Below are 287,768 nucleotides of genomic sequence, written 5' to 3'. Positions count from 1 at the left end.
GGGCAGGGATTTTCTACATCCATTCTGAAAAATTTAGCATTGAACGTGTAGCATGTCATAACTGCTACATACTAACCTGGGTTTGAATTTTAATTCTACCAGTGACTGGTCCTGTTCTTGAGTCTTGTCATGTGTGTGTCCTGGGCAACCCAGTTGTCCCCAGTGGAAAGCATGTGTGCATTAGCAAGTGGTACCTCCTTGGGGGCATCTCTCACCTGGGCTCATCTGGGCTCACCTGGGCTCACTTGTGCTGTCTCTCCCCTCAGGGACAATGAGTCTTGCCTTACCTTCTTGCATGTACCTCATGCTATGACCTCACAGAACTCTCACAGTGTTCTCAAGAGCTTCTTGAAAGACACTTCATTTCTATATCCCCAACATTCAGCATAAGGCCTGGCTCAATAGAGACTAATAAATAGGGACTTCCCTGGTGGCACAGTAGATAAGACTCTGCACTCCCAATGCAGGGGGCCCAGGTTCGATCCCTGGTCAGGGAACTGGATCCCACATGTATGCCGCAACTAAGAGTTCACGTGCCACAACTGGGGAAGCTGCATGCTACAACTAAGGAGCCCACCTGCCGTAAGTAAGACCCAGTGCAACCAAATAAATAAATAAATATTTTTTAAATACATACAATAAAAAAGACTAATAAATAAGTTAATCAATAAGCTACATTGACTCCATCTGGGGAAGAAGGAGAGATAAGTTCTCCCAAAGCATTGGCTCCTCCTTTCCCATAAACCAGGGTACTTGCCTTCCTGGTCCTGAGCCAAGACAGATCCTCTTAAGAGCCATGATCGAGACCTGGCCTCACCTTAAATATTGGGTTGGCCAAAAAGTTCATTTTGGGTTTTCCAGAGGGGGAAAATATCACCTACTGAAGTTGTCCAATGTCATTTAACGGTAGGCTGTCCCAGACTCGCCCTCAACTGTCCCATCACCTGGGTGCCCACCTTTCAGGTAATCACAATTGCATTCTCCCTGAGGCCCCTCTCACCACCTTTTCTTTTGTCTCTGTCAGAGGCTGACTTTGTGTACCCAGCTCAGTGGACTGTACTGACCACAAAATAAAGGAAAAGTCAGTTCCTTAAAGAAAATCTTCCATGTTGTTTCTAGAATCATAATCGCATCAGCAAAAGGCACCCTTTCATCAACTGCAAGTTTCACTAAGCCCTCATCTTCCCCAATATCTTTAACAGTTTTCCCATAGGCTCCCTGATTTCACGCTTTGGGTTCTCTTCATTGCTCAGTAAGAGGAAAAGGAGTCTCCTTTCCCTGTCTCACCATCCCTGCCTCCATCCTGAAGTCTGCCCCTTCATCACAAGAGCCCTGAGCTGTTCCATTAAGCATGTGACTTTTAGCCACAAGCAGAACTCTAGCTTTGTTACTCTGCTCTGCACTCAGGAAACAAAATGAAGAATAACTGCTTGTATAGCAAATGGCTGCCCTGGAGCCACGCACTTTACGAGGCAGGAATACACACTCCCCCGATCTGCCCCAAACTGCTGTCCCGACAGCATCCGAAACCTTCTCCGGAGGGTCATCCGTCATCACGTGGCACAGCGTGGCAGCTGATCCCAAAACGGAACTAATAGGAAGTATTCACGGGTCGTAAGTGATGGAATCGGAGCCGGAAGGAATATTACAAATTGTCTGGCCCAGCTCTTTCCATGTTTCAAAAGAAGAAACTGAGGGGAAGTGATTTGCCCAGGTCACCCAGCAAGCAAGCAGCAAGGTATGTTTTTAGCTGATTTCCCTCCAGCTATGAAGCCATCATTTTAAGGAATATGCTGGGATGATACCAGATATGCTGGTCACCTTTCTAGTAACCTGAAGAAATGAATGGAGCCTTCTAGAAACTTAGACACAGAAAAGCATTTCTAGCATGTACAGGTGCTATGTGGGCAATGAGGCAGAGTTAGGCAGAAGTTTCTGGAAGAACAATAATGGAAGTAGGGGCAACTCCTGAAAAGCGCAGCCTGCATTCTCATTGTTCTGGGAAGACCTGGGCCATGCCCAGTAGGACACGGTTCAGCTCAGGCCAGAAAAGTCAGCCCTTGCAGGGTGGGAGGGTAGGTGTGAGGGGTTTTTTAATTTCTGGAGCCAGCACTGTAGATGCCAGGGCCTGGAGAGACTAAAGTGGCTAGAAAGTGCATGTGAGTGTGTATTAGAATGTGTGTGTATGTGTGTGTGTGTGCACACAAGTGTGCTCCTGTGGGCATGGTTGGGGAGATCAGAATGTGCAGAGGAAAGAACAAGTCAAATGGGAAGAGCCCAGACAGCAGGCACCCGGGGCATTTGGATTCTCTTCCCTTGGAAAACGAATGTAAAAAACAGCATGCCTGCACTGAAGAAAAAGCAAAGAGAAAACAAAATCCCCCATAGTCCTAGCACTTTGATGTAACAACCGCTCTCCTGTTCCCTTCCAGTCACTGTCCGAACGCAGACGTTTTCACACATTGTTGTCACGGTGTGCAAATCATTTCATAATATATGTTTACTCAATATGGGATACAGTCAGTCCTCCGTATCCACGGGTTTCGCATCTGCAGATTCAACCAGCCAAGGATCGAAAATATTTGAAAAGAAAAAAATTCCAGAAAGGTCCAAAGAGCAAAACTTGATTTTGCCCTGTGCTGGCAACTATTTACATAGCATTTACATTGTATTTACAACCATTTACCTAGCGTTTATATTGTATTTACAACCATTTACCTAGCGTTTACATTGTATTTACAATCATTTACCTAGGGTTTATATTGTATTTACAACCATTTACCTAGCGTTTATATTGTATTTACAACCATTTACCTAACGTTTATATTGTATTTACAACCATTTACCTAGCGTTTACATTGTATTTACAACCATTTACCTAGGGTTTATATTGTATTCACAACCATTTACCTAGCGTTTACATTGTATTCACAACCATTTACCTAGCGTTTACATTGTATTCACAACCATTTACCTAGCGTTTACATTGTATTCACAACCATTTACCTAGCGTTTACATTGCATTCACAACCATTTACCTAGGGTTTACATTGCATTCACAACCATTTACCTAGCGTTTACATTGCATTCACAACCATTTACCTAGCGTTTACATTGTATTCACAACCATTTACCTAGCGTTTATATTGTACTTACAACCATTTACCTAGCGTTTACATTGTATTTACAACCATTTACCTAGCGTTTATATTGTATTTACAATCATTTACCTAGCGTTTATATTGTGTTAGGTATTAAAGTATATGGGAGGATGTACCATTGTATTAGGTATTAAAGTATATGGGAGGATGTACCTAGGTGATATGCAACTACTATGACTTTTTTTTTTTTTTTTTGGCTGCGTTGGGTCTTCGTTGCTGTGCGCGGGCTTTCTCCAGTTGTGGCGAGCAGGGGCTACTGTTCTTTGCGGTGTGCAGGCTTTTCATTACAGTGGCTTCTCTTGTTGTGGAGCACAGACTCTAGGCACAGGGGTTTCAGTAGTTGTGGCATGCGGGCTCAGTAGTTGTGGCTTGCGGGCTCTATAGCACAGGCTCAGTAGTTGTGACAAGTGGGCTTAGTTACTCCGCGCCATGTGGGATCTCCCCCGGCCAGGGATCAAACCCGTGTTCCCTGCATTGGCAGGCAGATTCTTAACCACTGCACCACCAGGGAAGTCCCTATGACATTTTATATAAGGGATTTAATTATCTGTGGATTTTGGTATCCACAGGGATCCTGGAACCAATCCCCTGAGGATATATATGGGACAACTGTATAAGCATTTTTTCCAAGTTGATTGCCCAACTTGGAAGAGAAGATGAAGATGCAGGCACCATCATTTTCTAAATAATTCCATGAAGGTTGGATATTTAAGATGCCTCACGGATTTTACATAGTAAAACAATGATGAAGGTGGAGCTTCTTCTCCTTACAAATTATTTGTTTAGGATAATTTCCAGGAGTGTAGGTCAAAGATTAGGCAGTGTTTTGCGTCAAAGCTGAAAGAGTTCCAACCAACGATACTCCTACCTGTAGCAAGGAGGAGACTCCATTTCACTATAAGACTCTTCAGACATGGAAAACGACTATTTTAACAAGACTGTAAAACGCTTGTATGCAAGGACCAAGTCTGGCACCTCCAGCAGTGTCTTGCAACACCAAACACATAGTCGATAACCAAGGTTGATCCAGGCTCGTGACACCTGAAGCTAAAATTAAGGAACCATCATTAAGAGAAAGAATATGGGGCTTCCCTGGTGGCGCAGTGGTTGAGAGTCCACCTGCCGATGCAGGGGACGCGGGTTCGTGCCCCGGTCCGGGAAGATCCCACATGCCGAGGAGCGGCTGGGCCCGTGAGCCATGGCCGCTGAGCCTGTGCGTCCGGAGCCTGTGCTCCGCAACGGGAGGGGCCACAACAGTGAGAGGCCCGCGTACCGCAAAAAAAAAAAAAAAAAAAAAGAGAGAAAGAATATGAAATCACCAAAACAAAACTAGATATGAAAGTGACCTTTTCAAATGGGGGGAAGAGTGGGAATCAAAACAAATCATCATTGTTTAAAGGGCAAAAATGCAACAAATTCACAACGCTGAAAAAAATAACAGTTTTCACTCATTAACTGCCTGACACCCCTCTTTAATACTTTTTTCCCTACGTCTTTGGCTGCATGCTCTTTGGTATCTTCTTCATATGATGACCATTTTCAGTATCCTTTTCTGTAGCAAGAATAGAAAACAAATTCAGTCTTTCCTCTGGCATGGCTGATCAAAATTGTTTATTACTGTTAATGGGTTATAAAAGTTTTTTTCAGCTTCACAGCCCATTATTAGCAATATCAGGGCTTCCCTGGTGGCGCAGTGGTTGAGAGTCCGCCTGCCAATGCAGGGGACACAGGTTCGAGCCCTGGTCTGGGAGGATCCCACATGCTGCGCAGCAACTAAGCCCCGTGCGCCACAACTACTGAGACCACATGCCACAGCTACTGAAGCCCTTGCGCCTAGAGCCCGTGCTCCACAACAAGAGAAGCCACCGCAATGATAAGCCCACACACCAAAAAGAAGAGTTGCCCCCGCTCGCCACAACTAGAGAAAAGCCCGCGCGCAGCAAGGAAGACCCAACACAGCCATAAATAAATAAATAAATAAATAAAGCAAGCAATATCACATAGAGTTTTAGAATTGTAAAATTTGGGAAAACCTCTTGGTCCAGTTTCTTTTGTATATGAGAAAAATTCATCTTCATTAATTGATGCTGCTTTTATCATAAGTTTAAACCGGAATTTATTTTCCTGATTTGGGCAGATCCCTTGGAATTGACTGTATTTTACAGTTGCATATGGAAAACAATCTGGGCCGAGTCTGAGTGTATTTCAAACTTTGTTTCTCTACTGATACCCAGATACGTCCTGTGCTGGTGGCTGTAGGGCATATTCACATGGGGTGCAACCCCTGGCCCTACACTTGGTGACAACATGGTGCTGATGAATCAGACAATGAGTGTTCCTAAAAGCCATTCTTCTACACAGGATGGGGAGCAACCGATTTAACTCTACTTGGAAGGGCTGTGAACCACAAAAATGTATCCCACCAAACCCAAACTAGATGTATCTCTAAGTCAATTACACATCCCAAGTAGACCTGTCCCTCCAACACCAGGTGACACAAGGGGAAATGAATAGAGAGGAAGATAAAGTGGAAAGAGACAGTCGTTCTACCCAAATTTGGTTAAAAATGTCACATTTGCTTAAATTGTGTCAACACATACGACCAGGCGAACACATTTCCAGGGCTCCTCCTAGGGCCTTGGAAGGGGTCCATGGGAGGAAGAGCACCTGAGGCTGAGGCTTCATTTGCTTCGTCGGTGCATTACTCTGAACTAATTCATACATTTGTTTGATATAGTGAGAATGTTTAATGACCTTAATTGTAGTAGGATGTTCCGTGGAACTTTATTTTTATTGCAACTGAGAAATTCTGCTGAGGAAAAACATAGTTTGCAATTCAAATAATTATCATCCCCCCTGCAGAGATGACTAAGAGGAAGCTGGGTCCCATCACCCACCCTCCCCCCACTCTATCTATCAAGCAGACAACGACCAGGAGACAGGGAAGGAAACTGGAAAATTGGTTGGAATCAGAAGCCACCGAACTCTTTGGGAAGTTCTGGGGGTTTTCCACTCCCAGTGCCAGATGTTGGGCGGCCCCAGAGCACCACACGTAGTGCCTGGGGGGCTTGAAAAGGCGGAAATTAACATCTTCTTCCCATTGAATGGTTGCTTAGTCAGAGTAGCGGTGACATGCTTCCATGACTATTGGAGTGGGAGGGAAAGAGAACTGGAGAGGAATGGCAGATGGAAAGTGGGTGGGGACCGGCTGTTCGAATTCCCACAATCTGGAGGGTCAAGGATACATGGATTTCCCATAGAGGGGTAGACACAACAAAAGCAGTCAAGACTGTCTTCTTGCTTGTACGTCATTCAGAAGGGATGGCCAGCAGATAGGAGAACCTCATCAGTGGGAACCTCTGGATAGATCATCAAGGTCGGAGCTTAGGGGAGTAAACAGAGGTCGGGCCGGGCCAGAATGGATCTCCTACATCAGGGGATTGTGAAGGTCAGAGGCCCCTTCCAAAAGGACCTTCCACAACACTCACACATGGGCCCCACAAAGGAGCCATCACTGAGCACCTGCTACCCAGACAGCCATGATGGAGGAACAGCCATCAACAGAGAGACGGCCCTAGTAGCATCAATCCTCAATGCACTGGAGGAGAAGGTGACCCCGAAGAGGGAGCAGAGTGTGTAAAAGAGAAGCCCAATCCCATCCACTCCAGGTCCCTCAGGCTGGAGCCAGGCTGGGCAAGGAGGGGAGTGGGCATTCAATTTAATGTGATCATGAAGTTTTATACCAAAGCATCAGATCTGCCTGATAGGCCACAAGGAAAAAGAATGAGAAATTTGTCATAGAGCCATTGAAGGCAAAGAGTGGAGGTTTTGAAAAAATTGTCTCTACAGCAAGTTCAAACTGTTCGGTGAATTATTCATAAGCTTGAAGAATTAGGAGAAACAGATTAGGAAATTTGCTGTGGGACAAGAATCATCCTTCTAACAGGTTTCTCTGTTCTCTTCCACATCCCACAGATGTGCTGGCACAGAGCTGTCGCTATTATCTTTGGTCTAATGAGTTCCCCAGTTAGTGGAAAAGGGTTTCTCTAACAAGTCTCTGGTTTATTCATCAGAGTGATAGTCATAAAAAATGGTGCTTAAGAAAACTGGTGCTTTTAACTTTTATCATACATAAGCCTTCCATACATAGTGGGAAGTTCAGACATGCAATGATCTCTTCCCCCTTTTGGAGCTCTCTTGAACGTCCAAGCAGTGAGAGGCCACATGGTCCAGTGAAAGGGGCGGTGAACCAGTCCTTGGTACACCTGCGTTCCGGGTCCTACCCTGTCGGCTGTCAAGCATAAACTTTCGCCTCTCTGGCAAAGACTTTCCCCAGTCTCAAAGAAGGTGCATGACTTCTCCAGGGTTTCCAGATTAGCAAGAAGCAGACCTACGTCTCAGAACTGGGTCTTCTAACTCCAAATGAATTTGCGCATACCTCTGTTTTAGCGGCCATTCCTATATGGCGTGTGTCTCTTCTTGGCCTTGGTCTGTAGGCCCTGAAGGATGGTGACGACGTCTTTTCGCATTTGTACTTAAAAGCTGGCTGCAATGTCAGCCATTTTTGTTTCTGTGTTTTATAAGGAGAAGGTGATTCTTGTTGTTTATAAAAACACTTTGATGGGTCTTCTTCAGCTACGAAAGGTGAGCCTAGAGAGAAACTGAGCTGCATAACCTACTGACAGGAATTTGGGGTTGTTCCCTCAGGCAAGAGACAGGGCCTATGGGGGCCCCAAGCTGTAGAGAAGAGGAAAGATAGAGAACCATCCCTGCGGAGAATGGATCCCGGCTAGGAGCTAGCGGTCCAGAATCTAGAGGGTTAAATGGTTGTGGGGAGGTCTGGGGCGCGGGGGCATGGTGGGGCAGTTACTGCTTCTTCTGTGCTGTCCTCTGGTCCCATCTATTATCCCCACATCTTTTGTGAATGGCTCTTGTAGACACAGGTGTCATCCGTGGCTTGAAGGATGCAGGGGAAGGAGCTGTCCCATAAGTCTGATAAAGCGAATCAAAGACAACAGCAGCTACAACACCCATGGCAGGAGACTCGGCAAACAGAGTCATGAAAGTACATCAGGTGTGAGAAGTGACTGACAGGATACAAATCCCCCCTCCCAGCCAGGACCCTCGAGACTCCCCAGGGTCTCGAGACTTTCCCACAGGACTCCCCACAGCCTGTGGGAAAGGAAGGTGCAACTATTTTCTTTGGCTATCCTAGCAGAAGTTGGTGGGACCTTCACCCTAACCACTTCCGTGGACACCACCTGTTGACTTCCAAGTACCAGCCCTGAATTTTTCGCCTAGGGACTTTCTCTCATCACTGCGGCCTTTGTGACCAACGTGGCAGCAGCATGGAAGAACAAGGGGAATTCATGTACACCCTCCTGCCCCTCAGATAACCCTCAACTAATGAGTGAGGAGAGGCAGGGCATAAATACCCCAGCTCCCTCGCCCCTGGTAGAGGGGATAACTCTGAGGTGTGTTTCTACATTGGCTTCCAGAGTCTCCTGCTGGATTCAGTCTTGGTCATTCTTGGTGGCAATGGGTTTGAGAAAGCACCTTTCACTGGCTTTCTTCCCTTCACGGTTTCACTTCCCCACGGCCCTCTCTTCACCTCCCAAGTAAAATGCCCGCACCAAAATCCTTGTCTCGGGATCGACTTCTGCTGGAACCCAAACTAAGACAGATATCACATTACAGAGTAGCCCTGGGCTTCCCTGGTGGCGCAGCGGTTGAGAGTCCGCCTGCCGATGCAGGGGACATGGGTTCGTGCCCCGGTCCGCGAAGATCCCACGTGCCGCGGAGCGGCTGGGCCCGTGAGCCATGGCCGCTGAGCCTGCGCGTCCGGAGCCTGTGCTCCGCAACGGAAGAGGCCACAACAGTGAGAGGCCCCGCGTACCGCCAAAAAAAAAAAAGAGTAGCCCTGCAAAGCTGAAGGGCAACACTCGCAGGACACCTGGGAAACCTGACGATGCAGGAAACCCTCCTCAGACGCCACGTCAGCATCAAACAAAAATGTGGTGGAACATACGTGTGTGAATGTTTCTGTAAGAGTGCCCTGAAATGCCCCAATGCAAATCTCTTTCCACCTGCAAACAACCTTAAGCATTCTTTCTTGCTGTGTGAAGCATGTGATCCTCTCCTAAAAAAAAAAAAAAAAATCCATTAAAGGAGGCCCGTTGGAGTCCATGATCTTTTTATTCCTGAGAGTTTGATGACTGGCCAAAAGGTCTGGAGAACAAGAATCACCCAGCTTGGCCATATCTGTTCCTTGGGTACTCGATCTTAAGAGTCTCTGGAGGGACTTCCCTGGCAGTCGAGTGGTTAAGACCCCACGTTTCCACTGCAGTGGGTGTGGGTCCAATCCCTGGTCGGGGAACTGACATCCCACGTGCCGCTTGGCAAGTCCAAAAAAAAAAAAAAAAAAAAAGTCTCTGGAGCCTCCTCCATGCTCATCTCTGTCAATACAAAGAACAGGCCCTAGAGGAAGGCCAGACATGGTAGGGGTGGCTGCACCACGCACGAAAAGCCCCTGCAAACGGACCCTGTTGCCATCTTGTCCCAGCGTCCCTGACCTTCTAACCACGTTTATTCTCTGCACCCCGCTCAGGCTACCTCAGGGTATGGGAAAAGCTGCTGAAATCCACAGTGCTGTCTGGATACACTGTGGATCTGAACACTGGCCAGTGCCTGGCTGGGTGGTCCCACGGTGCTGCCTGGCTGTCCTGCCATCTGAATGCATCCACCACGGGGTTCCATCTGGCAGCGTTCCAACCGTCTCCCCTCTTCCACTTCAGAATTCCTCGCTCTCTGGGCCAGTCTCCTCATCCCTCCCTCCTGCCTCTTCTCCAGTGCCCACCCTCCAGCATCCCGCCCTTCAATTGCTCCCTTTCGCCGACTTTGTCTCTTTTCTCTCCGGTTGAATCCAGGCCACTCTCTCCCTCCTCTTGAGCTCTCCCCGCTCTCCCACCAGCTCTCCCACCAAGACCGTGAGGCCCCGAGAGCTCGCACTAGGCGTCACCTCTTTCCTTAGTCTGCTGGAGCCCTGTCCTCAGCCACACAGCCGGCTCGCTCATCAGGAACTGCTGAGCCCCAAATCGGTACCAGTCCAAGCGTCTGCCTCCTCTGCTCCCTCACCCAGCAAGAACCCAGCCAGAGGCTAATGGGACACCTGCACAAGTCAACATCCTTACATCCTTAGAATTTCTGGGCCATATCTCTGAGCAACTTCCTAATCACAGCTAACTTTCACTCCTCTCATTTCTTATCCACTGCCCCAGTGAATGTACTTTTTGAGAAGCACTTTGGTCCCTTTCTCCTGGTAGGACACGGCCCTGAGATCTGGTGGAATCACTTACCAGGCATGAAAATAACACCTATTACTCACTAACAGTCACTGAGACTGAGAGACTATTAGGAGGCGAATGAACCACAGCAGGGGCTGGTGTGGATCTATATTTCATGCCAAGACTCCCCTTGAAATAGATCATTGGGCAGTCCATGGCCACTTGACTTTATTGATACCTTACTCCCTTCTAAAACATACAGTTTTCTTGGAGAACAGAGCCTTCACAATAGTTCAGTCACTTTGGAACCCACCGCATGGTTCCATTTCCTTTTACTCTTCAATTAAGTGACACTATGGCCCCAAAAGAAATGGTTAGACCTCCTACACTGTCGGCGGGAATTCAAACTGGCGCAGCCACTATGGAGAACAATATGGTGACTCCTCAAAAAACTAAAAATAGAGTTGCCATTCCATTCCTGGACATATATCCCGACAAAACTATAATTCAGAAAGATACATGCACCCCTATGTTCATTGCAGCACTATTTACAAGAGCCACACATGGAAACAACCTAAATGTCCATCAACAGATAAATGGATAAAGAAGATGTGGTACATATATACAATAGAATACTACTCAGCCATAGAAAAGAATGAAATAACGCCATTTGCAGCAACATGGATGGACCTAGAGATGATCATACTGAGTGAAACAGGTCAGAAAGAGAAAGACAAATACCATATGATATCATTATAAGTGGACTCTAAACTACAACACAAATGAACGTATACAAAACAGACACACAGACATGGAGAACAGACTTGTGGTGGTTGAGGGGGAAGGGGGTGGGGGAGTGATGGATTGAGAGTTTGGGATTAGCAGATGCAAACTATTATATAGAGAATGGATAAACAACAAGGTCCTACTGTGTAGCACAGGGAACTATATTCCATACCCTGTAATAAACCATAATGGAAAAGAAAAAAAAGTAGTTAGAGCCTAGGAAGGGACAGACAAAATGTGACCACCTGTGCAACAAATAATCAGGACAAAACTCAGAGAAGGGTGATTTGGGTCAGACCCTAATGCTCCTACTCAAATTTCATAATAATTTTAGGCAGATCATTTCATTTCTCTGAGCTTAGCTTTCATATCTGTAAAATGAATGTAAGCCAAAGGTTTCCAATTCCAGTCTTTTCCAACTTTTCTGCGTCCCTCATTCCTCTGATATTCAAGTTGAATGGCTTGAGCTCCCAGACCCTAAATTATGAGAAGTCAATCAGGGCCTTCCCCAAGAGTTCTTCACAACCCCCTCTTCTTTCCGTTGAGTCAGCAAACATTTTATTGAGCATCTACTATGTGCCAAGTACATTCAAGCAGAGAACAAGACAAAGGAATCCTGCAGGTATACATAAGCCCCCCTGCTCTTCTCTCCTTCTGGGGATAACTTAGGAAACCCAAATTTCTCCCACATGATCAGGCAGAGCAATTCGCTGCTTCCTTCAACTCATCCCTGCCACCCAGGCTGTGCTCAGGGGGCTGTGCCTTTCTCCACCTCATCTCATCAAGGTGTTTCCTCCAAAGAAATCATCACTTCTTTTTTTTTTTTATGGCTGCGTCGGGTCTTAGTTGTGGCATGCAGGATCTTCGTTGAGGCGTGCGGGCCCTTCTTTGCAGTGCGTGGGCTTCTCTCTAGCTGTGGCGTGCGGGTTTTCTCTCTCTATTTGAGGCGCGCCAGCTCAGTAGTTGTGGCGCGCGGGCTTAGTTGCCCTGCGGCATGTGGGATCTTAGTATGCCAACCAGGGATTGAACCCGCGTCCCCTGCGTTGGGAGGCAGATTCTTTACCACTGGACCACCAGGGAAGTCCCAATCATGACTTCTTATGAAACATGCCACTCACTCTCCAAGAAGGCAGACAGTTTTTGTCTTAAACGGACACCAATATATTTCCTAATGTGAGGGCAGGAGAGCACTGGTGAGCTTTACAAAAATATAAAGTAACGTATATGTATATGTATACGGAGGGTTCCAGTCACTTTCCCGAAGTCTAATGTTATAATTTCCCCATGCATGCCCTGAAGCTCTGTTCTCCCCCTTTCTTAACCTGCCGGGGAACTATGCAGTTTGACCAAACAGAATAAATTGAACCTTATGGGAACACTTCTTTGCAAAGAAATCTTGTAGGAGGGGTGGTCTGGAGAAACGTGACTCTTGGCCCCAGACTTAGGATGAGTTAGGCTAGTTATAGCTTCCAAACAGAGACAAACTCTTCCAAATACTTCAGGGGCTGAACTTAACACCTGACAGGACACAGGGGAGCTCTTGACTCCCACATGACAGACGCTGATGAACATCCCAAAAGAAACACAGCAATTCCCTTCTTCAAAGGGATCCTGTGTTCTGTTTCTCTTTACACACAATAATAGTTTCAATTGTAATTTGAAAAGGCAGAGACCAAAGGGAACTCCAGGGACTGCCTTGGCTTTGGACCTCATTAAATAGCTCTGATTTCTTTCTCCTTTGCTTAAGTAGATAATAATATTGCCAATAAATACAGCCCAGAGAGTCCTCTGCCAAAAACTGGATTAGACAGTATTTTAATAAAGTCAAAAATTATGTTCAGGAATAGAAAATTTTACGTTTCACAGAAAATGAGAGTCCACGGAGGACGGGAAACTGGCCTCCAGCCATGAGGGATGTGAAGATGAGGACAACAGAGTTAGTGAACACAGGTAGTTCGCAGCAAAGGAAAACAGCCACGCCATGAACAAGTGCAGCCAGAAGGATGAAGGAATGGTAGAGTCTGTAAACCCCCCAAATGGAAAGGCAGGCATTGCTGTGGGAGGGACGAGCCTTGAAACCGACATGTAGAATCCTTGGAAGGGTCTGAAGAAAAGAAAAGCCCAGTACGTTGACCTCCTTCTTCAAAATAAGTAATTCAATTCATTTCAATCTTATTTAACCATCCCAGTCAAGACCAAGATTTGACTGCGGTTGCCAAGGGGGGGGCGGATGGGGGAGGATGGACTGGGAGTTTGGGATTAGCAGATGCAAACTATTACATATAGGATGGATAAACAACAAGGTCCTACTGTATGGTGCAGGGAAATGTATTCAATATCCTGTAATAAACCATAATGGAGAAGAATATGAAAAAGAACATATATATGTACAACTGAATCACTCTGCTGTACACAGAAACTAACCTTGTAAATTGACTATACTTCAATAAAAAGAAAGACCAAGGAATGAATAAAGATGTGGTACATATACACAATGGAATATTACTCAGCCATAAAAAGGAAGGAAATTTTGTCATTGGCAGAGATGTGGATGGACCTAGAGACTGTCATACAGAGTGAAGTAAGCCAGAAAGAGAAAAACAAATACTGTATATTAACGCATATATGTGGAATCTAGAAAAATGGTATAGAGGATCTTATTTGCAAAGCAGAAATAGAGACACAGCCATAGAGAACAAACGTATGGATACCAAGAGAGGAAGTGGGGCGTGGGATGAACTGGGAGATTGGGATTGACATATGTGTACTACTATGTATAAAACAGACAACTAATGAGAAAAAAAAAAAACAAGATTTGAGTTTGTGTTTAATTTTCCTACTCCTCCAAATTTCAATGAAATGACAAAAAACATTGCTTTAATCTGGGAAATACCACATGAGCAGTAGTACCTTGGGAAAGGTGAGCTCTTAGCAGCATTCCCTCAGTGAATCAAGCCTCTACGCGCTGGAGAGCTGTGGGGCTCAGTCCCGACCCCTTTACCACCGATACTGACTCTCTAGTCGATACTGACTATCCAGCCCTGGGGCTCTATATGTGATGCATTCGTCATCCCAGATGGGTCTCCTGTCTTCCTGGACTGCCATCCCTGCCTCCAGTCTGGTCCCCCTATGTTCCACTCCTTCTAAAACCCATGTCAGATCGTCTCACTTGCGTCCTCAAACTCAGCGATGGCTCACATCCTGATCAGGGTGAAAAACAAAACTTCTTATGAGAATCTGTGGGGCCCCACCTGATCTGACCCTGGCTACCTGTGTGACCTAATCTCCTGCTATGCCTCCCTCCATCCCTCCCTCCCTCCACTCCAGCCATACTGATGTTTCTGTCGCTCCTCGAACGTGCCAAGCTTTCAGGACCTTTGCCTATGCTGCGTCCTCTGCCTAGAACACTCTTATCCCAGAGACTCAAACTTATTACACCTTCATTTCCTTCTGGTCTCTGCTTAAATGTCACTTTATCAGAAAAGGTCCCTATTTAAAATAATATTCCCTTCCTTACTTCCCCCGTTCTCTCTTTAACCTGATTTGACTTTTTTCCCACTTAATGGATCCTTATCTATCACTATATTGTATATTTGTGTGTTCATTTGCTGTCTGCCTTTCCCTCTAGAATGTAAGTTTTGAGTACTGTATCTGCAACTCTTGGAACCATGCCTGGGCACACTGTAGGTGCTCAATAAATATTTATGAAGGAACAAATGAATGAGTCAATTAATTTACATGCCAATAATGCCCCCCCCTTTTTTTTTTCTTGCAATCTACAGTTCAGATAGGGCCAAATTGTGTTGAACCTGTGAGAAAGCACTCCCAGGATGGAAGAGGATCAAATCTGCAGCGGACATACAAACACCCCAAGCCTGGATGAGCAGGGGCTGGAGGAGAGAGCCATCCGTGGCACAGCTCCCCTTGAAAATTGCAGAAAGTGCTTGATCCTCTAGGCAGTAAAATAAAAAGACAACTAACAAGAAAAGTAAAAATAACAAGATAAGCAGTGGACGCTGAGACAGGCAGCCCAGATGCCCCTTAAAGACAGATGGACTGAGTCCCCCAGCTGCTGGACATGCTGCCAGTGGTCAGCCCTCTTCTGAAAGAGGCTCTGCTGATGACAGCTGCCTTGTCCAGGGCCATACTCCCTTCCTCAGGCTCCTCATATCCGATGACTGTTAGATGCAGAGGTATGTCACTGACCCCAACTCACAACTCTGAAGGGTCCCCCTAGCTTCAGAGGCCTCTGTGGGGTTGGCTGGGGCTTCTTGAGAATGACTCACAGCCCAGTTTTTCCCTCTCTGCCCATCCTGCCAAGACATGGAAGCAACCTAAGTGTCCATCAGTGGATGAGTAAATAAAGAAAATGTGCTATGTATATACTATGGAATATCATTCAGCCCTGAGAAAGGAGGAAACCTTGCCATTTGCAACAAAACGGATGGACCTCGAGGGCATTATGCTGAGTTAGATAAGTCGGGAAGAGAAAGACAAATACTGTATGATCTCATTTATATGTGGAATCTAAAAAAGCCGAACTCAGAGAAGCAGAGACTAGAAGAGTGGTTACCAGGAGCTGCGAGGTGGGGAGAGGGGCGTCGAGGGCGGAGGGGGAGATGGTGTTTAAGGTCACAAACTTTCAACTAATAGATAAGTCCCAGAGAGCTAATGCACAGCAAAGTTGCTAAGAGACTAGATCTGAATCATTCTCACCACAAAAAAAGAAACGATAGGGCTTCCCTGGTGGCGCAGTGGTTGGGAGTCCGCCTGCCGATGCAGGGGACGCGGGTTCGTGCCCCGGTCCAGGAAGATCCCACATGCCGCGGAGCGGCTGGGCCCGTGAGCCATGGCCGCTGAGCCTGCGCGTCCGGAGCCTGTGCTCCGCAACGGGAGAGGCCACAGCGGTGAGAGGCCCGTGTACCGCAAAAAAAAAAAAAAAAAGAAACGATAATGATATAAAGTGATGGAGGGGATAGCTAAAGCTAAGCATGTTGCATATAAATAAACGAATCAAGTCAACATGTTGTGTACCTTAAACTTACATCATGTTCTATGTCAATTATATTTCAACTAAAAGAAAGAAAAAAAGACAGGCCTCTCTGAGCTGATCTGTGTTCACAGCTGGAAGAAAGGCAATGACTCCATGGCCTGGAGGCCCTCAAACAGAGGCTTGCTTCCTTCCCCAGAGCTCCCCAGCTGGCCACCAACAACCGATTGGTGGCCCCTTTTTCTGGGGCCTGTGTTCTCTCCTCCTTGGCTTCCTAAATCCCTGTTTCTCCCCTGCTGTCCGGTCACCACGCGCTGTACGTCTTCCTTAACTGGAGCAGACCTCTAGTCTTTTGCACCTCAAACCTTCCTGATAATCCCTTCAGTTTACCCACTTCCCTGAACTCTTTTATTTCTCTTTTTTTGGCTGTACGCGGGCCTCTCACTGTTGTGGCCTCTCCCGTTGCGGAGCACAGGCTCTGGACGCGCAGGCTCAGCGGCCATGGCTCACGGGCCCAGCCCCTCCGCGGCATGTGGGATCTTCCCGGACCGGGGCACGAACCCGTGTCCCCTGCATTGGAAGGCGGACTCTCAGCCACTGCGCCACCAGGGAAGCCCGCCTTCCTTGGACTCTTGATCATGAGTTCTGGAATGTTATCCCACATTTCAAACTCTGCTCTTTTTATTTATTTCTAGGTCAGAAAAAGAAAACAACAACTCTGCCTACCTACATCACATACCTCGCATCACAGAGATCAAAGTAACCCACTCTTTAACTCCGTGAATTCCTCAAGAGAAGAACACAGAAAACAGTCTGGAGACAAAGAGGCAGGCTGACCAACTTGTCCCAGTTTGCCCGGGCTTTCTGGTTTTAGCACCAAAGTCCCACCTCTCCGTAACCCCTTCTGTTTCAGAAAAACCAGGACAGTTGGTCACGCTGGGGAGGATCCAAAATCCTCTGGCAGTAAGATAGGCCATCGTCATGATGCTCAGAAGGGCTTGGTGATTAATTGGACAAAGGCCTGAATATCATGGGAATCTTGAAAAAATAGCGGCTAGAAAAAGCTAGATAAAGATTTAATGTAAATATTTCAGTACTGTCAACAACAAGTAGAGCATTTCCCTCAAACAAGCAATAGGAGTCACACTGAAATTCTAGCTCAGAGAATGTGTGAAGTTCCCTGTATTTATTGGATGTCTATTGTCCACTTTCTCATACTGTAGCCTTTGATGAGGATTGCATTGGTCATTTGTCTTAGATCTTAGTATTAGGAATATCTGGGGTCCACCTGTGTAGCCTTCTGGGTTTCTTCAGGATATTTAATGCTGTTTTCCTTTTTGCATTGGTTGATTATGAGACCAAAAGTCAAATTTGCATTCAACCTTCGAGCAAAATATACAAGATATAAGGAACATATTCTGGACAATATCTTCACCCACAGCTTTATTTTCCTTTTCTTAGTCTTATTTCCTCTTCTAATTTCTTGCATTAGAAAATGTTGCATTCTATTTTTTTTCATTAGTTCTACAAATATTCATTGAACAGGCACACTTTCAGGGGTTGGGGATGGGCCAATGGGCAAAACCAAGTCCTTGCTTTCATGGAACTGACATTCTAGTGAGGAAAGTCAGAGCAAAAAATAATAATAAATGCATTAGGTAGTGTCAGGTGTCATGAGGAAGGGGGAGGGGATGCAGAGTGAAGGAGGTGGTAAGAGGCACCTATCCTAGGTGGGTGGTCTAGGAAGGCCTCTTGGATAAGGGACATTTGAGCAAAGTCACGAGAGGACTGAATCAGTGAGCATCAAGGCTATCTGGAGGAAGACTGATCTGAGCAGAGGAAAGAATAAGTGCAAAGGCGCTATCACAGAAAACAGTTGGTGTACTTCAGCACCAGCTAAGAATCCAATTTAGCTGCAGGGAAATAAGTAAGGAGGAGAACTGGTAGGACTTGAGGTCAGAGAGTAGCCAAGCTGGATCAGAAAGGATGTTGTAGCCTCTGGAAAAGACTTTGGGTTTTACTCTGAAGAGAAGGGAGCCTTCGGAGGGTTTTGAGCAAGGAATGGCATGATCTGACATATATTACAAGAACCATTCTGGCTGTTGTGTTGACAATGGCCCGGAGGAAGGCAAAGACAAAAGCAGGAAGATCAGAGAGGAGGCAATTGAATGGTCCGGCCAGAAGATGCATATGGGAGGGTAGCAGTGGAAACTGCGGGCAGGATGCAATTCTAGGCACACGTTTGAAGGTAAGGCCAACAGGACATGCTCAGGGGTTGGATGTGGGGTATGAGGAAAAGAGAAAAGATGAGGATGACTCTGAGAAACTGGAAGTGGCAGTGAGGGAGGATAGCATGACATAGCACAATGGCTCTCCACCCAGCTAGCCCACTGGAATCATCTGGAGAGCTTGAAAAACCTAACAGTGCCTGCTCCCACCTCCCAGAGAATCTGTTGTATTGGTCTGGGGTGGGGCCCCAACACTGGGGTTATCTGAAAGCTCCCCAAAGGAGAGAATCATTGGATGAATACAAAGAACACTGATTAGGAATCAGACCACTTGAGTTCAAATCCCTGCTCTGTCACTTCCTACAATGAGACTTTGGGTAAGCTTTCACACTTTTCAGCCTCAGTTTCTTCAACTGCAAAACAACTCTTCAAGACCATAATGAGGAGTAGTAATATACATATAAAGGGCCTAGCATATAGTGGATGTTCAAACATGGTGTCTGTTACTATTTTTATTGCGTATTTTTAGAATGAGATAAGGTAGAAATAAATATAAATAATAGGGACTTCCCTGATGGCGCAGTGGTTAAGAATCTGCCTGCCAATGCATGAGACATGAGTTCGAGCCCTGGTCCGGGAAGATCCCACATGCCGCGGAACAGCTAGGCCCCGAGTGCCACAACTACTGAAGCCCGCGTGCCTAGAGCCCGTGCTCTGCAACAAGAGAAGCCACCGCAACGAGAGGCCCGCGCACCGCAACGAAGAGTAGTCCCTGCTCGCCGCAACTAGGAAAAAGCCCGCGCACAACAAAGACCCAATGCGGCCAAAAATAAATACATAAAATAAGTAAATAAATAAATAACAACTTTTTAAAAATGCAAATAATAAAGAAGAGGGACTGCATGACTCTACCTTCCCCAAATTGGTTAGACTATCCTACCGGTTAATGACTACATCCCTACCAATAGCTAAAGGGTCATATGCCACTCCTGGGTCAGGAGAATCGGGCAGTGGAAGAAATCTCTTCCCAGATCCCCTCTAGTAAAAGGGTATTTGTGGGACTTCCCTGGCGGTGCAGTGGTTAAGACTCCACGCTTCCAATACAGGGGACGCGGGTTCGATCCCTGGTCAGGGCACTAAGTTCCCACATGCCGCGTGGCGCGCTCAAAAAAAAAAAACAAAAAACGGTATTTGCCAGGTGGTACCACATCCACACTTCCCTGCCCAGTCACGTGACTCGGTGCTGTTGGTGACAAGCTCAATAAATGAGCTTCTACCGTCCCCATGGCTTAAGACCTAGGGGAATAGCAAGTAAAGATACACATGGCAAGGAAACAAAGGCAAGGTGATCAAGCCCGAGCGACCTTGAGGGATTCCTCAACCAAGCGTGAGGACCAGGACTGGCTTGGGTCCCCATGGATGGTTTGCAAAGGCTTTGAGGAGAAGCAGACTAGCTCCTCAGCACTCTTGCTAGTCACAGCATCGTCACACCGCCAACCCCTCATACATGTTGGGATCCTCCTCTGCAAGGGAACTCTGAATGAATCCTTCCTTCATCTGCTCCCTTGTTCTCTCAAGCATCCACCTGAATTACCAGTTTTTAAATTCAGATACCAAAAATAAAAACCATGCTCACTAAAGCCATAGGAGTCACGTTGAAATTCTAACTCAGAGAATCTGTTCTAACATCTTCCACGACAAAGCAATGACTTAAATCCTTTAGGACTCAGAGGTGTGGAGTCAATGTAAAAATCTGGGATTACATGCAACCCCTCACATCTGTCCCCGAGGAGCAGTCCATTAGTCAGGACTCTGCAGATTCTCCAAACCCAATTCAAATGAGCTTAGTAAAGTTGGAATCTATCAAGTCAATAGTCAAATCATGGGAAAGGCAGGGTGGAGCTAGCTTCAGAAATCAGTGGAACCCTGAACTCTTTTTCTCCTCTCGTGGCTTCTCATGTTGGTTTCATTCCCTTCTGATTCACTTTTCACATTGACCACAGCACTCTGAAAATCAGGCTTCTCTCTTCCAGATCCCATTTGAAAAATCCCATAAGAGGACTGTGTTTTCCCTGGCTTGGATCATGTGTCCAACTTTTTGGGCAGGAGGTCAAGTTCTGTTAGCATACGACGAAGAAAAGGGCTGAGCAGACAAAAGCAGTGGATGTCCACTACAATTCCCTGCAGTCACAGCCCATGTTTATACAGTCACCGGTCCCTGAACTGTACTTTCTGGCTATAGTGGTCACAGAAGCATAAGATCTGGGTCCAATCTCGTAAATATCCAAGATTCCTTCATCTCTGTTCCATCCTCCGAGACTCATGAGTCCTTTCTCAAGCAGGCATGAATCTATACAATTGAGTCATTTTTTTACAAAACACTTTGTCTGGACAATTTGTTTTATCTAAACAAATTGTTTCAGGTGGTTACAGGATGACTAAAAGTCATCGCTATAGATTACAAGTCAACGTTCCTTCACTGATTCCAGACCAATGCAGGGAGCAACTCTGCCATGAAGAGCATTTATGATCATTTGTTGCCTTTATACTAACTTCCACAAACTCAGTTTCCTTAACTTTGGAAACCTCAAACTTCCAAAAATGATGACAAAGGGAAAAAAATGGAAGATGCTGGAGCAATTAGGCATAAATCCCAACTTCTCTCCTCTGCCTTCCAAGCTGGTGGGAAAGAGAGAAAGCTGGGTGGGTTGCAGAGAAGCTTGAGAATTCTCACTAATATCCTCCAACTTGGAGTGAAGTTCACCTAAGCCAGTGATTGCATAGCCTGGGGAAAATGTGCAAAACCCTTGCCAGTAGGAGCCCTGACTTACCACCTGGGCAGCCAGTGGAGCTGGAAAGAGGTCTAAGGCTGCCAAAACAGTCTCCAGGCACAGAGCTGAGTTGGGAAAATGACATGAAGGTCAAAGATGGGTCTCCCACTGCCAGGAAAGAGATGCACACCCTCCTGCTTGCTGAGTGAGCACTGGAAAGGTCCAGTGAACATTTCAGATCAAAGTCAAGTCCAGGCCTTGGGGCAAGGCTGCCCACAAGTTGACATCTCCCTCCCCACGTTGCGCCCTCAGGCCACAGAGAGCCAGAGGACACACAGTGAGCTATTCTCTGACTGGAGCTATGATGGGTAGGCCAAGAGGCTCAGACAATTTGGGAAGGGGAAAAAGTTCTGGAAAGAATAAAAGAGGTACTAATAATAAGCACCAACGCCCCATATTTGCACAGGTGAATTCTGTCACCCTTCCAAAGAACACATCATTCCGTTCCAGAGCCATGAATACCTGAAAAGGACAGAAAAAAAAGAAAACGGAGGAGTCACAAATTCAAATGACTTCACAGACGAGACAGGTGACTAAAATGTGTGACACTGACTGCCTGAAAATACGGAGCGCACACTTGTGAGTGCTGGGTCCTGCAGGGATTGGAGAGGATGTCCACTGTTAAGGTGGCCACCACTCCAATCCCCAGACAGTCTTTTCCATACAGAGACTCAGGTTCACAGAATCGACCTGGTTTTTCAAGAAGAGCTGGATTTTTATGCATAACCCCCCGATTTTGAAATATTAACAGGACAAACAAAATTTTTCAGCCACCTGGATGTGAATCATGATCCATCAGTTTTCCAGTCCCTCCCCATTGACAAACTGTACTTACAGATATTGACTTAAAGTATTTTTTTTTTTTTTTTTTTTTTGCGGTACGCGGGCCTCTCACTGCTGTGGCCTCTCCCGTTGAGGAGCACAGGCTCTGGACACGCAGGCTCAGCAGCCATGGCTCACGGACGCAGCCGCTCCGCGGCATGTGGGATCTTCCTGGACCGGGGCACGAACCCGTGTCCCCTGCATCAGCAGGCAGACTCTCAACCACTGCGCCACCAGGGAAGCCCAAAGTATTTTTTTTAAATCAGCAAATATGTTTTAGCAGTACATTAGAAGAATAATTTTAAATGACCAAGTGGACCCATGCTTGGAATAAATATCTAGTCAGTATTAGGAGATCTATTAATATAATACATTATATTAACAGATCAAAGGAGAGAAAGCATAAGACTACCCCAACAGGCAGTTGACACACTCCAATATACGTTCTTGATTTTTTAAAACAAAAATAACCCTTAGTAGAACAGAAATGCTTAAATTTCCTAGACTGCTTGGGACTTTTGATTGCAAGAGATAAAACCCAACTCAGTATCATAAGAAAAAAACATAAAAGGAATTTGTTTTTTAATTGACTCACATATGTGAAAAGTCCAGGTGTATCTTTGCTTTAGGCCTGGCTGGAAACCAGAGCTTAAACAGGTCAGAACTGACTAGTTTGCCATGACTTACCTCTACTCTCTTCATGTCGGCCTCATTCTCTCCAACTACATGTGGGTTTCTCCTTGTAGCTAGAAAAGATGACTGCAAGAAGCTCTCACTTAATTCATATTTAAAGTTTGTAAGAGGGAATTCTCTGGAGGTCCCATGGTTAGGACTCCACGCTTTCACTGCCAAGGGCCCGGGTTCAATCCCTGGTGAGGGAACTAAGATCCTGAAAGGCATGGCATGGCCAAAATAAATTAATTAAGTTGGTGAGTAGCAAAAAAAAGAAAGAATGTCTCGCCCCACAGTTTTAGTAGGAAAGTTCCAAGATGGATTCTAGTTGACTTAGCTTGGGACACATGTATGTATTGTAAATGCTATATCTAGTAAGGGACTTGTATCTATTATATATAAAGAACTCTTTTTTTTTTTTTGCAGTACGCGGGCCTCTCACTGTTGTGGCCTCTCCCGTGGCGGAGCACAGGCTCCGGACGCGCAGGCTCAGCGGCCATGGCTCACGGGCCCAGCCGCTCCGTGGCATGCGGGATCTTCCCGGACCGGGGCACGAACCCACGTCTCCTGCATCGGCAGGTGGACTCTCAACCACTGCGCCACCAGGGAAGCCCTGAACTCTTAAACTCAATAACAAAATGACAAATAACCCAATTAAAAACTGGGCAAAGGATCTGAATAGACACTTCTATAAATAGCAGTTAAGTACATGAAAAGATATTCAACATTATTAGTCATTACAGAAATGAGAATCAAAACCACAATGAGATGCCATGTCACACCCACTCTAGTCAAAAAGACAGGCAATAAAAACTGATGGCAAAAATGTGGAAAACTGGAACCTTCATACACTGCTGGTGGGACTGGAAAATGGTGCAGCCACTTTGGAAACCAGTTTGGCAGTTCCTCAAAAAGTGAAACTCAGAGTTACTAGAAGATCCAGCAATTCCACTCCTAGGTATGTACTGAAGAGAAATGAAAACACATGTCCACACAAAAACCTGAACACAGATCTTCATAGCAGCGCCATTCATAAGAGCTAAAAAGTGAGAACGATCCAAATTTCCTTCAGCAGACGAATGGATAAACAAAGGGGTCAATCCACACAACAGACTATTATTCGGTCTGTTTACGACTATTTATTCAGTCATCAAAAAGGAATGAAATACTGATTTATGCCACAACATGGATGAACCTCGAAAATATTACGCTAAGTGAAAGAAGCCAGACACAAAAGGTCACATGTTGTCACTAATCACTAGAGAAATGCAAATCAAAACTACAGTGAGGTATCACCTCACACCAGTCAGAATGGCCATCATCACAAAATCTACAAACAATCAATGCTGGAGAGGGTGTGGAGAAAAGGGAACCCTCTTGCACTGCTGGTGGGAATGTAAATTGATACAGCCACTATGGAGAACAGTATGGAGGTTCCTTAAAAAACTAAAAATTGAACTACCATACGACCCAGCAATCCCACTACTGGGTATATACCCCGAGAAAACCATAATTCAAAAAGAGTCATATACCACAATGTTCATTGCAGCTCTATTTACAATAGCCAGGACACGGAAGCAACCTAAGTGTCCATCAACAGATGAATGGATAAAGAAGATGTGGCACATATATACAATGGAATACTATTCAGCCATAAAAAGAAATGAAATTGAGTTACTTTTAGTGAGGTGGATGGACCTAGAGTCTGTCATACAGAGTGAAGTAAGTCAGAAAGAGAAAAACAAATACCGTATGCTAACACATATATATGGAAACCAAAAACAAAAAAGATTCTGAAGAACCTAGGGGCAGGACAAGAATAAAGATGCAGACGTAGAGAATGGACTTGAGGACATGGGGAGGGGGAAGGGGAAGCTGGGACGAAGTGAGAGAGTGGCATGGACATATATACACTACCAAATGTAAAACAGATAGCTAGTGGAAGCAGCCGCATAGCACAGGGAGATCAGCTCAGTGCTTCGTGACCACCTAGAGGGGTGGGATAGGGAGGGTGGGAGGGAGACGCAAGAGGAAGGGGATATGGGGATATACATATATGTATAGATGATTCACTTTGTTATAAAGCAGAAACTAACACACCATTGTAAAGCAATTATACTCCAATAAAGATGTTAAAAAAATTTTTTTAAAAGGGTCACATGTTGTATGATTCTATTATGTCCAGCACAGACATAGAGACAGAAAGTAGATTAGTGGTTGCCGGGGGTTGGGGAGGATGGAAGGGTGGGTGTGGAGTGACAGCTAATGCATACTGAGTTTCATTCTGGAGTGACGAAAATGTTCTGGAATTAGATCGTGGTGATAGTTGCACAACTTTATGCATATTAAAGTGTACTGAATTAATTATACACTTTAAAAGGGTGAATTTTGTAGTATGTGAACCATATCTTAATAAGGAAATTAATTTTAAAAAATAGAATTTGATGGGACTTCCCTGGTGGTCCAGTGGTTAAGAATCCACCTTCCAATGCAGGGGATGCAGGCTCGATCCCTGGTTGAGGAACTAAGATCCCACATGCCGCAGGGCAACTAAGCCTGCGCACTGCAACTACTGAGCCTGCGTACTCTGGAGCCCGTGCACCACAACTAGAGAGAAGCCCACGCTGCAACAAAGAGCCCGCGTGCCACAACAAAAGATCCCACATGCCACAACTAAGACCCGATGCAGCCAAATAAATAAGTAAATATTTCTTTAAAAAATAGAATTTGATGACTAGTTACACAATTGAGACATAAAAATTAGTAGTTTTCTGTGGAAATAATAACCAATAATAAACTATAATGGGAGAAAATCTCCCATGTACAATACCAGCTAAAAAGATAAAGTACCTGGTAATAAACTAGCCAGGAACTGTGCAGAACCTATATAATGAAATAAAATACAAGTAAATGGAAAGACACATCTTGCTCTTTGATTGAAAATTTCTATTCTTTTCTTAGAGCTACATCTGTGGTCATGAGTTTCCAAATGCAATATCAAAAAGATTATTTCGAAACTTAAGAAGTAAAATGTATCTGGAAAAATATTCATGCAGAATAACCCAGGTAATCTCTGAAAAAGAAGAGTAACAGACTGGTAGAGGGAAGGGAAAGAACTATCCCTAAGATATATTATCAAGCTATGATAATATATATATATATATTTGTTTTTTACTAAAAACTAGAACAAATGGCTCATAAATAGACTTTACACATAGAATTTAATTTACAATAAAATTGGTATTTCAAATTAATGGGGAAATTAGAAATTATTCAAAAAATATTGTAGAGATAACTAAGTCTTTGGGGAGAATTAAGCTGAATCCCTACTTTACTCTTTATATCAAAATAAATAATTCACAGATCAAAGCTCTAAGCAAAAAATAAACCATAAGATTTAAAATAAAGTATTGGGAATTGTCTTATAGTCTCGAAGTGATGAACACCTACTAAGTCCAGAGCCATAAAGAAAGAAAAAAATAAACTGGTTCATATCATTTTGTAAAAATGTGTGACTTTTCATATAACAAAAAGAAAAATTACCAATAAAACAAAATATATAACAAACTGGGTGAAATATTTGGAGCACATATGAAATAGAGACTAATTTTTTTTCATTTATGAAGTATGAATGCAAATCAATTTTTTTTTTTTGCGTTATGCGGGCCTCTCACCGCTGTGGCCTCTCCCGCTGCAGAGCACAGGCTCCGGACGCGCAGGCTCAGCGGCCATGGCCCACGGGCCCAGCCGCTCCGCGGCATGCGGGATCCTCCCGGACCGGGGCACGAACCCGCGTACCCTGCATCGGCAGGCGGACTCCCAACCACTGCGCCACTGGGGAAGCCCGCAAATCAATTTTTAAAAAGCTCATCAATCTGACTGAAAAGGCAAAGGGTGTGAAGAGATACTTCACAGGAAAATAGATACAAATGACCAAATTAGCATACAAAAGTGTTCAACCTCATTTGTCATTTTTTTTAAAAAAGGAAAGTGTTTTAAAAGAGATGCCACTTTTCATCCTTCAGATTGGGGAAAATACAAATGCTAGCAAGGGTGTGAGAACACTGGTACTCCTATCGCAAGTGCGTAAATTGATGCAACATTTTGGAATGGCGCTTTTGCAATAGCTACCACATTTCACTTATTTGTGAAACACATGCATGTCCTGCAGCTAGGAATCTGTCCTACTATTACACAGACCAAAGATTACCAAGATATGTGTGTAAGAATGCTCATGTCGGTTTTGCAGTCGGTTATAACAGAGAACAAGGCAAAAGCAAGACAAAATAAATGGAAACAACCAAAGAATCCAGCTGCAAGGAACAGATTAAGTAATTCACACCATGTCTTCCTGAGCCAGACCAGCATGACCTCTGGCTGGAATATTTCAGGAGCCTCTAAATGGTTCTTTTTGGGGGCATGGCATGCAGGATCTTAGTGTCCTAACCAAGGATTGAACCCATGTCCCCTGCAGTGGACGTGCGGAGTCCTAACCACTTGACCGCCAGGGAAGTCCCTCTAAATGGTACTTCCTGTATCCTCTCTTGTTCCTGCCCACCCCTCCAATCCCAAGTCCATTCCCCATTCTGCAGCCAGAGACATCTTTTCAAAATGCAAATTTTGAAAATTCTGATTGTTTTACACCGATATGCAGCCTGCTTGGTACCTCTTCAGAGGCTTCCCATTGGTCCAAGATAAAACTCAAACGTCTTACCATGGTCTATAAGATGCTGCCATAGTGTGGTCTACCAGCCCCACCAGGCTTATCTTGAGCGAGACTCCAGCCTCAATCTCACTCCCTCAAACTCACAATGTTACCTGCACCCCTGGACCTTTGCGCATACTCCACACTCTTCCATCTGTTCCGAGATTTTTATTTGTTATTCGTTGTGAGTTTGTTTGTGTGTGGGGGTGTATGTCTAAAGCCATACTTTTTATTTTCTACTTTCTTGTCATTAAAAAAAAAAAACTAAGAGAGGTTATAAACAATCTTAAAGCAACACCATTATTCCTATTATCTGCTTGGCCTTTCCTCAAAACTATTACATTCTGACATGATCTTATACTGTTTATTGTCCAGACAGCTAACCCCCCTTTAACCCCTACTTACTGGCATCAGTAATAAGCGTGTCTGCTTGACAAGAGCACTTGTTTCCCTTTTCATTTTCACAGAAAAGAAACTCAGCTGGCAGATGCCTCCTTTGCAGGCCTTCTGGCCAACACCACATATGTTAGGAGCTCGGGGGCAGGGACAAACCCTGCATTGTAATCACAGAGCCTCTGATGGAGCCCATCCAGAGAATCTCCCATCAAACTCCAAGAGATGCATACTTCTTATTGGCTAGTTTGTCTTCAAAGCAAATTTTTGTAAATTGTATCATGGTTTCTCCTTGACAGTCTACCACCAGAAAACAATATGGGGACAGTACCAGATGTAATGTTTTAAATCCTGTTTAATAATTTAGCCAATCTTTTAAAAATCATCTATTTAAAGAAAAAGCAGAACCAGGCATCAAATTCAAGTACCTGTTGAAATGGAAAATAGGGCATCTGCTAATCCATGCTCCACGGACTAGATTCATAGGGAACGACAGGAAGATGGGTTTCTCGGGTCTTTAAGAGGTACCTTAAATTTCTCACCTCCTGAAAGTCAATAAATGTATTTGAAAGTCAAACTTTAATTAAGCTATTTATTCTAAAAATAAGCTATTTATTCTAAAAGCTATCTTGTTCTCCACTGGCTGTCCTCGTGGATTCTCTGCCAGTACCCTTCAGAAAGGGTTGTGGGGATGGGCTGCCCCTGTAAACTGCCCACAACCTGTGACAGTGACCGTTCTCATCTCAGAATAGAGATGCACATACCCCCAAAAGAGGCATTGCTACAGGAGCGTTTGTCAGATTGGTGTCCTTTTTAAATTCTTTATGGAGAAATGTCCAAGAAAAACAGGTTCTGTTTAGTTATTAGTTAAACACTTCATTTGCCCAACTTGTTTTCATGAAGGATCTTCCTTAGATGGCTTGTTAGGAGGTGCTTACATATAAGGATTCACCTGACCAAAGACAGCTGAAGACCCTGGCGATGGTAAAGGCTGCTAACGGAGCCAGAACATAAGCCTCAGGGTAGAGAGAACTGAGTTCAGCTTCCCACACAATGCAGCTGTGTCTAGACCAAATTGTCTGTCTCCAGACTCTGAGATCAGAAGAGTTTCAACATCCCAAGGAATTAACTGACACAAAACACCAAGGCAGGTATGGGCCAGGAAGGTCATTTCCAAATAGGATCAATTTCATAAATGCAAAAATAAAAGGACTTTCAAAAATAACTTTTGAAAAACAACAGGCTCTTACTTCTCTGGTTTTCCTTTTTGCCAAAAACAAAATAAGGACGTCGGACCAAGAGAGTCTGAGGGGCCTGTCAGCTCTGTTATTCTGCTGCACTATAAACAAATCCGAGGGACACTCCTGAATCTTAGTCCAGAGCTTACCCCAACCCTGTCCTCTGGCTGAGCTGCCCGAGGGTCCTCAGAGACTGTCTCACATGCCCATGGGTGGTCTGCAAAGCTGCCTGGAGGACATGCCTCTCTATTCTGAGATGAAAATGGTCACTATCCCAGGTTGTGGGCAGTTGACATGGGCAGCCCATGCACACAGCTCTTCCCTGAAGGGCACTGGCAGGGAACATAGCATCCCAGCACCAGGGGCCACCTTGGAAGCCAGGCTTGGCCACTGTCCCTGGATATACCGAGAACTGAGCCCGAAAGAAGTGGGTGTGTACCTGGAAATAGCAGGTGATGGTGGGAGAAAGGGCAATTGAGGGTAGATGTTTGAAAGCTCTTGAATATCTGACCAAGGAGTTTGAAGACTTACTCAGCAGATCTGGGTCAGCAAGGGGAGATGAAATTTAGAGCCAGCAGAACACACTTGTCTCTGAAAAGGAAAAAGAAACTGAGGACTTGGAAGCCAAGGTAGATGAGGCATAGAAAGGATAAGGCTAGACGTCAATTGTACATCAACTATACCTCAGTTGTTTTCAAAAAGGCTGGACATCAGACAGATGGGGGCTTAGTCCTGGTCTACTTCCTGGACATGTGATTCTGGGTAAATCGTGGCAGGCTCTGAGCATCACCTTGTTGAAATAAATTTCTATCACCAAGCTGGAGCCGCTCCTGCCTGGGGTGCCACTTCAGCAAACCGAAAGTTAGGTGACTTCCGTGTCCCTGTAAATGTTCCGCTTGACCAGAAACGCAGGCTATCCAGTCAGCCAGTCGCCAAACGCCAAGCCAGCTCTGGACTGTTTGCTTATTTCCTTCTTCCTTCTCATCCCGAACAAGGTGGACTGTGTGGCCCCAGCCAATGAGATATTTTCTATTTTTCTCTTCCTTGTTCTTTATTCTTTATCCTGTAAAAGCTTGTACCCTCCGCCCCATTTTGCAGTTTTCCGTATGGTGACTGCTTCACGAAATTTAGATAAAGTTTGTTTGCATCACCGAAATTGTCTTCTAACATCATTTTTTAACAGTCTCCAGTTAAATTTTTCAGTGGTACTACAGTAAGTGTATAAACTGTAACTCACACCTCTACATGCACTAGGAGGCATGACCATCAGCTGGGCGGGCAGAGTGTTGATTTGAGAACCCAGAGAAGTCAAAGGTCTCAAGTAGCCCACATGAGGCCTGTGTACGGAATTAGAAGAGCAGAACAACGACTTTAACCGATTCCCCTGGCTTCTTTGCACCCTGCTTTGGTTGTCACACCATCCTATCCAATACTCACAACGGTACTTTTTAGGTAAGTGCGATTATGCCCAAGCCAAAGGTAGAGAGGCAGAGAAATTAGCTCACTTGTTCAAGGTCACATGATTACTGAGGAGTAGAGCGTCCCGTGGGAGCCACATCTCCTAATTCCAAACCTTAAAGTCCCTCCGATACATCCTGCAGAGAATGTCTACTGCCAGCCATTGAGTTTGTAGCTGGCCTGCTCTTAGCACTCGCTTTACTGAGGGTGACTGTATCACGTAGCACACCCCCATGCAGGCTCAAACCGATTACATGAGAGGCAGGGAACACAAACTTTGGCATCTAGATTCAAATACAAGGCAGGACACCTGACTAGGTATCTTACCTCATTCTTTGCATTTCTAACACCTAACACACTGCCTGGCACATGCCCTCAAGATAGAGATGTTGAACCGTGCCTTATAAATATATGATGAGAAAAGCCCATGGCTGGAGGAGGGGAGGCCCTGTTCAGAGTTTCAGGCCAAGCAGTGCTATGTGCCTAAAATCAAGAAGAAGCTTCAACTGCAGCCTCAGTCAGACATCCCCAGCTCACCACCCCTGCCACTCTCCTTCCCAGCTCCTGGCCTTTATTGATGCAATTGCCCCAATCTGAAAAGCCTTTCTTTGTCCTCTATTTGTCAACTACAACCGAGATCAATCTCCTTCCCTTCGGGAAGCCCAGGGTCCAAGTTCTGGGGTTTGACATGCCAGGGTGTGAATCCTAGCTCTGCTGTGCTGGGTGATTTTGCGAAGGCTACTTAACCTCTCTGACTCAGTTACCTCAACTCTAAAATGAGGACAATAATAATGCATACCTTTTAGGATTGTTTAAGTTTGCATAAAATAATACATACAAAGTACGCAGATCAGCAACTTAGTAAATCCTCAGTGCGTACGTATTTTTCACCGACTGTCATGTATTGCAGTTCTTTTTTTCTTCTTTTGGCTGTGCCGGGTCTTAGTTGTGGCACGTGGGATCTTCTTTGCGACACGCCAGATCTTTAGTTACAGCATGTGGACTGCTTAGTTGCGGCATGCAGGCGGGATCTAGTTCCCCAACCAGGGATCAAACCCAGGCTCTCTGCATTGGGAGCATGGAGTCTTACCCACTGGACTACCAGGGAAGTCCCTATACCAGTTCTTATACTCATGATTTCAACATCTAGGTAGCTCCTCTTCAGACCTCTCTTCTGCGCTTTGGAACCATATATCCAATTTTGCTAGAAAGCCCGCCTCCCACCAGACATCCCAGTGGTACCATAAACTCCACATACCCAAAACTGAACTCATCTTCCCACCAGCTGGCCCCCTCTCAGTGTTCCCTAGCATCGTGGAATGGCCTCACTCCCATCCCAGTTACCCAGGACCGAAACCCGCAGGTCACCCTCAATTCCTTCACCTCTGCACATTAAATCACATGCCACGTTTTGTCAATTGTACCTTCTAAATATTTCCTTATTCCTTCCCTTCTTCTCCATGCCTCCTACCGCCTCCCTCATTTAGGACATTGCCATCTTTTTCCTGGGTTATTGCCACAAATTCCTCCCCCACTGGGTTTAAACCATTGAAATCCATCTTCCATGTACTCTGATCACTGTGTTTTAGGAATTCCAGATTCTCTTTGTGGCAGAATTGGTGGCTCCTCCTCCTTGTTCCATTTGCTCCTCTGTGATTTCTCAGCAGTTGAGGGGGCAGCGTTATGTGACTAGTTTTAATTCTTAAAATGGGAGTCAAAGGAATGCGGGTCAGCTCCAGCTCCAGGCATTGAAAAGCCTAGTTGTTCTTCCCCTGTCAATGTGACCACCGTGTTCCAAATGGTGCTGCTACGAGACAGCGGTGCCTCTTTTTACCTAGATCCCTGAGTGACTGTATGGCACAGAGTCCCCAGGTGATCTTTTCTGGACAGGTGGCAAGAAGAGAAAGTAAACCTTTGTCGTGTTACCTCACTGGGACTTGGTCAGGGTTAATTTGTTACTATAGGATAACCTAAGTCTGCCTTGACTAATATATTGACCATTACGTTTATTTTATTTATTTATTTATTTTGCAGAAAATCCTTAAATATCTCCCTCATTACCTACTGGTTAGAATGCAGATTCTTTACCATGACCTATAACATCCACTGTGATCCGGCCCCTGCCTACCTCTCTAACTCATTTTTGCTATTTTCGAGTTAGCACACTATGTTCCAACATCAATAGGTTTGCTTCTTGCTTCCAGGCCTGTGCTCCTGCTGACCCCTTTATCAGGGCTGCCCCTTCCACCACTTCCCTCTTGCAGCTGATTCTCACTTACTTTTTTAAGAGAAAACTCAGAGAATCACCTCTACCAGTAAGCCTTCCTTGATTTCCTCCCCAACCTAGATAAGGTGCCCAACATCTGGTTTTTCATATTATCTTATTCACTATCACTAAGATAGTGATAGACCACTCAGGGCAACTATCAAGGCACCTGTCACACTGGATTAGAGTCACCCGTACTTGTCTGGTTCCCTCCTCAGACAAAGCCCAGAGCAGGGACTAGGCTTTATTTAACTCCATAGTCCCCTTGTCTAGAAGAGTGTTTGAACCATAGCAAACATTCAAGCTTGTGGATTGAGTAGGTAAGCAAATGGATTGTACCTGATGATGGAAGATTCATAAGAATTCCTATCATTGGGGCCTTCTTCAGTTCCAAAGAATAAAGACCCACGGAGGTCAGCTAGAGGAAGAAGGCGCTAGTGGATGACTACATGAGGAAGTGGGGACCACAGCCGTCCTGACCTCACCAAGACTGGACCACCTTCGGAAAGTGACTACAGGGGGACTTCCCTGGTGGCACAGTGGTTAAGACTCCACGCTCTCAATGCAGGGGGCCTGGGTTCGATCCCTGGTCAGGGAACTAAGATCCCACATACCGCAACTAAGCCCGCGCGCCGCAACTAGAGAGCCCACGCGCTGCAACGAAGACCCAGCGCAGCCAAAATCAATCAATCAATCAATTAATTAATTTAAAAAGAAAGAAAGTGACTATAGTTCTAGCAGCCTAGATATTGGTCGGGTGCCTAAAATGAAACAAAACAATATGCAGGAGAGCATGCATAACATGATCCTGCCAATGTTTAAAAATGTTTAAATCATATATAAAGTTACAGAAGGAAACATAAGAACCTAGGACAGTTTTAAGCTCTAAGAAATGAGGATGGTGAGTGGGCCTTGGGCACGGGAGGATGGAGAGGCAAAAGTTTTCTTTCTGTTTTAGACCATTCTGTATTTTTAATTTCGAAAATTTTACCACAAGCATGTATTACTTTTATAATTTATAAAACTAGCTCAACCTTTTTTTTTTTTTTTAACTTTCTGTAATGACCTGGTCTTTCTCTTGGGCTTTCCACGCTGGAGAAGTTGACTCTGGTGCACCTGGAGTGTGACGGGCCTGGGGCTGTCTCCCACCTGGGAGGGGTCCCACCCCAGGAAAGAACAGCAGTGGGCGGCTTAGGCCAGCTGCTCCAAACTTTAGGAAGAAATGAAACACTCTCTTCCCCTTAATGAGACGTTCCTCCTTGTTCTGCCTTGCCTCTTCTCACCCTTGGATATCAAGGGCCAAGATTAGGGTGTGGGCCTTGGGGAAAGGGGCCAAAGAGGCTACTCAGCCTTTATTTACTTCTGGCTTAGAGCAGAGGAGCCAGGAGAGTTCTGTGGCTCACATGTGGGCCTGGGTAGCTTGCCAGGGCCCCAGGGTCCACAGAGGGATTTGGGTCCAAGGTCCTCACTGAAAATAAGGGAAACATGTCTGGCCTCATCCTTCTTGCACAAATCTCGCTAAAAGGCTTGTAGGCATGGCAGATGTCACAGCTAATAGCCAGTGTCAGCTAGAGACTGTCCAGTCCAAGTGATTATGCCAGAGGCCTCTTGTTAGCTTTTTCTTTAATTTTTATTTTTTTAAATTTATTGCTTTAGTTGCACTGGGTCTTAGTTGTGGCAGGAGGTCTCCCTAGTTGTGGCACATGGGCTCCTTAGTTGTGGTAGGTTGGCTCCTTAATTGTGGCATGCGAACTCAATTGTGGCATGCATGTGGGATCTAGTTCCCTGACCGGGGATCGAACCCAGGCCCCCTGCACTGGGAGCATGGAGTCTTACCCACTGTGCCACCAGGGAAGTCCCTGTTGGCCCTTCTGATCTGACCTCCACCATTACCCACCCTCATCTGTGCCCAGGAAGCTGAGTTGTATGCACTGCATCAATATGCCCCCTGGTCCTCTACCTTCCTGCTGGGTTTGGCCAGTGGGAGACCCCAGGAAGAGAGTGAGGTCAGTGTATTTGTACTCCAGGTTTCTCCCTTTGAACTTGCCTGCAATTGACTGTGTCTCTTGACCAAAAGTCATTGCTCCTCTCAAAGCATCTTCTGTGTAAGACCCTCTCCCTCCAATTCCTGTGACTGATCCCTTTCCTTGCCCCTTTGAGCTGTACAAGCCCCAGATCACTGCACCACTCCCCTAACCTCCACCCCTATATAATCTCTCCCTTTATCAAATCCTCCTCAAATTATCCAAATTTGAGTGTTCCATTCGTTCCCTCTTGGGAACCTGCTTGATAAAGTATTTATCAATAATAATACCTGGATGGGCGTTTATCTCTGGACTTTATGTAAAGGCAAAAGCACATGTTGAAAATGGTGAAGCCCACTGCAGGGGGCACAGGTTCAATCCCTGGTTGGGGAACTAAGATCCCACATGCCTCGCAGCGCGGCCAAAAAATAAAAAGAAAGACAATGGTGAGGCCCGCTGTATGAATTGAAAACGAGAGAAAATGTATGTACATACCTATATCCAACCATGGCACAAGCTTCTTCCCCTAGGGGACCGGTGAGACCCTGTAACCAGTCTGGGAAGAATGGTTCTGATCTAGTGCATATGATGGCCTGTGCGTTCTACACCATCACTGTCCCACCAGGTGTGGGACATCCCCCCCCTTTTTTTTTTGGCGGTATGCGGGCCTCTCACTGCTGTGGCCTCTCCCGCTGCGGAGCACAGGCTCCGGACGCGCAGGCTCAGCGGCCATGGCTCACGGGCCCAGCCGCTCCGCTGCATGTGGGGTCTTCCCGGACCGGGGCACGAACCCGTGTCCCCTGCATCAGCAGGCGGACTCCCAACCACTGCGCCACCAGGGAAGCCCGAGACATCCCCTTTTTGCTTCAGGGAACTTATCATGGACTTTTAGCCTTGGCTTTTGCACTGCCCAATGTGCTTCTTTAAGTCAACTGATTTCTACGGGTTCTGCATCCTTGCCATCTGTGCTAAATGTTTCCAATGCTGATTTTAGCACAAATAAATGGGCTGCTAGACACTCCTACTCTGTCTTTCCAACTTGAGCCCCCATCAGTGTGGTGAACCACTGCTATCAGGAAAGGAGGGATGCTTTAACTGCCTTCTGACAGGGTCACCCTCTACCAGGTGAGCTCACTGATAACTACCCTTGTCATTAGCACTTCCTAGGAAACATTAAATATCTCCAGTGAGGGATGCTCAGAAGAAGCCCAGAGCTATACCACTGCTCCTTTGCTTCCTGCCTAAGATGATGTGGGAAGAAAGAAGTTGGTCTAAATTCTCTCTAGAACCTGGGAGCTCCTGCTGGCTTTTCCTTTTAGAAACACGCAGAGTTCTATTACCTTGTACGTGAGCCCTGGTGTCCACATAAGACAGTTTGTAAGACAGTATTAGAAGAAAGGGATTCAAAGTATTCATCTTTGGGGATGCCATGGTCCTGAAAATGAAGAAACCTGAATTCTAACCTGGTTTGGCCACTGATTTGCTCTGCAGCTTTGGGGAGGTTATCTTCCTTTTCAGGCCTCAGTGTTCCCTTTTGTAAAATGGGGGCAACTGAACAAGAATGTCTCAACTCTTCCAGCCTTAATATTAGAAGATCTAATGTGATCACGAAGGAGGACTAGAGTCTTCTCTTTTAGCGGTTTTAGACTATACAGTGTCATCTGTGCCAGGTGCTCTAACCCCTGCCCCGAGACAGTGGGATGAACAAAGCTCATTTCTACCCCACAGTCTAATGGCCACTTTCCCCTACAGACCAAATCAGTAATAAGGGAGCTACTGAGAATCAGTTCCACAGACGTTTTGTGGCCTCCAACATCTGTGAATTCCTGGTTGCCAAACTGGATCTTGACTTTCAGAGAAAGCAATGACTTTCTTTCCTTTTTTCTTTTTTTATTATTTATTTATTTAATTTATTTATTTTTGGCTGGGTTGGGTCTTTGTTGCTGTGCGCGGGCTTTCTCTAGTTGCCGTGAGCGGGGGCTACTCTTCATTGCGGTGTGCAGGCTTCTCATTGCAGTGGCTTCTCTTGTTGAGGAGCATGGGCTCTAGGCCCATGGGCTTCAGTAGTTGTGGCACACAGGCTCCACAGTTGTGGCTCTCGGGCTCTAGAGCGCCTGCTCGGTAGCTGTGGCACATGGGCTTAGTTGCTCCGCGGCATGTGGTATCTTCCCAGACCAGGGCTCGAACCCGTGCCCCCTCCATTGGCAGGCTGATTCTTAACCACTGTGCCACCAGGGAAGTCCCAGCGATGACTTTCTTTACACCAGGAGGTTTTACTCCCAAAGCTGCCTAGGAAGCATACTCAGGCAACAGGACAAATTAGTCACAGTGATTCTGTTTTGCATGAATGTTGAACAACCGTCCCAAATGAGTCTGCTAGACAGGATGCTGGATGTGGTGTGGCAAAGGGAAAAAAGCGGCCCATCTTCCCAGTGCAGAAGGCATTGCATCACTGCAGGACTGGAAAGTAAGGGCTCTGCAGGACAGGGATAGGCAAATTTGCCTCCTTCCACAGGAAATGGGTGAAGCCTGGCTCAAAATTATTACTCAGACGTTTTGTGCTGTGAAGGAAATGTCTTCTGATAGCACAAAGCTATTGGTTTCCTGTTGTGAACTGAGAATTTCTGGCTTGCCCAAGAATGGACAGGAAGGGAAAGGGTGGTTGTCCCTTGGAAGTCCTTGTTTAATGAAAACGCCAGCTCCAGGGCTCCCAGGACACTCCAAATGGCCAGAAGGGAGGGTGGAGGTTGGGGAGAGGTCACGACAGTAAGAGAGGCAGTGTGAAGAGGTTAGCTGTGTGACAATGCAGTTCCACAAACTTTTGTTGGACAATTCTGTGTGCTGTGCACTGTGCTGTGTGTATCGGGTATACCAGATGGCTTAGCCAGCCCTCTATCTCCACATAATGGTCTTAGTGGTGGAAACTGATACAAAAATAATTTTTGAATAATATGTTAAGGGCTAATACAGAGCTATCCTAGAGCACTGTGGCAGTATTTTGCTGTACCTTTACACCTTTTTCATTCAGTTTCCCCTTGCTTATAATGAAGGTAAGAACAGGAGTAGAACTTTCTAACATATCTCCAAGACAGTAGTTGTAACTATTGAGCACAAAATATATTCTAAGTGTCTCTCATGTATTTTCTCATCTACTCCTCACACTAACCCTAGGATATAGGCCCTGTGGGGTTTAGAAAGGATGATAACTTGCTGAAGGTCACGATTCAGAGCTGAATTCTAGCATCCCTCTTTCCACCCCTACTCCCCATGCCAGAGACTCCCTTCTTGAGTATATTTTGGGATGATAGGGTTTGCCATAAGTCCCAGGTCTGGTCCTTAGTCATCCTTTGGGCAGAGGGTGCACCGTCCTGCTTCTGTCAGTGCTGTTGGCCACCACTCTCTTCAGTTGGTCCAGCCTCAGCAAGTTCAGGCTTATCCATGTCCATGCAGTGTTACTACTACCATGCTGGCCTTCTGGAGGTTGAGGTGGGAACCCCAACCTTCCCTTAGAGACTCACCCCAGCGGCCCCCATAGCACCACCTCATAGGGCTGTATAGGCAAGGTTCATTTTACTGAAGAGCTTGGGTAACGAAAGGGAATTAAAATGTAGAGAAAGAAATTTCCAGTGTTTCATGCCAATTCCTAGGTTTGCTCCCCCTCTCTGAGTTTACTCTCCTCCTTTCTCCTCCATGCTTCTAACCCTCACTGGATACTCCAAAACATTGTTGGCTTTGCCCTATAATCTGCCCTCCTTTTTCCTCCCACTAGTAAGACACAGTAACCTACAGAGAAAGGCAGAGAATGGACCTGAGACTTTATGCCCTGACTGCTGCTGGAACTCTTCCTTATAGCACAGATCCTTACCTCTTCGTGCCTGTATACCCGTGCATTGCATTGCATTAGATTGCTGGATGGGAAACAACCTTCTTTGCCTGATTAAAAATAATAATAATAATAACAAATCTTAAATGTTTTCCTTAAACCTTGGTATGTTTCATGCATGTGTTCATTCAAATACTTGTGAGAGTTCGAATAAGTGTATTCCAAGGGCAAATACTGTTCTAGGCACGAGGGATTCAGGACAAAAATTAATAGAATATTCCTGTCTTCTGGGAGATGGTCCTTAGTCTACTGGGGGTACTGTTTTGTAGGCTGACTCACTATACACCTAATTCCAACTCTTTTCTCCCTTTGCCTTCCTCTGCTATAGAGATTGGGGAGCTAAATACTCACTCATCTACCCTTCCTTCTAGCTAGAAATGGCTATGTAATACAGTTAAGGTCAATGAAATATAAACAAAAGTCTGTTGAACAGCGTTCTGGAAAAGCGTTTGACATTGTATGAAAAGATATAGACGGAACTTTTTGCTTCCTGTCTGGAATGTAGGCAAGACGCAGCAGCCACCTTGTGAGGAAGAGGGGACCAGCCAGACTCTGGGGATGGTGGAGTCATTTAGAAAGTCTCCGCATTCCTGACGACATTGTTGCATGTACTTCCCATCCGTGAACTGCCTGCTTTTGCATACCTTATTATGAAAAAATAACCCCCACTAGTTTAAGCCACTTTTTATAGTCAGGAGTCTATGGCTTGAATATATTCTTGACATATGCCTACATGAGTATAACAGCTATGCAAGAAGTGCTGAATTAAGAGGCAACAAAAGCAAGTTATGGGAGCAAAGAAGAGGAAGGTTTGCAGGAAGAGGTACCATTTGAGCAAATCTCGATGGAGCAGTTGGAATTTTTCAGATGCACAGAGGCAAGAAGGGCACTCCAGGATGGAGGAACAGCCTGTGCAAAGGCACAGACCTGGTGAGAATGCAGCAAAGAGTGAGACTGGAGTGCAGATTATGAGTGAGAGAGAGATGGAGCCAGGGACAGACATCCAAGGGCAAAATCAGAAATCAGTTTAGATTTTATCTTTGGAAGAACAAGGGAGTTCTTGAAAGCTTTAAAGCAGGGAGATAAATGGGGTTTATAGTTTGGAAAGATAATTCTGCCAGGAGAGTATATGATAGATGAGAGAGAGTACAGGGAAGTGTAGAGGATGCTGGGATAATTGGAATCCTCCATGCGAGAAACACTGAGATCTGAACTCAAGCAACAATTACAGGGCTCAAAGGAAGGAAAGGGTTTGTAAAACATTGGAGTCTAATCTAAAATTGCAAAGAACTGCACACACACACAAATGCATATAAAAACTGGTGACTGAATAAGGTGTGCAGTCTAGTTAACAGCATTGTAGCAATGTTGATGTCCTGTTCTGATACTGTACTGTAGTTATAAAAGATGTCACCATTGGGGGAAGCTGCGTGAAGGATACACGGTAGTTTATACACTATTTTAGCAACTCCCTGTGAACTTATAATTATTTCAAAATTAAAAGTTTAATAGGTTTTCAACTTTTTCTTAATTTTTCTATAAGAATCTAGGCTTTATTTATTTATCTATTCTTTTTTTTTTTTTAGAATCTAGGCTTTTAAAAGAAAACAAATTATGTAGCGAGGAACAGAGTGGTGTTTACAAAATTCTGAGGATGAATCAAAGTTCAGATCTATGGGAAAGACATAGTTTGAAAGTACTAAAGGTGAGCAATGAAATCACTTAAACGCTGAGCTGTCTTTTGAGATTGGCTTTACTTTTAAAACATTTGGCAAAGGTAAAGAGATAGTTCTTTAAAGATGATGCTTGTTGTAAAAATAATTATTATGTACATATATAAATGTTGGATTATTTTTCCTTTTGCTTTTCTAACTCCTGGGCCAATGAGTAACTCCCTTGGGCTGGTGGTCTTTGTATTCCTTTTTCAGGAATGACGTTGTCTTTGCTCTAGAAGCAGGTCTGAGGTCATCCTTGCTGAGAAGCCTGTGCCCTAAACCACCAATAATGGTCTGCATGGCCCTATCTCAGGTCTCTAAAGGATCTTACATGAGCTCTAGAGCTGCCCCCCAGGACCCAGGTAACCCCTTCTTTCTTTTTGTCTGATAACTTTGCCGGCATTAGCCAGTAGCCACAATGGCCCTCGGGAACCATGTGTTCTCCTGCTAGCCTGACCCCGCCATCCCCTTAGTTGCTCTGACTCTCTTTTCTGATATTCCATCACCCCTGACCCTCCAAACGGAATGAGCTATCCCTCAACAAGCTAGGAGAGGCAATGTATCCCGTCCTGTGATTTCAGATTAGAAGGAATAATTTCAGGACATTCAGCCTTTCCCAAACTGCACGTTATACAATGCTAGTATCCCATGAGATATTAATAGGTAATCTAAAAAAAGTTCTGCTACTAAAGTGGAAAAGGCAGAGTTAAGTCAAGTTATTATCATTGTAAATCATCTCAGAGTTTTTAATAGGCTAATATTTATTATGAATATGCCCCACACTAATTTGAGGATCTTTATTTGTGGAAATCCTAGTTTCATTACTCAAAATTCTAGACATTTATAGAACGAGAGTCTGGGGGAAATGCTGTTCCAGGGTGAGGTGTCCCTAAGGAGTAACAGATCCCTTTCTCTCTATCCCTTCCTTTCCCTCCGTGTTCCCAAGCCTTGCTAGCAAAGGAAAAATGGCTGCATTCCAGGACTAAGAGTCAAGTTCCTTCTGTGCAGAAAAGGAGAAGGAAGCCACCCAGTCCTTTGAAGGACTGGCAGTGAGACTGTGAACTTGCAGGGGAGGCGGACAGGAGGGAGGGAGGAAAGGGTGCAGACTCCCTTTTGTTTTACTCTAATAGAAAGCCCTCTGCTTAGAGATGCCTCTGGTCACCCAGGTCATTGATGTTTCAAAGCAAAGAACAAAGTAGGTGGGAAGTAGAGAAAACTGGAAATGGGGCAGGAGAGGAGCACAGGGATAAATATAGTGATCTCATTCTAGATGCTCTTCTATTTCAGTCTCTGCCGCCTTCCTCTCTCCCTCCCTTGCTCTTTCTGTCCCTGTCTCTGTCTCTCTCTCCCTGCCAATTATCCTTACGCTATTTGATTCTATTTCCCCAGTGGAAGCTGTCTTCTTAAGCCCAACGAAACTACACTTATCTCACATTTAGGATTAGCTTTGAACACTTTAGCAAAAAACTGAAAAAGGAAAAGTGATCATAGAGATAGTTGGGTGACAGGGGTTCGTTGTATTTTTTTTTTAACATCTTTATTGGGGTATAATTGCTTTACAATGGTGTGTTAGCTTCTGCTTTATAACAAAGTGAATCAGTCACACATAAACATATGTTCCCATATGTCTTCCCTGTTGCGTCTCCCTCCCCCCCACCCTCCCCATCCCACCCCTCCAGGCTGTCACAAAGCACCGAGCCAATATCCCTGTGCCATGCGGCTGCTTCCCACCAGCTATCTACCTTACTACGTTTGTTAGTGTGTATATGCCCATGACTCTCCCTCGCCCTGTCACAGCTCACCCTTCCCCCTCCCCATAACCTCAAGTCCGTTCTCTAGGAGGTCTGCGTCTTTATTCCTGCTTTACCCCTAGGTTCTTCTTGACATTTTTTTTCTTAAATTCCATATATATGTGTTAGCATACGGTATTTGTCTTTTTCTTTCTGACTTACTTCACTCTGTATGACAGACTCTAGGTCTATCCACCTCATTACAAATAGCTCAATTTTGTTTCTTTTTATGGCTGAGTAATATTCCATTGTATATATGCGCCACATCTTCTTTATCCATTCATCCGATGACGGGCACTTAGGTTGTTTCCATCTCCGGGCTATTGTAAATAGAGCTGCAATGAACATTTTGGTACATGACTCTTTTTGAATTTTGGTTTTCTCAGGGTATATGCCCAGTAGTGGGATTGCTGGGTCATATGGTAGTTCTATTTGTAGTTTTTTAAGGAACCTCCATACTGTTCTCCATAGTGGCTGAACCAATTCACATTCCCACCAGCAGTGCAAGAGTGTTCCCTTTTCTCCACACCCTCTCCAGCATTTATTGTTTGTAGACTTTTTGATGATGGCCATTCTGACTGGTGTGAGATGATATCTCATTGTAGTTTTGATTTGCATTTCTCTAATGATTAATGATGTTGAGCATTCTTTCATGTGTTTGTTGGCAGTCTGTATATCTTCTTTGGAGAAATGTCTATTTAGGTCTTCTGATTTTTTAAAGCTTCCTCGGTTAAGAAACAAACCCAAAAGGTCCTTTGCCTCACTACGGGAATAGGTTTACCTAGCACTCAGAGTTCTTATAAGAAGTTACAAAACAACCCAAAATTTATAAAACAAAAAAGCCAGAGAAACAAAAAGCCCAAATACGTATGAGGCTTTGGCGGTAATTATAGAATTTTAAAGTTCGGAGTCCTGGTGGACCACTGATAAGCAACACACAGCAACCAGCCCTGTAGCTCCCTCCAGACACAGACTGCAACATAACTTCAGGATGAAAGATGAGAAACTGCCTTCTGACACAGTGTTCCCAAAGTCTTAGTGCAGTGTTAAGCTTTTATCGTATCAGAAGTGTAAATAAATGCTGCAAAGTTACCCCTCTCCCCCCAAAAAATAATCTGAATTTTTAACTAAGTTTCCTTTAAACCTTTTTAGTTTTGTGAATTTGGAACAATGCATTTAAAATTTTTTGTTTCAGTCGATGCTTACCAGCTGCAGGAAGGACCAATCTCTCTCTCTCTCTTTTTTTCTAATTTCTAACTTTAAAATGTATTGTTCCAAATTCACAAATTCCTTAAGTGTAAATGAAATTTAAATCATTGCATCTGTAAATTATTACATCTCTTTGATACGTTTGTTAAATGTATACTTCTGAAGTTTTTAAAGCTTAGAACTGCACTGAGGCTTCTGGAACACTTGCTAGACATCTTATATGTGACCAGATGTTAATATGTCATTGGCTTTGGGGAACTAGGGGTGGGTCTTAAAGGGCTTGAGATTGTCCAGGTCATGGCCTGGGTAGCTGCAAATAGCTTTGGGATTCTCTCAAACCCGTGTCTGTGTCTACCCGCCCCCCTCCACCATGCTGTTCAAGGATTAGACCCTCGTCGTATTTTTGGATGGGGAGGGAAGGGGAGCCACTGGCAGGACACTTGCATTTCACCTTTTTGCCCATCTTTCTCTCCTCTGAGCACCAAAGGGCTTTTATGCTCCATTTCTGCTTGACAGTAATTACCCACACTTCCTTCCCTCCCCCATGAACTGCTATGTATCTGTCCTCTCCTCCCTCTGGGCAAATAAGCCCTATGCTTTTCCCTTAATGGAAAAAGGCTACAGGGAAGAAAACAGACGGACAATAATCAACAAGAGGGAAACTGGCTACTTGAAGCTAACATAGTTTCCTTTTTTCCCCTTTCACACAAATGGATCTGAGAGGACGGCCTTTCCCATCCTCTTCCAGCAGTTCTGAACATCCTGGTCAAGAGGGAGACTGGATACAGACGCCGATTCCTGGGCCTCTCTGATTCAGTAGGTCTAGGGCAGCATCTACAGTGGTCCCCGTGGCCACAGGTGGAGAAACTTTAACTTACTTTCACCCTCTACCCAGTCTTCTCCCCTCCCCCAAAGGCTCCTCTGCCAGATGGGGAACCCGAGGAAATGAGGTGAGTTTGGACAAATGAAGGGTGGTGGCAACATGGTAAAGAGTGCTATCTTCGGGCTTCGCTGGTGGCGCAGTGGTTGAGAGTCCGCCTGCCGATGCAGGGGACACGGGTTCGTGCCCCGGTCCGGGAAGATCCCACATGCCGCGGAGTGGCTGGGCCCGTGAGCCATGGCCGCTGAGCCTGCGCGTCCGTAGCCTGTGCTCCGCGGCGGGAGGGGCCACAGCAGTGAGAGGCCCGCGTACCGCAAAAAAAAAAAAAAAAGAGTGCTATCTTTGGAGTTAGAGCAGTTGTGGACCCTCGTCTTCTTTATGACCAATGTCCTCAACTGTAAAAATGGGTGACCAAGGGTGACCCCACACATGGTTTATGATGAACACTGACTCAATCCACACAGTACACTGGTTGACACAAAGTAAGCCCTCAATAAAAGTAAACTATTCTAATTTCTAAACACAGGTAGCCTCTCAGTAATATCTATTTTATTTCCCAGTTATTCATAAGCCATCAATTTTATAGACCCTTTTAGAAAGGCACCAGAAGTTAACAGTAATTGACTGTTAAGAGAGTTTCCAGATTCCCCCTTTTCTTCTCTCTTTATTAAAAGAACTCAGAGCTACGTTGACCATTTCTAATTTCTAATGTGACCCCTCCCTTTCCCACTGCCTTTGATTTCTGTAAGATTCCTAACACTGCTTCTGCTTTCACAGCTGCACTTCCCCTCAAGCCATTGGAATTTAATGCATCTGAGCCCAAAGACTTGAATCCAATTACAGTAGTTAGACACTCTTTGCCTACACCATCAGATACCTTCATTCATTCATTCAGCAAATATTCTTGAGTCCGACCACTACGCCAGTACAGTGTTAGCTAGATGATGGCAAGACAAAGCTCATGGTCTAACGTCATAAACATCATTCCCGTTGCGTGCCGCTTGTTTCATCCTTTTTAGATTAAAGATGATTCCCCCCCTGCTGTGGAAAATGGAATCAAAGTAGGAGTTGAGTGGTTTTGCTTCCTCTTTGTCCCCTGACCATTTTACATCATTTCCTCTATGCAATGAGCTTTTCCTTGTCTTATTCTTTCTCACAATCTAGGCAGAACCTTAAAAAGCCCCTTCTGATGAGTTCAGCATTTCCCCAATGCTCTGCTCCTCCCCAGTTCTATTTCTGCAGGGCGTCCCACTTCCACATTTTATCTTTGATCTAAATCTATGCCTAGGGAGAGCTTCTGTGCCCCCCACTAGTTTCCCTTGCCTCTCTTACTGTGACGGGTATTAGTCAGGCTAAGCCCATTTTTGCTGCAGTAACAAACGCCACCCATGTCTAACAGCAACAACAAACAATGGTTTAACTCTTGTTCACTGGGTCAGTGATGACTCAGCAAAATAGGTTGACAAAGGTTTATCGTCCTGTTCTGCACCACTGGGACAAGGTGGCCTTCTCGTCAATGAAGCGGGGGAGGAGAACATTTGAGGGTCTCACGCCAGGAGGTAAATGCAGCAGCAGGGTGTGACGCGTGCACATCACTTCCACTCACACACCGATGGCCAGAACTTGCCACCTGGCTCCATGTCACTGTGTGGGGTTGGGGGGAGTGAGTACCAAGGAGAAGAGAGCAGTTATGGGTGAGTGCAAGAAGTTCGTACCACAAGCTGACTCACAATCACACGATCAGAATTTCATTTTTCAGACCCTCCCAGTCCTTAAGCAGTTGGACCACTTGAGATCCCCTGACCCTAGGACCACACCTATTTCTTGCTGACTCTCCTTTCCTAAGAGCTGTGTTCTATGTCCAGTTACTCCCAGACTTTCCCTTCTTCACTCCTTATTCTCAATGGTGAGGAACTCTAGTTGTTCTGACTTTATTCCTGAATACACTTTTGGTCAAATTTGAGTGAAATTTGATTCAAGCAAGATGGCCCTGTTGGGGATAACTAGAAGACAAGAATGTGGGGGCTAGGGAGAGAATTGAAGCAGATGGCAAAGAAGTAGAGGCTTCTGCTGAAGGATGGGGAGAGAGAAAGCAGACTAAGGAAAGGAAAGTGTCATGCTGGAGCCCTGCCTAGGTGCTCGAAGAGTGGTCCCTGCACCAGCTGCCCCTGTGTTACCTGGATCTCAGCCCCACCCCACACCTGCTGAGTCAGAATCTACTTTTTTTTTTTTTAAGTAGATGTCGGGGGTAGGAGTTTATTAATTAATTAATTTATTTTTGCTGTGTTGGGTCTTCATTTCTGTGTGAGGGCTTTCTCTAGTTGTGGCAAGCGGGGGCCACTCTTCATCGCGGTGCGCAGGCCTCTCACTATCGCGGCCTCTCTTGTCGCGGAGCACAGGCTCCAGACGCGCAGGCTCAGTAGTTGTGGCTCACGGGCCTAGTTGCTCCACGGCATGTGGGATCCTCCCAGACCAGGGCTCGAACCCGTGTCCCCTGCATTAGCAGGCAGATTCTCAACCACTGCACCACCAGGGAAGCCCAAGAATTAATTTTTTAAATTTATTTATTTTGGGTTGCGTTGGGTCTTTGTTGCTGAGCTCAGGCTTTCTCTAGTTGCATCAAGCGGGGGCTACTCTTCATTGCAGTGCACGGGCTTCTCATTGCAGTGGCTTCCCTTGTTGCGGAGCACGTGCTCTAGGCACGCAGGCTTCAGCAGTTGTGGCACATGGGCTCAGTAGTTGTGGCTCGCAGGCCCTAGAGTGGAGGTTCAGTAGTTGTGGCGCATGGACTTAGTTGCTCCGCAGCATGGGGGATCTTCCCGGACCAGGGATCAAACCCGTGTCCCCTGCATTGGCAGGCATATTATTAACCACTGTGCCACCAGGGAAGTCCCAGAATCTGCATTTTAACTATATTCCCCAGGAACTTCACCTCTGGTAGAAAAGACCTGGAAAGACCTTTTGTTTTTTTTTTTTTTTTGGCTGTGCTGTGCGGATTGCAGGAACTTAGTTCCCCAACCAGGAATTGAACCTGTGCCCTCCGAAATGAAAGCAGAGTCCTAACCACTGGACCACCAGGGAGTTCCCTGGAAAAGATCTTTGAGTCTCAGTGAGAACTAGCAGACAGAATTCAACCATACCTCAAAAACAAGGAGGTATTAAACGGTCAAGGGTATGAAGACTGCCATTGGTGCTGGCATAATATACATATTTTCAGCAGCAAAACACAATGAATTTACAAGCGCCTTGTTAAAACCAGGGAGGAAAGAAATCCTGAAAAGTTTTTACCAAGTAAGGAAAAATCAATGGGAATTACTTATGTAACACTTATCATTGCTGATTATGACGTATGCCAAATGTTACTGACATTCTCCTAATTTAGTGTTGCATTTTAGTAAAAGTGCAAATATTGGAATGGCTTCCCAAGGTCCACTTGCCTCTTCAGCCCTTACGTGCTCTTTTTTCTTAAGTATAAATTCCCAGGACTTCCCTGGTGGTCCAGTGGTAAAGAATCTGCCTTGCAATGTGGGGGACGCTGGTTCGATCCCTGGTCGGGGACCTAAGATCCCACATGCCACGGGGCAACTAAGCTCACATGCAGCAGCTAGAGAGAAGCCGGTGCACCGCAATGAAAAGCCCACGCGCTGCAATGAAAAATCCCGCAGGCCATAACAAAGATCCCATGTGCCGCAACTAAGACCCGACGCAGCCAAAAATGAAAAAAAAAAAAGTAAATAAATAAAATATTTTTAAAAGTAAAAATAAGTTACCATTGGAGGTGTCAGGATCAAACTATCCGTCCTGCTCTCGCTGATTGAAGTTGAAGAGATTATAGCTTTTGGTTTTGTCACTTTCAAATTCCAAACTTTCTTTTTGCCAACTCCCCAGGTCTCCTTTCTCTAGACTGCACAGGGGGCCCTGGTCTCAGTACCATCACCCTTCTTCATTTTAAGAGATCACAACCCCAAATTTACAAACTATTCTTCACCCTTTCATTGGGTTGGTTACTTTCTAATGGTATTGAGACACATCTGAGCCACGGGCAACTTGGGGACAAATCCCAAATGAACAGATGAAAGGTAAACCGATTTCTCTCAAAGGAAGGGCTGCCCTCTGCACTTCTAATTGCCAGTCTTGTTTCATTTTTTGGTTTGAAGAACAACTTTATACTGTCATAGGTAGCGATATAAATATAGACATAGATATAGATATTTATTCATACATGGATATAGAACATGTTTCCCACTATGTGGACTGTAAATGGTGGTCAGGTTTCTCACCATGTGGTAGAATCCAGGGCTCAGTGAAAATGACACCGGGACTTCCCTGGTGGTCCAGTGGTTAGGACTCAGCGCTTTTACTGCCATGGTCCCCGGTTCAATACCTGATTGGGGAACTAAGATCCCACAAGCCGAGTGGTGCAGCCAAAATTAAAAAAGAAAATGAGGGCTTCCCTGGTGGCGCAGTGGTTGAGAGTCCGCCTGCCGATGCAGGGCACACGGGTTCGCGCCCCGGTCCAGGAAGATCCCACATGCCGCGGAGCGGCTGGGCCCGTGAGCCATGGCCGCTGAGCCTGCGTGTCCGGAGCCTGTGCTCCGCAACGGGAGAGGCCACAACAGTGAGAGGCCCGCGTACTGCAAAAAAAAAAAAAAAAAAAGGAAATGACACCAACATACCAAAAGATGCAGAGCGTACAATGGAGAGAAAGTTCCTTAACATTCGAGGCTCTAAGATTGGATCATTCCTGAGGCCTAGTTACCCATCTGCTTTTCTTAGAGACCATGAGCCAGCCCCCTGTTGTACAAACTCGTTCAAGCTTGGTTTCTGTTGCCTGGAACCAAGAGACCAAAGTCATTCTCTAAGGCCTCACCTCTCCTGCCTTAGGCACTCCTCTCTGGATAGGCCCCTAGCCTCCCTATAACATGGGATATTATTGGAACATTTTAAACACGGCGGAAATTAGAAGCATGACAACTTGCGTTCATATGCTGATGCTAGTACTGGGATTAACCCATCCACAGATTAAGGGAAGAAAAGCTCTGTCCCTTCTCCAATCTTAGATACCAAGACAAGCTAGCTGGGGAAGCAGGAGTGTGTGAGCAGCTTTGCACGTCTGTCACCATCTCCAGAACAATTTAAACGCATGCCTTGCTGAAGTCAGGCAAGAGGGCATCTCTGGGTCATATTCCAGAACATTTCCACTAGAAGCCTTGTGATGTGGGAGAATGAAGGCATTCCATGGCTTCTGGGGCCGGGTGATTCTGGGAAGCGGGGAGAATGTTTCTGGAGAATCTCCATGTGCCAGGCTTTGTGCACGACTGGCAATCCAGTGAATTACATATGCTGTGGCATTGGGGGTGGAACCATCATGCTCCTCCCTTTCCTTCAGGAGGAGGCTGAAACTCAGTGACAGGCCCAAGGTCAAGGTCACCTAACAGTAAATGGCAGAGGTAGGATTTGAACCCAGATCTGTTCGACTCCAGAGCCCCTTCTCTTCCCCTATAGCCAGGCTTCTCAAACTGTACCATGCACACAAATTACCTGGGGACCTTGTGGAAAAGCAGGTTCTGAATCAGTAGGTCTAAACCTTAGGGTTGGAACTGAGGCCACATTCATAACAAGCTCTCAGGTGACGTCGATGCTGCCTGTCTCCAGATCCAGATCGGATAACAAAACTTTAGAGGACAACGTGGCCCCGAGCGCTTCGGTTCCTCAAGACTTAGGAGCAATGTTAGGGAGGGATTTTGACTTTCGTGGATCATGGAATTGGTGGAGGTTTGAGCTAATTTTACAGAGCTCTTGTGGGGTAGGGAGGCCTCCAGCTAACATCTGGGCTACATAAGTATTTAGTTGTACAGAACACAACTCCTTGTTTTTTTTTTTCCCTAAGATGCAAAGGAGTTTGAAAATTCCTTTTCTGGTCTGAAAGCAAAAGCTTCCCTGGAGACAGAAGACATCTCCTGCTGGACCCTGTTTCTTCCAGAGATTGTTCTGCACTCCCCAGCTCTCCGTGTCATTGCACTGATCTGTGGGCACCCTGATCAGTCAGTCATCAGCTAAGCTGTAGCAGAAACTGTCTGATCTCTTCACATCCCTCCCCCACGGCATGATTTCCAAAATGTTAAAATTACAGCAATTATGCAAATTGAGAGATGGAACTGTGAGGAATGGATTAGTACAATGGAGCACATGTCATAAACCCAGGGAAAAGTCCAACTTTTCAGGAAAAACAAAAAGTTAAAAAAAATTTTTTTTGGCACATATTCCAGAGGTGACGGGTGGTGGGGTGGGCAAAGAAACTTGGCCTAGGGATACTCGTAGCTTAGAGTCTAGGAAACCTAAAAGGACTGTTGGCAGTTCTTTGCTGGGATGGGTGTGGTCCCCTCGCCTGACAGCTCCAATATGCTGCTCAAGGACAAAAGTGGCTTTGAGCTGCATCTCCAAAGTAAGATGTTGCTATGGCTTTCTTTCATGACACTACATTTGAACTCATCTCTAATCTGCAGCTTTAATGCCACCTTCCAACTTGTTTTAGAGCTGCCACTTAAAATTCAACCTGCCAAAACCCAAGCACATGTTTGGCAGCATCTATGTAAACTGCACACGTATACGCCCTATGACCCAGCAAGTCATGTGTTTGTGTGCACACAAACAAGGCTGCTCCTGAAAGCCCTGGGCCTGATAGCTCTGAACAGGGAACAACTCAGATGTCGACAGAGCAACAGTAGGTGAGTTAACTGCATTGTGCTAAATTTATTTTTTTTTTATTTTTATTTTTTTTTTTTGGCCGTGTTGGGTCTTCGTTGCTGTGCGCGAGCTTTCTCTAGTTGTGGCGAGCGGGGGCTACTCTTCATTGCGGTGCGCAGGCTTCTCATTGCGGTGGCTTCTCTTGTTGCAGAGCACGGGCTTTAGGCGCACGGGTTTCAGTAGTTGCAGCACATGCGCTTCAGTAGTTGCGGCTCTCGGGCTCCAGAAAGCAGGCTCAGTAGTTGTGGCGCACGGGCTTAGTTGCTCCGAGGCATGTGGGATCTTCCCGGACCAGGGATGGAACCCATGTCCCCTGCATTGGCAGGTGGATTCTTAACCACAGCGCCACCAGGGAAGTCCCTGTGCTAAATTTATAGAGTAGAATATTGGGACTGTAATATTGAACTATAACTATATGCAACCATATAAATGGATTTCACAACTATGGAGTGATAGACAAACGTAATTGAAGATATGGGAAGTCAGAATGGTGGTCTCCTCGGCAGAAGGGGAGAGGAAAGGCAGGGGGCACAGAGGGAAAGGTGCTGGGGTGCTGGCTATGCTCAGAGTCCTGACCTGGATGCTGGTTGCACAAGCGTGTTCACTGTGCAGATTGATCAAGGTGTCGACTCACGGGATGCGTACTTTTCACGGATAGATGTTATATTTGAATTTAAAAGTTTACTTTAAAGAAGAAAAAGCTGCACATTCCCCTCTAAATCAAAACCTCCTTTCTTTGAATGATTTCAAAGCAGCCGCTGGAAGGCATCCGAGTCCTGTTTCCCCTGCCTTCACCACAGTCCGGCTCTGTGGACTCTTCCATGTGACTGGCGTTCGTCTCCTCGCTTCCTACTTCACAGCCACTTCCCCCGCCGGGGCCTCAGCCCCTCGGACCTGTTATGAATGAAATCGCTGCCTTGCTAGCCTCCCAGCTTCCTGTCTCTCCCTCCAGCAACTTCCAAAGTGATTGTTCTACATCCCTGCTTTCACCATGACCCTTCCTTTTCAAAACTGCAGTGCCCGCACCACCATCGAGTCCGGGATAAAACCCAGTCCCTCTGCAGGGCACCCAAGTCCGTCCTCTTTATGAAATCAAGCCACAAGGTCCCTTCCAACTTAGTCCACCCTGTGCTCCCTAATGAACCAATTCTCCAGCCAAATGGTTTCCTCATTGTCTCCCCACCTCCTGTGTTTGCTGCCTACATTCCAAGTAGGCGAGAAAGCCCAGAATTTTGTTCATTCTTCCCAGAAGCACCAACTCAGATTTCTTTAACCTTCCTGGTGAGAACTTGACCTTAGCCTCATCTAATCCCTCCCTCCCCTGAGCGTCGGACATCCCTACTTACTTGCCCAAAACATTCAGGGGGGCTACTCCTTGAAAGGGGCTGGAGAGAAAACAGTTTCTGAACTGTTTTTGTACCCAGACACCCAATCTGGTCCTGAAACCTCAAACTACACAAAGAAGTAAACTCAGCAGGGAGAAAACTGCCCACTGACGACTCAAGATGACACAGCATGAGTATTTCCTCCAGCTACACAATGGAGAAGCTGAGTAATGTGTGGAATTCACTAAATGACAGGGACTAAAATCACAGGGTTTAAGGGCAGCCGAAGCTCAATTGCCATATTTTTCCTTCCTCTTGGGTAAAGCCTCTCTGAGAAAAGCCCGCTTTTTCAGGGAACCGAAGCTGGAGTCACTGGCCAGGCAGTTCCTGGCCTGCGGAACTGGGCTGGGCACTTCTCAGCCCTCCCTCCCGGGTCAGGCGGCAGTAGGACTCGAATGAGGCAATGCTGGCAGGGCAGCTGCCAGGGAAGCCAGCGAAAAACTCTGTCCTGGTTGCAGTCACAGCGCTGAGCTTGAAAGGAAGCGAATCTACAGCAGCAAGCCGTAATTTGCATGCAAACAATAGGAGTCAAGACAGAATTTCTGATCCTGCACAGATGCTCCTGGCAGAATGTAATTAACATCCACAAGCCAGAAAACGGACCGGGAAAGGGTCCTTAAGTATGCAAACACCGGCGTCAGGACAATTCTGGCTCTGCTATTCACTTGCTGTGTGATCTTGGACAAGCTGCCTAAAGTCTCTGAGACTCTGCTCATCTGAAAGATGGTGATAACAATGTGCATATTTCACAGACGTGTTGTGCAGAATGAGAAGAAAGAGCCTAGCACGAGGCAAGAGCTCAATAAATAGCTATTATGTTCTATGGGCTTGTGGGAAGCCCTGATATCTTTAATTTATTAACGCTCTATGTGCAAAACCTCCCTCATACTTTTTGCTTCCTTTGCTCTGCATCCTTGCAAACGATGAAGCCCCTATGAAAACTGGGAGGTAAAAGTGAAGATGTTTCAGCGGTTCAGATGGTCAGTGGAAAGTGAAGACGGCACAGTGGTTAAGACTCCGCACTCCCAATGCAGGGGGCCTGGGTTCGATCCCGGGTCAGGGAACTAGATCCCACATGCATGCCGCAAGTAAGAGTTCACGTGCCACAACTAAGGAGCCCGCCTGCCACAACTAAGGAGCCCACGTGCTGCAACTAACAAGCCCACATGCTGCAACTAAGACCCAGGGCAACCAAATAAAAATAAATCTTTAAAAAAAATTTTTTTAATTAAACGTTGTTAATAAATAAATAAATAGAAGCTCTTCTGTGAAGTTGAAGTCTCTGTATTCATCACTCACATACCAGTGGCAGATTAAACCTGCTACAAGAAGGGACTCAGGGTTTTGATTGGGAGCTGGAGGCTGTGGTTAATTCAGGAACACAGACCATTCAGAGGGGTAGGACTGGGCCGGATGGGGCTTGCCCTGAATGACTTTGGGTAGCAGCATTTTTAAGACTGTGGATTCTGCCAGCACACTGCTCAGGTTCAAATCCCAACTTCATCACTGGCCAACTGAGACCTTGGGAAAGCTACTTGAACTCTCTGGAGCTCAGTTTCCTCATCCATAAAATGGGAATGATGATCATAGGGTTATCATGAAGATTAAATGAGTTATTATATATAAATGCTTAGAACTGAGCCTAGAATATAGTAAGTATCATAGACAGATTGGTTATTATTACGAAATTAGGGAATATGGGGCAAAAGATACTGAGGGACAAGCAAGGTGGTGCCAAAGACAAATTTCTGCCATTTCCAAACTTGGGGCCTGGCCAGAATCACTGCTCCTCCCTGCAACCTGGCCATTTCCATTTCCATAGTCCTTCGCTGTCAACACAGGGAAGGGCTCCTCTACGACAGCTCAGTCACATTTGGGGGAACAAGAGTGTAGGGTTGCCCCAGGATCCCTAGCAGTTGTTTTTGTACATTTTCCATAGGCAAAATGTACTTGAGATTCCAAACTTTTACCAGTGATTTTTGTGGGTCAAGGCCTCATTTGTCTCATCCTAAAGCACGCCCATGAAAACAAAAAACTGCAGTAGGGAAAAGATACAAGTTTGTGACAGAAGAAAAAAAACGTACTGGTGTTAAGAGGAGGTGGTAGGGGAGCGGGGGAGGTTTTTACTTTATAAACACAACACCAAGGTTAAAGCTCTTATTAACACAATTATCCTTCCAAAGAAATCTCATAAAATACCCTTATTAGACCTTGACCTAAGCCTTCAGACTCAAAACACCAAAATTAGCTTATTTTGCTTTTCTTTGCATTTGGCCATGACCTCACCTTCCCTGGGGCAACACCCTGAAGCAGTTCAAATCTCCTCTTTGAGCTTCAAGTTCCTTATGTGGAAAAAAACCACTTACCTCCCAGAGCTTTAGAAGATTTAAATGAAATAATGTATGTAATGAGTTTGGATATACCTCACACACAGCTGGTAAGAGCTATATTGTTACCATTAATAGCCATTTCCAAAGCCAACTAAATTGCTCCTCCATTAAAAAGCTCCTCCTTTTAAAAGCTCTTCATTTCTCAGCTCCTCTTTGCAAGAAGCCTGGACCCTGCTCCTTCATCAGTAATTTGGTTTGTACAAAGGTGTCATGCTAGACAGCCCAAGTCAGAAATGGACCCTGGGCAACTTCAATGCCTTCCAGCAAGTCCCACGGAAACTGTCCCAGATTGTTAGACATAATTAGACACCTAAAAAAGGAAAGTATACACTCATGCTTACCCACACCATTTAACTATTTAAGGGGCATAAAACAGCATCTCTAGAAGTAACCTAATCCAATGACCTCATTTAAAGATGAGAAAACCAAAGCCTAGAAAAGAAAACTCACCCAAGGTCACATAGCCTTGTGAAGGCAAGCCCTGATTAGAACCATTGTCTTTGACTCCCAGGGAGCCCTGAATTCTTCTTCTAGGTGTTCACGTGCCCTAAGAAGGAAGGTTTTTTGGAAACCACTTGTAGAGATAACTATAGTTCTCCTTCTCTTTAAGATCAGAGCCGGTTGTGTCTCTACCTAGACTCTGAGCTGCTTGAAGGCAGGAAGCAAGTTCAATAATTTCTCCACCAATGCCTTGCACTGACTAAATACATGTTGCTAAGTGTAGAGACGGTTTCTGTACAATAACAGATCATTAAAATAAAGCTGTTCGTTTAGTTCTAGAAATCTATCCAAGTGACCAGAAGGATGAAGGAAAAGAAGTCATTCATAAAGATGTCCATGCAAGTACTACCTGCAAGTACTACACTACTGACAAAATATAACCAAAATATCTAACTATGAGGGAATGACCAATTATATGGTAGCATAGCCATGCAATAGCATTGATAGTGTATTTAAATCATATTTAACTTAATTTTTTAAAAATGGGAGGGCTTCCCTGGTGGCGCAGTGGTTGAGAGTCCGCCTGCCGATGCAGGGGACACCGATTCATGCCCCAGTCCGGGAAGATCCCACATGCCACGGAGCGGCTGGGCCCGTGAGCCATGGCCGCTGAGCCTGCGTGCCCATAACCTGTGCTCCGCAATGGGAGAGGCCACAACAGTGAGAGGCCCGCGTACCACAAAAAAAAAAAAAAAAGGGAAAATGCTAAGTTAAAAGAACAGTTACAAAATAATTTTTTTAAAACAATTAACCGTGTTAAAGAATGTGTATAGAAAAAAATTCTTGGAAAGATACACACCAGAAACAAAGAGTGGTTATCCCTAGGTAGTGGGCTGTAGGGATTTCTTTTCCTTAGATTTTCTGGTGTCTTCTAAATTGTCTACAGTAAGAAAGCATTTTATGACAGAAAAAAAGTCACTGTAAAAGTAACAACTGAGAAGCCAGCTTTTAGAAGAGTATGTGTATCAGGTCTCACTCTACCAGGGAACTACCAACGCACCAGAGAAACTTACTCCTTCCCCAATGCCATGTGCTCCTCTATATTCCCAGATCTCTTACAATTAGGGCACATGATGACTTCTGCTCAGCCACTTTGTGTCACTCTTGGGCTGAATCACCGAGGAACTAGCAGCCTACTTCTTTCTCTGCTGCAGGGACAGAGGTCATTAGTTCCCAGTGGTGTAGACCACACTAGCCCGGGTACTTGAGGGACTGTGTGAATCAGAACACTTCCCTCTTCTCTACATCCTCTTTGGACGCATAGGATGAGAAATAAACTTTTGTGGTTAAGTCACAAAGATTTTCAGAGTTACATGTTACCTAGTCTGGTGGTTCTCAAACTCGGCCAATCATTTGGACCCTTTTAAGAATCCCAGTACCTGAGGTATCTCAAACAACTAAATCAGAATCTCTGTGGGTAGGACCCAGGCATCATTATTATTTTTTTTTTAACTCCCCGAGTGAATCCAACGTGCAGCTAAGGTTGAGAATCAGGGGCCTGCTCCAGTGGTTCTCAAAATGTGGACCCGAGCACAGCGTCAGCATCACCCTGGAACTCGTTAGGGGTGCAGATTTTCAGGCGCCATCTCGAACCTACTGATTCAGAAGCTCTGGGGGTGGGGTCCAACAACTCATGTGTAACAAGCCCCCCAGGTGACTCTGTTGCATGCCCAAGTTTGAGAACCAGTGGCCTGGTTCCCCTGGTCTTGAGTAATATAGTCATTTCCTCAAGTTGGTTAATTGACCATAAATGTATTAATAAAATGAAGTAGTTGTTTTGTTATAACAAGGTATGTCGTGGCTCTTCAGAAGTGCTTCTTTGCTTGGGTTTACCTTTGAAAGTGTTTTTGCATATACTTTTTCAAAAATGATTGCACTCACTCAAACATGTTACTAAAGAAAAACCCTAGAACTCAAAATATTGCATGGGTGGTCAAGGTCAATGGTTCTCAGACTTTGAGATTTTTGAGCACACAATATATATTTGTTTAATGTTGGGAGGACCAAAATAAGGTTAACGGCCAATTTTGCAATGCAAGAATATTTTTTAAAATTGTGACTACCACCACCTACCACCATTATTTCCATAAGATGACATTTTGACAATAAAGACAAAAGAAGGATATAATCTCAGAATAAAGAAAAGTCAACGAAAGTCCTATTAGGAACCTTACACTTCACTGTCCTCTTTTTCCGTTTTGCTCAGACTGGTGAAATCTTTGTCACAGGCAGGCTCTGTTCCTCAACCAGCATCTTGCAACCACTGATCTAGGTGACAATTAAGGTCAACTCTCTATTCCTCAGGGCATTATGCAACATCCAAAGCCTTCCAAATGGTACCAGAAGTTGAAATGTCTAAGCATTGCTGTAACCTTCAGCATTAAATTATTACAATTCTCAAATTCTTGTTTCTTCCCATGCCCCTGTTCTATGTAGGCCTCAAAGCTTAGCTATTTCACCCATGGCATAATTCCCATATTTCCCCAATCTTCAATATTGAAAACAATGACCAGGTCAGAGCACGTTGATAAGAACGTCCATAAGTAAGGCCCATTTATAAAGACAGAAGTTATGCTCAGTCCGACTCCCCACCGCCACCCCAGGAAGACGCCACCACTAAAGGGACAAAGGACATCTCTCCTAGGGCACAAGTCACCAAGTACAACCTCAATCATTTTTTTTATCACTTTCAATTATGAGTTGGTGGACTGTCTGGGAACCAATTATGACATCCTCCTTTTTGGCAGGGGGTGGGGGTCAGGCCCTGAAATCGATGCTCAGAGATGAGTTTGTAAGTATAAAGGGAGGGCAGAGCGATGTCAGTTGAGCAATTCAAGGGTTGCTGAGTCCAGATTTCCTTTCCAATATGTTTTGCCCCCAAAAACACCACCTCAGATTTATTCCTCTGAGCCTTGCAGGATTTGAGAGAATCAGGGATCGCTACCAAAATGCAAGTTATGTTCTAGAAGCATTCATTCTTCTTTGAGCACAGGGAGTGAGTCTTACTTTTGTATCGTTGATGCCTGACCCCAGAGTAGGTTTCTGGGAGCTGCTGGCTGACATGACTCAAGCTCATCCAGGCTGGCAGTGGAGAGGCACCTGGCATATCAGAAGGACCCGCTTGATAGAAAGAGAGGCAGTCATGTGTTAGGTAGTCAGGCAGTGAGCTGAGAAGAGCTTCCCTCCAAGAAATTAAAGGCGGGGTTGTTCTGAGAAGGTCCGTGGGCCTGGCTCTGCTGCTAGGAGCTAATCTCTAAGGATCAGGATGCAGGCATCCTAGGATAGGAAATATTTGGAGTGTCTGGGGAGTGGGCAGGGCAGTGCAAAGACAGAAAGCACAGACTTCCCCGATCACAATCACGCTTTCATACTGTGAATCGTGATTCCTCCTTTGGCTGGGGGAACAGGACCCTAGATTGTGCTTAAAGTGGGACCATTAAAATCGTTCTTCTTTTCACTTAGTCTTCTCAGCATTTTTTTCAAAGTTGACCCCACCGTCTGAGAGAAGCAGGGTCACTTGGTGACCCTCACACCATGGCTCCACACCACTGCCGCTCAGCTTGTGACAAAAGCAAGGCTTCCGGGCACACCCCAGTGTCCAGCCATGCCCGATGCTCTTATGATCCGGGTCATGTCACCAGAAAGGGGACACGAGCAACTCAGTTCAGTTTTTGTGGAAACTGTCATGGCAATCCACTGTGGTCGTGCTAACCCTACCTGCGTATTACTCCACTGAAACTGGAATGTCAATGCTGGAAAAGTTAGGTAGGTAGATGTAATGTCTTTGTTTTAAGCAATTCCCTTAATTTTGATATGACAACCATCATTTTATATTTTTTAGGGAGTGTCAACAATCAAATGCAAAAAAACATCAAATTTAATGTAGCTACTCAAAGGGCAGGTATAAAATAGCAATTCAACCCCAAGGCCCAAGTGCCAGTTTGCTGCTGACATTGAGGCCCTTGAGGCTTTCAGTGGCCCCCATTCCCAGGGGGCTTTGGGGCAGGGCAGCACCTCCTTCTTCCTCCCTAAGGCTTCAGCTTTTTTTTCTCCATTCACAAGAGCCTGGGCAGGAAGGACGCAGGCAGAGGGTGCCGCTGAACGTCTGCTCACCCCAGAGCTGTACTTAAGTACACTATTATAGCCCAAACCTGATTATGGAAAGCCGTGAGTAATTTCTGTATTATAACAATTATGGGATTGAAAGCCAGAACGCGCTCCCTCGGTCAATTCTCACGCTGGCTTCAAGGGCTCCCCAGGGAATATGGTTCTAAGTCCATTTGTGGGGAAAAAACAAAACAAACAAACAAACTCACTTCTCCAGGCGGTGCCTCATTTCCACATCCCCACTGGACCCAGCACCACCCTGAGGAGGCTTCCAAGAATCCTCACCAGGTCAGCACCCACGGCTGCCACTCACAAACTCAGCTAAGGCTCTGAGGTGAGAGAGAGAGAAGAGTTTGGTCCAGCCAGAGCCTCTCAAGCACCCCTTTGGAATCCACCCAAATCCCTGGGGGGGTCTCCAAAAGGCCAGATATGTCTGGGCCAACCCATCCAGCACTCAAGAGTACCAATCTTAGGACCCTGGAAGCAGTCTGCACTCAAGGGGTCAGTAACTGTTCAGAAGGATGGGAAAGACATTTCACGGAGAGGCCAACAAAAGCAAAAGCGCAGAGCTAGGAATAAGCGTGCGTGGGATGGCCTGAGATTCCTTACGCTAGAACAGTGGCTTGAGTTGGGGGTGGTAGATGAGGGTCACAGCCTGAGTAAGGCCTGGTCCTGTCCACTGTGGGAACCGTCCAGTGGCACACCGTTGATACTCAAGAAATGTGTTGAGCTACTGGCTACTTGAAGGTGCAGTTTCGGGTGTAAATTTGCTGCACCAAAGGCATGAATGATGGGCAGGGAGATGAGGAAAAGCAGGCGCAGTTTGGCTGCGCGGTCCAAGCTGTAGCCAATCTCCAGTGAGATTCGTTCTGCAGCATCGTCCAGATGGAGGCCAATGAGGACCCGGACTGGGGGAAAGGAACAGAAACTGAGGGTACTAGAAGGGAGAATGTGGATGAACTCGGTGACTAACTTAAGGGGACCTAGACCAAGGGCAAGGCTAATGATATCTTTTCCTTCTGGGCTCTTCCCCTCTAAAAGCTTGATATCAGTCATGAACACTACATGTGTTCATGCAGAAATGTTTATTAGGGCCTACTATGTGTTAGGCAACTCCATTAGTCACTGGAGACAAAAAGATGACTCTCCCCCCGGCCCCATGAGGATACAGACTGGGAATGTGGGTAAGTAAACAGAGGGTTACAAGAACTTGGTAAGTACTCATATAAAGGAAGTAAGGGGTACTACAGGGACCCATGGGAGGGATTGCCACCCAGGATAGAGTCGGGGGAGGTGGGGAGAAAAGCTGGGTGCAGGATGAGCTGTCCAAGAAGACACAGCCGTGCAAAAAGCTCAGGTGAAAAAGAAAGCATGGCAATGGGAGGGACAGTGCAGGTGTATTGCAGGTGGAATGCAGTATGCGGGGAGCTGTGAGGGACCAGACTAGCTAGAAATCCCTCAGTTAGGAGTTTGGCTTTGATCCTAAAGTCACTGGGGAAACCACGGAGTGTTGCAAGTGGGCAAATAACAAAGATATTTGCATTTTAGAAATCCAAGTGGAGGTTACTTGACAAACCAGAGGTCGATCTTCAAGCATTCTCTAGGACACCAGGATCAGGCAGCAGGTAGAAAGTCTGTGGCTTTATGAGGGAGCTGTGGGCATCTAGGGCCCACTGCAAAAGGCCCAGGAAGGGCTCAGACCAAAGGCTCGGGAGAAAACCCGCAGAAATTGTCATGCGTACAGTTTAAAAAAAAAATGGAGGGGAGCCTTTCAACCTCAAAAGGCAGAGGGACTCCATCCTAGAAATTCATTCATTCACTGTAGCCAAGTGGCGAAGGACGCTAGGCTCCATCAGACAGACCTTGATTTTTACCTTTATGCCACTTCTTCCTCGCTTTGGGACTCTGGGCAAGTGGTTTCAGTCCAGCATCCTCATGTGTAAAATGAGAACAACTCTTCATACCTCAAAGGGTTGCTTTAAAGAGATACAACGTAAAGTTCCTAGCGTACACAGGGGCTCAAAAAATTTCGGCTATTGCTTTTCTTTCATTGAACAAACATTTATTGAGTACGCTGGCCACCTGCTAGGGATGACAGAGATGAAAAAGTCCCGGTTCTTGCCTTGGAAGACTCCCAAGTCTATCAGCCAGCCCCCACTCCCTGCCACACACAGCTTCAGGTACCCCATCTGAGCTCTAGGTGATCCCCAAAGGTGATGCGCAGCCAGGCCCAGGACTCCCCTGCAGGTAAGCTGGTCCCAGCGGCCCCACCCAGGGCTCCTGATCCAAGGCCAGGCCAGCAGCTTGAATGAAGAGAGAAAAAGCTGTTCTGCTTCCGGTACAGCAGAGCTAGTCCAGGAACAGCCCTACACCCTGCATCAGCACGACTCAAAATCAATGAGCAGAAAAAGAAAATGATGCTTAAGCCTTGGGATAAAGCCCACTCTTGAAGGCACCTGCAATCTCTAGCTGAGTACTACCCTCCAGTTTTGGTAGTTTTTGGTGAAAACTACCAAAAATAAATTCAGTGAAATTCCCACTTAAATTATATTCAGTCACCTGGCACCTGAGAGTAGGAAAGACCAGTTCTGATGCCAACAGCATTCCCCCGTCACCACGACAATATATCTAATTTGATCAGCTCTAGGAACTACAAAGGTCCCAAAGACCTAGACTAGAGGATCCTCATTAACATTAATTATGATGCTTATCCCAGTCTCATGTAATTTGTTCTCCCTTTCTATCACTTGTACTACGTTTTAAGCTCATCTCCATATTCCCAGCTCCCAGTACGGAATCAGTCATAAGAAATGTCCACTGGACATGGCTGAAAAAATCCAAGGAAAGGCTCTCAGTATCTTGATATCCCCCTGAGGCACCAATTAATGTCCTGTCCTCTGTGAGGAGTTTGTAAGCCATTCTCTTTTCAGCCGGAAAAAAAATGGGTCAAAACAGTGTAGGAGGAACAATCTAGGTTAGGCAATTAGGAAGTGCTTCAAAAAATCTAAATGAATTCCCAGTGGACACTGCAGAATTCACTTCTCAAAGTATTAGGAGGTTAGAAGCATCTGAAGTCTCTCAGCCCTGAGATTGTGTGTGCATGTGTGTGCATGTATGGTGTCCACAGACATGCACACCATATGGAATTTCATGAACATGCTTACATGGGAAATGATCAAAAGGCCTCTCATTTTTAATATGTATTTAAAACCTTTTCTTGGAGCATTTAACTTGAATAACCCTCAGATGCCCAAGAAGGGATCAACCCCCGTGATACCAAAACCATTTACTGTCTCTGAAAGGGAAGATGCTCTGGTGAATCACGGCAGCACCTACTAATCCTCAGTCAACCAAACAATGCGTCCTCTGAAAGCCATGCTTTCTCAGGCCTGTCTTTTGCAGTTATATAGATGTAACACGAAAGGAAGGTGTCCTTGGAAAACATCTCTATTGGAAGACAAAGCACAACACAAATGGCTTTTACTGAGGATGACAAAGGATGGGGCTTCTGGGTCTGTTTCTAACATTGTGTGGCTTTGAGTCATTCCTCTTAAATAAGGTAATATAAAGAATGTGCCTAAATACTGTCCCAGATGCTGAGTCAATGTCTACTAAATCAGGAATGTTTTACCATCAGACTTGCTAAACCTGACACTATTTAGACCCAACTACTGAGTGTGTCATCATCAACAACTTGACCCTATGGGACAATGGTCTCACACCCTCATCTATTATTAGTGCGGCTCTATCAGGTGTTCTGTGGTTGTCCAGGATGAAGCAAGAAGTCCAGGCGAAGCCAAGAATTGCCTGTTTCTAAAATCCATGGTGGGCAAGAAGGTGTGAGTTGAGCTCCAGAAAGAGAAGGACGAAGGAACTGGAACATTTGAGCCACCTACAAGGATGCATGTTTCAAATTATCTCATATTTCATATCCATTCAGTTCCACTTCAGGTATGTGAGTAATCTAGGTGGAAAAACTTCTATTTTTTCTGGAATTATCAGAGCATTGTGGCTGGGCCACATTGGATTTAAAGCCATCTCCATGGGACTATGTTTGGTCTCTGGTCTCATCTACGCAATGTCCGTTGCACAGACTCCACTTAAATTTAGAGAAGGTATCACGGAAATTGGTATGGAGTATATGACTCCATCAAGACAGGTGAAATAATATCACATGATCTATTTTTGTCGGTTCTATGGACAACTTTCCATAGCATTAACTGACACAAAATGCCCACACACCTTAAAAATTAAGTTCCAAGTGATAATAAAACTAGAATCATATTCATGTTTTTAGAACTATCTTTATCATGGAACTTACCAAAGAAGGAATATTTAAGTAAAACCCAGCCTCCAAGGAAACTTTTAGGAAAAAAAAAATTTTTTTTTTTTTTTTTTCGGTACGCAGGCCTCTCACTGCTGTGGCCTCTCCCGTCGCGGAGCACAGCCTCCGGACGCGCAGGCTCAGCGGCCATGGCTAGCGGGCCCAGCCGCTCCGCGGCATGTGGGATCTTCCCGGACCGGGGCACGAACCCGTGTCCCCTGCATCGGCAGGCAGACTCTCAACCACTGCGCCACCAGGGAAGCCCAGGAAAATTTTTATACCAAAATTCTATCTGAAGGACTGGAATGACTTACCTATTCATTTTAGAACAGGAAGCTGATGGTCATCAAAAAAAGTCAAAATGGAAAGGGCATCAGTAAGCACTAAACTGACCTAGGTTTCCTACAATATCTCTCTACTGATTTCTAGAGGTCTGACATCAATCCAGGTCTCCTAGACCCGAGGCCACCAATTTGTGATTTTTCACTTGATCAGTATCTTGAGTGTCATCTAAAACTTAGGCAAATTAGAAAAAAGTCAGAAACTATTAAATATTAACACTGAGGCGATGCATTGCATTGCAATATTGTGGCAGAAGTTTTTCAGGGGAATATGCTCGTTAACCTTGCATGCATAGCATATATATTTCCCTTCCCGAAACAGAGGATTTTTCTTTTTAAAGCTCCCTCTCTGTGTCCCACTTCAGCATAAATCAGGAGACATGTATGTTATTAGTGAATACTTAGAAAAGTTTGAAATTAGTACATGGATTCATTTTTAAACTATGCTAACAAATCTAAACTAGCATTTAAACGCTTCCCGGAAGTCTGACATTGTGAAGAACTTAAGACATCCAATGTTTCCAAGAACCTGGATAGGTTTGCCACATAGAATAACAGAAGACTTAGAAGACAGGGCTATGCTCTTTATTCGGGCCATCCTTGAGGATATCACAATACAGTTGCTGTGTCAAGTTACCGGAAAGGTAAAAGCAAGATCATTAGGGGAAACTGACTTTAACATAAAGTGTTTCAGATAATACTTTTGATGATCTTACAAGTGGATAGGTCTAGTCTATGGAGCTCATCACAAGGTCTTGGACTTCATGGGAATTCATCATAAATATTTTTTACAATGGGAAAACAGAAGCACGAATGTTTAGATGACATGCAGTGAGTAAGACCTGCCTACTTCACAAGACTGCTCTGAGGACCCAATTATATAACATACATGAACACGCTTTATAAACGGAAAAGATCTAAATAAACATAATAAACGCCTAAGTTCCCACAGTAAAGAGTAAAGCGATGATTTGGTCACAACTACTTCACAGCACCTCCTCAAACAGTGCTTCTCAAAGTGAAGTGTGCCCAGAAATCACAGGGAGATCTTGCCAAAGCAAATGCTATCGGGTAGGTCTGGCATGGGGCCAAGATTCTGCTATCTACCAAGTTCCTAGGCGATGCCAATGCCAGCTCCCGGAACCACCCTCGTGGTTCCTCGTGAGTATGGAGGTTCTAAAAGACCATCCTAATTCTTGGTACACGGTTGGCCTTACAGGACATCTTTCCTGAGTATACTGCAAACTCTGGTTATCCCTAAAATGAGCTTTGCTATAAGCAAATAAGTCTGTATGCGTCATTTGGATCTGAGTACAGTACTTTACAAACTCAACAGCAAAGTGCTCTTTCTTGGGTAGCCAAAGAGCTAAAGCGTTGGTTTTTAATGAGGTTGTCTGCTAGTTTCAGTTTTCTAGGACAAGAGTCAACAGCATTGCAAAAACATCAGAAGCTAAGTTGCCAGTTTACTATTCTATGACTTCAGTTCATCTCAAAAAGGAGGTAAGAGAAGGACACTGTACTTATAAACACACACACACACACACACACACACACACACACACGAAAAACCTGCCAATTCCAAATTGGCAGGAGAGACTAAATTATCTTTTCTAACTGAAGAAAAGGGCTCAAAATATCCAGGAGAAAAAAAAACACCTGAGCAAACAAGCAACTTGCAGAAATGCTGCTGCCTCTTGACACAGAAGCACTCTGGTCTTACAGAGGCAGCAGGGAGTACAAAGAAACCAGCAGGCCCTGCAGGCCAGTGGTTCTGCAGACTGGGTCCGCAGCAGAATCACCTGGGAGGGCTGGATGACACTCAGATTGCTCCACACCCTGTGTTTCTGATAGAAATAGGCCTGAGGTAGGGTCCAGGGTTACGCTGTGGGTGCTACTGCCAGCCCACTGACCAAGTCTGGGGCAGCACCGGGTCTTTGCAAGGGGAGGAACCATGACCCCCTCACATCTGGACCCCAGGGCCTGGTACAGTGGCTGGCACCCCATCAACAGTTGCTGAATGAATGCCCATTATAACTTGCATTTCCAGAAACAATTTTACTGCTTACTTAGTACACGCTGCAGGCATCCTGTACACACATTCATTTAAAATAACTACACATGTGAAAGGCATGATAGCCCATGACCTGAAGGGGCTTTACAGTTCAATTAAATCAATTCCAATCACAGATACAAGTAACACAATTTTCCCCTATACTATCGGAACGGTTCCATCTTTGAGCCTCTGCCACTGCGGTGGAACCAGACAACTCACCTATCCAAACGACCCTAAAGAAAAACCCTACTTCAGTAAAATAAGCCGATGCATTTCACGCATACTCATGCAAAAAAAGGTATTTTTTTTCATCAAGACAAGAATTTGCCTGGAGGGAACACAAATATCTGTGTCCACACTGGAAACCCAGAGATGGCCTCCGTCATGGCTCTTCCAGGAGTTCGAAACCTAGGCACCAAAGGAGCCAGTGCACTGCCGCACAGGTTAAAGTACTACTAAGGCTTCAGAGACTTCTTCTCTCACTGCTGTTTACCAAGCGAAGCCCAGGAGGGGCTCTGGCAGGCGTTTTTCAAATCCTCTGCCTGACTGGCATGTTACCATAGTCACATTCATTGGGAAAAAACAGGTGTTTCTGTTAAAATTAGCTGTTTCAAACTGTCAAATATTTTAGATCCCTATGCCAGCTTTAAAAACAAAGTATTTGTAAAATAACCAATCAGGTGTACGTGATGCTTCCAGAATGATAAACTCTTTAGATATTTTTTGAGAAACATGACCCGAAATTAAAAAAAAAAAAAAAAAAATGGGGTGGAGATGAGGATGGGGGAGAAACATACACACATAGACACACATACAGACACACACACAGAGACATACATAATTTTTGCATTTCCTAAAATCAACCCAGAATGAATAAGAAAAAGGCCAAGCTTAAACGGCCAAGACAGAGCTGTGCTTTTTCTAGCTAAGTCTTGTGTTTGAAAGCCTTTTGTCCCATTGACTTGGTGGACTGTCATAAATAATGGCTTTTGTTCCAAGAGCACACAGCCATGATTTCCTTCTCTTATGACCATTCAGAGGAAGCTTTTCAACATCCCTAGTCAGGATGGTGCCCACTAAGCCCGTATAAGAAAACTTGCCTTCGGAAGTCAGAAGAGCCCAAGGACAGATGTCTTAAATTAACCCGTGTGGTTTAATTTAACAACAACCACCCCAAAAAATCAGGCCACTCTGATTTTATTCCTGGAAACAGTATCTCTGCTGCCCTTATTAAACCCAATGAAACAGGTCTGAGATGTTCCTTTTACAAAATCAGGGCTATTTCAAAAACAAGTTTAGCCACCTGGTACACTGGGAGAAAAGTTAAAATGTCAAAGAACTGTGTGTGCCCAGCTAAGTGAGTGATACACACAGAAACACTGTGCATTCCTCACTCTGCTTTCCTGAAGCCTGCTGAAAACACACAAGCAGAATTCACTTCAAGCCACCTGCTGGATGAAAACTCCTAAGCTTCATCTTAGAGACAGAAGGAGGAAAAAAGAGGTCAACACATCACTGAACCTTTTAACTTCAGAGGACAGAGATTTTGACTACAAGTAAAAAAAAACCTTTAATATACAGAAATGTTAAAAGCAACTACCACTTAGCTAAGAGGAAGAGAAGTTTCAAAATTAATTTGGTGACTAGCTAGTTAACTGCATCCAAATAGATAGGAAAAGTGATTTTTTTGGCTTGCACTGTCCTGAAAATTGCTTCTGCAAGGAATGAGTCCAAGAAACAATTGGCAATTCTTTTTTTCCTAATCAGATACCAAATTTGCAGATTTCTGGCTCTGACTGTATTTTACTTTGTTCCTTTCAGTTGACTCTTTGTGATCTGCATAGGCTAAAGGAACCACACAGTTATAAACTTCAGCATTACTTAGGTAAATTCAATGGATAAAAATAAGTAAAAATTCTTATATGCAAGCAGGATTGTCATTGGCACACGGGTTAGGTAGGTTTCCTTCCCTCAAATACTTCCTGAACCTGACTGATCCAGACTTAAAGAAGGGCAGGGGGAGAGGAATAAACATGCAAGATCATTTTCATCTTTTAAAGACTTCAGAAATTTAAATCTACCAGGACCTAAGAGAGCAAAACAACTGCTCCCTTGACCGTTCTTAAGAATGTATACACTCGACCACTTGGAAGCCTTTTTCAAACTTCAGAGCTCAACAGTTGTAGTAAACCCAACACAGGTTCAAGAGGTTCTATAGGCTGAACATGATGTTCATGTAATAAATACAGCCATTCAAGTAAAAACAGTCACCACAACTTTCCTCTCTAACATACCACTGTTGAAAAACCTTTCTTTTCAGATCTGTGCGAACTGCAAAGGCTTAGGCACGACAAATCCCAAGAAAAATGTAAATGGAGCAAATTTAAAGCGTGTATGAGTTCTATCCATGTGGCTCTCTCAGGATAAGCACGGCAAATACATTTGTTATTTTTTTCAGTGGGAAAATGTTCAAAACTCAGCTAGGGTCAGCAAAACCATACAGCCCCTCCCCCAAAAGATTTTTTTCTTAAAATTGTCTGCAGAAGGGACCAACTACCTTAAAATAACTCCAAATTTCATTGAACAAAGCATCCTTCCAACATACAATCAACCGGGGCATATCAGATCAAGGTCACAAAAATAAGCCTTTGCCTGCAAACATGCTGTGGGTCTAGAAAGCTCTTCTCACACTTTCCAGAATACCTCTCCCTCTATTAAAACAGTCTAGAACACTCTACGTTTTTGTGTTGTTTTCTCCTAAAACCATGAGCAACTGGATCTTGTCTGAACAGACCTGTCTTACTCTCGCTTGATGTACAGTACTTTTGCAGGTCCATACACAGATTCTCTGACCTGGGAAGGCTGGCATTCCACACAGGATTAGGAAGAGGCTTACCCTGAAAAAGACAGGCGGAATAGAAATCAGACTGCAGTCAGTCTGAACCCTGTTCATTAGGACAGAAAAATCAGAGGGGACAAAGGAAGCAAAACTACTTTCCAGGAGAAACAGGAAAGAAAACCCACTCTAGCACTATACGTAATCCAAACATAAATGTGTCCCCTGCCTCTACAAGGAGAGTGTTACACACAGTTCTCTCTTCTTAAATTCTAGGCTGCTCAAAGACGTTAACTCTTGACGAAAAAGCAGAAAGGGCTGAAGGTTGGGGACCCACCTCATTGCTCCCAAGCAAACTTTCCAGGGCGCCTTTCCATGGATGGCATGCAGCCTGCAACATTACAATGATTGAAAATCAACAATACTTGCAAAAAGCCATCTGAGAAACATAACATTTTATTAATAGATGAAATAAATACTCCAGTACATGCAAGGTAAAAACTTGACATGGGGGGGGAATCATTCTATAGTGTAAATTAAAAAATAAAACACACACTCACAGTAGCTTTTCCCCCCATTTGCAAATCACATGGCAAAGTCATACTCTTTCCACACCAAGTATACGCCTAACCCATCACGACTGCTTAAAAAAATAACAACATACAAAAAAGGTAGCTACATCCATGTCTAAGGAGAGAAAACTGAGGTAACCTTTCTCTTAATTAGGGGGGGAAAAAAAAGACCAAAAAAGAAATGAACCCATGACCTCCTTCCTGCCCAATTAATAATAAAATTTAGTGGAGGAATTCCAGAAGGGGAGCCGGGGTAGGGGGCAGGGGTAATACCGCAACCAGCAGATGACACATCTTCCATCTCCTGGGGTGGGCTGCTGGGCACCGGGGGCCCTCCGAGTGCGAGTGCGTGTGTATATGGTCTGCATGGCCCTGCCTTCTGGAAGATTCCTCTCGAGCATTTAACATGGGGTGGGGGAGTTCACTTTTGATTTCTTTGGTATAAATGGAGAGGGGCAGAGGATAAGTATCTTCCTTTAGCCTGGGGGGGGGGTGAAAGAATGGGATGAGGGTGGGAGGGTGCTAATTCACAGAATTGGAATTCACTGGCGGTAAAGTCCTGGGCGAAGACCTCTCCCTTAAAGCCTGAGATAGCAGGGTGCAGCCTTCAGACACGGCGCAGGCCGAGTTCCTCAGCCTCTCCCTGTGGTCCGACATCTTGGCGCCCCCGTCGGGGTGCTGCGCCAGATCCCTGAGGCACTGGGTCAGGAGTACGCAGGCCGACACCACACTCATGGCGCCGCCGAGGATGGCGGTCTGCACCGCCTTGCCCTCGGCGCTCACGGCCGCCGCGCGACCCAGGAACTGCGGCTCGGTGGCGAAGCCCACCAGTGCGCTAACCGCCTGCACCAACGGCCCGCTGAAAAGCGCGCAGCGGCTCCGGGCCAGCTCGCTGGGCGCCGCCTTCACCTCGCGCACGCAGGCCAGCAGCGCCGACGCACTCGTGCTCATGCACTTGACGCCAAGCTTGAACTGCTCGCGCGAAAAGCGGTCCCGGGACTTGTCGCTGGCCAGGGCGCACGCGTCCGTCAGGAACTTGAGGTTGCGCGACAGGCCCTGCGACACCTCCAGCAGCAGCTGCGGGGTCAGGTCGGCGAGCGGGGTGGCGCGCAGCACTGCGCAGCCCTGCTCCACCTCGTGGCGGCAGCGTGTCACGCGGTAGCGGTCCACCAGGCCCGGCTGCGCGGGCTGCGCGCCCGGCGTGGCCACAGCCGCCAGATAGGCCGCGTGGGCGGAGCACTCGGTCAAGGACACCACCAGGTCTCCCAGCTCCACCAGGCTGTCCCCCGCTTCCCCGAAGCGGCCCATGTTGAGCTGGCTCTGCACGTCGTGAGTGAGGATGGAGAGCCCCTTGGTGCGCGCGATGATGGTGTCCCGGCATTGCTCGAAGGACTCGGCGCCGGCCCAAGCGGAGGCGGGGCCCTCGAAGAGCACGGGCCGCGCCTCGCTCGACAGCAGCAGCAGGTCGGCCACCAGCTGCATCTTGCCCTTGCAGTGGTCGCAGACAGACACCAGCCTCTTCCGGGGCTGCGAGCAAGCCCCGCCGACGGCGCTCGCTGGAGCCGGAGAAGCCGCCTCGCCAGTGGGCTTCCCAGCGCTGCCGCTAGCCATCGCGCCCGGGGGGCACTGGCATGCCGCTGGGGAGCCCGCTACCACCGCCGCTGCCGATGCCGCCGCCCCCGCGGCCGTCGCGACTCAGCTGGCCAAGGCCGCGGTGCCTTCCCCGCACCATCATGCCATCCACCGCCGCGGGCAGAGGGCACTGGGCTGCGGCGGCCGGAGCCCGGGCGGCGCGGAGCGGGCCCGGGGGCCAGAGAACGCAGGAGGCTCTTCGGGGCGCGGGGAGGGGGCGCAGCGTTCGGCCTCTTGGAGGGCTTGCAGGAACCATGAACCGGAGCAGAGCAAACTCACAGACCGCGCTCCTCGTCGCCGGACTGCCAGGAAAGTCCCTTCTGCTGGGCTGCTGCCGCCGCCGCCGCCGCCTTCCTGGGCATGGCCCGGTCCGACCGCCCGAGTGGGGGGGAGGGGGGGAGGGGGGCGGGAGAGGGAAGCTGGGAGTTGTCCTTCCTTCCTTCCTTTGAAATCAAAATCCTTTCCTCGGGGAGGAGCGCGGGCGGCGTCTCAGGCGGGCTCTGCTGTCAGCCACCTCGGGCTCGGCGGCGCACGTGGGCTTCAGGCGCCCAGACACCGCCAGGCTGCACTTCCCCGCGACGGCGGCCGGGGCTGGCCCTCTGGGACGCGCGGCCACCCCGTGGGCATCTCCTGCCTCCCGCTCTCGGGAAGCGGCGCCGGCGGCGGCGGCAGGGCCGAGGGTGTGGCCGATGCTGGCGCGGCCGAGTCAGAGTCGGGCGGGAGCCTGCACTGATTGCGCTCAGCGGCCGCCCCGCTCGCGCTCTCGCCCGCCCGCCGCGCCCGGGCGTGCCGGGAGCCGCGGCGGCCCCTTCCCGCCTCGCCGGTTCACAGAGCGCGGCTCGGCGCCGAGGCGGCACGCCCTCCCGGACCGCGCGCCCCGCGGCCCGCCGCCGGCTGTCGGCGCGAGTCCATCCCCGTCGCCTCCGCCTCGCCTTGGGCCCGCAGCGGCTGAGCTCTCCCGAGACCCCGGGCCCTGCGCATCGGACGTCGCCGCGCGCGTCTCCCCGGCGGCCCGGCCAACTCAGAAGGTCCCCGCGGCGCTGCGGCAACTCGCCCGGGCCCCGGCTCCTGCCATTTTTGTCAACCTCCAACTTCCGAGCGAGCCGGGAGAAACTGAAAGGAAGGGCGGGGGCCGAAAAGCAGAGGGGAAAACACCCGCTTCCTCTCCCCGCGCGGCTTCACCTCTGAGCGCGGCCGTGGGTGCGCCCCCGCCCGCTCGCCCTCCGGGGCTGCTGGAGGCTTTTCCTCTTCCCGGCCGCGCCTCGCCCCCCCAGCTCGCCACCGCCGCCGCCGCCGCCTCGGCCGTAACCTCCCTGGAGCCTATAGAAATCTTTTGTGTGGCGTCACCGCCTTTCGTTTAAATCCCGCTTCCTCCTCTCGCCCTTCCTCCCGCCCCCTCCGCCGCTCCCGGATGCTTGCGCGATGCGCTGCTCCTCCCCCGGGAAGCTGGGTGGCAGTGGGGGGACGCCCCAGCCCAACGCGGACGCCGGCGGCGCCCGGCCGGTGGTCCCCGGCGGAGAGTCGGGGGGAGCGGACCGGAGGCAGGCCCGCCCGGGCTGGGGGCTCGCCGCACAGTCTTGGAAGACCGGGCCACAGCCGCCAGTTTGCCATACGTAAACTCTCAGCCCAACCGGGGGGCTCCACGCCTCCTCCCCGCCCAGGGAGCAAGTCTAAAAGGTGGCCTGTGTTCTGGACCGAAGGGAGGAGGACGCTCGATACCATCCCCTAGAGGTTTGCTGGGGTCCGGTCATCGCTTTTTGCGGGACGTCGACCGGTTTGCCAAGCTCTCCCCCGCCCTTTGTCGTGTTTGATCCTCTTCCACGGTGGGATTCTGGAGGGGCTGTGCGGGATGAGAAAAGAGACCTGGAGATGGAGCCCGCAGAGCCGGGCTAGACGCTTCCCGCTTCCGCCCTTTAACTAAATAGCCCTTGTATAGTTAGAGCGCGAACTTTGAACCAGACTTCCTGGGGTCAGTCTTCCCCCAGCCATTTATGAGTTGTGTGACCTTTTGCAAGTTATCTCTCCAAGTATCCGTTTTCTCCTTTCGAAATCAGATACTGTGGACTGACCGCCTGAGTACTGGGCTCATAAATGTAGCTCTTAGACTTATGAGCCTTCACCGGCACAGTTTGCCCTCTCATAACTTCTGTGTCTCCAGCTGTATAGGAATAATAGTGGCCACAGTGAAATAAGAGAAACAGCCTTTGAAGGTAAACATCATTATTCCCATTTTACAGATAAGGAAAGTGATGCTCAGGTGCCTTAAGTGCCTTCCTAAGGTCAAGAAGAGAGCAAATGCATGAGCAGGAGCCCACCGCCAACCTCATTTTCTTTTTACCCAGTCCTTACTCTTCAGGAAGTGGTTGAAGCATCTAGGCTTCCCCCATTCCCCCCACCCAGGGGTCCCCCCACCTCTTAGTCCTGAAACACGTCTAGGTGCCCAGCCCAGCACAAGCTGGGTGTGTTCAGCCGACGGAAAGGTTTGTTCTTCTGCCCCTTCCTCGGACCTGGTGTCACCTTTTTTCAACCAGTTGTAAAGGTCACTTGTAACTAGGATGACCTTGCGATTTATTGTCCAACCCGAAACAGTTTCGAGAGTGACTGTGAGACATGTTACTAATAAATTAACTGGTAGCAACAGATCCAAACCTAAATAGATAGTCACCCTGCTTATATCAGTAACTTAAAGGGTCCTTATATATCTTCTAAAATCTAAATGAACCCGCTTATTTTGCAAACCAAGGCCAATAAAACTGCCGATTTTCTAAACTAGTAGCAATTCCTGTAGGATTAATCCCTTTTATTTTTCTACCAGAGAAAAACTGTTGGGTAAGTCAAGGTCTTTCCATGGTAACCCAGGAATAGCATCCCAGTCGGACTTAGCTCTGAAAACTTATGAGAAAGTCAGACCCTTCCCTCCATGCCTAGTTTATTCATGAAACTGCTCTGGGATCAGGGAATGTTTTTTCCAAAGCCACTTGGTGCCGCTGAGGTCAGGGGCACCTGACCTCTTCCTTTTCTTCTACATAGGCACTTTCTATGGTTGGTGTTGCCGGAAATCTTGTACCCCAGCAATGAGCTGTGTGACACCTAAAATGTCTTGCTATATTCAGTGACGTTTGGTTTAGTTTTTAAAATCGGATGGGATTGGTTTCTTGGCCCTACCTGCTTCATTTTTCAGATGTGGCATCTCTTCCTAAACTAATCCTTTCCAGATACTGACTCCACCTTCCTCTAGGTCACCTTTACTTTGTACCATCTTTCATCCACTCTGCAAACACTGGGCACCTACACTGTGCCAGGCCCTGTTAGAAAATAAGTAATGTGAGGGCTCTACCCCCTCTGAAGAGTAGAGTCCAGAGAGAGCAACAGGGAAAACAGGTCATCACAGCTTCACTATTGGTCTAGTGAGAGCACAGAGTCGAGAAACTAGAGGCGAGAGAGTGGTACTCACCAGACAGTCCAGTTGCAATTAGGCAGGACCATGTCATCAGTTCTGAGCAATGAAACGTAAGTGGTGGTGATGTGCGTTATCTCGGACGGAGGCTGTGGAAAGCCAATCTGTAATTCTCCACTCTCCTCCCCTGCTGCAGCTGCTCGGCAGACTGTTCTAGGTGGTGCAGCTGAAAGATGATGGGGCCTCCATAAGCCTAGGTGACTGTGGAGCAGACCCTCTACTGACTGTGTGGGACATGTAACATGAGCAAAGAGTAAACTCACTGTGAAGCCACTGAGATTTGAGGGTTGTTTGTTGCTGAAGCATATTTTCGTCTAACTGGATTAACAGAGGAAGGCAGCTTCTACCCCTAGACTCACAGCAGTAAGGGCTTTTTCTGTAGAAAACGCCACCTGGTACTTCTTCTAATCCTCTTTTAAAATTCAAATATGATATGAGCCAAAGGTACCATGCAAAGTATTTTCCATTCAAGTGAAAATTGACAGAAGCAAGGTGCAAAAGTTGTGGGCTGAAGGACTGGCTGGCGGAAGGTGAATGGAACAGACAGGAGGAAGCTGGGGGCTGTACAGAAAATGGCTTGGCCACTGGAGAATGTATTCTCAGTGCCCAGCTCAGGGCCAACACGTAGTAGGCATTTAATAAATAGATGAATGAACAAGATGCAAATAGAGAGCTGACTGAGGATTTGGGGAGGAAAGGTGGAAATGACAAAGGCCAGATTAGGGAAAAATCCTGTCCTTCCTTCTTTGCCTATTCCAGTAGGTGCATCCTCCGCCTGGACTTTAAGCAGGTATAAGACAACAGTATGAGCCTCTGATTTTCTTGTGTGTGGAGGGGGGTAAAATATTCATAACATAGAATTTACCATTTGGCCATTTTTGTGAACCTAGCCACAGGTCCGTGGTATTAAGTGCGTTCACATTGTTGTGCAATCATCACCACCATCCATCTCCAGAAACCTTTCATCTTCTCAAACTGAAATTCTGTACCCACTAAACAATAACTCCTCATTCCCCTGGAAGCCACCATTCTGCTTTCTATCACTATAAATGTGACTATTCTAAGTAACTTATATAAGTGGAATCATAATATTTGTCCTTTTCTGTCTGACTTATTTCACTTAGAATAATGTCTTCGTGGTTCACTGATACTGTCACGTGTGTCCGAGTTTTTTTCCCTTTTAAGACTGAATAATTTTCCATTGTATGTATCTAGCCCTATTGGGTTTTGATACCCAACTTTCACACTGCACTCCAGATTTTAGCAGACTAACAACCAAGCTGTGTCTGGTCTACAGTGCCACCTGGTGGCCAGTAAGGGGCATTCTCTGCCCTAATGTATCTTTCCTTTGCAGCAGTGTCGCTGTTTTGTTTTTTGTGCTCTTAGGTGGGCCAGTTCATTTTCAGGCATTCTTTCTTACACGTGGCCAAGCATCGTCCTTAATATCTTCCTTTCAATGTCTCTTCTAAAGGAGAGAAATTTATATCTGGAAAAATTTGCCCCTAACCCTCCTTCTCCCTGATTCACTCATCCCCACAGGTGATGAATGACGGTCTGACATACATTGGACTACAGCTCATTTAAGGAGCAGGGTCACTGTGTGACAGGTCACTCTCCTAACCCAGCATGTCCTCTTTCTGGTGTATTTTGTTTCCATACAATAAGAGCACCTGGGCAGGATCTCATCCATCACTCCCAGATACCACCCTCTCCCCCCCCCCACCTTCCCCCCTCCCTCCCTCCGTGCTGTCTCTGTTCACCTGAAGCTGAGTGTGTGAGAGAGGCCTGTGTGTAGGGCCAGTCATAGCATGGCAGGCACACCTGAGCCTTCAGGTCCGAAGATCTGGGAGATCTGGAACTCTCCGCGATCTAGTTTACCAGGGATCCCTACATGGAGGTGAAGGTTGCTTTCACAGATAAATTCTCTACCCCATTTCCCTACTGGTTAATGATCTTTGGATGTATTTTCCATTTTCCAGAATTCTGTAGGGGAGAAAAAATAAGTACTGAGATCTAGGCTCCCCACACCTTCTACATGGAGCCTCCCTGACCCCGAGACATACTCAGGCATTTCTGTTCCCTTGTGCCTACTGTGCTGTGTGCCCAGCTTCAGTGTGGCCGTGAGCATAGTGTATTTGTAGCTGTCAGCTTAACTCTCTCCCCACCACCCTGTCATCTCTTTCAGGACAGGACTTGATCTATTCATCTCTTCCCCACACCCAGCGCATTGCGTGGTTGTCAATAAATGTCTGTGGAAGTAATAAATCAATGAATTAATTCATTTGCAGTTCTCTGCAAGGAAGGCATCGTTTCATTGAACCAAAATCCTGTTGCCCGCAGCTCTTACTCAGTAATGGACAGAGTCATGGACATTCATGAACCCACAGCAGGGGTGCGGCCTGTGTGTGATCGTGATCTACCGCTCACAGCTCTAAGGTTGAATGCTTGACCTTTGCTTAGCAAGTGTGTTCACCCCATTTCTCTTACCAGCTTGTTTTGGAGGGTCCAGGAAGCTAATTCTTTGGAAACAGAGCTTGTGAGTTCTCTAAACGTAATTGCATATATCTGTGCTGCAACGTATAGGTGATGTTTCAGATAACACAGATAAAATTCCTACCTTTTCCTCTTAGGAGAAGAATTCAAATCACTTCCCTAAATTTTCCAGGCAATTGCAGTATTATAGACAATTTGAATTAAGTGTATTATTCTGAGAATTTCAGTTGAAACTAGACTTTTTTTTCTTACATGTTGGTGAAGAGAACAGTATCAATCAGTATTTTAGGAGCATTGGTACATTTATGTGGGTCCCCCACCCCATTTTTTTTTTTTTGCGGCACACGGGCCTCTCACTGCTGTGGCCTCTCCTGTTGCGGAGCACACGCTCCGGACGTGCAGGCTCAGCGGCGATGGCTCACGGGCCTAGCCACTCCGCGGCATGTGGGATCTTCCCGGACTGGGGCACGAACTCGTGTCCCCTGCATTGGCAGAGGGACTCTCAACCACTGCGTCACCAGGGAAGCCCCCCACCTCCTTTTAAAATACAACTGATTTGAAATCCCATGCTCAGAGGCAGCCACGACGTACATGTTCGCAGCTATTTTCCCATACATACATATACATATCTATATCGTTTTAATGCCATGTTATAACATTTTATCATTTAACAATATAAAATAAACATCTTTACTATCAACAAATATACATCGATGACATCATATTTAATGACTGCATTGTTTGCATTGTAAATGTGCATTGTACAGCCTACTATGGTTGAACATTTAGGGTGGTTCCTGTTTTCTCCTCTCGTGGAGAGCGTTACATAGGATTGTTACGATGCGTAAATGAAGAAATACACGTACAGCATTTAGAAGAGTGCCTGCCACATAGTAAGTGCTCTGTATTATTACCATTTCTATTCTTTTCATTGTCTGTTTCCTCAGAATCATTGTTGGCAGTGGAATTAGGCATTTTTTTAGAGTTTTGATACATTTCACGTAATTTTCATGCAGAAACTCCCCATCCCCATAAGTGAATGAGAATGCTTTTTTACTGAGCCTTGCCAATGATGTACAGTATCTTTATTTTTATTGTGGCCCCACTGATAGGCAAAAAATTATATCTTATTTGAATTTGCATTTCTTTGATATCTCGTGCAATATCACTTCTGCACTTTTTTTATGTATAAATAGGTTCATTTATTTTGGAGAAATAAAAATATTATTCATCTCCTTTCCCATTTTTCTATCAAGGAGTTCATCTTTTTCTTACTGATTTGTAAGCTATTTTTGTCTCTGCCATGTTGGAGTTTTCCTCCCAGTTTACCATTTGCCTTTTAACTTTTCTTCACGGTGCTTGGCAAACACAAGGTTTTTTTTGTGTTTGTTTTTTTGCGGTACGCGGGCCTCTCACTGTTGTGGCCTCTCCCGTTGCGGAGCACAGGCTCCAGACGCGCAGGCTCAGCGGCCATGGCTCACGGGCCCAGCCACTCCGCGGCATGTGGGATCCTCCCGGACCGGGGCACGAACCCGTGTCCCCTGCATCGGCAGGCGGACTCTCAACCACTGCGCCACCAGGGAAGCCCAAACACAAGTGTTTTTGCTTGTTTGTTTGTTTTTGGAGTATGGTTGCTTTACAATGTTGTGTTAGCCTCCACTGCACAACAAAACGAATCAGCCATACACATATGGATATCCCCTCCCTTTTGGACTTCCCTCCCATTTAGGTCACCACAGTGCATTACTAGAGTTCCCTGTGCTATAGGTATGTTCCCATCAGCTGTCTATCTTATACATAGTGTCAGTAATATATGTCAATCCCAGTAATATGTGTCAATCCCAGTCTCCCAGTTCCTCCCACCCCACCCCCCTTTCCCTCTTGCAAACACAAGTTTTAAGTGTTAAATTTAATGGTACGAGTCCTGCTCTCAAGTAATGATGGTGACCAGGAACAGACACCCACCCCAGCCTGGGACCATCACATCCTCTCCTGGAAATCTGTAATTGTAGTCAAAAGATAATCAGTTAGTTGCTACATGTGAGTAAATATAAAGCTCAGGAGATACGTGGGGACTCTTCTTGCACCGAGGTAAAAAGTACTAAAGTAAAGAATGATAAATGGTCATGGCCTCCCCTGTCTCTGCCTCAGCCCCAACCTCAGGACCCTCTTCCCATGATTCCCCATTATTCAGACTTTAAAGGGTTAATATTTGGCACCCTAGAGCCTCCAGAACCGAGCTGTACCCTTCGGGGTACAGGGTACCTTCTCGGTCCTGAATAGCTGGAAACTGTGCCATTCCAGTTTTTCAACAGTTTGAATATCATCCCTGCTTGATTACAGATATTGCTAGACATCCTTGTGCGCTGTGGCGTGACACAAGCCAGGAGGAGCCCAGCTGAGGCCACCTAAGATGGAGCGTAGATGGGGGCTTGATTTTACCATCTGCAGTCACTGAACCACCTAGAGGTACGGTTAGTATTAAACCCCGGGGCAACGGTGGCCGCATTTAAGCCATGACCATACAATCTCTTTCACTTCTGTCCCCTCCTCTCCTGCCCTACTACACGGCCTCATATCAGGTTCATACTCTTATCTCATCCCATCTGAGCATTCCTGCCTCCAGACTCCTTTTCAACGAGTCTTCCATCTGGCCTCCAGTTTAACTCTCCTGAGTGCCTTGACGATTAACCCAGATAGAGATGGTGCTACACTGGGAGAGAGATACACCTCGTCATCCAATAGACCTGGGCTGGGATTCTTGCCTGCCACTTCACAAGCTGTGTGACCTCAGACAAATGACGCCATTCCAAAACCAGGGTTTCCTCTTGTTTAGCATAAGGATATTATTATCATCGTATTATCCCGTCAGGTCCTGACCTCCTGCAATCTGCATTATACTTACTGTGTATTGTTTATGTCCCCTGCTAGCTTGCAGGCTCTGTAGTGCAGGGACTTTCTCATAGTCATCTTTCTTTCCATCAGTGCCCCCATGCGGTTCTTGATTGACAGTAGACCCTTAGTAAAAATACACTCTCGCAGGGTTGAACTGAATCAAGTTCCAAACCTCAAATCGGTGAAAATGCCATCAATCCAGATGTTTGCACATCACTGGATAATAAACTGAATTGATTTCCTCCTTAGATGAAAGGAGCCCTGGAATTTTGTCTTACACAACTTCTGTAAAACACTAAACGCCTTTTTTTTTTTTCTCTCTGTATCACTGGATACTACGGACCAGGAATCCCAGCACTTTTGCACCTTAACTTGGCAGCTGGCAAAGTGAGCAGGGTGACCCCTCCCAGCAGAGCGCATGATCGGCCACAGCTGTGCATGTTTTTTAGCATGACTGCACCAGGACAGGGCACTGAGCCACTGGGTGGAGCAACGCGCTCTGGGGAGAAAGCTTATGACATTTCCCCTATGATTTCAGAAAAGAAAAGAAAAGAAAAAAACTATTTTTTTCTTATGAGTTGTTTCTGCTTAATGTCAATAGGAAATGGCACAGCGTGTATACATACAGATGTATGCACGATATCAGCCACCCTACAGTGGGAGAGCTTTAAACTTCAATGGTCCTAAGCTTGAAGGTGAGGCAGACATTGTTAACTAATAGTTACCTGTTCAACGTCCACTTCCTCTTTTCCCTTAATAACAGAATCCCAGTTTTATTTGGAGTGACAATGTAGACAGCCAGAAGACAGCCTCCCTGAGAAGGCTAGGTTCCAGCCCATGAGATGTAAACAGAAGTGCTGTGTGGAACATCCAAGTAGGCTGCTTAAAAGAAGCTGACTCGGGCTTCCCTGGTGGCGCAGTGGTTGAGAGTCCGCCTGCCGATGCAGGGGACACGGGTTCGTGCCCCGGTCTGAGAGGATCCCGCATGCCGCGGAACGGCTGGGCCCGTGAGCCATGGCTGCTGAGCCTGCGCGTCCGGAGCCTGTGCTCCGCAACGGGAGGGGCCACAACAGTGAGAGGCCCGTGTACCGCAGAAAACAAAAAAACAAAAACCAAAGAAGCTGACTCCATTAAAAGGTGTGCTCCTATTGGCTTTCCTTCCTTCCTCCTTCCTCTGGATGAATGCCATCTTGATGGCTAGGGCTCCAGTAGCTGTTTAGGAACTTGTGACCTTGAGGATGGAAGCCACCGGCCAGTATGATGGAACAGGATGAGAAAAAGACTAGGTACCAGATGACCAAAGAGCCAAAATACCAGCCCTAGATGCTTAGTATCCAACTGTTTCTGTGAAAGAAAAATCAAACAGTAACAACAACCAAAAAAAAAAAAAAAGAAGAACAGTAACAACAACACTCTCTTGTCTTGTTTAAGCCACAAATTCAGCTTTCTCTTATATGTAGCCTATAATCTTATCCAAGCAAGATATATTAGCTTGCTAAGGGCTGCCATAACGAAGTACAGACCAGGTGGCTTAAACAACAGAAATTTATTTTCTCTCTATTCTGGAGGGTAGAAGTCCCAGATCAAGGTGTCAGCAGGGTTGGTTTCTTCTGAGACCTCTCTCCTCGGCTTGTAAATGTCCATCTTCTCCCTGTGTCTTCACGTGGTCTCCCCTCTATACATGACTGTGTCCAAATTTCCTCTTCTTTTACAAGGACACCAGTCATATTGGATCCGGGTCCACCCTAACAACATTTTAACTTAATTACCTCTTTAAAAATCCTGTCTACAAATACAGTCACATTCTGAGGTCCTGAGGAGTTGGGACTTCAACATGTGAAATTCGGGGGGGTACAATTCAGCCCATAACACAAGGCATGAATAAAGAGGTTTATTATGGCTCTTTTTTTTTCTTTTGGTAATAGCAGAAGAATTGGTAGTAAATGCCCATCAGTAGGGTAATAAGGAAATAAACTATTGGCATATTAATACCCAAACATACTATACTGCAGTATAAAGAATGAAAGTTCGTCATGTCATACTGGTAAGTGGAAAACCCTTAAAAGAGCTAATACGCATACCGATTTGTAGTGTGCTGCCATAAACACACATATAAATGCAACCAAACCATTTCTAGAGACACTTTGATGTTTGGAAATGTATAGAAAAATGTATACAGTATTCGACAGACTGATAACTGTTTGGTGTGAAGCAGAATTGTGGCTGGCGTGGAATAGAGCAGAATGGTTTTGTACGATGGTCGAATATTCTACAGTTTCAGTAAGTGATTCGTGTCTTATTTATCCAATTAAAAATTTAGAAGAACTCAGCAGATCAGCCATTTAAAATCCGTGGAATTTTAAAGCATCTCTGGGCTGAATCTTTTTAAGTAAGAATCAAAAAACAGAATGATTCAACCTTGGAAAGGATTAAACAGAGCCGACAGTATTAGGTTAAAATCAGAAGAGATACTGAAGCTGTTTTACAGATGAGAAGTCATGATTTTTTTTAAAAAGCTTTGTCAACTTCAAGAGATGACAGTAATATTGAGAGACGAATTGAACTCTCTGCTGAGCAGCAAAGCCCTGGGCCCGATCTATTCACGATCTCCTGAGAAAGTTGCTCTACCTGCCACTCACTCGTTTTCAACAGGCTGTTTTCAAAGGAAATTGCAGGAGACTGGGAGGAAACGTGTGACCGACCTCGTGAAACCTGCTTTCTTAGAGCAAAGGCAGCTCCTAGAAGTTCCAGCTCTAATTCATTTCACAGGCGAAAACGTGAGGCCTCGTGAGGCGCTGTTTGAGGATTCCTAGAGGCCCTGAGGGAATTTTTGGACCTGGCCTGCGCGTTAGAGAGAAAAACGTCGGCCTCTGGCGGAAAATGAAGGCGAGCACTCGGGTCCGAACCAGCCCCGGGTGAAAGCCTCAGCCGGACCATCCGGAGAAACCCGTGGGGCGGGGCGGGGCCAAGATGGCGGAGGAGGCGGGGCTTCAGGAGGTGAGGGCTGGAGGAAATGGGCCGGGGCGGGGCCTGGTAGGCTACCGAGGGCAGGGAGGCGGAACCACTGAGGCCTCCAGCCTGTGGAGGCGGGGCTGGAGGCGTGTCCCACGCAGGCGACGGCAGAGGGCGGGCCCGGGAAAGTGGTGGCTTGGGGCGGGGCCGGCGGCTCGCGCAGGTCCGGTCCTCGCGGCGGCGCGGCGCGGCGCGGCGCGATGAAGATGGCGGCCTCCGGCTGGGCCCGTGCCGCCGTGGTCCTTCTCTGTGCCTCTGAACTGCTGCTGCTCCTGCTGCTGCCGCTGAGGGCCTTCGCCGCTGAGGGCCCAGCCGAGACGCCCGGCGAGGCCACCCCACCTCTCCGGAAGAAGAAGAAGGATATTCGCGACTACAATGACGCGGACATGGCTCGTCTTTTGGAACAGTGGGAGGTCCGCGGCGCGCGCACACCCTCCAGGCTCTTCTCTGTGCCGGGCCCCTTCCCAGGGACCTCTCACCTCCTCCGTCTTGGGACCCTTTAGACCTCAGTCTCGGAATCTTCCGACCCACTAACCTCCTCTCTACGCATGCCACGAGCCCTTACTGACCCACTCCAGCCACCGCTAATCTTCAGTGCCTCCTCTGACCCCCGATCACCCTGCTGACCCCCGTCCCAGGACATTCATCCCAGTGTCCTCTTCCACCATTCCCCGGGCCACTCCGGTCACGGGTCAGCCTCTCCCTATTCAGCCCTACTTTGCCTTCAGTGCCCCGGTCGCCGCCGCGTTGCTCCCCGTGGTCAGTGCGCCCTGCTAATGGGGAGGGAGACCTTTTCCATTACACTCCTGAAGAATGGGGCGAGTGGATGGGAGAGGGGCATGGTGAGGATTATCTTTCAAGAGGGCCGTTTCAGCTTTCATAGTTCTCCCGTGTTCTAAATTAGTAGGAATTCAGAGTGCCCATTTTGGTTATATGTCCCTGCTGCGAGTTTTTGTAATTTTGTGAGTGGCTTTAATTTGAGGGGGGAGGGGGGTGGGAGGCGGTAGCAGAGGCTAGTGGCGCTCTCTCATGGAGCTCACATTATTCGCTTAAGGGAGCAATGATTTGCTTCTGTGAGAGTCAGTTTTCTGATTTGTTACTTGAATGCACTGGAGTGTGTAATTACAGGGAGTGGATAATAACCTTTTTAGGTAAGGTTGACTAACCAAAACCACGTTGCTGCCTCTTTCGCATCCAGAGGTGGGTGTCTTGTCCTGGTTCATTTGCACAGCTGGCGATCTAGAGTCAGAAGCTTGGGTTCTGTTCACTGTGTAACCTTGGGCAAGTGGGTCTCCACTCTAGACCTCTGGTTCCTTATGTGCAGAATGAAATTTTACTGGATGATTTCTTTCAACACTGATGTTTTGTTATTTTGTGGTTATCTGTGTGTGTTTGTATTGGATAGAGGCTTTCAGACATGAGTTTAAAGTACCATCTGATGCATTTGACTGGAAGAAAGCAGTTTTCATGTTGACCTGCAGCTGAAGGAAAGCTCAGGGTCGATCTGGGTGTTTGCCAACCACTAAGGAAAAAGGAACTTGGTGCAGCAGTTCCTTCCCCACTTTCCATCTCCCTTGCAATCTCCCAGTCTTTTTGGATTCTGGCAAGTGCAGTTTTTGATCCACCAAAGTGAGAGTCGCATCTCGTGCAGAAATCCTAGCCTGGAAACACTCAGACCCTGAGCAAGACAAAAAAGGGTGCTGCAGAGGTGTACAAGGGATCCAACCATCAGGAATAGCAGTTAACAGTAAAAATAACTGCAGTACACAGTAGAAATGGCTGAGTGCTATAAAAAGAAAGTGCTGTGGGAATCTCAAGGGTTTCAGGAAGGAAATGGTGTTTTAGGTAGACCAGGGAATGTGGGAGAATGGCATTACTAACCGAGCAGCATGAGCTGAGGTGGATGGGACGTGAGGGGACTGGGCAGAATGCTGTAAATATATATATATATATTTTATATTTATATATATATTTATATTTTTTATATATTTATATATATATATATATTTTTTTTTTTTGGCGGTACGCGGGCCTCTCTCTGTTGTGGCCTCTCCCGTTGCGGAGCACAGGCTCCGGACGCGCAGGCTCAGCGGCCATGGCTCACGGGCCTAGCCGCTCCGCGGCATGTGGGATCTTCCCGGACCGGGGCACGAACCCGTGTCCCCTGCATCGGCAGGCGGACTCTCAACCACTGCGCCACCAGGGAAGCCCAATGCTGTAAATATTAATAGCCCAGGCTGTGGAGTTAGACTCCCTGGGTTCAAACCACTTCAGCTTGGAAATCTGGACTGGTAAAGAGCCTTTCTGGACTTTAGTTTCCTCACCTGCAAAATAGAGGTGTTAGTACCCACCTCAGAGTTGTTGTGAGGATTAACTGAGAAAACTTGGAAAGAACCTAGAATAGTGCAGCTCTAACTATTAGCTACGCTGATATAATAAATTGGATAGGTTGGCTGGAACAGGCTTTCTGAAGCCACATAGTGAGAGGTAAGGATGGAAAGGTTAGTGAGAACCAGGCCTTCCTAGGCCTTGAATCCTGTGGGGTTTGGACTTTATTTAGAAGGGAAAATGTAGTCCCTGATGAGTTTGAAAAATTGTGTTACCCAAATGTTATAATACTGGCATGTTTAATCATCCATAACTTCATCCCAAAACATGTGTGTAGTCTTTTGGTTCCCCTTCTGTATTCAGACATAGTTTTTACAGCTGAAAGCATAGCATCAATGGAATTTTCTGCTGTTCTTTTTTTCTTTTGCTATATATTAAGCATTTCCGCAGGTTACTGCATAGTCCTTGTAATATTTTTAAAAGGCTTCAGAGTATGCCCTAGAGTGGTTGTTTCAGCTGTCCGAACGTTTTTGAATAGTGGAATATGATGCTTAGGGTTAAAATTCAGGAAAATTAATCGGTCAGCAAAGTTTAAGATGGATGGGCAGGGAGGGACTCTGAAGGCAGAGACAGCCTAATGTTTATTGAGTGTTCATTAGCTAACAAGGCTAAACACTTACCTGTTTGTGGAGGGTGGTACTTATCTCTGTTTTCTAGATGATATTGAGGCACAGAGAGGTTAAGTAACTTGCCCAAAGGCACACAGCAAATTAACTTAATTTCACATTCGGTCACTTGACTTTAAAGCTTGTTCTTTTAACCATTTCACTACACTGCCATACAGATTGGTGAACAGAGTGCAAACGAAGGGGGACGAGGAGGACCTGGGTTAAGCTAGAAGCTGCAGTAATGGATTAGAAGGGAGAAAGAAATGTGAGAGATTTTATGCTCTTAACTCGACTTGGCAGTTGATTGACTGCATAACCAGGAAGGTGACAAGGATAATGTAGTGAAAGGACAGAGGTTTTGAACTCAGCCTTAACCCTTGGTAACTGTGATCCTCATTTTCCTTATCCGTAAAGCCAGATAACATCCCACTTCGCAGGGTTCCTTGCAGGTGAAATGAGCTGATGTTTGCAGACACTCTGCAAGCGTGAGCGCCCTTCCGCAGTAGCAGTTGTTTTTTTCTGTGGGAGAGCAGATCCGTCTCTGGTTGCTTTTTTGAAGGAAGCAGCGCTTCCTCCCCTGGTGGCAATCCCTGAATTCTTCCTCCACTCCTCTGCTAGTGTGAACATCATCCCCGCAGTGAGAGGCCTGCCTCAGGTGTGGAGTGGGGCAGGAAGGGGAGAACTCCTTCCACTTCCACCGCGTTGCAACTACTGCTGAGTCCTGGTTGGTATAGGAAAACCGAAGGTGATTCCTTCTTACATTACTGTAACCAGGTGCTGCAGAGGGGCAGGTGGGGAGGGATCCAGAGCCAGACTGTGAGTTTGTACTTCAGCATCAGCCCCTTCAAGCCTGTGGCCTCGAGTAAGTTACTTACCTTCTCTGAGCCTCATCCACTTCTCTGTTCAATGGGGATCTTGCAGAATTGTCCTGAGGTGGGAAATAACAAATGCCCGAGACACAGTAGCTACACAGTAGATGGTAGCTGGTATTATTACCAAGGACCCTGGGAGGAAGAAAAGGATTTACAGGAAAAGGGAGTTCAGCTCTGTAGCTGTTACATTTGACAAACAGCAGTGGAGAAGTGGTGAAGCCGGTCAGAAATGCAAGACTGGCCTGGAGACAAGCCTGGGTAGGGTGTGGGGAGGGCCGCTTGGTCGTCCCCCCACCCCAGCCCTGCTTGGGGGTAAGCGTTTGATTGCTTTCAGTTTAGAGAAAGTGATAGAACAGGTAAGCTTACTCAGGGAAGCAGTGGAACTAAGAATAGACCTGGACAATTGCTTGCAACTAGTGTACTGGTTTTCTTTTCCTTTTTTAACTGAAACTCACCCTCAAACATATAAAATGGAAATTAAAGGTTCTTGAGACGATCCTTACCTTTGCTGTATGCACTAGACTAATGGTTATTTAATTATATTTTCATGGAAAAGAAGTGGTGCTTGTGACCTACTGAGTTAATGTCATGACCATCAGTAGGATCAGCTTGAAAAATAAAAATATTCCAGGTAATTGAACCAACTAGACGTCTCGAAGTATTTTAAGGCAGCCGTGACAGATGTTATGGAGAAATAGAAGAGAATACAGTCAGAAACAGCCTGTGAATTTGGCCACCGGGAGCTCCTGTATACTTTGAGAGGGTGATTTCCATAGTCGGCTGGAGGCCAGGTTACAGAGGGTCAGGTGGTATTAGGCAACATGTATTAAGTATTTACTACTCGCCTTTGTGTCATTAAATCCCCCAAACAAACTTAGGAGGGGGATACCGTCATTATCCTCCGCCCCCATTATAGGTGAGGCAAGTGATTTTCCACTTCTCCAAGGCCACACAGCTATAGGGTTGGGACCTGGAGCCGAGCCCAGGTCCCTGTGACAGTGAAGCCCATGCTCCTGCCTACAGGTCACCAGCAGCTCCTTCAGAGCAAAATGAGGAAGAAGTGGGTCAGCTGAGAGGGTGGCAGAGCTGAGGAAAAGGCTGGCGCCATGCTGCTAGGGCCTTGGAGATCACCTAGTTCTGCTTTTCCTCTTCCTGACGAGGAAACGAGGAAGCGGGCCTCGAGGATTGTGGAGTCTTGTCCAAGGCCACACAGGTTGGTTAGGTGGAGCTGAAGTCAGATCCTAGGTCTGATACAAATATGGATCGCCTTCAAACACTGCTTCAGAATTATTTCATTCTCATCTTCTATTAAAAATATGTTTCCTGCAGTACATTATTGTTGGCGTCTTAAGCCTTGGCCCTTCAGTGATTTGTCAAGAGGCCCAAGTAGTGTATAGGGGCTTTTTGTTTCATTTTAGGTTGGGTTTTTTCGTGTGATTTTTTTTTCTTTTTTTTGATAACAGCTTTATTGAGATATAATTCACATGCTGTATAGTTCACATTTAAAGTGTACATTTCAGTGGTTTTTAGAATATTCAAAGAGTTGTGCAGCCATCGCCACAGTCAATTTTGGAACATTTGCATCACCCCAAAAAGAAACTCCGTAGTCTCGGTCACCCCTCCCTGAGTTCCTCCCAGCCCTCCAGCCAGCCCTAGGCAACCTCTAATCTACTTTCTGTCTCCATAGACTTGGCTGCTCTGGACATTTCATAAAGTAGAATCATACAATGTGTATGTAGTCTTTTGTGTCTGGCTCCTTTCACTTACATAATGTTGTCAGGGATCGTCCATGTGATAACATCGAGCAGTACTGCACTTCCTTTTTTTTTTGGCTGCGTTAGGTGTTTGTTGCTGCGCGCGGGCTTTCTCTAGTTGTGGCGAACGGGGGCTACTCTTCGTTGCGGTGTGCGGACTTCTCATTGCGGTGGCTTCTCTTGTTGCAGAGCACGGGCTCTAGGCGCAAGGGCTTCAGTAGTTGTGGCTTGCGGGCTCTAGAGTGCAGGCTCAGTAGTTGTGGCGCACGGGCTTAGTTGCTCCGCGGCATGAGGGATCTTCCTGGACCAGGGCTCGAACCCGTGTCTCCTGCATTGGCAGGCGGGTTCTTAACCACTGCGCCACCAGGGAAGTCCCTGCATTTCTTTTTGCTGCTGGGAGTAGCCTTTTCTCCAATGAACACAGGTTCTTTTACGTGGTTTTAATTCATTTATCTTCTATTTATTGGTTGGCATTCTACCATTAGCAATTAACTCACTTGTTTATATGGGTCTGGATTCAGTGGTTCTTATTTTATTTGGGAGTTATAAATCATTCTGTCATTATTTTGATTTTCAAATTATTCCAGATTAGGCCCATGAGCTCTGTTTCATGTTGGCTTCTGTGTCATTCTGACACATCCCATAATTCTCCGAGCACTTTCTCACTTTCTGATACAAGAAGATATTCCAGACTCATCTTCTGTTTTCTTTGCTGGAATTAGCCTTTTCTCTGTGGAATCCTGGTTCTTTTAAATATTATTATCTATCTGTCTATCAAAAATCATAAGTTCCTTCTGCTGCCTCCAATGCCAGCCCAGTACCTCAGGTGCATTCTTCCCCCTTCTGTATTTGTAGCTCCCTTCCCCAAAGGGAAGAACCTGGTTCTCATTAGCCTCAATACAGTTACTCCTTTGCTCAAGCCTAGAATTCAGATTGTGGTTCAGAATTGCTAGCTTACACCACTGCAGCAACCAAACCTACTACCTAGAACTGAATATTTGTTTATGGTTCTTATTTTTTAGGTGGAATTGATGTACATGAAGTGCAGATTTTCAGTATTCAGTGAAAATTCATGAGTTTTGACAAGTGGATACATCTGTTGTTATCCACACCCCTGTGAAAATACAGAGCATTCCTACACCCCAGAAAGTACCCTTGTGTCCCTTCTCAGTCAGTCCCACCTTGTAACCCTCTCCCCGAGAGGCAGCCACTGTTCTCACTTCTGTCGTCCTGGATTAATTTTACCTGTTCTTGAATTTCAAATAAACGAATTGTATAACGTGTCTGATTTTTGTGCCCGGCTCTGTCACTCAATATAGTATTTTTGAGATTGGTTGCATGTATCAGTATTTGTTTTTCTTCATCACTGTGTAGTATTTAATTGTATGACCAAACCCGAATGTGACCGTTCTTATAGTCTACCATATTGGGTAGATTCTTTGAGGGTGAAAAAACTTTAGAAACCCATCACGTGGGGTTCTCTGTGACTGGTGACCTGGAGTGATGAGTGCTGCCTGAAATTTAGACTTTGCTTGAAAGTCAAGTGGAGGAGGGAATCCCCTGGGTTTACTTCTTTCTGTTATTATTTAGATCATAAACCTGCACCTGACATCATACGCAGATGTGCTTGCCTTTGCCAGTTGAAATGCATACTTTGTCTGATGCTTTTTTTCCTCCATCCTTATAGAAAGATGACGACATAGAAGAAGGAGATCTCCCAGAGCACAAAAGACCCTCTGCACCTATAGACTTCTCACAGATAGACCCGGGCAAGCCTGAGAGCATATTGAAGATGACAAAGAAGGGCAAGACTCTCATGATGTTTGTCACTGTATCAGGAAGCCCCACGGAGAAGGAGACGGAGGAGATCACGAGCCTCTGGCAGGGCAGTCTCTTCAACGCCAACTACGACGTCCAGAGGTAAAGCAGCAACAGCCTTGCCGAGAAGATGGGGGCTGTGCTGGAGCTTTTTCTGTGTCTGTGTAATGGCATATCCTTCCTGGCAGTACTTATAAGGGCTCTGGACCTTTCCTATCTAGTCTGTCTTCTTTTACATTTATTTATTTACCTTTTCTTCTGTCTTTGAAGAAGAGCGTTCATTTTTGGTCAAAGCCAGTAAATTTATTTATTGGTTTGTTTTCATATCTCATTTGATCCTAAAGCTATTTATCTTTGGGTCTTTAACTTTTCTTTTATCTGAGTAAGAAGCTGTATAGCTTAGCCTCTGTCGGGGGCAAATTAGTTACCGTTTGACAGTAGTGTGCCTCTTCCTTTAGAAGTCTCTGCGCCTCAGAGAATGCTTTTCTGTGTAGCTATGTTTACACATAAGCTTGGAGCAGACTGTTACTTTAAAGTGAAGGAGCCCAGTTGTCAGAGGTCAGTATACTCCTAAGATGCAATTTTAAGGAATTTCCTTTTTCTTCCCCAAAAACAGTTCTGAAATTTAGGGTCTTCAAATATCTTAGTTCAGGAAATGTAAAAGGAATGAAGGAGTACTCAGAGAGTGTCTAGGATGGCAGAATGCTTTTTTTGTTTGTTTGTTTTTTGTGTGTTTTTTGCGGTACGCGGGCCTCTCACTGCTGTGACCTCTCCTGTTGCGGAGCACAGGCTCCGGACGCGCAGGCCCAGTGGCCATGGCTCACGGGCCCAGCAGCTCCGCGGCATGTGGGATCCTCCCAGACCGGGGCACGAACCCGTGGCCCCTGCATCAGCAGGCGGACTCTCAACCACTGGGCCACCAGGGAAGCCCGGCAGAATGCTTTTGTTAGCTTAAGTAGACACTTAGGGGAACAAATCAGTGCTGTGGTGGTTACTGGTCCAGAGCTCTCACCGATCTCTGAAGTGGTGGGGCGTTACAAACGGAAGGGTGGTGTCGTAGGTGTAGCCCCTCGGGAACAGAAGGGTTGTGCCCACTGGCCACACTAGTGGTCCATCCATGCACCCAGGCTCCATTCTGTTCCTCCCTGCTCCTTGGGGCCTGGTGAGTGTGGACGTGCTTGGATGCTTGCTTTAACTTCCAGGGTTAGGGTTTCTGTCCAGTAGCCGAGCACCCTCCTGAGCCCTTCATGGGCCTCTTATGACCTGATCTAAACTGGTGTTTTTCAGCCTTTATCAGCAGAGGCCTTCTGTCAGATGGAAGCTTAGCTGGGCCCTTCAGACTGTAAAACGGACCCAAACGGCAGCCTCCCTGTTGCTGCCCCGGCAGAGGCCCTGAGCCCCGTCTGCAGCCTCCCGAGGCCTTCTTCCTAATCCCGCCCTTCACGCGAGCAGCCTCGTCTACATCACACCCCCTCCCCGCAGGGTCTCCTTTGTTTTGATCTGAGCCGAGGTGTTAAATGGTTCAGCCAGCTAGTATTTTCAAACAGTGACTGTCAGACCTTCGAAAATAGAATGTTTGATTCTGTATTCATGTAGAATTTGAAAACAGAGTTCTCGGTTAAGTGCCACAGGGCCTCTCTGACCCATTAGCCCTGTACTAGCGGTGAGCTGACTGTGGTCCCGTCTCTCTGTCAAGGTTCATCGTGGGGTCAGACCGTGCCATCTTCATGCTGCGTGACGGCAGCTACGCCTGGGAGATCAAGGACTTCTTGGTCAGTCAAGACAGGTGTGCCGATGTAACTCTGGAGGGACAGGTGTACCCTGGCAAAGGAAGAGGAAGCAAAGAGAAAAATAAAACCAAGCAAGAGAAAGGCAAAAAGAAGGAGGGGGGAGAGCCGAAACCTCGGGCTTCGAAGGAAGGCAATCGAGCTGGGAGTAAAAGGGAAGAGCTGTAGCGGGGCAGCTGCAGGCTCTGCAGCGGAGCGCGGGGAGCTCAGCCAGGGCGCGTGGGCCGGGGGTGGGCGTGGGAAACCACACAGCCATGAGTTCTCTGCTGGCAAAGGTCTGCCACGTGACCAGTTTCTGGTCAGTGTAAGAATTACTGTTTAAAAGGCTTCAAGTCAGAAGACAGAGGTTTTGTAATTAACATGGGACACTGACAAATTCACGATTACTATAAAATCACTTTAAATGGAAAGCTGGCGGTGTCGCTTTTCCCCATAAATGTGGGGAGTCTCTGGCCGGACTGTGGCACCGCTCCCTTCGCTGCACCTGCTCTTATCCGGCAGCCTGCTGTATCTATGCTTTTTATTTCTGTTAACTGAAAGGATACCAGGTTCTCATCAGACCAACTTAAGACTCCTGACTAAATTGAATCAGGCTCTCCATGCCACAGACATCACTTCATTACTGTGAGATTAGAAACGCTCCACAGGAGCACTGCACATATCTAAATATACAGTCAGGACACCGGGATGCGTAAATCCCAAACCTGTGCAGAAAATGCAGAGAACAGAAAATAATGCACCTTGGGAATCCTAAGTATTCACTCTGAGTTTCTTGGACTTGAATCCCTCTTGTCAGTTATAGAGAACTCTTGGTATCTGTCAGGTTTTATGTAGTCTGTAAGTCCAGGGGTTCTGTGAGAATAGAACTTTATTTAGGAAAGAGTAATGCTGGTGTTGAGAGTTGTGTGTTCCATTTAATGTGATGATTTTCGAGGGTGTAAATCGGGCATGAGCAGAGTTCTTTGCAGAGCGTAGCAGAAGACTCAATAACCTCATTCACTTCTAAACATTTTTCTTTGATAAAGTGCCTAAAATTGTGGTGTTTTTGTATGGTACTAATATGATGTGCTACCTGTTACTGTCTGATGTTGCTGTCATACGTCAGAGCCTACTCTAAGAGTTACGGAATTTATACACAGGTGTCATTTTTAAGAACTAAAATCATTTGTTCAAAAAGGCTTCCATTGTGATTTTAACAAATTAAAAACAGCATGCACACGGTTAGAAAACGTCATCGTTAAAGAATGGTACAAAGCAAAAAGCCTTGGCCTCCCCTGCTACCACTGCCTTGTCCCAGTGGAAGCTACTGTTAATTTGTTTTCAAAAAAAAAAAAAGAAAGGTACACTTACTGGTTTACAGTGATATGTATTTGTTTTGGCCTTACAGCCTCTATTTCCCCTTCTTTTGGTAACTATTCAGATCTCCCCACAGTGATCCACACCCTCTTTGTTTTCTGTTCTGTGCTGTAGGGGGATGTTTGCCCTGCAGGCCCCCCACTCCAGGGAGGAATTAATCCCAGGGTGAGTTTGCTTGAGCCACGTCAGGAAGAGGCGTTCTGTGTTTCTCATACAATCTGAACCCAGGGAAGTGAGGCTGGAGCTGCTGCCACCCTCTTGCCCCCTCCAGGGGAGGGCTGTCTTGAGGATGAAGTGGGGAGAAGCAGGGAGAGAGCCGAGTCCTGGTGGTATCGCCTAAGCCCCTGCATCCAGCCTCGTCTGAAACCAGCCCTGTCCCTGGGTTTTTTTCAGTTTTTACTTGGGCGATTTGTTGGGTTTCTGTCATCTGTCGTCGCGCTGGCCTCGTATACAGGGCAGCCGTCCTGACTGGATGCTTGTCTTCATTAAACAGAAGGGCGCACACCCTCCACCCTGCCCAGGACCTTGTGTTTCCACTTAGCTGGCTTTCCGTGTCACAGTGTACACGTCTGTCTCATTGCTTCCTATGGGATATGCGGCCACATCAGCCTGTATTGACTAAGCTTCTGTTACATGCTGGGCACCACTAGATGCCAGCAGCAGTGTGGATACAGCCCCTGCCATCGTGAAACAGTGATTTGGTGGGGAAAGACAAATACTAATCCTATACAGAGTGAAATGGCAACCGTTGAAATAGGTAAGAAGTACAGTGCCAAGAAGTGGAGGAATCTTGGGATAGTCAGAGGGGACCTCTCTGAGGCAGGAGGAGGGAGTAACCTAGGCAGAGGAAACAGTCCACGCAAAGGCCCTGTGGTTAGACGGAACAGAGGAGGGACAGCGGGAAGGCCAATGAAGAGGCTGGGGCACAGCACAGGACCAGGCTGGACAGGTGAGTTATGGAGGTTTTATGGGGGTCGAGAGCTTATACAAGTCTCTGGGATCTCTTAAAGAAACAGTACACCTTTATGAATAAGAATTATGAAAGTGAAGATTTATTTGGAAGATTCCTATGTAAGAGGGGCCCATTCACTTAGAAAATCCACCTCTGCAAGCCAGCTGTTAAGGTACAGAACTACCTTACCAGGCGATAAAGCTAGTGCCTGCTGTCCTGACTCCTGTCTCCCTGGCTATCCTCCCCCCCATTCCCCCGGGAAGCCCTAGACCTTGTACGTTCCAGTAATGAGGATGAGAGCTGGAACTGTAGCATCTGTGTGGGGTGCACAGGGTCTGCTAGAGATTCTGGAGGACTGAAGGATTTTAGCTGTGGGGTGGATTCAAGTGGTAATCTGATTTGCACTGGCTACACCAGAGAATTGATTGGAAGCGGGCAGTGGTTGGTGTGAGGGGCAAGTTGGGAGAGTCTTTCAGTAGTTCAGGCCTTGCTTGAAGGTGGCGCAGGATGAGCTGGGTGGTGGTGAGGTCTGACCCACAGTTCCCCTGCACAGTCCCTGCTGATGCACGTTGAGTTTTCAGGGTCTCACTAGTAGGTACAGTGCTGCACTGGACATTTTAACAGATATTACCAACTATTTTGGTAAACTTGTGTTTATATCTGAGGGGCAAATTCCTAGCAGTGGAATTGCTAGAAGAAGCAAATTTTAACCTTCCCATGTAGACTGCCAAATGACCCTCCAATGTGGTTTTGTTAACTTAGCTTTGCTAACAGTAGACCTCAAATCCTGGCCAGCACTGGGCATTACACTTGCCAATATAATAGACGTGAAAACCACATCTTCATTGGCTACCCTGAAGCCACCCTAGTGGAGAGGCCACATATAGGAGCCACACAGAGAGAGAGATGCTCAGAGAGCCCCACCTGCACCTGTACCAGCCCCAGCTAGGAGTCATCCCAGCCCAGGCGCGGACAGGTGAGCAAGTGAGCCTTCAAATGCTGGCCCAGCCATGCAGGAAGCAGAAAAGCCACGCCCAATCTGCAGATTCATGAACAAGAGAAATGTCATGTTTAAAGGAGGGGCGGGGGGTGTATAATACATATACACATGCACATATATAAATTCATTCTTACTTTTTAAATTTTTTTATTTTTTTGTCCGCGCTGCACGGCATGTGGGATCTTAGTTCCCCGAGCAGGGATCGAACCCATGCCCCCTGCACTGGGAGCGTGGAGTCTTAACCACTGGACCACCAGAGTTTTTACTTTTTCATGTTTGTTTTCATGCCTCTTGATCTAATATATTCACATGACATCTTTGACTGTAAACTATGAAACATGAGAACTTACTAATTAGACATCCTTCCACCCCCCTAGTTTTTGATACTTTAGGTTGTGGGTTTTAGTACTTGTTTCCTTTATAATGTTAAACCTCTTTTTCTTTTTATTTATTTTTCTTTTTGCGGTACGCGGGCCTCTCACAGTTGTGGCCTCTCCCATTGCGGAGCACAGGCTCCGGACGCGCAGGCTCAGCGGCCATGGCTCACGGGCCCAGCCGCTCCGCGGCATGTGGGATCTTCCCGGACCGGGGCACGAACCCATGTCCCCTGCAGCTGCAGGCGGACTCTCAACCACTGCGCCACCAGGGAAGCCCCCTCTTTTTAAATTAAACCAACTTAGTATGTATTAATCCCTCATCAAGGTGGAGGAATTCTCAAACTTCCTTCCGTCTCCTGATTCTTCTTTAAGAGTGTTATTTGTACACTGACAAGTTGTGTAACACATGCATTGCTCCATTGGAGCGGTCTGAGGCCAGTCATCTTTCCTCTTAGAAGCGACTGCTTTTTCGATCAGATCCTGGGGATCCTGCCTCATTCCTGTCATTCAGTACTTTTGCTAAAAAGATTTTTCAAAATCTTTTGTTATTCTCGTAGAATATGGTGTGTCATTTCCAACTGCAATTTAGGTGGTTTTTTCCCCACCTAAAAAAAATTATCTTCTATTGTTAACTTATTTTCAGTTTTATGTTGGTGTTTTGGGCACCAATTTTTTTCTTAGCTCTGAAATGAGGTTTTTTTTTTTTTTTTTTTTGTGGTACGCGGACCTCTCACTGCTGTGGCCTCTCCCGTTGTGGAGCACAGGCTCCGGACGCGCAGGCTCAGCGGCCACGGCTCACGGGCCCAGCCGCTCCGCGGCATGTGGGATCTTCCCGGACCGGGGCACGAACCCGCGTCCCCTGCATCGGCAGGCGGACTCTCAACCACTGCGCCACCAGGGAAGCCCCTGAAATGAGTTTTTTTTAAAATCTCATTCTGTTTTTAATCTGTTTTTATTGAGCTGTTTTTATTAGAAACCAAGTTTTTGTTAAATTCTGTGAATTCAGGAAGTCCAAATGGAGACGCTGTACCTTGTGGATTTTGTTTGTTTGTTTGCTTTTCTTCAAGAAACTGCCAACTTTGTTTTTGAATCTCATTTTTTTTATGTTTTCTTTTTATTTTCTTAAATTTTATTGAAGTATAGTTGATTTACACCTTGTGTTATATTTTTTCCCAGAATAGAATATTTTCCTGTATTTGTACATATATTCTTTTGTGGTGGTTGTTTTCTAATTGCAGCATGTTTGGATAGATACCACGTCTTTGTTTTTTCCCCTCTTGTTCATGCTTTGTAGACACAGCCTTTCCCAGACCTTGGCCTAGACCATCTATCTTTGGTGAATTCTCCTGACTCCCTTCCCTCCTTATCTGAGCATTGTTTGTTTTCCTGGAGCTGCAATTCATGGCCTGAGTATTGCTTTTTCTCAGCTTTTCTATAACCTAACAGGAAGGGGAGGGGGCTCAGGCTGTGTGGCCTTGCTTGATGAGTAGACTGTGCCGTCCTGTGGTTTTTACCAAATGTCCTAGACCTTGGTGGGGTCGGGTGTGGGGGTGGGTAACACTCTCCCTAGAAGGTTTCCTGTCCAGCCTTCGGAGAGTCCCTCTGATTAGCAATGGACCTCGGAGCCCTGGCTGCCCTCTGGGAGGGTCAGGCTGGAGTGTTCCTCTCTACCTAATAACCATGTTTCTCCCGCCCCTGTAGGAGGAGGAAAGGCCATGCCACATGCTGCTTTTGGCCAGGGCAGGGCTAGGCATGGGCAGTGAAGCACTCGCTACAGGCACGTGATGTAAGGGGCATCACAAAACTCAGTAAAGAGAAATAATATTTAACTGTGTATTTAAAAAATCAAGTTAATGTTAAAAAAAGAAACTGATGATGAAAACATGTAAATGTTAAAGACAGGAGCAGTCAGAACAAAGATGAGGGTGAGACAGTGAGGCTATGCAGGTATGGGGTCGAATCTAAGGTCTTAAACCAGTGGTCTTTAAGTAGTATTTCTTCATGGTTTCTTTTTGGGTTTTTTTTTTGCGGTACGCGGGCCTCTCACTGCTGTGGCCTCTCCCGTTGCTGAGCACAGGCTCTGGACGCGCAGCCTCAGCGGCCACGGCTCACGGGCCCAGCCGCTCCGCAGCATGTGGGATCTTCCCGGACCGGGGCACGAACTCGTGTCCCTTGCATCGGCAGGCGGACTCTCAACCACTGTGCCACCAGGGAAGCCCTCTTCATGTTTTAAGAGTTAATATTCCCTGACTTACCAGGTTTGTGCTTTCAGAATAAGACTTGAAAGCCTTATTGTACAGATGTTACAAGATCTCCATGAAAGAAAGAAATTCACCCACCTACACAGCCTCCCAGCTATTCAAGCCTTGTTCATTTGACCAAGCTTCCTTTCAGGTTATTATCTCTGAACTTTGTAATCACATAGTTGTCATCATAGCAGAAACAGAATTTTATTTTTGGCTTTTTCCACTTAGCCTTGTATCATAATGACGTTTCCCTGTTGCTGTATGGTCTTCACATTTCACATTTCACTGGCTGTGTAACAGTCCCATCCTTTTCCTGCAGAGAAAGTTGGGCCAGACTGCAGTGTCAGACGTGGCTCTGCTACTTACAAGGGCATGAGTCTAATCTGTGTCTCATCCGCATCCCCTTCCAGGAGTGTCTGCTTCATCCCAAGGCTTCCCTGTTCGCAGGAGTGACCCTACTCCCCTATCCCACCCACCTTGGATGGTCACAGTCACTTGGACCAGAGGTGCAGACCTCACCCTGGGCACACACCCGGTTGGCAAATCAGATCCTCTCGGCCAGAGATTGAATGATTTGGTAGCTGAGTCATCAACAGTGGGACAACTAGAGTGAAGGTTTCAGAGCTTCTGTTGGTGAAATTTCTGGACTTGCCCTGAGTTTCTGACCTCCTGGGTCTTGATGATTCTGCTTGTTCCTGGATTCTGGGAGCTCTAGATCCTTATGAGCTTTTCACTAGAGCTGCTTTGAAGAAGTTTCTGCAACTGGTCTGATCTCCTAACTTTTTTTATTCTCTGTTTTTATCTGTCTAAACAGGGTATGAAACAAAGCAAAGATGTCAGGACCCTCGTTCTGTGCTGTATCGCCACTCTCTTGACCTCTTCCTATATTGTTGAGTATTTGGGTTCTTTTTAGTGACCCAAATTGTCAATTTCATTGAAATTAGTTTCTCTTCTGCCTTAAGATGACTCCTTTAGTATTGTTTTCAAGATTACTGGAACAAAGGACACGTTTTTATTATACGTTGTCATTTTACTTCCGAAAGGATTATATCAGTTTGCACGGTCACCAGCAGTATATGAGCAGACCCATCCATTCTGCCAAAAACTCACTAGAATTGGGCATTATTTTTAATTCATTAATGTATTTATTCATTCAGAAGTATTTATTGATCACCTACATGCCAGGCATAGTTCAAGGTATAAAATGTTAATTTATTTTAATTTGCATGCTTCTCAGTCTCTTGGTGGACTGTGTTAAAGAAAAATTTTGTACTAGACACTTGTTAAAATTGGCAAGGAAGATTTTATTTACCAGTGTTGCAAAAGGGGAAAGAGATTGAATTCAACTCTGAATGCAGTTAGTCAAAGAGCAGAGTGAGAGGGTCAGTGGATGGAAAATTAGATTAGCTGTCAAGGGTAGGGGGATGCTTGCTAACCTGGCCTCACTGGATTCTTACCAGACTGGCCCAAGGCTGAGTTTTCAAGGCGGGGGAGGATTAACCTGACCTGGGAGGATTCTTTGCTACACAGGGCTCAGCAGGCCAAGGTTGAGGCCTAGTTGAGATGAGGCTTCAGAGGAACCTGACTCAAGTTTGCTCAAGGAGGGCATCTTTGCCCACTCCAATTTTTTTTTTCATCTCCAATTTTTGTAATGTGTGTGCTCCTTATTGAACATAAAAATTAACCCTTTGACTGAAAGCTGATGAAAAAAACGTTTTCCTGTGATGATGCTGCGAGGTACCTTGTTGACCAGGCTGGGTGAGGCCAGGGCTTGAAGCGGAGGGGCCTTGACAGTAGCCAAAGCTTGGGCTGTTCACTTGGGGGTCCTTGAGGGTGCACGTCTGGGAGGAAAGTCCCGAAGAACAGGCCTGGCTGAACTCATCTGGGGAGCAGAGGAGGAAGATGTGGACGGTAATGACTACAACAAACACGTTTTGGACTTGAGAGCTTCCACCAGCCTCCCATTATTATCCACCTTGTGTGAACCTCGCATCTGCTCTGCCTTGGAGATGTGGACGGTTCCTGTTCACAGGTAAAACGGGAGGGGGAGGGGGTTTGCCTCTGATCACAGAACCAGCCAGTGCTCTGCCTGTTTCATAAAACCCCTATCAGGCGAAGTAGAAATTAGAAATGTTCATTCTTTCCACCTCACCGTCCAGAGAACCAAGGCACAGCTGGGGAAAGTGATTTGGCCAGAACCCTCTAGAGCAGGGGTCCCCCTGAAGAGACCATTAGCATCTTCCTGTGAAAGAAAATCAAGTCAAAAATTAAGGGACACCATCGACATGTCCATTGACAAAGGAATGCAAAAAGAAGATGTGGTACATATATACAATGGAATATTACTCAGCCATAAAAAAGAATGAAATAATGCCATTTGCAGCAACATGGATGGACCTAGAGACTGTCATATTGAGTGAAGTACGTCAGACAGAGAAAGGGAAATACCATGATATCTCCTATATGCGGAATCTAAAACGATACAAGTGAACTTATTTACAGAACAGAAACAGACATACAGACTTAGAGAATGAACTAATGGTTACCAGGGGGGAAGGGGGGAAGGAAGGGATAGTTAGGGAGTTTGGGATTGACATGTACACACTGCTATATTTTAAACGGCTAACCAACGAGGACCTACTGTATAGCACAGGGAACTCAGCTCAGTGTTATGTGGCGGCCTGGATGGAAGGGGAGTCTGGGGGAGAATGGATACATGTATATGTATGGCTGTGCACCTGAAACTATCACAAAATTATTAATCAGCTATACGCCAATATAAAATGAAAAGAAAAAGAAACCAAAATAAATATAGAAATTTTCATTTATTCATTAATTTAAAAAAAGTTAAGGGACATGCCCACTAGGGGGCAGCAGAGACCGGCATGCTTCGCGGCATCCACATTGCTTGAAGCTCTGACTTTGCCACCCACCCTTCGGGCAGAATTCTTCAGCTATTATTTTAATGAACAGGTCACTCAATCTGTGCTTGCCAAATATTTGTGAACATCTGCATATGCCTCTCTCTCTGGATTTCTGTTTGAAACCTAAAAGATCATCTGCTCCGTGTGTCCTGTTCTACGTAAATTAATTTACGTCATCCTCCTAGCAACCCTGTGCAGTCGATACTATAGCATCACCCCCATTTTACACACAGGGAAACTGAAGCACAGAGAAGTTAAGTATTTCTTCCGCGGTCGCACCACTAGGAAGTGTCAAAGCCAGCATTCGAACTCAGGTCGTGGGGCTCTGCCTGGGAAGACGGCTGCTCCTGTCCACCTGGCCTCATTGCACACCCGCTCGCCACGTATGTACCTACTGAACACCTACAAGATCCAGGAATTGAGCCGGTGATGGGGGTGAAGGCGAACAAGGCAGTAAAGCCCCTGCCCTCCTGGTGTTTACAAATGGCATTAAAAGATGCTCGATGTCCTTTCCGTTCATTGCGCGTCCACTGTGTGCAGGCTCTTTACGTACTTTATTTCATTTACTCTCCGTAGCCCTGCAAGGTTGCAGTTTGCTAGCTGTTAGAGTGAGGCCCGTTAGAGCACAGCTTTGGAGTTGCACTGCCAGGTCCTGCATTTTAGGAGCTGGATCATCTTGGGCACATCATCTAAGCTTGCTTAAGGCTGTGAGCACTAATAAAAGTTCCTGCCTCATAGACGTGCTGTGAGGATTAAATGCGTGAATCCACGTGAAGTGCTCAACACAGCATTCTATATGTGTTAACTGTTATTGTATTTTTCTTTTTTATAAATTTATTCATTTTATTTCCTTATATTTTTGGCTGTGTTGGGTCTTTGTTGCTGCACCTGGGCTTTCTCTAGCTGTGGCGAGCAGGGTGCATGGACTTCTCATTGTGGTGGCCTCTCTTGTTGCGGAGCACGGGCTCAGTAGTTGTGGCGCACGGGCTTAGTTGCTCCGTGGCATGTGGGATCTTCCTGGACCAGGGCTCAAACCCGTGTCCCCTGCATTGGCAGGCGGATTCTTAACCGCTGTGCCACCAGGGAAGCCCTCGTTTGTTTTTTTAGATGATTAAACAGAGACTCGTAGGGTTAAGCCTCTGGCCCAAGGTCACTGCTAGCAAGGAAGGAATGGCATCCTTCCCCTCTGGAGGCAGTGCTCTGTTCACTGGAGCACCACAGCCTAAGGAGGGGGATGGGATAGAAGTCTGCATGGGCTGCAGAGATTGTTCCGGAAGAATGGCCATCTGCCCAGTGCAGCGTATGCAAGAGCAGAGTGGGTCTGCTTCTGTTCAGGCGGGAACATCCACTGCTCCCACCTCCTTGGCACCGCACTCCCAGATGCTTGCATTGTTGAGGACCTTCACGCTTAGGTCACGTGGCGTCACCCTGAAAATGACTAGGGGCAGAGCTGCCCTAGTCCAGGATGGACTGCAGGCTGACTGTGCTGTTTGGTAGGACAAGGAAATTTCCGGGGGGCAGATTTCAGGTCTCATCCAAGTGTCATAAGCCGGAAACTCCGGGGCCCTCTCCACTCGGCCCAGCATCTGGGGAAATCTGAGCTGGCAGCTGGGCCCGTGGTGAACTCTCCCTAGATCTTGTTGAATTGATTGAAGCCTATCAATGAGCCATCACTTAAGTTCTGTCAAACCCTGGGCCTGAGCAGCCCGCCTTGCAGGATTTTTAGATCTTAGTGCACAGTGCCCTAGCACACTCAGAGCAATTTTTTTTTTTTCCTCCAGAGAAGTATGCCGAAGTTGCCAGGGTGAAGTTTCTGAGCCCACAAATCTGAGGCCTGGAGTTGGGGCCGCAAGGAGGGCTGCCCTCCTGGAATGTCAGGAATTCCAGGGACATCTGGCCTGCTTTGCATCTGCTGGGCCCGCCAACCGGCATTCTTCCTTGTGGGGAGCGAGGCTTCAGTGATGGGCCTGGAAACACGGAGGCCCCTTTGATCCCAGCCTCCTGTTGCAGCCCACGTTGGATGACCTTGAGTGACAATTTGATGTCCCTGGGCCTCACCACTTCTATAAACAGGGGTGACAAGTTCTGCCAGGCCTGGAATCCACATACCAAGGTCTGGAAGAAACTGAACTAGAGGAATTCATTCCAGCACCAAGGAGGTCCCTGAACCCCTAGTAGAGAAGCTTCTTTCCAAATGCCCTAAGATCTTTGCTCCTCCTTTAAATTCTCTTGGGCAAAGATGGTGTTTTCTGCCTTTGGGCTCCTACTTCTAATTTTATTTATTTATTTACTTGTTTGTTTGTTTATTTTTCGGTACGCGGGCCTCTCACTGCTGCGGCCTCTCCCGTTGCGGAGCATAGGCTCCAGACGCGCAGGCTCAGCGGCCATGGCTCACGGGCCTAGCTGCTCCGTGGCATGTGAGATCTTCCCAGGACGGGGCACGAACCTATGTCCCCTGCATCGGCAGGCGGACTGTCAACCACTGCGCCACCAGGGAAGCCCCTACTTCTAATTTTAAATCAATGTATGCCCCGGGCTAGAATGGATCACCTCTACTGTACCTCAGATGCACCAGACAACTCTCACCAAGGGAATTTAACCAAAGGAAGCGGCCACCGAGGAGGCCTTTGCTATCGCAAACTAGTTCCTTGGGCTTTTGAGAGGCAAGATCAGGAAGGAGGGAGATGGGGAGGGAGGAGGAGGTGCGAAGGCTGGGGAAGCAGCCTGGAGGCTGTGGCACTGGCACCATCAGAAGGAACGCGAGTGTGGGCTTGGTGGAGGTAGCAGGGCTTGGAGGTGTGTGTGTGTGTGTGTGTGTGTGTGTGTGTGTGTGTGTGTGTGTGTGTGTGTGTGTGTGTGTGTGTGTGTGTGTGTGTGTGTGTGTGTGTGTGTGTGTGTGTGTGTGTGTGTGTGTGTGTGTGTGTGTGTCTGAGACCATCTCTCACGTGCAGAATGCCAGGCCAATTGAGCTCCAAGGTCTTTGAGCCTGTAATATTCTGTGACTTACGGAACCCACAATGATTTTGCAACTGACTTTGCAAATGCACAATTTGTTATTACAAGCTCTTTGTCAATATTATTTCAGTGAGGTGTAATAGTTCATCAAATGAGACCGTAATTTAGTCACTCCCGTGGAGTCAAACGTTTAGGTGCTTTGAACGTGTCAAATGATTATAAATAATGCCATAAAGAACATCTTTATACCTAAGCTTTGTTTCCTTAGGCTACATTCCCAGATAAATAATTACTAGGTCAATGAAAAGGACTATTTTTAAGGCTCTTGATCCGTAATGCTAAGTACTTTCTAAATAGTTATTTCCAACTTTCAGAAGTTTTTTATTGAGGAAGTATTTTAAATGTACACACAAACATGCAACTAGAGTGAGTGGTATAATGAATTCCGTTCCTTATCACCCAGCATTCATAATTATCAACATTTCAACAGTCATTTTTAATCTTCATTTTGGGAAAGGGACTGGTATCTCAGTGTAGCCAGTCTGATTGCTGACTATTTAGATTGTTTCAAAGTTTTCATTATCATATAAAATGCTGCAGTGAATATCCTTGTCACAAATGCTGTGCACTACTGTAAGCTCTTTCTTTTTTAAAAAATCAATCAATTAATTTTATTGGTTGATTTTTGGCTGCGTTGGGTCTTCATTGCTGTGCGCGGGCTTTCTCTAGTTGCGGCAAGAGGGGGCTATTGTTTGTTGCAGTGCATGGGCTTCTCATTGCTGTGGCTTCTCTTGTTGCAGAGCATGGGTTCTAGGCGCGTGGGTTCAATAGTTGTGGCTTGTGGGCTCAGTAGTTGTGGTGCATGGGCTTAGTTGCTCCGTGGCATGTGGGATCTTCCCGAACCAGGGATTGAACCCGTGTCCCCTGCGTTGGCAGGTGGATTCTTAACAACTGTGCCACCTGGAAGTCCCAGCTCTTTCTTGAGATAAATTCTTGGGCAGAATTTTGGAGCCAAAGTCTGCACATATTTTCAGTTCACTTTTACATAATACAGAATTGCTTTATGGAAAAGATGCCAAATTATTTTTCTGTCCTCATCTAAGAATGTCTGTTTCTTCTTGCCTTGTAGCATTCTTCGCAATATTTTCAGTTTGATAGGTGATTAATAGTATCTCCCTGTTGTTTCAGTTTGCATCTTATAATTACCAATGAGGCTGAATTTTTTTTTTCTAACTAGAGACTCTTTTATTTTATTTTTTTATTTCCCCCCCACCTCGGACTAAAGTTTCTTCCTTTCTTTCTTTTTCTTTCTTTCTTCCTTTCTTTCTTTCTTCCTTTCTTTCTTTCTTTCCTTCTTTCTTTCTTTCTTTCTTTCTTTCTTTCTTTCTTTCTTTCTTTCTTTCTTTCAATTGGAGTAGTTGCTTTACACTGCTGTGAGGCTGAATTTTTAAATACATATATTTATTTTCTATACTTTTATATACTTTTTCTGTGAATTGACACCTTTATATACTTTTTCTGTGAATTGACACCTTCCTGTTTTCTTTTGGTGTTCCCCACCCGCCCTTTACTGCTTTGTAAGAGTGTCTCATATATAAAATATCGGCGGAGTCCCAGTAGAAAGCAGATGGCATCGTACCAATCCTTTAATGAAGGGACCATTTGCAAATTATGTGAATAAAGTTCAGGGACCCCCAACAAGAAGCATAATCCTGCCATAATCCTGGCCTTGCAAACGGGTGTTACCAACCAGCGTTCTTGGCCCTCCCCAAACAGTAGAAATTGATCAGAGACCAGACAGAAAACTCAGGCAAGGCTTTATTGGGGCCCTGCTGCGGCTGGGGAGTGAGAACAAACAGCAGGTTCCCTTGTTTGCTCGCTCCCCGAGAGGGGGCAAGCTTGTTCCTTATATGGGGTGAGGGTAGGGGTGTGTCCAGGGGTCGGGCCAGGGGTGTGGCTTAGGTGTTTCGCCCACCCCTGAGGTGGTGGTGTGTGCAGGGCGCGTGCACAGCCCCCTGCTTTTGCTCCCGACCTCCTGCTTTTGCTCCAGGCTCTTCAAAAGTGGCAGTTGGGTTTTTTGGTCTTTTTAAACTCATTTCCTCAATTTATTTATTTACAATTTTAAATTTTAATTTTATGTCATCCTATGAACGAATCTTGGTGATTTCGCCTTTGGGGTTTTGCTCAGGAGAGATTCTGCATACCCAACATTGTAGTATTATTCAACCTGGTGTAGTGTTTTCCCTCTAGAGTCGGAAGGGGAAAAAAAGATCTGTTTAAGAGCTATAAACAAGCAAAACTCTGTTTGAGCAGCTTCCTTCTTCTAAGGGAGTCGACATGATACTTCCCAGGGGAGTATAAACCTTATACTCTTCCCTTCCACTCCTTGTAATTGTTTTGTTGAAGGATACAAACTAGCAGAGCTGTATTTTTTCTCAGCGCCGCCTTCAACTCCTGCGCTGAAGCCAGCAGGTACCAGCTTGCAGAACCAGTGGTTAAATAGGAATCTTGGGATCTGGCTATGAAACCACTGTAGCTGGAAATTGGCCGACGAGAGTATTTACACCATGGACATCAGCAAAGGCTAAAAACCAGGGCTCTCTCTTCCTGCCCCTAAAGCGAGTTTACCTGCTCTCCACCTGCTTGGGCCCTGTCTGAGCCCCTGCAGGGGAGATGGGGGTGGAGAAGTGGGGCTGTTCTTTTTCTCTGCTTCCGCCTTGCTTCCCACTCCACTTCTCCCATCATTCCCCATTCCTGCTGGCTCCTACCGGTTTGGGGCACAGAGAGGGGGGATTAGAGGAAAAGGGGTAAAAAGTCTTCAGTACTTTGTGCTATTGCAAACTGTCCTTAAGTGCTCTCTGTTATGGCAGGTGTTATGGCTCTTTGGCACGGGATGTCTTCTGGTTTCTTCCCAAATGCTCCCTTACCCACTTGGATCTGAGCAATACATTTCCCAGCTGAATACGGGTGGCGCCTCTTCCTTTTTCAGCTCCCCATTGGAGATGCCCCATAGCCTCTTTCTGCCAGGTATCCCTTCACCTGAGCAGACAGCTGTTTGGGGCAGGGTCCCTTCAAGCTAGCTTACTTGCGCTGAGCTCCACATGTGCTCTTTAAAAAAAAAAAAAAATTTTTTTAATTCATTTTTTGGCTGCCCGGCTTGTGGGATCTTAGTTCCCCAACCAGGGATCGAACCCACACCCCCTGCCGTGGAAGCTCGGACCGCCAGGGAAGTCCCTCCATGATGTGCTCTTGATGCATGGAAACCTCATGCATCCTTAGCCAGCCAGCGGGTGCAGGGGCGTTTACCCAGAGGCTGTTCTCCTGGGAACCTTGGGCAGCTCCAGCCTGCATCCACCTTCTGTCACCCCAGGACGAGGGCAGAGGCACCTTCAGCCTCTACTCTCCCAAATGACAGGGAAGTAAGACACCAGAGACTTCTCATCCCCAGCTCCGGCAGTGGTCGGGTGGCCTGTGAGTCTGGGGGCTCAGTAAGCACAGAGAAGTAAACTGTCAGTCTCTCCCTACTGCAGATACTCCCGGTCTCCCCACGAGGGGTTCTGTCGGCCCCCCTCACTTGCTTAGGGACGAGCCCGTAAGAGAGGGGAACCCCCAGAGCATACTCCACTCTTCTGAATTTCCTACCTTCCTCTCTTTTCTTTTCTTTTTTTAAAGTATGATTGATTTACAACATTGTGCTTGTTTCAGGTGTACAGCTAAGTGATTTGTTTATACATATATATCTCTATATTCTTTTTCAATTCTTTCCCATTATAGTTTGTTACAAGATATTGAATACAGTTCCCTGTGCTATACAGTAAGCCCTTGTTGTTTATGTTATATATAGCACTGTGCCTCTGTTAACCCCACACTCCCAATTTATCCCTCTGCCGCTTCCCCTTTGGTAACCATAAATTTGTTTTCTATGTCTATGAGTCTGATTCTGTTTTGTAAATAAGTTCATTGGTGCTATTTTTTTCGATTCCACATGTAAGTGATAGCATATGCTATTTGTCTTTCTCTTTCTGATTTACTTCACTCAGTATGATAATCTCTAAGTCCATCCATGTTGCTGCAAGTGGCATTACTTCATTCTTTTTTATGGCTGAGTAATATTCCATTGTATATATGTACCACATCTTCTTAATCCATTCCTCTGTCAATGAACACTTAGGTTGCTTCCATATTTTTATGGCTGTCTCCATGCAGACAGGGGCTAGGTGTGCTCACCTTGTCACGTAACAGCCTGGCAGTGACTCCCCTGGGCGTCTGGTGACTGTTGAAGAGACAAGTGTGGGAGGGGCCCCCAAGTCCATCCTCTCTCTCCACTCTGGGCTATCTCTTGCTCCGTGTGCTGAGCTGGCTACAGTCTCCTGTTGCTCAACCAACACTTCCTTTGAGCCTGGTCTCCCAATCCTCCCAAATGCCTTTTTGACTTCGCCGACTGAACCAGCGGGCTGTGCACTCACTCAAGCAGCGAAACTGCTGGCGGAGGCGTCACGAGGGACCCCCTCCCATAGTCAAATCCAGGGGTCCCTAAAACCTGCCCAATGTCTGGCCAACCCATCTTCCCTCTCAGGATTGCTCTCTGGTTTATGCCCGGCCATCCTCAAGCCCACACCTCTGGTTACTTTCCCTGCCCACAGGCTGTGCCTCTTATGAAAAGGCCCCATCCCTCGTCTGACCCTGTCTCCCAAGCTGACTCCAGTCCCACCTCTGCTCCCTGACCCCTGACCACTCCAGCTGATAACTCCTCCCTGCACTTGGAGCTCTTACACACCACTCGCTGGGCGTGAGGACTGCAGTGTCCCCACGGCGCTCCTTTATGCTCCTCTGTGCTGCGCCAGCACAGAGCAAGTGCCCAGCAATAGCTGTTGAATGAGTGTACAGATGTGAGCTCTCCCTCCAGGTGAAGTTTCTGGAGGGCAGGGCCCGTGTGCCTGCCACTGCACACTGACCTAGGATGCTCAGGCTGCTCTGTCAGGTGGACAGCTGGCCCTCCATATCCGCAGGTTCTGTGTTCGCAGATTCAACCAGCCGCGGATGGAAAATACTACACAGTCAGAGGCTGGTTGAATTCCCGGATGCAGAACCCACAGAAACAGAGGGCAGACTGTAAGGGATTTGAGTATCCTCGGATTTTGGTATCCATGGAGGTCTTGGAGCCAATCCCCTGCGGTTACCGAGAGACGACTGCATTTGTTTATTGACAATTTGATAGCACCAGTCTGGTGCCAGCCGCTTTAAGTGGACTGAACACACACACACACACACACACATTAGGAGCATAGATTTTTTAAAAAGTCCAGTGTATGAGCCCCAGAAGCTTCCTGGAAATCATTAAGAGAAGAACTTGCTTTGTTGATGGAAATATTTTATATCTTTCCTGTCCCGTATGGTAGCCACTAGACATGTGGACTATTGAGCGCTTCAAATGTGGCTAGTGCAGCCAAGGAACTGAATTTTTATTTGTATTTCATTTTACTTAATTTCAATGTAGGTGACCTCGTGTGGCCAGTGGCTGCCTTGCTGGAGAGCACAGCTCTAAGACCCTCCCATTTAACCCCGTTCTAAGCTTCTCACTTTCTCCTCTCCAGGCCCCCCGAGCCCCTCTCACCTCTGCCCAGGTGCTTCTGCCCCTGTTGTCTGGCAGCTTGATTTGGACCTATTTCTCCACCTCAGTCTCCACATTCTTCTCAGATACCGTGTTTGGCCTCTGACCAAACTGTGCCCATGAGGAAGAAACAGTCTGGCTTCGAGTCCAGACTGCTGACCCCTGGCTTCCCCTCGGAGAGGGTGCTGCCCTGACAGCTTACTGATGGCTTAGGAGTAAGAAGGACGTAGTGCATCCTGGATGCGGCCAGCCACATGAACGACATCTTCACTCTCCTAGGACCATCTCCACCTGCTCTCGTGGGCGCCCCCTTAGGGCAGGACAAGGTAGGACTCTGACACATGAATAGTTCTTGGAAGTGAGAGGCAGATGCAAAGGGAGGTTTCCTCAATCTTATTTTCTGTAGCTCTCTGGCTTAAAATGAGGCCCACTTTAATGGAAAACAAAACACGCAGACAGGTGGATGATATCCTTTGTATGTTTACTATGGTACAGCAAGATCTTCCAAACCAGAGCCGATACCCTCTGCTGCAAGCAGAAGGCCCTGGGTACACCCCTTTCAAGTGGTCCAAAGGACATCCCCAAACATGACATTTAAGACAATTCTTCATTTCTCTGACAATGACTTCTCGAAGTGCACACAGAATAAATAAATAGAAAATATATCTTTGTTCATGGTGACGCCTACAAGAAATGTTTACAGACAAAACACACTATGCATCTCATTCCCGAAAAAGGACCCGCTATTTCGGCAACAGGAAAAAGACAAGCGTTTCAGAGGAGTGGTTTTTTTGTTTTTTTGTTTTTTAAAGGCCTAACTCATTTTGAGGCTTACAGACAGAAAGAACAACAAGAACAATTTTCTAAGCAGTGAGAAAATTTGTGCTACCAAGAACATGCCCAGACACGGGCTCTTGGTGAATGGTTTAGGAAGGAAAGTTTTATGCACAGATCCTGCACTGTTAGACATATGTACAACTCTGAGGATTTTCAAATAGGTATTTCTTTTTCCATGAACTGAACCAAAGACAGTCAACATTCCTGGCCATCTGAAGTGATCACATCCTAAGTGGTTCACAGTATGAGACCCTTGCATTAAGAGTTTAGGAAAACTCAACAGAACTATAGACAAGAACGCGAGGTCATTGAACTCTCCTCCCCATGGCCTCTGACCTGCCTGGAAGAGGTCCTTCCTGGGACCCGGGCCTTTGAAGCTGCCAGGTCTTAAGCGGCAGAGTCCCACCGTCAGGTCCTAGCAGCGAAAGACCTGTCTAGTGGGGGAGACCTCTTTGGCAACTGGCTCAACCTGGGCAGTGAACTCTTGGGCCGAGTCTCATTGGGTGCAGCTGGGCAGATGGTGCCAAGGAAGGAAAGAATTTGTGGTCGGGGCAGGAAAGGGGACGAGACCCAGAGCGACCCTGGTGCCTCATGAGGGAGTATAAGCCACAGATAGAGTTTTCTTTCTCTGGAAGCTCTCCTGCTCTCTCCAAGGTGGGCAAGGGAGAGAGCAGGTTATTAGGCAGTGACTGAGAGGGCCTGGGGTGGACCCAAAGCTCTTCAGATCCCGGAGCCACCTAGCTGGCTCACCGAAAACGTGTCTGCTGGGCGCGCCTGCAGACCTACGGAAGCAGGTAGCACCAGTGCGGTGACCGCAGCTGCTGGGCGCCGGCTCGGCAGGGCAGGTAGTTTGAGCCAAGCGGAGGCTGCAGGACCTCCACAGCCCAGAGGAGGGCGCCCTTGTGCAAGCAGAGGACCAGGAGAGAAACAGTCATCGGCCAACTCTCTTTCCTATTCTGATCTTCTTTCCCTTCAAGGGGACTTGCCCCCGTTTCGCGAGGCCACTCAGGCCGGCTGTTGAGGCAGCGTGGTGTGGCAGTAAGTGCGGTGAGTGGGGCTCCCGTCCTGGCCCTGCCCTGGCCGTGTGGTTCTTCCCCAGCTTGGGGTCTCATGTGTCCCATCCATACAACAAAGGCTTTGGACTAGGTGTTTCCTAAGGTCCTTTCCAGCTCTGAAACCCCAGGCTCACTGAGGTGTGAGTGTGTCCGCGTGGGCCTCCGCGAGGGCTCTCAGGGCCCCCGATGCAGGAGCTCCCCTTTCTCGACTTGACTCCACCCCCTCTTGGAGTGGTTGGTGGACCAGCTGACCCAGTGCTCTGGCCATAATGAGCTCAGCCCATCACCCCCTCTGATGCCCGCTTCTCTATTACGGGTGGCCAGCAAGTCGAGGGCAAAGGGCGACTTTGAAGTCACCCGTCTTCGGCAGATGTGGGCAGGAACCACTCCAGAGGCTGCCTCATCTCCGCCCACCCAAATGCCCCTGCCCTTCGTTACTGCAGGAAGCTTCCTGACCACCTGAGCGCGTAAGCTCTTTCCCTCCGGGAACTGCCTCTGACCTCCTCTTTACCTCTCTTGGCTTTCTCCGCTTGGCATCAGAGGTACACACGCCCAACCACCTGTTCCACCAGACTGCGAGCCCCTTGCCTTAGGCAATGCTTCTCACCGCTCCATCCTGTACGCCCGGAGCACCCAGCGTCATGGATGTTGGCTGGAAGGAACGTTCTCACCTATTGCTGGGTTCCGGGCACAATGTGAAAAGCCACAGCATCGCAGTTCTGGCATCTCAGAACTGAAAGGACCTTTAAAGGTCACCTAGTCCAACTCCCAACCTGGGTGCCAAAGCCTCCTGAGAGGTTGAACCCCTCCGGAGGCAGGCTCGCCCTTCTCCGAGGGTAGCCGGTTCCATCTTGGTGAACGGAAGACGGAATCCCGGTCTGCACGCCAGCTCCGAATCCCGCGGAGGTCGGTTCTTGCTTACAGGAATGAAGATTTCCTTAGGACCAGGGCTCTTCCTCCTACACCGACCACCCTAACGTGCGTGCTGGAGAGCATGGGGATCTGTGGACGACCCAGCGCCCCCTCCAGGCTGCCTCCCAGCTGGGGCAGAGCTCCCGCCAAAGTAGACTTTTGCTGCCAGCGCAGCGCAGGTCTCCTCGTACGGTCCTCACACACACACACACACCCCCCACCCCACCGCAGAGGCACAGATAGGAGAGAAGCACCCAAGAGGCTGCAGGAAAGAGAAGGTTTCCAGCATCAGCAACACTGCCCCTGGGGCTGCAGGTAGACACTTGAGTGAGGGCAGGTGACAGCACCAGGGGTCTCTGATACCCTCCCCTTGGCCCATCAGGGCTGACACGTGGCCTTCCCCAGCAGCTGCTGGACAGGGGCTGGGGGACCAGCCAGGCTGCCCCAGGCGGCTGCCGGGAGTCCATCGTCAGAGTCCACTGGAGGGCAGCGCTGAGGTGGCAGCGGTCCTCACAGCTTCTTCTTCCTCACCACGGGGACGGGCACAACTTGGAAGATTTTGGCATGGTGGTCCTCGGTGTCCAGAGTCACCCAGGTGGGCCGGAAGCTGCCCTTGAAGCCAACGAATGCCATTTTCTCTGAAAAGCAGTGACGTCACATGAGCAGAAACTTCACCAGAGCATGGCTATGTGCCACCACCTTCCAGGCTTCCCCATCGCCATTCCCCTGCCCGTACCAGGCACCCTCTCCTCTAGCCACACTGGACTGTCCGCCCCCCGGGAAGAGCTTTGTGGCCGGTTACTGGTGGTACCCGGCATTGGCTTGTACGGGGCACACAGGGTCTCACCTGAGCCTCCCAGCCACCTGTGCAGAGTGCTCTCTGGTTCCCACAGGAGACCTCCCGGGAACCCCAGCCACCTTGGAGCTGACCCTACAATTAGCAGCGAGTCTCTGCCCGTCCCTGAAGCCCCGTGTCCCTGTCAAATAATGGCATGCATCTACGAGATTTCTGCCCCAGCTCCAACGTTCTGTGGCTTTAGAAGGGATTTGTGAGAAGTGGAGGAATTTGCCCAAGGGCACCTAGTAGATGGTGCAGCCCAGACCAGAACTCTAGACTCCGGAGCCCCACGCAGGGCCCTCTGGCTCACAGCTCGGAGCTCGACCCCGTCCGAGGGACTTGGGGGTCCATGTCTACACTCGGGAACGGCCCAGCCTGGCAGGCAGCACACACCCGTCACCACTGGGAAAGTGTCCCTTGACGTATGTCACCTTTATGTTCATCAACTTTTGGCAACAGGGTCTGAATTTAAAGGACAGAGGCCCCCAAATGCTTTCAGGACCAGGCTGGAGAAGACGCTTCTATTTTCCTTGTGTTCTCTTTTGGCTCGTTTGAAGGACTTTCACTGTTCCTGATTTTTCTCTGAGAGCTGCCTGGGATAAGCGTCCCACATGATAGATAGGCTGCTAGCTTTGATGTGTTTTGCAGTCAGGATAGCATGGCCACTAAGGATGGCTGGCTTTGGATTCGAAAAAATAAGGATCCAAACTCTTAACCTTAAATTACTTAACTAATTCTGTTTCTTCACCTTAAGTGGAAATAACAGTACCTGTCACGCAGGTTATTAACGAATAACTGAGATCGTTACTGGATGTGCAGCAAGGTGCAAGGCTCAGCATTACATGGTAACTACAACGGACATTATCATTATTATCTGCGTGGAGCGTTGCTTGGCCTCGCCTCTCGACCCCCCCCAGCACTCTCCCATCACAGTCTGCAGTGACGATAATAAAATGCTGACATGTCTGTCCTGGCTGGCGTCTTCCCTAAGGGGTCTGTGCCAGGCTTTATGGCAGAAGAGCTGTGTGACCTTGATTCTCAAATGAGAGCTTTGCCAACTGCAAAGGGCTGCACAAATGCTGGCCGTGAGCTGGGAAGCTGCAGAAGACGTAGGGCCCCTGGCCGATTGGAGTAGCAGGAACTGGGTAGGAGGGTCAAACTGAGCCACTTTTCTGCCGATACTTTTGTGGAAAAAAAAAAGGGCCACCTGCTGAGTCGACAGGTGAGCAGCTCGAGCAATTTCCTTCCGGTGTCCGGTCACAAGTTGGAATGCTGCTGCTGCAGGGCAGGAATGGGGACAAGGCGGCCTCTTGCCCACACACACCTGCAGACCACTAGTTGTGTTGAGGATTCTGAGACCCCACCCAGGTCTGGGGGGAAAGTGGTCTGGTCTCAGCAGCGGGTAGCAGCAGCCTGCGCCCTGGGCATCTGGATTCACGGTCAGGGTAGGGCCCCGTCTACACCCCTTACCTTTCAGTTTGAGGCCCTTGTCTGCTCCGAGCTTTTCCAGCACTCGAGTCCACGGGCCTCTGGAGACGTATCTTCCCTTCGATGCCATGAGAACTATGGAGCTGAGCAAGAAGGGATGGATGAGGGGACTGGACGACAAGCTGGATGCGGGGGTTCCCTGGGAGGGATGCTGGACTGTGCCTCGTGGGACTCGAGCTAGCAGTGCCCAGAGGCCCGCCAGGGACTGGGGAAAGGCAGCCCCTCCCGCGTGCCGAGCTGACCGGCTCTTTCCATGTGATGACCCACATCCTGAACGCCCTCCCACACATCTGGCTGCGGTTGGTGCCTGTGGCCTTCTCTGCGCCTGCTCTCAGCTCCCTGCTGCTCCCTGTCTGTCCCCACAGAGGACAGAGCAGGTACGCAGAGCACCCCATCTGGGGGCCAGCACCTACGACAGGGCCGGGCACACAAACGACCGCGGCACGCATCTCTTCACTTAAATATGCAAACCCTGTTTGCGCAGGACAAGATGGAGACGTGGTGCTGGGAGAAGCCAGAGTGGGGAGTCACCCTGTGCTCGGAGGAGGATTAACGCCTTAGGTTCACACCCACCCTCTCCGCTCAGGCAGGACGGTGTTACCGTTCCATTTTACAGAGGGGGTGAGGGAGGCAAATAGTTACCAAGTATCTGAGAGGACCTGCCAAAGGGGAAGCCGTGCCTGGTGCCTGGGCGGAGGCAGAGGCCTGGAGCAATGGGCATGCCCAGCCTGAAGGTCCTGACTTGCAAAAGCCCAGCTTGGGAGCAAAGTCTCCATTCCCCTGCCCTGGTTGCATTCAGGCCAAAGTGCTGGGAAAACAGCCGCCGTCGTGGTGGCAGACTCAGCCTGCTGGACCAGACGGCAGGAAGTGCACACCTCCCCCAGGAATAGAAACAGGGGCAGAGGCCCGACTGGGGCTTCTAGTTTGCAGCTCAGAGGAATCCTGTAACCACAGACCACAGTCCAGACATGGAAGAACTGTATAGGATTCTGGAAGCTGTTGTCACCCGCATTTGGGTCCCATTGGGAGCAGAAGGCAAGCTCTTAAAAGGCAAAGAGCTTGGGTGCAGTAGGAACAGAGGGGAAGCGAGCTGGGGACTGCATCTGGCTCTTCAGGGAAGCAGAGGGATTTGTGCCTGTTAAGGAGACGGGGAGCATCGCAAACACATCCTCAACTTTGGATTCAGGCTCTGTTCCCGTTCAGGAGAAAAGCTAACATCCCTTTGGCTCAGTTGAGCCTTCTTGCTGGGCTGGACTCAAACAAAGGTCATGCCCTCCAGACGGGGCTCCCAGGGGCAGGACAGGGAGACAGAGCTTCTCGTGCGCCCAGCCTCCTGACAGCACCCAGAAGCTGCCTGCACACTTCAGGTGTCCCTGTCTGTCTCGTATGGGCATCTCATGCCCTCCAAGCCCCTGATCTGTCAGCACGGAGGTCCCCACGGGGTGGCTGGGCAGAGACAGCCCCTGGGAACCATCCCTGAAGGTTTGGGTGCGAGCAGTGGCAAGGCTGGCCCTGTGGAGGGGGTGGAAGGGGGGGGCGGCCTGGCTTGGGCCTGCGGTGACAGTGGGGCAGGACCTGCCTTGCCCCATCTACTGCCGCTTTCCCGGAGGTCAGAGCGGGGTCTGGTGGTGCCCAATTCCTATCTGGGTACCCAGTGCCAACCCAGGGCACGGCTCACACCAGGTACTTGGCAAGGTGCACCAGGGCCGCAGCACGGGCTGAAAGCAGCCCTGCATGGGGTAGTCCCACGCCTCTCACCCCTGCTTCTAAGCAGAGCAGCTCCGCATTTCAGTTTCTGATTCCAGGCTTCTGCATCCTGTTTCATTTCCAGAAAAAGTCCTTTGGCCCCAAAAGGCATGAAAACTAAAAATCTCTAAATGATCATGTATTTCCCCAAACTGGCAAATCTGGTCCTTAAGAATCTGCACGTGAAAATGTCAGGCTAAAGAAGCTTGTGATGGGGGAAGAGAGTGGAGACAAAAGGGCGTTAAGCAGAACCCCATTCTTTGGAATCTCACCTAAGAGTCTAGTTCACGTCATGCCCATCGTGCGGCATCTCGGAAGTAGTTCATTTGTTTTCGTCAATAAATATTTACCAAGCACCTCCTATATGACAGGTACCACGTTGAGCGCTTAGACTGTCTGCTATGCCAGGTTGTGGCTTTGGAGTGAATTCTCCACCCATTATACTAGGAATGTAAATAGGAGTTAGATATGGTCCCCACATCAAGAAGTCCATACCCTAGATGCGGGAGTAGATATGTCCACTGGTCCTGTGGGTACGGGGGGTAGGTAGAACTTTTTGGTTGGATTGGAAGAGACCTCACCAAAGAGGTGATATGTGAGTTAGATTTGGAAGGTGGAAGGGGAATTACCAAAGATTTCTAGGAAGGACAGGAGGTACGTGTATTTAAGAAGCTCAACCCCCCAGTATGGTGGGTGGATTCGCGAGGGGGAGGCTGGACAAGGGAGCCTGCTGGGTGACTGCCGACAGTGTGGGTGGCAGACAGGGAGGCCCCAGACAGAGCAGCGATGCAGAGGATGCCGCAGGATACCTAGCAGGAGAGCAGCGATGCAGGTAGGGTTGACAGGATGTGGTTATGGGGCGTGGTGGTGGTGAAACAGAAGAAAGACAAGAGCCCCAGCGCGATGCCCAGACTCTCATCTAGCTGCCCGGATGGAAGATGATGGTTTCACCAAAACGTGGAAAAGGGGAGTGAGAAGAAAAGAAATGATGAGAATTCAGTTCCATAGCAGACATCCAGGTGGCATGGTCCAAGTTGCAGTTGGATTAAAAGTATCTGGTGTTTCAGAGGGAGGTCTGGGCTGGAGATTCCCAAAAGCCACCAGCATTTGGATCATACTGAAAGTATGGGAGGGGATGAGCTCATGCCGCAAGGGTGGGTCATGATGGGGGCACAGGGCCAGGGCAGGCTTCCCATTTGTAGCTGGGTAGACCGTCCGCCTCAGCCTGACCTACATTCACCGTGGCCCTGGCTCCAAAGGGAGAGGCCCCAGGCAGGGAAGCTTCCCAGCCAGCACCCATGATGTGTGGGCAGACCGTGGACACTCCCCAAGCCTTCTCAGACCGGACTGTGCTGAAGGTCTCAGGGACAGGGAGGGGGACTTGGGCGGGGGTCTGCGGCGCCACTGGCTGGTGCCCGGAGCAGAGGCGCACACTCACTTGTCGGGGATGGCCAGCACGTAATTGAAGAGCTGCCACGGGATGCCCTGCAGGATGGCGGTCCTGAAGCGGGCTTGGCTCACCACGCGCCCTTGTCTCCCGTCCATTACCACCACCTGGATGCCGTCCTCCGAGCTCGGGTACTTCTTCCCATCCACCTGCAGACAACAAGCAGCGCACAGTGTGATGCAGGGGGTCCCAAAGGCAGCAGAGCCCCGAGGTTCTCCTGCCCCGGGGGGTTCCCACGCAGACTCTGAAGACAGAGGTCACCGGTGCGGCCCTTCAAAGCATAAAACTCACTTCAGTCGGTTCTTTGCAAACCTCTGTAGTGGACTGAATGACGGCCTCCCCCAAAGATATGTCTACTGCAACCTGTGAAAGTGACCTTATTTGGAACTAGGGCCTTTGCAGGGGTAATTAAGTTAAGGATCTTGAGATGAGGTCATCCTGGATTTCAGATGGGCCCTAAATCCAGTGGCAGATGTCCTTATAAGGACTACAGGCAGAGGGAGGTGTAAGGCTCTGACACATGGGGGAGAGACCATGTGAGACAGAGGCAGAGGTTGGAGGGACGCGCTACAGCCAAGGAACATCCAGGGCTGCCGGCAGCACCAGAGGCTAGAAGAGGCCTGGAACGGACCCTCCCTCAGAGCCTCCAGGGGGAACCAACCCTGCCAGCACCTTGACTTGGGACTTCTGGCTTGTGAACCGCGAGAGGATAAGTTTCTGTTGTTTTAAGCCACCGGGTTTGCGGTCCTTTGTGGGCAGGGGTGAGGGTTGCTTACTTCGATGTAGGCAAAGTCGTTCATTAGGTGGAAGAAGCGCTGCTTGGCACTTTCCATCTTCACCTCCAGGAAGTGGTCCTTGGTCGTCTGCAAAGTAAACAAAACCCAGTGTGGCCGTCAGGTTTGTGGAGTCAAGTGTACGGCCCGATGGGTGGTCTTCCCCCTCACTGCCCCCGACCCCCGGTCACGGGAGACGGTCTAAGGAGCGGAGCAGATGTCTGGAGAGGACGCTGATGGGGTCTGGGCCCCCTCGGAGGGCCCGGGCTCGCTGTCGGCCACTCACCAGCTGAGAAGCAAAGAGCTTCTTGGGCATCGGCACGTCCACGACGGCCCTCTCCGCGAACTTGGGGTAGGCTGTGGCCGCGCAGTTGCTGACGCCGGCGTTCTTTGGAAGCAGAGCTTTAATCTTTATTCTCTCACAGCCTTTCACAGAGCAGAAGGCGAACTTCTCCCTCTCGTTCTGAGCTTTCAGCTTCAGGAAAAGCAGCCTGTGCACAGGAGCAGAGCGGGCGGTTCCCTTCGGTGTCCACACCCCCCTCCCCCACCCCTCCTCCCCCAAAGGCATTTACCCAGAACTACGTGCTGGCCACAGTGATTACAGCCGGTGGGCCCTACAAAATGGATGGGTCTACCGCAAGGTTTTTTGGGGTTTGTTTTTAATTTTATTTATTTTTGGCTGCGTTGGGTCTTCGTTGCTGCGCGGGGGCTTTCTCTAGTTGCGGCGAGCGGGGGCTACTCTTTATTGCGGAGCACGGGCTCTAGGCACGCGGGTTTCAGTAGTTGCAGAACGCGGGCTCGGTAGTTGTGGTTCGTGGGCTTTAGGGCCCAGGCTCAGTAGTTGTGGCTCACGGGCTTAGTTACTCTGCGGCATGTGGGATCTTCCCGGACCAGGGCTCGAACCCGTGTCCCCTGCATTGGCAGGTGGATTCTTAACCATTACGCTACCTGGGAAGTCCTACCACAAGGTTTTATGTGGCTGGAGAAATTAAAAACAAATGCATTGAAGAAAAAGCTAACACTGACACTTCATTTTCTGAGCACGTACTCTATGCCATGCTATGCACATGCCGTAAACTGACATATTATCTCATTTAATCCTCAGACAATCCAGTCCAGCAAGCACTGTTATCATCCCAATTTCTCAGATCCCAATGGCTCAGAGAAGTGAAGTGACTTGCCAGGACCACACAGCACAAAGGGGACAGAGCTGGGATTTTCCATCCCAACCCTGTGCCTGGTGAGGAAAATGCTCACCAAGGGAACGTGTGTGAATGTGAGGAGAAAGTGGGAAGCAGAACTGGGCGGGCCATCTGGTCCCTAGGGCTTGGCTGTTTCCAGCACAGGAGCCCAGGAAGCCCAGCTGGGATGACTTCCTGAAGATGCCCTGCTTCCCTCTCAGGAACACCTCCACTTTGTTTGAGTTCACTCGAGTGGCTTTACGTTTCTTGACATCAAGCAACCCCTGAATAGAATATAGTGTTCATGTGGAAGAACTGCTGGGGGATCTCTCGCCCCGGCTGAGAACAGAGCTTCTTCCTCTGCATTCCATGCTCTGCATGGGGCGGGGGAAGCTTTGAGCTGCTTAGGAGGAAGCCCGTTCAGTGGTGCCTGTCATCATTTCTCCACCAGAGGCTCCCACACAAGGTCAGAAACCACCCCAGGGGACAAGGTCATGAGCAAAATCCCAGAAAGAGACCCAGAGACTCTGTTCCTAGGGCTTCTGCACAAGACTATCAGTACTCAGGTTTCCCCGCTGTCATGGTATATCAAATTATCCAAACTGGAGGGCACTAGAAGACCATCTAGCTCCCGCTCCTTATTTTCCAGACAGCAGCTGCCCTCTCTAGTCCTCACCTTCGACGTGGATGTGTCCTAGTCAGCTGGCCTGGGAAGCCCTGGCGTCAGTAAGCCTGGGCTCAAATCCTGGCTGTGACGAGGTAGTATTTCAGAGCAGCCCTACTGATGGCCGTGCACCTGAATACCACGCTTATGTATAGCTTAGCAATACCTCGCTTAGGGGGCATCTGGCAAACTCCAGGACACGGATGAAATCACCCGAGTGGTTTTTTTTTTTAACCTCGAAGGATTTACAGAGGTGACTCAGGGTGTGAAATATATTTCACACTTCGGGACCCCTTCACTTGTAGCCTACTTACTTTTTATTTTACCCCCAATTATAACAAGTGTCCTAGGCCATAGCAGAATAGAAGGTAGCCATTGAAAGCAGGTGCTCTGAACGTGAGTAAGAAAGAGCAACACATCTGTAAGGCAGAAAGATCATGAAAACAGCCCAAGAATTCACAAAGCCCAAGACTCTGGGCTCTTGCACAGGCAACAGACATCCCGTAACCCAGCCCACAGTCCCTAAGGCTACCATTGAATTAAAGCGCAGCATAATAATCAACAGGTATGCTTAACTAAGCTACCAACAAAACGGTTGAATTAAGCAGCAAAATCTGCTTAAAGGGGAAAAATCGCAAATTTTTAAATGTGTTGATCAAAAAGGTTCAACTCGTTCAGTGGCCGTTTCCGTTTGAAAAATTCACACCTTTGCAACATCCCAATTCTCACGATCCTATCGATAAAAGAAGAAATCGTGCACAGGTGGTGCTATGAAGACTTTCACCTTATTACCATTTTTAAAATCATAATATGGATCGTTTCTGCTGTTGTATGAAGGATATTTAATTCCCCCTCTGGTTTTCACATGGAAGGGTTTTTCTAAACACTCCTGGCCCCGGCCCATCCCCTCACTGATGTCTTCCCGGGGGAAGTGGAGTGACTCGTGTGGTTGCTGGATGGGGGTACATAGGTCAGCCCGTAGAGAGGCGGACTCCGGTCTGCTCCCCCTGCACCCTAAGTTTTGGGAGTTGGGCGCTGAGTGGGGAGGACCCCGGTTGCTCGGGGCTGCCTGGGACTGGGTAGGTGCACTCGGGGACAGCATTGGGAAGATCTGTTCCCCAGCAGCTCCATCATCAGTAGGACAGACAGTTCCTTCCTCACCTGCTGTCATGCCTGCTCCACCACTGGCTTAGAACTAACGTGGGAAAAGGGGTGCTGCTTGCTGCTTCCCCAACCCCAACATTATTCTTTTTTTATTTTATTTTTTTTGCGGTATGCAGGCCTCTCACTGCTGTGGCCTCTCCCGTTGCGGAGCACAGGCTCCGGACTCACAGGCTCAGCGGCCATGGCTCACGGGCCCAGCCGCTGCGCGGCATGTGGGATCCTCCCGGACGGGGGCACGAGCCCGCGTCCCCTGCATCGTCAGGCGGACTCTCAAACACTGCGCCACCAGGGAAGCCCCCCAACATTTTTACTTACGCTTCTGACTTTCAAATTTGAATTTTCCTTTAATCAAACCGAGAAAGCCCTACCTTTATAGATATGTCTAAGCATCTTCTATCTGTCTCATTACCCTTGATTTCACTACAAGAATGGAAAAAATGGCCATAAAACAGCCCTTTACCCTTAGTCCCCGGAGGGCTGGCTAGCGACAGCTTCACCGCTTTGGAGACGTGCTGGCATTCTGCAGATGTCAGAATACTCTCTTTTCAGGGGAGGCGACCAAATGGCTCACTGTCTCTGGGGACAGTACTCTGCCCCCATTAGATCCCTGCTGAATAGAACCTAGTGCAGTTCAGCAAAAGGGGGAGGATTTTGGTTACGGATAGGTGTGAGCTCAAAACTAGCCGCGCCAAGTTTGTGCGGTGTCCCTGGAGCAAGGCATTCCTATTTGTCCTGTCCCTTCTTTGACCATCTCTATTTTTTTTTTTTTTTTATTTTGGCCGCACTGCGCGGCACGCGGGATCCCCAACCAGGGCTCAAACCTGTGCCCCCTGCAGTGGAGGCGGGGAGTCTCAACCACTGGGCCGCCGGGGAAGTCCCTGCCCATCCCTAAATTAGGGATACTATCATCTGCTCCGACTGAGTTGTATGGAATTGAGGTCCTGTACCACATTTTCTCAGTTCTAAGATTCACTGCTTTCACTTTTTTCCCCCCTGAAACAGGTATATGCACTACAATCCATGTGTATATTAATAGAGCGCTTACTTTGCTCCCAAAGCGTCACAGCTTTAAAAATGTCACTGGTGGATGACACAAGCTGTCTGAGAATAGAAGTGCCTAGGAAAGGATCCTACGTTAACCGGCACCCACGGCACGGCAGGTCTGAGGATTATTGGAAAGGCCGGGGGACAGCATGAGAATGACCACTTTCCTGCAGCCAGGAGGGGGGTCCTCACCCAGAGTCGTCGTCCCAGTAATAGTGGTTCTTGCCAGGGTAGCTCTGCTCCACTTTGTCCATCTGCAACGTCCTCACGAAGATGCCCGTCTTGGACGTTTGCTTCAGCAGGCGATTGTGAACATCCGAGAGGATAGAAAAGGTGGTGCCCCGGGGGTAGCAGAGCCCCACTCGAATCCAGTCGCCCCTAGAATCGGAAGTGCAGTCAGGTTACAAGCGAGGATGTCCAGGCCACAGGGCCTCCCCGTGTGCCTTGGCCAGAGACCAAAGCGTTCTCCACCAAACGGCGCTTCCACTTTTCAGTGGGAACTTTTGAAAGAAGGCTTTGCTGTTGGTAATGACTGCGTCACAAAGCGTTCAAGGAGAGAGGGAGAAACGGTGACTGCAGTGAATGAGAGGGGGCGGTGGGGCGTCCCCAGGGCCTGCATTGGGTGCTCTGTGTGGATCGTTGGCTGGGGGAAAGAAAAATGAATGTTCTTTCAATAGGGCTGGAGTGGAACAGCCAGGATCTGTAAGACCTGGATTCAGCCCCTTCCCGGTCCAGCCTGACTGTGGGGCCCATTTCAGCTCTTTGGGTATCATTTTCTGCAACTGATGTCTGTCTGTCTCATGGGACTACTGTGACAAGTTAATGATGTGCATAGAAAATACATGAACGTAAATACATGAAGCTCTCTCCAGATGCCCTCAGCTTAATCCCTCTACCTCGCAGAGCCTTGTTCCCGCCCCCTTCCCCCCCCATAAAACGGTAACAAAAGCCACCAGGGGTTTTTGACCGTGTACTGAGCCCTTCGTAAAGCCAGGTCCTGGGTGAAACGCCTGCCAGACACTGTCCCACTCGATCCCCATTGCAGCTCTGCAGAGTGAGACTAACCCCATCTCCTAGATGAAGGAACTAAGGTTCCCAGGGGTGAGACGCCCTGCCCGGCGTCACCCACGCCCAGAACGGGGGCTCAGCCCAGGTCTTCTGATTCTTAACCACCGAGTGATGTCACGTCTAGATCCATCCTCGTGCAGGGATGACGTGGGCGAGCCTGAGGGTCTGTGAGCAGGAAGCCCGGGGCTTTGCAACGAGGCACCGTTATCACTGCTGCTTTGAGCTCAGCCAGAGCAGCTGTCCCCATGTCACACTGCTCCCGGCCAGGCACCCACTCACTTGTTGAAGTTGATGAGCCAGATTGTGAGCTCGGCAGGGGCCGTCTGGTCCCAGTGGATGGTGTAGCCCTTCCGCAGGGTGATGACGGGCTGGTACTGCTGGTAGTGGGTGCTCCTGGTCAGAGCCCCCTCCAGGTAGAGAGGGTGGCTGGGGAAGTCATTCTTGATGATCTTCATTCGCAGATTACTGGTCTTGTAGGCCTGAATGTACATCTTTTAAAGCCCAGAGAGGAAACACACAATGAGGCAATGACAAGGGATTATTCCAAGAGCATCTGGTTAGCATCTGACTACAGACTACGCTTGCAAAAGGACTTTCTCTTCACAGAGCCCTTTTTAGAAAGCTTGAATGAAAGAAGGCCAAATAAGGGGGCATCCCTTTCTGCTGGTGAATGCGGCCTGAGCCGTACTGTGCAATCCAGCTAACGCTTTCTGTACATCTTCAAAAAAAGTGTAGAGGAGAGACCAGTGGCAACTTGAGGGGAGTCTGCTTAACAGTCAGCGAATTTTGGAAAAGGAGGGGTATCAGGAAAGAGGAGGAAGGGAGAGAGTTTTATGACACTTCTGCTGCAAATGCAACTCCCCTTTAACCGGCTGCTGTCCTGTCTGTATTTGAGAAAGAGCCTGATGTGTTGCCTACTTCTCCCTCTGATTCTCAGTGTCTGGCCCGTGTGGCCAGACCATGTGGCTATCAGTGCACATCGGGGGAATGAATGGCATCTCTTTTCAGAGACAAATATGAAAGCAAGACTGTCAGCCACTGAGTCCAAGGGACGAAACAAAAGAGCCTGGATGATTTGGGCCACCCTTGGTTTAAAAGACTGTGTCCTGATAGAGAACAGACCTGTGGTTGCCAAGGGGAAGGGAGGGAGGGAGAGGGATGGACTGGGAGTTTGGGGTTGGCAGACGCAAACTATTATATTTAGAATAGATAAACAACAAGGTCCTACTCTATAGCACAGGGAACTATAGTCAATATCCTGGGATAAACCATAATGGAAAAGAATATAAAAAAAGAATGTCTATATGTGTATAACTGGGTCACTTTGCTGTACAGCAGAGATTGGCACAGCATTGGAAATCAACTCTACTTCAATAAAACATTCGTTAAAATAAATAAAACACTGTGTCCTGTTTTAGGACCTGTCCCATTTCATCGGGTGACATCCCCGTAGCTGTGGCCAGGAGAGACCATCGCATCAAGATGCAATAATGTTGTGCCTTTGGAAAGAAGGGGTTATCTTCCCCTCTAGTTGTATCACATATAAAATGGGAAGAGAAACTTCAACCCTGCCCTAGTATGGCGGTGTCATGGGTATAAGAATTTAAAGGTATAGTAAAGCCTTTTGTAAGCTGCAAAGTGGAGGGAGGAGATAATTAATAATAATTCACCAGTAGCCAGGTATGGTAACCTGCAAGCTCTAACTAACAATCAGCCCTTTTCGGCAGAAAATCAGCAATGTATCAGAAAGAAAGGGTGGGAGGGAAGCTCAGGATCAAGGCTCCACATGGGATGTCTCGCCCTCGAATCAGGGATGCTATAAGGCCCGCAGTGTGCCTGCAAGCCTTAAGGGTTTGGTCAGCCTTTAGTTATTCAGGTCATGACCCCAATCTGTCAGCTCCCTCTGACTCTACTTCCCTTCTTATCTGCCCTAGACCATCAGGTCAACCACTCGCTCCCGTAGCATCAAATCCCTTGCCCTGCCCACCCGTGCAGCAGATGCCTCGGCCTGGATCATTCCACGGGTCCGCCTCCTCTGCAGGGCTCTGGAGCAGGGCTGAGAAAGTCCTGCAGCCAGGAGGAACGGTGCCCCTTCCATGCTCCGTGTACAGTCTCCACTGGGTTTGCAGCACCACCTGGCACTCCTTCCGCACGCCTCTGTCAGCATCTTCCAGTCTCCACGGCACCTCTTCCCAACCTGATCACTCTCTGCGGGCCACCCAGCTCAGGCCCACTCTCTGCCCTCTCACTGCATGACCTCCCCTTCTACTGTGGAAAGAAATACGCTGGACCTCCCTGCCCCGGACCCCTGCCTTCCTCTGTGCCCCCCTCCCGCTACCAATCTCTCCCGCCTCCACTGGCACCCGCTCCCAGCACGGCCCCGCCTCCAGGGGCCCACCTTGCCCCCCATGGCCCTTCCCCTTCGCTGGCACTAGCCCCCTGCCCCATCCCTCCCCAGACCCGAAATCACTTTTAGCTCTTTTCTCTTTCTGGGGGGGGGGGCTGTGCCTCAGGGCTTGTGGGATTTCAGTTCCCTGAGGGATCGAACCCAGGTCCCCTGCAGTGAAAGCATGGAGTCTCGACCACTGGCCCACCAGGGAAGTCCACCTTTCTCTCTTTGCTAATGCCCGGGATGCTGCTGCCCACAGCGGTGAGAGGAATGCCTGCCTGCGGGACGGTTGTGAGGATTCCTCATTCCTACGTTTCCCTGCCCCTTGGGGGGTCACTGGGCTCATGCGCTTCCCTCCTGATCTGACAGCTCTTCGTTTCCTCGGGGGCTCTCTCCCCTTGCGCATCTAGTCCTCAGCTCTCCTTCCACATGACACCAGTAACAATACTACAGTAACTCATGTTTTCACATTCCAGGCACTGACTCAGCCCGCTGTCCCATGTGGCCACTGAGCACTGCAAATGTGGCCGGTGTGGCTGAGGACCCCAACTTTCAATCTCATTTTAATTAACTTTAATTTCCAACCAAAAGTGGGGTAAAATAGTTTTCCAGCTAAATAGTTAAACATAGCTTTATTGTTTTGGTAGGACTAGCTTTTACTTTAATTGTAGAAAATTCGAATCCAAACTGACTGGGCTATAAGTATAAAATATGCAGGGAGTTTCGAAGACTTAGAACAGGAAAAACATATGAATGTAAGGTGCCTCATTAATGATTTTTTTATACTGATTACATGTTAAGATGATAGTATTTTGAATATATTGAGTTTAACAAAGTATATTATTAAAATCGATTTCAGCCATTTCTTTTGCCTTTTCCACGTGGCTACTAGAACATTTAAGATCACCCGGACGGCTTGCACTGCATTTCTGGTGGAGAGGGCTGGTAAAGCACTCTATGTGCTCATTAAAAGGGTTCAACTATTATCCTGATTTTACAGATGAGGAACTTGACACTCCAAGAATTTAGGTGACTTGCCCAAGGTCACACAGTTACTAGGTGCCGAAGTCTGACTTCTTTTTCTAAGCATGCTGCTTACGAAGTGTTTTCACTTGGACTTTTTGAAAATCCTACTGGGTTACCAGAAAAAAAAGAAAGAAAGAAGAATGAAGAAGAAACCTATGTCCCTTTGTGGCCTGGCACAGAGGCAGGCACGCAGTAGGCTCTCGCTCAATGCTTGTCCCGTGAGTGAGCGACTGGTGACACTGAGGGCGTGCGCCCTGCATCCCCACCTGTGCGTAGCGCCCGCTGCAGATGGTGCCTCTCCAGTCCGGAACGTTGATGCAGTCTGGGTGCCGGACCAGCCAGTTGTCGTCCTTGGTGAGGTAGGACCCAGGGTACTCGGACACGGAGCCATCCACGTCATGGAACACCGACGTCTTGTCCCCGTCCATATCCAGCTGGTTGAACCAAGGCCCAGGCTCTCCGAAGAACACTCTGGAAGTAATCTAAACACAGCCCAGGAATGTGAGGCTGGACCAGAAGGTGAAGGGAAGCAGCAGCTGTCGTCAGGCCAGGGCGAAGTTTCCGATTTCCAGACGTTACAAACCAGCCAAACCAAAGATGCTCTGGGGCAGCACAGGAAAGCGCATGGCTGACCTCTCGGATGGAGCCAGAGACACAGCCAAACGTTCACTGTGCCTCAGCTCTCAGACCCAGCACGTTATTCTGGCCTCTGCTCGCTGGAGGGTTGGCTGCTGTGTGTGACCCTGGAGAGAGCTCTAATACGTGGCTCAAAACACTGCAGGGATGGGGAGGCAGGCACAGGAGTGTGTGCGTGTGAGAGTGTGTGTGCGCGCCTGAGTGGGTGTGAGTGTGAGTGAATGTATGTGCGTGAGTGTGTGCGTGTGTGCGCACGCGTGTGGGTGTGAGTGAATGTGAGTGTGTGTGTGTATGTGGAGAGGGAATGAGGCTGAGTGGCAGTGAATGTATGAGAAAGTACATATACATGTATAATAAACGCACACACACACGACGCATGGCTATGCGGGAGAGAGAACGTGTGTGAGAGTGTGCGGCGTGTTTCAGGAGGTCAGTCTTTCAACATGAGCCCTTGGAGATTTCCATGACTGACCTCTTTCAGGCCCTCGGTGGCCTGAGTAAGGAAATTCAGTAACTTGAGTTTCACATCTTTTCGCTCAGGCTGCCAGGAACTGGGCAGACAGGCAGAGGGCAGGAGCAGAGGGCTGGAGGAGGAATGGAGGTCTGGGCAAGCTGTAACCCAGAGAAAAGGCACAGGAGCCCCGGACCTGCCTCGTCTCAAAGCGCAGCCCTTTGTCCTGACCTCCTCACCCCCGGCTCCTAACTTGCTGGCTGCCTAGGGCTAGGAGGGCCCTGTTTCTGTTCCACTCTCCGGGAGAAATTAAACAGAGCATCTTCAGCAACGATTCCTTTGGGAATTGCTGGGGGGGTTTTTTGTTTGTTTGTTTTTTTCTTGTTTTTTTTTTAGATGAATGGTGCTAACTGAAGTGGCCCGGTCACCAGACTCGGTAGGTTGAACCCAAGAGCCTTGGAGGACCAGAGCCTCAGAACCTTGAGGGCAGTGGAAAGTTCCTTCTGAGGCTTGGGTGGGTTCTGAGAAGGGTGAGGGCAAGGGGGCATTTACCCAGACTTGACCTGTGGGGCAAACTACACTTGTACTTTTCCAGTTTGGATGCAGACAGACCTGGGACGTGGCCCAGCCTGCTTGGAGAGGAATGTTCAACCCCTGCGGTGGTGGCAACGGCTCAAACTCCAGGCCCCGCAGGGACTTGTGCATCACCGCCCGAGGTCTGGGTTTGCCGGGAGCTCACCCCGGTGCCTCGAGGACTCACCGGGACGTCCTCAAAGGCAATGCCGGTTACGTTGTTATGGGGGCAGCTCTGCCAGGCATTGTTCAGGCGGAAGGCCAGGGCGCTGGTGTGCCGGCCCTCCAGGGCTGCAAACTTGCGGAAAGTGCAGTTCTGGATGTTGATGGGGCCGTCGTAGAACTGAATTCCTCGGATCGGGAAATTCCTATGGAGTTAAGCAAGCCAGATGTCAGGCTGATTGCCATGCTGTGCCGCAACACTGTTCACACCCTCCGAGGTGGATGGTAAGAGACCTTCTGGGTAAACCATTCCTGATTCCCATCCCCCAAACTCCCCCTCTAACAGAACATTATTGAGGCATTAATTAATTCACTGAGAGAGCATTTATGGACACAGTAAATGTCAATAAATGATTACTGGATGAATTATTAGATGGATGGATGGATGGATGGAGAGATGGATGTCTAGCTGCTGGCTTGGGGTTTGAGAGACGGTCCTCTACACAAACATTTCCCCAGGGCTTCCCTGGTGGCGCAGTGGTTGAGAGTCCGCCTGCTGATGCAGGGGACGTGGGTTCGTGCCCCGGTCTGGGAAGATCCCACATGCCGCGGAGCAGATGGGCCCGTGAGGCATGGCCGCTGAGCCTGCGCGTCCGGAGCCTGTGCTCCGCAATGGGAGAGGCCACAACAGTGAGAGGCCCGCGTACCGCAAAAAAAACAAAAAACAAACATTTCCCCACATATTCCCATCCTATGAAGAGGCATTGGATAAATAAATATTACCGGAGAGAGCCAGTATCGTGTCCCTTGGGAGAGTAGAGCCATTACTCATTATCGCCTTGGTCTCAGTTGCTATAACAATTTAATTAGATTAAGACCCAGATGAGCTTTCTCTCTGTGAGTAAGCCTTTCGATGGGCAGTACGCTGGGTTTGGGAAACTAGGGAGAGGAAGGACACAGAATGGAAGGTGATAATGAAACAGAAAAATAGCTGCATGGTGATGTTTCAAGCATCCCTAGAAGGGAGGGCAGGCCCCCTTGGGAGGGCAAGACTGTGAACTGCCAGGGGACCCCTAGAAGGGCCTGATACCCCAGAGGCAGGGAAAGCTGGAGGAAGAGGCAAAAGGCCTGGAGCTGGAGCTATAGGAGGGGCTGGAGGAGAACTGGGGACTTGGAAATTCTGCCTTCGGCCCAGCAAGGGGGCAGGGTGCTCGAGATGCCTCTCTCCTTTGCCACGGACTCCTGAGCAGGGCGTGGGAAACAAGGGCCTAGGAGGGGCTGGCTGGGCCGATCCTTTTTGGGCCTGGCCCCAAAGCTAGGCTTGCTCGTTCTTCAAGCCCGATGTTTATGCTTTTACTGGTATCTCTACTTCTGGGTCAGGGCCTTCTCCTTCCATGGTGAACATAAAGAAGAAAGGGCACAAAGAGGGACAAGCAGAAAAAGGCAATCTATGGGGAGAAGTCACATTCCAGCTGGTCCCTACTTCAGCGCTGAGCTCCCCTCACCAGATACGGTTCCCTGAGGAAGGGCCTCGTGCCACCAGTCTCGGCAATGTCCCTGCAGCACACGGTGTGCCAAGGGCTTCTGGTATTTCTGTATTTTTATATTTGCAATTGATGAATGTCGTCGCCTTGAATCCTGGCTCTCACGGAGTGGCGCCATGCGTTTTTCCATTTAAGGTATTTTAGGGACAGCCCGTTCTCACTGGCTCTATATTTAAACTGTGTGCTTACTCTACCCTTGGACCCCGACCCAGGCCCATACGGGATGAATCCCTCACGATCAGGACCGTGGGGTCCTGGGCTCCTGCTTACAAATGCAGTTTGAGGGACCTGCCTGAGTCTGACAGAGCTGTCAGGCCTCCATAAACAAACTCACCTCTGGAAGTCGTCAGAACGTTCTGGCCCTGGGGAGGCTGGTAACCCTCAGCAAAGAAACCCAAATATGCAAACCCAGCGTTGCTCATAAAAACGATCTGAAGGGACGGCTATACCGCTCAGGCTAGACAGGAACAAGGGCTTCTGGATTACTCATGCCAAAGGAGACTGTGGTTCTCTCTGCAAACTCTTTTCAAAGATACCCATCCCACGAGGGCTGGGAATTCAGGCCTATGTCCTACCTGTAGAGGCAGGAAGGACATATTCCTAGAGAAAGAGGGAAAAGCTCAGAGGGGCAGAAAGGGCTCATCTTAGCCCGCTGCTGCTTGTGGCTCTCTGGCTTGAATTCCTGTCTGAACAGAAACACCATCAGAAGGAGAGACTTCCTCACCACTGACCCAAGCTGCAGCTTTCCGAGGAATTAACCAAGTCCCTTTGCTCCGTTGGTGCGTCCGCTCTCCAAGTCACCCCCTCCCTCTCCAGCCACCTGCTTATCATCCAGCAGCAGAGAGCCTGTGACCCTCCAGGACAGGCACGCTCTTCTGCTGTTTAACAAACCTGACTGCTAGAAAACTCTTTCCTGCACAAAACCAATTCTAAGCCTAACACAGAGTGAGTTTCATCCTGTAGGCGCACAGCAGCCCTGAGAATGTGTGACAGCATCTCCCGGGCTGTTTCCCCACGTCTAGTCCCAGCCTCTGGTTGAAGATCCCAATCTGTGTGTGACTATCACCCTGCCACCATCAGAGGTGGATGAGATGCTCCCAGTGGGGGTGCTGTCCGAGGAGAGAGGAAGCCACGGTCGCCCATCCTGGACACTAAATTCCCGTTAACGTAGCTCAGAACAACGTTTTATGTTTTGACAGCTGTGTCTCCCTGTTGACTCATATTCGACACAGTTTTTTTGACTTCTCTCTCTGATTCTAGATTTCACCCCCCTGCTGGTTAATCTCCATTGTTTCAGTGATTTCTCTGACCAGTAGAGGACAGAGGAATTCATAGTCCACAGGTAGAAATCACATCCTAGCATCTTTCTTTCCACTGCTGTCGTTTAGGTTAAGCCACACAGAACAAAGAAGCTGCCGTGCTTGCAAACCTACTGGCCTATGGGGAGGGTCCTTCCGCTGTGGTCCAAGCCACCTGGGCCCCAGATCCTGTTGTCCATCATCTCTGTCCCCACGTTGCCACTCTCGCCAACAAACAAGCTGTTCTTGACCTCCTGCTTGGAGCCATCGTCATACGGGAAGGTCCCACCACTGTGGAGAGAAGATGTCCGGAAGGAGACGTGCAGAGACAGCAACCCACAGGGTGCCAAGGGCAGTGACTGGCTCTTACCTGGCCAGGGTCAGGCCAATGCCATTGTCTGCAAACCTGGGGACAAGAGCAGACAGTCAGTGAAGTCGTGGAGGGAAGGACTCCTCCCTGCCCTGGTGTCTTACCGTGGATCCTGTGTAGGGGAGGGGTCTTTGCATAAGCACGGGGTTTGCTCAGGGAGCAGGCTTACACGTTCTGTGTAATGGGATCGCCTAGATCCCCACCCACACAGTGTCTGACTCCAAAGAGAAAAGAGTGAACGCAGGGGCTCTCAGCGTTTGGTGCAACGTGCATTAGCAGCGTTCAGACTGGACTCCATGGGCCTCCCTCTCCAGCCCACCCCCACCTGTGATTCCAGGGCTCAGTGCGATACTGGACCAAAGGGACGTGGAAGGTCTTGCCACCCTCAGGACCAGCCCGCCCTGGGTAACGGTGGGGGTAACGGATGCAGTTGCATTGCCCGTAGCCATCCTCATTACTGTTTCAGCCACAGCAGGAAGGACCCAGATAGCTGATTTCTAACTTTCCCAGAAGTCAGGCGGACGTTGGCCCTGAGAAGTAAGTTTGCAATTACGCTGCAGCGATCTCATCAGCTCCCTTTTGCCGTTGTCCATTTTGCGGGCCAGGAGGAGCACATTTCTGGAGGAAGTCTGGCTGTGAGTGATAAGGGGTCCCACAGAATCTGAGCCGAGCCTTGGGTCTGCGCTGCCGTGGACCGTGGGTCCAGATATGGTGGCTGCCTTCACCTCCTTTGTCCCAGGGGTGAACATCCCCTCCAAGTGCCACTCTCTGCTTCCTAAACTCCGGTGGCTTCACGGCATCCAGAAACCTAAGCCCAATCCTTGCCCTCATGCTTCAGGCCCAAGTGAATGCACTTTCCCTCTGCTCCAGGGAGGGTCCCGGCCGCCTGAAGTCTCCCTAGTTCCCGGTTTGCTTCTGCGCGCCCTGTTCCCCGTCCTCCGGGACGCGTGCACTTCTCCCTGTCTGAAGCCCATCCAGTTCAAATTCACCGTTCAAGGCCCACCTTCCAGGGCCCTGTAGTTCTCTCCCAGGACTCCCTGATTTTTGTTTCCCAGGCCCCTCATGGTTTTTCCTTACCACCGCTGTCCCCCAGTGCTCTGCCCAAGGTCCTCTTATTCTGCACTGTGCCCCTGGGGACGGCATGAGGACTCACAGCCTCCACCCCTACCAGTCTGCTGGTGACTCTAAAATCAGCCGCCCTTCCCCCCTGCACTTCCAGACTTCGGTGTATTTCCACGGGGGTATCTCAAAAGCATCTCAAACTTAACACACATAAAGCAAAACAGTTACCGTCCACCCAGGCCTGTTCCCTCTCCCGAAGCGCATTTTCACCTAAGTTCTCACTGTAACTCCTTCTCCTCTGGACCACTGCCGTATTATTAGTTGTCCCTCCCACTTCTAGGAGTGCCTCCACCCACGGCGTGGTTTGCTGGAGTGACCTTCCTAAGAAACGGACACCGTGGCCAAAGGCTCAAAGCTTCTCAAGGGATCCCCATCTTCTGTCAGCCCCTGGCTGTGCCCACTCACGGGACGACAACCTCTGCACCAGCCAGATTCTGGGCTGCCTTGGAAGGAGGCTGGGGAAGGGTTAGAAGATCCACCCCCGCTGGCAGGGGAGTGCTTCACAATTTGTCTTTCGGCCGCAAGTCTGGCATCCACTCCCCTACGGGGACCTGAACTTCCAGCAATCTAGACATTCATTGGAGGCAGAACACCGCAGAGAAGTTTAGCTTTGACCCGCATCTGTTTCCTCTTTCACTCACCTCTTGCATAATTTCTCTCTCAAGTGGCCTTGGGCCTCTATTCTAGGGATGAGCAGCTCTTCTCATTGACTAGCGTCTTGGGTTGCGGGAAAGTTCTTCCTGCTACTGAGTGGAAATCTGCCCACATCTGCAACCTCTGCTCTCTAGAGCCAATCAGAGCAAGCCTGCCTCCCGTCTGATACCCTAAACGCCCTTCAGAAGCCCAGAAGAGGCTCTCTTCTTCCCTTTCCCCTCTCCCCAAAACTCTCAAAATCCTCTTCTATCCCTTCCTCTCTTCTCTGACCCCACAAAAAAACCCGCCCCGGTTTCTCTGCCAGCGACATTCCCTTTCCATCCCTGTGTGTGTCTGGCTCTCTCTGGGGTCCATCCATGGGTCAGTGTCTGTCTTGCCCAGGCCTCTGCTTTTCTGAGAAGCCTTTACACGTGTGAGCGTGTGCGTGTGCGTGTGTGTGTGTGAAATCTGTTTCTCTCCTCACACACTCTCACTTCCTCTTGCTCCTTTCACAAGCAAGTCCCCCTTCACTTCTCCTTTAACTGGTCATGATAAAATGGAGAAATACACTTATTTCCCATGTAGAGTTTCTGATTCCCGTTTTTTAACAGTAAAGGGAGTTGAGGAGAACATTTCATGCTACTCCCTTAGAGGAAGTCCCAACTCAGCTGCCGGTCCCTCCGGCTCTTGTCCAGTGTGGGCCGTGGCTCTCCATGGGGACCTTATATCAGAACTCGGGGTTCCTCGTCTTTTTCCTTTGCGCCTTGGAGTCTGACGTGCTGGTATTTGAAGTCCCAGTTCAACTATTCACCTTTCGGAAAATTCATTCAACTGAGCCTCATTGTCTAAGATGGAGATGAGGATTTATATCTCCAAGAAACATGGTGAGAAATAAATGCAACCAAGGATCCAGCACACAGTAGGTGCCTACAAAGTGCCGGTTTCCTTCCTCCTTCCTTCCTTCCTTTCGCTGACTGGTTATATGACGAGTTACGTGACTTACAGCCAAGCCCAGTGACTATTTGGGGGCAAGTCATGCCCCACAACCCTTGGCACGGTGGGCTGAAGACACATGCTGCTTCTAGGGGGTTCTCTGGGTCACTGCCCGCTGCCATTCCATGCTTCTGCCTGGGTGGGCGACCAGAAGGTCAAACATCGGTATGTCTGGACTCCTCTCTCTGTCTCGCTCGTGTCTGTCCCCTGCCCAGGGGAGGAGCATCGTCCCACGCTGTGCCAACGTCACACTCACCGGCAGCTGTCCAGCCACACGTCCCCGCCACGCAGCCAGGCCCCATGGTCCTGGTTCTTGTAGGCAGTGAAGTGCTTGATGATGGCCGGCTCCCGGGGCTTCAGCGGGTCGGCGTCCTGGTGGGGGCTGTACCTGGAACACAGCATGGGGAGGCACAGGTGGCCGTGTTGAGGGGACGCCTGAACTGACTGCCTTCTGGGCAGCGAGTTTCTCTCTGCTTATGGTGCCCGGAAGTCTCGGGCTAAACAGCAACTGACTCACACCCCCTGGGCTCTGCAGGGAACTTCCTGAGCTTGGTGCGGAAATCAGAGGTCTTTTCCCCAGGGTCCAGCCCCATGCATCCTACAGACATGTCACTGCTCTTGTTATCATCACCACTGGGGAACCGCGCCGCCCCAAGGAGGGGTCAAATCACAGAAGGAAGTTCAGACAGCCAGTCCCAAGCCTGGCATGCAATGCAGCCCTGTGGCCAGGAAGGGGAGTCTGAGGTGCCCAGCTCTCTACTCCCCTGGGGGTAACCTTGACCTGGTGCCTTTCCTGGGCTTCTACATCTTAGCCACCAAATGGAGCACTGAGCCTGGGTGCTCCTGATGTCTTCCATGTCATGTCTTCCATGGACATGATCATGTCATTGGTGTTACCCACTTTTTTTTTTTTTTTTTTTGCGGTACGCAGGCCTCTCACTGCTGCAGCCTCTCCCGTTGCGGAGCACAGGCTCCGGACGCGCAGGCTCAGCAGCCATGGCTCACGGGCCCAGCCGCTCCGCGGCATGTGGGATCTTCGCAGTCCGGGGCACGAACCCGCCTCCCCTGCACCGGCAGGCGGGCTCTCAACCACTGCGCCACCAGGGAAGTCCCCGGTGTTACCCACTTTTGACAGAGACCAAGCACTTGGTCTCCTTAAAGGGTACTGATTTTCCTAATTACCTTGAGGTTTTGACAGCATCTCTTAAAAGCAGCTCCTGGCCTTGGGCTGAGCTCCAGGTGTACTTATAGGTACAACCTGAATGTTCCTATTAAATTGATAGCGAAATTCCTCCCTTCTTTTCTCTTCACCTTTTTATCCTGGTCCAACCTGCTGGGGCCCTGGCCAGTCCTGTCAACTTATCAAAAAGCAGGTATTGGATTTTGCTGATTTTTTTAGAAACCTCTCAGAATTTCTTTTCCCATCAGCTGGTGAAGCCTCAGCCCTGACTCAGATTTGGCCCTGCTCGATGTTCACCATGGTACCCCCAGCAACGAGCTCCATGCGCAGCACACAGAACGTGCCCATAGAATTACCTGGCGGAGATAATGGAGAGGAAGGGCCGCTTGTCCTTGGCAGAGGCCTGGGTAGTTTTGACTCCGTTGTCTATGATCATGCCAGCCTGGGGAGAGGGGACATTCAGGGACACATGAGCTCGGACAGCAGATTGCAGGCATCTTCTCACACCCAGCCTCACTGCGTACTCTTGAATGCTCCAGTGAAACCAGCTTCCCTCTCAGGACGCATTAATAGAAGTAGGGGGTCTGCAACGAGGGAGGTGAAGAACCTGCATTGCTCTGCATTGCTCAAGTCAAATCTGGAATAAGGTGTCCTCTTGGAGGTGAGATGAGGACCCTGAGGTTTAGAGGGGTTAAGTATCTTGTCCAAGGCCACACAGCGAAGTCTATGCCCCAAACTCACACTGCCTTGGGCAGTTGTAAGCCCAGGCCCCAAATTGAGGATGACAGATATGATTTCTTGGGAAATGTGTCTGCAGCGATGCAAAGAAGATGCCGAACTTAAGTCCCGTCTTTACCTTGGGGCAGGGGTCTGGGAGCCTTCCCCAGTCTTGTCTTGGCTGTCGCCTGACCCAAGGAAAGAACTTCGCTTTCTTATTTGGCTCCAAAGGTGTCCACTTTGTCAGCCATGGGTGAGTGGGAGTGAGGCTGCCCAGTGAGGCCCCGTTCAGTCCACCTTCAGGGCTGGATTCCCTTGGCCTCCTAGGGAGGCTTGGACTCCTTCTTTACAGAACTGGAGGACACTGGCTATTGTGATCTTCAACTGACTCCTACTAATTAAGCAGTGGTGATGGGAGTCAAGAGAAGTGGGACTTGATTCCCGGTTGTTCTCTCATGAGCTAGGACCTTGGGTAAATCCCTTCACCTCTCGGGCCTCAGTTGCAGTCTGTGTAAGATGGGATGATAACACTGAATTCCTGCTTTGAGGACCAAATAAGAGAAGCCACGTGAAGAGTCTGGGAGCAGGACCCTCACACGGTGGCACGGAGTCAGGGCTCACCAGGTGTGAACACCACGCGCGGGGCTCCTCCTTGGCTCGGAACCCATCGGAATCCAGGCAGCGGAATCCATCCAGCTCGAGGATCCTCTTTGCTCCTTTCCCACCCTGCCACCCCCGAGGGCCCCTCCCTCCATCTGTGGCCAGGAGTCCTTGCCTAGTTCCCTGTTGGAAACCATCCTCCCTCACGTGTTCCTCCCCTTTCCAACCTCTCCAAACATCCAGGTACTGCGTGGCCTACCTGCGGCTCATGGGAAGGCTTCTCAACGAAGGGATCTCGACAAGGAGTACCGCCCCTGCTTCCCACAGCCCCCAGAGCCTCTGCACCTGCTCCGTAAGGAGACAGCTCTCCCAGGCACACCCCACCTCCTAGCTGTATACACAGGTCTATTCTGAGATTACTTCTCATCTTCATGGGCTTCTCCCTAGTTGAGTCTCTTTGGTTTTGACACTGAATACATCCATTCTCCTCTAGGACCCTCTGTTTCTTCATCTGTACTAGGGAGCGGCCCAGAAGAACAGCCTTGACATTCGGGCCTCTATCTGCACACTGCCCCTGCGTCTCCAAGACCACCTCTGTCCCCAGCACAGCATCTCTGGTCTCAGCCTTGCTTCCCAGCTCCATTCCCACGTGCCCATGACTCTGGTCTGTCTGGATGCTGTCCTCAACTGGGGGCCCTTGACACACCCGAGAGCCCAGTCCCTTTCCCCAGCACCTCGCTTGGTGCTGGACACACAGAACTACTGATGAGCAAACGAAGATGACAGAAATGTCTGTTTTCCACCTGCCTCCCTAGCACTGCATGGATGGAGGACCCGCTTCCCAGAAAAAAAAAGCGACCAGAGGAGAGGATGCTAATGCTACCTTCATCTTCCTGCAGAACCAGGTCCTGACCTTCCCTAGCTCACAGATCAGGCCTGGCTTTTTGGGGTCACCACCGCTCCCATCCCCAAGTGAACTGCGAAATCGAACTCAGGGGCCCAGCTCCGGGGCTGCCAGGGGGGAGCTGTGGCTCTTCCAGCTCTAATTATGCACAGGCCTGGGAAGAAGGACCAGTGGGCGGGCGGGGAGGCCTGGAAGGACTTACCCGGTAGTTGGAGTGTGCTCGGTTGTTAAGGAACTTTCCCAGTGGGATGTGCTCTGAATAACCTGGGGAGTACATTCCGGCCGAGGGGCCCGTCGGTACGTGGTGAAAAATGAACCAAAATCCAGTTTCCTGGTGGAGGAGGACATGGGGGAAAAAGCCACAGAATTCAGCACCAGGGAGCTTCTTGTTGGGGTGACGGGATGGCCCAAACTAGGGGTGGGCCTAGCGCTATCACCCAAATGGCCCCAACGCCCATTCCCAGACACACCCGCGGGAAACAGCGAGAAGTTTGCGGCGAATATATTTTGGGGGGTGGGCGTCCATCCTGACTGTTAAAACCCTTCTGTGGTCCTACTGTATCTGTGGTCCTACTGTATCAGTCATGGGTGCCAAATGGCTGGATTTCAGAGTCACTGCCGGGGTTAATCTCCCCCTCCTGACACGTAATGGGAGGATTGCCTGAGTGTCCTTGGCTTTACCCTTTTATTCTGCAGATATGGAAGCTGAGGCCCAGAGACGGCACCTGACCTGCTCCCCAGGAAGGTAAGCAGCATGAAGGGGTGGGTAAGGGCAGGGCTGTGTAGACAGAATACCGTGTTTGTATCCTGCGCATGTCCCTGCCTAACTTTCCTCCCCACCATAGTACAAACCTCATAGGGTTGACACAAGAATTAAATTATTGGAGCTTATGGGACATCCCCGGAAGTCCAGGGGTTAAGACTCCACGCTCCCAAAGCAGGGGCACAGGTTCAATCCCTGGATGGGGAACTAAGATCCCGCATGCTGCGTGGCATGGCCAAAAATAAATAGATAAAAGTAAATGAGCTTGTGCACACACCACACACAAAAAATGAAGTGTGAAATATATAATTTAAAAATTTGAGCTTAGAACACAGATGTGCCAGGCATCTAATAAGGCTACTGATTACTCATTAGCTACGATCACCAGTGTGACGAAAGGCCAGAGTCCATCTGCCTCCCAAGCTGGCTCTCCCCTCTTCACGCTAAGCCTGACTGCACAGATACCTAGACGGGGGGCTCAGGGCACACATCTTTCAGGGTTGGCCCCCGCCGTCTCCTCTCCCCCAGCTCCACCCAAAAAAGGGATGTCTCTGCTCACCTCGGATCCCGCAGCAGCACAGTTTATGAGGTTGTTGTTGGGATTGGCCATCCAGAAGGTGGACACAGCACTGTGGGCGGGGGGCAGAGATTGAATGGCGTCAGACAGAGGGCTACTGGCTCCCACCTTGCTACCTGGGGCGGAGGGGTGGCCCATGTCAGGGACTCTAACGTTGCTTTGATGAGCCTCTTATCAGTGATTTGAGATGCCCTTGATTTGCTCATCTGAAACCCAGTTTTCTCATTAAACTGGGGTGCATGTATGCCTTTAACACGTTCAGAATTTGCATGGGGCATGGCTCTTGAAGGTATAAGCACATTTGTGGGTTAAATCTGAGATGGACCCTAGAAGAAATATAAGTCAGGAGAACCTAGAAAAATGGCTGTCTCTGAGGGAGAGGCCCTGGACTCAGAAGGCTGACTGGACGGGAAGCTCTCCCTCTCTTGCTCTCTCTCTCTCTCTCTCTCTCTGTCTCTGACTCTCTCACGTCAAGAAACAGACCAGTGCAGCTGGTGCCCACGTGTACACGCTGTGGGCTCCGAGGTGGCAGCCCTCTTCCTCTCCTCAAAGGAGCACCGTGTGGCCTCAGGGAAAGCCCGAGGATGAGAACAGTGGTTCTCTTTGGCCAAAAACGATGCCTGGGAGGCACACTGAGAAGGGAGAAGTCGAAAACACACTCCTGCCCTCTGTCTGAGCAGCTGAGAGCCTTGGGTGGTTAAGGGCTGTGAGGTCTAAGCCGCTCGGGAACCCAAGAGTGAGAAGTCAGACGCAGGGCTGGGAAGTCGTGTGAGCACGTGCACACAGGCCCGGCGCGGGCCAGGGCAGGGAAAGGGAGGTGCTTACTTGCAGTCCTGCCTGGGCTTGGGGATGTACCCCGGGTAGGAGTCTTCTGTGATCATCTTGCACATCTTGCTGTCACGGTCGGAGGGGAGGAGGGTTCCAGACTTGACAAGGAGGCCGAGGCAGTGCTCAAAGGTGTTGCGTTCCTCTGGCCCATCTTCCGTGAAGAAGCAGTGGCCCAAAGAATTATAGCCCACAACGTCCTTGACCTGCAGGGGGCAAGACAGAGCGACAGTTCGCCCAGCGCCATTACTCATGTGCTCATTCAGCCACTCAACAAACGTCAAACAACCTAAGCCAGGCACCGGGCTCTGAGAGGGGATCTGGGGGGTTGGAGGTGGACCTGACATGGGTACGACAGAGCCGTGACTTTGAAGTCCTTTCCAGCTGGAGGTGTTGCAACTGAACCTTCATGGGGTGGGGAGAAGAACAAACCGCTAGAGGTGGGCCCGACTGGAGACCGGGGACGAGGCCTTGGGAGCCTAATCTGGTGAGGACACGGCGAGTACACTGCTCACGAGGACTTCATGTGGAGGTCCCACCAGAAAGGGGGGTAGGGAGAGCTCCGTCTGAGCCAGGCCAGGGGGGCTTCTTAGTAAGGCTGGTTCCTCACTGTGCCCTCTCCCGTGGAGGCAAGCCAGCTTTGAAGCCTGCAACCACAACGAGCCACACTTGCAGAAAACCAGAAAATGCTGCAAACTCCAGCTCTTCAATATTCTTCTTGGAATCACAGTCAGTGGGCCGAGTGGAGAAACCACTTGAAGGCATGGAGAGACGCGGAGTACGGCCTTAGCTGTGCCCACAAGCGTCACAGGCTCTCAGACAAGTCTGCCAACCTCTCGCCAACACACTTTCCCCACCACACAATGGAGGAGTCCAAGTCCAGGATCTCCGAGGCCCCTTCCGGGTCTGAATGTCTATGAACTCATCAGTCTGAGAACGAGAAGGTGGGTAGAGGGCCTCTGGCCTGAGCCCTAGCTCCCTTTCTCAAGCAGGGCTCTGTTCACGGGCATCCCTGACAAACGGGCATCGTGCTTCACTTGAACACCCCATAGGTGAGATGCACGCTACCGCCCAAGGTGCCCTGTCCACAGCGGGGCATGAGGATGGTGAGAAACACCATCTGAGATCTTCCATCCTCATGCCCACCCCCGGCATCCTGACTGCCCAGTGATGTCCCCCAACCAGGGAAGCTGCTGCTCCCCTATGACACCATTCTACCCACACCTAGTAAGTACCCACTGCTGCACCAGGCCCTGAGAAATTCACATATCATCCCCAAACAACTCCCCTGTCGGCACTGTTACCATTTCGAGGGGCGTCCTGTACATCGTAGGAAGTTTAGCAACATCCCTTGTCCCCTACCCACTAGATGCCAGCAGGACCTTCCCAGCTGTGACAACCAAAAACGTCTCCAGGCGTTCATTGCCAAGTATTCCACTGGGGAAGGGAGGTGAAAAAATTGTCCCTGAGAAGCACTAATCGAGGGTAAACACCCCAATTCCCTCCAGAGCCTTTTCTATGGCAAATCTTACCTACTCCCCAACTCCCAGGCAGACGTGCTCTAGAAGCATCCAGAACTAGGACCCTTTATGTCCCAGCGCTGGCCTGGGCTCTTATATCTTTTAATCTTGCTGAAATCTTACATAATCCTGTACTAATTTTTTTCAGAGATGAGGAAAATGAGACTCAGAAAGGTTGAGTGATTTGCCCAAGGTCACAAAACCCACATGTGCAAAGCCAGGGCTGGAAGCCAGTTTTCTTTTTTTTTTTTTTACGTTACGCGGGCCTCTCACTGCTGTGGCCTCTCCCGTTGCAGAGCACAGGCTCCGGACACGCAGGCTCAGTGGCCATGGCTCACGGGCCCAGCCGCTCCGCCGCATGTGGGATCCTCCTGGACCGGGGCACGAAGCCGCGTCCCCTGCATCGGCAGGCGGACTCTCAACCACTGTGCCACCAGGGAAGCCCCTGGAACCCCAGTTTTCTGACTGTGTCCATTCACCCATGAGGACGGAGCACGGGCACAACTGCCCTATTCCAGGCAAGCTCTTTGTTTTCTCAAACAAGGGTCGCCTCCTTAATCTTTGGTAATAGGCAAGGGCGTGATCTTGAATGCTACTCAGTGCACCAATAAGCATTTTAGTCAATACCAAGGTCATGCAATGGGACTGCTTCCTTTCCTCCTAGTGAGCTAGGAAAGTTTGTTGCAAATCGCCTGGAAAGACAAGCATGGGAGGAACAGGCAAGAAAAACGTGGGCTGCTCGTGCTGGCAGGGACATCGAGAGCAAGTTCAATGCCTTCACGTTACAGAAGAGGACACTCAGGCCCAGAGGAGGGACATGGAACAGTGTTCAGACCCGGGCCCGTAGCTCCTTTTAAATCCTAGGCACGCAGGTGCCCGCCGTCTGGATCACACTTTGGGTGTCCTCTTTGAATGCAAGTGAGTAATGAATTGGGTACATTCTTATTCTAACAAATGCCTGAATAAGAAATTCCCTCCAGGCCCCTTGAGGTGTGCTCTGGAGAGAAAAACCCTTTTGGAAAGGAATAAAAATAACTACTGTTTACTGTGAAATGTTTTACATATATTATCTCATTTAATCCTTATTGAAACTACTATTCCCTTTCTACTGATAGCACCGAGACTTAGAAAGCTGCCCGAGTCACTTCTCTTGCAAGGACGGATTGAGACTTGCTTCTCCATCTGTCTGATCCAAAACCTGTGTCCTAATCAATTCTCAACAGCACCAGAAAAGAAACCTCCCATCTTGTGTTGCATTTCTTGCTTCTCGTTAGTAGTGGGGTGAGGTGGCATACAGAGTCCAGAGAGAAGCATGATAAGGTCGAAGAAAGCCCTGGGCTGGGAGTAGAAGACACAAGTTCAAGTTCGTCACAAACTTGTGGTGTCATTTGCCTGAGTGTCCTTAGGGGGACTTCTGAAATCCCTTCCAGCTCTGACACTGTACGGTTGTTCTTCCTTAGAACATTTCCCAGAATTAGATACTTAAACTGTGACATAGCTTGAGATGGACAGACAGAGATGACAGATAGATAGGTAGATAGTGAGTAGCTGGATGAACAGACACATACGTATGGACTTACGGGTGCTCACTGAATCCCCTCGCATGCTATCCAGAAGCAGCGTGTAAGCTCCCTGCCATTCTCTTGCACAAACTGTATTTTCCCTTTGTCCTTCTGGACATATTCCCTTATGACTGACAATCATGAAAACGATTCCTGAGAGCTGTTTTAAGTCTTCAGCTGTTGTTAGGTGGAGTCTACGCATGACATTGTGAAGGATGAAACTCCCCAGCTCTCAGAAACTGCTTCAATTAGGGTGACCATTTAGTTTACTGTCTGAACCAGGACATTATCGAGAGGGAAAGGGGGTACCGTTAGTCATTCATCTGGGATAGCAGGCGTAAAATGGAACTGTTCTTTGCAAATCAGGGCATAGAGTCACCCCAAGTGATGACTTCCCCCTGAAACCTGTACACAGTACGAACAAGAAATTACTGTTTAAAACAAATACACACAGAGATGAACTATATGTCTGATTCTGCCTTCTAGGGTGGGTATGATATAATTCATCTTAGTGAGAAACCTGGCTACAAACAGGATCCTATTAAAAGAAAGACTGTAATTTCTGAGCTTCTGCTGTTTACTTTTCTTTTCTATTTTTCTTTTCTTTTTTTTTCTTGAGCTGCTAAAGAAAAGAGCCTTGGAGTAGGTGGTAATTTGCTTTGCAGGGTGTGTTAATGAGTTTCTGAATATGCAAATAGAAGCTGGGAAAGGAGACGGAGAACCCAATCAGTCTGCCTAATAAGGAGAAGAATGTGTTTTTTGTTGTTGTTTTGCCCCGCTGTGTGGCATGTGGGATCTTAGTTCTCCAACCAGGGATTTAACTCATGCGCAGAGTCCTAGTCACTGGACTGCCAGGGAAGTCCCTAGAATGAGTTTTTAAGGCGGCCCAGGAGCAGTGGGGGAGGAGAAGGAAGGACCCCCACAGCCAGGTGGAGGGGAGGGGAGGAGAGGGTTTAAGAAGAGGGACCTGTTTCTCCATTTCCAGTTGATTTCTGTGCTGACCTATGATGCACCCCTACCTCCTTCCCATCTCTTTCCCACTCTGCCAGCGGAAGCCCTGGCCAGTGAAACTTTGTGGGGAAAGAAGCCCAGGAGTCTGGGTTCCTCATTTGGGCTCAGGAGGGAAGGAGAGATGAGAGCAGCTCATGGAGCAAGAAATGAGTGAGACCGAATTCAAGAAACTGGAAAAAGGGGAAACCAGGGAAAACAGAAGCCTCGCCCACAATCCCCAGAACTCTGAGACTGGGACAGAGGGCACTGAGTTTCCCACCAAAGAGGTAAAGGAGCTCCAGTCCTCTTTAGTGGAAAGCCAAAGGGAAGGTGTCTCCCTAAGGCTGGAGGGCTTGAGGACTGGCTGCAATCCATGTAGGGCGCCCCCTGCATAGTCAATGTGGCAGCCTGTTGAGGACATCCTGGCTGCTACTGGAGGACATCCTGGCTGCTACTGGAGGACATCCTGGCTGCTACTGGAGGACATCCTGGCTGCTACTGGAGGACATCCTGGCCTGCTACTGGAGGTAACACATCTGGAGCAGTGAATGAGGTGAGAAAGAAAGACAGGACATGTTTACTTCTCCCATCCACTCTGCCGTAAAAAAGGAAAAGAGGAGAAAACAGGCAGAATCCGTACCGGAGTCTTCTTTACCTTTCTCAAGAGAACTGGAATGGATTCATTGTTTCCCAGGAAGGAACACTTAGGTGACCCCCGTGCCCTGCCTCAGAGCTCAGAAACACACAGTAAGATGTAGCGTGAGCCCATCTTACACCCACAGCTGTCCACCCCGCAGATAATGTGCAGTAGCCCCTTCCTTTGAAGGCAGCCTTTGCCCCCCATCTGCCAGCATCCCGGAGCTTTGGTGCAAACTCCCCCAGTTTCAAGAAGGACACCGTCAACAGTGTCAGTATCAGGAAAGGCATTTCCCAGGCTCTGCTTTGTAGAACACTAACTCTGTGAAAGGCAAGGTTGTGTGAATAAAGGGCTCTGCAGTGAAATGAGTTTTGACATTGCTAGGATCACCAGCATTAAATGCATTTTCACTGCAACCCTGACAATGCCAGCATGCACGGTGAATCCCTAAAATGGGGAGGAAAGACACATACTCAGTGCTTGCCAAGGTCATTTAATTATTGGGTTTACTCTGTGTGCTGGGAGGGATACCTACCACTATCTCACGGAACCAGTGAGGTTTACACAGAACACAGGGAAAGAGGCACAGCGACAATACTATCTAATATCATTGCTAAGTATGTCACATGCATTACCTGCTTTAAGGTTCCCCCAAAACCTTTGAGATGGGCTCTATCATCACCCTCACTTTACACAGGAGGACACTGAGGCTGAGAAAGTATCCGTCAGTCAAGTTCACACTGGCAGGATTAGAACACAGGTTGCTACGACTCTATCCTTTTAACCTCGCTAGTTGACGGCGATCACTGTCACCATGGGAAAGGGTGAGTCGGATGAGGAGGGAGCAGGGGGCAGTGGGCTTGCAGGGCAGGAGCTGAGCGCTAGTGTGTGGAGTTACATTACTGAGAGCCGTCACCAGGGCTCAGGGGAACAAAAGTTGCAAAGCCCACATTTTTGTTGAGTAACAGATGCTGGCAGAAATCTTAAGTTCAGATCACTCCTTCCAAAAGTTGGTGGTGAAGAAAGGGAAAGACCAAAGGTGGGCCGCCCCAGGAGGAGGTGGGGATGAGGGAGGCTGTTCTCTGAGGATGGGGGTACCAGTGCGTGTCTAGCAGTGGTGAGGTGGGGCAGCACCTCCCAGCTGGGCACACATAGGAACTCCCTTTTCCAACAAGCCAGTGACTGCCTGTCTGGGGTCTAGGGTACCTCCGGATTGGGGACGGCGTGAGGGAAAAGGCATTCACGATGTTACTGAGTGGCCTCTGCTCTCTAAATGAGAAAACAGTCTTTGTCTGCTGTTGGCCTCCTTTCATCCCATCAGCTAAAAACATCTTTCTAAACATAGCCGTGGGTAAATCCTTAGAGCCAAAACAAAGGAAGCAAATGTGAAATCCTGGTGGAGGGAGTGCAGCTCCCAAGGCAGCCTTTCTGAACCCGGAACTGTCTGCCCCAGTGATGGAGCCTTTATAGGGTGAGGTGATCCCTAACACCCCAACTCCCGTCCAGGGGTGCGGCTCTCAGAGAAAGGCACAGAACGCCCTCCGTTATCCTGCTGCCCCTTTGGCTCAGAGATGCAGAGGCGCGTACGTCGTTGAGATTCTAAGCCATGGCTGTTTGGTTTCCCCTTGAAAGGCCACAGAGATCTGCACGCTCCAGGTCCTAAGCACCAGCTTGGCCGCCGAGCGCGGGCCTGAGCGGAGTGTGGCCGGAGCCCTGCGTGGCCATCGAGAGAAGGCTGTGCTGGCGCCTCGGCAAGGCCTGTGCAAAGCACCTGGGCCACCTGGCGTCTGGACGACACCCAGGGAGCTGAGGGATGCACCCTCCCCGTCTGGTGACTGGCATCCCTGGCGGCCAGACAGGAGGAAGGCTTTGGTAGGCGGGGTCTTCGGGTCCTGAGTTGTCCAAAGCTCTGGCTCCAAAAATCTATCTCTGCCGTGGGTGCAACTCACCCACCTGGCTGTTCCGGAGGTACCAGTTCCCATGGCCACTCCTCGCCCCCTGCCTTCCATGCCCCCCACACCGCTCTCCGTCCGTTGCCCATATCCATGAACTTGGACGCCTGGCCTGTGCTAACTTTCCCCACCTCTCCCCAGCCTGCATGTGCACAGAGATGCTCCCTTGCAGCGCTGCCCTGATGAGGGCCCTCTGGCTCCACCCCCAGCACTTTTCTGGCCCTGCCTCCCCCTACACGAGCCCGTGAGACCTGGGATCACTGCTCAGAGGAAGGTCTGTATTACTAAGATGGCCCAAAGTATCGCATATTATAGTTTCTAACCGAACAGCCATGGGGGATTGCCATCCTGTTCTGCACAGCACATATGAGGAAACTGAAGACCTACGTGACTAAATAGCTTGCCCAAGATCATCACACAGCAAGTGGGTGGGAAAGCACAGCCTTATGTCCACAGGGCAAGTATGTGTGTGTGTGCGTGTGTGTGTGTGTGTGTGCGCGCACGTGATTGCCCAGAGGTTCAGAACAGCTTCCACTCAAATCAACCCGGATCTGGAGTTACAGACTTCTTGTAACCTTCATATTTTTCTCTCGAGGAAGATTAGACATAGTCGAATTTAAGTTAAACTTAAGGACAAAACTTCAGAACAAATGCTTAAAGCAGGTCAAGCTCCTAAGGCTCAGAACTGGGATGTCCCCTCACCAACTCTACGCTGTTCTTTTCGGCACGTGTTCTCAGCTCAGTCACCAACTGCCTTCCGTGCATTCACTCGGCACACCGCGCGAGCGAACGGGACCACCAGACGCCTGCTTCCAGGGCCCAACCTGGGCCAGGCCCCTTGGCACGGCATGTCCGTGTCCTTTGCTCCCCATCTTACAGAAGAGGAAACAGAGGCACGGAGACGACCTGACCCAGGTCACACAGCTAGGAAGTGGCAACCAGATGGGAACCCACAGTGTCTGGCTCCAGAGCCCAAGTTCATCCTGTGTCTTCTACTGCATCCCTAACCTTCCGAATTTATTCGAAATCCTGTTATCTTTCTGCTTTTGCCAGAAAACATCTTCCTTTGCCTCTTTCTTGGACCCGAAAAATAATCCCATGTCTCCCAGCAACTACTCCAGCTGCAACCCTCTACCCTGCTGCTGGGGGAACCGGCCCTGGTTCCTAGCCAACATTTGCACGTGAGCCCAGCGGGCAGGGCACCGGGTCTTGGGTCTCCCTCGTGGCGCTGGCCCCTCAGAGCCCTATGTGTTTGGTGTTATGTCCCCAACCTGGTGGAGGAGGGAGCTGAGGTTGACAGAAGGTAAGCGACTTGCCCGAGGTCCACAGCCCATGACCTGTGACCTGTGGACCAGGCCCTTCTAGACTGTGCCCCCAAACCGGTGCTCTCTTCTTTATACTCGGTGGGTTTTAAGTCAGAGCACTGAAAATACAGCAACAGCAGGCATTCCTTTGTAAGAGCACACTGAATAGACCTGAAAGTGGCTTCACCCACCACACACTGACAGGCTTCCTCATCTTCCCATCCCCGCATGCGTGGTGGGAAGCTCCTTATGTTTGGATTAAAGCAGGGGTCACAGACTCAAATGCCCACGGAGGCCAACAGGCAACGAGATGAGTGGCCCTGCCTGGGGCATTTACTGTAGGGTACTAGGAAGTGGTGGGCATGGCGTAAACCAGAGAGCATAAGCCCAGCTTGGTGGGGTGCTATGACTTTGTCTGAATCCATTGTTGCCAGGCAGGAATGTGGGTCTCGTGTTGCCAATTCCAACTACTTTTTAAGAGAAGCCAAGAATGCAGACTTTTATGTGAAATCTCTACATTTCTAAATGATGAAAACTAATTCAAATGGTTCTTGAAACACTTAAGGCAAGCAAAGCACGTCTGGCCACCAGGTTCAGTTTGCTGGATGCCGTTTCGTGCCATCCAGCTTAAAAGTTCATAGAGGATATGAGCTTAGTGCATTGAAAGAAAGTTCCACTTCGTGTAAAATTATCAAATGCTTCTCTAAACGTGACATAAACCAAACCAAACACAAACTGGATTCAGGGCATTTGGTAATGTCCAGCTTGAAAAATTTATGGAGGATGTAAGTTGAATTCATTTAAAGGAGGATCACTTTAGTGTAAAAATGATCTGTGCAAATCAAGACAAGCCACACACACACACACACACACACACACACACACACACACACACACACAGAGCAATTTACTAATGAAGGTGTTTCTCCCAGGAGTGCTTGCTCTGATGACACTTGGTTCAACAGAAGAAAAGGGAAAAGGGCCACTGCTGCCACTACCTCAAGCCTGTCAGGCAGATGCCACAGTACAGAGTCTCGGCGTGACCCCTGCCTTGTCTGCAGTTAACAGATTTGCCGTGGCACACAGTCATGCAACGATCCTTGGGGAAACCAAGGAGCAGCAAGGGCTAGACTCCCAGTGACCACTAACTGCTCACCCATCTCTGTAGCCTGGTGCCTTTGGCAAAGATACACCCCTATTTTCTCCTTCCTCTTTGGTCAGTGACCTGTTCTCAATTGATACTGTTCTAAAATCTGAGCTCAACCCCCAGTTGCCCTGGACCAAGTGACTAGATCTAAGCATGCTGCCACTGCTAACGGTCCCTGGGCCCAGCAGTGAGCAGACCAGCATGCAGGGAAGGGATGAGAGGGTGAAGGGGCTCTGGATCCCTGGCTTCCCCGGGAAGGATGTGCTCACCAACAAGCCATTGGAGCCGTGGACAGTGACGCAGCGAGAGAACGTGTGGTGGATGGAGAGGTCCTTGACGTACGTGGGCGGGTCGTAGCCTCCCTTTTCATCCACATCGCCCGCCAGGTGGAAGTGAATTGGGTACTGACCCACCAGCTGCTGGCCCATGTTCTTCAGCTCCACGCCCTCCAGGTGTGCGGCCTTGAACCCCAGTGCAAACTGGGAGAGGAGAGCCCAGAGTCAGAAGGAGTCCATGAGATGCTCCCTGATACCCCTCGCTGCTGCCCACTCTCCAGAAATGCACACGTGTTTTCTTCAGTGTGCTTTGCTGATCCCCACCTCGGGTACTCAGTGAACGAAAGACATTCTCCGCAAATGGGTTAAGATGCCTGACTCTTCCCACCTCAAGGGAGACAGGCTGCTGCTAATAACATAGGAATGTTGCAAGGCAATGAACTGCTTGGAATCAAGAGGTGCAGCGGGACCGTGCAGCGGCTGGGGCTTGCCTCAACCCTCTTTTCCTACCTCCTAAGCCACTGAGTGTTATAAGAAAGGGATAACCCTGAGGTAATCCGGGGGAGACTGGCAAACAGCATGCCCTAGGACGGTTGGGGAATCCAGGACAGGCTGGACCTCGGGGCAGTAAGAGCCCGTGCTTGGTCCACCATCTGAGGCCCTCTCCTGGCTGTAAGAAGGGGATGCTGAGCTCGGGGTCTTTGTCAGTGTGAGTTGTGGGATGCTTCACATGCTCACGTCATAGTATACCCAGAGCCATTCCTACACATTCCAAAGGAACCACCTGATCACACTCAGTGTCTACACTCCAGGAGCTCACCAGAAAAGCACAGTTCAAAAATGATTCCTGTCCCAAGCTGAGTTCAGCTAACTTCTACTAGAGAAGGATGACTTAAGGACAGGCTAACCATGCCTTCCAAAAATAGGTGTCAGCTGGAATGCCAACTCCAGTAGTGGCTGCCCTGAGAGCTGTGTTAAGAATGATTCTGAGGCCTAGTTTGGGCAAAGTGGGAAGGAGTGCTCTGATCACTTAGGGATTACTCTCAACATGGGAAATGGGGTTGCAGCAGCTTGCGTAACATAAACCTGCTATTTCTGCTTTAGTTTCCCTAATGAGTTTCTCAGATGAAGATTATACCACCACCTCTGTCCCCATCTCATCCCTTGAAACGGACTGGAAATACAGAGAAGAGTTTTTGGAGGTTGCAATGACTGGGAAGCACTGCTAGCATTTAATGAGCAGGGGCCAGGAATGCTAGAAATCTTATATTAGGCCCGTATGACAGAAAAAATGGTCTTACCTATGCCAGTAGGTCCCCCATTATGAACTCTGTAAGTTTCACTCAATTATTCCTTTCAGTTAGATTACCAGAAAGTCTCATCCTTAAAGCATATGATTTTAACTTCTAAAGAACTGTCTTTACAGAACACCAAGGTAATATTGTTATTCTACCAGCTTTAATCTCAAATCATTGGAAGCAATGACCTCGTGAAGAACACTGGGGTGTCGTCTGATATTTAACATGCCAGATAAAGGCACCTCACAGAGAGATGCAAAAGGAATTCCTCTTTGAGTTGAATGCTAGGAAAACATGAGCTCCAACGAATTGGTACCATTTTCCTTCACTGCGCAATGAGAACTCTGCAGCTCATCATATCTGTCTTGGTCTTGAGTCTCCACCAGGAAACTCACAGGTAAATGTAACGCTAGAACTTCTAGTTCTTCTCCCCTGTTTATCATCTTCTCTGGTTTTTGTTTTTGTTTTTTTCTTTGGCCGCGCCGTGAAACATGCGGGATCCTAGCTCCCCAACCAGGGATCGAACCCACGTCCCTTGTGGTGGGAGCACAGAGTCTTAACCACTGGACCGCCAGGGAAGTCCCCATCTTATCTGTATTTTAATGGATCTATTGCAAATGCAAGTTTCTGTGAGTTAAATGCCCGTTCTTTTAGGAAGTGGCCAGGGTTAGACAATGAAGAAAGGGAACGAAAGCTATGATTGAAAGTTGAAAATCAGGAAGGCAGTGTGACACGTGCCATGTGACTGCAGGGTAAGAGACGTTCCTCTGTCATCTCTCTTGTTCCCAAGTATGGACAGATGGAATTGCACACAGAGGGATAGTACATAAGACCCCTCCAATTTCCAGAAAGGTACCCTTCCCTTGGTCCTACCTTTTGCCCCTCCATCCCCTTTCCTACCTAGAATCCCTGCCTATAGGCTGGCATCGCTGGAATCCTCCTAGTTGGGTTGATGGCCTCAGCCAGGCAGACTCATACCTTGATGTGGCCCCCAAAGGTGTCGAAGTCAAAGAAGTTGCAGATGTGGTTGCTGTAGGGGTAGCATTCATCCTCCATCTCCCCCATCACCACGATATTCCGGCTCAGGAGCCCAACCTCGGCCCTCATGTCCACACCATCTACCTCCTCCCCAATGTGCAGGTACATTGGTTTCCCTAGGGCAGAAAGGAGGGAAAGCGGGAAATCAGAGGGACTGCGTGTGCCCACTGTCTTCCAGGGCCCTGGAAGCCAGGTGCTTCCGCTGCTCACGTGGTGCATGGTGGTCCCCGCGGCCCCGAGTCCCATTTTATAGAAGAACGAAGCCCAGGGAGGTGAAATGACTTGCCTGAGTGAAGAGGCAGGATTCACAGCCACGCATGCTTATGTCTGAAGCCCATGGCAAAAATGACTATTTCTCCCTCCATTTCTGTCCCCTCTTCTTGCTTGTCCGTACTAGAATCTTCTATTTTAGCTAGACACAAGGCTCTCCGGGACAGCCACATTTCCCAGCCTCCCTGCAGGTCAGTGTGGTCACAGGATAGCAGAAGGAACGTGTGCACCCTTCAGGTCGCTCCTACTCTACCACAGGGCTGGGATATGGACGCTGTTGGTGGGCCAGCCTCGCCCATGTGGGTGTGAATACACCCTGGAGGTGGCAGAGCAACGTGAGAGAAGAAACCCAATCTCTGGATGATCCCACAGAGCTCACGCCCTGGACCGCCTACCCGTTGGGAGTCTTACAGACACAAAACAAACCCTCTCTTGAGAGCCAATGCTTTAAAGCAGTGCAGATCCATATTCTGCTGAAGTCGGCAAATCTATGTTCTCCTCAACCTCCTGTAGAGTGTGTGTCTACAACTGAATTTTCTAGAAAGAACTAGATTGGAGCTTCTGTGTCCAGCACTGCCGGGCTCTGGATGCCACTATGGTAGCATATAGAACAATGAAAGAAAGCTTGCACCCCACTCTGTGTTGACCTCACCACGACCTCCCTCCCTCTCGCTGGCCTTGGAGGAGAGGATGCTCTCTCTCTCGTACCACTGACCTCAGCCCCAGCCCCTCCCATAAGCTCAAGAGCCTTGAATCCAATAGCCCTCCCCTGCTAGTAGCTTCATTTCATCCCTCATTTGGGTTCATGTTCTGTTTTGAGACTCGTCTAGGCCTTCCTATCTTTATTTTTTTCTTGATGTTATAATTTTTCTGGAAGTTTTTTTTATTGGAGTATAGCTGCTTTACAATTAGGCCTTCCTATGTTTAAAAACTAACAATCATGGGCTTCCCTGGTGGCGCAGTGGTTGAGAGTCCGCCTGCCAATGCAGGGGACACGGGTTCATGCCCCGGTCCAGGAGGATCCCACATGCCGTGGAGCGGCTGGGCCCGTGAGCCATGGCCGCTGAGCCTGCGCGTCCGGAGCCTGTGCTCCGCAACGGGAGAGGCCACAACAGTGAGAGGCCCGCGTACCGCAAAAAAAAAAAAAAGAAAGGTGCAGGGTGACAGGAGTTTGGAACTTTGGAACTGTCTTTGATCGTCACCTCCACAACAATCCCAAACTCTTCTCTGGAATAAAGAGACCTCAGGCTGCCTCTAGATTCAGCTGGTCCCTGAGAATGCTGACCTGCCTGGTAGGTGCTTTCTCTTCTTTTTGATGATGTAATTGTAGAGACAGCAACAACCTCTCATGTCGATTCGCAGCCTGAACCACTGGGCTTTCACTTGACTTGAGCAACAAGGCACGGCTCAGCCCCGTGACACCACTCGTGCCCACGTGCAAAGGCTGTGGTTATAAAAGCCCTGAGCAGCACCCACTGATGGTGACCTCACCCTGCTCTCTCATCCCCAAGGAGCGCTGGCTTCCCTGCCCACCCCTTCACCCAGCTTACATCCCGTGGGTGGCTCTGCAGCCTTTTAAAGGATGTTTGTTGTTCTGGAATTCTGCAGACTCAGGGAGATGGTGGTTTCTTTGAAGCATCTCAGTTTAAGATGTGAGACGGGTGCACGGCAAAGCTGAGAAAATATTCCCTTTGGAATCGGTATTTGCCTCCTCTGGCTGTTGTAACAACTTACCACAAACTCAGTGGCTTAAAACAACAGAAATTTCTATTCTGATAGTCCTGGAGGTCAGAAGTCCAAAATCCATTTCACTGGGTCAGCAGTCAGGGAGTTGCCAGGGCTGGTCCCGTCAGGGGCTCGGGGGAGAACCAGTTCCTGGCCTTTTGCAGACCCTTGCAGCTGCCAGCACTCCTCGGCTGGTGGCCCCTTCCTCTAATCTGCTATGTCATCACATCTGACTCTGACCCTCCTGTACCCCTCCTTTTAAGGACCCTTTTTTTTTTTTTTTTTTTTGTGGTACGCGGGCCTCTCACTGTTGTGGCCTCTCCCGTTGCGGAGCACAGGCTCCGGACGCGCAGGCTCAGCGGCCATGGCTCACGGGCCCAGCCGCTCCGCGGCATGTGGGATCCTCCCGGACCGGGGCACGAACCCGTGTCCCCTGCATCAGCAGGCGGACTCTCAACCACTGCGCCACCAGGGAAGCCTAAGGACCGTTTTGATTCCACTGAACCCACCCAGATAATCCGGGTTCACCCCCCATCTCGTGAGCCTTAATCACATCTGCAAAGTCCCTTTTGCCACATGAGGTAACACATTCCCAGTTGCCAAAGATTAGCACGTGGACACCTTTGAGGGCTGTTAGTCTATAACAGAGTCCCTCTTTTAAAAAGTCTCAGGTAATAAAAAAAAATTAACTTTTCAAAGAGTCTATTTACTGGAATTTACTGTTATCCCCTGAGCCGAAGGTCTGTGTCCCCTGTCAAAGGGATGCCATGGATAGGCGGCTGTCAGGCCTTAAGTCTCATTCAGGGTCCTGACATCAACCAGTGGAAAGAGTTTAAAACAAGTTAGTGCTGCAGAATAGCGGTGCCTCATCCTCCAGCACATCCCACTGTGGCTTCTGGTTTGGGTCACAGGGCCACGAGTCTGTCCAGTTTTAAGGTCCAGAAGCAGAGTCCCCTCTAGCACCCATGCAGGAGCCTCTCTCCCACCCCTGGCTCGTCCTCTGCCCATCGGCTCTGGGGCCTTTACACAGCCAGTTACGAGGCCCTCGGGTTGGGGGGAGGTTAGGGTCTTCTGCAAAAAGAGCTTTGCCCTGGGTTCTGAGTGACCCCAGCACCCAGAGCAGCGTCTGATGCTGACAAGGAAAGAGACTCCCACGCGTGCCAGCCCTGAACACCCAAGGTCCAGCGACTGACACACTGAGCATCGATCATAACTGCATCTAAGGATAGACAGTCAGACCCGGAAGGACCCGGAATGGCTTTCTGCCGTCACTTAGGCCAGCTTGCTAACTTCACATTTGAGGAAACGGAAGGCAGACGGTGCTCAGGGCCGGCCTGGTGGAGACAGGGCGAGGATGGGGGGACGCGGCCCCCAGGAAGAGATGCCCTTTCAAGCCCTTACGACTGGTGCTGGGGACACTTTCTCTTCACCACCAGCCTCTGGCTCTGGGACCCAGTGAGTGCCATGGGCCTGGACCTTCGCCATAAGCACCTGAAACGTGACACCTGTCTTTCCAGCACCTCTTTACTCTCCGTGGACCCTTGACTCTGACTTCGAGGGCTGAGCATGTCACCTGCGTCCAGGCAGCAGTGATCTCATGCCAGCCACTGGGGGTGCACTGCCTTCCCTCTCTCTCGGGGAGGACCTGCCGCCAGGGGGTAGTCAGCAGGCGGCCTCCAGCTCAGGAGCTCCTGTGTCTGCTCCAAGGTCATGCTCTGCTTGGGTTCCTCCCAGTGACTAAAGCACAGCCGAGGTCCTGGAGCCCGGCCGCTGCTTCCCCATGCAGGATCCCCTGATAGGCAGGCTGTGCTCGGAGGGCCCCCCGCTTTCCCTAGTCTCCCGAACCACCCAGCTCAGAACACTCCCTGCAGGTAAGTGGGTCAGTAGAAATGGACCCTTCTTTTTTCCCAGAGCTGGGCATCTTTCCCCAAGTACTTGCAGGCTCCTGGTCTTCCAGGCCTCATGCCTCTGGGCACGGTGGACCCAGGCCTCTTCACTAGTGGACCCCCCAATGAACAGCTCTCCTGGCAACACCCAGAAAAACTTCCAAAGGCTTCCTCAACCGAGCAAAGCCACCCGGGACCGTTCTTGGGGTGCAGAAGCGAGCGCTGCCTGCCAGAGCCCTAGAGGCAGTTCAGAGGTGAACTTGCCAAAGCAAGCGATGGGGGCCTGAGGGTCTGGTCCTGAGAGGCACAGCATAGAGCCTGCTTCCCAAAAGGATGTCCCCCCCGAGCCCCGCCACCCAGGGCTCCGCACGTTACAGAAGAGGCTACAGGGAGCAACAAGCTCTGTCCTACCAGCCAGAGGTGCGGGAAAGGAGCTTCCCTTGCAGCTCCGGGGGGCACAGAGCTGCCTAGCCGCCCGCAGCATGGACAGAGTAAAACCCCAATTCCTGTGGGCTTACCCGCCATCACTCCCACATGTCCCCTTCTGCTCCAGCCAGACCCGGCCACCCATCATTCCCCGAGCAAGCTTCTGCTCGTTCACATCTCAGCTTTTATCGAAGCTGCTCTCTCTAGTTGGGACAGCCTCCTCCATTCGTCCACGGAGCAAATCACCTTGTCCCTCAAGATCCAGCTCTGGTGGCTCCTTCTCAGTGAAGTCTTCCCCGACTAACCCTCAGCATGAGCCTTTGCATCTTGGGGTCTCCACGGTGCTTGGGGGAGCCAGGAAACCAGGCCAAGCCTCCGCATCTCTAGGCTATGCACCTCCAGATTTCCAACCATCCCTCAAAGTGTACGCGTTTCAGAGTTCAGGAGGCTCCTCTCAATTTGTCAGCATCCCCCCCGTAAAATATGGCATCCAGGGACTTCCCTGGAGGTTCCAGTGTTTAAGACACTGAGCTTCCAATGCAGGGCGTGCGGGTTCGATCCCTGGTCGGGGACTAAAATCCCACATGCCGTGCGACGCGACCAAAAAAAAAAGTGGTGTCCAGGCAGGGTGCTGACCAGAGGCTCCTGTTCCTGTGGGTGGCCAGAGGGCCTTCCTCGGGGACCCAGTCTCAACACAACTGGAGAGGTGGGACAGATGCACAGATGCGGAGGACTGTGGCTCTGCAGCCAGGCTGTCTGGGTGGGATTCTGACTCAGATCATAGCCGTGAGTCCCTGAACACATTATTTAAGCTCCTGAACGTCAGACCCTTTATCTATATAATGGAGATAACAATAGCACATATCTCGAAAGGTAGCTATGGCTGTGAAATGAGTTAATCCATGGAATGTGCCTGGAACAGCCCCGAGGGCATAGTAGGGGGCTAGTGTGACAGAAGTGACACATGCAGCTGTCCCCAAGTGAAGGCTGGAACCCAGGGCTCCCACCGCTAGCTTCACACCTATAATGATGGGCATGGAAGAGAACAGGTTCCACAGCTTTCTTTGTTCCACGGGGAAAAGCAGCCGGGGGTAGGGCTGACTTCCAGGTAGATGGACAACTGTGCTGATTAGACTCCTGGGAGCAGACTCAGTAAGACGGATTGAGAGCTGAAAGAATATTCCGGTCCCACCGCCTCCTTCCCCTACGTGGGGCTCTCTATCAGGATTTTACAAACCTTACCGCCAGTTTATCTGTCCCGCTGCTGCAGTTACAGCCCACTCCCAGGCCACTGTCCCAGGGAAGCTGTGCACCCCGCTTTCCCAGCATCCACCCTGTCTGTGGAATTCTCCCACGCGGCCTCCACCCCTCCCTTCTGTCTCCAGGCTCTGATACAGGAAGGCCAACCAGGGGAAAGCAGACGCGGCCAAGCCAGATTTGTCCCGAATAATCCACAAGGGCCATGAGCACAGATGAGGGGTGGGGAAGGCATGGGATGCACAAGGACTCTGCACAGTTGCCCCGCACAGGAATAAAACATCGACCCTTCCAAGTACTCATCCTACGACAGGCCCGGTTCCACAATCTGCCCTCTTCCGAGCCCTCTCTACAGGGCAAGCATGGCACTAAACACTCCGGAGTCGAGAAGGGTAAAACATCAAGGATCTTCCAGTGGGAGAAACAGACCCCTGTACGTGTGGCTCAGACCCAGCAGGGCCCAGGGTTTCTGCAGGAGGGGGCAGTGCGGTCTGCCCTTCTCAGACCACGAGGACAAGCCCAGAGGGACTTAGGCTGGAGGGTCCCAGAAAGGCAAATTTAAACTACAGAGCTCCCAGATCCCTCCTCCAGTCCAGTCATCTTTGAGAGAAGAAGTTGGGAACAGGGTCCCTCCTGGAGGAAGGATGAAGCAGAACATATCACCTTCGAGCCAGAGAGCTCTGAGTTTGAATCCTGGCTCAGATCGACCAAGTAGACTTGCTTGGTCTATACCAGCAGCCCTCACTAGAAAGTTCTGAGATGATGGAAATGCTCTAGTCCATGTTGTCCGATATGGTAGCCACTAGCCACACGTGGCCAGTGAACTCTTGAAATGTGTGCTGCAGGACTGAGGAATGGAATTTTTATTAGTTTCAATTAAATTTATACAGCCCCATGTGGCTGCTGACTACCATATTGGAAAGCATGAGTCTAGATGTTTAATTTCCACGGACATCAGTTTCCTCATCTATGTCATGGAGAAAACAGTAGCACCCGCCTTGTCAGGTTGTCATGAAGAGTGAGCAAGTCGGTTTACGTAAAGTGCTTTAGCATATCACGGGAAACTCAAACAATGTTAATACTAATTAGTAGTAGTACTTCAAAGTGTGTGATGGGGGGCTTATAAAACAAAGTGGGAAGTTGAGAATGAAAATAGGGTAGAAAATTGAGGGGATTTCTTTTTTCTTTTTCTTTTTTACTGACGAAGGATGTATTTATTTTAAACGATTACATAAGATTCAGCTTAAGAATCATAAGGAGGAGATTTCTAATTGCCATGTCAGGAGGTGTTGAAAATCACACTGTGGTTGGCAAAACCTTGAAATATTTTTTTAGATGATCACACATTTTCATGACTTTGTTACCCCCATCTGTTTCTCGTCAGAAAATCGTTCTGCAAAAAGGCCTGTTTACTGGAATTTGGGAGCAGTGAGGAAGGAGGATCCAGGAGGGCTGTGTCCCTCTCTGCAGCCAGCCTGGGGAGGAGAACACGAATTGGTAATTGGATGGGGGGCACAGTTATGGAAAAGAACAAAGCAGGTGGAGTCCTTGCTCCGTGTCAGTGGGGGATGGAGGGCCAGAGAACGGGCTTGGAGCTGAAGAGGAGAAATGTAAGCCTCCCTAGGACAGCCAGACAAACAGAAAGACACACACGCGCGCACACACACACACACACGCACGCACGCACGCACGCACGCGCGCGCGCGCGCGCGCGCGCGCCTCATAGATACCCCTCCCTGGGGCTTTTCCGACGCTGTCCACCAGGAGGCACTGTTTTCATGTAAGCCCTAAAGCTTCTGAGCAAGATGGTCCACTCTGAGCCTAGTACCTTTAAGGAGGGAGGGGCTTGGCAGGGTGGGGGAGCTGCTGGAGATACAGACACAGGCAGTCCTAAACCAGGGGCGTTTGGAGGGCCCTGAGGGGGATGCATCATCTTCTCCACTTACCCTTCCCTCCCTTGGTACTCAGGGCCCAGAGCAGCCCCGTCTCACCCTCTGTCCAGCCTGCACAGCCCTCATGAAGCCCCTGGAACTGTTGGCCAAACATTGCCACCTGCAGCAACGCGCCATCATGCACACCCAAACCACGCCGTTGGGCGAGGCGGGGGTGCCCCAGGATCGCACGGCTTCCTCATTCTTAGGGTCACTCTTGGCACACACTGCTGCCCTATTAGGACTTGCTCAAGATGAAATTTCCCCTCCAGGCCTAGGGTGCTCAACAATGAGGTGCAGAGGAGGGCCAGTGAGAACAAAGTGCCCCTCCCAGGGTGCCCCTCCTCCTACCTCCCTGCAGGCAAGGCCTTAAAGGCAAGCTTTCACCCTCCCAGAAGCCACAAGGGCAGCCCCAGCTCCATGGGTCACTTAGGCTAGGCCCGTGAGCCATGGCCGCTGAGCCTGCGCGTCCGGAGCCTGTGCTCCGCAACGGGAGAGGCCACAACAGTGAGAGGTCTGCGTACCGCAAAAAAAACCAAAGCCAAAACCAAAACCAAAACCAAAACCAAAAAACAGTGAGCAGTGACATCCCCTCAAATGGTCTGAATGCCACTCCTGACAAGAGTCCCAGAGGACACCTGGCATCCCAGAAGGCCTGTCCACATGTATTGTCCTCAGGAGACGCAGAAGGCACCCAGTGAAGACCCAAGGGTCCAACAATCACTAGGAATTGCTTCGCTTGGTGCTGTCCTGTAAGTGGGGGTCTAGGAAGTCTAATAAGCCATTGTACTCAGAAGAAAGCCCCAAGGTGCCATTTGGGGTCTCCGCTTCCTCCAGCCCCCCGTTTCCCTGTCAAGCTACCTGGGTCTTCTTCTGGAATTGGAGCATTGCCTGCTCTTCCCAGCACAGGGTCTTTGCTGCCCCTCCCCTCTTTCCTGGTTACCTCTCTGCTCAATCATTAATTCTTCTGGGGAGTCTTCCACGCCTTTGCCAAACCCCCGTTTCCGATGCTCCCATCAATCCCCCATCTTCCCCTTCCATGGCCTTTCTCACATTTGGGATTTCGTTTTTATTGGGATGATTCTTTGCTGGATATCCATTTTCACAGCTGCCTAAGGGCAGAGAACTTGTCTATGTGGTTCACCATGGCTTCCCAAAGCCTGGAGCATCGCCTGGCATAGACTACGTGCTCTTTGTTTGTTGAATACATGATGACCTGCTCCTTGCCACCTCCCTGCGGGTGTCCTTGTGATGGAGGAGTGAGGATGCCTGTCCAGCCTGAGGGTGGAGGGAGGGTGGGGCATGCACATTCACAGGAAGAGCCTCCACACCCAGAAGCATCAGGACACGTAGACAACTGCAGGCCTGGCAGACCTCGTGTGTCTGTTACTAATAATGACAGAAATGGCTTGCTTCTCTCCCTCTATAACTTCCTTTAAACTGCATGTCCCCAAAGAGCGGAATCGATAAGCTATAAAATATACAGGTTTCAACCACTGGCCTGTGGCTCATGTCCCTTCCCTCCTTTCCATCCTTAAGTTTAGTTGCTAAACTACTGCACCTAATACTACTACTAGTAACAGCTAACACGAATGGAGCACTTATCACGTTCCAGGCACTATTTTAAGTATCTCTTTAAGTATCTCTTTAACTCCTTTAATCTTCACAACAGCCCTTTGAAGTAGTTGTGATCATTATCTCCATTTTATACATGAGAAAACAGGGGCAAAGGGAAGTTACGTAATTGTCTAACGTCCTTTGGCTAATCACTGCCATTCCTAGAACCTCTTTAAACTATTTTGCCCTCTACCAAAAAAAAAAAAAAAGTCTTCCTCAAAACGTCTTCAGAAAATGTGACGAACAGCACGACCCTCCGTCTAACGTGATAAATCAAACCGTAAACAGCCGCACACAGAGAGCATCTTTGCATCAGACAGTTTCCAGGGTGATGGTTCACGTTGTTGCACAGTATCCACCACGTGAAAGCCCCTATGACAGATTCCCCAGTAGCCCAGAGCTAAGGGAAAGTTGCCTCTCTTGGCTTCTGGTCCCCTTCCTTGTATCAGACAGTATTAGTTAAGTAATTGGTGAAGTTCCTTTCTCTGCTCTGGCTGCCAGGAAGCTCAGAGATACATTTTATGGTCTATTTCAGTAGCTTCTGCTAACTTCATTTCCCACCCCCCTTTCTGCTGACTTTATTCTCCATCCATCAGTCTTTCATTACTTAGACATGTATCTTTCACTCTGTTTTTTTTTTTCTTCCCCCCCGCCCCGGAGGAAGATCTACCTGGACTTGTGTTCATTCTAAGAGACCCCGAAACCTTTTTTGAAGAAGGTAGGGGTTTCAAACAAATTATCATTTAAGGTATCATTCTGTTACCTTGTCAAGGAACAAATGTTTGGTCATCTCAGCCTCTGCCCACAAACTGCTACCCCCTTCCCTCTCTCTCGCCACACCCACCACATCACAATCTCTGGAAACAGTTACAGCCTTCCTTTTGCAGTTCTGAGTCTAGAGCTGGTGCCCCAGGATCACAGCTGCAGCATTTGTGGACCGCCTCAGCTACCTGCCCTCCAGGGTCCCCATCCCCATGAAAAAAATTATGCCATTGGACTCCATCACACGTTCTCACTTTTTGAAACCTTTGTGCCCCCAAATTCTTTCTCAAGCACTCTTCCACTAGCCAAAAAGATTCTGTTGAATTTTACCTTTTGTAGTTTTATTTCCAAAATAATAGATACTCTGAATATATTGGTAACGCTTTCTCAATTCATAGTCTTCCTTCTACCCCCAAATTCTCATACTTCTCCAGGTGCCATGGTTCTGCGGCAGCCAATACTTTTTTTCCTTAATTTTTATGGGGGTAGAGTTGATTTACAGTGTTGTGTTAGTTTCAGGTGTACAGCAAAGTGATTCAGTTATGCATATACATATATCTACTCTTTTTTAGATTCTTTTCCCATATAGGCCATTACAGAGTATTAATAGAGTTCCCTGTGCTATACAGTAGATCTTTATTAGTTATCCATTTTATATATAGTAGTGTGTATATGTTAATTCCAATCTTCCAATTTCTCCCTACCCCCCTTTACCATAAGTTTGTTTTCTATATCTGTAACTCTCTTTGTTGTGTAGATAAGTTCATTTGTACCTTTTTTTAAGATTCCACATATAGCAGCTGACATTTTTAATGCCCAGTATTGACTCTCCTTTCTCTGGTAATACATCCCAATTTTCCTTTGGGGAGCGACTCTGTCCATACAATGCAGTCGTAGAAGGACAGTCATTGAAGGTGCCCTAGCCAGAGGGTGAGCACATGAGACACCAGCCCAATCAGTGCCATCTCCCTGGAAGGTAACTTTTGAGCACCATGTCCCAGGATGCGCAAACAGTGATGCCTTAAGGATGCTGCCCATTCGTTCCTGCTACCCAGACCCCTGAAGCTGCCCTGTTCCTGGTCCTTTATTGCACCTTGGCCACGCAGCTTTCACTTAGTTCTCTAAACTGAATAGCCTCAACGAATTCGTTTTTTTGTTTAAGATAGTCAAGTTGGATTCTGTTGCTTACAACAAAGAACTCTAACTGATACATAACTCCCCCAACTAAGAATAATTGACCTGGACTATACTTGAGGTCTCTTTAACCTCTAACGATCTGTAATTCCAGTAACCTCACACAACATAAATGACAGGGCATCGAAGTCAAGATTTAGGAGAAGAAAAAGGAAAATGTGAAAGCTACAGAAAGAAGAGATTTAAAATGTTGTGGTAGGTTAATTGTTGCCTAGCAAATGTTCATTCCCTCCCTTCTATCTTAATGGGAAAAATAGAGTTCCCCATTCATGTTGAGTTGGACCACGTGATCTGTTTTGGTCAATGGAAAGTGGGTGTCAAAGGGTGCTAGTTCTGATCGCAAGGCCTTAAGAGTCCTCCCATGTTTCGGTTCACTTCTCCCCCGTGAGAAGAGTATGTCCTAGGAAGAATGAGACTCACGTGGAGCTGACCCGAACCCAACCCTCAGCCTGGAGCCAAGTTTAGTGTGGAGAAGCTGAACCCTAGACAGCCTGTAGATGCACGAGTAAGAAATAAATGCTTGCCATAAAATCTTAAGGACTTTTTTGTCATGCAGCATTATTATGGCAATAGCTGACTGACACAAATTTGTTTTGATTTCAGTCAACTTTAAGCCTAACAATTTTCAGCTTCATCAGACCTAGGGAGGGGTGAGGGAATGTCCTACCTGCTACTTTGACCTGCTTGGAGGCACAGGCTTTGCAGGGGAGCACCTGGAACTCTTCTGCCTGGTACATGGAGTAATCGGTACTGGCAATGACCAGGGTATCTCCGGGCTTCCATGATTGTACATCGTCTTCAAGATTCAGGATGGTGCTGTTCACGTTGGTGTCGATGGTGACGGTGAGTTTCGGCCTCACTGTTAACCCAAAACAGGAGAGACTGAGAGATAAAGCTTTGCTCCTGCCACACTTCTGACTCCCCACCTCTTCCCTTCCCCTCCCTAAATCAGTAAATGCCAGGTTTGCCTATCCAAAACCCAAATCACCAGGCTCACCCCATCCAAGTCTCAAAGGTTTTTTGAAGTCAACAAAAACCCTACCAGAAAAGAGCCATTCATTAGCTCTGGGCACGGGAATTTTCCACAAACTCCTTAGCTGGAGTTAAATGTGGCTGCCTCACCACACCTGTTTTGCAAAAGATGTGAAACAAATATAGTCCCTCTCAACTATTATTTTCAGTAGCTGTAAGCCTCCCCTCCAAAGAACTTCCATCCCTAATGACTGCCTTCTGGAGATGGCCAAGTGCCCCTGAGAACAAACCGACCATTTCCAATCCCTTCTAACGAGCACCTCGAGAACTGGGTTTAAAATAATATCCCCCAAAGAGGCCATGAGCTGCGTGTCTATGCAGGGGAGGGCTGCAGGAAGGTCAGCTCTGTCCACTGCACCCTGGTTTTCCTGGACCAGGCCCTTCCCCTTCCTGAAAGGCATGTGGGCAGGGTGGAGCTCTGATGGCTCCTGCCAACTCCGAGGACCCTCCCACAGCTCCTGTGTCACAGAGGTGCTCTCCATCACGAGCTTGGTAGGAGCGTGGGGTCACTGAGATGCCCAGAGGCAGTTGAACCAGCCATCAAAACTCCCAATGCATAGCTGGCAGCTCAAGGAACCGAGCCACGGTTGCATTTCTGTCCCCAGCAAGGAGCTGCTTACCAGGCTTCCCACAGAGGAACCGCACACGGTAGCTCTGGCAGCCTTGGCCCTGGTCATAGCACACAAACCTATAATCCTGGCCTCTTTTGTAGACAACCTCGGTGGTGAGGTTAACTCCATCCACTGTAGTGGCCTGGGAACAGCACGGAAATTACAGAGCAAAGTCATTTCTTTTTGTAAAGAAGGAAGGTTATGATTAATGTTATAAACATATACGCACGAGTCTAAAATTGTTCCTGCTGCAAAACTTATTTACAATGGCCTTAAGTTATTATTCTGACATTTCCCCTTCTCGATTTGTATAAGAAAGACAGCATGAAGTCACAGGATGGATGAACATCTTGCCTGGGGTCCTACCGTATTTGGTATCCAAACCAGTGACTGACTGCCCTGGTGAACGTTTTCTGGAGTGTTTACAGCCAGCACGCACTCTTTTAGGAGCTGTGCTGCCTGCTTTCTTACAACTTGTCCCACTCGCCACCACGAGCACCATCAAGAGTGGCCAACATTTATTGAAGACTCACTATGATCGATCCACTGGTGCCTAAATGTGGCTCCACATCCTGTGGGGAGTCTAAAAACACTCACGCCCAGGCCCCGTCTGTGGAGTCTCAGGTTTGATTGTGTCCAGGGGGCGGCCTGGGCATCAGGACGTTTAATGGCTGCCCAGGTGACTCCAACGGGAAGTCATATTTGAGAACCCCTCTTGGAGTTATGGGGCTACATACGTTATTTCATTCCCTCTTCTTGGCTGTGAGGTCTATGAGGCTGTCGCTGGTTTTACAGATTAGGAAACGGACGCTCAGAGAGGTTGGGTAACTTGCCCACTTGAATCCGGATGCATCCAACTATATGGCTGGTGCTTCGCAGCCCCTCCACTGCTGCCCTCAGGCACTACTGCCCTCGGTTCAGCGTCTGTCTCCTTCCAGTGGCTGGTGGGTTCTGGAAAAGCCAGGTTTTGCCTCCCTCCCTGATCCCGGCATCCAGCCCAGGGCCTGGCACAGAGCACAGTCTCAGCTGATGAGAGCTGATGGGCGAGAAGCTTCAAGGCCAGGTAGAGAATTTAGGGAGTGGGTTCAGAGAAGGGCATGATCCCAGGGCCGGGGTATGTCTGCATCATGACTGGGGCTGTCATCAGAGACTTGCAATTTAGAGCAAGGGCTGCAGCTGTTATCCTCGTTGGCACAGAAACCAAAGGGACCAGGGCCAGGCAAATAGGAAGGTAAAGTTTCGTCAATCGAAAAAGGCGGGGTGGGGGGGAACTTTTAGGAAACCCTGCTTTGAACCCAGCAGATAGCCGCTGCCCTTGGCTTGGAAGGAGAGCTATGGAGACATGAGTCCAGCCAGAAAGAAAATTCAGCCCTTTCCTGCAAGCAACACACTCACAGCCATTATCCGGGGTGGTCTCTGCAGCAGAGAGGCAGGCATTGCGGACTTGCTCTTAGAGGAAAACACTAAGGCTCAGAGGGGTTTAGAAGCAAGTTCAAGGTCACCTGAATGTCAAGCCCATGCCTCTGACCCCCGGATCTCTTCTCCTGAGGCCAGCATGTTTTTCAGTTAAGACACCCCTTAATATTGAGAACTGAGCCTGAAAACATCATCTAACGGAGCTGGACGTTTTTTAAGGTGCAACGTCCGGTAAACATTTCAGGAAACCTCTACTCAGTCTTGCTGCTTTTCTTGTTTTCCTTTTTCTAACCGTAAGAACGACCTTAGCTTTGGATAAAAAGAGTAAAAAGGGCTTTACCACCGTCCAGTGAACCTCGATCTTCACTTTAAGTAGACACAATGTGATTGTTACTCGTGATAATAATTATAAAATAACTAGCAATATCATAATAAACAATAACATAGGAAAATCATTTTAAAATAATAAAAAAATTATGGGCACTCACTCACTATGCATTGTTGCATTAAATCCACAAAAGAATCCCATGAGGGAACAATTCTTATCTCCATTTTTGCTTATGGGGAAATTGAGACACTAAATTCAATAACTTGATTGATATCTATGGCCAGGATTGCTAGTGAGGATGACCCAGGGTGCAAGATTTAAGGCAGCACTCACTCTCAGGGTCATGCGAGTGCAGAGTCGGCACCTGGGAGTGAGAGCCACCTTAAATTTTGTGCCTCGGGCACCTCACGCGTCTAACCTTAGTCCTGTCACTGTTGGTAAGCCACAGCTCACAAGTGACAGAGCTGGATGCAAACTAGGAGCTATCTGGTTTCCAAATACATCTTCCAACCACCAGACTGATCTCCAGCCACTGTGCCGGGGCTGAGGGAGAAGAGGGGACTGCCCAAGAAGGTCTCAGCCCCAAGGATGTGTGAGTCCAGCAGGTCCCACTGGCCTTGAAGGGCGGGTGGGTTTTAAGGGAGAAGGTGGGAGGAGAGGAGGTTTCAACCCAGGAGAACCTCAGGAAGGGTAATGACATGGGAACAGGGGACTGTGGTTTTGGTTTTGATTCTGCAGAATCACAAGCTATCAGATCTGGAAAAGATTTCCTTGAGTTGAGGTCAACTGTGTAAGTCCTATTTCCTCTTTCTTTCCAACTCGCCATCCTGCCTAGGTGACAAATGTCCTTAACACCCCCTTCCCCTCCAGAGGATTTGACCACGTCAGGGTAGAGCAAGTATCTGGGGGACCCCTTGTGTGGGGCGGCCACAGCCCTTCAGGTGCACTGGGGCCTGCACGGTGGCCAGAGGTGGCCAGTGGCCACGGTGACCTGTTATTCCCCATAGTGGCAAAAATGGGCACATGGGCATTTCAGTTTTGCTTCAGTCTCTCTGGTGGGTTAATTAACTAGGGCATTGAGCTCCTGGCTGATGTGTCTGACACTCTATCTATAAAGAGGATGTAACCTTGCTTTTCTCACCTGTGGTAAACACAGGACAAGCCTGGCTTTGCTTTTCTGACTTCAGAAAAACCTGCAGTATAGTCCACCTCATTGTCTTTTATGACTAGAAAGAGATGTTCTGGCTAAATCTGGGGTCACTACTGATTAAAGGTTGACGGTGAGGAGAAAAGGGATGAACCTGGCATTTCCAGAATGCAGCACTTCCTCCTTTCCTTTAGGGGCGGAGCTTTGATTCACTTTTGGAGGCACGTGACATGTTTTTAGATGACTGCCTCAAGGAACCTTTGTTTTGCCAAGAAAAAGCCAAGATTTTATTCTGGAATTGAGAGTGTTGAACTCATAAGGGGTTATAATGCTCAGCAAAATATTGTCAAAGAATGCACTTTTGTGGGAAGGCTGGCCCAGGCTTCTGGGTAATGGGGAAAACTGTTGTTGGGTCTTTTATTCTTCTCTGGACCTCAAATAGTTGAGACTTTGAACTCGGGGAATTCATTGTCAAGGATACTCCTTTTGTTGGAAGGCAACTGGGCCCTGCAATATGGCGGCAGATTGGTGGTTACAGAGTCTGGGGTTGGGTCCCCGTGGAAGGTCTTGGATTATGGAACTGGTGAACAGTCACATATGATTATATATGTAACATATGGAAAAATATGTATACTTTCTCCAGTCTCTTCTGCTATCTCCAAGCCTTTAGTAAAGTTTCATTCACTGTGTTAGCCTGGGATTAATTGTGCTTTGACACTCTCAGGGAAGAGCCCGTATCTGTGCTGGGAGCAAAGTTACTGAGAGCTAGAAATGCCTAAGAAAAGCTATTTTCCTAGCATGGAGAAGTGGTCTTCTAAACAGTGATCTGGAGCCAGGCAGCTGGCAGAGCAAACACCAAGAGGGATTTGCAGAGCATGGAAGCATTCCTCGAGGATTTCCAGAAATACTTGGGGAGGGAGTGCTGGTACAAGCCTGGACTTCCTGTAGCCAAGTGAACTGGAGGAATAAAACGATGGCTCTTTCAGAATGAGAGCTGGAACACTCAGGGTTGCAAGAGAAAATTAAAATTAAATCTGGGAAGTATGTGCTTTGGGGGAGTCAGCACTTTTTGATTCTGTTGGACCCAAGAAGAATCTCCAACGTGTAACTGAATCTGGGTAAATCCTTCTCAGTAACGCTGGAGCCATGTGAACGGGGAGCCTTAGCCAAACAATGAGAAAGATTTCCCTGGCCTTTGCTAACTGCAGAACAGAGTGTCCTCTCTTGGAAAACTGGTCCCTTGTCCCACAGTCCCTCTACGATGCAAGGCAGAGGGCAGAAGTACTGCCTCAGGGTGGGGGTCAGGGGGTGGAGGGGTGGAGGCAGTCCGATGACCTGGGACCTGCGGTTAGATCATCTGAAAGAAGGTGCTGTACAAATGTTGCTATTTGTATTGGATGAAAGAGGATAAAATGGGCAGGGATGGTCTTTCTCAAATGACTCCTAATTCTCTAACAGTTAAGTGGCCCCAAACCTTGTTCTGGAAGAAGACCAGGCATAAGGAAATAAACTCCATTTCCTTGCACATGTCTCTGTCTTTCTTCTGGTCCTTTGAGCTCGGAAGCTTACCAGCTGAGCCACTGAATTGGGAGGGCTGCCTATTCACCCCACACTTTCATGATGAAGGCAGCTGAGAAAGTCTAGGTCCCCCTTGGACAGAGTTAACTCCAAGTGAAGATCCCGAGCAAACACCGTCCATTCTGCAAACGCCGGTTTTCATTAACTGAGTGGAGGACAAGGCTGTAGGTGTTCTCCACCTGGGCCAGGCTCCGCCTGCACCCAAGTCCCGGCCAGATCCTGTGCACTCGAGGCCCCAAAGGAGACCAACGGAGGAGTGAAGCTGAGTAGGGCAAACCCAACCCCACGCTGGGTACCCTCAGCTGTGGCTGAAGAAGCAGCTGGGGAGAAGGAAAAGGAACTCAGCAGTAGAACCCAGGAGAGAATCTGAGGCCTAGCTTTGAAACTCACTGGTGGGGAAGCCTGGAGCAGATACACAGCTTCCACGTCAGTCTCTAAAATGAGAACAGTACTCTCTGGCTTTACCAACGTCACAGGAGGGCCGTGAGACTCACGCCACTCAAATGGCACGAAAGTCTGTGATCTAGAGAGTCTTCTTCGAGACAAAGCCTTTAGAACTATTTGGTTACCTGTATATCAATGGGGCGACTGCAGATCTTCCCTGGGTGAGTGGCCCGGAGGTCTGAAATTTTCTCCCCACCTTTAGTGTAAGACACTTGGTCATGTTCAAACCACTCTGTCCATTCCACATCTGGGAAGAAAGCAAAGAGCAGGGTCAGACGAGCAAGGGTGCAGGAGAGCCAGCCACACTCGGTGTAGCCCCCAAGCAGCCTTGGCACAATGGGAATTGAATACCATCTGTCCAGGTTCTCACCAGGCTGGGTACCAGAGGCTTCTAAACCATCTGTCAGCTTCCCCCACCTCTCCCACCTTTTTATTAAAAGTGCCTCTTTTTTTTTTTTTTTTTTTTGCGGTACGCGGGCCTCTCACTGTTGTGGCCTCTCCCGTTGCGGAGCACAGGCTCCGGACGCGCAGGCTCAGCGGCCATGGCTCACGGGCCCAGCCGCTCCGCGGCATGTGGGATCTTCCCGGACCAAGGCGCGAACCCGTGCCCCCTGCATCGGCAGGCGGACTTTCAACCACTGCGCCACCAGGGAAGCCCTAAAAGTGCCTCTTATTGACTATCTTATTTTATAAAAGCAATAGATATTCTTCACTACTGCCAAAAGGAGAAAGATGAAATCCATCCATGAACCCATTATCCAAGGATGGCAGTGAGGATTGCTTCTTTCCGTGCCCCCGTCCCCGTGTGTGTGGGCTCCTTGAAGGCTGGTTCCTACTCCTCCTGTCCGTGTTCTCTGTTCAGTGCCAGCGCCTGGCACAGAAGAGGTATTCCCTGAGAGGAAACATCCCCCTGGGCTATTCACCACAGAGACTTGATTAATTAAAGACAGCTCTCAGTTTGCAAACTGTGCAAACTGCCACAGTCAAGTGGTCCTATTGGTGCAAAAGAAAAGTCCTCGTTCTTCAAAGCCCTGGCCTTTTAGCCCCCTGTGAAATGTTACCAAGGTGTCCCAAACTCCTCACCTTGAACCCACTCACTGGATGAAGAGACATTGAAAAGCTCGCCATGCTCCGTCCGGAAGAGTTTGAATACCCGGGCCGCAGCAGAGCCGTGGTGTCCTGTCAAAGAGGAGATCAGAGGCGTCAGCAACCAGACCAACCCCCAAATTCAGAAGGATGTGATGCTAATGCAGAGAAAGCCCCCTACACACATGGATCTTGAGTCATTTTGTTAAAAAAAAAAAATTTCAGGCCAATCTTTCCAGAGCAGATTATTTATTGTCCCTTCTTTTGCTTCAGTTTTGCAAGTTTAACTGCAGTGTTCCAACAATGCTATACGTTGGAAACCCATGGTTTCTCATGTGAATTCCTCTCCAGGATTAGAACCGGCAGTACCTTCCGAAACCTTCCCTGGGCAGGGGAGGCTGGTGCTATGTAGTAACAGCCCATCCAAAGCATCTTTTTTTTTTTTTTTTGGCCACATGGCAAGGCTTGTGGGATCTTAGTTCCCCGACCAGGGATCGAACCCAGGCCCTCGGCAGTAAAAGCGTGGAGTCCTAACAACTGGACCGCCAGGGAATTTCCCAAAGCGTCTTTTTTTTTTTTTTGGCGGTACGTGGGTCTCTCACTGTTGTGGCCTCTCCCGTTGCGGAGCACAGGCTCCGGACATGCAGGCTCAGCGGCCATGGCTCACGGGCCCAGCCGCTCTGCGGCATGTGGGATCTTCCCGGACCGGGGCACGAACCCGTGTCCCCTGCATCGGCAGGCAGACTCTCAACCACTGCGCCACCAGGGAAGCCCCCAAAGCGTCTTTATAGCTCAAAATATTACCCTTGCTGTTTCTGTCCCAGTTCTCATCTTTCCTGTGTCACTTGTTTTGGATTAAACCAATGACGATTTCTTTGCAAATGTAAATATTATCTTAGTGATTGGCCTTAAATCAGTATGGACTTTTGCCACTCATGTAACTTGGCCATTAAGCAGCTAGTCACTCAACAGGGTGCTGGGTGGTGGATCAGCCATGTTCTGAGGGTGCAGCGTGGTTCAAAAAGCCCCTGAGTCCCTTGGTCAGAGAGACACTGGAGGGAATTTGGCCTCTCGCCATTTATTACCGTGATATTCAATGTGGTCTTCAACAGAAGAAGAGGGATTTCCTTTCACAGTTAGGAAACTCCAAGGGTGTCTGAAAAAAAAAAAAACCAAAAAAGTTCTTCACACATCTGAGCCTGTACTGGAGGTAGAGTTGACGCAGAGTGTCACACAGAGGCTGTTTGGGGGAAATTAGTTTCCAGGCTGGGTTTCCCTTTCTCCAGAAGAAAAAGAGCCTTTCTCTGCAAGCCCTGGCCTTCCGAACCACTTGGCTGGCCTGATGTTTGTGGACTGTGAACCTCTGCAACTCCATGCTGGCAGTCGACAGGGTATGAATCACAAATAACAAACAAGCCCACAGACCTACGTACCACCTGCCAGGCTCAATTAGGTTCTGAAGCAAGTGCTCTCATTCCTTTAGGAAAACAAGGACACACGCTCCAAGGGAGAAAGCTTCTTTCTCTCATGAGTTAATCTCGAGGAGAATGCCACAGGCAGATGTGACTGAGTACCCAGGAATCAGCCTTGGGCCTTGGGAAGGAAAGAAATACCTCTTCTTCCTAATGAGAAGCAAAGGAGAAAAAGAAGGGGTACCATTTTGGAAAGTTATACACTCCTCTCTTCTCCATTGAAGCGTGCCCTGCTCTAGGGTGGGAAGGTTTTCTTATCCGTTTTTGTCTTCCCCCTAATACCTAACCCAGCCTCTCACTTCCTGTGAGATGTCAGTAGGTCTTGGTCCTCAATAACTTTGATTATTTTTGTGTTGATCTCTTATCTTGGAAAGTAAGTCTTCATCGAGGTTGGGGATTTGACTGTGCCACCCTTGCTTAAAAGCTTTCAGTGCCCGCCCATTTGCGTAAAAAGCAACCTCCTTGGCCCAAAGCAAGAGGCCCTCCTGTGCCCACCTTGGCAACTTCACCTCTCACCCCTCCTGTTCTTGTTCTTTCACGCCCCGTCATCAATTCCCATTGAATGTCTGCCTCCCGGCGAGAGGTCAGTACTTCCAGAGACAGGTCACAACTTACCGTGAGAGCTCAGTACCAGCTAGTCCAGCCCTAGTGCCTTATGGCAATATTTGCTCAACAGTCCCTTCCTGGGTGAATGAACAAAGGATGGTTCCAAGTCTCAGATCTTCTACTGATTTTAGGTGCTTTGAGTCTGTCATTCAAAGTGGGTCTATACAAATGAAGGGTAAAAATGTAATCCCTGCCTACCTATCTCCTTCACTTACAGAACACAGCACCCATCCTTCCGCGGCTCTTGTTTGTAAGGAGAGAATAGTTGCTAACGTTTATTGAGTTCTTATTCTGTGCTACACACAGTGGCAGGTATTTTGCTCGTATTATCACAGTTACCCTCCCCAGAGCCCTTTGAACTGGCTCCTCAAATATCCCATTGTACAGACACAGGAAGCCTGCAAAGAGAGGGTGAGTCACTTGTGCAGTCACCTAGCGGGAGGTGCAGCCCAGGCTCAAATTCAGGCCAAATCGGACGCTAGATCTTGGACCTTCTTCTGCTGAGGCCCTACGTAGCCAGTCCCTTTGTGGTTCTGCCTGTCATTGGAAATTAACGAACTGGCCTTTTGGCTTATAACACGGTGAAACAGCAGCACCCTTGGTTTTGGTTAACAAAGGAGTTTTAACAGTTTTAAAGTGTCACTGTCATTCTTTGGCTTCTTGAGTTTCCTGCCCAAACCCTTCCAGAAGGAGCAGCCCATGGGCAGTCAGAAAAAGCACCCTTGAACCCGGAGTCCTGTCCCTGCCCAGGGGACCTCTGCCCAGGCAGTAAAATTGCTTTGCTCAGAGCCCAGAAAAGGCTCTGGCCTGCCCCCATTTTGCCCACGGTCCACAGAGCTGGAGGGAGGTGCATCCCTATCTCCAGTAGCTACGGGACAGATGATCTCAACTTTCCACGGAACCGAGATCTGATTCAACACGATTCAAAGGTGTGGCTACTGTGGGGTAAAGGGCTTCCTCTTGGTGCCAACAGGCGTGCATGCCAAAGTCAGGCATGATGCTACAATCCAAGGCAAACAAAACATGCCCTGGAGCACATCAAAGGGCTCCTTCTGCCAGGGGGCCTGGCTGGGCAGACACACTTTACGTGGTCTCTAAACAGATGTCTGCCAATCCCCCCAGGCGTGTTCTGACCCCGCTGCTAAAGAAAGGGAAAATGACCATTAGCTGTACATCTGAGGCACGGCTTTTACACACAGTAGATGCTCAATTAATACTTTGTAAGTGGCCGATTGAATGAATGAGTTCATATACACAGAGACCTGTGGAGCTTGAAGAGTGGAATATGCTTACAAGGAAAACCAGGCTCCCTTTAAGAACAAGCCCTAACGTGTCCAATGAGGATGGATCACATGTCTGCGCCCCCCAGGGTCACCACTGAGGGTGATGTCGCCTGGGGAAACGAGCAAGGAAGTTAGGGAAAGTCAGCCTCCGGTAGCGATGCTTCAGTGTCTGGAGCCCTGGGGAGGTGGAAGTGATGGGCGATACCTAAATCCAAGGTGTAGGAAGTGTTTGCTGCCCAATCTGGTCATTGCCTTCCTGGCCACGTCGTCCAAGTTTCGAGAGCCTTCATCATTCACGGCAACAGAAAGGATCCTGCCGTCGGGCACCGTGTTTAAATACTGGGCCAGACGTTCACTCTCTTTCTTGGATCTATAGGTGTCAAACCTAAAAAGGGCAGAGAGAGGGGATTTTAACAGTCCTAACAGCGGCCCAAAAAGAGAACTCTAAGCACCTACCTGTGGTATGACAACTAACACGCCATCCAAAGATCTCAAGGGCTATGATTTTTAAAGAAAGAAGCTTTCATTACAGCAAGAATCGATCATCTCAGACTTGACAAAGATAACCCTCCCTCATCCACGTACAATAGCTATGAAATATAGATCTCAAAAAACCTATATCACAGGTGACAAGAATTTACAAAGGAAAGACCCAGTTGTGTGATGATTCCAACTCTAAGTGTAAAGTGAACTTATTAAGTAAAAACATTTTGTACAATGACAACGGAAATTCCGAAAGAATTAATAATTCTTTCATTCAAATTTAATTCTAAATTAATTCTTTAATTTAAAGCAAAATAATTCTAAAATGAGTCTAGAAAAAGAAACCAGCATGAATAGCCAAGATTTGGGAAAAGGAAAACAGTGGTGGTACGGGGAGCGGGGGGGAATGTATGGACACTCCTGAGTCCTCAAACTGGTTTTTAATTGTTCCCATAACCTGGTCTGACCCCACCTAGGCCCCCTCCTTCTCCAGTGCTCCGCCCCAGGAATCGTCTGCTATGAGCCTAGTACAGCTCAGGGTCCCATGGTCATACCCCACGCCCACTCCTGCCTTCACTCATTCATCCTTACCTTCTCTCCAGCCAATCAAATACTTCCTACCGTTCAAGAGCCGACCTAAGTTCTTGTTTCTGCAGGTAACCTCCAGGTAGCCAGGTCTCAGGTGACCACAGCCTGTGTTTCTGTGTGTGTCCAGGGTTTATTAATATCCTCACTCACACACATTCAGCTCTCAGATTCCTGAGCCCACTGACTCATACTTTACCCGAAGGAGATTAGGAAGGAGCAGGTATCCTGCCTTTGGAACCTCCACATCAGCTATTGGGATAACATCTCATTATGCACTTCAGTAATGAATTCAACTTCAGGTTGGCTGCTGCAAGTAACCATGCTGTACTACGTAAGAAGCAGCGCCATATCTGGAGAAAACCAGAATTCAAAAGGATGCCTGCACCCCGATGTTCACTGCAGCGCTATTCACAATAGCCAGGACGTGGAAGCAACCTAAGTGTCCATCGACAGAGGAACGGATAAAGAAGATGTGGTACCTACATACAACAGAATATTACTCAGCCACAGAAAGGAGCAAAATAGTGCCATTTGCAGAGACGTGGATGGACCTAGAGACTGTCATACAGGGTGAAGTAAGTCAGAAAGAGAAAAACAAATATCGTATAATATCACTTACATGTGGAATCTAGAAAAATGGTAGAGATGAACTTATTTGCAAAACAGAAATAGAGTCACAGATGTAGAGGACAAACTTATGGTTACCAAGGTGGGGAAGGGGGGTGGTGGGATGAACTGCGAGATTGGGACATATATACACTACTATGTATAAAATACATAACTAATGAGAACCTACCGTATAGTACAGGGAACTCTACTCAGTGCTCTGTAGTGACCTAAATGGGAAGGAAATCTAAAAAAGTGTGGATATATGTATACCTGTGGCTGATTCGCTTTGCTGCACAGCAGAAACTAATACAACATTGTAAAGCAACTATACTCCAATAAAAGTTAATAATAATAAAAAAAATCAATATAATATAATATAATATAATTCAAAACAAAAATGCAGCAGCACCAAGGAGTCAGAACACAACTGAGGAGACTGTTCTCTCTCCTGTGAAGGCAGAGGCTCTCTGATAGATTTTGTGTCCATCAGCTCAGCCTGGCTCCGTACACTGTGGTCTGAGGATTGCTCCGTCCCAGGCCAAGCAGGTGGCTGTCAGCCCCCGTGGGGACAATATAGTGGTTTAGGGCCTGAGCAGATCTGGGTTTGAATCGCAGCTCCAACACTCCCCAGCCTTGAGACTCTGAGCAAATTTAGCTTCACCCAACCTCAGCGTTCTCATCTGTATAACAACAGAACCCACCTGACAGGGGGTTTCTGAAGATTCCGTTATATACAGCAGATAAAGTGGTTAACACAGGGTTTTGCACAAAGTCCAGTGACCGTATTATTGTTACTAATATCCACCAGAGGGCAAGGTTGGCTGTCCTGCGTGCTTCTGCCCACCCCGTCCCATATCATAGCTGATTCCCTGCTGCCTTCCTGTGGACGCTCACAGCTCATGACCTGTTTCTGAGGAGTTCCATACGCCCGTCCTCCAGCAGCACCAGGAAAGCTGTCTCTGCTTGCCTATTCCAGCTGTGCCCTTCCTAATGGATCTTTCTCTCTGAGTGGCCTGGGACAGCCTCTGCAAGGCCAGGGCGAGAGCCCCCGGGAGAGCCCCCTCTGCAGAATCTGCCAGGATACCTGAGCCAGGGCAAGGGTCAGGGAGCGGGAGACTTGCCCTATCTGCCTCCGAAATATCTCTCAAGTTCATCCACTTCTGTTGCCACCGCCTCTACCTGAGTCCTCGCCGGCGACCTCCTAACCACCTCTGCTGGCTTTACCTTTGCCCTCCACAAACAATCCGCTCTCTACACAGCAGCCAGGTCCTTTAAATCAGATCGTACCCTTCTTAAAGCCCTTCGGTGGCTTTGCGTCCCACTAAGAATAAAACCCACCTCCTCACTGGGCCTCCAAGGCCTCCACACCCACCCCTGCCTAAAACTCTGACATTACGGCATCTCATTTCCATCCCTCTGCCCTCCCGTATCTCTGCTGGCCCTTCCTCCCTGTGAGAACATCACGCCCTTTCTCACCTCTGGCCCTTTGCACTTGCCGCTCTGTCTTGAAAACTCTTTCCCTGACTCAGCCTTACCCAGCGGTCCTCAGCTCAAATGCTGCTTGTTCACACTGGCCTTTCCAGACCGCGTGATGCCAAGTGGTCTCCTCTAGCTACCCTCTACCCTCTCACTATGTCTCTTCCCCCTAATTACCAATGATCACAGCCTAAAACTACGCTGTGCTTACATGTGTGTATGTGTGTGCAAACATGCCTGTTCCTGTTCAATTCAGCTTGGATTTCTGTCTGTTTCACCCACTGCTGTGCTCCCAGCATCCTGAGTGGCGTCTGGCTAGGACACATGCTCAGGAAGTGTATGTCGAATGAATGAATGTGTTCACGTGAGGGCAAACCTTACCGGTCAGAATGGATGACTGTCCCTGATTTGGGGTCAATGACGTGAACAATGACTCCACGGTGACCCCAGCTCCTTTCGAAAAAATAACCTCCCTCTTGCATGCCACCGGGGTGAAGAGTCTTGTTCAGAAATGTCCAAGAGAGCTTCTTCTGTCCATGCAACTCAAGGGTACCTCCTCTGTCGACGCCGATGTACTTGAGGCCAAAGTAAGGGTCTGGTTGAACGTCTTCATCAGCCCTACAAGAGAGAACAGCTCTCCATGGTCGGCCGACACCTCTCTTTACTGGATGCTAAGCCCAGAGGGGACGGCACTGCTCTTGACTCCCACTGTGGCCACCCTGGACCCAGTTACACCTGGTGATTGCTCGAGGTCCGTAGACATAGCATTGGCAACCAAGGTTGTCCCCCACCAGACCAAAATGTGCCCAACAGGCCAAGCAGAAATACTTATCAATAGTTAACATGTTGGTACTTCTTTCCAGTTCTAAATATGTTATATTTTGGTCCATATCAGATGTGGGATCACCTGGACTGCATACCCTTGTGTACTCTTGGTTACTGATTCTGAGAACTCTCAATTGCTTGAAGAGGGAGCACACCAGAGGCAAATACTGCATGGAATTTTTCTTTATCTTGTCCATCATTGGCTATTAATAAACATTCACAGAGACTCCCTCAGCCATGACGTGATTAGAAGGCAGCAGGAAGGCTGGCAGGGGTTTCTGTAACTTAAGTCCGGACCTGAGCCACAATAAATAAAATGCCTCACGCACTCCTCCAACTCACCCGAATCGCCACTGTCTGTCTCGTTCATGATTACCATCTGGCAGGACCTAATGATAATTCCTTTCTTGCACTAAAGCCTTGCTGTCTTACCTCCCACTCTTCCATGAAAAACCTCCTTCCCGTCAGATCCAAGAGTATCATGTGACCCATGGAAGCCGTCTACCCACCTTCCATACAAAATGATGCTGAAATTGCCCTGGAAAGGGCAGAGGGCACTCCCAGCATGCAGCTCTCCTCCGTTGTCAATCAGGATGTGCCGGGTACGCAAAACAATTGCCTCATCTTGGTCTTTAATGACTAGCTTCCCTGAAGAGGCAGGAATGGAGTGAGGTTTAGGAAGACAAGTCTTAGTGGTGAGATTACAGCAGAGGCAAGGGCAGACCTCCTAAGCCCCTCATGTCATCCCTCAGGCAGGCCAAGAGGCGTGTCTTTCCAATACTTCTATGCTCGCTGTGCTTACGGTGGTTGCTTTTCTCTCTGCCTTGTGACGTGTAAATAACGCCTGCTTGGTTTACTGCTATCGCTGCCTGTGCTGCATTCAACGAGCAAGCATCTGAAGGTCAGATACTCAGGAATGCTCAGAGCACCAATAAGAAGTTTCCTCTATAAATGCTTCTTTCACTAAGATTGGACCTCTGACAAGCCACTCCTCAGTGCTCCGACAACCAGATGCACTGACATGAACCCAAAGCACGTGACATTTGTTCTGTCCATCTACAGTTATGGCAACCTGCATCCCATCTGCTAGGCTCTGAGGCAGCGGACCAGAGAGAGATGGGGCAGGGGAGGGAGACTGGCTTACCTCCCTCTGAGATGCGGATGGAATGGACCGTGGCAGAAGCGATAAGCAGCAGTGTTCTGCCCTGGCCTATGTGCACGTAGTAGTCTGGGTCATGGCCAGGGTTCCAGGGCTGCAGCTCAGGCCACTGATCAGGGCACTCAGCTGCTGCTGCAAAGGAGAGAGAGGTGTCACTGCTACCACCCACCAACGTCCCCAAGCAAGGACTGCCACAGACCACAAGCAGGGTGGGGTGGGGAGTCTATCATGCATTTTCATGGCCCTTGCCTTCTCCCTACTAGAGCTCAAAGCAGGGCCCTAGAAAGCAAAGAGAACCCCTGATATAGGAGCCAGGAGGCCTGAGATTTAGTCGAATGTCCTTCATTAGTTCATCCTTTATCTGTGAACAAGTCACTTCCTTTTTCTGGACTCAGTTTTTCCCTTTATAGAATGAAGGGTAGACCAGATGACTCCTCAAGACATTCCAAGATCTAAAGTTAGGCAATGATTTACCCAGATTATTTGTATTCCAAGGCATCCTTTCCCCTGGAAAGCATTGTTTAAAAAGTTGGCAAAGCCTTTTCCCCTTCTGCCTGAGAATTTGACTTTTAGTTAATTTTCTCTGTTTCCCTGGAAGCCTGAGAAAGATGGTATTCTATAAAGCATGTTACCAAACAACATCTTATAACAAAAGTGACCCCTGATTAGTAAATGGCATCTAAACTGGGAGGAACTATGCAAAATTTATAATGATCCTGGTGGAGATGTCTTGCTTGGAGGTTTCCCTGAGTGCAGGGACTCTCGTAATTGGGCAAATCCCACACAGCAACTCTGAAAGTTACATCTATGGAGTTGCTATAAGAGATCCTAGCTCTGACGGGGCAATGCCCACACCTGTCCAATCACAGTCTTGTTCCCTCTCACCTAAGGAGCTGTCATCTGGGGAACAAAAGAAGATAGCTTCTGGAGGCTTGTAGAATGCTTCCAAGACCACTCTCACGGAAGAGAAACGCCTGACGCTGCTCTGATGGTGGGCGGTGTTTCTGTCCTAGGCCCTCTGAAGTTATCCTGATGCCAGGCATGGCCTGTGGTAGCCTCATGAGTCTGAATGTTTAGTTGAACTCAAAGCCCCCATGGTGGGTGTTGCAGACGTCTCCCCGACGCAAGTAGAAGCAGTGGGAGGAGTCTCTCCTCCTATGGCTAAGAAGGCTCTGTACCCCAGTGGGGTACCATGTATGGTGAACAGAGGAGGACTGTCTCAGAAACTGGGAAAATCTCCCTGGACAGCAGGGAAAAACCCAGAGGGAAAGGAACAGGAAGAGGCAACAGGCAAAACAAAATGAGAATGGCTTGCCTCAGAGATGGAGCCCCAATGCCCTCCTTTTTTTCTCTCACTAGAAAGTTGTGAGCAAGCATGAAATAGTAGTTTTTTGTTGTTGTTGTTGTTGTTGTTTTTGCAGTACGCGGGCCTCTCACTGTTGTGGCCTCTCCCGCTGCGGAGCACAGGCTCCAGACGCGCAGGCTCAGCGGCCACGGCTCACAGGCCCAGCCGCTCCGCGGCATGTGGGATCCTCCCGGACCGGGGCACGAACCCGTGTCCCTTGCATCGGCAGGCGGACTCTCAACCACTGCGCCACCAGGGAAGCCCAAATAGTAGATTTTAAATAACTGCAGCGGGATGGAGAAGGAAGGTGAGGTGTAGTAAACCCATGGCGGGGGCAAGGTTTCAGATGGTGAAGACCCTGGGGAAGGTACTGGAAGGAATGGATGCAAATTCCACCCTTGGGCACCGAGCAAGGGCCCCTAAGGGAAGCCATGTCTCTTGAGCCAGGTGGGTGCAGTGGACAATATCCACGACATTGGGTGGGACCCCAGAAGGAATTCTGGCTTCAGTACAATTACTAGCATGTCAGTTCTCAATGTGACTCGACTTCGATGCGGCTGTCTCTAGGGTAAGATCCCACGTTTATATATTTCAAGAGAACTGGAAGGGCGCTGCTCCTTTATCTACTCAGCATTGCCAGATGTGGACTCCGGAAGCCCCCATCACATCATCGGCCCGGCCCATCTGAAAGCAGCGGCCGGCCCTTCTCTTCTCTGCAAGGCGCAGGGCAGGCACTTGGTGCGTGTTTCCTGAGTCCCACTCCCCACCGTCCCCTCCCATGCTCCCTAACACCCTCCTTTATGCCCCGTCTGCCTCACTGTCAGCCCGAACTCAGGGTTTGGATCGTTTTCATTAGGAAGAGAATTTCACTTGTTTTTGGAGTTTTGCTAAAGCAGCTCTTCCAAGATTCTGTAAACCCCATGGGACTCAAATAGTGGCAAAACAATGAAAAAATGTGGCATTTACTCATCCGTGGAGTTTTCATTTTAATGTAAGAGCAGGGTTGCCAGCAAGCTGCCAGGATGGGCCGAGGTAGTGGTGGGGGCTGGGGGCCTCTGCCTGGGCCCTCCGTAGTCAAGGATGATCACGAGGGCTCTGGGGCCTCCGTCCAGCTGAGGGGCTCCTGAGGGCCAATGCCCACCCCTGGGTTTGCCTTCAGATGGGTCAAGTGCTTGGCTGGCTTTCAGCAGAGGTCAGTCAGAGGCCCTGGGCTGCCCTCCACCTAGTCCTGGACCTGGAGTGTCTGTTTCCAAGGTGGTGACTCCTCAGCCATGCGGGGAACGCATGTGGCGACTGGCGAGCCCAGAGATCCAGGCGTGGAGCCGTAAGCGTGCCGAGAAGGAATCGTTCCAACTCCACGGGACCAAGCCCAGGGTCTCACCACCCACATCTCCTACGAGAATCCCAACTGCCCCTTTATTCTCCAACTGCACGTGTTTGCATCAGTCTTTGCATCCAGGTTTGGAAGCAGCCAGCCTGACACTCGTAGGCTCTCTTGTCATCGGGAGCACAATTCCCAGAGCTCCAGCAGCTCTGACCCCACAACATAAGCACAGCAGTTACAAGACTGGCCGTGGATGAACGCCCCTTCACTGGAGATGGAGATTTTGCTCTTGGTAAAAGTGGGTTTCAGTGGCTCTTCATCTGTAGGAATCAGTGAGTAGCTGGCAACGGTCAAGGCCTTTGCTGAGATATCACCACAGCAGCCACCCTTCCCAGGAGGGGCTGCAGGAAGTGGGATTCAGAGCGGATGCAAGCCCTACTCGGAGCATGAATGGCAGGGGGTTGGCTTCTGCATCCCTCTGACATCACAGAAAAGCAAGAGGGAATCAAACGCACAGCCTCCTTTCCAAATGGTTTATAGTCAAACAGAAGAGAGAGACCCAGGATGTAAGAGGAAATACCCAGAGACCTCCCCAAGGCCGCAAGGTGATTCACCTTAAAAGAGAACCCTAAACCCAGTTCCTGGCACAGGGTCAGTGTCCCCTTGGTGGTTATTAACTGAATAAATGATGGAAGGACTAAATGAATGAATTCAGGCAATATTGACAATTGTTGCACTGAGAGTGAAAATATTGCTTGCCTGCTATGTCCCCTAAGGACCAAAAAGATTCTACAAGGAATCACGTTGAAGGGATTTCACTAGTTATGATTAGAAATTACTTCCTTGCACCAGTGGGTTGAGAAAAACAAGATATAATACAATGTAAGGTCCTTTATTCTTATTGTAGAAAAGCATTCAGCTCAAGTGATAATAATAGCATTTCTTTTAAAAGCAATCCATGGTGATGGTATTATTACTCAACCTCTATTCAAAATTCTTAAATGGTCCCCATCTCTCAACTTCCACCCCAAGCTGGGTTTATTTGATTTTGCTTTTTTTGTAGCCCACGCAAACTTGCCTAGTGCTTCTGGATTTTAATTCAAAATCACTCAAAGAAAAAGTTGACGATATTGAGATCAGAAAAAGAGATCTAAACCTCACCTAGAGCATCACGGCTAACAAGGTGCTTTAATGCGCCCAGATCTTAGGACGGCAAAGCAGGAAGGGAACACTGAGACCAGGTGGCTCGGAGGCGGCAGGCCGGCTGGCAGACACGCGTTTTTTTGCTCTGCTCCACCGCCACCCCGAGTGTTTGGTAAAATTTCAATTGGTTGCCATCCTTTAACAAGTAGAGAGCTCTTACATGAAAGTCTAGATTTCTGACTTCTCTTAAAAATTCAATAGGTCTTGCAACAGGGGCCCCGCCTCCCCATGTGGCAGCAACTGGCCGGGACTGAGAAGTGGGTGTCCCTGAAGAGGGGCGTGAACTCCCCAGGTGACCACATCTCTACCTGGCCAGCTTCACTGCTTTGTGTCATGTGCCTGGTTCCTGTAGACACTGAGTTTGTAACCCCTGAGCCTAGTCTAACCCCCTCATTTTGTGGATGACGAAACTGAAGACCAGGATAAGACGTGCCCAGGATCAGCGAGTTAGCAGGGGCAGGCCAGAGCCCAGCCACCCTGACCCCACCCTGCGGCTCCTTCTCCTGGCCTTCCTCGTGGAGATGCAGAGGTCCAACTGCTCTGCAGTGGCTCACCTGTGGATGCGGCGCCGGGAAAGCGGGCCAGGGCGAACCAGCCGATTGTCAGCAGCACCTTAAAGGAGACGTCCGGACCGTGAGCCGCTCTCATGCTGGCAGAGCGCTCCCTGAAATAAAAAAGCACACTGAGTCAGACCTGCAGCCTCCCCAGGCTGGAGTCGGTTTGTGGGGCAGACACACACACAGAGACAGGGCCACACACACACGCAGAGGTCGCGCCAGTATGGGCATACTCCAGCCGGCCAATGCAAAGTCCTCAGCTGCCATGACTCAGGGCTGGGCAGATCAGGTCATGAAAGCCCTGTCACTGTCCCGCCTGTGTCCTGCAGCTCAGAGACTCGGTGATGGATGGAATTTCATCCTTGGCGCTCGAGCTCACTACCCTCCAGAATGAAGGGCTTTTTTTTCCCCCTTAAGTTAAAAACAGAGAAAAACAAAAAATATTCCCACTGAACATGAGCTGGAAAATAGATGCCACCAACTTGCCGTGTGATCTCAGCTGATCTGATTAACCTCTCTGGGATTCAGTTTCCTAATCTGAAAAATGAGGATGTGGACTATAGCTGATTTCTAATATCAGTCTGTGCTTCTAAAACAAGTCTTGATGATACTATTGAGATCCTAAATATGATGCCTGTGTGTTATAAACCCTTCTAATATTACCCATCCAAGAGGAAGGCAGGGCAGAGATAGCTAATTGTCTCCTAATACCCATTTTTCCCTGGAAAAGAACCCCTGGGTTTTTATCTGGGCACACAGCCACCTAGAATAAAGGCTACCTTCTCCAGTCTCTCTTACGTTAGTTGTGATCTCGGAATTAAGTTCTGGCCAATATAGTAAAAGTACAGTGTGTGAATTCCAGGATATGTCCTTAGGGAAAGCAGGAAGGCTTTCTTCCCTCTTTCCTGCTGGCTGGAATACGGATATGATGCCTGGATCTTCAGCAGCTATCTTTGGCCTTGTAACGGGAGCCATGTGCAGAAGATGACAATGCAGAGAGTAAGAACCTAGGCTCGGACCCTGTGGAGAACTGAAACAGCCCTAGACTGTGAATTTATTTTTATGTGTGACAGAATTAAATGAATTTTATTACATTCCTATTTTACAAAAGCCACTTTTCTCCCCCTTGTACTCAGATAGAAGGTGAATACGGGAACCTGTCTAGATAAACGTCAAGACAGGAACTTTAAAAAAAAGTTCCCCTTTCATAATATAATGCCAATTCCCCTTTCATAATATAATGCCCTTGGAGAAACATCTCTGTCTTCAAGTCCTGTGTGCCGCACAAGAGTGCTTAAGGAGGGGCTTGGGGAGTGGCCAGCTCCAGCTTCCATGCCCACGTCCCCAGGTCCTCCCCAGAGCATGACTGTAGTCATGCCTGGAAACAAACAGATATTCTCCCACACTGAGAAAGAAATCTCTCTCATCCCACACAGGCTCCTCCCTTTGAACGAGCTCAGGGACAAATCTGATCATCTCTGACCTTTCAGCTCCTGGTGAAGCACTTTGTGTGAGCTCGGCAAGAGGGTCTGAAACAGAGCACCCTGGCCCTGTGCCTGGTCCTTCCCGCACAGGTGCGCCGGGGAGGCCGGGGGAGGGAGGAAACCATACTCGCAGCGTCAATGCCCGCAGTGTCCTCCTGGCGGGCACCCTGCCTGGCCCTGGCCTGATATGCCGAGAACAACAGGACCCATTCTAGTCGCCTCTGCAGGGCCGCTGATGTCAGGCGTCACAGCATCTGGGAATGGCGCCTTTCCCATGGGCCCCAGAAGAGGAGTGTCTGCTTTCATGCTCTTTGCAATAAAAAGAAGGTGACACCGGGACAGGAGTGTTTTGTGGCCCTCGGGGAAAGCCAGAGCCCAGCTCTCGAGTCTCCATCTGTTTAGAAAAACCAAAGGTAGTCTGCTCTTTGCTGCTGAGAAGCCCCAAATCAACCTGGGGCTCCATCAAGGGAACCCAAACTTTGGGCCGTGAGCTGGCAGAGGAACGTGGCCGGCACCCAGGGTGGAGGCACCCGGGTGCGGGCGGCAATCTGGGTGCGGGCGCCCCTCCCGCCTTAACTGCCGGGTGACCCTCATCCAGACATTCCCTTCTCTGGGCCTCGACTTCCCGTGTGCAGAGTGGAAGGCTGGAGTACAGGGAATTTGTGGCCCTGACATCTTCTGACCATTTCAGAGACAAAAAAGGAATCACTTTCGGGATGGATGTAAAAACAATTCCCACTGGCAGGATACTGCTCAAAACCTCTTTTCCCCAACATTCAAGAGAGAGACCTGCTGTATCTGAGTGCCACTGGATACAGAGAGGTCCCCCTGCTCCAAAGAGGTCGCGACCCCACATTGCTGGGGGTGGTCCTCCGTGAGTGGCTTCCAGGGCCTGAGTACAGAAACCTCGAGAAACCTTCTGTGGCCGTGAATCCCAAAGCTTCTCAACTTTCACTTGGGAATTCTTCACCAAGAGAGGACAGCTTTCTCAGCTGGCCACTAAAAGCTCTCTGGCAACACGAGTTAGGGTTCAGCTTCTCCAGCTGGCAACATACAGTCTTGAAAGGGTTCCCAGCTGCTGAAGGCCTGCGAAGAGTGCATGGTTGGCTAACGATGCTAGAAGGCTCCGCAGGAAGCTGCTGGCTGGAGGCTGGCTGGAGGCTGCCCTTGCTGGGTCCCGATGGTCCTGAGCTGGGCTCTTCCTTACAGGGTGCGGTGAACCCCTCTGGCAGCCATTTGGAAGAGGAAGGGCCGGCACCGCGGGATACTCCACAAGGCTTCACAAGAACAAGCTGAAGTTTTCCAGGAGCTCAGCACCTTCCCGTCCAGCTGCAGCTCCACGCCGTGTCTGCCAGGCCTCCCAGGGGCGTGGAGGGGCAGGAGGAAAAGCAGGGATGAGAGGCGTCGCCTGCTACCCTCTGTCTCCGGGTCTCCTCGCTGCTGCCATCACACGCCAGGGGCTGGGGCTTTGCTCTTCCTTCAGCTGCCCTGGGGTAGGACCTGTCACCTGCAGAGAGAAAGGAGCACAGGTGTTATTCAAGCCTCCAGAGAGGCCCCTACATCTCTGGGGCAGCAGCGTTAGCAAGTCCATGCCCCCTGGCATCCCCGACCCCAGGGGGATGTGGGTTCTCCATGCCTGCAGAGCCTGCAGAAGCCAGAACTTTCTTCAGGGATTATCATTAACTACCAAATGTAAAGAGATAGCTAGTGGGAAGAAGCCCCAGAGCACAGGGAGATAAGCCTGGGGTCCACCTAGAGGGGTGGGATAGGGAGGGTGGGAGGGAGACGCAAGAGGGAGGGGATACGGGATATATGTATACGTATAGCTGATTCACTTTATTATACAGCAGAAACTAACACACCATTGTAAAGCAATTATACTCCAATAAAGATGTGAAAAAAAAAAATTAAGAAAGGGAGTAGGGGGTAGTGGGGAGGGTCAGTGTAAGGTCTGAGGCTGGGGGTGAGATGGACTGCAGGGTGATCCGGAAGCCAGTTTGGGGTAGGAGACAGCACAGTAACAGCCGTCACTCTCCCTGTCACACCCGCACTAAGGCAATTCTCATCTCATGCAAACCTAGACGAGGCCCGGCTCAGACCAGCAGGACACTGTGGTGACCAGGAGCGCAGGCTCCAGAGTCTTCTATCCCAGCCATGCAGTTCACATCGGGGAAAACCGTGTGACCACTTGGGCCTCGCCTTTTTAATCCATAAAACTGAAATAATTGGGACTTCCCTGGTGGCGCAGTGGTTAAGAATCCGCCTGCTAATGCAGGGGACACGGGTTCGAGCCCTGGTCCGGGAAGATCCCACATGCTGCGGAGCAGCTAAGTCCGTGTGCCGAAACTACTGAGCCTGCGCTGTTGAGCCCGCGTGCCACAACTACCGAGCCCGCGTGCCACAACTACTGGAGCCTGCGTGCCACAACAACTGAAGCCTACGCACCGCAACAAAGAGTAGCCCCCGCTCGCCGCAACTAGGGAAAGCCCACGCACAGCAGCGAGCACCCAACGCAGCCAAAAATAAATAAATTTAAAAAAAAACTGAAATAATGCATCTTAAATTCCAAGGTCACTGTGAGGATCAAACGAGATGCTCTATACAAAGATCATAAAGCTCTGGGCCTGACCGGTGGTCAGTGCTCAAGCTGTGGGAGCTGTTGTTCTGAAGGATACACAGCACGATGGGTGACCGAGCCTGGGAGATGGAGCTGAGAACCTGGTTAGAGTTCCAACTCCGGCCCTCACCAGCTGTGTGACCTTAGACAAGTCACTCAAACTCTCTGGGCCTTCGCCTTCTCATTTTTTAAATGGGAACAATAATACTACCCATAACCGGGAGTGACTGTTATGCGGCTCAGCTGAGATCGGCTGGCTCTAAAAACACCAGCTCATCTATCTTGGTCTCCAGATTATGTCCTGTGAGTGGTACAGAAAACAGTCAGATATGAATCCTGCCCCCCACCCCCAAGCCCGGAATATCCTACCGTCAAGAGGAGAGAGAGGCAGGAACACTAGGCACTATATTCCAAAATGACCAGCTGCTCACTTCCTGGGCAAAGGGAGATAAAAGAGATGGTACCACTGTCCAGACAGAACAGTCTGGACATTCCTTCTTTGCCTCACTGAGCGGAGGTCAGGGGAAAGATTTGATTTCAGCCTAATGGATCTGGACACTTCCTTTATGATGGCACATGTGTATATAGGCCACTCTGTCTCCTGCTGAGACAGGGGGGGCTTTGGAACAACCACACCCTCTTGAAATCTCTGAGACATAGTTTGATTGACTTTTATGCCACTTAATGGTTGAACCTGTTACCGGCTGAACTGTGTTCCCTCAAGAGTCATATGCTGAAGTCTTAACCCCCAGTCCCTCAGCCTGGGACTGTATCTGGAGAAGGGGCCTTGACAGAGGAAATGAAGGTAAAATGAAGTTATGTGGGTGAGTCCTAATGCAGTATGACTGGTGTCCTTATAAGAAGAGGAGAGCAGGACACAGACACACGGAGGAAAGACCACGTGAGGATGCTGGAGGAAGAGCCCACCTGCAAGGCAAGGAGAGAGGCCTCAGAAGAAGCCAAATCCACTGAAACTTTGATCTTGGACTTCTGGCCTCCAGAACACTGAGAAAATACATTTCTGTCGTTCAAGCCACCCAGCCTGCGGTACTCTGTTACGGTAGCCCTAGGAGGCTAACACGGCATCCTTGAGTAAATTCGTTAATCCGTCTGAAGCTCGCGGCTTTCTCACCAGCAATGCCAGTAATGATAATCATAGCAAACACTAACACCGCCTTTTGTAGGTGTCAGGGGCTGCTTTATGCACTTTTCGTCTACTGGCTAATTGAGTCTTTCGTAGCTCGGTGTCGTTATTAATCCCTAGTTTACGGATGGGGAAACTGAGGCACAAAGAGTGTCACTTTTCTTTTGGTAGCCAGGGTACACAGCTAGTAGGTGGCAAAGTTCAAAGCCTGCTCTCTCCTTCGGAAACTTGCTTCCAATTCCTAAAGATTAAATGATTTGCAATGTCATCGCAAACTAAGAGAACGTAGGAGCTGGTAGGATAGTGAGAGGAGAACCCAGCTAGCACTTCTCCAACTTTATTGCACGCAGACATCCCCTGGAGAGCGGGCTAGAATGCAGATTCTGATTCAGTAGGTGTGTGGTGGGGCCTGAGATTCTGCTGAGGGTCACAGAGCCAGCAGGGGGCCCATCCAGGATTTGAACCCAGGAGGTCCGGCTCCAGAGTCCACGCTTCATAAAAAAGGAACAATAACACTACCCCCACCTACCTCCCGGCCAGGCACAGTGGGAGGAGGCAATGTTTGATCTGAGCCGTGTGGACAGATTAATGATCCTGACAGCAAACCGGGGTGAAGTTTGGGGAAGCTGGCGAGAATCTCCCTCCAGCTCTCTTGCAGTCAGGAAAGCACTGGTGTTCCCTTTCACTATGACCTAGGTTTCTTGTTCACAGGCCCTAAAATCCATGACGTGGTTCCTGGAGGGCCCAACGGGGCTGGTGCAGGCTGGGTTCACCTGCACAGGCTCGACTCAGATCCCTCTCTGGATAGGAAACCACAGGTCCACCTCAGTGGCTACCAGAAACCACGGAAACAGGAAGGCAGAGCCCCAGGAGCTCGTTCCCTCTCGACAGAAAGCTCCCCTGATGAATTGCAGAACCCCCTCCATAACATTCCCTAGCAGGGCCCCCCCGCTCCTCTCCTGAACCAAGCAGTGGGCAGCCAACTCCCTGGTCTGCCGGCCACACATCCCAGCCCAGGCCCAGCTCCCCCCGGAAGAGAAAGGTCACCTGGTCCTGACGCAGCATCCCCAGGGAGAAGGAGGAGGCAGGAGACAGGGCAGCCCAAGCATCCTTCTGGATCACAGAGAAACACAGGAAGCGTCCCAAGTCTGGAGAACGCTGGCAGCCCTGAGCCCTTTCTCAGTGTGAGGCTGCTATGCTGGGGATCCCAGGGACGGGGACCCCAGGGACAGGGACCCCGCCCCCCTCCTCAGAGAGAAGCATTTAGAAGACCCTTGGCTTCTGCAAATCAGAGCATCTCCCAGGGTACCCCGTGATACGTGCTCCGCTGGCATGAGCGACTCCTTTCTTTTGGAAACATACCTGCCCCGGGGACCTCTCTCATTGCTGCAAAGATCAAAAACCTTCCCCAAAGACCAGGGACGTTCCAAAACCTGGTCTCTTCTCCAGAAACTGGGCTTCTAATTCCTCAAGACTAAGCCACTTGCCAGTTAGCGTCAGGCTCACAGACCACGTGGGGGAACTTGTTAAAATGCAGATGCCCATCCCACAGGTCTGGGGTGGGGTCTGATTCTGCATTTCCAACCAGCTCTCAGGTGAGGCTGCTGCTGCTGGGCGGTGGGCCATGCTTTGAGTAGCAAGGATCTCACACAATCCCACCCTCCCCATTTTACAGATGGGCAAACTGAGGCCCACAGTGCAGAAGATTGTTGCTCATGATCAGGAGCAGTAAATGGATAGGAAAATTGCCATCTGACTCCAAAATATGGGACATGTGTCGCCTTCCCTGCCACCCTGCTTGCCTGGGAGGACAGGGAAAGGGGGGGAAGACTGGGCCCATCTGTTCCTGCCCCGATTTCAACTGAGGGTTTAAGTCACAGTTTGGATAGCCTCAGGAACACTTTATACTTCCATAGAGTCTTAAATTATCTTCCCCAAACAAAATACCTCCTTTGATAGGGGAAATCCCCAGTGGGAAGCCACCTGCAAAGCCAAGGAGGAGAGACACTGCAGTTCCCTGTGATATGAGAAATTCACCATCACGGACCACTCCCATTCCCAAGCATATCTGAACAAATCCCGTCAGGTCCTGCTGTGCTATCAAATCCAAATCTCTCGTCTCATCACTGAATCAGCTACCAGAGCTGGGAGCGTCAAAGCCTTCACCCATTGCAGCTGGGAAGAAGGCAGCTCTGAAACCAGTCTTCCCTCCTGTTCATGCAACACACGTAGCCTTAGCATCCCATGAGTGGGCACTGTGCTGGTCCTGGTGGAAAAGGAAGGTTAAGAACCCTGCCCCCAAAGAGATCCCCCGGTCCCATCGCCCTAGGCATCAGGCATCGCAGTCTAAATGATGAGCCTGACCCTCCCAGCAAACCAGATGTTTCCTAAGGAAGAGTTTCTCATTGACTCGCTTGAGGTTAAACCCTGGAGTAAACAGTTTAGCAACAATGACATATCTAACTTGCCCTTTTGCTTAGAGCTGTGCTGTCCAATACAGTAGCTGCTAGTCACTCGTGGCTATGGACATTTACATTTAATTCAAATCAGATACAATTAAAAACTCAGTGCCCCGGTCACACTAGGCACATTTTAAGAGCTCGATCGCCATTGGTAGCTCGTGGCTACCGTGTTGGGCGCGCAGATCTGGAACATTCCCATCACTGTAGAAACTCGCGATTTAGAGCCTCAATACTCAGAGTGGTTTAGAAGATCAAACGAGAGCTTCGAGATGGTTAGGAGCAACGGTTCTTATGGTGGCGTCCCTGACTCCCCCTGTTAGAAACGCAGATTCTCAGTCCCACTCCAGACCTACTGACTTACTGACTCAGCCGCTGGGGGTGGGCTCAGTGTTGTAACAAGCCCTCCAGTGATTCTGACGTTGCTCAAGTTTGAGAGCCACTAGTTCAGAGGGTCAATTCAGTCCAGAGACACTTGTCAACCACCAGTTAAGTGTCACTCGTGAATACCTGACGGCTCATTGGCTAAGCATGCAGGCTGCGTCACAAGATCCAAGTTTAAGTCTCAGATCTCCCACTTAAGAGCCCTGTGTGGGGACTTCCCCGGCGGTCCAGTGGGTAAGACTCTGCGCCCCCAATGCAGGGGGCCCCGGTTCCATCCCTGGTCGGGGAACTAGATCCCGCATGCGTGCCGCACCTAAGAGTCCACATGCTGCAACTAAGAGTCCGCATGCCGCAACTAAGAAGTCCGCATGCTGCAACTAAAGATCCTGCATGCCACAATGAAGATCCCTCGTGCCACAACTAAGACCTGGTGCAGACATAAATAAATAAATAATTTTTAAAAATTTTTTGAAAAAAAAGAGCCATGTATGAACTTGTCCATTCATTTAACAGTCCAAGGCTCTGTTTCCTCAGCTGTAAAATGGGGGAATCCTTCCAGCTGCCTTCTGGGACTCCTGGATGGGATGGAAAGATGCATGCCACGTGTGTGACACAGTGAGTGGTCCGCCGGGCCGTAAGATGCCATAATGTCAGTTTATCACCATCATCCCTGACTGGTTTCTGTTCACTGCCTGATGCAGCCGATCGCCAGCCTCGCTCACTAAATGAGATTTTTAACCTCTTTCACGGACAGATTTGTAGCACTATGCCATCCCCTGAGAGGTACCGCAAAACAAGAGATGCTTCCGCAAAAGCTTGACCTAGAGGACTTTACATAGGGAGCTCGCGCCCAGTGTTACAATGTGTTTTTGTAGTGGGGGAAGAAACACAAATATGACTTAATGGAAGCCCCACCCTGGGCTCTGGGCAAAAAGTCCTGCCTGGATAATGTGAAGGGTGGCAGACACAGCAGGCCAGAGTCTTGGGTCCTGAAATAGGAAGCTTTCTTATTAGAAAGAGTACAGACAGGGTGGAGGGGGAAGGTGGGAGGAAGTCCTTTCGGTTGGCAATTTGGTTCCTTGTTTTATTCCACGAGGGCTTGGCCTTTGCCTAACGTTGAAACAAAACAGAGCTCCCAGGCCCGTGAGCCATGGCCGCTGGGCCTGCGCGTCCGGAGCCTGTGCTCCGCAACCGGAGAGGCCACAACAGTGAGAGGCCCGCGTACCGCAAAAAAAAAAAAAAAAAACCAGAGCTCCCGAAAGGGAAGAGGAAGGAGCTAGAAAAAAATAAATAAGAGATGACTTGTGGACACACCCCAGTATTAAATGACCACTTCTCTGGGGAATTCCACGGATGAAGACACGACACCTGTTGTGTGAGGGGGGATGTTAAAAAGGTGGTGAATGGGGAGAAGGAAACAGTACCCAGAAAGCATGGCCACTGACATGGGCATTCTTGGTCCCAGACTGTTACACGAACCTCCTACTGGCCCCCCAATGGACTCGCGCATGCTCTGTTGCTTCCTTGATATAAACATTCTTTCTCTGCCACAGTCCTCCCAGCTGCCATGTCTGACCTTTGGAAATTGACAGTTTGTTTTAAGATTCCATTTCTAATCCCCCTGAGGAATTCCCTCTGGCCCTAAAGTCTATAGCAATTGCTTCTTCCTCTGCCTTCACAGCTTAATGATCAAATCTTTCTTTGAACTATCTCCTTCTCTCTTTGGGGCTCCTCAACGTTTCCCACACTGGGCAGAAGGCTCCTTGGGGGCAGCCTCTGTGTAAACCCATTTTGTCTTTTCCTGCAGCCCAACACACAGGTGGCTGCCCAGTGGACGTAGACAATGAGCGAATGGGTTTGCCCAACGATCGCTGGAGGAACAACCCACTTGGCTCTTTGCCTGCTCTGCAACTTTTGGGCTCTGTGTCCAATGCTCTCTGAAAAACACAGGTGGGAGTATGGAAGCAGAAACTGGAGGCATGTAACAAGCTGATAAGTTTTTAAATCATAACTCTTTAAAAAAAAATCTTTCAAGTCCTCAATTGAGGAAAAAAGAGTAACTTCCCTCTTAAAACTGGTTTTCTCCCCCAAGATCACGAAGGAAGAGGGGAAGTCAGATGACTGATGTGGGTGCATCTTCCCAGACTCACCAAGTCCAAGGCCAGCCCGCCTCTGCCGCTGTCTGAGGTGACCAGAGGCTGCAGCGAAGGGTCCTGGCCCCTTCCACCAACCCCAGCGCTCTCTGGAGAGGGCACTGCCTACTCTTCAAGGTAATCCAAGCATCCCGGCATCCCTTACCCTTAGTCCCAGGCGTTAGACACCTGACACCCCCGAGCCTCCTTATTCACAGGGGAAGTCCGGCCCCTTGCTTGGTTCCTCTTTCCTCCGGGGTGTCTGAGACTCCTCCTGGCCACCTACACGCATCCACAGATCAGTCCTGTCTGCCCCGGGATGCCCCAGCCACTGAGCTCGGGGCTGAGCTGAGCAACGAGCAACATCTCTGCCCCCCGCCGGCTGAGCCCCGCACCGCTCCCCTACCCCCCTGCCGCAGGGGAGGCGAGCCCACTGCTGCCAACTTGGTGCATGGCGCTGGGGTGAGTCCCCACCACGGGAGCTGCCCGTCTCATCGCACAGAGAGGAAGAGTCCGCCCTGTCACGCTCCCACAGCCAGCTGCCCAGGCTTCCAAGGTACGTATTAGGTTCTTTCAGTGTACACAGGTCCGGGCAAAGCCCTCTGCTAGGGCAGCTGGGTCCCCCTCTACCCTGTTCCTTTGGCCCCAACATTGAGTCCACAGGGCACGTGATGCTTTCTCCCAGTACAGGACTGCTCTCCCAGGAGCCTCACTGCCCTTCCCTGCCTTTGAGCATCTCTCGGGTCTTCCCAGTGCATCCGATGGGTCCACAGATAAGCGAGCCTCATCTGGAGAGACAGGGTACGTTCCACCTGTCCACTCCAGCTTCCTCAACCTCTTTAGCCTCCTTACACATCAGCGGATGCAAGTAGGTCTTTGGGGACAGGAGCTGTCACCTGACCTCAAGGACAAGTTGACCTGGGTCTCAACTCTGGCTTTGCGGGGCGTGATCCGCAGAGGGCACAGCAGCCCTGCTGGCTGGCACTCCTCTCCTTGCCAAGGGAAAGCTTGTCAGGGAGCCCGGGATGCTGCCCGGCTACGGGGCGTTTGTCCCTTGCGCCCCGTCCTGGGCAAACGCCGTGAAGCCCAGCCATCAGAGCCCTGTGCCCCCCGCGGCTGGCAGCTGAAAACTGAAGTGATGCTCAGAGCAGCCCGATCGCAGAGTTCAGCGACCCTCAGAGGGAAGCCTCTCCCGGGACCGAGTCAGGACCTGGAGCTGCCCAAGGCGAACCATTGGCTACACACCTTCCGCGCTCATTTTGTGTGCTCTGCTAGCGGGTAGGTGACTGTAGCAACAAACACTTGATCCGTTGTGTTCTCGTAACTGAAAATACTAGCGTCGGCAGTTGGCTTGGTACTTCTCCTGGCCTGAGTTGCCCTATATGTGCCCGCTTGTGTCTGAGGCTCCAGAAGGATTCCTGTGACATGCTCCAGCCCCTTCCTCACCACCTCCTGGGGTCTTCTGCTGGCCCCCTCTGACCCATCCTCCACACTAAGGGGTGCCGTCTCATTCCCACAGATAGCTTTATTTCAAAGAGCATTTTCCCCTGCTAAATAAGAGTGAGGGTGCAGCCCGTGCCGAGGAACGGCAGAGACGAGCAGAGCGCAGGATCCGGTTCCTGAAGCACCTTCGGCGTGAAGTTAAGGAGTTTGGACTTTATCCTAAAAGCTTGGGGGGCCCCTGGCAGAGTGGAGGAGCCAGGGGAAAACATGTATTTTATAAAGATGCAGCTGGCAGGGACGGAGGGGAGGGACGGGCAAGAATGGGAGTGCAGCCCGGAGGACTCCGCCGGGGTTGGATTAATTCCACACATATTTATTGAGTGCCTACTGTATGCTGGTTCTAGGCACTGGGCCACAGAGGAAACAACTCAGGCAAAGACCCTGCCCTGGGTTAGGTTAGAGCTTAGTCTAGGGGTGGTGGTGGGGTGGGAGTAGAGAAGGAATGAAGAGCAAATAAACACACCCTGTGTGTGTCCCATGATGTTAAGAGCCATAGAGAAAAGTCTTGCAGATAATGTGGGGAGAAGCTGCTATTTCATATGGACAGTCAGGGAAGTTCTCACTGAGAAGGTGCCACACGAGCAGAGACCTGAAGGGACAGGGCAAGGGTGCTGTGAGGACATCCAGGCAGAGGGACCCAGCAGGGGAAGCATGCCAGGCGGGAGCAGGAAGCCAGGCGCTGGAGCTTAATGGGGAGGACAGAGGATGGCAGGGGACCACACAGCTGGGGCGGGGGTGATGAGAGAAACCGCGCCTCTCATCACAGCAGGGCCCACATGGCTCAGTGCTTCATCAGTTATCCAATCGGGGGGATTGACTTAAAAAGGACCTACTGTACAGCATAGAGAACTATATCCTCCCTCAATCTCAGTCCCCCTGGTTCAAGCGGGGCTGACTCACCCACCTTGGCTCCCGAGGTAGATGTGTGACCCAGCATGGCCAATGATATGTTCCTTTCCCTGGCTGCTGTGATTGGCTCAGGGATGGTCACGTGACCCAAGACAAAGAGAGAGGGCATGGAACTATTGGGACAGCTGGTTCTCGTCCTACCATGGCTGGCAAGCCTGGAATCGCTGGGGCCATCTTGGCCTCTGTGCTGGGAGAGCCTGCCTGACAATGAAGCTTGTACATTGGAAGGCAGAGCCTAGAGGTGGAGAGAGATGACACCTGAGTACCCAGACCCAACTCTGCCTGAAGCTAGTGCTGTCCCTGGACTTTTCAACTACCTGAGCCAATACCGTTCCTTTTTGTTTAAGCCAATTTGAGTTGTGTCTTTGACATTTGCTATAGAAACAATCCTGACTAATAAGGAACAAAAAGGGAAGGGCAAGACGGAGGTTAGTTCTTACAAGTCTTCTTGCTCTCATAAGATGTCCATTGTAATCCATGAGGCCTCAAATTACTTTGTTGGGGAAAGGGACTTCCTTTCTCCAATTGTAGCAGGTCCCCCAAACATGCGTGTCCCTTGGAAAGGTGACCCACATTCGGAAAAAAGAAAGTCACTGCCACCACCATGGTCTAGGACGTTCCTGTAGGATTCCATAAGAACCATCTAGTGGCCTACCCCCCATCCCCACCCCAATCCATCTTCCACAGACCAGCCAGTCTGCCAGGTCACGGCACATTTTTGCTTCAAACCCTCTAATGGCTCCGATCACAGGTAGAATGAAGTCAGAACTCCTCACCCAGCCTGGCCTCCTCTCCAGCATCCTCTCACACCAGTCTCCACTCCTGCCACGTTGGCCCCTTTATAATCTCCTCTGAAGACATCAAGCTCCTTCCTGCCCCAGGACCTTTTCACATGCTGTCCCTGGAATGCTTTCCTCCACTCCAGCCATCCTCGGGTCTCAGTTAAAGCCCAGACGGAGTCAGCCAAGATGGCAGACTACAAAGACCCTGAGTTCACCTCCTCTCACGAGCACACAGAAATCACAACTATTTGCAGTACAACCATCGATGAAAAGCCCTGTTCTTAGAGATGCGTTTCCTGACAGCTTCTTCCCATCTGAAGAAGGTCCTCTCGGACAGTACCTTTCACAGTGTCCTCTCTTCACTTGCCACAGTTTATAATCATATATTTGCTTGTGAGTTTGCTTACTGTCCATAAGCTTCCTGCAGGGGGGGAATGGGACCACTGGTAGTGCCGCGCAGAGTGTGGTCCAGGAACTAGCGTCGTCAGCATCACCTGAAAGCGTGTCAGCCACGCGGAGTCAGACTTGCTGTTTTCTGTGCATCTCTTTCCATCTCCCTTTTCCCCCAGGAGCACTAATATTAACCAGTAGGGCTACCAAACTCAGGACAAAGGAGGTAGACTGTGAAAGGTTCCTCAAAGCACCGGGGGCGCCAGAAGGCTGACGTGAGAGCCCTGAGACCAGCGTGTGGCCCACGGGGGAGCCCCCTGGGTTCGGACACAACAAGGAGCCAATGTGCTGGCACCTGCTGTGTCTGGAAGCCGGGCTGGAATGTCATGAGGCAGGGCCTGGCAGAAGTTCAGAGAGCGCAGCCTTCCTCCCCACTCCCGTTCTCAGGCTCACACAAACCCAGGAAGGGCAGAGACAGAGAATGTTTGCACAGCAGATAGACTTTCTCCACTCCTCTCTCTGCCCGCCAGACCAGAGTCGAAAGAGCATGCTCGATTCTGGTTCAAGTTTAGGCCAGAGTCCGCCTTTGATCTGAGGGGCTTGTCTTTTCCCGGGTTATTTATTTGTAGAAAGCACTCTGGTTTCCTACTGCTTCAAATACACCTATAGGAAACAACACGAGGCAGCGTCCCAACCGGGGTTTGTTTTACTGCCCCGTGTGCCCCTGGCTCCTGGCGCCCGGGATCAGTTACCTGTATTCCTGCACACAGGTGTGATTCGCAGCCTTGGGCTATGAAACAAAAGCCTGTGATCTTGGGGGGGGAAACGGGCTCTGATAAACCTGAAGTGACTAGAAATCAGCAGTCCTGGCTATCCTGGGAGACTCTGGGCAAGGCTCCTCCGGGCCTCCGTTTTTTATTTTCTGTAAAGGAAGAGCCAGGGAAATGTGTATTTTCGTGCTTATTCAGAACTGGGTCCCGCACAAGGGCTGTAACAGACGTGAATGAGGATGGACGGTGCCTGCTGGGAGATGCTCCTGGAACAGCTCTGAGCTCTGGGGACCCCCTGCTTCACCACTAGGGGACCCCAGGGCTCCACATAACTGCTTCCCCCAACACTTTACTATGAAAAATTTCAAGCCTACAGCCAAGTTGAAAGAATTTCACAGCAAACACCAACATACCCATGACCTAAACGCTACCAGTAACATTCTGCTGCATCTGTTTTATCACATAACTATCTATTCATCCATCTCTCTATCCATCCAGAAATCAACCTTATTTTTTGGTTGCATTTCCAAGCAAATTGTGAGCACCAGAACCTTTCCCTCTAACTGCTTCAGCATGCTTTTTATTAACTAACGTTCAATATTCATTCAATTTTTTAAAATCTGTTGAGGTAAAGTTTACGTGTAATGAAACACACAAGCCTCCAGTATACGTTGGCTGAGTTTTGACACATGCATGTACCTGTATAACCAAGCACCTATCAAGGTATAGAACATCACCATTACCCTAGAAAGTTCTCTCACGCCCTTTCCCAGTTAATTCCCTCTTGCAAGAGGCAACCACTAGTCTAGCTGAGTAATATCAGAATCATACCATAGATTCGTTTTGCCTGCTCTAGAACATCATATACACGGAATTATCTAATATGTAGCCTTTTATGTCAAGCTTCTTTTCCTCCGCACGCTTCTGGGATTCATCCATACTGTTACTTGTATCGATAGTTCACTTCTTAGGACTGCTGAGGGGTAATCGATTGCATGAATATACTACACTACATAATTGCTCTAAGAATTTACTTATTTATTTACTTTTTATAAATTTATTTATTTGCTTTTGGCTGCATTGGGTCTTTGTTGCTGTGCGTGGGCTTTCTCTAGTTGCGGCGAGTGGGAGCTACTCTGTTGCGATGCGCAGGCTTCTCACTGCGGTGGCTTCTCTTGTTGTGGAGCACAGGCTCTAGGTGCAAGGGCTTCAGTAGTTGTGGCACACAGGCTCGGTAGTTGTGGCTCACAGGCTCTAGAGCGCAGGCTCAGTAGTTGTGCCGCACGGGCTTAGCTGCTCCGCAGCATGTGGGATCTTCCCGGACCAGGAATCGAACCCGTGTCCCCTGCATTGGCAGGCGGATTCTTAACCACTGCGCCACCAGGGAAGTCCCCATAATTGCTTTAATACTTCTGTTCTAGGGAACCCCAAGTGAAATGGAGCTTGGGAGGAAAAAGGAGGAACGACTTTTCTACTATAACACAGCCAGACGATGCTATGTTTGCCACTGTCCTCAAACCCAGTAAGATACACAAGAGGCGGGTGTCCTTGGGTCAAATCCCCACTTCGCCACTTAGCAACTGTGTGCAATCTGGCACGTTTTGGTAGTTCCCTGTTCTCCAGGCTTCGTCATCTGTAAGATGCTGGTAATAATGGAAACTTCCTCAAACGGCTGCGACAAGACATGCAAAGGGAGGGGCAGAGCCCGTGGCACAAATAGTAAGTGTTCTAAATGTTACTCTATGTTGCTGAGAAGGAGCTCTGATTTTCAGATGTGAGTTTGAATCCTAACCCTGCCGCTAAAAGGCTCTGCAATTCTGGGAAATTTCCGTAGGTTCTTTTTAACCTAGTAGTGGCTCAATATTTTATGATAGTATCCTGTGGATTTATTTTTCCTCTTCCTGATTTTCCCTTCCCCATTCAACTTTTTTTTTTTTTTTTTTTTTTTTTTTGCTGTGCGCGGGCCTCTCCCTGTTGTGGCCTCTCCCGTTGTGGAGCACAGGCTCCTGACGCACAAGCTCAGCGGCCATGGCTCACGGGCCCAGCCGCTCCGCGGCATGTGGGATCTTCCCGGACTGGGGCACGAACCCGTGTCCCCTGCATTGGCAGGCGGACTCTCAACCACTGCGCCACCAGGGAAGCCCCCCCATTCAACTTTTTAAAACGACCTCCCTTCAACACTGTAGGCTGAGATTCCTCTCCAGCACACAAAGCTGTTAGTATCTTCCATCTAAGGGAGATTTGGAGAAAATTGAAAGAGATAATGTACACAAAGAGCGTAGGAGAGCCCCTGCTATGCAGTTAGCACGCTATAAGAGTTACCTTCCATTACTGGCCGTGCTCTCGCTCTTGGAAAGGGCAGAACAGCAACTGATTCATATTTGCTGAAAACAGCGGATGCTCAAGGAATGCTTTTGAGAAAGTCTTGCCCTGAGAAGTCAGGACACCGGGCATGCGTGCATGTCAGCCCTGGGCTTCCTGCCCGACAGACGCTATTGAAGATGGGATTCAAGGGGAGGGACTGCACAGAGCCTGAAGCCTTCCCCAGGCCCTTGATCTCCTGGGGGCTACCGCCCACACCTGGTTCACAGCCAGGAAAAGCTACCAGGCAGCTCACAAAGCCTCCACCTCAAGCTCTGGCTTCCTCTGCTGAGCTGAGCTGAGCTGTGGCCCAGGATGCTGGCCTGGGTTCAGCCCAACTTGGCTGTGCTGCCTAAGATGTTCCAGAGGCTTCAGCTGGAAAAAGTTATTCCTTGCTTTGCACCATTAAATGGGAGAGTGCTGGCTCAGATAGGAGGTGGCATTATCAACTCGGGGCAGGCCTGCCTGACTCACCGAGGGCCTGCAGAAGCTGGGGTGGTGCCTGGCTGGGATGTGAACCCAGAGCTATCTGACTCCAGCTTTTTCCTGCCTCTGACTGTCAGTTTGTCCCTAGGATTAAATCTGGAAGTTGTATTTCCAGCACCTTGGAGCAAGGAAGGACCTTCAAAACCATGGAGCCCATGATTTGCCCAAGGTCCCATAATGAAGATTCAAAGCCAGGTCCCCGTGCAATTCAACATACGTGCATCGTGTGTTTAGTTTGAACAATATGAAATCGTTGCTGTTCAAACATTTTGAACTTAGAAATAGTAGTTTCATATGATTCAACCTCTACATGTATCCAGCCCCTGTTACGTGTACACTGCTGTCCTTGAGTTGGGGAGGTGAGGGTAGGGGCCCAGAGATGAGGGAACAGTGCTTCCCCATAGAGTTTATGTTGCTGTCTATAATCGACACTCCCCATTGCAATCTCTTTCCTAAGTAGTCTTACCTCTTACAATGAGATCCACACCATGTAAATTGGGTCAATTACTTTCTCAGAGTTTCAAAGACCCCCATGTTTTTTTTTTTGATGTACAATTTTATCTTACATCATCTATAAAATATTTATCAGCAACAATCTATAATATGAATGTCTGAATACGAAGCACTGGGGTACAATATCTTTTGAAATGATAAACAGCTGTTAGTTCATATATCTCTGTTATGTTAAAAGTAAACTCCTACATGAATACTGCAGAATCATTCAACACCATATGCGGAGTACATCACTTCATCATATTTTAAGACCCCCATGTTCTGAGGCTTCCATATCTCTGTCTTGAGCCAAGGTCTCTACTCTGTGCTCCAGACCCTCCGTGATCCCATTTCACAGGGTGGGCCCTCCTGGAGCCATGCTTGTTCAATAAAAGTCCTGGATCCTAGGCCAGACTGATTGGACCGGGGCTGGGGGACAACTGACCAAAGCTTGGCCGATTCCTTTTCTCTCGGTTCCAGTCCCTTCCAGAGGTTTGACTTTATATCTGCCTTTTTTTTTATTCTAGGAGACAACCTCTGTGTCCTTATAATAAATCCAACCTTCTGCTTTTTTCATTTTTGTTAAATTTAACTCAACTTGGTTTCTGTTACTTGCAATAAAAGAGTCTTAGTTCTTCAGCCCATAAAAGAGTGATCTGGCCTTGCCCTCTTAAGGTCTTAAATGGGCATTAGTACTTTCAGAGACAACACATTTTTCTGCATGGATTTCTACCCTATTCTTTCTTTCTTTATTTATTTTATTTGTTTATTTTTTTGCAGTACGCAGGCCTCTCACTGTTGTGGCCTCTCCCGTTGCGGAGCACAGGCTCCGGACGCACAGGCCCAGGGGCCATGGCTCACGGGCGCAGCCGCTCCGCGGCATGTGGGATCTTCCCGGACCGGGGCACGAACCCGTGTCCCCTGCATCGGCAGGCGGACTCTCAACCACTGCGCCACCAGGGAAGCCCTCTACCCTATTCTTATTGACTCTCTTATGTGGCCACACAATCCCTTCTCCGGTAGCTACAACTTTGTTAGGATAGAGGATGTGATGCCCCCGACTCACTCCATATCCCAAGACCGGATAGGAGCGAGCTGAGCAGGATCAATGGAGGCTGCACACGTGAGTGAGGGGTGTTGGGGGCATTTCACCACTTGGCTATTTCGGCCCCTATTAGGAGCTGCTCTCGTGTGTCTACAATTCAATTCACGTTGGAAAAAAAACAAGCCGAAAATCAACTAAACAGCTTCCAGACACTTAGCACAGCACATGCTTTGTCTTCTTTCTCTCTGAGGATTTCAAACGAGATAAGCACCACCTTGTTTGTCTCTTCTCCAGGGCCCCTGGCATAAAAGGGAAAAAGGAAGGGGGTGAGAGCATCCCTCAGAGTGTGTCGTGACATGAAAGCAGAGGAGTCAGACCCTTCTTTGAATGGGAACCAAAGAGTTTTTAAAAATATGCTTCAGTACAAAGGAAGATGGTGCCAGAGGAAATGGCCAGTCAGAACGTTTCTCGTGCCATGAAAACGAATCGCTGTCCTCGAGACTCAACTCATTCCATTACTGCTATTAGTTGTCATTTGTACCTCTCCAATTTCCAAAACACAATATTGAAACCAGCCATCGATTCCCAAAAGGTTCCGATTCTGATTCGAATGACACCTGTTGAGCACATCCTATGTGCCAGACATTGGGCTATTTACTATCTGCCCCCCCCCCATATCCCAGAGGTTAACCCATTTGTCCAAATTCACATAATCAGTAAGCGACACGTCTCTTCTAGGGTACAAATTGTCTGGCTTGCAAGCCATTGCCTTTTTTCCGGCTGCTCCATTATTATAAGGAGCTGATTGTTCCTCAGGAGGATAACAGGGAATTCTCAGACGGGCGCTTCTTCCCCAGCCAACTTTGTCTCCTCCCTGCATTGCTCGTGGATTCATCCCGCCCACGGTGAAGTTCTGCAGTGACCTCCTTCCGCTTCTCCCCTCTCCAATCACGAGCACGAGACCTCTGCATTGCCTTCCTGGACACTCACGGGGGCCTCCTGACCAGCCTGCTGTCTCCAGTCTCTTCCTCCTTCTGATCCGTCCCCCGCTCTGCTGTCAGAATAGTCTTACAGCATCTTGTACTTCACACCCTTCCAAAACCTGTGATGTCTGAGGCCCCTCGAGAAGTGGTCCCTATTACCTCTTGCCACTTTCCATCTCCAACCCTCTAACCTACACTCTGGCGATCCTAAACCACCAGATGACCCCGCCTCCCAATGCCCTACACACTATCTCGGTCTGTGCCTTTCCGCATAGCACTCCTTCTGCATCACTGCCTGGAGAATCCCTACCCCGCCCATCAAGGGCAACTAAAGTTCACCTCTTCCTGGAGCCTTTATTGGATTTCCAAGAGGAATGAATCACTACTTTCTTCCTTATTTCCCATCTCTGTTTAGTACTTATTTATGATTATCATTATAGAATTTATCACCTGTCTCTCCCATGCTAAAATGTGAGCTACTGGAGGGAAGGGAATCTTATTTTTTTTCACCTCTATATGCCTGGTCCAGGGTCTGGCACAGAATAAGGATTCAGTCAATGCTTGTTGGACGAATAACAGAATCAATGAACCAACAGATCCACGAACAAATGTCTTAACTTGAAAAAGAACCTCATCCAGAGAGGGATTAAGTCGGTCAGCCAATCACTGGCCCATCTCACTCATTGTCTTCTGCATCCTCCCTTATTTCTCCCTGTTTTTTTGTGAAGGGGTGCTGGACCCCACAGTTGTCTGCCCACCTCCTCTCTTCCAAAGCCTGGCCCTCCCTCTTCCATGTGGTCACTACAGGGACTCCTATGACACCTCTCCAGTGCTGGCCCCAGCTGACTGGTCCACAGGTCAACACCTGACTCAAGCCACCCAATAGGTCGCTTCCCTGGGATTGTGGACTTGGGGCTAGAAATCGAGATGGAGGACAGTCTTGCTGCTATGGGGGAAGCTATTCAATACAAGGCAACAGCCCTGGCAGTGACCTGGTTCCCTATCAGTCCACCCTGAGGGACCCAAAAGGCAACGAGGGGGGCAGGTCAAGGTCTCGAAAGCATTTCAGCCCTGCTCCAAGTCGTCCCTGAGATCTGACCCCCCTACTACTCTTTTTACCATTTGCTCTTTCAACGCTACCTAGAATCTTTCGGTGCAAGTTACTTCAAGTTGGGTTTCTGTCACTGGCAACCCCAGAGCCCTGATGAGTGAAGAGGTGAACGGACATACCAGGAGGAAAGCTGGGCTGAGGCACTGTACCGTGGCCCCGCTGAGGTGCTGTGGGCCTCCCTCCCCACCCCTGCTCTCCCTCCCCCCTTAGTATCAGCAAAGTTCCTAAAAATATGGCTTCTCCTCACCCTACCCTTCAGCACCCGTCTGTCTCCTTGGAGGACTGCAAAGAAGACACCGATATAGAAGCTGCCCCAGAACCTACTGTACAGCACGGGGAACTCTATTCAGTGCTCTGGGGTGACCTAAATGGGAAGGAGATCTAAAACAGAGGGGATATATGCATACGTAGAGCTGATGTACTTTGCTGCACAGCAGAAGCTAACACAGCATTGTTAAGCAACGACACTCCAATGATAATTCATTTGAAAAAATAAAATTAAAAAAAGGAAGAAGGTGCCCCACTCTCTTTTCGAATCACTCCCCCCGCCAATGCCCACCAAAACTCCCCCGCCCTTACCACCCCTGCCGATCCCCTGACCCTGACACAGTCCACGCTCTGCCCAGCCACAACAGGCCCCTCTCCCCGGCCCATCTTGCCGCCAGAATCGTCCCTGAACACACATTTATGACGTGTCCGTCTTGCTCAGAAGCAGCCGGTCCTGCCCCATCCGCCACCCCAACACGACCTACAAACTTTCGATGGCTTGGCGGAGCGCGGCCCTAACCTAACCCATCACACTTTGTGCCAATTAATCTGCAGCCTCGTGGGTCCCACAGTGTCCCACAGGGGGTCCTTGCCTGCATCTCCCTCTGTGTCTTTGTTCGCTCAGCCCCTCCTGCCTGGAAGCCCTTCCCACCTTTTTTTTTTTTTTTTAACTTTTTTTTTTTGGCCGTGCAGTACCGCATGTGGGATCTTAGTTCCCCGACCAGGGCTGGAACCCGCGCCCCCTGCAGTGGAAGCATGGGGTTTTAACCACTGGACCGCCAGGGAAGTCCCCCCACCTATTCATATATCTTGCCTACTTCCGCCTATTTCCATTCTGCCTGACTTCGAGGACTTCCCGGTGAGCCTAATTGACACCTTGCTTCCTGATAAACTTTCTCTCTCTCTCTCTGTTGCTCACTCCCCTTAACCAAACATGACTTGCAAACTAAGAGACACCCTACACATCCTTTGTGACCTTCCTCCTCCGCATTCTTCTCGCTCCTGTGTGCACGACGCTGGGCACCGGCAGAGCCGGTAATTCATCCTGTTACGTGAAGAGGGTGAGCTAGAGGGAGGATATCAAGATGACTCAGGGGTTTGTAGCTGGGGTGGACGGAGGGTGGACGGAGGGTGGAGGGAGGGTGGGCCCCCCGCCAAAAGAATGGGGAGCAGATTTCTCCGCTGGCTGGAAGGGCCTGCTGGATTTGAGATGCCCTCACGTCCAAGCATCGATGTGCACCAGGCAGCTGCGTGGGTGGGTCCGGAGATCAGGCGAGCGGCGTGGGCTGCAGATGCAGTTTTAAAAAGTCCCTGAAGCCACAGGGTTGAGGGTGTGAACTCATCAGGAGACACATCGACTGGGAGAGCCCTAAGAGCACGCTTCAGCTGGGGTGACCCTGCAGAGTCCGCTTGGGCCCCTCTCAGGTGGCTGCAGCCCACACTGCAGGGCTGGCCTTGCTTTCAGAGGCTGGGAGCCGTGATTCTGTTCAACAGCTTCCTCCAGCCCTTCCTTCTGCCCAGGCCCCCCTTCCCATCCACGGGCAGGCTGTGCCCTTTGGGCCAGCAAAGCCGTCAGAGGATTTGAAGTCCCCGCCTGGTGCATGCGGGGCCGGCGGTCCAGCCGCCAGCACCTGGCTGCCAGCCAGGCCTACCACCTGCTCGGTGCTCCCAGCGGCCCCAGGCTGTTGGGACTCAACGAGGTGTCTGGGACCCTCCCTAGGAACATCAGGAGGTGGTTTCCTTCCTTTCCTGCTGATGCGCATTGAAAGAGTAACCCCGGGAGAGATTCTCCACAGCTCGGGGGATGTGAACTTCATCTCTCTCCCTGGAAATGCCAGCCACCGCGTGAGTTGGGGCCCGGGAGAAACAGCCCCGTGGGCTTAGGTCTTGGCAGGCTGAGGCTCCCCACCAGCTGTTCCTGAGCCAACAGGCCTGTTAATGTGTTACAAGGTGTCGTGCAGGTTGCGTGAGGCCAAACCAAAGTGTTGAGCGCAGGGCAGGAAGAGCTGAGGGGCGGCTGCCTGGGAACCGAATCTCTCACGGGCGCCTTTCCCAGAACCACCGCCTATACGTGGATCCAGCCCCTGTTATGTGTGCTTCCCCTAGAGGAAAGCGGCTGGCAGAGGCCAGGTGTCGAGGCCAGAGTAGAAGGAATTCGACGTGGCTTGTGGAGGCCAGAATCAGAGATCTTCCCATCAGCCCTCCCAGACCCTGTAGTATCCTGCAGGGCTCTCTCGGAGGTTTTTTCCAAACTTGCTGCTAAATAATCCACTTTCTCTTTGATCGCGGTCATCTCCTTCTTAAAGGTCTGAAGATCATCCTGTTCAACATTTGGAGAGCTCTACGGCCCCCTGTTGGGAATAAATTCCCCTCTGTCCCAGCAGGAGGTGAGGACACAGGCTGGAAAGCTCTGCGTTGTGGCATCACCATCTCAGGAAAGTCACGGAGGGCATCCCAGGAAGAGTCGTGCGTCTCTGCAGCTCGTGATACGCACTTGCTGCTTCGGGTCCCTCTTGTCTGGGCAGACAGGCCGCTTAGCATCTGCCGCCTGCCTCGGCATCCTGTCACTCTGTAACATTCTGAACAAGCCCACGGTGTTGCCACGCTGGGAGAAGACGGCCTCTGAGTGGGTCTTCTGAGCACATGGAGTAGGCAGGACCTGTCTTCTCAGTAGCATTGCTGGCCGCTGCCCCTGGCAACCAGGATCATCACACAGCCACCAATTGCAGTGCATGATCAAAGGCATCTTGCTGGAGAGGAAGGGGAGAAACTCTCTGATGCTGAGGGTCCTACTCCTGGGTCTCACGGTGCGACAGACCTGACTGCTACCCACCGTGGCTTTTTAGCTCTCTGGCCCCTCATAAAGGGGTCCTGAGTTGCTGCTGGGGTCGCTGGAGCACCCAGGCTCCACCTCACCCTAGGAAGCCTCTGTTGGCTCAGGTTAGCTTTATCGATAGTATTTTTATTTGCACAGAGTCTGAAGTTCACTAGTCACTGGCTCACAAAAGCTACATAATTACCACCTGGGGCACTTTGAAATATACAAATACTTGAGCCCTTTCCTGGAGATCTTGATTCTATACATCTGGGATATGATCCAGGAATCAATCTTTTAAAAAATGCCTTCAGGGCTTTGGATACACAGCCAGAAAATGGGAATTACCTGTAGCCCCATCCCCCTGCCCAATCATTTCACCAGAACAAGGATAATCGTTAGGTTTAATATTTGTAGCTGAGTTTTGAACCAAGAAACAGGGCTTCACACTCATGCTTAGGAAGCTTCCTTTTCATTTCAGCTGCCTGTGATCTTTCAGATTTTAAGCTTGCCCCCACAAATCCTTCCCCAGCCAATGGCATCAGAACCTCCGGTAGGCAAGCCTCCCTCATTTCCATCTGAGTGTCTGAAAAAACAGATGAGCTGATCTCCAAGCTGCCGATGGTCACCAAAGAGAGACTCTGCCAGCCAGAGTAGTTGCATGAAACAGTCAGCTCGTTGTGTGGAACACAGTACATGCTCAATAATTGTTAGCTTGTGTGTTGGTTGTTGCCATTACGCATTTGCCAAAGACGCTGGTCTCAGAATCCAGGAACACCACGGCTCCAAGGAGAAGGCGAGTTTGGACACATCCTATTTGAACATCGGTTTTGCTGGCCCAGCCGGCCAGGCACATGAATATCTGCTCCAAAGACCCCTGACCCACAACCACGATTAGTGCAGGATAAGACACCACTCAGAGTAATCCACCCAGCAGTCAAAGCACAGGCTAGGTTTCAATCTGTGTGCTCCCTCATTCATAGCTGCTGGGAATGTCACATGGTAAGGCAGCTCTGAGAAATAGTCTACTTGTTCCTCAAATGGTTAATCATAGAGTTACCCGCTGATCCAGCCATTCCACTCCTAGGTATATACCTAAGGGAAATGAAAATATATTCCACACAGAGACTTACACATAAATGTTCATAGCAATGTTATTCACAACAGCCAAGGAGTGACACAACCCAAATATCCATCAACTGATGAATGGATAAACAGAATGTGGTCCATCCATACAACGGACTACTATTCAGCCATAAAAAGAATGGAATACTGATCTATGCTACCACACAGATAAACCTTGAAAACACTACACTCAGTGAGAGAAGCCAGACACAGAAGGCCACTTGTTATGGGATGTCATACAATATGTGAAATACATATTAAATGTCCGGAATAGGCAAGTCCACGGAGACAGAGTAGATGCTGTCTCTGGGTGCCAGGGGCTGGGGAAGCAGAATGGAAAGTGACTGCTAACGGGTAGGGTCTCTGCTAACTGCGGTGATCAGGCGTTTAAAAAATAGATAGTGGTGGAGGGACTTCCCTGGTGGTCCAGTTGTTAAGGTTCCACGCTTCCAATGCAGGGGGCACGGGTTCGATCCCTGGTCGGGGAACTAAGATCCCACATGCTACATGGCCAAAAAATGAAAAAACTGAAAATAATAGATAGTGGTGGTGATGATGGTTACACAGCTCTGTCAATATCGTCAATATTACTGAATTGTATATTTCAAAAGAATGAATTTTATGGTACATAAATTAAAATCTCAATAAAGCTGTTAGAAAAAGAAAAACCCCTAGGCACTGTCGCTTGCTCTCCATGTGCCTTTGGACAAGTCAGCCTCTCTGAGCCTCAATATTCTACTCTATAAAATGGAGATGAGGGGACTTCCCTGGTGGCGCAGTGGTTAAGAATCCGTCTGCCAATGCAGGGGACACGGGTTCGATCCCTGGTCCAGGAGGATCCCACATGCCGTGGGGCAACCAAGCCCATGTGCCACAACTACTGAGCCTGCGCTCTAGAGCCCGAGAGTCACAACTACTGAGGCCCAAGTTCTCTAGGGCCCGTGTGCCGCAACTACTGAGCCCTCGAGCTGCAACTACTGAAGCCCACATGCCTACAGCCCGTGCTCCACAACAAGAGAAGCCACAGCAATGAGAAGCCCGCACACCGCAACGAAGAGCAGCCCCTGCTCACCACAGGTAGAGAAAGCCTGCGCTCAGCAAGGAAGACCCCATGCAGCCAAAAATAAATAATTTTTTTAAAAAAATAGGGATGAGAATGCTCTAAATTAGAGCATGCCTGTAAATCATGGGACACATATGAGCACTCATTCAACACCAGAACTATCATTATTATTATCAATTATTATTATCGTAAGACTCATAATATGAAGCTGGGCTCGGTCTACATGATTTCCATGCAGTATCGTAATCCTTTCAACCGCACAGCTCGGGGAACAATTTTGCCTCTGTTGACAGGTGCAGAGGGAGGTGACGCTCAGAAAGATGCTCGTGGCCCCTCACCTAGGAAGTAGCTAATCAAGATCCAAATCTTGACTTGCCTCACTCCAAAGTCCATCATTCATTCATTCGTTCATTCATTCAACAGTCCAGCTCTGAGCCAGGCACTGGGAAATCAATACTCCACAAAACCACCTTGTTCCTCATCCTCTTGAAGTTTACAATCTATTGGGGTGACCAACGTTTATCAAAGAGTCACAAAACCAAATGCATAATGGCGAACAACATAACGAGTTACGCTCAGTGAAAACACGGGATGCTGTGAAGGAGGACAAGAGGAGGAGTAAATGTAGCTTGGGAAGGGGGTAGGGAGGGAGAGCCTCAGGATACTCAGACCTGCAAGATGCATGTGACCTGCCTGAGGAAGCAGGGGAAGGTGCTCCTGGCAGGCTGAGAGGCTGAGTGAATGCGGGTCCCACACCCACTGTGTGCGTTACTCGCTGGGTGGGGGAGGCACGCACTGATCCAGCAGAAGCGTCAGGCAAAAACGGCTCCATCAGCTGTCCTTTCCGAGGCCCAGCCTTCTGGTTCCACCTGGTCTGGCCCAAAGCACAAGGTTTGTATGGAGGTGCAGACTCAGTGGGTGGGGAGAGGAAACACCTGTCCATTACCCTCCAGCAGCGGTTTCGGGGTGGGATGGGCGTGTAGCCGAGGGCATGCCCACCCAGGACAGGGTCAGACTGAGCTGTCGCCGGGGCGGGTGGGATGAAGTGTTTTAGAAGGGCTCACCCAGATCCGGACAGTGCAGGCAGGAGGGGCCAGCCCCGGAACGTCTGATGGTTTCCTCAGTCATCAGCGTCTACACGAGCGTCCAGGATCACAACCTTCTCCCACTTTCCTGGCTCTAATCCAGCCCCACCCAGTGACTCTATCTACCTCACCAACAGGACTTTCTATCTGATGATGGCTCAGCTGCCCCATCCCAGGCGACAGCCCAAGTCACCACGGAACTCTTAAAGGCTGTAATAAGTGCTATCCTGGTCCCAATAAACCAAAGTCAAATTCACAGAAACATTCAGACACCTGTCTTCCCTGGATGGAGACCAGGGGAAGGAGGGAGGGAAAGACCAGAAAACCAAAAGGAAGGAGGCCGCAACCAGCATTTCCAATCTTTACTCATTTATATATCCCTGAGGTTTTTTTCTTTATGACGTGATTATATACGAGCTGTAGCACAACATTTGCTTAATATATGTCCTTTTTTCTTTCTTTTTTCTGGGGGGCGATGCGGCATGTGGAATCTTAGTTCCCCGACCAGGGCTTGAACCCGTGGCCCTTGCAGTGGAAGCGTGGAGTCTTAACCACTGGACCGCCAGTGACGTCCTGCTTAATGTATGTCTTAAACGTATCCCTCTTCAAATAGTAGCTCCATCCTCTAATAAATCAGTGTCAAATCACTCATTACGTCAAAAAATTTTTTCAAATTTGTCCACGTTTGAAATCATTTCACAAATCGTTCATATTTGGGACACTGTGGACTAGCTGATTTGGACATTCTTTTTAGAGAATGAACAGAAATTGGTTGTGGTATGTGATGGTTCTGGGGCTCTGGGCGCTGGGTCTGGTACCTCCCCTGCTCTCCCACCCAGGGCCGGCCCGGCCCGGCTCCCCGCCCCAGCCTCGCTGCGTTCCCGGAGCGGCCTCTGGCATCCCTTGCTCTCTGCTGACATAATGTAGGCTCCCAGAGCGGCCTCTGGCATCCCTCGCTCTCTGCTGACAAAATGTAGGCTCCCTGGAGCTGGGAGGCCCTGAAGGGGAGGTGGGGACACAGGAAACAAGGGGCAGCCCCGTTTGGCCTCAGCCCCAGCCCCCTGTGGAGCAGCTGCTCAGGTTCAACTGGCTTAAAAAAGCCTCCACTGACAGGAGCAGGCGTTCTTCTCTGGGCCGCCACGGCCCATGAGTCATCCTGGGAGTGGCCGTCAGGATCACACTCCCACGTGGAGGCAGTGGCCACCCAAAAAGAGGAAGGAGCAGGGCAAAGCAGTCGCCTGGCTAAATGTGGAAGAGGGGCCTGCAGCTGTTTCCACCCCCTCCTGCCCCTGCGTCCTGGCATTCGGCTTGTTTCACTGCCGGCTCTTCTCCCCGGGACCCCCGAGCCATAAGGGAAGGGGCACAGGCCGCCTGGGGGCTCAGGCAGCTGCAGCTCATCCCCAGGAAGGGGAGGGGGGCACACGAGGGGCAGGGGTCACGTGAGCAGGAAGTCCACGCCCACTGACCAGCTGCTCCTGAGTTGGGCGTGGGTCCCAGGGAGGCCAGCTCGGGCTGTTCGGACCTGCCCCAGTGCCTACTGGGGGGAGCCTTGGGGCCCTGCCTTCCTGGGAGGTGAGTGTGTGAGGCCGGCTCCCCCAGGGCAGGCCCCATGGAGAGTCAATGACCTGAACGAGGGGAAGCCAGGCAAACACAGGGCTGTGTTCTCATCTGCTCTGTCCCCGATTCCCTGGGAGGCCTTGGGCCATGCCTGGTTCCTCCCTACCTCAGTTTCCCTCTCTGTAAAATGAGGGGAGGTCTCCTACTTTCCCAGGTGCCGGGCCACCGTCATCGTAGCTTGTCTCCCTAGTGAGTGGCAGGCCTCTCTCCTGAGCCCTGGCAGGGCTGCTGGGAGCCGGGTGAAAGCACCCAGGGCAAGAGTCTCTGCAGGATCGGCTGTCCCTGGTGTGCTGACAGCACCCGCCTGCTCTTCCAGCCCAGAAACACCGTCTTGCACACCCAGCCGCCCCTGAGCAGAGTCAGCATGTGCAGTAGAAGAGGACCCACATAAGGGAAGATATTCTTGACTGATAAGTCCAAAGCACCAAAAGTGTGCCAGCCTCATAGTAGGTGCTCAATAAACGGCAGTTGAACAAATGCATGAACAAATGGGTGGGAAGACTGGCTGTCTGAGACAGACTCACGCTACTGGCTCACTGTGTGACCTTGGACCAATTGGTTACCTAACATTTCTTTTTTGTTTTTTTAATCTAAAAAATATTTATTATAAGCTGTTCTTAAGAAAATAGATCTCTATGAGGAAGAATTGTTTTACAAGTTAGTAGTTTAAGTGTTTTTAGATCTTGAGAGACCAAAACAAAAACCATAGTGTCCTTGATGGGGGACTATATAGAATTTTAGATTTTTTAAAAACATACAGATTTTTAAGGCAAAAGTGAAAGCCATCACTGACTTTATACTAGCCATGAACACTTTTTAAAATAAAATTTAATTGCAGTATAGTTGCTTTACAATGTTGTGTCAGTTTCTGCTGTACAGCAAAGTGAATCAGCTACACGTGTACATTTATCCCCTCTTTTTTGGATTTCCTTCCCATTTAGGTCACCACAGAGCACTGAGTAGAGTTCCCTGTGCTATACAGTAGGTTCTCATTCGTTAATCTATTTTATACATAGTAGTGTATATATGTCAATCCCAATTACCTAACATTTCTGAGTCTCAATATATGTTCACCGGAAAAGTGAAGCGGGCCCCCCGGGGCCATTGTGGAGATTAAATAAGAGAGAGCATTGAAGACACTTTGTATCCTGGCTCATGGCAGGTTCACTATTGTCACTTACAGGATTGCTCTACCCAATGTCCCACCAACACCTCCAAGGCCACCTCGCACAGTCTAACTTGACACTTCTCAGGGCAACCTTTTTTCTCTGCCGCTCTCACTCTCAGTTGGTGGCATCCACCCAGCCATCTAAACAGAAACGGGGGTTCCTCCCGGCTCTTCCCATTGCCTCATCCCTGGCATCTCAGTATCCAGTACCTTCTCCCCACGCTCCCTCTGCAGGTCTCGGGCCTCCGTCTCCTCTCCGTTCCTGCCTCCACAGCTCTGATCCTTTCTGAAGCCTCACTACAGATATCACCAGACGTCCTCCCTGCCCCTGGCCCCTCCAGCACCACGAGCTTCCCTCTAACTGCATGCTGGCTACAATCATCCGTCTGCCTATCTGCCACCCTCACTGGCTGTGGGTCCCAGGAGAGCAGGGAGCAAGATGTGTGCTCAATAAATATTTGTGGGCTGATGAGTCATGGACACCGGAGACTGGAGTAAAGGTCCTGGTGGGTGGAGAGAGGCCAAGTAGGAAGAGAAGAAAAGTGGAAGGCTACTTTATACATAATTTATTACCTTTCGGTCCACCATGGTTTTGTTTAGAGGAGATGAAGGTAAAAGATGAAATGGAAATACATCTATAAAACATGGGCAGATGGTATCCAACTTGTTTCTGTTCCAAGAGTGTGTTTATAAGTTGGGTGCTTAGAACCTGGCACTGTATCTTCTGTTAGAAATTCAAATCAAGAAGAGTCGGGGCTTCCCTGGTGGTGCAGTGGTTGGGAGTCCGCCTGCCGATGCAGGGGACGCGGGTTCGTGCCCCGGTCCGGGGGGGGTCCCGCGTGCTGCGGGGCGGCTGGGCCCGTGAGCCATGGCCGCTGGGCCTGCGCGTCCGGAGCCTGTGCTCCGCGACGGGGTGAGGCCACGGCGGTGGGAGGCCCACGTACCACAAAAAAAAAAAAGAAGAGTCAGAGATCAATGACAGCTATAGATTAGCTCTTAATATATGTTCCAGGTACCGTGCTAGGCACTTTCCATAACCTTTGTATTTAATCTTCTCCAGGGAGAAATTACTCTCCCCATTCTACAGATGATGGAAGAGAGTTGCAGGAAGGTTGGATAACAGTCTCAAAGTCACAGAGCTAGCTGGAGAAAGAGTTGTGAGTTGAATCCAGATCTGTCTGATCCTAAATTTTGTGCTGTCTTCCCCTATGCTAAACTGTCATTAATTCCCACCAATACTGCCAACTGCTCTGATTGGCTGGCCACCAGCCTCCCAGCTTCGTCACGGGCCAGACCTCCTAGTGGGAGGGCTCTGGTGGCCACAAGGACTTATGGGGGGGGGAAGCTGTGGACAGAGAGGGGAGCAGAGTGGGAGAAAGACCCTCCTCGTGGGCAAACTTTATCAGCTAAGCCAGCAGAATGAGGTCAGGCCAAGTGCAACTGGAAATGCCTGAGACAGAAACAAGGTCCAAGTTCTGGAAGTCATACCCCTCCCCTCCTGCCCCTATATTTGCACCAAGATGGCAGATGAGAACCAAGAAGAATTGGAGCAGTTCCTTGCCCTTTTTGGGGAGTGGGGGCAGGATTATGCCTTGCTTGCCTGTGGACTTTGGGTCCCCTCTTCAAACCTTCTCGCCATCCCACCTCCATCCCATCACCTGTATGGGGACCCTTTGCTTAGGCAGTCCTTGGATTCTAAAGGCCAAGAGCAGAGGTCACTAACTGGCAGCGAGGGACCAAGTCTGGCCTCAGCCTGCATAGCATCTTTAAGAATTTCAAAAATTGAGAAATTTCACACGAATTGCTAGATTTTCAGCTTTCCTGGAAGATCTGAAGATCTGGCAACTCGGGTCCAAATTCCCACATGGCAACCATCAGCTGGCACTGAGCTGCAGCTGCCCCTTCACGTCGGGCACAGTCTCCCCCCGCTTCTTGTAAGAGAAGGGAGGGGCCCTCAAGCCACCCTTGGCCACGACTCCACGCTCTGGGCTAGCAGCGTGAATGTTGCCAAAATCTGCGTCATCCTCCACTTGCGGCTGGTGAGGACAAAGAGTGGCTTTGTCAGCTAATGGAGCTGAGGCACGGTGGCCACGCGGTGGGAGCCAGGCCGCCTCCAAGCCTGCCTGTTTCTTGACCACTGGACTCAGTCCACTCCAGGAAGGCTGCTGCTATTTCTAACGTAGCCTAAAACACCTCCGGCTTCCCGGCCTGCACCCCCTGGAGCTCCCTCGCAGGCAGCCAGGCCCCCATGTCCCCAGCTGCTCTGTCCAGGGCACCTGGGCAAATATTCAGGGGCTGCAGGGCCCAGGGCCCCCATGCCTCAGGCTGGTGCCCTCAACAATCCCAGCTGTATGGCCCGTGCAGCTCCCCAGGACTCCGGCCTGTTTGCTGCCTCAGGGAGTGATGTCAGAGCCAGGCCTGCTGAGGGCGGAGCCTGTTTCAGAGCCACCAGGTAGATATTTCATTTCCACTTCAAGGAGCTTCCAGAAAACCCAAACAAATATTTGGAAATGGCTGTCTTTCCACAGTCTCAGAGGCAGCACAAAGGCACGGCGCACAGACAACGTGCCTGGAGGGATCTGGTCCCGGAGGAGGGTCGGGATAGGTCTGGCTGGTCCCAGAGGTTCTGCCTGGCATCCCCTCCGCTTCAAGGGCCCTGGGAAACACCAGCCCTCTGGGGGCCAGCCTCTCATCCCCTCTGAAGTCTCTCTGAGCTCTGAACCCCGCCTTTCTACTTTCCACCTTCTACCAGAACTGAGTGTTTACGATTTTCTCTTCCCTGCTGGCCTGGGCAACCCTTGGGAGGAGGAAATTCCAAAAGACTCAGCTTCAAATCCAGACCCCACCTTTACCAGCTACGTAACCTGGGACCCATCACCGCCCCTCTTTTTACAGTTTACATCCTCGTCCCCCTTTGCTCAGCCCCAGGCTGGTGATCTGGAGCAGGCTGAACACCCCATGGTCAACCTCTGATTTCTCCATCCCACGTAGACGCTGCAGAAGCCATGAAGGCCAGCGTTCCTCCCCTGGCCGCCCTCCCGGCCCTGCACAGGCTGCAGCAGCCTGACGCCTTGCGGAACAGCCCTCTGCTGCCCAGGGAGGCCGGCTGGTCTGGCCGGCTCTGCAGCCTAAGAAGGTGCTGGGCCCCTGCAGGCCCAGCCTGGGGCAAAGATGTGGGATGGGAAGCAGTGCAGAGAGCCACTGGTGATTTTGACTTTTTCAGACGCTCATATCCTCCAGCTCCATACTTATCTCACCCTCAGTTAGGGACAAGCTTCCCTTCTTTCCTTCTTTGTCTCTTTAACTCACTCTTTCTTTATCAGTTTTTTTTTTTTTTTTTTTTAATTTTTTGGCCGTGCTGCGAAGCATGTGGGATCTTAGCTCCCCGACCAGGGATGGAACCCGCGCCCCCTGCAGCGGAAGCGCAGAGTCTTAACCACTGGACCGCTGGGGAAGTCCCTTTAACTCATTCTTAAGTCTGGCCTCCAGAGAACACACACACACACACACACACACACACACACACACACACACACACACACACACACACACACACACACACACACACACACACACACACACACACACACACACACACACACACACACACACACACACACACACACACAGGAGCCTTGGCTCCTGATGGGGCCTCCTTTGAACAGAGCGTTCCTGTGCTGTGGAATGCGGTTCCTGCTGACTGAGGAGAAATGGCATCTGGGCCCCTGGGCAGGGCGCTCTTACCTGAGTGGGTGTGAGTGGGTGTGGCTGCCCCCACCGCCCATCAGCTGCTTCCCTCCGCCTCCTCCCACTTGGACAGCCTCCACTTCAGCCTCCACTCCCTCCCCCTTCCGAGGGCTCAGCTGCAAACCAAGATGTCTCAGCTCCTGAGTGCCAGACACTCTTAACCGGAGCCCCAATACCTGGGCACCAAAGATGTACAGACCACTTCTGATGCCCCGAGAGAGCAGGGAGAAGCAGGGAGCACGCGTGATGGAGCCAGGCAGGCCCAGAATCCAACCTTCGCTCTGGCCTTTACTTACTGAGTCACTTAAAGCAAGTTGCCCAACCTATCTGAACCTCAGTGTATTCCTCTGTAAAATGGGAATTCCTGCCCCATGTCCAAAGAAAGGAGGCGGGAGTCCTCTGTGAATTTTAAAGAGCTGTGGAAAAATAGGTTCCCGTCGAATAGGACATTGGTATGCAACCTAGGGATACCAGGATAAGCTACGTGGGGATTCTGCCCTAAAGGACCTCCTGACTAGTGAGGTAGGTGAGAACCAAGGAGAAATGCAGAAGAAAGAAAGAAGGCTACTTAGAGGGTCCAGGGCACGTGCCCAGGAAGTCAGTCCAACCAAATGCATCTGGGCATGAGGGGAGGTGGCACTGGCCTGGCCTTGAACCTGAGGAGGATGTGGACAAGCAGAGAGTCCGGGGCAGAGCAGGGAAGTGCAGAGTAGAAACCTGAAGGTGCTGCAGCACAGAGGATGCCCTGGGAACAGTGGGAGGCGACAGAAGGGAAAACTCATTTGTAGAGTTTGGTGGGAGAAAGAGTCTTCTCACCTAGACACAGAGAAGTTGGCGTGCCTGGATGCAGGGCACAGCAAAGGGCCACGAAGACCACGGACTGCACAAGGTGCAAGGTGAAACCTCCAGGTGGGGTGGGTTCCCATGAGCAACTCTCTGTGTCTATACCATGAGCTCAGCTGGGGCAACCTTGCTCCCACCGGCTGGCATCTTAAATGAAATGAAATGAGCGCTAATGATGTCCCCGAGATAAATGCAAGAATGCTCAGTTTAGATGCTCTGGAATATCGAAGCACTTCCTCCTGATGGAAGGCAGATGGGAAAGAAGGAAAACATTATCAGGTAGTATCTGGCACAAGATTTCCAGCCAACCAGGGGCAACCTCTTGGAGACATTATGGCGGGGGCGGGGGGGGGGAGTAGGACTGTGAACTCTGCCATTCCATCTGAGTTTTGACTGCATGACCTTGGGCAACCCTTAGTTTTCTAGGCTCCAGCGACCTCTCCGGGAAGCTGTGAGGATGGACAGAAACGGTACCTGGGATGCGCCCTGTACCGGGCTGGTATAGAGAAGTGCTTTCACGTCTTGGTATAGAGGATTTTTTCAAGTCGTGCCGTTTTGAATGCCTCTTCCCCAGGAACCTGGGAAACCCTCTGCTTCCCTGTTTCTAGACGATACCACTGGTTATCTATACCCCTCCCATGTCTCTCGGTCCATTCCATTTGCACATCTATCTATCATTCTGTCAAGCATGGAATCTGGTACGGCAACATTCTCTCACAACCGGCAGCACCTTGAAGTATCTGGTGAAAGTTCTGCTGTTTCTATGAACAGCCACAGATTCCCTGAGGACCCAGGCTGTCAGGAGGGCCTGGCACTGCTCCGAGGTCTTAGCATCTACACCTGCGCCTCAGGCTGCGGGACCCAGCTAGGGCCAGACACATCCCTTAGACCAGGGGTCCCCAAGCCCCGGGCCACAGACCAGTATCAGTCTGTGGCCTGTTAGGAACTGGGCCGCACAGCAGGAGGTGAGTGGCGGGGGAGCGAGGGAAGCTTCATCTGTATTTACAGCCGCTCCCATTACTGCCTGAGCTCCGCCTCCTGTCAGCATTATGGTGAGTTGTATAATTACTTCGTTATATATTACAATGTAATAATAATAGAAATAGTGCCAATAAATGTAATGCGCTTGAATCATCCCAAAACCATCCCCCAACGCCCCGTCTGTGGGAAAACTGTCTTCCATGAATCCGGTCCCTGGTGCCAGAAGGTTGGGGACCGCTGCCCTAGACCACGTTCAGCTGAGGATCGCAGATAGACAGAGACCGCTGGGCTGGGTCTGTCCCCAAAGAAGGAGAGGGTGATTCCTAGGCCAGCTCTGCAGGATGGGAGCTGGGGGTTGGGAGAAATTGGAAATAACCTTTCTAGACTAGGGCTCAGTGCAGCCAGGGGCTCAGAAATCCTTCTAGGACTTCTCTGCATAGTCCCTCCAGTACTACCTTATTGTCCTGACTTGTTATAAAAGGATTATCTGAAACTTCCTACTGCTACGGTTCTTGTAACAGCCTTTTGCTAAAAACCCTGTTGGCTGGGAAATGAACATCTGGGCATGGAATTTGACACCAGACAAGATTTTTCTGCATGGTACAGGAGAGGGGACTTTGGATTTGATCGGAGAGGTGGGAAGGGGATTGGCTGGCAGAATATCCAGGAGGAAAGAGAAAGGGCTTAAAAGGGTGGGACGATGAGGAGCAGGAACTATGGAACCCAGACACGCTGGAGAACGGTTTTCAAGCTGTTTTTTATGAAGTATGTGTCATAAAACCCTCCTTCCCCACGAAAACTTCAGTAAAATTTTCACCGCGCTCACTAACGCTTTTGTTGTAAGTGAATGAAAAAGTTAATTTAGATGGCCAAGGAGCACATGAAAAGATGTTCAACATCGCTAATTATTAGAGAAATGCAACTCAAAACTACAATGACGTTATCACCTCATACCGGTCAGAAAGGCCGTCATCAAGAAAATCTATAAACAACAAATGCTGGAGAGGATGTGGAGAAGAGGGAACCCTCCTGCACTGTTGGTGGGAATGTAAATTGGTGCAGCCACTATGGAGAACAGTGTGGAGGTTCCTTAAAAATCTAAAAATAGAGCTACCATATAATCCTGCAATCCCACTCCTGGGCATATATCCAGAGAAAAACATGGTTCGAAAGGATACACACACCCCAACGTTCACTGCAGCACTGTTTACAATACCCAAGACTCGGAAGCAACCTAAATGTCCACCGACAGATGAGTGGATAAAGAAGATGCGGTACATATATACAGCGGAATATTACTCAACCATAAAAAAGAATGAAATAATGCCATTTGTAGCAACATGGATGTGCCTGGAGATTATCGTACTAAGTGAAGTAAGTCAGACAGAGAAAGACAAATATTATATGATGTCGTTTATATGTGGAATCTAAAAAAAAAATGATACAAATGAACTTTTGTACAAAACAGAAACAGACTCACAGGCTTAGAGAATGAATTTACAGTTACCAGCGGGGAAGGGCGGGGCCGGGGGAGGGATAGTCAGGGAGTTTGGGATTGACATGTACACACTGCTATATTTAAAATGGACAACACACAAGGACCTACTGTATAGCACAGGGAACTCTGCTCAGTATCCTTTAATAACCTAAATGGGAGAAGAATCTGAAAAAGAATAGATGCACGTGTATGTATAACTGAATCACTTTGCGGTACACCCGAAACTATCACAACATTGTTAATCAACTATATTCCGATATAAAATAAATTTTTTTAAAAAAACAGGTAATTTGCAGAGACAGGTAGATGTCAGAAAAACATTTTATTTCACCACTGCCTTCATTTCCCACAGAGAACGTCCTTCTTCTGCTCTTCCGCACCCTGCCTTCAGCTCATGACTAACACCTGCCCCGAAAAGATGCTTTTCCCATTTAAAAGAGAGTAGCAGAACTCAAGGTCAAACAAAGCTCTGCATCTTTCACTCTCCAGCTCAGGAAACGAAAGACCACACCAGCATTGTGAAGCCAGGAAAATACACAAGCAGTGGAGAAGGTGGAGAAATTTTCCAAGCTCTCTTTGGTTTAAAAAGAAAAATAGAGAAAAGTTCAACGTGAAAAATCACTTTTCTCTCTCCTCTCTAAATATATTAAGCATGAGCCTCTTCTTATGAGCAGACCAAGTTACACATTGATCTATTTTGATGTTTCCCAACCAACAAAGGGACTTCACATTTTAAAAGGACACTTAAAAAGAAACATGTAGGGCTTCCCTGGTGGCGCAGTGGTTGGGAGCCCGCCTGCCGATGCAGGGGACACGGGTTTGTGCCCCGGTCCGGGAGGATCCCACATGCCGCGGAGCAGCTGGGCCCGTGAGCCATGGCCACTGAGGCTGCACGTCCGGAGCCTGTGCTCCGCGGCAGGAGAGGCCACAGCAGTGAGAGGCCCGCGTACCACACACACACACAAAAAGAAACATGTAGATATTTCCATTTTCACCTAGATATTTATTATGTTTTTTCGAAAAAAAAAAAAACTCCATGGTTCCAGTTGGGGCAAGACTCTGATCTGTCTAGACTAGCCATGATCAAGGGGTGAGGCAGAGAGGAAGAGAGAAGAGAGACAGCGAAGGCTGTAGCGCCACGCCCAAGGTCCCCTGGGATGGGGGAATGCCAGAGAAAGCCAGGGTGTCCACAGACCCTGGAAAGACACGGGAACATGCACAACGTCTTCATCGATACCTCCCATCTATAGAGCAATAAAATAATATGATCTGTTCCCAGAATTTGTGGACACCCTGTAGATTCAGACCCCCAAAGACAGCCTGGTAGATTCCACATGCTTGAGACAAATTGGGCCTTTCTGTGGGCCAGACAAGCATAGACTGGCTGCCCCTGGAGGGTGAGGCTGGCCATGCAGGGCTCTGGCCTTCACCCAGACCCAGGACGTTACAAATGTCAACAGTTGAGCCAATACTGATTGAGCTCCCACCCTGTCTGCGCTTGGGCTAGGTGCCAATGACACTAGGCATTTCTCTGCCTAGAAATGCCTACTCATTCTTCAAGACTCAGCACTGGTGCCATGTTCTGCTCAAAGCCTTCCCTGACACCGCCCACCACAGCCCTAACACTAGGTCCAGTGTTAAACTCTCCTCCTCGGTGCCCGCCTGTATCGCCAGGCGTACCACAAGTACTGGGGGTGTCTCTGTGTGTTTGCTAGCTCTTTGAGGGTGGGGTCAATGGTTTAGTCTTCTCTATAATGCAGAAGCCCAGCACAGGGGCTGGCATTTAGAAGAAACTCAGGATACGATTAGTGAATGAATGAATGAATGAATGAATGTGTGAATGTTTGCCAACATAGTCCCATCCGACACTCGAAGGAGGAGACAGACTAGAACGTCACCAACCCCTACATACAGTGACAAACGCAAGGACGGATGGTGTGACAAGAACCCTATGGGACACGGAAGAAGGAGCAATTCATTCTGTTTAGGGATGGGGGTGCTCAGAACTCTTGACCTCGGCCTTGAAATACAAGTGGATTTTATCAGGGGGCCACCTTGAAAAAAGACATTCCAGGCAGAGAGAACAGCTTGAGCAAAGGCATGGTGAATTGAGGGAATTTACAGTAGCTTCACAAGACCGAAAAAAAAAAAATTAATACATAGGTGGGATAAGGAAAGGCAGGCAGAAGGGTGGATGGAGCTGGATTGCCAAACCCACTGAATGCCAGGCTCTCTCTCTCTGCAGTGAGGATTCAGAATATTTTTTGGTCCAAACAACATAAACTTTGAAAACACAAATAGATCCCTATTTTGAAAAATAACAACACTTCATTACTCTAAGAAGCGCCCTTCCAAGCACCCACCCCCCAAGCATTATTTTAAACCAATGCTTTAGAAACCTGAAGGAGTGTCTGATATGGTAAATTTCAGGCAACTTAGATCAAAGAGTGAATTACTCACGACCATGACTATCGTAAGTCACACCCACTGAAATGTTGCTAAATGCGGAAAGGGCAAAGTTTTTGAACATGATTTTGCAAAACAGGCAGGCCGACTTGGAAGACTGCTTCTCGCTCTGGTGTACGCCCAGTATCCAGGGCTGCTTCTGCAAACACATCCTTGTCGCTTTGGGCCAGAGCAGGTGATGCTTAACAGGACTCATCTGAATGACAATCAATGGGAAATGTTTGCAACAGGTTCTCTCTACCTGTGTCACCCTCGCGGTCACTCCGTTTCTAAATCCACCTTTCCTCCGGAGCTCTGTTTGTATACAGAGCGGAGTGGGGAAGGCCCGGGAGGAGGAAATTTGGCACTGCGGCCCTTGGAAGAGTCCTGCGGCCAGCAGCTGTGCCCAGAGGCCCTCTGAGAGGAGGGACAGCAAGCTGTAACTGGTGGTCAACCTGGGGACACCTGACCCTCACCACCAAGCTTTCCCAGCGTGAAACCCTCTTGACATCCAGAAGTGCAGGTCTCTGTAAAGCGATCAAGAACCAGGGAGATCAGGGAGCCCAGAAAGTCCTGCCTGGGCTTTGGAGCCATCAGTGCATGGAGTGTTCAGAGCTGCGTACGTTCTTTACCTCTACCTGGGACCCCCGTTCAGAGAGGTCTGTCTTTCCCTACCCATCACCTGCTGCTTTGTTCCCAAAGTGGCGTGATTAGCCCAGGCCACAGCTGCCTCCTCTCATAGATCCTGAGTCAACACCCCCACACACATCCTTCCCCCCGACTTACCTCTCACCCACACTCCAGTACCCCCAGAAGACTAGTGGTATTGATTGTTTTGGAAATGCTGTGATCAGTTGAATCCGCCATTTCATTCATTGGTTGGCAACCTTGGATATTTCCAGAAAGGCATCCCCGTAAGCTTTCTGTCCTCTCCCACCCACTCCCCACCGCCACTCCCCGCCCCACAGCTGCTTCATGCTTTTTCTGAGCCTCTCCCCATGGTGCCTTGTGGAGCTCCACCTTGTAATTCACAACCTTACCTAAACCCCAGCACCTTCACGAAACGTTCCTTCCACCTCCTGCCTGGACCAAGCATGTAAAGTTCTTTCCCAAGCACACAGAGTCCTGATCAGCAAAGGCCTCCAATTTCTCACACCTCCCAATTCCTCTGGGTTGGAAGAGGAGGTCATTGCCCTCTAGACCTAGTGATTCTCAAACCTAATGGTACTTAATCCCCCCTGTATTGTAACTGCCTCTTGATTTACTTCCCTCTGGACATGAACTCCATGAGGGCCCAGTTCTGGGCCTCGCACATGGTCAGTATACACACACAAAAATGCATAAACACTCATAAATGTTGAATGACTTAATAAACACAAGGCAGACATCATTGCCTCCATTCTACAGATGAGGAAAGTGAGCCTCAGAGAAGATAACAGACAAGCCTAGTCACACAGCAGTAGGGGGCAAAACCATGGCTTGAACTCGGTCATCAGTATCCACCCCACCTTGCTACCTAGTAACATGACTCAGTCTACAGGGTCTCTTTTTTTAGGATCTTTTTTGGTGTGGACCATTTTTAAAGTCTTTATTGAATTTGTTACAATATTGCTTCTGTTTCTATGTTTTGGTTTTTTGGCCACAAGGCATGTGGGACCTTAGCTCCCCTGACCAGGGATCGAACCTGCACCCCCTACACTAGAAGGCGAAGTCTTAACCACTGGACCGCCAGGGAAGTCCCAGCCTATAGGGTCTTGATTACATAATGAAGCTAAAAAAATTAAGATAATTTTGTTCCCAGTTAACACAGTCTTCCAAAGAGTTCACAGATGGCAGAAAGAAACGGTAAGGAAACTCAAAGAAACCAAAGACATCCATCCATAGGGCAACTCCATGGGGCCCCTTCCCTGTCCACACTGCCCTTTAGGCAGGAGGGAGGGGACAGTGGTTGGTCCTGGTAGGTTCCAGGGCCCCCAAGACTGGCCTCAGCCATGAACAGAATGGGGACGTCAGAAAAATCACCGTTCTAGAACCAGAAAGACACTCGAGGGAGGTTCCTAAGTACGAGGAGGGGCTTCCTCCCTACAATGTTGCTCCAACCCTGTGACACTAACAAGACATAAAAACTGTCGAGTACAGGCGTCGTGATCATAGTTACGGGCTGATGCTTCACGCTGATTGCAGTAATTACTGCAGGAAACTGCACTGTGATTTGTTGCCAACAGACGAATATGAAAGAACGAAATTAACAAATCTGGAGCAAATGACAAACAGAAATATCGAACAAAGAAATTTTATGGGTGGATATGAAAGTGACCAGCCATCGGCCCAAACCGGGAAACCTGGCCCACGTGGGACTGTAAGACAAACAGGCTTCTGTGCAGAGCTGTCCCAGATCCCCTCAGAACACTAAAACCAGGTCAGAAGTGGCCAGGACTCTGGAGCCTGGCTACCCACTGGACGGATGCACACACACAGGCACACACACACGCAGACACACACACACATCCCTTCTGCTGTGCTGTGTCAGGATGCATTAATTCACAAGAGGCTCTTCATAAAAGGTAACAGCCTGGAGACGTGTGAGAGGGGATTCACGCACAGTAGGATTTGAGGAAATTTCATAAAGGAAATGCCGGCCTGCCGGCCTTCCCACACTCCCTCCAAACACCTAACACTCCTTGAGGTGTTTGGTCAACCTGCAGAAACCCCTGCATCTGCAGTGCAGCGCCCCAGAGCGGGCCTTCCACATGGGTCTACCTGGGGAAACGAGAGGAGCATTTCATGTGGACACAACCATGGTTTTCAAACTTTATTTGTGAGTGTGAGCGGCAAGGCCCAACTCTCACAAGCTCTTCACAAAATCCCAGTACTTACAGGTAAGAACAGAGGTGTCCCGGTTGAAATGGGATGGCAGCCAGATGGCCACTCCTCTCCTCAAAACACCTGAGACATGTGTGTCACTCCTAGGGTTCCACGGAACAGCTATCTAAAGTGGGTCCCACCTGGCAGGGTGGTCTAGAAGAATGAAAAACATTGGTGGCTTCTGAAAGAAGCATCTCAGTGGGGCAGTGAACGTGAAAGTGGGACACCAGGAGGGCACGAGGGACTGGATGATGTGGGATTGACAGCGGCAGATGCAGGCCTCTCATTCCCAAATGTATCGGCGTAAAAAGGGCAGCATCTGGAGAAGGATGAGGAATCCCACGAGGGTGTTCAGATGTCAGGAGCCCACCTGATGAGAGGAGGTGGAGGGAGGGGCCCAGGTGGGAAGGACAAGTCCTTCTGAGACCGGAGGGAAGGACAGGGATATGGGTCATGACAGGGGTTTCAAGGTGGACGTTTGAGGGCACTTGGGAAGATGGCTCAGGCATCCACGGGGGCAGGCAGGGCACTGGGAGAGCAAAGAAGCAGCCACGGGCTGTGCTTGAGAATCCCTCTGGGGGCATAAAGTGTGGGATCCTCACAGCCATTCTCCACTTTAATTTCATAAACAACTTCCTGTGGACGGAGAAGGGCAGGCTGGGTCACTGCCCTCCATTAAAACAAGAAGCAAGAACCAGACTGGAATTCCAGATGCTAGATTCCTACCCAATTCCCGGCTCACACAGGTTCACCTGGCACTGAAACACGGGCACCATTCTTGAGTCTACCAAAGACCACTCCCACGGAGACCCGCTCGTTGGTGTCACCCACTCCAAAGGCTTATTTGTAATTATGGAACCTGCAACCCAGGCTGGGGAAAGTGAGAGGAAGAAAACCATCACCTGTCATCTCAAAGTTTCTGTTACTTTTTTTTAGCAGATCCAATTCTGCTACACCCTGCTTTGAGGAAACCCCGTGTGTGAAATTCGTCAATAAGCTAGGGAGAATATAGGTACATCTTCAGGAAAATGTTTGCCTATACAAAAACGGGAGTCACATTACCAGTGATTAGCACAGGGTTGCTTTAAAGAGTAAGGTCCAGTGTTCAAGATATGCCTTTCAAATCAAGCTCAGTGATTGAATCATTCAAATTGTTTACTTATTACTTAAGCCTTATTTACTTTGGACAGTTTGATACTTGGGCCAGAACATTTATTTCTAGATTCTGGTACTCGGTGTTCTCAAGAAGTCTTGGGGCAAACCAACGTGCTTTTCTTTGCACGAAATCCTTTTTTAAAAAGCTTCAGTAACGCCTTTCTCCTTTATGCCTCACATTCAAACATCTCAACAGGTCCCATCTATTTGGAATTCTCACAGAGATGGTGCAGACCTCTGTTCAAACCTTTTGAAGACAGGGAAGAAGAGATGGGGACCACTTAGATTTATTGTAGAAACGCCCAACAGTCAACTGACAGTAAATGAACTTTGCCAGCTTAGAGACTTAGAGATTCAGCTGTGTGGAGGGGATGGAGGGAGACCTCCACTCTATCTTACTAAAATTTCTCCAAGTCTCAGGTACGTGTACGCAGCCTCCCTAATTCTCAGTGGGCAAAGTGATGTTTCCCATTATAATTTGTTTGGTTGTTTCAGTGGGGTTTGTCTAGGGAGAGTTTTGTGTTTTTTTAACTTTTAATTTTATATTGGAGTATAGTTGATCAACAATGTCGCATTAATTTCAGTTGTACGACAAAGTGACTCAGTTATATGTATACATGTATCTACAGTATTCTTTTTCAAATTCTTTTCCCAATTAGGTTGTTACATAACATTGAGCAGAGTTCCCTGTGCTATACAGTAGGTCCTTGTTGGTTATCTATTTCAAATATAGCAGTGAGTACGTGTCAATCCCAAACTCTAGGGAGAGTTTTTTAAAGTTCTTCTCAGATCACTGCCTTCAGGCTGAAAACTGTCAGGCTATACAATGGTCTCTGTTATATTCAGTTTCCTTAATCTTATTGCCCTCTCTCCAGAGACGGCCTTAGGGGGGCAGGGCCATATTCTCTCTCTCTCTCTCTCTCTCTCTCTCTCTCTCTCTCTCATCTCTCACTCAGCTACAGAGAACTGAGTTTATCATATGCTTCAGGTCATGGGAAAAACTCATCACTGGGGCTATGTCTTTCCATCTCCGTCTCCAGGTCAGACCTGGCCCACTACTACTGTGCATACGTAGTAACAGCCTGTCTAATGGATGAATGAACAGGTTGGAAACAGCACAGCTGTGTGGAAGAGCAGGGATGTGACAGCAGGAAGACCAAGCCCACCTTCAGTCCTGCTTCTTACTGTGGGACTTTGGGCAAGGTACATAACCTCCAGATAGGCCTCAGTTTTCTCATCTACAAAATATTTTCCATCAAATTATTAAAAGGACTCACTGAGAATGTTATGCTCATCAGGAGGTGGAGACTCAAACCCATCCGGGAACAGGTAGGTAAGAAACAAGAAGGGAAACTGGGTGAGAGGCAATAAGGAGTGGTAGGGACTGTGGCCAATAGGAGATCACCCTGGAGCCTGAAGGCCACACTTAAAGACATTCAGATTATAATAACAAAGCCCAAAGGTATTATTTCTGTTGGCCAGATTTTGCCTGGGACTGTGACCTCCATCCCACACTCTGGCATACGGTATGTCTTTAGTAATACTAGCCAAAGGTAGAGGTTCTGTGACTTGAGGTCCACATAATTCAGAAAGCAAGAGACCACAGCTCAAGGTCAGGCCGTAGTCCTCTGCCAGTCTCACCCCGAGCAGGTAATGAGTTGGGACATAAAGCAGCAACTCAGTTTACACACAGATCACCTGGGACCACTCTCACTCTCACCATAAAGTGTTACAGCGCGCACACGCGCGCACACACACACACACACACACACCGGCTCACCGGGCCGTACTAAAGTCCTAAGGGAAGGCTGGGAAGCACCACAGAATCCAGGCTGGCCAACGCTGACTGTGCAGCAGGAAGACTGCGGAGATGCTGGGAGTAAAGAGCCGCCCACAGAGATCGACCCAAGGAGACGACAAACACATCCCACCGGTAACCTGACGGCAGATCAAGTTTGTAAATAACGCAAAATCTGTAGCATCTGAAGAAAATGTGTTACTAAGTAAAAGACAGAGTTCCCTCTTTGAAGGCGGGATCATACGTGTACTCTTAATTCTCCTACCATGCATACTTCTCCTACCATGCGTAAGCCTGAGCTCACAGAAGGTGCTTGGTTAACTGTAGAAGAATGAAAGCGACTGAAAGGTATTCCCGGGGAAAAGGAAAGACATGCAGACTGTGGAGTTCCCAAGGGATGGCTTACACACTTGCGGGCAGGACAGTCTAGGAGGTGAGCCTCTGCCTTTCCCAGCAGCAGGGAGGAAGTCGTCCTTGCCTTTATCACAGCTGTTTAGTGGCCTGGACGATGACAGGCTTGGATGTACCCTCAGGTGGCCTGCGGGATCAGGAAAGGGGCAAATGTGGCAGGGCTCTGGGGCAGGACGGTCTGCAGGTTCTGAAGTGCAGGCGGAGGCTTTCAGGTTGGCCCTCAAAGCCGAAGGGTCAGCCGTGTGTCCTGCTGCTCCACCTCTGACCCAAGTGACACCTGTGGCTTGGCTCCAACGTGCAATGGCGGATGGAGACGTGGGTTCTCTTGCTTTTGTTTCCTCCCCAGATGTTAATGGGAAGGCGCGATGGCCTTGCTTACTTGTCTGAACCCTGGCCATGTATGCTGTGGCTTGGCCGGCTCTCAGCACACGGAGAGGTTTAAACAGCGGGTCAGACAGAGGCCTTCCCAGCCCAGCCCTGTCCTGGAAATTCTTATTAACATTTCCAAGAATAAGAGAAGAAAAGAATGCCTTCTTTGCTGAGGGTGGGAGAAAGGGCTCAGGCCTTGGAGTTAGGAATTTTACATTTTCATCCTGGTTCAGGTATGTCCCCTTAGCATGTGTCATTAGGGACATCGTTTAACTCCCTGAGCCTCAGTTTCCTTATCCGTAGATTGAAGGGAATGCCACCATGAGTTAGTTGTGAGAGTCACTGAATGAGCTCACACACACACACACACACACACACACACAGAGCATGGTGACACCGTCAGTACTCACACAGTACAGAGCAGACACTCAGTGACGGCCTTCATCTGTAACCGGGGACACCAAGGCCTCTCAAACCCATACCACAGATTTGTCACGACAGCCCATAAAATAAACCACGTGAAGAGTCTGGGGTGCTCTTTCCTCCTATAGCTGATGGGGACAAACCCAAATGCAGGTCAAAGTGTCCACGTCACTCAGACTCCGTGGTAACGGCTACTCGGAAAATGTTCCAGAACACTACTCGTCCCAACCCTCCTTCTCCCACAGGTCCAGGGAGGTCACTTTTTGAGCTGGAGAAAGGTGAGCTGATCCCATCTGCCCCATGTGGTCTGCTTACCAGACAGGAACGCCCCCACCCCCAGCTCAAAGGGGTCAGAGGAATCACAGATAAAAGACAGTGAGTCTTGGGCTTCCCTGGTGGCGCAGCGGTTGAGAATCCGCCTGCTGATGCAGGGAACACGGGTTCGAGCCCCGGTCTGGGAAGATCCCACATGCCGCGGAGCAACTAGGCCCGTGAGGCACAACTACTGAGCCTGCGCGTCCGGAACCCGTGCCCCGCAAGAGAGGCCGCGATAGTGAGAGGCCCGCGCACCGCGATGAAGAGCGGCCTCCGCTTGCCGCAACCAGAGAAAGCCCTCGCACAGAGACGAAGACCCAACACAGCCAAAAATACAAAATAAATAAATAAAAAAAATTAAAAAAAAAAAAAGACAGCGAGTCCTTCCTATGCAGTAATGGTCTTTCAAACTCTTAATGAAGCATAAATCAGTGACGTGAGACAGGATAAGAGAGCCTGCCGCCCTGCCGAGGAAAGCTGGCCAGGCCGCTGATGTCAGAACAGGATGGAGGGGGAGACTGGTGCGGAGACCTCCCCCGCCCCCAACACAAACAGAAGTCAGCAGTTCCAGATGTAGTGGCTGGGGACACAGCCAGCTCCAAGTGCCCACGGGGAGAGGCTGCTGGCCTGGAGCAGAGGATGCTGGGGCATGTCCACTCGGGTCTCAGGAGGAGAGGCTGAGAGTGACACGCAGAATTTTGAGGGCAGATGGCAGGGATGCCAGCTGAGTCAGACAGAGGTGCCTTGCCCGGCGGCAGTGTCAACCAGAAGCTTAAGAGATGGGAATCTGAGGCCCAAACAAGAAAAGGCCTCATGCCTGCAGAGGCCAAGAGTAGGTGAATGGGAGCGAGAGGAAAAAACACCAGCAGGAGGAGGTGGCTGAGCTAGAGTGGTGAACAGGGCTGTCCGGGATGCTAGACCAGAGTCAGCCAGAGGTGAAGCAAACATCCCTCCTTTCCCTTCTCAGGCCGCCTGGCAGACATCACGAATCAAACACCACACCCTTTCCCAGGGACCCCACCATCACTATCCTCCCTAGAGCCCATAGGCAAGACGAAACATAATTGCTACCCCGGGCCTAGAGGAAAGACCTCACAGGAGGGAGCGTTCCATGCTTTGGACAGGCCAAGTCCACGGTCATGTCAGCCTCATCTGTGTTACGCCTACACTAGAGTCTTGGAGTCTGCACATTGGGAGTTAAATTTCAACTCTGCCACTCACAGCCGGGCCCCTCCCCATCCGTGAGATCAGGGTACATCCCGGGGGCACGTGAGAATCCCCACACCGGCCCTGCTTCTCGCGCCCCTGGGATATGTTGAAAGAGGGTCAGTTGTCTCTTTCCTTGTATCCATCATTTCCCCTCTGGAGGCTCCCTCATCTGACCTCAGTCCAAATACAGAGCTCACGGAACATCCTTATCATCTCCCTCTCTTAATGATTATTAAGCCTGCTATGCTACCCAGACACGGCTTAGTAGGGGCATCCCACAAGGGCCAAGATGGAAAAACTGAGACTCCTCACGTCTAGTCTCAGAATAGGAGACCCCAGGTGATGGCGTGGGCGTGTGCAGATTATAGAAGAGGGCATGGCACGGAATCTCCAGGGCCCCTGGGAGGAAGGGGGCCTCTTGGAGAGTCAGCCTGGGACTGAGAAGTCCTGCGGGGGCCACACGAGGAGGCCTCTGTTGTTGCCAGCGGGGTCCTGAGTCTCCTTCCCTATCCTGAGTGATCCTGGCCCTGGGATGCCAAGATTGGATTCCCCTGGCTCATGGCATCTTCTCCAAAGGCTCTCATATAGGTAGATGCTTTGCTACCGGCCAATCCTCTGGGGAGCCCAAGAGTGTCTGAAGCTGGCTCTCATCAATGGAGTGACTTATATTTAACTCAGCGGGAATTAACACATACAAACGTCTGGAAAACCCCACAGGCTGACGTTCCCCAGGGGCGTAAACACAGGCATACTCTCGCTTCAGCAAGGAACTCAAACAAACTGCTTTCCCCAGTTCCCTTCCCAGGATCCTGCTGTCTCCCGCTCAAATGTGTGCAAGAAAGCCTCGTGTTTTGTCCTCGTCGTTGTTGTTGCTTTTCATATGCAAGATTGTGGAGCCCCGGAGAGGGTAAGCAATTTTCCGGTGATCGCACCATCGATTGGTAGCCCAGCCAAGACTGGGTTCTGGCGCCCTGAGTCCCAGGCACCATGTTCTCTCTGGGTTTGACAATTTCCCAAACTTGGCTCTGGTTCCTGACCATCTGTTTGAAAAGCTGAAGAGCGAGGTGCCCTGTGCGGTGGCAGATGGAAGTCAGTCAAGGCACAGAAACCAAAGGGCACCACACTGTGGGGAGGGACACTGGGAACGTCCTTACTTTACACCACAAACAACAAGGCAGGAAGAAATGAACCAAACCGCTCGCCATTCTGCAGAAACGGAGCCCCTTGTAATGGCCATTGTGGCCGCGCAGGTGACTGCTTTAAACGTGGCGTTGACTCTGCTAATGCTGGGTGAGCGCTTTCCGCTCTGGATTTGTCCACAATCTCTTCTGTCCTTCCTGTGGAAAACTGAGGCTAGAGACAGGGGCTTGTGCAAAACAATCGCCACGAGAACCGGTCGGCGGGAGCTAAAAGGGAGCTTGTGATACCCACGCCAAGGGGAACTTGGCCCCCGTTTCAGAGGCCTGATGGCTGGCACAGGCTGGGTTTGGCTTGGAAAGGGACAGAGCTGCGCCTGCACACACGAGAAGACCGTCAAAACAGCATGAGGCCATTACAAACATCCATCACCCTCACTTCCTGCAAGGGCTCGGAGGTGGAGGCTCCAAGGGGCGGGCTGCAAGCAGCCGCATGTACTCAGCCAGGCACCACGCCTTGAGAGCCTGCGGGGAGCCAGGCCCGGGCTCGGCTTTGGGACCGAAGGGAAACACCTCCTTGGAGCCGGGCAGCCGAGTACAAGGAGCATCTAGTTTTCAGCCGTGTCTGGGAGCATCCGTCAAAGCCAACTGGATGCTTCTTCAGGGGCTATAGCAAACCCACCAAATACCAGAGGCAGGGAAGATTTGGATAAGTTGGTAGACTTCCGTTTACTTTCAACTTGAGGATGAAATACCATCCAATCACTGGACCAGAGTCTCAAGCTGCAACAGCCAGGAGGAAAGGGAAACCAGCGATGTCACTCTTCTTGTGCCCAATAATAGACATCAGTCTTCCAACATGGTGGTCTCTAGAAAGTTCGAGAGCTATCAGGACCTCCTGACTTGTAGCCCTTCTAATCCCACCTGGGGACTTCCGGCAGAGGCCCCTTCAGGGGACCCCGGAGCTGTACCTCGAGTTAGTTCTCCGCCTCCTCTCAGCCCCAACTCTGTTCCATGACCCACGGGCATGTCAGAGGGAGCCCATGAGAGGAAATTCCATGGAAAGAAAAGAGACCCAAAGGGATGTAAGTGTCCCTCTTCTCCCCACAAGCTCTCATCCTCACTCCCTCCCACTTCCCCATCTCACACTTTGATTAAGTGGCACCCCGGTCAGCCTGTCTTCTTGGATAAAACCTGTTAACTTAATTCCTTATAGACCTCTTGAATCTGTCTCCCTATTTGGGGTCCCTGTTATTTTTACCTGGTTGGTGGAAAAAGCCTCCAAGTGGGGCTCCCTACCGTTATCGAGCTTCTCCCATCCAACCCATGTGGCTGCCCAGTCGTCTTTCTAAGATGCAAACGTGCCCATGCCTTTCTCCTGCTCCAACTCTTTCCATGGCTCTCAGTTGCTTATGGGTCATAACTTGTTAGCATGACCCTTTATAAACTGGCCTCTGGTGCCCTTTCTGGTCACTCAAAGCACTAGTCCGTGAAACCACTAGGAATAAAATAGAAACCAAATTTCCCGAACACAAGAAGCCAGGGAAGAATATGGTCTTCCTTGCTCTGGCCACCTCCATCCTCACATCACACAGTCAACGGCTGTTTCCCTGTGAGGGGATGCGCTCCAAGGGGCCAGGGGATCGGTGAAGTTCATCTCTAAGTTCTGAGCAACTAGCACAGAGCCCAGGGCACCGCAGGCATCCAGTACACGCTGGCTGAACAGAACTCTGGAAATTGCACAGGTCCTTGCCAACAGCTGCCTCCTTGAAGGTTTCACATCCTTATAATGAAGACCTAATTTAACTTTTCCTTTTTGGCCTAACCGTGTGGCTTGCAGGATCTTAGTTTCCTGACCAGGCATTGAACCCGGGCCATAGCAGTGAAAGTACCGAGTCCTAACCACTGGACAGCCAGGAAATTCCCTAATTTAACTATTTTGAAGCACCTCTTATACTCCAAACTCTGTATCAGATACTTTCAAATCATTAGCTTATTTGAACTTTACTGCAACCTTGTAAGCTAGGTAATAATAACAATAAAATGGTCATATCCCACATTCATTGAGCATTGCCAGTGCCAACTATCGTCTTAAGTGTTCCCATGTTTTAATTCATTTACCATGTGCAACAACCCAATGGGTTAAGTCCTACTGTAATCTCCACTCTATGGATGGGAAAACTGAGCTTGCAAAAGGGTGAGGGACTTGCCCGAAGTTCCCTAGTTTTCAAGTCCCTAAGAATCAAATCCAGAGCCATCAGCTTCTATAGCCTATGCCTTTAGTAACAATTATCATCCCATTTTACAGATGAGGAAACCGAGGCTCAGAAAGTTGAGGGAGTTGTTTAGGGTCACATGGCTGGTAAGCGGCCTAGCCAGGCCTCCTGACTCCATATCCTTTGCTGCGATCCACCACCACTCCCTCTATCTGGTGATCAGAACTGAGGTTTGAGTAGACTGAGGAAAGAACTTTGACCAGTTGAAAATCAGGTTCCTAAGATAAAGAGACCCCAGGAGAACATGAGAGTCTATGAATACAAAGCATGCACTGTTCCACCAGCCCCTGGGAAGTTTATGCAAGCTAGAGGAAGAAGGACTTGGGTTCTTCATGAATATTTCTGGCAGTTGGGGAGACACGTGACTCATGGTACTTATAAGGAACAGGCTGCCCACTTTCCTCCAACTAGTCTGGGTAACAGCACTACCACGGAATACCACTGCCCAAGAGAATTCCAGGTTAAATAAAAGAAAATCAATCAGGAAGAAGAAACACATACACACATGCAGAAGAAGAGGTGGCAAGTTTTTGCACAGCTCCAAAGATGTCTGGAAAGGTCCAGAGCAGGAGCTGAGACTTTAGGGGAGAATGAAGGATGAATAATGAGCAAGAGGGACTTCCCTGGCGGTCCAGTGGTTAAGACTCCCTGCTTCTACTGCAAGGGACACGGGTTCAATCCCTGGTCGGGGAACTAAGATGCTGCAAGCTGCGTGGTGTGGCAAAAAAGAAAAGAGCAAGAGAAAGGCTTGATTAAGCTTCCCTCTCCCACCCTCATCGTGCTCTGCAGTTTGGGATGCCCTCAATCCAATTCTCAGGCTACCTGCAGAAGCCCAGGGGTCCCAGACTTGTCTTTGAATCCTGACCCTGATCTAATGTGACTGAGTTGACCAAGTCATTCAACTTGACTGAGCCTCAGTTTCCTCATCTGCAAAACAGGATAATCGAGACCTATGACCTCAGAGATTGCTGTGAGGCTCAGTGAATAATGTAAAAGGAGTGGCTTGCACAGGTCTAGTGCATAGTAAGTGCTCAATAAATATTCATTTATTCTCCGCCCCTCCCTCTGTGTCAGAGGGGATACTTTTCTCTCCCCCATAAAATAATAGGCTGAAAAAATCTAGCCAATAATTCTCAATTATTCATGCCCCAATTTCTTGCCATGAATGCTATAGAGCAATAAGGAGGGAATGTACAGGGTGTGTTTCAATAGCCTTGGTGAATATAAATTTGAGGAGTCACACCAGGGCTCCCATTCCAGGTCACATCCTGTCAGGAGCAAGACATAAACGGATATGGCAAAGATCCCAGATGAAAAGCGATTTCTGAATTGCAGCCACTGGCCTCCTGAACAAAGCAATCATAGGCAAGCTGAACCCAGCAAGACATCTGGGACCATCCCTAAGAGTGACCATCACTCCAGATGGTACCCAACCTTGCCGGGAATGGAATCAACTTCCTGGCTTACGAGGCTATAGAGTTCAAATCCTGTGCTGCTCCGTGGCTTCCTGAGATCCTAAACATTCAGTGACAGCCATGGCATCTATGCAAGAGGGGAAACGGGCGAGGACACTTTAAGGATTATATAATCCTCTGTTTTTAAAAATAGGAGTGCGTATTTTTGGAAGGAACTGGCTGGTTGAGTTGTAGAGTAGCCTTTCTGGATAGCCTGTGGAAACTCAGAAAATGGCTTTCTCTCTGGGTCTCTAGAAAGATGTACCACCCAGTGTCACCAAAGAGGAAGGAAGATGCCCACGTGGGGTTGAACTATTAGAGAAAGGCATTTTAAATTGGGACCGGGCAGACATAGGATGATCCTTTATAAGCTCTGGACCAGCTCTGGAATTCACACTAAGGAGTGGAGTTTGGAAGCCATCCTCCGGTGAATCTCTGCAGGCAACAGTCTTCACCAGCCACTGTGAAGCCCTCAGAGGGATACAACTGATCCAGAATGATAAAGGCCTGGCGATTGCTCCCACTCCCCACTTTCTGTTCCCATGTTAGACATTACTAATCAATCCCAGCTCTCCTTCTCTCTGAGCCCCTGACCCAGTCCTTTCACACAACTCTTCCAGAAGCCACCAGAACTCACTAAGAGGTGGCATGAGGTGACACTCCTTCACTCTCTCTGCAACAGCTAGTGAGCGGCATACTGGCTTCCATTTGGATCCCTGCTGTATGTATGGGCTGACCTGTGGACATAGCTGAGAAACTCTGATGTCAGGGAGATGCTCCCCCCAGCTTACAAGTCAGGGTTTCTGTTGTGATACAAACACAACAGGTTGAAGCACAGAAACATTCACATTTGTCTGGGGGTCAAATAATAAGTAGCTTCAAGTATAAAGCACTTTGCCAATTAAAACCATCCACATGGTAAGACAGACAACCAACAAGGACCTACTGTATAGCACAGGGAACTCTACTCAATATTCTATGATAACCTACATGAGAAAAGAATCTAAAAAAGAACGAATATATATATATAACTGAATCACTCTGCTGTACACTTGAAACTAACACAACATTGTAAATCAACTATACTCCAATAAAATTAAAACATAAAAACAAAAACAAACAAACAAAACCATCCACAAACACTCTGATTTGCCCGTCCTTGGGCCCGGGGTAAGTTTGGGCTTTCCTGCCCCCTGTGAAGTTAGTCATGTGAGTTCATTTGGCCAATCATATGTGAGCAGAAGTGACGTACATCACACATGTGAAGTTTTAGGAACCAGTGTGTGGTCACCATCTTCCCTTCCCTCCGCCTGGTGGTTGTTGAAGCCCGTGTTGAGATAGAGCTTCTACCAGCTTGGGGCCCTGGGTGACTGCGATGGGCAGTCCCTCCTTGCTGAAATTCATATACTCTACTCAGAATATTTCCCAAGAGGTGGGGCACGTAAGCAAGTCATAGATCTCACTGAAAAGTTAAACGTTATCTGAAAATTGACCCTGAAACACCAAAATTATTTCCAAGATGACCCAACACAACTGTTTAAGAATAAAGTCAGAATTTACCATCACAGGGACTTCCCTGGTGGCGCAGTGGTTAAGATTCCGCACTCCCAACGCAGGGGGCCCGAGTTCGATCCTCGGTCAGGGAACTAGATCCCACATGTGTGTCACAACTAAGAGTTCGCATGCTGCAACTAAGGAGCCCAAGAGCCACAACTAAGAAGCCTGTGAGCCACAACTAAGGAGCCCGCCTGCCGCAACTAAGACCCAGCACAACCAAATAAATAAATAAATATTAAAAACAATAATAGTAATAAACTCTGTCTTTAAAAAAAAGAATTTACCACCACAACCTCTTAAATTAAAAACCTCACTCGGGCTTCCCTGGTGGTGCAGTGGTTGAGAGTCCGCCTGCCGATGCAGGGGACACGGGTTTGTGCCCCGGTCCGGAAAGATCCCACATGCCGCGGAGCGGCTGGGCCCATGAGCCATGGCCACTGAGCCTGCGCGTCCGGAACCTGTGCTCCACAACGGGAGAGGCCACAGCAGTGAGAGGCCCGCGTATGGCAAAAAAAACAAAACAAACAAAAAAAAACCCTCACTCATCTTTGCAACTGTCACCCAAATCCTCCTATCCAGCCACACCTGACCCCTGAATGTTCCCATAATGCTCTCTGCCTCTGCTCACACGTTATTTATGGAAATCCTATTTTCCTGTAAGCAGTATCCAATTCTTTAAACCAGTTTCCCTCCACTTCTCCTCTCTCAAACGGCAGATACTACACGCTCCTGGGCAGCCTGCCCCCTGGCCTTCCACATCCCCAGTTCCAAGCTATATATACTCATAATAATTACACTAGCTAACGCAGCGTCATTTTAGCTCTTCCCTCCTTTTGTATGGCTTTCAATTTACGTCTCTGCATAAATAGGCCTATTGTAAACCCTTTACTGTCAGCCAGCTCCATTCTTTTCTGGAAGTAGGCAGAGTATATATTACCAACATAAAAATATAATCATAGATCTCTCCTTACTCTCTTCAATCACATAAATAATGTGTGTCGTGGGGAGGGGAGGCCACCTCTTTCACTTGCTTTGTAATTCCTCTCCTGGAGTCAGGGTGTGTGGCAGGTTCCTAATCACAAGTATTAATTGGTCACTCTTCTGTGATTGGGGCTGGTCAGATACAGGACATGACATTCTCCCCCAGTTCCCCCCGTCTCCTCTCCCAAGACCCACGCCCTCCCTTCCTCACACAAACAGAGTGAGAAGAGTTTAAACCCGGCGGATGGGGCCAGGTTAGAGCACTGGAGGACGTCTCAGCGTTGCCCGCAGTGGAGGCTGTGAAGGAGTCCGGAAAGGACATTCTGAGATCTGGAGTGACCGGGGAAGGCATCCCAGAGGAGCTGCGGCTTGAACTGGACTGGGAAGCCTGGCTTCTCGGTGGGGCGGTGGGAGGGCTGGCCCAGGTGACGCAGAAGCCAGATGAGGAGGAGGGAGGCAGTTCCACCATGACGGTGGGCATGGACGTCAGCCTCCTCCAGGGATCCTCTGGAGAACGAGGCAGAAAGGGGTTCAGGGAAATATCCAAACAACTCTCTTGCCTCCCTGAAGACTTCTGTGGCTTCAGAGCTTTCCCCTCCCAGGAGAACGAACGGTGAGGGCTATCTGGCCTACCTTGCCTCACCACCACTGAATGGTGATACGGAGAAGGGAAGCATTCAGGGTTAAGGGTTCCTGCTGAGAAGGGAAAGTACGGCAGGATCCTTTCACTTTCTCTCTCCTGCCAGCTAGATCAGATCAATTCTTCAGGACGACCATAGGCATACTTTGTACCAAAATCCACATACAGCCATCACACTTTAAAAAAAAAATAGCACTGACTTTTCACTGCAAAACAGCATTGCAAAAGACTTGCTTTACAGGGGACTTCCCTGGCAGTCCAGTGGTTAAGACTGAGATTCCACTGCAGGGGGCACGTGTTTGAACCCTGGTTAGGGAACTAAGATCCCACGTGTCACGTGGCCACCCCCCCCCAAAAAAAGAAAAAGAATGGAATATAAATGGAAAAGACTTGCTTTAGCAAGTCACATCCTCTCTTAACTCACTTGAATTTTAAGCATAAATTTCAATCTGGAAGAGTATTGGAAAGAGGGCACCGGGGATGGACTCATCCCAGGAAAAGTATTTATTCTTGCCTCTCCTTGGCCAAGGAAAGCTTCTATGCTGGAAAAAGCACCTCACTCTCCACTGAGCTGTATGGCAAAGATTATAAATAGAAATAAAGAAGTCATTCTGACATGTTTATCATTTTTCCTTTAACTCCTGGAGCTCCCAGAGCAGAAAAGATCTAGAATTTTTCCCCTCCTTTTGGAAAAAAAAAAAATCATATTTCTTGAGGTTTCTGAGTTATAGCTCACTAATAAAACATGGTCTTTTACTTTCAAACCAGGACAGACTCAGTTGCTTTAACTGGAGAATATATAACTCCTCATTTTTATAGCTAAGGAGAAGGAAGGAAGGAAGGAAGGAAGGAAGGAAGGAAGGAGGGAAGGAAGGAAGGAAGGAAGGAAGGAGGGGAGGAAGGGAGGGACGGAGGGGGGAGGGAGGGAAGGAAGGAGGGAAGATTGAGTTTCTCCTCCATTCCAGGCACTGTACTATGCATTTTCCACGCGGTACCTGATTTCATCCTCATCACCAAACTATCTGGAAAGTATTCGTGGCCTTATTTTCATGATCAAAGAATTTGAGGTACAATGTTTCCCCATGTTTCTTTCCCAAGGTTACACAACTAGAGAAGGGCAGAGCAAGAAGGAGGGGTAACCTCCTTGACATGTAGCCTAAATTCTAACATCTGGCGTATTCATGAGTTCTTCAAGGCCAGGCTCAGTCAGCAGCATTCTCGGTTGGCTTGAAGATGCTGTCTTTACCTGAACTCCCAGCTCAGGGATGGAGAGCAGCCGAGTTGTCCAAGAGACGACGGCCCACAGCAGAGCGAAGTGATCAGCTCTGTCCATCCCTTAGCTCCTCTGGCTATCCCCGCAGCCCTGGGAGATGGACCAGGCAGCCATATCATTCCCACTTTACAAATGAAGAAACTGAGTTGCAGAGAGGCTGGGGCAGGGGTGTTGCCCATAGTCATGAAGTTAGTGAGTGGCAGAGGTTGGATAAGAACCCAGCTCTCTCAACATCTGCCCACTGTATTTTTGTCAGTGCTACACATGAGCCTATGGGTGGTGGATTTTCCCTTCCATGGGGCAGGAGAGGGTAGACCAGATACCCCTGACCATTCTCCAGGGAGAGGAAAGCTCTGAAGCCACAGAAGTCTCAAGGGAGGCAGAAGAATTATCTGGATATTTCCTTGAACCCCTTTCTGCCTCGTTCTCCCAAACAAGTGAACTGCTACTATAATCTCATTGGAAAGACCTTCTCAGGGCTCAGGGAGAGGAGTAGGGGAACTGTCCACTTGCACTGACCACCTGCCAGTTATCAAAGGAAGGGTATAAGGCAGACCTCACCACTGTGCAGGGCCTATGACCCTTGGTTCAGACCCATGAGTGTGCATATGGGGAGAAGGAAACAGAAAATCAATGCCATTGTCTTTGCCTATCCCCCACCCATAGCCTAGAATTCTGCCGCCAGAGTTGCCTTTTTTCCCCCACGCAAATGACTGTCATTCTCTTAAAAACCTCTGTATAATGTCTGAGTAAGATCACACACACCAAACATCCACCCTGAGAATCCACAGGACTGAGGGCCCTGGACGCTGAACGCATGCAACAAGGAGAACACAGACACGTACCATAAGCACCCGAAAGAAGGGGCTGACAATCAGAGATTGTACCTGCTAGGGAGGCTGGGCCAAACCAAAAGCAGGATACAGAAATCTGGCCCCTGAGGGTAGGAGCCCCCCTGCAGAGAGAAGTTTCCCTGGTGGAGGCTGCCCCCACACCATGCCTCCCATTCCATGCAGCCTGTGAGTCACTGGACACACCCCGTACCCAATGAGAGGTGCGGGCAAAGCACAGCTCACTGCTCTTCAGGCCTAGATAAACCTCCCATTGTTAAAAATGAGTGAAAAACAAGACAAATTTAAAAGGATCCTGTGAAAAAACTCTGCCAACATAAAAGAAGATGAATATCTCACCAGAGGCCAGACACAAGGATAAGGTTAACAACGCGTCTAATTCACAACCTCAACAAATTTTAAGAACACGTGGGGGGACTTCCCTGGTGGCACAGTGGTTAAGAATCCACCTGCCAATGCAGGGGACATGGGTTCGAGCCCTGGTCCGGGAAGATTCCACATGGTGCTGAGCAACAAAGCCCGTGCGCCACAGCTACTGAGCCTGCGCTCTAGAGCCCGCGAGCCACAACTACTGAGCCCATGTGCCGCAACTGCTGAGCCCGCATGCTGCAACTACTGAAGCTCGTGAGCCTAGAGCCCGTGTTATGCAACAAGAGAAGCTACCACAATGAGAAACCTGCGCACCGCAACGAAGACCCAACAGAGCCAAAAAAAAAAAGGGGGGAGGGGCTTCCCTGGTGGCGCAGTGGTTGAGAGTCCGCCTGCCGATACAGGGGATACGGGTTCGTGCCCCCAGTCCGGGAGGATCCCGCATGCGGCGGAGCGGCTGGGCCCGTGAGCCATGGCCGCTGAGCCTGCGTGTCCGGAGCCTGTGCTCCGCAGCGGGAGAGGCCACAACGGTGAGAGGCCGCGTACAGCAAAAAAAAAAAAAAAAAAAAGTAACGCATGGGCTTCATGAAACAAAAAACCCAAGATAAAGTGAGCAAAAGCAAGGCAGCTACTGAAAACAGAGGTAAAAGGGGGACCCTGTAAGGTTATAAGGAAACTGAAAATGCAATGGTAGAATTTAAATCTGCATTGGGAGGGGAAAAATCATAGAATTAACACTGGACAAAATAATGATTTGGAGGAAGTATTGGATGGCTCTCTCAGAACCACGCATTTACTCAAGGTCTGTGCATTTTGGGTTTTTTGGGCTTTTTTGTGGAGTTTTTTTGGTCACGTGGCATGCAGAATCTTCCCTGACCAGGGATCGAACCCACGGCCCCTGCAGTGGAAGCGCTGCGTCTTAACCACTGGACCGCCAGGGAAGTCGCTCCAGGTCTGTGCCTTTGCCATGCTGTCCCCTCAGGCTCAGGTACCCTTCCCATCTTCACAAGCCCAAAGCCGATCCTTTGAGGTCCAACCAAAGGGCCTCAGTGTGTGAGGACATCTTCTAAGGCACCCGTATGTTCTGCCTTGAGGTAAGAGGAGGTGACCTTGAGCAGGTTTTGAAGGACGAACAAGAGATTGTCAGGGACATATGCAACTTGAAGAGGACCTTTAAAGGCAAAGGACTTAGGGAGGGTGGGAGGGAGGGGATACGGGAATATATGTATACTTATAGCTGAATGACTTTGTTATACAGCAGAAACTAACACAACACTGTAAAGCAATTACACTCCAATAAAGATGTTAATAAATAAATAAAGGCAAAGGACTAAATGACCAGAGATTATGTTGAGGGCCACCGTGCTGCCCCGGCTGGAGCCTAGAGGGAACTGCGGGAAGCAGGCAGGGTTGGCAACAGTGGCCAAGCCCTGAGTTGCTCTGACCGCCATGCCAGAGACAGTGGGCTTTACGGTGCTAGAGATGAGAGGCAGAGTCTCAGCTTTGATCAGTAAACCTTTCCTGCTGCCAGGTAAGAAGCCAGGTCCCAGAGATACTCCAGCAAATGAAACACACCCTCCCCTCCTTGAGAAGCCAGGAGACTAGTGGGTTTTAAGTGAGAGAGAAAACGATCAGACTGGCCTTTGAGAAAGATATTTGTAATTCATCTTTGTAAGATAGCAAAATTATTCTGAAACGCATACTTCAGAGTGCCGGCTTTGAAATCACCTGCCCAAGTTCAAATCCAGATGGGGGCCCCTTGCTGTCTGACCTTGGGCAAGTTACTTCACCTTTCTGGTACCTCTGGTGCCTACTCTTAAAACAGTACCACTGCTCCTATCACAAATGATATTATAGTGGCTAACGCTTACAGAACACTCACGACGTGCCAACCGCTGTCCTAAGAACATCTGCATTCAATCTTGACAACCACCTTCTGAAGGAAGTGCTAAATTGCTCCCACTTTATTAACCCCTCTGGAACTAGAAGTGACCTGCTTCTGGCCACAGACGGGTCAAGTCACTTGCTCAAAGTCAAGCGGGGATAGGTATTATCGGCTCTCATTTTTAGTCTTCATATTCCACCTTTATTTCCAAGAGACAAAAGCATTCATAAAATTACAACGCATCACGCGCTGTAAAGGGAAAAACACGGAGGGATGTTAAAACAGCGAATTTCTTTTGAAGCCCATCCTCCTGGGTTTCAGCTTGGCCCTGGTGTAAGCTTCTCTGAGCTCAACTCTGTCTTATATGAGCTGTTTTTGGCCTCTGGCCCATCCCTTTTCAGGACAGGGCATGTTAACCTTTCAAGATCAAGTGCACGTGATTATCCCCTGGCCTAAGCTAAGAGTTTGTTAACTGTACGATTCATTTCAGTGTTTTCTCAGCCTAATAAATGAGACCCAGCAATTTGCTATCCTGCTGCCTTAAACAAAACCTGACCTAATGTTTTTCGTGAGTATGGTTTACCCTAAAGCTGGTTAGTCTGATCAGGGAGCCAAGTCTGCCTGTGGAAAAATATGAGATTTCTCAAAACACAACTTGAAAATATCAAATGTCCCTAGAAATCACTACAATAACCGAGGACAAAAGCAAGTCCCCTTCTCTGAGCATTTTTCCTATGCTCTGGGCTTTGCACTTCACGTGCCTTACCCCATATAATCCTCGTCACAAGCCCACGAGCGGGCATCGCTAGGTTCACTATACAGGTGAGAAAACTGAGGTTCAGTAAGGAAAGGTAACTCACACGTGGCCATGCACTTGACTAGTGGCAGAGCTAGGATTTGAGTCTCTAACTGTCTACAAAAGTAATGTTCTTTTATACCAGCTTGGAATACTAGCACAGGGGTGGTAAGAGGAAACAAATGACCTTGAAACCTTGAATCAAGATTAGCCTCAGATGGGGCTTCCCTGGTGGCGCAGTGGTTGAGAGTCTGCCTGCCGATGCAGGGGACACGGGTTCGTGCCCCGGTCCAGGAAGATCCTATGTGCCATGGAGTGGCTGGGCCCGTGAGCCATGGCCGCTGAGCCTGTGCGTCCGGAGCCTGTGCTCCGCAACGGGAGAGGCCACACAGTGAGAGGCCCGCGTACCGCAAAAAAAAAAAAAAAAAAAAAATTAGCCTCAGATGGACCTGAAGAGAAAAGCATCTAAGTGGTTCCCAGAACTGGCCACCCAGGTAATCGTAACATTGCTGAACAACATACACTCGTAAGGGGTTTGCCAAAGTTGGCCACAAACAACCTTTGTTAAAACAGAGGATGTGGAATCAAAGGGAAAGCCATGCTGACTGCGAGCCCTCAAGCACAATGACATGAATTCCCTGGCACTCAAAGCAGCTGGACAAATTACGCCAGAGAGATCAAGGTGTCTGTAGGTCGTGTTTAAATCAGGCTCCCAGAGAGTGTGATACAGGATGAGACACTCTTCACTGTCGTTTGAGCAAGGTTGCCTCTGGCATGACTCAAGTGTTCATGTCAGTACTACACTTGACCATGTCCAGGAGAGAGTGGAGCAAATGCCACTGATCTAGCCCTCCAGGGCTGTGCTCTGGGATTCCTGCAGGACATCAATCACACTGGGCGAAACAACACACTCAGAAGGAATCGGAGCACTTGCATTCCCCATGACATGGGGAAGCAGGCAACAGGCTCTCACTCTGGGTGAGACAACTCACCCTCCAAAGGCCAACTCGTATGTCTTCTCCTTGCCCGAGTTCCCCAGACATGATTAGCTCCTACCTGCTTTGAGCTTCTAAACCACCAAATATATTCTTTTATTAAAGGATTTTTCATGTTGAATTGGAATTATCTGTTTACTTTTCTGTCTCCCTTCCCCACTAGAGCATAAGCCGGTTAAAGGAAGAGATTTTAATCCTAGTATTCTGGTGCCCACTGCAGGGCCTAGCATGTAATTAGTGTTAAAACAGCTCTAACAAATCAATAACAAAGATGATGTCTGGGTGATGGGTAGGCTGATGGATAGATAGGTGAATGGGTAGATGGGGGGTTGAGTAGGCAGACGGATGGGGGAAGTATAATTGAATAGACTGTTGGAGAGGTGGCCAGATGGACAGAAGGCCAGACGGATGGGTGGGTGTACGGGTGGATGGACGGGTGGATGGGTGGATGGACGGACGGACTGGTGAGTGATTTGGTAGATGGAGAGACTAGTGGATGGGTAGATGAATGGGCAAGGAAAGTAGGTGGATGAACAAGGAACAGAAAGTTCCCAAGAAGCCAAGTCACTGAACCATTTTAAGAACAAGTTCAAAGAGCACACAGGATTCAAAAAAAACAGTAAACTGCTTTTCAGGAGAGTCCAAAACGAATCTTACTCAGATCAAAAGGTGAAACAGTTGAAAGCTATATTTGTAAGACTTCTTTTGCATTGTAAGACACTAAGGGTGGTCTCAACAAAGTCACCATGCTGTACGTCCATATCACTATTAAGAAAGAACTCAATTTATCAGTTGCGGTGGGCAGGAGTCTACGATTCCCCCACCAAGATGCCCAGCAACTGCCTGCAGTTACTTAGGCAAACACTAACATACGTGCTGCTGTGAAAGGATTTTGCAGATGAGATTAAGGTCCCAGATGAGTTGATCACTTCTTTAAAGCTGCCCTGAACATGTCCACCCCACAATCCAAACCTCTCACAAAAACTCGTGGTACTTTGTGTTTCTGATGGTCACTCAGTGATCATCAATTCACTTCCACGGGCTATTTCTTGTATCGTAAACTGAGGCTCTTCTATTTTAAACAAACGCACCAGAACTGAGACATCCGGATGGTCATTATCTCATCCCACACACCCTCTGAAGGGACTGGGGACTTATGCTAACATCATTCTTCAGGGAGTGGCCTTTGAAGGCCGCAGCACACTCTCCACCCTTCTTAAAGGTGGCAAATTTTTACTCTTTTTAGGATTCAATTCCTGGAAATGGCCAGACGTCATTTGAAAAGAGAAGTGGAAAGTAAATACGATCAAACAGTACACTATTGTGCAAAATAAGTACCATAACTCTAAAGCTTAGATGCGAATTCTCTTCCGGGGCTTAGAGTCTAGTTTAGAGAGCAGTTCCAAAGAGCTTCGAACCCTCCCAAGCCACTGTCTACGGGAGCAGATGTACTTAATTTCACCACTGCCCTTTCTCATATCCCCTATGCGAGGTATATGAAAAAGATGGAGCTCCAGAAAATACGTAGTGAATAAATGATCAAGTGGGTAAATTCATGCTATTTGCTCTTTCCTGGCTCCTGGGAGAAAACTCTTCTCTTGGACCATCCTTCACTGTTGGGGAGATCTCTTTATCCTCTATGAGTACCATGGGCTTGTCTCCAGAAGAATGTTTTTCAAAATTGGGGTTCAGAGACCGCTACGGACATCGTCTCAGGGGCTCTACAACGTAAGTATGTTCACGATCGTTATGATGAAGGGCTGCACGCAATCTCAGCGCCAACATTTGCATTACCTGGGATCAAGACATGACCAAACTGATGTCTAGATGCCCTCTAAGAAGTTTTCCCACTAATTAGAATAAGTGGTAGAAGTGAGTCATCACACCACACGTTGGTATGGGCACGCCCATCTCCCCCAAGCTGTAGGATACCGTGAAGGCTGCTAGCAGGTACACTACTCGGACCTTGACCTAGCCCAGGTCAACATTCAATTGTTCGTTAGCAGTCAGTAAACACACCATGAAGACCATCCATTAACCAGTATGTGACATTTTTTTCCATGTTAGATATTGATTTCCTTTTACAGAAACTGGCTTCATAAAATAATGGCTTTGTGGCCCCAAATGAGTTCAGTGTTACCACATTGCGGGGGTGGGGGGGCAGGGGATGACACAAGATAACTCCAACAATGGTCCTTTATACACAAAACCAAATAAATCAAGACACTAACAAGTGAAATACGAGACATTAGCGATAAAGCATTTTTCCTATGAAGCCCAGCGTCAGAAACTGAGAGGCAGCATATCGAGGTAATGTTGACGATCTGAATTTCATTCATGTTAGAGTCTTGTTTGCATATCATCTGTAAATTTGTTTTAGATCTATAGTTGTATAAGAACTCTAAGCTGAAGGAATTTACACCTGGTGTTACGTGTGTACATATCTAAATAACAAAATAATAAAGGTGACGTAGGTCAACACTGGACATCCTTGAGAATGCTTTTCCTGAAAAGGGGTCTGTGTCTTATTCAAGGAAGAGCAACGCTGCCCTGGACTTACCAACCACACCGTAACCAACACAGAGCAGGCGGGCTCAGGGGGCTGGCAGAGGCGCTCTTTCAACACTTACCTTGGTGCTGGGCAAGGACGCCAGCATGGGAAGAGCCTGGCTCGCGAGGCCATCGAAACCTGAAAAGAAGGGCTTCTTGTTTGCTTGTCTGCTTTGTAAATATTGTCCTGGGCCGGGCAGGAAGAGGCAGATTTTAAAAACACCCATAATCATCATCTGTATATTCCTTTGCTCTGGACCTGACTCATACAGAATGCAAACAGCCTTTAGCTGTTTTGTCAGGATGAAGCTGACCGGTTTTTCCCGGGGTGATAGGATCTCTCAGCTGATTTTATCAGCGTGCCAAGCCTGCTCTCTGGGCTCTTGAGGTAAGAGGTGTCAGTCTGACTCTCCTGCTTTCATGCAGTTGTGGGAGCTGGGGCGGGATGGGTATGGACACAGAAATTGGGGTTTTCGTACCAGCTGAACGCCTGCAGGGACAAACGTACACTCGCGGGGCAGCAACGATGGCTCAGCCATGGGACTTGCTTCCGGCATTGGTTCTCCAAGAAACTCAGGCCTGGGCTACCTCCCACGTTAGAGAGGAACTAAAACTTTTCCCGACAACGACAAAAGCAACATCAAAACTCTTTCTACCCGGCCCTTCTGCTTGCCCCATGGTTTAGGTACTAGGACAAGAAATCTGTCTCAGCTTGTTCTCACCAGAGGGAAGATCTTGGTTTTTATCCCAAAAGGAAGATCCTTTTGCTCTCATGTCAGAGTCCTTTGCAGAAGTTTTGAAATGTTCACCTGATGTGAAGAAATCCCAGTCATCCATTAGGAAAGACACAGATGCTTCCAAAGTCTGATCCTGCATGAAAATCTGCCCTCGGATGTCTGGAGAAGCTGGGGAAAGGGGCTGGCATCCTCCTCCAGGGCTCTTAGGGTCCTGGAGAAAATCCCACTCCACCTTCTTGTCTACAGGTGGGGAAACTGAGGCTCAGAAGCAACCTGTCTCAGGCCACACAGCCACTTGGTGTGGAAGCCGAAAATGAAACTTGGGGTTCGTACTCCTTATCCCAGAACTCTCGCCATCAAATGACCGTTACGCTCTCAACGCTGTCTCACATGCTCTCTGGCGGGGCAGCCATATCATTTACAAACAGAGCATCCCCAAAGCACCATTATCTTCAGCAAGACGCAAGTCATAGAGATCAGAGTAATTCAGAGCTGAAAAGAGATCTTGGGGTCCAACAGATTCATTTTCCAGATGGGATCTGTAAGGGCCAAAGTTAGGCACTTCCCCACAACAGAAAATGAGTGAGAAGCAAAGAAGAGACCTGAGCTCCAACAGCACGCCTCCCCATCCACCCAGCACCGCACACGCGTACAGATGCGCTGTGTGTCTTTGGGCCAGTTGCTTAACTTCTCTAGGCCTCTTTTATCTCACCTAGGTAGTCTGCATAGCACAGACCCAACCTCGTGGAGCTGCTGGGAGACCTAAATGAGGCAAGAAACGCAAATATTGATCATAGTGCCTGGAAGATAGTAGGTATTCAAAAAACCATAACCATCATTATCACCACCCTCCTTGCCTTGCTTCCCGGCCCGGGGAATTTTCCATTACTATATTTGCTTCTTGCAAGATTCTTTTTGGTTTTGCTTGTGTTGTTTTACATAAAATCCTAAAATTAAACCTTCTTGGTTGCACATTTCCTAATCCAATTTGGCCTAAAAGTTTGGGTCCAAATTGAATTGAAGGGACCTCCCTGGTGGCGCAGTGGTTGGGAATCCGCCTGCCAATGCAGGGGACACGGGTTCGAGCCCTGGTCCGGGAAGATCCCACATGCCGCGGAGCAACTAAGCCCGTGCGCCACAACTACTGAGCCTGGGTGCCACAACTACTGAAGCCCACGTGCCTACAGCCTGTGCTTCGCAGCAAGAGAAGCCACCGCAATGAGAAGCCCGCGCACCGCAACAAAGAGTAGCCCCCGCTCGCCGCAACTAGAGAAAGCGCGCACGCAGCAACGAAGACCCAACACAGCCAAAAATAAATAAATAAATTTATCTTTAAAAAATTGACCTGAATACTGTTCATACATCTATGGGGAGGATGCCGCTCCTGCCTGGTCATTTCATAGCTGTGTGAAGTCATCCACCTCTGCACTGGGCGAGGAAGGTATGTGAGGAAATACAGAATGAGCTCTCAGGGCAGGGGCAGTTCACAATGGGGCTCAGGAATCACCCTCTTCTTAGGGCTCTGGGAAACATCCGTGGAGAACAATGGCCTTGAGAAGCCATTCTACGTGGTAAGTCTGTACCCAGTGCAAGTGCAGATGGTTTTCTCCTTCCTGCCAGGACCACGTAGGCCTCAGAGGCGACCGGAATGTTGGCTCTCGTGGGTGGAAGGCTGGGGAAACTCAACAGAATTTCATAATTGAGAAGATACAATCCCTTACCCACAAGGTATCGTTCAAGATAAAATCAAGGTGGCAGGGATGGAAACACTCCACTCCAGTCTCCATGATCCTAATCTGTGACCCCGGAATGACCCTTTCTTACTATTTATAGGTTTAGGATTTTAAAGGTCTGTTAAAATAGTAACCAAGTGAAAGCCAAAATTATTCTCGGGAGAAAAACCTTTTCCTGACAGCAGTGAGCTTGGGTCCAGTGAGAAGACATCCAGAGGGGAAACAGGCAGGACTGGGCCATCTCATGGGCATCTATGTGAGTTTCTGGAAGAGGCAACGCCTCTGGGCTGATGCAGCCCCAAGGGTACGCAGTCCTGCAAGTTGGGAGCACCTCTGTGCCAAGAGAAACGTACCCCTTCCTCAGAGCAGACACAGCCCCCCCTACCAGGGCAACCAGCTTCGTGAGCAGAGTGGGGGAGAATTTCAGCTCTCATTTCCCCCCTGTTCCAGCACCTTCGTGCAGTCCACACATCCCAGCGGCTCTGATGGAAGATCCCAGTTCAACCTCACCATTCCTTTACAGAAGCAGGGGTGGATCCATCATTGTACAAATAAGAAAACTCGGGCCTGGAAAAGTGAAGCTGGTGGTCCGAATTCACACAGCAAGCCAGTGACAGAATCTTGAACCCAGGACCTCTGACCTCAAAGCCATTGCTCTCCTGATCACATCACAAGATGGAAGTGTCAACATGCCAGAAACCTTCCAGGACACGTACCCAACCAGTAGATTTATTTCAGTCATTCAAAGATGTGGTGAAAAGCAGCAGGAACTGACCCAGAATTGCAGCAAAGTGATGTCACCACTCTGGCCAGCCCACACCCCACGGTCATTATTTTAAAAGCGATGAGACCATCCATGAAAGCTGGCGCTGGAGCCATGCCCCTGTCAACATCCGGGTGTGTGGGCAGGGCCTGGAGGAGGTCCTCTGGGGGCTGCATTGCTGACAGGGTGGGTAAGGGCTGGAACCTCAGCTGGCAGAACCTGCCTACCCACACCCGGCTAAAGGCAAGGGCATCAGGAAGGGTGAACAGGGCTTCCTTCGGGCTCTGGGACCTGCCCTGCAGCAGCTGATGGCTTAAGCCAGCCTTCAGGAAATGCAGCCAAGATCCTGTGTTGCATGGCCCCCTTCCCACCACAGGGTCCCCTACCTCCTGGGTACTCCCACTCCCAGGTGCTGGCCTGTCCTTGTTACTGTACTTGGAGGATGGATGGATGGCCAACACATCCCCAAAAGATTAACTGATGACCCAGGTGCCAGCTGAGGTGAATGCAGTTACCACGACATGTTTGCACACTTAAGGCTCAGAGAGAAATCATGCAAGGTGTCACCATATAAGTACATCCGAGTGCACTATGACTATGGAGGAAGCAATTCTATCCAAGGCAATTGTCGTGGATTGATTACAAATATGGCCCCATTCCCCCCACCCTTTGCTCTTCTCCCTAGATCCGTGTCCTTTGCAATATGGGTTTGTAGCTTCTCCCATCACAAGGCAGAATCAAAATCTTCTCCCCTTGAACATGAGCTGGCCCTGCTTCAGAATGAAGCAGAAGTGATGATATGCCATTGAGTTCTGAGATCCAGGCATGCTTTCCCTCTGTCTCTGAGAGCCGGATCAGTCACCTTAGAACACACCCAGGCTAGCCTGCTGGATGATAAGAGATACATGGTCCAGTGCCCCTTATTCCTTCAGAAGAAAGTCAGCCAACGCCAAGCATGTGGGCAAGGACATCCTAGACCAGCCAGCCTCCAGCCGTTCTGACAGTTGAATCGAGACACAGATGAGCCATGGAAGACACAGTCCGGCCATGGAAGGCCCCGTGCACCAGGCTGAGCTGTTTCCCCATTGGCCCCCAAACCTCTAGACCAACAGCTCCACTTTCTAACAGGTTTTTGGAAAGTTAAAAGGAGAGGTAAACTCAATGCCTTTGCCCCTACACATCTTTTTAATAGGGTCAGAAACAGTAGGAACCTTAATTACTTGGCAAATCTTCTTAGAATATGAATCTCTTTTCTAACTTGGATATAAAGTAAGTGTTTTGAAAATATGGTTTGCAAAGACACCCCAAGAGTGTGACTATCACATGTATTCCATGAAAAATAAAGCCTTGGATGAGGAAGACGTCCTGAAGTACGATGACATTACAGGCAAGGTTTTCCCAGGACTTTAATAAAGAGAAAGACCAACAGTTTGAAAGGAGTTGCCACCACCAGTGTTAACTAGTCCAGCTGTGGGAAGACATGGAAAAGCCGGCCGCGTTCACTTATTAGTCATTCATTCGTTCATTCATTCTAGAGAGGTAGCAGGCAGTGACTCTGTCACAACCTACAATAGGCCCCGAGGCTCTATAAATAAATAAGAGGTGAGCCCCCAGGCAGAGGGGGAGAACGGACATCCAACCATATAACTCACGGGGTCTGTCATAACAGAGATACTCTGGGCACCCGGAGGATGGTGAGGGGATTTCAGCTGCCTCTTCAACATAGGCTAGGAACAGGTTTCCTTACACTATTTGTGCATAAAACTTTCTGTTTCGTGGAAGAGACTGCACCCAGGATGCTGGCATCCCTCTGGACCAGGGCTTCCATAGTCTGGGTAAGCATGGGCACCCCAGTGAGTGGTCTCTCTCAGGCTACAGAGATGACCACCCAACCCAAGGAGGAATTATCCAGCTCCTCTCCCCAGACAGCGCTGCCCAGGGACTGCCCAGATGTAGAGCTTGCACGCCGGCTAGCAGCCCAGTGTGCCACCAGACTGATCCTCATTTGGCTAAATTCTTAGAGCAGAACAGCCGGCAGAGCTGGCCGCGTCCCTGCAGAGCTTTGGAGACATAGCCAGGCCTGGTCCACTGAGATGGAATCTCTGAAGTCCGCCCAGATGGTCAGATCAAATGTCTGGCTGAATTCCTGCCACGCTAGCCTTATCACATTTCTGCCATCTTCTACACTGGTAACTGGATCAGCTAAGCTTTCCTGGCAGTACAAACCAATGGATAAAGGAGAGCCTGTTCAAGAAAACTGTGCTTGGATAACAGGTTAGTTGACTGAGGGGAAAACTAAGTTAGAATCTGTCTTTGCACCACGAACTGAAATAAATTCCACGCAGGTCAAGGAGCTTAAAAATCAATCCACAGGACCACCAGAAGACTCTAGAATTGTACACTGATGGAAGAAATCCAGAAGGAGACGATCAACAGATTGGACGACACGAAAAGATTTCACATATTTCACAAAATCACCCAAAAGGAACCGTTCTCTGGACATCTCTCACTCCAAACCTTCATCTCTCGCCCCATTTGGCTTTGTCCAAACACTCCCGCCGTATTGAATTGCTGGTAGCTCCTTTCATGAAACACATTGTCTGATCTCCCTGTGTCCACAGAGCCCTTCTCTGACTGACGGACAGATTCTCACGATGTCGTAGGGTTCGAATCAAGCATTAAGTCCTCCAGGAATAATGGAGTCCTCTCACTTTTCTGCCCCCTCTGTGCCTTGCACGAACATAGAATGTCTTACTGTTCTCCTTTATTCACAGGACCACCCCACCTTGAATTGTAAGGTAGGGGAATGAATTATGGTGTTTTGTACGCTCCGTGTCTGGTGTAGAGTGGTTGATTAATAAGTGTTTGCTGAGTAAACTGGCTAAGCAAATGCAATATCTCCTGGTTTTATTGATTCACCTGGCACTGACTCAAAGCTTCAAGGGCGCTGGTATCTGTTTCGATAAAAGTCAGACTGATAAAAGCACTGCTGACTTATCACCCATGTAAGTGGGACACGGAGCACGTACCAAAAGTCCTGTGATAAGAGCATTTCATCCAGAGTACCTTTAGCCTGCTCATTCATCTCCTGGCAGGCTCCTGTTGAGTACAACTTTGGGTTTCAAGTTCTCAGTCAGAGCCATCCAAGACGAAAAATGGACCCACTGAGGGTACACGTCAGGGACACCGAATTTCGCCGCAGATCTTACCCATTTGCAAAGCACTCTGTGGTCTAAGCGTAATCAGCAAAGAGAAGCTAACCCAAATCTCTGTTGAAAATCCTTGCTAAGGTCTGGTTCAAGGTGTTTTAAAAGTGTGGTGGGGGGGAAAAAAGCATCTCTTTATGGAAATACTTTCTGGTACAAACTGTGTATAACTGCAATACTAAATTGCAAAATGGAACAGAAGCAATTTCATACCTTACCCTCAGAGATAATCATTAAACGTTCCATAGCATTTAAAGGTCACTGATTTTTTGAAAGCAATGAATAACCCCTATTGAAAAGATGCGAGGTTTCTTGCTTGGTCATGCCCCTTGGCGTCGCGAACGTGTATCTCCAACCCAAACCTTCTCCAGTCTTCCCAGCACCCACCCAGGTACTCAGCCCCCAAACCTGGGAGTTTCCCTAGACACCTCCCTTTCCCTCACCCTATGTCCAAACCACCATCCCGTTCCGCCCACCTTGTCTCCCAAACACCCGCGGGATCCATCCGCAGCTCTCCCTCCACCGCCATCTCACCATCTCTGCGCCCCTTGCCCAGCACCAGAGCCTCCTCTGTGTTCTTCCTGCTTTTGCCAACCGCTGCCCACCCCGCAACACACACCGCCACCCCCTACCCACAGGAAGTCATCTGAGAGCAGCCAGAGGGCCCTTTTGAAAAACAAGTATCAGACAATGTAACTCCCTTGCCTAAAACCATTGAATGACTCCATCGCATTTAAACGAGGTTCACAGTCTTGAACGTGCTTTGAAGGATGCTGCAACGATCTTCCCTCTGCCCCACCCCCCTCCCCCCCTCCCCCCTCCCCCCTCCCCTACCTTTCCACTCCAGTCTTGCCTTGCCCCTCTCCTTCCCTGCCCCAGGCAGACTGGGCCTCTCTCAGGTCTCATCCCAGGGCCTCCATGCACTCCTGCTGCCTGAGGCATTCCTGCCCCACTCTCGGTCTATCTAAACCTCCTAGCATCCTCCTAGGCTCTGCCTAAATGTTGCTCTTTCAAAGAGACTCTCCTCCCACCCTCCAACTCCTTCCATTCCCCCCTCCACCACCCAGCTCCCCAGGTGCCCCGACTGTTTTCTCTCCTGGTACCTTTTTTTTTTTTGCGGTACGTGGGCCTCTCACCGCTGCGGCCTCTCCCGTTGCGGAGCACAGGCTCCGGACGCACAGGCTCAGCGGCCATGGCTCACGGGCCCAGCCGCTCCGCAGCATGTAGGATCTTCCCGGACCGGGGCACGAACCCGTGTCCCCTGCATCGGCAGGCGGACCCTCAACCACTGCGCCACCAGGGAAGCCCCTCCTGGTACCTTTTAACTTCGCTTCGTATCACCAACCATGGTTTGAAATCACATACGCATGCGCACTTCCTTATAGGTCTCTCTAAACCTCTCTCTCTAAACCTTCAATACAGTGGCCACCTGAGGCTAACGAGCACTTCAAACACACCTGGTCCCAACGGCGATGCGCTCTAAGTGTAAAATCGCACCGGTTTCAAAGACTTGGTATGAAGAGAAGACGGTAAACTACCTTGATACTTTCTATATTGATTAGCCATGGAAGTGACGACAGTTTGGATGTGTTGGGATAAAGTATGGTATTAAAATTAATTTCACCTGTTTCTTTGGACTTTGTGTTGATGGAGCTGCTAGAAAAATTAGAATTCCACGTGTGGCTCACCTTACACATTTGTTTTTAGGACAGCACTGCTCTAGACTGCAATCTCCACGAAGGCAGAACTCGGCCCATTTTGTTCACTGCCGCATCCCCCAGGGCCTAATACAGCATCTGGAATTGTATGCGCTGATTCCAGTGAATTGCTAAGTGCATGAAGAAACTAGTGAATGAATCCAGGTAAGCAAAGAAGAAACTTGTGCTTGAAAAGACAGTCCTATGGATATAGTTACGGCAAGTCTGTAAACTTGCTCTTACTTTGTGTCAGGTAATAAGGGGGAGAAATTTCTGATTAGGAGCTGTCTGGAACAACAAGGTAGGACCCCCTCTTAAAAGCGAAGTAGAGCTAATAGACCATCAGTGGTTAAACCAGAGAAAAGTCACCAATAGCAGAAAAGCAGAGATAAACTTCTGAAGGGTCTCTGACCCCTGGTTAGACCATTGCTCAAATCCCCCAAGCCAGGAACCCACTTGGCAACATTTTGTCCCCAAAATAAAATGATAAAGATTATAAAGATAACTTGACAAAAGTCTTCTGCTCAAATTCAAAGGTAACACCTGTGTTCATAAAACTGTAATTAGTACCAATTAAGGATCTGGGGGCAGAGGGGCCCAATTCCACTCAGTCTTTGTTTTTTATTCTCATCCACTAATCAATATTGAGCCCAGAATTTCCCCAACACGTGCTCCCCGGCATGTGAGTCTCACCAAGTCCTCTATGGAGAACGCTCTCGGGAAGTGCTGGGTAGGCCACTCCCCTCCTGGAGATCCACGCTGCACAGTGGTTTATAAAGGCTTTGAGAGGACCTTTGAGAATAAAAACTGGTCGACTTTTATGTTTTTAACTGGCGTATAGTTACTTTACAATGTTGTGTTAGTTTCTGCTGTGCAGCAAAGTGAATCAGCTATACGTGTATATCTCCTCCTTTTTGGATTTCCTTCCCATTTAGGTCACCACAGAGCACTGAGCAGAGTTCCCTGTGCTCTACAGTACGTTCTCATTAGTTATCTATTTTATACGTAGTAGCGTAATATGTCAATCCCAATCTCCCAATTCATCCCACCCCCCTTCCCCCCTTGGTATCCATACGTTTGTTCTCTACCTCTGTGTCTCTATTTCTGTTTTGCAAATAAGTTCATGTGTACTGTTTTTCTAGATTCCACATATAAGCAATATTATATATTTGTTTTTCTCTTTCTGACTTACTTCACTCTGTCTGACAATCGCTAGGTCCATCCACATCACACCAGTCAGAATGGCCATCATCAAAAAATCTACAAACAATAAATGCTGGAGAGGGTGTGGAGAAAAGGGAACCCCCCTGCACTGTTGGTGGGAATGTAAACTGGTGTAGCCACTATGGAGAACAGTATGGAGGTTCCTTAAAAAACTAAAAATAGGGACTTCCCTGGTGGCGCAGTGGTTAAGAATCCACCTGCCAATTCAGGGGACATGGGTTCGAGCCCTGGTCCAGGAAGATCCCACATGCCATGGAGCAACTAAGCCCGTGTGCCACAACTACTGAGCCCGTGTGCCACAACTACTGAAGCCTGCGCACCTAGAGCCCGTGCTCCGCAACAAGAGAAGCCACTGCAGCGAGAAGCCCACGCACCACAACGAAGAGTGCCCCCCGCTCACCACAACTAGAGAAAGCCTGCGTGCAGCAACGAAGACCCAACACAGCCAAAAATTAATTAATTAATTAATTTTTAAAAATAACTAAAAATAGAGCTACCATATGACCCAGCAATCCCACTCCTGGGCATATATCCAGAGAAAACCATAATTCAAAAAGATACATGCGCCCAATGTTCACTGCAGCACTATTTACAATAGCCAGGACATGGAAGCAACCTAACTGTCCATCAACAGAGGAATGGATAAAGAAGATGTGGTACATACATACAATGGAATATTACTCAGCCGTAAAAGGAATGAAATAATGCCATTTGCAGCAACACGGAAATGGATCTAGGGATTATCATACTAAGCGAAGTAAGTCAGAAAGAAAAAGACAAATACCATATGTCACTTATACGTGGAATCTAAAATACAACACAAGTGAACATATCTACAAAACAGAAACAGACTCAAAGACATAGAAGAACAGACTAGTGGTCGCCAAGAGGGAGGAGGGGAGGGGAGGGAAGTACTGGGAGTTTGGGATTAGCAGATCCAAACTATTATATATAGGATGGATAAACAACAAGGTCCTACTGTATAGCACGGGGAACTGTATTCAACATCCTGTGATAAACCATAATGAAAAAGATATGAAAAAGAATATATGTATATGTGTAACCGTCACTTTGCTGTACAGCAGAAATTAACACAACATTGTAAACAACTATAGTTCAATAAAATTTTTAAAAATTAAAAAGAATTAAAATATCATTCATTCACTTATGGTTACTAAAGGGGAAAGAGGCGGGAGGGATAAATTAGGAGTTTGGGATTAACGGATATATACTACTATATATAAAATAAACAACAAGGACCTACTGTATACCACAGGGAACTATATTCAATATCTTATAATAACCTATAATGGAAAAGAATCTGAAAAAGAATATAAATATAAGTGACACTTTGCTGTACACCTGAAACTAACACAACATTGTAAATCAACTATACATCAATAAAATTTTTTTTAATTTATTTAAAATGTCATTCATTCATACATGTGTGTTAAGGACCAGCTCAGTTCTGGAGAGGCAGTGGTGAGCCAGGAGGACCCAGTCCCCTGTCCCCGCGGATGCTGAACTTGGCACACAATCTTTTCCTCCGCACTCGACCTCTGGAGCGCACGCCTGGGCCATTCAGATGGTGGCTGCAGGACTGGATACTTTCCCGAGTTTACCGAAGTCCGAACGTTTGAAAATGCCCCCAGAAGTTACAGCACTGCCCTCTCCACTTAAAATGTCTACTAATCCAATCAAGTCTGTTGACAAATGGAAGAGAAATGCCACTCCATATACCTCGTGTGTACCAGGTCACAACTCTAAGAAGTCTGCCGTGTATTATTTCACTATTATTTGCCATGGATTATTCTCAGAATAATACACACTCATCCCGTTTTAGAGGGTGAATAAACAACGAAGGCACCCAGAGGTGAAGTAACTTGTCCAGGGTCACAGAGCTCATCAGTGGTGGAGGCACAGTTAGGTCTGCAAGGTTCCAAACTCATGCCCCTTTTCAGCTCGTGACACCATCTCTAACATCCTCTAATCAAGGAAAATATAAGCTAAAGAGCTTGAGAACATGATGAGGAAAGAATATAAAAAACAGTTAATTCTGTAGTCAGCAAAATCTAAAGGAGTCTTTTCTGAAATACTTCCTTCATATTTCTCTCCGTTCATCTGATTAGAACCATCTTGGAGATATTGATGATCTGAATCTAAACTAATATGTTTCTGTCAGAGGGCAGAGCCCCAGACCTCATGACCCCTCTCTCCTCTGGTCATTCGATGGGCCCTCTTAGATTTGCTGTAGGACGAAATACAGTCCTGGGTACAGGAGCAACGCTAAGAGAATATCTGTGGATGGGTTTGGTTCACTGAAATCACCTGAATGTTTAATTGCAGCTACAGGGCAGGAAAGAGATGAAGGTTGGAAGGTCACCCTGGCACCTCTGCAGGCCAGACAGCGTTCAGAGTATCTGTTTCATCCAGTTTAAGCTGGACTATTTGAACTGGACTAACATCTTTCACAGTGACTGCTCTCTCCTTCCTCAAGGTGGGCCTCCCGTGAAAATTCTGTCCCTTTCGCCCACATTCCTTCCACCACTTCTGCTGCAGGTCAGTCAAACAAAGCAGTTAGGAATTTGCCCAAGAATTTGTGAAGAATTACGAAGGTGCTTACAAAAAAGTCAGCACAAAGGCCACGGGATGAAGACTAGAACACTCTGACCCCACAGTGAGACTGGATACAGAAAGCAGGGAGGCATCAGCCTGGAGGAATAATCCCGAAGACTCCTGAGTCTCAGAGCATTTTTCTCAAAGGCTTGGAGCTCTACCTGCAGAAGGACCAGCCCTCACGTTGGCACGGTCTCGGGCCACGAGATCCCTGAAATATTTCCAACTTAATGTTCTCCCTCTTGTCTGGGCACCAATAATTCACTGTAGGCAGTGCAGTTTCCTTATTGCCTTTGCTGGGCCCTAGGAGCTACATTCTCAAGTGAGAACTGGCATTCTGGAATGGACTTCCTGCCAAGACCACCCTTAGGACTGAGGAACACAAGCCCAACCCAAGCCACCTGCCACCACGAACAACGGTCTAATGTCCAACTACTGACGACACCCCTTCCCCTCGTCAAAGCCACTTACATGAAAGGCCGAACGCCCTGACTCAGCCTTGAAGGACCATCACCACCTGCCCCCACTTTTACAGTCTCATTGACAGGGAACTCCTAGACCTTCCCTCACATATCTGCTTTCTAGATTCTCTAAATTTAGTTACGGCTCTTCCTGACTTCCTAACCCTCCTTTCTCTGGCCAGCAAACTGGACACTCCTTCAAGTCCCCCTCAGAACTTCCCTGGCTGTCCAGTGGTTAAGACTGCACTTCCACCTAAATGTAAGGCCAGAAACTATCAAACTCTTAGAGGAAAACATAGGCAGAACACTCTATGACGTAAATCACAGCAAGATCCTTTCTGACCCACCTCCTAGAGTAATGGAAATAAAAACAAAAATAAACAAATGGGACCTAATGAAACTTCAAAGCTTTTGCACAGCAAAGGAAACCATAAACAAGACCAAAAGACAACCCTCAGAATGGGAGAAAATATTTGCAAATGAAGCAACTGACAAAGGATTAATCTCCAAAATTTACAAGCAGCTCATGCAGCTCAATAACAAAAAAACAAACAACCCAATCCAAAAATGGGCAGAAGACCTAAATAGACATTTCTCCAAAGAAGATATACAGACTGCCAACAAACACATGAAAGAATGCTCAACATCATTAATCATTAGAGAAATGCAAATCAAAACTACAATGAGATATCATCTCACACTAGTCAGAATGGCCATCATCAAAAAATGTAGAAACAATAAATGCTGGAGAGGGTGTGGAGAAAAGGAACACTCTTGCACTGCTGGTGGGAATGTGAATTGGTTCAGCCACTATGGAGAACAGTATGGAGGTTCCTTAAAAAACTACAAATAGAACTACCATATGACCCAGCAATCCCACTACTGGGCATGTACCCTGAGAAAACCAAAATTCAAAAAGAGTCATGTACCAAAATGTTCATTGCAGCTCTATTTACAATAGCCCGGAGATGGAAACAACCTAAGTGCCCATCATCGGATGAATGGATAAAGAAGATGTGGCACATATATACAATGGAATATTACTCAGCCATAAAAAGAAACGAAATTGAGCTATTTGTAATGAGGTGGATAGACCTAGAGTCTGTCATACAGAGTGAAGTAAGTCAGAAAGAAAAAGACAAATACCGTATGCTAACACATATATATGGAATTTAAGAAAAAAAAATGTCATGAAGAACCTAGGGGTAAGGCAGGAATAAAGACGCAGACCTCCTAGAGAACGGACTTGAGGTTATGGGGAGGGGGAAGGGTGAGCTGTGACAGGGCGAGAGAGAGGCATGGACATATACACACTACCAAACGTAAGGTAGATAGCTAGTGGGAAGCAGCCGCATGGCACAGGGATATTGGCTCGGTGCTGTGTGACAGCCTGGAGGGGTGGGATAGGGAGGGTGGGAGGGAGGGAGACGCAAGAGGGAAGACATATGGGAACATATGTTTATGTATGACTGATTCACTTTGTTATAAAGCAGAAACTAACACACCATTGTAAAGCAATTATACCCCAATAAAGACGTTAAAAAAAAAAAAAAAAAGACTGCACTTCCACTGCAGGGGGAGCGGGTTCGATCCCTGGTCGGGGAGCTAGGATCCTGCATGCTGCACAGTGTGGCCAAAAATAAAAGAAAAACATTTTTTTAATTAAAAAAAAAAGGCCCAATCAAAAAACAGTTCCCCATGATGCCTTGTCTCTTTCCCCAGCAGTTATTTCTCATCCATCTGTAGTGCTTCCACATTGTCCACCCCTGCCTTACAGCACAGACTGTAGGTACCTGAACGCCTGTCTGTCCATCTCCTCAACTGGGAGCTTCTCCATGGCAGGGAGATGCCACGGAGTCATTTCTGAATCCCAGGAAGAACTGGCGAATCAACAAGTGTGTCTGGGTTGCCATTATTCTCAAACTGCTTTATCATGAATTACGATATTCCCCTCAACGTGCTTTCTCCAAGTTTAAGAATCAGGGAACATGAGTCATTATTCAGAGCATGGGTTTCTGGACTCACACAGACCTGCGTCAACTCCATGACATCCAGGCAAGTGACCTCAGATGGATCTCACAGAGACTCCTCCACCTGAGGCCTTGCCTTGCCTCAAAGCTGTCAGGAGGATTAACTGAGGTGATGTATGTAAAGTTCTCTGCCCGGTGCCTGAATTTATAAGCGCTCAAGAAGCACTGGATACGAATAAACATGACGGGAATAACCACAGGGCCACCAGAGTACAGAGCTCCGAGAAGGTGATTGGCAGGCTCAGGGTTCATTCAGTTCCCAGAGCAGAATACACAAGACTCAGCATCAACTCTATTCCGCCGAGAAAAGCACATGCTTGGGGGTGGGGGGGGGGGACGCGGGTTGGGACTCAGAGGCAGGACTCATGCATTTGTACATTTAATGCACATTTGAGTACCTGCTGTATGCTAGTCCTTGGGAATAGAACAGAACATAAAAGAGTCTCTGCCTCTGAGCCCTGAATGAAGAGATGACTGTCTTATCCTGGGAGCGGCTGAGATGGGAGCCAGCCCCGTGCTCCACACTGAGGGGAAACCCTCGCCTTGCCCCACGTTTCCCAGAAAGTCCACCAAAGGGCCCTGTGTGAAGCGGACATTCCCCATTCAAAGTGCGACTCTACCCCTCTCTGTTCCCCTTGACCTTGGAGAGGTGATGTCCTCAAGCAACCTCAGCAGAGCAGAAGCTCAAGTTCATACTTATTAGGCAAGATTCAATAGAAGCATCATCTTTTTTCCACGTTAAAAATAGCTTCTTGTTTAAAGTAACTGTATGTGGGGAATGTTTAAAGGAAAAATGAACTTCACTACCTGGTCATTCTCAGAAAATCCTGGGATACGTTTATATGTTACCATTTGTAACAACATTGCCCAGCGATTTTAAAACTGAAAACAGATTTCAGCTCAGCCACCTGGAAAGCCCAAGTGTATGCAGAGCCCACAGTTAGGTGGCCAAAGGAAGCTCCCAGCTTCTTCAAAGCTGTGAACCAAATCGACACCACCGAGATTGCTGTGCCTTCTTATTTTTACAAAATCACTTACGTGAGAAGAAATCCTTGCATGTGAGGGTTCCGAAACCCAAATCCCACAACTGCTTTCTCTTTTGTTACCAGGTACTGAATTAAGAAATCTGGTAAACTCAATTCCTTCTTAAGAAGTCACAGACATGGTGACACATCCGGCCAGCATAACTGGCAAAACATTCTACAAGGGAACACCACAATTCCTTCCCTCTCCAAAAAGGAAGTTAAGGAACGGAGAAGGGAAAATATCGCCTTCAGATCACATGGACGTCTGAAGAGGACCCACGTACGTCTCTTCTCCACTTTCCCTAAGACTTCTACACCCCCAGTTCAGATCAACAGGTAGGTTAAGAGCTGGAGGCGCCTTTAGCATCCCCAAAGTTTGTTTGTGTGTCTCTGGCACCGATATCTGCATCAGAAAATATCAGAACAGAAGCAGCACTGACGGTAAGGACTTTGACCTCCCAACAGGAAGGAGCCCTAGAGGGGGTCGGTCGGGAGAAGGGTGAGAACTCAGTCATCACTATAGCTAATATTGTAATGCAATAGTTAACAAACTGAAATTAATGCAAAAAATCTATCGCGGATCAAATATCGAAATGTTAAATAAAGACAGAACCAGTATTACTGATTTTTCTTTTTACCTCTAGTACCTACATTTGCTTGTGTCTCATAAAATGCTATAGAATCGACCAGCCACAAGCCCCCGGGCTCAGCTGTGAGCACCCATTGGGTAGAGCCTGGGAACGGCTGTGGGAAGGAGAGAGAAAGGACCCAAGCACACTCATGGCTTAGCAATGTTGGGCAAATAACAACCTTTTGCTGAGTAACATGGAAATAGATCTGAAACATATGGATTAAATTCCTCCCAAAATAAACACAATTTTTAAAGGAAAGGAAAAGTACTTAGCCACTATGTTTGAGGTTTTCCTGAACCCAAACCTTCGGAAAATTAGCATACGAGCGAATTACTCAGGGGCTGTAACACAGTCAGCTTTGAAACAGGCTCGTCATAAACCACCAGTTTGTTTTTAAAACGAAAAAATTTAACAGTTTGCCTAAATCTGCTCCCCGGCTCAATCCTTTTGAGGTTCATTGTCGTTGTTCTTTACAGGAAGGAGAACAGTTTGGCATGCCCGCCGTCCCCTGGGAGGCTCTGGAGACCCAGCAATCTGGGGCACTCGAGGAGACCAAGCTGGGAATAACGGTCCACACCACTCAGCACGGACAAGAGCCGTGGAAAGAAGGCACCCGGCTGAGTGATGCATTGGACTAAGAGCTGGACAGACCCCCAAGATGTCATCCTGTACCAGCTCTGTACCCTTGGGCATCAGTGTACTCACTGCCCACATGCAGGTACCACTGCCCCCTCAGGGGAGTGGAGGGAAGGAGGGCATGCAGCGTGGTGAGAGCCGGGCAGCAGCCTCTGCACCCAAGTGGACAGCTCAGGCTCATCACTGGCCACCCATCAGACAGTCCTGTGGGACCTCGGGAACCAGTGTCTTTGGTCACCCGTCCCAGCCTAAGTCCCGCCCTAGGAAGCAAGGGGAAGCTGAATCCCCGCGTTTGGGAGTCAAGGCCATAGTTCCGGGTGTTCCAGTTTCCAAGGCAATGGGGGCCGATACCAAGACCTCTGGACACGAGGCCACCTGGATACGGAGGCTGCTGACTGCCAGCTCTCCGGCCTTCCCGGACGCTGCCCAGTTCCATGTGTTGCTGGTCTGGCAGCAGAACAAGCCCCAGACAACTACAGATGCCCGTCCTGGAGGGAACCCTCGTTTGCCCCTTCCCTCCATCAGGGTTCCTCACATACCCAGTGGAGCGCTCCAGACTGAACATACCTTACTTTCATCACCTTACATCAGTGATATGATGATGTTTTTGGAGCTGTCTCTATGAACAGAGGGAGCTCTTCAGATCCCTTTCTGAAGGCTGGCGGCACCCTTCAGTGAGGGGTGGGGCTCTCTTTGGGCGTTGTCCCATTTAGAGTATCAATTTCCTCCTTTAAGAGAGCTTTGGAAGATGCCCATGGGAGCTCCAGCTCGAACTGAAACCTTCCGCCTCACCCCGGGCCAGTGGAACTTTTCCATTCTTATATTTCTGGCTTACAGTCCCTTTTCAAAACTCACTCTTGGCTACATCAATGAAAAGGGATGCAAGATCCTGGGTAGAATTTGTTGAGTCTTATACCCTAGAAATATGCTTTTTTTTCCTTGCCAGCTCTTAGAGACTCTGAAAAGCCTCGTAAGATTAGGAAAGATTGAGTAACAAAGTTGAAAATAAAAAGCCCATCTCTGCAAGAAGCTCACAGCTCCATTGTCCTCCTCCGGTGGTCCTCTACGGCTGGAGTTTTTTTTGAAACAGCACCTGCCACGTTTCCTTCCCCACCCATATCCCATATACCCCATGTTCGTTAGAGTGTCACACTGGATAATTCTGGTTTCTTTTCATTGAAAATTGTTGACGAAACAACCAGCAAGACGTCTAGAATGTGAAGAAGACTTGGCAAGACAGACCACGATAAGACCAAGATAACACTCTTAATGTTACTGCCAAGAGCAAAAGGAGAGGCTCCAGGACAGAGGTTTCCAAACTGTGTTCCTTGGAACCCATAGAGCTCCGTGGACTCCCTTGAGGACCTCAAGACGAAAACCAAACCCCTACTCCCAGCCGCAGTCACATTTTCTCTGGTTTGTACATTAGGATTTAGTAAGATTTTATGGAAAAAATATGGTTAAATTAATTTTAAACCACTGGCCCAAGAAACAAAAGAGACCTATAGCTGCCCGGAAGGACTCTCTCTCTCTTTGGTCAGGTGTGGCCCAAGGTCTGGGCAGTTCAGGTACAGGGCTTTGTGCAACTGAGGGGTTGCAGGAAGTGAAAGGTTTAAGCCTGTCTATGCTTCTGGATCTTTCCCCATGGCCCCCTCTCTGTGTAAAATGCCTTCTGAACGCCACTCCCCACATTGGTTTCACCAGAAAAATCCCCGTAAACTGCTAATCCTTCTAGACGCACCTCTTCTCATGCCCCTTCTCAGGGAAGCTTCCTGGGATGTCCCCTGGCTTTGCCTTCCCCCGGCAGGCCCCCTGCCCACCACACCTCCTGACCCATCTGTCCTCGCCTCGGTCACACTGCCTGGCAACTGCTGACACTGATGTCTGCTCCCCCCGTGGGACTGTTAGCTCTGGAGGACAGAGACCATTTATTCAGCTCTGTCTCCCCAGTGGCTAACACAGGGCCTGCCCCGTAGAAGAAGCTCAAAACCTTGTACTCAATTTCTTCCCTGCTTCCAGATGCGGCAGTGGGTGACTCAGTGCGACTGCACCCTTGCATCTTGGGCTGCAGGGGGCATCGCTGATTACCAGCTCATCCCCACAGGAAGGCTACAGGGAGGGCAGCTGAGGAAGACAATTGAGCCTTGAATTTCATTTTCAGGTTCCAAAAAAAAAAAGTTGTGATCTTTAGAGTCAAGTGAAGTTGTTTAAATGTAAACAGGCATTCTCAGTGTCTGGAACCAGAGTGAGATGAAATTCCCCAAGTGATCTCTTAATACCACCAAAATTACATTCAAATGCCTCTGCCAGGCAAAGATAAATTACCATTTGCACAATGGTCTTGCACTTAAAAGTAACTCGGTCCAGAGAGCTTTGGAAAATTTATTATGACCAGGAAAAGGGGAAACTCAAAGGGGTTCAAGATATTTAGTCTACTGATAAGACAGCTTAAGAGTGACAATAATTATCTCCAAGAATTTGAAGGGTCGTTAGAAGGTCATTAGGAGGACACAGGCCAGCTGGGCCCCATCTACTCGGACATCAGAAATGGACTTAAATTATACCAAAAAGAGTTGAGTTGGCATCACAGAAGGTCAGCAGTGATGTAAGCCCTGGCGACCCAAAGGGAGCTCCACAGACCAGCAGCATCACCTGGGAGCTTGTGAGAAATGCAGATGCTCAGGCTCCACCCCAGATCGACCTGATCAGAACTTGCATTTTAACAAGCGCCCCTGTGATCTGTTTGCCTGTGAAAGTCTGAAAAGTCCTGCCCACTGTACTTTCCTCAGTCCCATGGGCTGGGTCCATGCCTTATAGCCAGAAAGTCTCAGGCCAACAGCATGAACTCCTGACCCCAGAAAAGGTCCCCAGCTTCCTGGGGAAGTCTGCAGCCCTCCTGCCCCCTCCTCCAGTGATGTCTAGAAACAGGAGAGGCAGAAGTCTGGCACAGATACTTCACATGCCGGAAGGACCAGTTTCTAGACGTGCCTTCCCTGTAACACAAAATGCCTCGTGGCTAAGCTCTTTTATGGACAGCTGAGGGAAAGAAACACACAGGGTTTTCAAAAGCAGTTGTCTGGTCAAAGCACTTTAAACCTGAGTTCGATCTATCATGTGGCTGTCCTCGCAGAAGATTCAAAGATAATGCCTCAGCAATATCCCCATGCAAGGAGCCAGGCTGTCCGGAGCTAGAGGGAGGAAACCTGTTCTGAGTAAGCGCCAGCGGGGGAGGCCGGCTGCCTGTGCGCCCCACGCACCCTCCCCTACCGAAGGCTCCCACACCTGCAGGGGGTGGGAAGGGAAGGATGGATTCGGATGTCTGGAACCGAGCTGAGCCTAGAGAGGGACCCTGGAAAATAACAGGAGCAGGGGAGAGCAGCAGGTCCTCTCCCTCCGGGTAGGGGAGTGTGCTTCCCGGCACCGAGGGAACTGAGCAGAAAGCAAATGCATATTTGATGACATTTCTCTGCGTGCAGCCTCTCTTCTGAAGAGCCAGGTTTGAAGGAAGCCTCGCATCAAAGCAGACAGAGGGAAAAGAAGGATAGGGAACCTACCAGAGAGACTAGGATGGCCCCTGGAAGTGCAGATAATGAGAGTCACTATGAGAGGCACCGGAGCCCTAGCCAATTTAACGAAATATCCACATGCCAGGCCTTTGGGAAAGGAGGCTCAGGGCCCAGCTATCAGCTGGCGAAACAATAAAAGGGAACTCGGTACTGAGAAGTCTCCTTCCGACCCATTACCATCCTAAACTCCTACTAACCTAACCAGATAGGAGAGTAAGGATGCGATCCTCCCCTGTTCCCTGTTCAGAGGAAACTGAATCGCCTCCACGTAATGATAAAAGCCAAGCAAAAGGAGACAACTGATGCATTACTTGGATGAGATGATCCATCTGGGCATCTGCCGTCGTGTGGAATGAGAGACGTAGCCTAGATTGATCACGGATATAGGCTCTTGTGAATGCAACCCATAAGCACAACTTCGTTCCTTTTAGGAACCCAACACACATGCTTGTATTTCTCTTTTGATTTATAACTACAAGTGCCAAATGTTTTTATCCTATCAAATTGTGCTCCTCTGTCAATACCACAGAAGGTACTAAAAGGGGGTCACTTAAGCGGCGGGCTTCAAAGGAGGCTGAGAGTAACTGAATTCACCCCTGTCATCCCGCCGGCCTTCCCCACTGAATGCCACTCTTGCCATTTGATCCGTCCGTCCCAGACACACAGACACTGCTGCAACAGGCAGAATGCCACACGATCTGTGAAGAGCCCCTTTCTGCCTTTCACACCAGTCCCTCCCCTCTCTGGCCCCTATACTCCAAAAGTGTTCTGTAGTTCAATAGTTTTCCTACCAGAAAGTCTTGTGTGCTGGAAACCGGAACTGCATGGGAGTCCAGAGAAGAGAACCGGGACTTAAAGGTCAGCCAGGGCCCATGTCCTCCTGTTGCGTTCACATTACCGGGTAGACAGAAGTCACAGAAAAATTCCCAGCATCTGTGGACTGCATCCTTCAGTTCCACTCCTTTCAGATGGAGGGAGCTAAGATTACTTCTGATCTACTAAAGAAAAAAAATATAGAAAATCTAAGAGCCCCAGAACGTGAAACTGGCAGAAACACACACACACAGACACGTACACATACACACATACATTTTGTGGGGAAAAAAAAAAGTCTAACTGTAAGATTGGACCCACTACAACTCCATTATCCAAACTTCTGTGGTGTGTCACACATTAGGGATTTCTACCAGACAGACCCCCGAAGGTGGAGCTGGAGGAAATTTTCAGATCTACCTGAAAACAAATAAGTGGCAATGCAGCAGGCAGAGCGAGTGCATGCCTTGGTCAGGGTCTCACAGCCAAGCAAGGCTCAAGCACAGGGGAATGCGCTTCCTGCCTGGTAACGACCACTCAGGGGTTTCCTAGCCCAGGTGCTGCCGTAGTGCAGCAACCCCTCACTTCACCCTGCAGGAATCCAGAAATGGGGCTGTGGACGCCAATCTCCATCAGTACCCGAGGGAACTTCACCTTCAAGAGGACAAAAAGGCCCCTCGGAAGATCCTGCATTCTTTTGAGAGAAGAATCAGGAAGAATCGATCATTTCAACCAGAGGGCTGTGATAAGATTTTGAAAATTACTTACTTTATCTTTTCTCCAGGTGATACAGGTGGGAAAAACAGGCAACTGATTTGTTTCATGCAAAAATTCTTCCATTTCTCTTTGGCGAACAAGTTTTGTTTGTTTGGGTTTGGTTTTGTTTGTTTGCATTGTGATCAACTTCAGCACTTTCATCAAGTCCATCAACAAGTTCTCAAACATGAATATGAAGTGGAGCTGGAGTCCCCATCAAACAATGACTAGGTTAGGAAAGAGAACAGAGGGCTGGTGAACGTAAGTCAAAAGCAGTGCACAACCGTCTTTAAAATATCCCTATAATCGCTACCATTTTAAGAGATTTCTCTGTGCTCAGCACCAGTATACGTGCTTTACACGGTGCTACTTAATTCTCATCAGCAACTCTGCAAGGTAGATTGTGTTGTCCCCAGTTTACAGATAGGGAAACAGACACAGAACTTAAGTGACTTTCAAGAAGTCACACATGCTGCTCCAAAAATAAATAAAGATGCTTAATTGTTTTTACTCTCCGTGGGCCTTCGCCAGTCACAAACAGAAGCAGATCTTCTGAATTTCTTGCAGTTTTAAAATGAAGGAAGATACATCTTCTGTGTAGGTGAAAATGACAAAATGAAGAGCCTCAACCAACGTCATTTCTTATCAGAGGAGGGAGACGTTTAATTTACTCAGATTAACCCCTACAGGTTCTCTCCACCCTGTTTCCAAGCAACCAACTCGAAAAACCCTCTACTGGGCTAAAGAGGAACCAATGGAAGCTTCTTTAAAAGTGTTACGGACCTGGGAGGAAATGATTAGGATCGGAAAACAGCATAGCTGCTTTTTTCACATGCATCCAAACTCATTTTCTATGCAGGTGTTCTGTCTGATTCTTCTCCATTCTGTCACTGTAACTGTGAAACTAATATCGCCTCCCAGTACCATATTTACTAAATAATTTAATGAAACGGAACATGACCCTATATCATGTGCAGAAAGCAGTTTGAGGGAGGTCCCTAATTAGGTCTGGCATTATGTCACTGCCTCAGTCGAACGCTCAGGCGTCGCACAGTCATAACACCTCGGAGGGCCCCGTGGGGCTGCTGAAAAGCCAGAGAAGCCCACCAGCCTCACCATCCCGGAGGTCCTGTACAGAGCTCAGCTGCAGGCTGACCTAGCAGCCGATCACAAACCACGCAGGCTCCCTTTATCTTCCTTTTGAGTGGCTCACGTCGCCTTGGGACCGGACACCGAGGGTTCCCGCAGACTACTGGTCCCTCTCCTCCTGCCCTGTGCCCTTACTCTGAGTCTGGGAGGAAAGCCGCGCGACTTCCCCGGGAGACCCAGGGCCACAGGCCGGGAGTGGAGGAAGCGGCTGGGAGCTGTCCATGGTGGCTCCGCGCCTGGGCACGCAGAGCCGCCGGCTCCCGCCCCCGGGCGCGCCCGGGATAACGCTCCAGACCGCCGGAATGGAGAGACAGACTCGCTCCCAGGCTGCAGCCAGGCACTGGCTCACACATCAAAAGGTTAGTTTAAAAAGGGAGTTCTCACCTGTGGGCAGCGTTGGCTGCATGAAGCAGGACTCAGGACCTCAGATCCGGCTCCTGGCGGCGCGCCGGGGACGGCAGTAGTGTTGGACCCTTGGGGAACGGCGGCCGTCTCTGAGAACGCGGTCAGCGAGTCTGCGGCGGAGGACCTCGGCGCACTGAGCTCCTTTCTCAAGAGCACATGCGTCCGGCCGGGTCCATTCCAGAATGTCTCTGGCCCTGGTTCCCAGAGCGGCGAGCTGGAGACCTGGCCACGGCCCTGGCCTGCGCTCCACCAGGTCCCTGACTTTCTTCCCAACCTAATATGACCTTTCTTGGAGCTGACGACCCTTGCCAGGGACCGCCGAACCCTCTTGCAGCGATGGCAGGTTGGGGCTCTCAGCCTAAACAGCAGTAGGGGCCCTCGTGTCATCTAATATTCAATTGCCTCCACCCGTCGCGTGCCAGAGCGATGCTGGGTGCCTAGCGCCGTCGGGGAGTGCGCGAGCGTGTAGGCAGCGGGAGGCGGAGGGAAACACCAGAAGGAAGACCGTGCTGAAGGCCGAGCAGCAGGGCGCAGACCTGTTGCCAGATGCATGCCCACTCATGCACAGTGTGAGACGGCTCCTTATGGGCTGGACTCCGCGACCTGACCCTCGGAGCAGTCCCTCCTCGGCAAGACACTGTTTGGGGCGCAAGCCCCCCCCCGAGACATTCAGAACGGGGGAACTCTAAGGAAAACGGGTATCTGCCCCCGGCTGGATGCGCTCCGGGGACACTGGAGCCCCTGGCACCTGCTGCTTCCAAAGGCTCACACGACCTCAGAGAAATCCCACAGCGGACAGAGACAAGGACGTGTGCCCCTCAACAGACACGTGGACAGACAGACAGAGGCGGACCGCACAGCACTGAGTGGACAAACAGAAGCCAATGACGGGTAACGTTTTCCCTATCACTGGTGGAGGCGCTGAACCCCCAGTCTGCCCTCCCCTCTGAGGCTGGGCAGTACGCGCAGCCCTGGCGCGCCGAGCCCGGCCCTCTTACCTCCCGGTCGGTAGCCAAGACAGCGGCACGCCTCGCGGGCCAGAAGCGCAGCGGCCGGAGCGGTCGGGGGCACACTGACGGGCCCTGCGATCTCCCGGGACGTAGGCAAGCGGAGTGGTAGTTCGTCTGGGAAAGCGGGGCTCAGCCCCTGACCACGCTCAGCTCCTCCGGCCCCGAGCGCCCCGCCGCCGACGCCCGCCGCGCCGCTTGCGCTCGCCAGGCTCAGCCGAGTTGCAACGCGCTGCGCTCGCCCGCGCTCCCCAGCCGCCGGCCAGAGCGGCGGCTTTTATAGCGAGCTGCCGCTTCAGCTGGCCGCGCCGGGCTGACTCCTCCCCGGGGCCCCTGACGCCCGCGCGCCACCGACCCGCCCCCCGCTGAAGCTCCCTCCCTGCCCAAGTGGGGCGGGGGCCCCGCGCCCCGGCCGGACCCGGGCGGGCTCTGGTGGCCGCTCTGGGAGACGCAGACCCGAGCCTGCGGAACCCGGGCGCGCGAAGTCCAGCGGCAGCAGCCGGGTGAGGGCGCTGGAGCCCAGGACTCGGATGGAGCAGCCGCAGTGGGCCGCCCAGAGCCTGTTCTCCGGACTCAGAGGGCTTAGAGTGGCGGGTGCGCAGGGTTAAAACCCCACTCGCGTCCAGGGGTAGGAGAGGCTATGGAGGAGGAAGTCCCGCGTCTGGAGCAGAATCGCGGGGGAGATAAGGTTCAGGGTTATTAAGCCTGAGAATCTTTTTTTAACTTGGGGTGTAATAGGGAAGAACAAATCTGACCCAATATTAGATCTGTTTCTTTTACTTTAACCTGTGTATTCTATTGCTTTTGCTTCGAGTTAACATTGTTGCCTGTAGCCTGAAATATACAGGATAGCCCGTGATAAACCTCTGACCTTTAAGAGTATGACACTTTTTCATGCATAAAGAGATACAAAGTTGCAGAACAGAGAATAACAGTCGTTGGAGATTTACAGGATCATCGTGACCTGACCTAGGTGGACAGCTGCAGGAGCAAAGGATTCCTACACCAAGAAGTTTGCAATAACCAACCACGCCCCTCCCTCACCTTGCCTTTAAAAATGCTTTGCTGAAACCCTTTGGGGAGTTCTGGGTTTGGGGGGGCACAAGCCACCTGTCTCCTTACATAGCCCTGCAATAAACATTTCTCTGCTCCAAATTCCCACATTTCGGTTGGTTTGGGCTCACTGTGCGTGGGGTACACGAGCTTGCATTTGGTAAGGAGACAGTGGCTGTAGAAAGAGATCCTGGTCTAGGACCTACATTCCCTCCGAGAGGAAAAGGCGTGGGGCCTTGGGTTGAAACCAGAGTCAGACACGCCAGGTATGTGACTGCCCACGTGGGTCTTAACCTCCCTGGACATCAGTTTCCTTATCAGGAAAATGCGTTCTCTGATGCTTCCTTACTGACTGGTAGGATTTAAGTGAGGTCACAATAGTACAGGTACCTAGCACACGGCAGGTCTTCAGTAAGTTAGAATCCTTCCCGTACGTGGGAGAGGGCTCTGTACCTCTCTAACTGGACAGACTGAGGTCCTCAAGGGTCAGAGCAAGAAGGCATGACTGTTCTACATATTCCCCTGCCCGGGGAAGCAGTACTAGTGGAACGAGCCCATAGCAGGTCCCTGGGGCACGTGGAGTCTCCTCTCAACTCCGCCACTGACTCACTCTGTGACTTGGAGTCCTCTACTCTCCTTCTCTGTTTGTTGTATTCCCTCCCATTTTTTTCGAGCTTAAAACTCAGTCCCTCACCTGTTTAGATGGAGCCCTCCTAGGAGATATATTCCTTTCTCCCTTCCAGCCAGTGCCATGTGAGAACCAACCCGGCAGGGACAGTCGTCATTCTAGGCAGCTCACGCCGCTTCGTGAATCCATGTCTGGGCGTTGGGGCCATAGTCAGACAGAAGCTGCTGGAGTCTGTGTCCATGTTTTCTGCATTGGGACAGAAGCCTTGCTTACCTGGCTAAGCTAGGGAAGCAATGCATTCTCTCTCCGGGCCTTTCTCAGGAAGCTGACCTTGACTGTCACTAGGTCTATTACCGGGATTCTCTTTCTTGACTTCTTGGGAGGTAATGAGCTGGGTCCTATGGTAGGTTTCCCTCCCCAGCCTTTCCTTTCCAGCAAATTTAGAAGGAACCCACCCAAGTGCCCCACGCTGTACCCTAATTCCTGATTTCTTTCTTAAGAGAACCCCCCAGATTCCAGGACCCACAAGCATGTGGAGGATGCTGAGCTTTCGGTACAGGTGGAGAAGGGTCAGCCTTGAATTAGCCTTGCTTAGAGCAATGAGAGGAGTAGGTGGGATTCTCCTCTCTCCCATCAGGAGAGAGTAGATTTGGGGCCTGCAGGAAATGAGGTCTCTGGAGAGAAGCCTGCACCACAGGCGTCTGAGAGATGAAATAGTAAAGAAGGATTCTTGTCTGCTGACGGGCTCTGAGAAGTGCTTAGTCATGTTTTCTCAAAGCACAGAAATGCCCAGCACGTTCCTTGGTGTCCAGCTTTCTTTATCACAGACCAGTGCCCCGGGGAAAATGAGCGATGCTGATGAATTACAAACAGGCTCTGCTTGTCTAAAAACAGATTCTTCAGGCAGAGCTCCATTCAGCACTTCCACTCAGCACTCGGTGATGGACGGGGTATGTGGGTAGTTCTTTTTTTGGATGAATGTTGGCAACGTGAGCCTGGCATAATTACTACCCATACTTTCCTCATGCCGAGGTCTTACTCTTATACATGCAGACACCGGAGCTGGTCAAGAAAGGCCGCATGGGGTTTTCTGGTTTTGGGCAGAATCTCTAGATAAAGAGGAAATAGCCTGTCTTCCTCAGGTGAGCTGCTGCCCCCCTCAACCACATTCTTGTAGTAGAATGGCCTACCTGCTCGCTGCTCCCGTAAGCTGCTCAAGTCTGGTGTTTTCAGTCGGCTGGCAGGATCCAAGTCTGTCACTTAGAGCAAGGGTCACCGCACTCTACCCTCTGGCCGGCAAAGCCAGCCCCCTGCCCCTATAGCAGCCTGCCTGCGTGATGTTTAAAAGCTGGCCACAACTGTGGCTTCGTCCTTCAAGCCCCAGACGTGGTTTTCCCAGGCAAACAGCAGGCAAACCTGGGGCAAGGAGGGGTAATGGAAAGTTGGGAAGCAGCCGGGGTAAGGAGCGAGTGGCCGTTGGCTTTAAGGCTTCCAGCAGACCCCGCAAAAAAATAAAACCTCGGGGATGCCAATCCTAATAGCAGCTCGCAAATAATGGGCATACTTCAATTCCACCAACAGGGGTCGCCCTTGGACACCAAGCCTGAAGCTGGCATCCGAAAAGGGAAATTCCCAGCCATGGGCCCTGGGGCCAGATTTCCAAGACTCGTAACTGCTCAGTTCCTGTTTTGTTGGATGCCGATGAGGTTGCCCAGCTGAGGAGAGACAAGTCCTCAGTTTTTCTGGTGAGTGGAGGTCTGCATGGAACTTGGGACAGGAAGTCCTAGAACACTGGCCAGCCACTTAGGAGCTCTGAAAATAGATTTCTACATCTTTCTCTGCAGTGTCCTCATTACCATACAGAAAGAACATTCTTTCCTGTGTTTCTTCTGTCTAAAATACATGTAAACCTGTGTGCCTGTACATGATGTTTTCATATCACTTTGTCCTTTTTCCTAAATGCAAAAATCATACGTGTTCTTTGCAAAAACAAAAAAAAACTTCGAAAATTCAGAAAATGAACAAAGGAGAAATCAACTAACTGCAAACATAATGCATGTACATTACAAAAAGCTCAGAAAATATAGAAAATCACAAAGGAAACATATCACTTCTACTCAAGATCATCTCTGTTAACTCATAGTGTATAACCAAGTATTTTTCCATGTATAAATTACATATACAGATGCACAGATATGCACATGTATGTGAGTATTCCATAAGTAGTTCAATGTTTAGCTCGAAATCCTTCTCTTCCACCAGCTCGCACACTTTGGGAGAGCAGGGGTTAGAGTCTCCCAAGTTCACCCCTTTACCTACAGTAGCGCCTATAATGTCCAACAGAGAGTTGGTGTGTAGGAAGCGTTTACATGATAAATAAATGAATACACAGATAGAGCATTTTTTTTTGGCTGTGCCGCGTGGCTCGCAGGATCTTAATTCCCCGACCAGGGATTGAACCCGGGCCAGAGCAGTGGAAGAGCCCAGTCCTAACTATTAGACCACCAGGGAATTCCCCAGATGAGGATTTTTAATTAAAATGATATATTCATACATGCAGTTCATGGAAAAAGAGACCCAAATCGTTCATAAACATTTGAAAAGAGGCTCAACTTTGCCCATAAACAAAGAAATGCAAACTAATGCTACACTGAAACCCCTATCAGATTGGCAAAAATCCAAACATTTGCTGATACCACCTTTGTTAGGGGATGGCGTGAGGTTGGAGAACAGAGCCTTGCCTCATACCTCGCTGGTGAAATTTCCATTTGGTACAACCTCTGAGGGCAGTCTGCGAAGACTTTTGAGAATGTACATAATATTTGACTCAGCGGTTCCACTTATAGGAATTTATCCTATAGATAGTGTTGCACCATGTGTGAAATGACATGTGCAGGGTTATTCATTGCAGCCCTATTTGTAACCACAAAAAATTAGAAAAGCCTAAATGCCTATCGGTAGGGCTAACTAACGTATGTTACCTTCACATAATAGAATACTATGCAGCTATTTTTTTTTAAAGAATAAAGATCAGTTTTATGTATTAAAATGAAAAATCAAAGTGTAAATCAATGTATATACGAAGCTGCCGTTTGTCCAAAAGGGGAAAGGAAAAAGGATATATATTTGCATTTACTTAGAGATGCATAAGAAATCATCTAGAATGCTATACAAGAAACCAATAACATGATTTCCTGTCTGTTGCTGGTGATGGTTTTGGTGGGGCTGTAGGATGATGGAACAGACAGGAATAAGAAATAGACTTTTCCTTGTGTATGTTTTTGTGCTTTTTCATTTTTGAACCAAGTAAATGTGCTACCTAGGAAAAAAGTGAATAAATTTTTAAATGGCAAAAAAATTATGCCATATATAATAAGCCTTTTTTCACTTAATAATATACCATAAACATTTCCCCAAGTCTTAAATCTCCTTCAACATTATCTTTAAATGGTATACTGTTTCCTAATATGGACATAATTTATATAATCAATCCCCTAATACTGGTTTCAGTATTCTAAATAAGGCTATGATTTTGAACACCTTTGCACTTCTCTCTCGTTATTTCTTCTGGATAAATTTAAGTTTGCATCAGCTTATTTGTTTTATTTTTGGCTGCGTTCGGTCTTCGTTGCTGCACGTGGGCTTTCTCTAGTTGTGGCGAGCAGGGGCTACTCTTTGTTGTGGCACACAGGCTTCTCATTGCGGCGGCTTCTCATGTTGCGGAGCACGGGCTCTAGGCGCACGGACTTCAGTAGTTACAGCATGTGGGCTCAGTAGTTGTGGCTCGCCGGCTTAGTTTCTCTGCAGCATTTGGGATCTTCCCGGACCAGGGCTTGAACCTGTGTCCCCTGCATTGGCAGGCAGATTCTTAACCACTGGGCCACCAGGGAAGTTCCTGCATCAACTTAAAGCCAACTTACCCTCTAGAAAAGTTAGACCAGTCTCCATTCCAACAATCCACACGTGAGTGGGCCTCTTTCCCTGAATCCTCTTTAATACCTGGTATTCTTTTTTTTTTTTTAACCCATTGCCAAAGTAGTAGAAAAATAGTGTATTTCATTGTACTTTTAGTTTTCATTGCTTCTAGTTAAACACTTTGATGTGAGCATTTCTAGTTCTTCCTTTGGAAGTTGCCTGCTCCGGAAGAGAATATATCATGGGCCAATCACACCAAGCATTTGTGAGCTTAGTAGATGTTACTGAAGAATTGCTGCAGTGAGGGCTCTAAACTGCCTTGATATTAGACAGTGTCCTGGCAGGTCACAGAAGCATTGCTCGTTTCTCCAAAGATACACAACTGGCCAACAAGCACATGCAGAGATGCTCAACATCACTAATCATTAGAGAAATACAAATCAAAACCTCAATGAAATATTCCTTCACATCCATTAGGATAGCCACTATAAACACAACAAAACAAAATTAGAAAATCACAAGTGTCAGCGAGGCTGTGGAGAGATTGTACACTATTGGTGAGACTGTAAAATGATGTAAGCACCATGGAAAACAATATGGCATTTGTGAAAAAATTAAAAATAGAACTACGATCTGATCCAGCAATCCCACTTCTGGGTCTATAGCCAAAGGAATTGAAAGCAGGGTACTGAAGAGATATTTGTACACTCATATTGATTGCAGCATTATTCACAATAGCCAGAAGGTCCCAAGCGTCCATCAACTGATGAGGAGATAAACAAAAAGCAGGGTACTGAAGAGATATTTGTACACTCATATTGATTGCAGCATTACTCACAATAGCCAGAAGGTCCCAAGCGTCCATCAACTGATGAGGAGATAAACAAAACGTGGTATATCCATACAATAGAATATTATTCAGCCTTAAAAAAGAGACGAGATCCTGACTTGGATGAAACTTGAGGACATTATGCTAAAAGAAATAAGCCAGTCACAAAAAGACAAATACTATATGCCTCCTTTTTGGGCGGGGGGAGGGGGGGCCATACCGCACAGCTTGCAGGATCTTAGTTCCCTGACCAGGGATCGAACCCAGGCCCCCTGCAGTGCAAGCACAGAGTCCTAACCACTGGACCGCCAGGGAAGTCCCTATACGCCTCCTCTTTAATGAAGTACGTAGTCAAATTCATAGCGTAGAAAGTAGAATGGTGGTTGCTAGGGGCAGGGGGGACAGGGAGCCGTCGTTGAACAGAGGTAGAGTTTCCTTTTTGCAAGATGAAAAAGTTCTGGGTATTGGTTGCACAACGGTGTGAATACACTCTGAACACTACTAAACTGTGCACTTTAAAGTGGTTAAGATGGTAAATTTTATCACAATCTAAAAAAAAAAAAGAAGCATTACAAAGGAATTATGACTAGGGTTTTCCTTCCAACACGGATGTCAAAACATGATCCTTCTCTACTCAAAACCCTCCAATTTACTTCTCACTCGGAACAAAATCTGGAGACGTGATGGGCAAGGGCCCACCTGCTGCCACTGCAACCACAGTCACTAGGCATCTTGCTTGCTTGACTCTAGACCCCTTCGGTGTCTTGCTGCTTCCTCAACGCATTAAATATATTTTGTTGATACTTGCTGTTTCTTCTGTCTGAAATGATGCCTCTTCAACTATCTGCATGACCCCATCCCTGACTTTATTCAGGTCTCTGCTCAAAACTCACACACTCAGAAAGGTCTTTCCCATCTTTCCTATAGTCTCCATCACCATCACTCTCTAGCCCATCCCCTTACCCTGATTTATCTTCCTTTTATTTTTTTTCTTTTATTCGTTGTTTATTACCTATTGTCCCAATACCGCTGGAGTGTAAATGCCAGTGGATCAGAAATATAGTCGTTTATGGGACCTTCCTTGTGATGAAGTGGTTAAGAATCCTCCTGCCAATGCAGGGGACACGGGTCAGAGCCCTGGTCCGGGAAGATGCCACATGCCGTGTAGCAGCTAAGCCCGTGCTCCACAACTACTGAGCCTGCGCTCTAGACCCCATGAGCCACAACGACTGAGCCCGCGTGCAGCAACTGGTGGAGCCCGCGCACCTAGAGCCCGTGCTCCGCAACAAGAGAAGCCACCGCAATGAGAAGCCCGCACGCTCGGCGCAACTAGAGAAAGCCCGCGCGCAGCAACGAAGATCCAGTGCAGCCAAAAATAAATAAAAGAAATAATTTATTTTAAAACAAGACTCAAATGTTGCTGCCATTGGGATACTTTTTCTTCTCTCCCCTATCCTGAGTTCTCATGGAAGCTTGTAGAGAATTCTGTTGTAAAATCACGGCACTGTGTGTGTTTACGGCACTGTGTGTGTTTACGGCACTGTGTGTGTTTACGGCACTGTGTGTGTTTGCGCCCCTCTCTTCCTCCTCCTCCCCACCTCCGGCTGTGAGCTGTGTGGCACAGAGATGCATCTTACCCATCTCTCTGTCCCCAGCCTAGCACAATGAGAGACTCAGTAGATGCTCAATAGATGCATTAATGGATAAATAACATTTCTCCACTGAGATTTATACTGTACTCTCAAAGAGAAACTCCTGGCATGGGAAATAATAAATACATATGAGCGAAATGGTATTTAAATACTCCATGAAATTCCTAGACAGCCAATAGGAAGGGTTTTGTTTTGTTTTTATTGCTAATACCCTTAGCCAGAACCTGGATGCCTCATGGTTTCAGTGGCAACATAATAAACACATTTGACATTTTTTTGTAATGCCATGAAATGTTCTTTCCAAAAGTATAGAAAGTACAGCGGTGTGGGAATGTATTTGAACTGTATTTGAACTGCCACTAATGTATAAAGTAGAAAACTAATGAGAACTTACTATGTAGCACAGGGAACTCTACTCAGTGCTCTGTGATGACCTAAATGGGAAGGAAATCCAAAAAAGAGGGGATACAGATGTACGTATGGCTGATTCACATTGCTGTACAGAAGAAACTAACACAACATTGTAAAGCAACTATACTCCAATAAAAGTTTTTTTAAAAAATTTAAAAAAATATTATATAATTGCTCTTAAGCTTGCATTAATAACACATTTTCTTGAAAAATAAATAAACTGCCACTAAATCAATTGTTCTTGGGCATCTCCCTTTACCTCGATCACCTCTTGTATAAAAAAAGAAGGGGGTGGGGCTTCCCTGGTGGCCTGCCGATGCGGGGGACACGGGTTCGCGCCCCGGTCCGGGAAGATCCCACATGCCGCGGAGCGGCTGCGCCCGTGAGCCATGGCCACTGAGCCTGCACGTCCGGAGCCTGTGCTCCGCAACGGGAGAGGCCACAACAGTGAGAGGCCCGCGTACCGCAAAAAAAAAAAAAAAAAAAAAAAAGAAGGGGTGGTTTTGGTGTACGTGTCATAAAAATGTGACTGCCTTTCCATGTCACCCCTTCTTTACTCAGTACTGCCTCACACCTGGCCCACTTTAGGCATTTACGATGCCCTCTTCCCCCGTAGGTGTCAGCGGCTGTCATCTCGGACTAAATCCAATTTTCTGCATGGGGTGCTGAAGGAAGAGGCCTCTGCTCTATATCTGAAGCAAAAAGCTGGATTCATCATTTGCAAGGCAGTGAACACGGCAGACTGCGGATCTCCTGTGGAGTATTTGGGAAGTGTGGGGCTGGGGATTAGACGACTCTTCACAGCGGGAGTATTCAGGCATTAAGTGACCTTTAGCGAAGGCAGCTTGGCCACCGGAGCAAGGCTGTTGCTGATTGGCCCTCAGAAGCATGTGTACTGACCAGAGGAAGCTGTCCTCGGGACTCCTGGTTACTTGTTCCAGTGGCCAAAGAACAGTGAGTCTTTTCTTGAACGGGAGGATAGGAACTGTTCTCGGTAGGATCCCTTTTTTATTTAAATGTCAAATAATCCAGCTCAGAGATTTTCAAACTTTACCATGAATCAAATCCGATCACCCAGAGGGCTTGTTAGAGCAGACCGTTGGGCCCCTCTCCTGCAGAGTGTCTGATTAGGTAGGTCTGGGATGGGAGCCAAGAATCTGCACTTCTAATGAGTTCCCAGGTGATGCTGATGCTCTGGTCCAGGGACCACACTTTGAGAACCACTGGTCCAGTATCATCGGAGTTGTAGTTAATTATTTGCTGTTAAGAAAATATTTAGGGGCTTCCCTGGTGGCGCAGTGGTTGAGAATCTGCCTGCCAATGCAGGGGACACGAGTTCGAGCCCCCGTCTGGGAAGATCCCACATGCCGCGGAGCAACTAGGCCCGTGAGCCACAACTACTGAGCCTGTGCGTCTGGAGCCTGTGCTCCGCAACAAGAGAGGCCACGACAGTGAGAGGCCCGCGCACCACGATGAAGAGTGGCCGCTGCTCGCCGCAACTAGCGAAAGCCCTCGCACAGAAACGAAGACCCAACAGCCAAAAATAAATAAATAAATAAAATTTAAAAAAAAAAAAGAAAGAAAAAATATTTAAGGAATTCCCTGATGATCCAGTGGTTAGGGCTCCGTGCTTCCAATGCTGGGGTCCTGGGTTCAATCTCTGGTCGGGGAAGTAAGATCCCGCAAGTTGTGCAGCATGGCCAGAAAAAAAAAAAGAAAGAAATATATATATATATATTTAACACAATAAGTTACTGATGAGTCTAAGAATTCTGTAAATGATTTTGTAAAATGGTTATTAATCACAGCCACATCTATATACATCTGAAAAATAATGGTAAAGACATAGGAGAAAGATAATACTCCTTCTAAAGTTAATGACTAGAAAATATGAATTCCAGGACATATTGTAGTAATTCTGTCCTGTCCTTCCCCTCCTCTTCCTTTCCCAACTTCCGCCTCAGAATGTGTGACCCATCCCGTCCTGGGGAATCCTAGACCAGGTACTTCCCAAGGATCCTCCCAGGTTTGTGATTCTATGTTTGTGGCAGATCGTGGTTTAACACATGAATTTCTGGTCAAGGTATGAGCCATGTTAGTAAAGTGATGTAAATTGAAAATACAGGAGGCAAGGAAGTTTACAAGACAGTTGGGAGAGGAAGAGAGAGAGGAAGAAGAAGAAAGAAAGAGAGAGGCTGGCTGCCTTTAGAAATTCTCCTTCATATCACCAAGGAAAACTGTCCATCTTTGTATCAGTGTAAGTGCTGGGTGATATCAGATTGTTGTGGTTCGTTGAAGATAAACCATGTTGCAGGCAGGACACACACTGTCCTCAGAAGGAAAGTTTGTCACGCCCCTGCGTTTCTACTGTGACAGTCACGTAGGGCCATTGCGTGTAAATGTATGGAAGAGAAATGGAAACACTTTGTGTTTCTGAAGAAAATTTTTACAAGGAAAATTCTGATTAAACAAAAAAACCCCAAGGGATACTAGGACACACAAAAGCCATGGCTCTGCGTGATACGGTGCCGGGAGTGAATGCTGCCATTTTCCCATGTCTTGCCAAGAGGCTTTTACTAATGGGTTCATTGGAAAATCCTTTCAGTAGAGACCACAATGTTCTGTTTCTACAAGTGCTAATAGCTAGTATTTTTATTGAGAGCTCAGTATGTTCTAGGCTCATACAATCCTCACCTAAGTATTATGAGGTAAGTACTAAGTCACCCTTATTTTACAGGTGAGGAAACTGAGACACAGAGAGGTCACATTGCGTCCCTGTGAGACACAGGGAGTAGCCAGTGGAGCTGAGATTCAAGCGCAGGCAGAGGGACTCCCCAGATGTATGTTGAACTGCTAGGTCATGATCCTCTCAAAAGCCTAAAGATTCGACCCCCTTAATCACTTTCTCGGCTTGTTTGTTGTTTCCTTTAGAACACATTATGATTTGATTTTTTCATCTGTTCACCTGTTATTGTCTGTTTCTCCTCCTAGCATATAAGCTGCAAGAGGATAGGGGCTTTGTTCACTGCTGCATCCTCAGAATCAAGTGTTTGGGCTCATAAACATTTGTGGAAGGAAGGAAGGAAGGAAGAGAGGGAGGGAGGGAGTGAATTCTGAGTATCAGTCAGCTTGATAGATGAGGTCTGATTAAAAAAATGCCTGTTATATTTTGTTTTTTTCTATCGACTGCTAATTGTGCACCGAGCGGTCTTGTTTTTAAAGAAAAACCCACCTGTGTCTTGCGCTGAAAAGAACAGAGGTCATCTTTAAGGTGACAGCAGGCAGTGCAGAGGGCAAAGCACTGCCCAGCTACATCCATCTGCCCTTTTTTTTTTTTTTAATAGTTATTTATTTTTATTTTTTTGGCTGTGTTGGGTCTTCATTGCTGTGTACGGGCTTTCTTCATTGTGGTGCGCAGGTTCCTCGTTGTGGTGGCTTCTCTTGTTGCAGAGCACGGGCTCTAGGCACACGGGCTTCAGTAGTTGCAGCACGCAGGCTCAGTAGTTGTGTCTCATGGGCTCTAGAGCGCAGGCTCCATAGTTGTGGCACACGGGCTTTGTTGCTCCACGGCGTGTGGGATCTTCCCGGACCAGGGCTCGAACCCGTATCCCCTGCACTGGCAGGCGGGTTCTTAACCACTGCGCCACCAGGGAAGTCCCATCTGCCCTTTATGTACATCTTCCCCTAGGTTACACTGAGACCTTGAAGGTACTGGCATGGCTCCGTATTGGAAGTCCCAAGCTTCCTTCTAGTATGTCACCTGGGTCATCTCTGGTGCGTGGGATTAGTAAAGTAGGAAAGAGGAGGCCTCTCATCTTTTTACTTTAAATATTCCTGTATTGTTTGAATTCCACCGCCCCCGCCCACCATGAGCATGTGTTATTTCTGAAATGAAACACAAGCAATAAACAATATAAAAAGAAGAATTTGTAAGGCAGGGATTGGCAAACTACAGCCCATGAGCCAAATCTGGCCCACCACCTGTTTTGTTTTTTTTTTAATTTAATTTAATTTTTTTTAACATCTTTATTGGAGTAGAATTGCTTTACAATGTGGTGTTAGTTTCTGCTGTACAACAAAGTGAATCAGCCATATGCATACATATGTCCCCATGTCTCCTCCCTCTTGCGTCTCCCTCCCGCCCTCCCTATCCCACCCCTCTAGGTGGACACAAAGCACCGAGCTGATCTCCCTGTGCTATGCGGCTGCTCCACCACCTGTTTTATGAATCAGGTTTTCTTGGAACACAGGCACCTCCCTTCCTTTACATACGATCTATGGTTGCTTTAGTACAACAGTGGCAGAGTTTGAGTATGGAGACCAGATGGTCCACAAAACCAAAAATATTCACTCTCTGACATTATATAGAAAACATGTTCTGACCCTTGATCCAAAATAATTTATTTTAAATTCCTTATAGGTTCCCCCTCCCCTCTTAGAAACGAGACCTAGTGAAACCAATGAACAGAACTGGGTTCTTTCTGCCTACTAGGAAGGTAATCACCGGCTATATCTTGTTAATTTATTCAACGGCTATGTTCTCTGCATATACAAAGAATATAAGATAATTGCTCAGCTAAAAAAACAAACAAACCTTTCTTAGCATTTCTAGAAATACAAACATCTGTCGGGATATCTGCAAGACTCAGGAACAACTACACCGACCACCCTACTTGACTTTCCCTCAGAGCATCTGGTAACACTTGGCGTATTACACATTTACCTGATTATTGCCTGTTGTCCCACTGCCACCAGAATGTAAGTTTTACTACATTAGGGATATAGTAAGCATGATTTATGTAAAAGGAGCTTGATACTGAGGCAATCTAGATATTTGGTGTTATTGGAATTGATGGTGTTTATCGATTTCTTCTTGTGGTTTTGCAAAAAAGTTTAATGTATTTTGAGTCTACTTATTAAAGTAATAATGAAGCAAAAACCCATTAGGGTTTCCCCGAGTAAAACTGAGAATATCCGTTCCGCAAAACATGTCACGAAGAAAATAAAAAGGCGAGGAACAAACTGGGAGAATATATTTGCAGCACGTGAAAATAAAAGATTAGTTTGAATATCAAGAATATATAGGGCTTCCCTGGTGGCGCAGTGGTTGAGAGTCCGCCTGCTGATGCAGGGGACATGGGTTCGTCCCCCGGTCCGGGAAGATCCCACATGCCGCGGAGCGGGCTCGCTGAGCCTATGCTCTGCAATGGGAGAGGCCACAACAGTGAGAAGCCCACGTACTGCAAAAAAAAAAAAAAAGAAATATCTTTAATAGCTAAAATCTGGGCGATAACCAGTATGTCTACCAGCGGTAGATCACACACACATTCTTACTATAAAGAAAAGCAAAGGAACGACTAGTAGAAAATTCAGGATAGTGGTAACTCTGTGGGGTGAGGGAGGAAAAGGCATGTGATTGGAGGAGACGCAGGGAGAAGGTGAGTTTCTAAGGTCCTGGTAATATTCTGTATCTTAGGTTCAATAATGGAAATATGGGTGCTCATTTTTTTTCCCCTTAAACTATAAAAGTAGGTTTTATCCACTCTTTTGGATAAAATTTTAAAGTCTAAAAAATGTTTTAAGAGGGCATCTTTCATATCCGTTCTTCTAAGCCGCCTTCTTCGAGGCATCCCACCCTTTCCCAGACCTCATCTGCTGCTCTCCTCCAAGCTGGTTTTCTCTGCCTTGGCTAAGAAATCAGAGTCAAGAGGATCCACTGCTTACCCCCCTGGATCTTTTT

At 48.8% G+C, this 287,768-nt stretch overlaps 3 protein-coding genes, 1 long non-coding RNA gene and 1 other non-coding gene across 10 annotated transcripts; 2 read left to right on the top strand and 3 right to left on the bottom strand.

The window, feature by feature from the left end:
- Nucleotides 1-69,456: 69,456 nt before the first annotated feature.
- Nucleotides 69,457-72,900, bottom strand: TLNRD1 (talin rod domain containing 1). The gene has a single exon (XM_030878472.3). The coding sequence runs from the start codon at nt 71,199-71,201 to the stop codon at nt 70,113-70,115; it is 1,089 nt and encodes a 362-aa protein (XP_030734332.1). The 5' UTR covers nt 71,202-72,900; the 3' UTR covers nt 69,457-70,112.
- A 10,322-nt stretch (nt 72,901-83,222) lies between these two features.
- MESD (mesoderm development LRP chaperone) lies at nt 83,223-93,646 on the top strand. Its single transcript, XM_030878474.3, has 3 exons — nt 83,223-83,492; nt 90,389-90,621; nt 92,216-93,646. The coding sequence occupies exons 1-3, from the start codon at nt 83,280-83,282 to the stop codon at nt 92,472-92,474; spliced, it is 705 nt and encodes a 234-aa protein (XP_030734334.1). The 5' UTR covers nt 83,223-83,279; the 3' UTR covers nt 92,475-93,646.
- Nucleotides 93,647-110,194: 16,548 nt separating this feature from the next.
- CEMIP (cell migration inducing hyaluronidase 1) lies at nt 110,195-273,882 on the bottom strand. Of its 6 annotated transcripts, XM_060293760.1 has the most exons (33): nt 273,532-273,881; nt 272,513-272,727; nt 270,992-271,206; nt 270,202-270,408; nt 186,344-187,061; nt 184,068-184,177; nt 179,627-179,773; nt 178,992-179,130; nt 178,039-178,275; nt 174,707-174,886; nt 172,226-172,296; nt 171,138-171,233; nt 170,180-170,301; nt 165,151-165,283; nt 164,166-164,357; nt 152,371-152,546; nt 150,089-150,298; nt 140,708-140,913; nt 139,865-139,934; nt 138,745-138,873; nt 136,678-136,763; nt 135,398-135,529; nt 132,394-132,429; nt 132,159-132,314; nt 129,207-129,387; nt 127,626-127,841; nt 124,224-124,435; nt 123,069-123,254; nt 119,110-119,314; nt 118,827-118,913; nt 118,042-118,199; nt 114,840-114,940; nt 110,195-113,169 (listed from the first exon to the last, which is right to left on the bottom strand). In XM_060293760.1, exons 6-33 carry the CDS (start codon nt 184,159-184,161, stop codon nt 113,042-113,044), a joined length of 4,086 nt encoding a protein of 1,361 aa, XP_060149743.1. In that variant the 5' UTR covers nt 184,162-184,177; nt 186,344-187,061; nt 270,202-270,408; nt 270,992-271,206; nt 272,513-272,727; nt 273,532-273,881; the 3' UTR covers nt 110,195-113,041. The 6 variants fall into 6 exon arrangements, with proteins under 6 accessions (XP_060149743.1, XP_060149745.1, XP_030734331.1 ...); XM_060293762.1 differs by lacking the exon at nt 273,532-273,881 and having other exon boundaries at nt 179,627-179,770; nt 272,513-273,508; XM_030878471.2 differs by lacking the exon at nt 273,532-273,881 and having other exon boundaries at nt 272,513-273,507.
- On the top strand, nt 272,105-283,549 carry LOC115864597 (uncharacterized). The gene is made up of 3 exons (XR_009562849.1): nt 272,105-273,424; nt 276,803-276,966; nt 282,645-283,549. It is a non-coding gene; the product is annotated as an uncharacterized lncRNA (long non-coding RNA).
- Nucleotides 280,208-280,280, bottom strand: TRNAA-UGC (transfer RNA alanine (anticodon UGC)). Its single transcript has one exon. It is a non-coding gene; the product is annotated as a tRNA-Ala (tRNA).
- Nucleotides 283,550-287,768: the final 4,219 nt, after the last annotated feature.

The sequence above is a fragment of the Globicephala melas genome, chromosome 2, assembly GCF_963455315.2.
Source record: "Globicephala melas chromosome 2, mGloMel1.2, whole genome shotgun sequence".
Taxonomy (NCBI): Eukaryota; Metazoa; Chordata; class Mammalia; order Artiodactyla; family Delphinidae; genus Globicephala; species Globicephala melas.
This window is presented reverse-complemented; position numbering and strand designations above follow the sequence as displayed.

Excerpts from the sequence above, each read along its gene's own strand:
- TLNRD1 (XM_030878472.3), bottom strand. The coding sequence starts at position 71,201 with ATGGCTAGCGGCAGCGCTGGGAAGCCCACTGGCGAGGCGGCTTCTCCG.
- MESD (XM_030878474.3), top strand. The coding sequence starts at position 83,280 with ATGAAGATGGCGGCCTCCGGCTGGGCCCGTGCCGCCGTGGTCCTTCTC. Across the intron at positions 83,493-90,388 it reads GTCTTTTGGAACAGTGGGAG|AAAGATGACGACATAGAAGA; the intron begins GTCCGCGGCGCG and ends CCATCCTTATAG. Across the intron at positions 90,622-92,215 it reads GCCAACTACGACGTCCAGAG|GTTCATCGTGGGGTCAGACC; the intron begins GTAAAGCAGCAA and ends CTCTCTGTCAAG.
- CEMIP (XM_060293760.1), bottom strand. The coding sequence starts at position 184,161 with ATGAGAGCGGCTCACGGTCCGGACGTCTCCTTTAAGGTGCTGCTGACA. Across the intron at positions 165,284-170,179 it reads GTCGCCCCATTGATATACAG|GCCACTACAGTGGATGGAGT; the intron begins GTAACCAAATAG and ends TGCTGTTCCCAG. Across the intron at positions 129,388-132,158 it reads AGGACCCTCCCCATAGGCCA|GAATTTCCCGATCCGAGGAA; the intron begins GTAGGTTTGCAA and ends TTAACTCCATAG.